Source organism: Notamacropus eugenii, chromosome 4 (genome assembly GCF_028372415.1).
Source record: "Notamacropus eugenii isolate mMacEug1 chromosome 4, mMacEug1.pri_v2, whole genome shotgun sequence".
In the NCBI taxonomy this organism is placed as follows: Eukaryota; Metazoa; Chordata; class Mammalia; order Diprotodontia; family Macropodidae; genus Notamacropus; species Notamacropus eugenii.
In genome coordinates, this window is record NC_092875.1 from 107,305,635 (window position 1) to 107,536,887 (window position 231,253).

The 231,253-nt window shown below is 36.2% G+C and overlaps 2 protein-coding genes across 26 annotated transcripts in view; both read right to left on the reverse strand.

The window, feature by feature from the left end:
- TG (thyroglobulin) overlaps nucleotides 1-22,548 on the reverse strand; it is a 366,261-nt gene extending 343,713 nt beyond the window's left edge. The window contains exons 1-9 of the mRNA XM_072606558.1: nucleotides 22,485-22,548; nucleotides 21,619-21,727; nucleotides 16,918-17,015; nucleotides 14,387-14,590; nucleotides 13,682-13,841; nucleotides 7,453-7,559; nucleotides 6,838-6,981; nucleotides 5,987-6,172; nucleotides 1,691-2,773 (exon numbers count right to left, since the gene is read on the reverse strand). Coding sequence (XP_072462659.1) covers nucleotides 1,691-2,773; nucleotides 5,987-6,172; nucleotides 6,838-6,981; nucleotides 7,453-7,559; nucleotides 13,682-13,841; nucleotides 14,387-14,590; nucleotides 16,918-17,015; nucleotides 21,619-21,727; nucleotides 22,485-22,548 — 2,155 coding nt within the window. The remainder of the gene's footprint in view (nucleotides 1-1,690; nucleotides 2,774-5,986; nucleotides 6,173-6,837; nucleotides 6,982-7,452; nucleotides 7,560-13,681; nucleotides 13,842-14,386; nucleotides 14,591-16,917; nucleotides 17,016-21,618; nucleotides 21,728-22,484) is intronic.
- A 17,657-nt stretch (nucleotides 22,549-40,205) lies between these two features.
- On the reverse strand, nucleotides 40,206-164,888 carry PHF20L1 (PHD finger protein 20 like 1). 25 transcript variants are annotated; one of them, XM_072603022.1, is made up of 21 exons: nucleotides 164,756-164,888; nucleotides 162,331-162,446; nucleotides 134,417-134,588; nucleotides 134,176-134,260; nucleotides 129,958-130,046; nucleotides 129,634-129,711; nucleotides 117,443-117,650; nucleotides 116,381-116,506; nucleotides 109,335-109,420; nucleotides 105,534-105,786; nucleotides 102,834-103,022; nucleotides 102,421-102,624; nucleotides 94,448-94,504; nucleotides 92,691-92,798; nucleotides 75,354-75,518; nucleotides 66,637-66,818; nucleotides 60,010-60,109; nucleotides 57,732-57,927; nucleotides 53,816-54,179; nucleotides 43,689-43,851; nucleotides 40,206-42,407 (listed from the first exon to the last, which is right to left on the reverse strand). In XM_072603022.1, exons 2-21 carry the CDS (start codon nucleotides 162,411-162,413, stop codon nucleotides 42,265-42,267), a joined length of 3,051 nt encoding a protein of 1,016 aa, XP_072459123.1. In that variant the 5' UTR covers nucleotides 162,414-162,446; nucleotides 164,756-164,888; the 3' UTR covers nucleotides 40,206-42,264. The 25 variants fall into 25 exon arrangements, 24 of the variants coding, with proteins under 24 accessions (XP_072459123.1, XP_072459121.1, XP_072459120.1 ...); XM_072603020.1 differs by having other exon boundaries at nucleotides 116,381-116,509; XM_072603019.1 differs by having other exon boundaries at nucleotides 129,634-129,723.
- Nucleotides 164,889-231,253: the final 66,365 nt, after the last annotated feature.

The window sequence follows — 231,253 nt, forward strand, 5'->3', positions numbered from 1 at the left end:
AAAAACAAGCTTCAGAGATTATGTGATTTTCCTAAGGTCAGGTAGTATTAAGTGGCCAAAGAGATAGTAGAACCCATCCTGATGCTAGTGGGTTGCTACTTCCATTATCCCAAACTATCTCAAATCAGCAATTAAAAAGAAAAAAAATGGCACATTTTTCAAAGATCTATTCCAAGGCCATAAGCATCAGTTTGGAAAAGAGAAACAAAAGAAGAAAGGAAGAGAATAAACATAATATAGAATGCAAGAAGACACAAGCTCAGAAGATGTAGCTGTCAAATCTCAAATCATCTTCAACATTAACCAGAAGGATTTGTATCAAATTCAATCCCAGAACATGTCCCCAAAGATAGTCAGAACCATTAATGATTCTACATCTATAGGTGATACTTCTCTAAGGCCAATGAGAAAATACTTCTTGCGGTTTTTAATGCTAGCTAGACTCACATATTCAGGTAAGCCAGCTGTTCAGAATAGCAGCTGGGTTCTGGAACTGAACTATACTTCTACATATAATGCTGTTGCTCAGTCACTTTTTTAGTTGTATCTGACTCTTTGTGACATCTTTTGGGATTTCTTGGCAAAGATACTGGAGTGGTTTGCTATTTCTTTCTCCTGCTCATTTTACAGATGATGAAACTGAGGCAAACAGGGTGAAGTAACTTTCTCAGGGTCACACAGCTAGTAAGTGTCCAAGGCGGGATTTGAACTCAGAAAGATGAGTCTTCCTGACTTCAGGCTCAGCACTCTATCTATCCTCTGTGCTACCTTGGTGCCCTGTTTACATATCGGTACTCCAGGAATATTTTGGGATATTTCCTCCCTTCATGAATACAAATTGCAACTCTTCTATATCACATTTAAGAAATCTTGGCTCTTGCATTGCCATGACTGAAAAATTTCAACACCCTGAAGCCAATGTGATAGGGAGCATCTCCAAACTTTACTAGACTAGCCTTCAAAAAAAAAGACATAGGAATAATATGACTGACAGTGAACTTATAGCCCAAAAAACCTGGGTTCAGTTTTCACCTCAGTATTTATTAGCTGTATAACCCTTGGCAAATCACTTATCAGTTTCTTCATTTGTAAAGTGGAAATAATAATGTCACTTATAGGGTTATTAGGAGTATCAAATTAAGTAATTTCTGTAAGAGGTTTTGCAAACCTTAAAGTACTATGCTGTACTAATACAAAGCTACTACTGGTACTATTAACATTAATCGTCTATCCCTGGGATCATTAGGTTGTGAGCTCCTTGAGGGCAGGGACTGTCTTTTGCCTCTTGTTGTCTCCTTAGAGCTTAGCACAGTACCCAGAATAAAGTAGGCATTTAATAAATATTTACTGATTAATATTCAATCCTGTCCAGCTTGGTAGGCCTGACAAAAACTTCCAATGATTCTTAACAGGGTTTTAAAGAAGACAACTCCTGGAAATACAATATAATGGGGGAAAATATTAGATTTGTAATCACAGAATTTCAGAATTTCAAGGCAGTTTCCAAGCTCTGAATTCCAGTCCTGCTATTTACTAATTTAATGATACTGTGTAAGGCACTTTCTCTTGTTTACTTTCCTCATCTGTGAAATGAGAGGACAGTACTAGATGACCTTTGAGGTCCCTTATTGCTCTAAAGTGGATGATCCCTTGAGAAGGGTCTGATAGTTTATAAAGCCTGGTAGCTTACATTGCTTGGGTTCTCCGTTCACTGTTTCAGTTCTAGGAATGGCTCGACCCTCGGAATTAACACAGTAACAACTCGAATCAGAACATTGGACTGGCAGGAAACTTCCATCACTTGAACAGGAAGGGACAGAAAGACTTGACCCTGCAGGCAGGCTTCTCATCAAAACTTGTGCCTGCTCCCTTTGCTTCTCACATTCGGTGGGACACCTGGGTCGTTGGCCTCGAATCCTTGTAGCTGGGAGCTCCTTGCCTTGGGAATCCACACACCAGCACTCTTCAGCAAAGCATTGAACTTGGTCATAACTCCCTCCTTCAGTGCATGTGGGGACAAACAGCTCACTGGATGGCTGTTCACAGAATGGGGAGCTGAGGGCCATTTTTACTAAATCACCTAGACTTCTGGCTGTGTTCTCTGGGACTGAAATCACACTCTTCAAGAAGAGAAGAAATTCTGGTAGCTCCAGAATAGAGGCAAGAAACTTTAGCCTGTTTTGGTTTTCCTGTAAATTAATCTTCTGGCCAAAGCCGCCCACAATTGGCTGACTCAGATTCAACCTTTTCTTTGAATCTACAGGGACCTCTTCAACTGATAGCAGTCTGGTCAGTTCAACTAAATCTCCTTTGTCCTTGGTTCCTTCTAGGCCAATCTGCTGAAAAAATTGGGTAAAGTTGAATGTGCTTTTGGCACCAATGGCCCCAGATAAGTTAAATCTGCTTACATTCTCCAAGAATTTCCCTCCAAAAAGGTTCTGTTGGAGTCGCTTTGGGTCAGTGGTAAACTGGAGGGCAAGTAGAGCTAAGTCTCGGGAGGGAAATATCACCCCGATGGCTTCGCTGAGGATGACTTCCAAGGGGAAGAGCTGCTTAGCATCTCCCCTTTGGATGAGAGGGATCAACAGTCCAGAGTCTACAAACAACTCCTTGAAAGAAGGAGGGCAGGACTTGCCAAACCTGGCAACTTTCTGAGGTTCTTGTCTTTCTTCTGGGGCAAAGAATAAATTATTTTGGCTGAAGTGTCCACCAGGCCCAAAGAAGAGCTTGGACAAAGCCTGCTGCCTCTCGGAGATACAGGATCCTTCTGCACCTAGACCAGGAAAAAGCAAAGGAGAAAACAAGTCTTAGGATGGCCAAACATTCACCTTCACCCCTGAGAAATCTCAGCGCTTTCTTTTAGGAAAGTGTACCATGTACAACCAGAAAGTTAATAAAAGGGACAATCTGCCATTTAACAGCAGGATCTTTTCTTTTCTTTTTTTTTTTCATTTTGGTTGTATCCATGACAAGCATTTCATGATGAAAGGGGCACTGAATTTGAAGTAAGAGGATCAAATCTTGGCTCTGCCACTTATTATCTGTGTGACCTCAGACAACACATTTAACCTCTCTTGGCCTTAATTTGCTCATCTGTACAATGATATAATTGAACCAGAGAACCTCTAAGATCCATTCCAGGTCTAAATCTATGATCCTATGACCTCATGCTCTCCAATATTAAAGATTATATGCCTATTATGTTGTGCCTTAGGTGATGACAAATCAGACACTTTGCCTTGTTCCAAAGTGAGGCCACATGAATACTATCTAGTGACCAGAAGACTGGGCCCAATTTCCCAGTTCATATTCCATAACACTTTCCCTATGAAGAATCTTTGGACAATAATCCCTGCCTTAGTCATTGAACTATCAAGAGTTGCTGGAGAGTCAAGAATTTAAGTAGATTTAAATAAATTTAAATTTATGACACAAAATTTCAGTGAGGCCCTTGCTGCTTTTTAACAATCCTTCATTTTTCCTTACTGAATTTGGAACTTCTCCAGCGTTAAATGACACAGCCTAATTGTACTTAGCACAATGCTTGGCACATAATAGGTGCTTAATAAATGTTGATTTATTGACAGTTAGTATGTATTTGAGATAGAATTTGAGCATAAGACTTCTTCCTAACCCAAAGTCAGCTCTCTAACCATTACTCCAGTTTTATTCCTTCTCCACTACCTAGAATAGGAATCTGCATATAGAAGGTGCATAATAAATGTTTACTGAATTGAATTATCAGAATACCTTCTGCAATCTCATCTAGCAGACATTTTAGAGTGCTTACTGTGTGAATCATGCTGGGCATTGATAGGAACCATTCAGAACTTGCTCTCATAAAACTTACACTCAAGTGGAGGAAAGAGGAAGAATCAAGTGGAGGAAAGAGGAAAGAGGAGAGGTAGTGAGAGGAAGATAATGGAGAGGTGTCAGAAGGGCATAGTGGCTATAATAAATCATTTAGATTAGTATGTATTGGCGTACAATCATCAAGTTTACATCTGAAAGGGACCTTGCAATCTTATCTAATCACTTAATTTTATATGAGATGAAACTAAGAGCTAAGAAGATTAAGTGAATTGCCCAAGATCAGAGATGAAATATTTTTGCTGGAATGTGAACCACAACCCTCTGATTCTGAATCCTGTTCCTTTTCCTCTGCCTCATATTTTGTTTCTTATGTTAGTCTTATTTTCCTCAATGTGTTTTCTTTGCTCAAAGGTCAGAGTCAGTTAGGAGATGCAAGGGATAAAGCACTGGGTCAGGAAGACAGCCTCAAACATTTATCAATCAATAAATATTTGTTAAGTGCCCACTGTATACCATGCACTATGCTAAGTGCTGAGAATACAAAAAGAAGCAGAAGACAGTCTCCTCAAGGAACTTAAAATCTAACATGGAATGTAATATTCAAACACATCTGTATAAGCAAACTATATGTGAATTAAATAGGAAGTAATTAATAGAGGAGAAGGCATTAGAATTTAGAGGAGTTGGGAAAGACTTCTGTAAAAAGACAAGATTTTTAGGTGGGACTTAAAGGAAGCCAGGGAGGTCAGTAGGTGGAATTGAGGAGGGGGAGCATTCCAGGCATGGGGGAAGAGTCAGACAAATGCCAGAGCTGAGAGATGGAGCATCTTGTTTATGGAACAGTCAGGTTGCCAGTGTGGCCAGATCAGAGTATGAGTCAAGGAATGAAGGGTAAAGAGACTAGTAAGGTAGGAAGAGGCCAGGTTATGAAGGGCTCTGAATGCCAGTCAGAGGATTTTGTATTTGATCCTGGAGGCAATAGGAAGCCAGTGAAGTTTTTTAGTGGGTGGTGGGGTTAAATGATCAGATCTGAGCTTTAAAAACATCATTTTCATGGCTAAATGGAGAATGAATTGGAGTGGGGAGAGTCTCCAATTCATCCTCCATTTAGCCGTCAAAATGGCATGAAAATGGCATGAAAATCAGGCTTGAAGGGCTGATAGAGGCAGTGTCAGAAGAGAGAGGGATGCAAATGGGGGGCAGGGGAGTGTGAAATTGCAAAGGTGCAATGGACAGGCCTTGGCAACAATGTGGACATGGACAGTAGGAGATAGTGAGGAGTCCAGGAGGACACCTAGATTGTGAGCCTGAGGGACTGGGAAGACGGTGGTGCTCTCTACAGCAATAGGGAAAGTGGGGCAAGGCAAGAGAAGGGAGTAGTTAGGGGAAAAGAGAATGTATTCAGTTTTGGAAGTATGGAGTTTAAGATGTCTACTGGATATCGAGTTCAAGATGTCTGGAAGGCATCCAATTCAATATGCCAGAAAGTTGGAGATGCCAGATTGGAGGGCAGTAGAGAACTTGGGGCAAAATTTGAGAATCATCAGCATTGAGATGGTAGTTAAATTCATGGGAGCTGGTGAGACCACCAAGTGAAGTATTATAGAAGGAGAAGAGGACCCAGGTTCACACTTACTAACTGTGAATTTGGATGTCATTAAACCCCTCTGACTCAGTTTCCTTAAGTACTAAAACAAAAAGGATAACAATGATTCCTCCTCCCAGGGTTGGTTACCCTGGAATTTCCTTAATATTGTGCAAAAATTGAATGGACTGCCACAGATATTAGTAAGTTCCTCATCATTGGAGGTTATAGAATCGTAGATTTTGAGCTGGAAGAGACCTTTGAGATCATCAAGTCCAACCCTCTCATTTTACTTATGGGGACACTGAGGCACAGAGAGTCCTTGCCCTGGGTCACATAGGTAGTGTCTGATGCATAAATTGAGTGCAAGTTTTCCTAATTCCAAATTTCAAAACCAGTGCCCTATCCATCATACCAGAGGTTAGTTGACCACTGAAAATACTATATACCTAATATTCATGCATTGGCTATTGGTTAGACAAGAAGACCTTTGAGGTTCCTTCCAGACCTTCAATTCTATGACAGTGTAAAAGAATAAATGAACTTAATCTAATGGCCTAAGTTAAACTGGTCAGAAGAAAAACATACCACAGAATGGTAACTTTCCCTGTTGTCGAGTCCCATAGATTTCTTTCCCATTGGCATCTGCACACCAGCACAGTCCTCCCTGTTGGCACTGTACTGACTGATAGTCTCCATTGTCCTTGCAGGATGGAATATAGGCATGCCTAAAGCTAGTTGCTGCCCACCTCTCAATCTCACATTTTGTTGGACCTGTGGAAAAAATCCACACAAGAGGAAAATTCTGAAAAAAGTTTCAACATCTGTTGCATTGCATTTGGCAAGGTCCTATCTAGGGATAGGGCCTGTATTATTATTGATATAGGGAATTCCCAAAGGAGGAAACTACCTCTACTAATCTAGATGAGAGTCTTCTCTGCAATTTACAGTCTTAGACAACACTAAAAGTTTGAGTGATTTATCCAGACTCACACCTTAAATATATATTATAGGTGGAACTTGAAACCATGTTTTTGTTTTTTTTCCCATTATCAGGCTCTGCCATACTTCCTCCACAGAGTCATCCTAAAGTATTCAACAAAGGCTTAGACTTTGAGTTACAAGGTCTGATTTAATGTTGGTGTGAACTTGGACAAATTCCTTCAGCTGCCTAGACCTCAGTCATCTCATCTCCAAATTGGGGATAACAATATTGTGTTCCTTTACTTTCAAAGTTAGAGGCAGAAAAGCTCTCTAGAAATGGGAGCTATTGGAGAGTTTGTGGCTTATGTTTGTAGGAAACTTTTAAACCCCCAGCATAAACACTAACTAAAAAGACAAAGAGAGTCATCAAGCCTGCAATTACTTCCATATCCAAACATCTCCCTTCTGGACCACCAAGCAAAAATATCCACATCTTTTACCAGCTTATTACTTACATCGGAATCTTCCGGAGATGACTAACTGAACCACTAGAAACCGTCTCTGAAGTATCCGGTACAGGGTGGTTTCTGTGAAGGTGGAAGCAGGATCCAGACCAGAAAAAATGGTGTCATAAACTTCATCCAGCAGTAACTCTAATCCTGACAAAGAAAATACATATCTGAAGACAAAAGGATCGTTAAGAGAAGATCCCCCAATTTTCCCAGGCAAAAAGATCCAAAAAGAGATATGGCACTCATGGCCGTAACAAGATCCAGGACACAGTCTTACCTGGAGTTTACTCAGTTCCTGAATTTCAGATATAATGACATAAACTCCTATATCTGTAGCCCTGTCCTTAACTTGGATATGTCCTACAAGAATCTCAGTTTCTTCCACCCAATCATCTTCCCTCAGTTTCTCCTGTCCTCAAAATCAATTTTCTTCTCTGAGGATAGAAGTTGATTTTTTTTCAAAGCATTTGACTGGCAAATAAGGGAATGACCTCCCATCTCCCATCTTGCAGTTATGCAGTTGATTTTTTGAACTCAGGTACAAAAGTTTACTTTTATCTCAGTTAAGTTTTGAATATAGTCCCTCCCTACCCCTTCTATTACCTGAAGTGCCCTTACCTGTCTCTGCCAGTTCCCGTCCCTGACTATCAGCACAGTGGCAATACCCAGAAACTTCTGGGAATCTGTTTCTGAAGGAACTGAATGTCCGAAATGCCTCTGGGAACCTAAAATAGAATTTGATTTAAAAATCACCATTTCTTAGACTTCAGACTTAATGAGTTCTTTCTGAAGAAACAGGTAAAAGATAACCAGCATAATGTGAATCCCTTGAGGAGAAGGACATATTAAAGAGATGTTGATTGAATTGGTCTTCATTTTATCTTTAGTATAGTAAATCTGTTATTTTCTAATGGGTAAAAAAAGAAAGAAAATAACCAAGATTTCTCCTTTATAAAATAAATCTGTTATCTTGCTCAATACAGACAGAATTACCTATTCATTAGCAGTTTGAGTTATTTTCCCCCCACAAAAATTCTGGGCAAATCCAGCTAGAAACAAGTCATGAAAACCTTTGTCATTTGTTTCTGAGTTAGATAATAATTTGGGAGATTTTACACCTTAGCAAGCTTTGAAAATATATTTTACATAGGTTGCTGGGCAATCTTGAGAACCTTTAAAACTTTCCTGAATAAGAAAATCATATTCTACCTGAGGAAACTATAAAATGGGAATAGGGCCATCACCAAAAGCATGTAGTCTAAGAGAAAGAGACTGAAAAAGGACTTTACAAAATTAGTGACACTTATGTCTCATTCTAATAAATGGCTCATTCCATGGAGGATTGACACAAGGTTCATGGTTATAGTTTTCTATAAGGAGCAAACTGACCCAAAAAACCAACCCACAGATCGGAGGCCAAAGGGATACAGACCCATAAAGAGAAATACTGCACATGTTTCTGTCCATTCTCAGGTAAGACGGAACTGAGTATGCTCATAAAAGAAAAAGTCAGTGGTCCATTTTCTTTTCATTTGAAGCTAAAGATGATACCTTTTACACTAATTCTTCATAATCTATTATCAAGATATATCATATCATGTCATATCATATCATATTACATTATCACAATATGTTGAAATCTGCTCAGGACCACCATGTTCTTCTATATGATCCTTTGGGCACCTAGCTTTAACTTTTCAGAGACAGTAGTCCTTCGTGTATACTTACCATTATACTAAGTTACTAGAAAAACACTGATATTGAAAGTTCCAAATTTGTTTCATGGAGAAGCTTAGGGTCATTATAAGAATTTTGTAATTTCCCAGAGTTAATCTACTTCACTCTTCCCCTGTTCAATTTTAATTCCAGGTCCAATTCATTTTTCACTTGCAGTATCTACGCAAGCTATCCAAGAGATAGATAATAGCTAGATAGTTAGATGGAGGGATGAATGAAAGGATAGATGGATGGATGGATAGGAAGGAAGGAAGAAGAAAGAAGGAAAGAAAAAAGATAGAAATATATGAATGTACACATATATGTAGAAATACATACTAACGAATGTGCTTTGTAAGTTGTCCATCCAATTTTGTATCATAGTCTGGACAATAAGTATTCATTACCCTTTTCAAAAATTTTCCTGTGTGAACGGACTATGAATATCATTTAGGAGACCCTGTAATGTTTCAGGGCTTGATGTAATCAATACAATGTCATCCACCAACAAGAGCATTTGGAGGACTTCACCATGGGGAGTCTCTCTTCAGTTTGGATTGTATGGAATTTCCTTTGTGATATTGGCAAATACTTCTGGCAAATTCTCCAGACTTTTTGCCTCTGTGACATGGATGAAGGTCAAAGGATCAGAGGAATTTAGGTCTAGAACTGGAAGGTAACTCAGAGGTCATCTAGTCTAACCCCTTAATCTTATAGAAGAAGAAACTAAGATCACACAGGTAACAGGTTTCAGACTCAGGTCCTCCAACATTGGCAGCTAGGTAGCTCAGTGGATAGAGTGTTGGACCTTGAGTCAGGAAGACTCACAGATCCAGGACTGCACCTCTCCCTACCCCCCAGTTAGAGCTAGGCAAAGGTAACTAAGCATTAGATGGCTAGTGACAGAAGCACAGACTATTTGTTCTAGAGGGAAATGTACAAATCATCTTTAATTCAACGCCTTTATTTTCCAGGAAATTAAATGAGCCTCAGAAGGGGGAAATGATGACAATAACAAAGCTACCTTAATTATCAGAGCCTGGGCCTCCGTTTCCCAAACCAATACTTTTGAATACATCCTTATTGTCTCCCTGCCTTTAAATGCACTAACCAGGATTCAGCTGAAATGAGACCTGTTGCTAAGGAAATCAGAAAGAGACTGGTTGTCAAGGAAAATGAGGCTGGTTGTCAAGAGAGCTAGCTGAATGAGGCTACAGAATGATTGGTTCACTCACTGCATTAAGGTAAAAGTAATGGAGTCCAGTCAGCTACAAGGATTTTATGGCTAAGGTCCAGACTGTGTTGTTGGAAGACTCAAATAAAACATGGTCTGTCAACTTTAAACTGCTATGTAATTGTCAAGTATTCTCATTAAAGAGATGCCTGAGGCTCACAGTTCCAGAAGCTTGGTACAGGAATCAAGATCATGGCTCAAATCCCACCTTTGATGCTAACTTCCTGAGTGACTTTGGGCAAGTCACTTAAATTCCCCAGCTCTCAGGGGTTGTTGTTTGTCGATGATGAGTCGTTTCAGTTGTGTTCGACTCTTTGTTACCCCACTTGGAGTTTTCTTGGCAGAGATACTGGAGGGATGTGCCATTTCCTTCTCCAGTTTATTTTACAGATGAGGAATCTGAGGCAAACATGGTTAAGTGACTTGCCCAGGGTCACACAGCTAATAAACGTCTGAGGCCAGATCTGAACTCAGGTTTTCCTGAATGCAGCGCTCTATCCGCTGTGCCACTTACCTGCTCCAAAATACATTATTTAGACCAATCCCCTGCTCAGCAGGGACTAATCCTCTAGCTCCCTATCCTGGACACCGGAAAATGAAAGGGCCAACCAACAAAAAAAACCATCTTCTCTGAGTAAGCTGGTGTGATAAGCATCATGAGGTTACCAACAGGTACCTTTGATGGCTCAAAAGGGGTCTAGAATCAAGATTGCAAGGCAAGATACAAACACATGAGGAGGAGCAGATAGTTGATAGTTATTTCCTTCATTAAAATGAAGTAGGTTAAGTCTCCTGTTCATTTGGTTTTAAATCCTAGCTTTCCTACTTCAACTTGTGTGATTTTCGACAAATAATTTCATCTCTACGGGCCTCTGCTTTCCCCTTTGTAAAATTAGATTAGAAGAGATGATTTTGAAGATCCCTGCCTGCTCCAGACCCCACAAACCTGAATCTCCAACCTAGTCCTCTTCTAATAGTTCGGTATGGTACTTATTATCTTTATGATAATAATGTAAAAAAAAAAAAGTGGGCCACACAGATATCTCTATTTTAAGCTTAGTTTCCTAGGAAAGCATTTTTTGTTTGGTAATATCATTCTATTCAAGGGAAAAATGAAAAGGACATTGGTCAGGCAGAAAGGAGACCTAAAAAAGGTTACAACCTTGGGCAGCTGCAATTCAGGATTTTGTGTCTGTTCCATAAACGGTGCCAGGGATAAAGCCTGACCTTGGAGGAGCAGTTGGTGAAGCTCACTCCAGCCTGGCATCTTGAAGCTTCCTATTTTAATTCATTATTATTGCTAACTAGGTGAAACCAACTTCCTACTCAGACCTTCTAATTCCAGATCCTGGACTTTTCCCATTATGTCACACCAATTTCTATGGTGCTTTGAGGTTACAAAGTGCTGTGTGCATTTGATCTTTCCAAGGCACAACTACAACTTTGATTTTACCTACTCTGAGTAAAGTTCAAGAGGTGAAGTTCCCTTGTTCCAGTCAGAAAATGCTAAAAGCAGGACTCTTCCTTCCTCTAAGCCCAGTGCTTTTTTCACAAGGACTAGGTTCAGTACTCAAGTAAGCAATACTTAGGGAAAACTACCCTTGCATGTGCCATCCAGGGAAACAGAAACTCTGGGTGGGAAAATAAACCTAGGGACAGCACAATGTCCCCTTCTGACTGCGGTTAATTACTGCCTTCCATTGGACCCTGGGCCATACAATGACCAACCACTGCAAAAGCTTCACTCGCCAAAATTACTGGTTGCTGTGTCTGGCTTCCTGGAATCCACAGCTATTCCCATGGCCTCCCACCTGAAGGAGACTGTATTGGGGACATATTGCTATAAAGAAGGAAAAGAATCTCATCTTATGGAAGAATATATGGATATTGATATCTATGTGTTGATAGCTATGTATAGCCATCAATATCAATAAATATATCTACATATATAGAAATAGATATGAATAGATATAAATGCATATATAGATATAAACATAGTTTTTTGTTTTTTTTAACTCTACCAACTATGGTGGAGACATTCTAATTCCTAGGCTGCCCCCTAGTGGAGATAGGCAGAAAGTGCTTCTAGACAAGACTAGGTATGGCGGAAGCCATTCCTTCATCCAAGTCATCAGTCAATCAATCAATAAAAATTTATTAAGTGCCTACTATGTGCCAGGTACTTTGGTAAGCTCTGGGGATACAAAAGGAGGCAAAAGACAGTCCCTACCATCAAAGAGTTCATAACTTAATGAGTGAGACAACATGCTAACCAATATAGATAAAGCAAGGCATGTGCAGGATAAATAAGATATAATCAATAGAAAGAAGAAGGTGTGGAGAAGACTCCCCATAGAGGTGGGATTTTAGTTCCTTTAGTAAAGGAAGCTAGGGAGGTCAGTAGTTTAGGGGTCAGTAAATCTATATATTTATAGCATACTTAGAAACTAGAAAGAATTTTTAATCAACCCATATCATCGATAGGATAGAAATTTGCCTGAAAGTGCCTATGTGCTCCCAAACCTAGTTATTGTTTTGGTCTACTGGTAGAACCAGTTGTAATGCTAATTATGAGAGTTAAAGATCTTTCCTACCCATCAAGAGATCTGCCCATTAAGGGAAGTTTGATTAGGGGAGATTTGTTTTATATTTTTTGTTAATTTCTGTTGAGGCACTGGGTCAGAGGGTCATGCCCTCTGGCTCTGAAAAGTGTATAAATATTCTGAGGTGAGGTTGTGCTTTGGGGCTTACTCATTGGAAGTGTTTACTTGGCCAGATAAGACTCTGGGCAGCTGGTAAGGAGTCCCCTGGCTTTGATAACCCAAATGCTGGTGTTTCTCCCTCTGGTACTTATGTAAGTATGGTCAGACAGTTGGATCTGTCTATTGATCTATGATGTATGCATTGCTTATTGTCAGACAATTGGAAGTCCTGTCTGGCAGTTATTATTTCTCTGTATTTCCTCTGAAGTTCAACATGCTGACTTTTCCCCCTGAACTAAGTGAAGGATATATGTGCTTGAGTAAGCTTTTCTTGTAGAAAAACAGATCTAAGAGCCTATATAGCAGTCTCTCCTGTGCGTGTTGGGATCCTTGCTATTATACCAGTTTAAGCTCAGTGGGCAAATATATACCACCTCTCCATGTTTCAATTTCCACATCTGTAAAATAGGGATGATAATTTTTTACATATAAGCTTTTCCAAGTTATTGTGAGGATCAAATGAGATTTTGAATAAAAATAAACTTTTAAACAATAAAGTGGGTTACAATAAATAGAAGTCATTATTAATATTCAGTGAAATTGAGTGTCACATAGGTAAACCTTGAATTAGATTTCAAATATTAGGGTAGAAATGGATCAAGAGGTCATCTGATATAACCTTTTCCTTTTATGGATGAGGAAACAGGTTTAGAGAGAAGTGAATTGCTTGAGATCATATATCTGCCTTGAGGATGAAACACACATTCCTTAGTCTTGCATTTAGGGCCCACCATAGTCTTCCTAGAGCAGCTAGGCAGCACAGTGGAAAGAGCATTAGGCCTGCCGTCAGGATGACCCATCTTCTTGAGCTCAAATCCAGCCTCAGACACTTACTAGCTGTGTGACCCTGGCCAAGTCACTTAACCTTGTTTGCCTCAGTTTTCTCATGTGTAAAATGAGTTGGAGAAGGAAATGGCAAACTACTCCAGTGTCTTTGCCAAGAAAAACCCAAATGGGGTCATGAAGACTGACTAAATAACAACAACTCTTAAAATAGAAGCTAAATAATGTGATATAGTGCCTAATCTTTTGGCCTAGGGCCATCACTGAAAATCATAGCCAAAAAATGTGCAGGCAACTACCAAGAGAAGACCTAGCAACCAGATTTTTTTTTTTTAATGCAAATTGCCCCTACCTGTTGTAGCTATGAACTAGGTCAAAAACCATCATATCTGTAGTGTTGACAAATTTGCACTGAACTGGCATAAACTCTCCATCAGATAAACATTGAGGGGGTGACTTTTCTCCCACGCCATGAAGGATGCGGCGATTTCTAATCTCACAGCTCCTTGGGCCTAGTGGGAAATTTGAAAAAGAATAGATAACTTGTAAATGTCTGTATCCTTGAAGTAAAAAATATAAATAAGTACATTCTACATGGGATAGCATAGCACAATAATAAAAAAAAAACAAAAACAAAAGCCAGAAACTGATGAGTATCTACAATGAGAAAGAATAATCAATAAATTCACTCATTAGGATATTGACTACACTCTATCAAAAGTCAAACATTGAATATCTATCAGTTTAATTTAAGCAAGATTTCTTTTTCCTCAATCAAGGTATTTTTTTGAACATGAGTAAATGAAGAGATGTTTGACTTTTTACAAGGTTTTGAAATATCATGTCTGGGGTATCCCAAAAGTCTTAGCACACAGTTACCTTACTGCACTAAAACTTCTGGGACACTCTCTATTTTGAGTTTTACTAGAAAACCTTTCTCAGTCAGCACGATATTGTCATGAAAACAATTCTGATTCAAGCTAACAGAGCACTTAGCCTTTAAGATTGAAGCAGTAAATGCAAACCTACTCAGCATACGACGCTAAATACCACTCACATCTTGTTGGCCGTCCCTGCTGCCGGGTCCCATAGACTTCCATTCCTTCTGAATCCACACACCAGCACTGTACCATGGCCAGATCACACTGCACCAGCTCATACTCTCCTGAATCCTGACACTGAGGAAGGTAGGAGGCGGTAGTGCTATTGATATAGCTGCTTACCAAAATCTGCTGTTTTTGGAGCTGGCAAAAGGATAGACCTAAGAAACCAAGAAACCAGTTGAGAGGAGGAGGAAGAGGAAGGCAATAATAAATAGTTGGATAAAGTCATTATGCCCATTTTACATATAAAGAAACTGAGGACCAGATAAATGATTTATCTAAGATTATGCAATTACTGTTGTTTCTTTCAGTCATGCCCAACTCTTCCTGACCCCCATTTGGGTTTTTCGTGGTAAAGATACTCGAATGGTTTGCCATTTCCTTCTCCAGCTCATTTTACACATGAAGAAACTGAGGCAAATAAAGTTAAGTGACTTGCCCAGGGCCACACAACTATTAAGTGTCTGAGGCTAGATTTGAACTCAGGAAGATGAGTCCAGACTTGGAGCTCTAGCCACTTTACCACCTAACTGCCCCATGCAATTAGAGCACATGGCAAAGCTCAGCTATGAAGTCTCTTTGCTCCAAATCTGCCATTTGGACAAATCCATGAAGAACATAAACTCACATTAACCTACTCTGAGGTCTTTGTTTTGGGAGCTAGGGAAATGCTAGTTTGGGAGAATGGTATATAAGTAGATTAGCGTAGTGATTTTAATCCTTTAGGGTTTGTTTGCTTTTTGTTTTGTTTTCCTTTCTGGGTTACCACAGTTGGAGAATGCATTGCCTTCTAAAGCAGTTTTATAGCAATAAAATTCTCATTGTTCCCAGGAACTCTGATCCAGTGACCTTGGGCTTCCAAGCAATTTAACCTTTCAGTCTAAGCTCTTTCATTCGTTAAGTGAGAAAATTAGAACAAACAAACCATTCTTTCTAGCAGCTGGATGGTACAGTGAACAGAGTGCCAGGCCTGGAATCAGAAAGACTTATTTTCCTGAATTCACATCTTGCCTCAATCAATTACTAGTTGTATGTTCCTGGGCAAGTCACTTAACTCTATTTGTCTCAGTTTCCTCATCTGCAAAATGATCTGGAGGAGGAAATAGCAAACTGCTCCAATGTTTTCACCAAAAAAAATCCAAAACAACAAAAACCCAAATGGGGTCATGAAGAGTTGGGCACAATTGAAATGACTGAACAAAAACATTCTTTCTAGCTCTGTGATTTCATCATAGGACTCATGGGATCATTGTTAAATGTAGTTACTAGTATCAAGCTTGTTTCTAAAGGATCATGGGGTCCAGAACTATCTCCCTAGCCGTGTGAATAGTACTGAGCAAATCATGTTGAATCTCCCTGGAGTGACCTCTACCAACAACTGATAAAAAGGTGACACCGGACACACAAAACCAATAGTCTTGATGGGAAATGAAGTTGTGAAAGATCAAGCTGGGAGGTGGGGGATTAGCGGAATGGGGAGGGTGAATATGGTGGTGATGTAAAAGGAAGAGAGAGGAACGCAATCAAGGGAAGTCATATGGAAGAGGAATTAGCCTTCTTTTATTTGTCCCTGGACAGAAGAGGTTTGGAGAAATGAACAGAAAATATAAGAACTTTGGTTCCATGTGAACGCAAACTCAATGGGGAGAGCTGCCCAGCAGTGGAAAAGGCTGCTCTATCAGGGGTGGTGATTTTCCTGTCAATGAAGATATGCAAACAAAAGATGTATGACCATAAGTGAGAGGTGCCTTAAGGGATATCTCTGCGTGGATACTGAAACTCTTTCCAATTCAGAGATTTTTTTGACTCTCAATTTCATGGTGTTGTTGGGTGGCAAGCTCATTTAGCACACCATAGGTGAGATTTGAACCTAGTTCCTCTGATTTAGAAGTCTGTGTTCTTTCTATTGTACCACATGTACCATCACTGTGCCCATTAGCACCTAGTACAATGTTCTCATTGTAGGCATTTCATAAATGTTTGTTGAACAAATGAATGAAATAGATATGTTAGAATGAATCCCTGATATTACATATAATCTTTTTAAAATTAGATCTCTGTTCCAAAAGCCCCTAAGCATGTATATACTCCCTCTCTTCTGTTAAGGCACAGCTCAGGCATCATCTTCTGCATGAAGTTTTTCCTGATTTCTGCAACTGCTACTGCCTTCCCTCCCAAGCTACTTTGTATTTTGCTACTTTATGTGTGTGTATGTATGTGTGTATATGTATATGTATATATAAACTCTTTATTTACAGTGATTATATTTTTATATGCACTTGCTGTACCCATTGTGAGTTGGGATAGTTTCATTCTTTGTACTTGTACACACACACACACCCCCAGGGTCTACAACAGTGCCTGACATGTGGCAAGCACTTAATAAATGCTTGTTGATTGATTGGTTGAAGTGAAAAATGGAAAATTCCTATCATTGGCTGATTTATCCTCTTCCCACATGTTGTGGTTCTGCTTTCATACTTACAGGCAGTTGGCAATCCTGCCTGCTTACTGCCTGGAACTTCTTTTCCTTCAGCATCCACACACCAGCATGAAAGGCCGCTATTGCTGCATTGGACATTCCTGGAGGGGGAAAAACATGGCAGTGTGGAGTTCACTTTTCAGATATCAATGCTATGGGAGTTGTTATCTTGGTTTTTTTTTTTTGTTTTTTGGGTTTCTTTTAAATGTTCAAGTTGAAGTAAAAGTTTCCCTACAGCTCTATGGAGAGATAGATAACCACAGAGTGGAGGGACGGAGAAGGATCAAGCCAAAAAGAAAGGGGAAAGGAAAGAGGAAGAAGAAAAGAGGGGATTTCTATTCTATTCTATATTTGGTGTATACACACACACACAGATACATATATATATATATATATATATATATATGTATACTTGTATGTTTAGAGAGACATAGAAAGACAGGGACAGAGATAGAAGAGATGCAGGTGGAGACAGAGGTAAATAAAAACAGAGTGAGAGGGATAGAGAAAAGAAAAGAAAGGAGAGAGAAAAGAGGAGAGAGAGAAGTCAGGAGCATTAGCAAGGTTTCAAATTGAGTAGAGAAGAAAGGATGGAGAAGAAGGAGAAGAACAAAAGATGTAATGGAAGTAAGGTGGATTGGAAAGAACACTGTACTGGAAATCAGGAGATCTAAGTTCTTTCTTATGTTTTAACATTGATATTTTCAATGGTCCTTCTGTCTTCTCTTTACTATACCATATCCTCTCCCTTGGCAATCTCTTTCACTCACATGGCTTCAATTACACAAATCTCTCTATCTCTATCTTTATCTCCATCTCTCTGTCTCTCTATGTTTGTCTCTGTGTCTATCTCTCTCTCTATGTCTCTGTCTCCCTCTGTTTCATTTGGTCTGTTTGTTTCTCTCTGTATATCTCTCTATCTCTGTCTCTGTGTCTATTTCAATTTCTGTCTGTGTCTCTGTCTCATTCTCTCTCTCTCTCTCTCTCTCTCTCTCTCTCTCTCTCTCTCTCTCTCTCTCTCTCATTCTCTATCTCTCAATCACATATCATTCAATCACATAGTCTTGGCAACTTTAACTCCACAAACTATGATAGGCACCATCATATCTCAATTCCTACTCTGCTGTGCTGAACAAAATAAATTAAAACTTCGGTAAGACTAAAAATTAATTTCACATTAAGTTAAATTTTATTTTGTAAATGTTGCCAATAGTTCCTGAGACAACAACAGCTGTACTGGGGTAACTCCAAGATTGGCAATCTACCCCATCCACATGGCATCTGGCATCCTAACCTGATAGCTGCAGAGTCATGAAATACTGATTTTAGAATTAAAATAAACCTCAGAATGACCAAGTTAAACTCTCTCATTTTTTTCAGATCAGAAAATAAAGTCCCACAGAGAAGTGACTTCCCTAAAGTCACATGGTAAATGGTAAAGGTATGATTGGAACTCAGATCTTCTGGCCCAGAGGTGAGAGACTTTACATAAGAACAATTCACATTTCTACAAAGTGAGGCCAGGCTTCTTCAATACAACCTCTGGCCTCCTTTCAGAAGTAATCATTTGGCTTAATACTTTTAGGATTATTCTTGAGAATTCTATTCCAATTTAATTTTATGAGAACAATTTTTGATAGATATGAGTATTGAATTTCCTCTTATATACCTCTTCCTTCCTCTCAAGCAAATTATTTTGTTAATTCATGTGGCTCAGCCCAGAGTCAGTGATTAGGAGATCCATATATTCCCAAAAATTATAGGTCACAGAATCCTTGTTAGTAAATGCTAACAGACAATGTGGGTACAGTATTTATTAAGTTTCTCCCTCATTCCAGACTCAATAAAATGAGCTGCTTAATTTTCTTTCCCTATTTTCAATTCCACCTAAGCATGTAGTGGGATATATGGAAACAGCATTTGATTTGGATCTGATCCCAGCTCTGCTATGAACTAGCAGCTTAATCTTGGGCAAATTGCTTCATTTGGATGGCCTTCAGTTTCCTTATATGTAAAATGAAGAAATTGGAGGAGATAGTCCTCTAAGGCCCTTCCTACCTTTAACTCCTACAAAAGGCCAAGCTAGTATAGCACATCCCTCAATATCTGGCTCTCTAGATCTTTCCCATGCTTCCAGTCTTCTATATAAATGTATATAAATGCACTTTAATAGAAAGAAAATAATTCAAGGAAAGTTTTGTTGATCTAAATAAAATTCATAGAATTTTAGACAAGGGGGGGAAGTTCAAGTTTCTTTTTTGTTACTTATGAAAAAACATGGTTTATTAGCACTTTTTGTAAATAGCAACAAATTGGAAATAAATTGAGAATTCATTGAATGGGAAATCACTGAACCAGTTGTGGAATTGTGGAATGTGGAATATTACTAGGCAACCATAGGAAGAATAGGAAGAATTCAGAGAAACATGTCATGATTTGTATTATCATAAGAAAATGTTCAGTTCTATGTTTGTGGAGCAAAGCAAACACAGATGTAACCAAGAGGGAAAATGATACAGAGGTAAGAACCCTGGCTCTGAAAGCAGAGGGCCTGGGTTCAACTCTCTCTACTGACGCTTACTCTCTGTCTCAATTTGTGCAAGTCACTTAATTTCCTTGAGCCTCAGTTTCTCCATCTGTAAATGAAGGGGTTTGATTAGATGGACTCTGAGTCCCTTCTAGATCTATGATCCTTGATGCAAGAAGAAAAGGCATCAGCAATATTAATAGCATTTTTTTATGGTACTAAAGAGTCAGAGATAAAATAGACACCCATTGGTTGGGAAATATCCAAACTAATTGTGGCATATCCATGTAAACATTACTACACTGCAGCTAGGTGGTGCACTGGATAGAGTGCTAGATCTGGAGTCAAGAAGATGAATTCAAATCAAAGTGTGTGTGTGTTTGTGTGTGTGCGTGCATGTAGATAGATAGATAGATAGATAGATAGATAGATAGATAGATAGATAGATAGACAGACAGACAGACAGACAGACAGACAGACAGACAGGCAGGCAGGCAGGCAGGCAGGCAGGCAGACAGACAGACAGACAGACAGACAGACAGACAGACAGACAGACAGACAGACAGACAGACAGATAGATAGATAGATAGATAGATAGATAGATAGATAGATAGATAGATAGATAGATAGATAGATAGATGGAGTCATATCCAGTTGATCTGTTTGGTTGAATACCTTTTTTCAATTTCTTCTTTATTAGAAGGGATGACTTGATGGAAAGGAAAGGGAGGAGGAATTATATATGCAGAAATATAGGTGATATAAAAAGAAATATCAATACAATTTTTAAAAATATAAATGAATGGGCTAAATAAGTCAGTGCTACAAAGGTGCTAGAGATGAAGGAAGAACAGTTTAGATTTCTGTTTTATTGACTTTCCTAGAATTTTAAACACTGCCAACAATCTTTATTTACATGGAAACCAAGTACTCTCTACAAATAATTCTTTTTCATTCATTAAGGACTGTTTCTTAATAACTTTAACACAAATGATCTGTGACTCTGAGGCTGGATCTCATTTTTAAGATAAGGAAAGAAATCTTGCTCTTGGGGGCTACTCATCCAAAGAACTCTCCTCCTTCTCCTCCTCCTCCAGTGTTCCACCCCCAAAAGCTGTCTTTTTTTCCTCTGGGTTTATTAGTTACATTTCTTGCTCAAAGATCAAGCCTCAAACCCAATTCACTCTGGAGCTCATATCTGGACAAGTCCCCAGCTACCTAGCACAGAGTGGCTGTAATAAGTAAATAGTAGTTGTTTCTCTTTCAACCAGGAACACTGAGGGTCTTCTCCTACCAGTTTGATTTTTTTTTTTTTTTACTAAAGGGACCATCCCTTGAATAACTACTTAAAGAAGTCTGTTCATTGAATGGGTATATCTCACTCAAAGTGAGAATATGATAAGACCACAGACTGAAAGGGCCAGGGTCTCCCATTGCATCCTGGGCCATCTCCAGTTGTCCTGATGAATATCAGTCCACTGGATCCAGGTGGCTCTGAAGGAGGAAGTAAGGCTGGTGACCCTGCATAGCCCTCCCTCACTCAAATCAAGTCATGTCATCATCTTGATGTCATGGTCATCTTCCAGAACGAAGGACAAACACAACAACATCTGGAAGAGGAAGTTCTCATAGAGCAACAGGAAAGAATGTACAAGGGAAACTTAACTGAAAACAAAGTGAACTTATTTATTCTGAGACTAATTATTCAGGTTTGGGGATTATCCAGGCCCATTCACTGGGAACAATTATGTCTTTCACTAGTCCAATATTCAGTTGTGGCAAGAGCTACTTTGAGCTGAGTGACCTTAGGACAAGCTATATAGCCCTTCTGGGCCTCAGTTTTCTACATCTGTAAAATGAGGCAGTTAGGGTGAATTATCTTTAAGGTCCTTTTCAACAACAACAAAACCCCTATGATCCCATAAAGAACTAAAATTTAATTATCCCATTCAGTTGTTTTATAGCAATGATTGTTTAAAAGTTTTTTAAGAAAAGAAGAAAAATATTATTTAAAATGAAGTCTTGCAGTTATTTGGAACAGGTGTCCGTGCATTCTCCCTTTTTTTTAGCACTTACTGTGGAGAGTCATTAATACTTGACTGAGTCACCAGGGTTTCAGATGCACAATTGGTTGCAGCATTTTTTAAAAATTTGATTAGGCTACCTAGTCACCTTACCGGAATCGGCCATCTGCTAAGCATTGAGGGATGTAGTCCTCTTTCTTCAAGAAAGCTTGTTCCCTCTGAAGTTCACAAGGGCGCAAGGGCTGGGAATCTACTTCATATTCTATAAGAAAATGAGAGCCTTGTTAGTAGGAAATATGAATAGAATTCATCAAGTCCAGACTAATAAGGAAGCCAAAAATAAATCTGAACAAAAAATATCATTAAATAAAACCATTCTGTTGTTTTAGAAAAATACTGAAAAGAGTGGAAAGTCTCCTTGATTTGGAGCCAGAAAACGAATTCAAATCCTGGCTCTCTGACTTAATTGTCTGAGGGATATTAGCATAATTACTTAACTTCTCTGACACTCAGTTTTCTTATCTTCCTTTAATAAACTTTATCAGGAAGGAATATTGCTTTGATTATTTTCATTATGTTAGTTTGCATTACTTAGTCCTTTGTATAATCAGACTAATTGTGTTTATTTTTTATTGTCCAGTTGTTTGATAAATGTTTGTCTTATAATATGTAAAACTGAAATAGAGTAGACAGGGGGATCCTAAACATTTTTGGTGTCATAGACCCCTTTGGCAATCTGGAAAGCCTATGGATCCCTTCTTGGAATAATGTTTGTTATCTACATTCATAATTGAAGAAAATGCTCAATTTTAGGAAGAGGTTAATGAAAATAAAAATATAATTGTCTCCAATTCAACTATCCAGGGACCTATGAAATGTAGGCTAGGAATTCCTCCTATGAGCTAACTCCTATTTGAGGTACTTAATTCAATCCCTGCCCAAAACATTTAGCATAATTCTTAGCCCACTACAATTTCCCTGAAAATCTCCCGTGTATAGAAATCAGTGGACAAACTTACCAAAGATATTGCCTATTGCTGTGCTGGCAAGACACAGCAGGCTGCCCAGGAGCAGCCCTGCCATTTTCCAAGGAAAGCACTTCCCCCTTCCTTGGATAAAGGGAATGAAGCCTTATCCAGTCTCTCCTCTATGAGCCTTTTATAGGACTGCTCCTGTTCCTTACTCACTGGTACAGTGGGCACTTAAAGGGCAAAAGACACTGTTGTTATTTTTTTTTCACCCAATCATGAGTCATGACCCCCACCTGTCTCCTCCACAAGAGCTCCCACCATTTCAGAGAGGCACTCAGGCAGCCAAGGAGCTGAAAGAACACTTGGCCATAGAGAGCGGGGGTTATGAAGGCTCAGGTTAAGAACCATGCCCTCATGAAATAAATGCTCAGGACATAGTATTCATTATGTTTGCTTAGCACTTCAAAGTTTGTAATGTGCTTTATACAAACATATATATATGTATATATACACAAATATGTGTATATGTATATGTATGTATATATGTGTATGTACGTGTGTGTATATATATATGTACATATACATATACATAATTTCATTTAAACTTACAACAACTCTGTGAGGTAGGTATTTAATGTATGGTCTTTTCCATTTGACAGAGAAAGAACATGAATTTCACAGATTGTCCATGATTACACAGCAAGTAAATGTCAGAGATAGTATTTGAAATTGGTCTCCCTGATTCTAACCCCTGTGCCACATGGACTCTCAAGGATATAAAGCAAAGTCGAAAGAGAATTAAAAAAAGATACATGTAATAACAGCAGAGGCAGCATGTTGTAATACAGAGCCAACCTTGTATAAGCCAGGAAGACCCAAGCTCAATTCCCATCTTTAAAACATGACTATGTGATCTTGGGCAAGTCACTTAACTTCTTAGTGGTCCAGAAAACTCTTAAGATGACATAATGAAATGCAATGGTAATGGCAGTTATATATACCAGGAATTTCATACACCATTGAAATCATAGGTCCAGTCCCCAACTTCTTATGTATAATAAGTAGAGAAAACTAGAATGCCTAATGCAAATTTGGAGATAAATTTGACCAAATAGATATATTATTGAAACTTGGTGGAGCTCATAACTGGAATCTATATCTATATCTATGAGTGTATGTATATGTGTACATAAGTTTTTGTGCATGTATATGTATATGTATGGATACATCTACCCACATGTATGTATATATGTATATGAGCACACAAGAATGTGCATGTGTGCACACATACAGAGACATGTATCGATACATATATATAAATGTATATACGTATAGAAGTACATACACATACACGTGGTATATTCTATGCTTGCCTAATACCTCCCTAGTAATGATAACTCAGTAAACTCTATGTGACTTTTCCACTTTCCTTCTTCCAAGGCCTTGCTCTGTAAAACTAAACTTACTTCTCAATAGCAAACGTAGTAACCATCACTTTCAGCTTCAGGCTTATTTGACATCTTCAGCTGAAGTAGTGTTATACTCTTTCATAAAAAAGTAATGACTTTGATTCAAAGTTAGCAAAAGCTTCTTCTACTCTGGTACTTTGTAGGATTCTTATTTCCCCTCTATCTCTCAGCGACAAGTGACAATATAAAGTATTTTCTGTCTTTTCTTCTTCTCAGCAAAAGTCATAAAAGAAATCAGAGTATATTATCTTGATTCTTATTTTCTGAAGTAAGTCATAATAGAAAGTATAATGTAGTCTATTTAATGTTTCTTCCTCTCAGGGTCAGGTAGAAATAGAGAATACTCTAGGGTCTCAGTCAACCAATATTCTTGACAAGTAATGATACCAAGAAAGAATTAGTCTCTTTTTAACACAATTTTGAAATCTGTCCTTTCACCTCTTTTGTTAAGGGTTGAGATTCTTGGTCTTTTCTGTGAACGACCTCACCTTAGTTTATAGTAACTAACCAAATTCTTATCCTTCTATGATCAGATAAGATTACTTACCCTATAATCAGAGAATAGTTCTGATGTCCATGTTTCCCCAATTATTAGAAACATGGGCTAAATCTAAAAAAGTTTAAAGTTGACAGGGGCTCTTGGGCTAAAAATTCAATGTCATGAGTACAGTGTAGAAGAAGCATAGCTAGACATTAAGGTTAAATGATAATGATATTGGAAATTAGTGGACTGTAAGCTCTGTGTTAGCTAAGAAGCAAAAATATAGCTAAAGAGGCTGCATTAAGAGAGGCATAGTGTCTAGAGAGAAGAAAATGATAGTCCTGCTGTATTCTGCCCTGGTCAGGCTGTATCTGTAATATCGTGGTGCCACATTTTAGAAAAGAATATTGACAAACTAAAACACATCCAGAGATGAGAGACTGAGATAATGAAGGGACTGGAGACCACGACATACAAATGTAACCACCAAATGGAACAGTGCAAGTGTACAGCCATCTCCTGTATCAACAGGTCCAGCATATGCTGGCTCTCTACCTTCTACTGAATCAGCACTCTACTGTAACTCTCATGTGCTCTCGTGTCAGTATGGAAGTACGTGTCTGTCTGTAGATGAAGTTTCCTAGATCACGTCCACAACAACTGACTACTCTCCTGACTAATTTTCATAGTTTTTGTCAGCCAAAGGTCCTGTTGTTCTCCCCCTCTCTCTTTCTCTCTCTCTCTCTCTCTACTATGTCAGTTTACCTATGTATCTCTTTTTATATAGAAAGATATCAAACAGTGTAACCACTCAATCTTCCAACCTATCCACTTCTCATAAGTTATTCTTCCACTCCACCTCAGCCACACACAAAGATGATCATATCCATGATCCTGCCATCATTCACCAACATATCTCCTCTATATTCGAGAACTCCAAAATCCCCTTACTTTGACTTTAATCTATTGGTTTTTTACATTTTCTTCCTTGTTCTCTTACAAAAGCCCATATTTTATCTGTACTGTGACCTCCACTCCCTTGACTCCTCAGTTCTATACCAGGTCATCTCCCCCAAACTAGTCATTCTCTGTTGTTTTCCCATCTTGACCTCTTGGTGAACCAATTCAGCTCTACATTGTCCTTCTCTCTTGAATCCCTAGCCCACATATCATATCAGCAATTATGCCTAACCAAACCCCAGCCTTGGATCATTACTACCATTTGCTACCTATGCTCCTACATGTGTTGCTGAATGAAGATGGAGACAATCATAAGACATTTCTTACTGAGTCCACTACAAATTTGTTACATAACCTCAACGGGGCCCTCATTGCTTCTATATAATCTTAGTATATACCTCCCTTGTCAAATCACTATTCCACTCTCCACAGTGGCTTTGTCATCCTTCATCAAACCTCCCATGGCTCCTCCTCCCCCTATTTTCTCAGCTGAGAACTTTACCTCATATTTTACAGGAAAAAAAATTGAGGCCATTCACCATGAATTCCCTCTTGTCCCTTCTTCTCCAACTCATATTTCAGATACTTTCTTCTACTCTTTCCTCCTTCTCCCCTGTCTCACATGATGAAGTGACCTTACTTCTTACCAAGGCCAAACCCTCTACTTGTTCAAGTAATCCCATTCCATTGTATCTCCTCCAACACACTGTCCCTTCTGTCATACTCATCCTTTCACTTATTTTTGATCTCTCCCTATCTAGTGGATCATTTCCTACTGCCTAAAAACATGTTCGCATCTTCCCTGTCCTCAAAAATCCCTCACCTGATCTTCCCACATATCTAATCCATTGCCAAGTACTGTCATTTCTACCTTTCTGGAATCTCTCATATGTGCATCCTTCCCTCCTCTAACACTGTGACCACCCTGGTGCAGGCTTTCATCATCTTGCACCTGGACAGGTTGGTCAGCTTGCTTCCAATCTCTCCCCATGCCAATCCATCTTCAACTGAGCTGTCAAACTGACCTTCCTTAAGCATTAGTATGACCATGTCAACCCCTATTCAATAAATGCCAGTGGTTCTCTATTTAACGTCCAGAATCTTATATAAAATTCTGTTTGGCTTTTAAAGTCCTTCATAACCTGATTCACTGCTACTTTGCTAGTCTTTTTAGAGCTTACTTTCTACCAGGTACCCTATGATCCAGTGACACTGATCTTATTTCTGTACCTTAGCAATCTCCTGATTTCAAATATTTTATTTCCAATTTACCTTGTGTATGTATATATATGTATGTATTTATATGTGTAGCTTGTTTAAACATAGGTATTTGTATTTTGTCTCTCACGCTAGATTGTGAGCACCTTGAAATCAAGAATTATCTTTTGCCTTTCTTTGTATTCCTAGTACTTAGCCTAGCACGTAGCAGGTGCTTAATAAATATTTACTGATTGACTGAGTGATTGACTACCGTTATCTCCAGAACTCTCTTCCTCCTCATCTCTCCCTGTTGGCTTTCTTCAAGCTTCAAGAAGCCTTTCCTTGTTCTTCTTTATCTTTGTGCCTTTCCCCTGAGAGTTCTCCCCAAACTTATCCTGCCTGTATCTTGTTTGTACATTAGGCATTTGCATGTTGTCTACAGGAGACTATGATCTCTTTAAGAGTATGGACTGATTTTTGCCTTTCTTTGTACCTCCAGTACTAGCACAGTGCTTGGTCGAAACAGACTGAATAACTGGGACAAATCTGAGCCATCATGAGACCTTGGAGAAACGTTCCTCAAGATTTCACAAAGAATCATAGGTTCTCCCCACTCCCGTTAACATTAAGATTATATAAGACTAAGGTAAGTTGATGCTTAACTCAAGGAGGAAATGCCAATTCCTTCAAGGGGAGAGAAGGGAGAGATAAGGATGAAAGATGAGAGAGGTAAAGAGACAGAGAGGAAACATAATAAAAAGGCAAAAGCCCTGGACCTGGACTCGAGCTCCAGCTCTGTTAACCTAACACCTGGGTGACTTTAAGCAAATCACTTAACTTCTTTGCATCTCAGTTCATCATCTATACAATTAGAGGACTGAAGTAGATCACTTGCAAGGTCCTGTTCATCTCTAACTCTATGGTCATAATAAGAAAATGAACAGAAAGAAGAGCAAACACAAAGAGGGAGAAAAATAGAGAGAAAGAGAAAAATGAGGAGAGGGTTGAGAGAGAGATACGAGGGCAAGAGAGAGGTGGCAGATGGGGGAGGGAGGGGAGTGAAAGGAGGAAGAGAGAGAAAAAAGGAGAGAAAGAGAGAGTGGGTGAGGGAAGAAAAGAGAGGAGGAATACAGAAGGAGAGAGGGGGAGAGGAGGAGGGAGAAAAGAAAGAAGGAGAGAGAGATGGAGAGAGAGAGTGTGTGTGTGTGAGAGAGAGAGAGAGAGAGAGAGAGAGAGAGAGAGAGAGAGAGAGAGAGAGAGAGAGAGAGAGAGAGAAGAGGAAAGATAAGGGCCAAGAAAAAGAGGGAGAGGGAGAAACAGGCATCCTTTGGAGAAGGGGCTTTAGAACTCCTACTAAAAAACTGTCTCCAGCTTTCCAGGAAAATTTCTTCACAGCAAATATAGTGAGAAGTAAAAACCTGATTGCCTAAATAAGAAATTCTATACTCAGAGACAGTTAAGTAGTCAGAAATAATAACATAGTATTCACACTTATCTAATATTTGGGGATCCTGAAACAATTATTCATTTTGATATTTACGGGCAGCCATAAGTAGAAATGAATAGGTGGTATATGCAGTCACCAAAAGTATAACACAACAGGGTCTACAATAAGTGATACTTTAAAATTTGACTTTTCATAAGTGCCTATTAAATTTACGCACAACTTGTAAATTTCCCCTTAAGAAAAAAAGTAATGAAAAATATCTCCCTGAAATGTTTAAAGTCAGAGATTTTTAACTTTCCAAGTGTGTCCTAGATTCCTTGGGGCAGTCTGGTGAGGTCTGCACACCCCTTCTCAGAATAATGTTCTCAAATGCGTAAAGTAAAATGCATAGGATTCCAAAGGAAACCAATGACGTAAAGTTATCAAAATACTTTTTGAAAAACAACTTCATGAATCCTAGGTTAAGAACTCTTGTCTGAGGCTAGAGTAGAACAGAGTTTCTACTGTGTGGGAATTCAGACCTCTCAAGAGATAAAGTGGTGTACATCCATTCACTGCAGGAGAGAACAATTCTCAAACCTTGTCCTTGGTTCCTCAGGAAGGGCTCTTGTGCTAATATTGCCACATTATCAAACCAGACATACAATGTGTGTCACAGATCCAAAGATCTCACTGTCCTAATGCACTCTCTAACTCCCAAAGTGTCTGAGATTAAAACAACACAAGTAAACAGCCTAGAAGACTCTAAGTTCTTTAACATGCTCCATGTAACTCTAGGTTCTTGACCGCATTGAAATGTACCACTCTTGAGATTTGCAGGAAAAACAGTGGGATTCATGTGTGTGTGATGCAGGGTGCCTGGGCATTGCTTCCCATTTTAAAAACCACAACTCAATATGATTCAGCAGATTTTCAGTGAGATCCTCCCTAAACTCCTGTCTCAGAATCTCAGTATCCTAAATCTCGGAATTGAAAGGGACCTCAGAAGCTGTCTTGTCCAACCTATGCTTAGATAGGAATTTTCTCCACAAAATTCTAAACTACTCATTAACTAGCCTTTGTTTGAATACCACTAGGGATGGGGAGCGGGGGGGGGGGGGGGGGGGAATTGAGGGGGGGTAGGTTGAGGGGGAGTTTGTCTTAATCCAGGGCAGAAACATCCCCAGGATTCTAGGTTTCTTTGAAAACAGCTTGGCATCAAGGCATTTCCTATAATAGAGTCCTCTCCCTCTGGAAATCACTTTGAATAATTTTGATTATTCTTATCTGTAGACATGCTGTAGCTCTCTAGTAGAAAATGATCTTTTGGAGGGCAAGACCTGTTTTATCTTTGTTTTTATATCATCATCCTCTGACACTGTATTTTTCATACAGTAGGAGCTTATTAAGTGGTTGCTGAATTGAATTGAATTGAGTTCATTATAGTATCCCAAAGCAGCCTATTTTAATTTTTGACATCTCTAACTAGCTGTTAGGGAATTGTTCCTTCTCTCAGGGTAAAATCTACCTTTCTGTAGATTTCCTTTGTTTTTGTACCTTTCTGATGCGTCAATCTAGCCTTCAAAGGATGCACGTTAAGGGAGACATCCCTAAAAATGAATTGCTTTGGCCCATCTTCACTGTGGACAGAACAGGAGAAAACAGATATAAATTGGAACAAGAATAATTTAGGATAGAAAGAAATGAAAAGTTACCTAGAATAAAATTCTCCCTCAGCACAGATTTCTTCTGTATGTATCCTGGCAGTTTCAGTAATCCCTCCTCTCCCCTAACTTCATGCCTTTCAACAAACCAAATCAGATATCAAATCAAAATGGAGAGGTTCAGTTCAAATAAATTCAATTCAATTAAAAACCCCAATGCCTACTATATACTGAGAGGCTGGGTTACAAAGATAGTGATAGTTCCATTCCACATTTGCTACTCCACCTGATTTCAATTCCCTGGAACAAGAAACTGCCTCGTCTCCCCCCTCTCTATCCACCTCCTCTTTCCTATATCCTTTTGTGTGCTGTGCTCCTCATTTAGACTGCAAGCTTCTTTAGAGTAAGGACTTAAAAACCCCACTATTATAGATTTACTATTTTCTCCTACTTAACTTAATTTTTCTTTGAGAAATTTACATGTGCCATTTGATACACACACACACACACACACACATATATGTTCAGGATTGATATTAATTCATTGTCTAGGGTACTTTGAGCAAAAAGTATTTTCCATGATGGTCTCTTTTTGGTGAGGTCTGAGATCATAATTATTACCCCTGCCTCTTTTACTTTAACTGAAGCATAATAGACTCTCCTCCAGCCCCTTCTTTTAACTCTGTAGCTTTCTGTTTCAAGTATATTTCTTGTAAACAACATATTGTTGAATTCTAATTTCTAATTCATTCTCATCCTCTTTCATAATCACAGTTATGATTGCTAATTACTTCTCTCCTTTCTATTCTCTTATATTTACCTTTCTCTTTTTTTTTATCCTATTCCCTTCTGAAGCATCTGTTTTGCTTCTGACTACTATCACCCTAAATTGACATTCTCTCTTATCCTTTCCCCCTACTTTTCTCTTAATCCCTTTTCCTCCCATTTCCTTTTTGAAAAAGATTCATTTCTGTATGCAGTTATGTGTATGTATTTCTTCCCTCCTTGAACCAGTTCAGATGGGAACAAGGGTCAGGTATTGCTTGTTCTCATACTCCATTCTCTTTCTATTGTAAACTCTTCCTTGTGTGCACCATTTATGTGAGATTATTTCTCCCATTCTTTTTCTCCCTCCCTCTTCTCCCAGTTCATCCTTCTTTCTCACCCTTCCATTCTTCCTTTGAGAGCATCCAAACAAAATAGAATCACATTGAAGACCCTTGTCTAAGTAAACTCTAAGAGCCCCAATGATGATAATGTTCTGAGGGGTTATATGTATCACCTGCATATACAGGAATGTAAATAATTTTTAGTCTTTTATGATTTCTCACTCATGTTTCCCAAGTCTTGTTTTTGAATGTCACATTTTCTATTCAGTTCTGATTTTTCATCAGGAATGCTTGAAAGTCCTCTGTTTCATTAAATATCTTTTTATCCCCCAGAAAGATTATACTCCATACTTTCTGGATAAGTTATTCTTGTTTGTATTCTTAGCTCCTTTGCCTTCAGGATTATCATATTCCAAGTCCTCTATTTTTTTTTATGGTGGCAGCTGCTAAATTTTATGTAATTCTGACTGTGGCTCAATGGTATTTTAATTATTTCTTTATAGCTGCTAATAGCACATTTTCCTTGATCTAGGAGTTCCAAATTTTGGCTGTATTATTTCTGGGATTTTTATTTTGGGATTTCTTTCAGGAGGTGATAGATGGGATTCTTTCCATTTCTATTTTTTTTACTTATTTTTAGTTTTCTGTTTCAATATATCATTCTAAGATAAATGGGCAATTTTTCTTTATAATTTCTTGAAATATAATGCTTATGCTCTTCCTTTTTTGTTTATAGACTTTTATGTAGTCCATTTAAAAAAAAATTCTCTCTTCTTAATCCATTTTCCAGGTGAGTTGTTTTTACTTTGAGATATTTCACATTCTCTTCTATTTTTTCCAGTCTTTTGACTTTTATTGTTTCTTGATGTCTCATGGACTCATTTAGCTTTATCTTGGCCAAATCTAATTTTTAAAGAATTATTTTCTTCAGTGAGATTTTGTACCCCCTTTTACCATTTGAGTTCTATTTTTAAGAACTTATTTTCTTCAGTATTTTTGTACCTCTTTTATCATGTCCTTAATTCCATTTTCATAATTTTCTTACATAGCTCTCATTTCATAATGTATTCTCCACTACTCTTAACTGGTTAAAAATTGTTTTGCTCTTTTACTCTTTTTCTTTTTTTGGTGAGGCAATTGGGGTTAAGGCACTTGCCCAGGATCACATAGCTAGTAAGTGTCAAATGTCTGAGGCCAGATTTGAATTCAAATCTTCTTGACTCCAGGGCTCTCTCTGTTGTGCCATTTAGCTGCCCCTTTTAACCACTTTCCTTAACTCTTCTAGGTATTCTCATTGGGCTTGCATTCAATTTTCACTTTTTCCTGTGAGGCTTTGCTTGTAGATGTTTTAAAGTCATCTTATTTTGCATTTATGACTTGAACTCTCATTAGAACTGACTCAAAGAAGGAGGAATATATATATATATATATATATATATATATATATATATATATATATATATATATATATATATATATATATATATATATATATATATATATATATATATATATATATATATATATATATATATATATATATATATACATACACTCAGTTGGATATGGAAATCTATCTTGCCCAGCAGAGAAATAGGAGTGGATAGGGATAAGAAATATAAAGGGGGATGATAAAAAGGATGGTGGATTAAGGGAGGCATTGGTCAGAAGCAAAACAGACTAGAGGGGGGATGAGAGAGAGACAGACAGACAGACAGACAGACAGAGACAGAGAGAATGATTACAGAACAAAATAGGATAGAGGGAATGAGCTAACCCATAAAATGAATAACAGAAGTGCGTAACAGAATGGATTAGAAACAGTTTAAAAGGGACACACTTGAAAAAGACTGAGTTAAAGCAGAATCTATTAGGTTTCAGCTAAAGAAAAAAGGCAGGGGTAGAAATCACGAACTCAGACAAAGCAAAAACAAAAATAGACCTAATTAAAATAGATAACCAGGGAAATTACATTTTTGCTAAAAGATACTACAGACAATGAAGTGCTATATATATATAGCACGTTTCTCTGATAAAGGCCTTGCTTCTCAAATAAATATGGAACAATGTCAAATTTATAAAAATAAGAGCCATTCTCCAATTGATAAATGGTCAAATGATATGAACAGGCAGTTTTTAGAAGAAATCAAGGCTATTTATAGTTATATAAAAGTGTTCTAAATCAATATTGATTAGAGAAAGGCAAATTAAACTCTGAGGTACAACCTCATACCCATCAGATTGGCTAACATAACAGAAAATGAAAATGACAAATATTGGGGGGGAATAAGGGAAAATAGGTACCCTAATAAGTTGTTGATTGAGCTGTGAACTGGTCCAACCATTCTGGAGAACAGTTTGGAACTAAGCCCACAGGTCAATAAAATTGTGAATGCCTTATGACCCAGAAATACCACTACTAGATTTGTATCCCAAGGAGACCAAAGAAAAAGGAAAAGGTCCTAAATATAAAAAAACATTTATAGCATTTATTTTTGTATTGACAAGGAACTGGAGAGGGGATGTTCATCGATTGGGGAATGGTTGAACAAGTCGTGGCATGTGATTGTGATGGAGTACTATTGTTCTATGACAAATGAAAGTGGGGTGGGCTGAGCCAATATAATAAAAATGACAATTCTACCTAAATTAATTTACTTATTCAGGGCCGTACCAATCAAACTGTCAGAAAATTATTTTGTAGAGCCAGAAAAAATAATATCAAAATTCATCTGGAAGAACAAAAGGTCCAGAATATCAAGGGAACTAATGAAAAGAAATGCTAAGGAAGGTGGCCTAGCTCTAACAAATCTCAAATTATATTATAAAACAGCAATTATCAAAATCACTTGGTACTGTCTAAGAAACAGAAGGGTAGACCAGTGGAATAAGTTTGGTACCCAAGACACAGTTGTCAATGAATATAGCAACCTACTATTTGATAAACCCGAGGACCCCAGCTTCTGGGATAAGATTGATGGGAAGAAATTTTGACTAAACAAGAGATACAAAACATTATGAAGTGCAAAATGGATAATTTTGATTACATTAAATTGAAAAGTTTTTGCACAAACAAACCCAATGCAACCAAGATTAAGAGGGAAGCAGAAAACTGGGAAAGAATTTTTGCAACTAGTGTCTGTGATAAAGGCCTCATTTCTAAAATATACAGAGAACTGAGTCCAATGCACAAGAATACAAGTCATTCCCCAATTGATAAATGATCAAAGGATATGAGCAGGCAGCTTTCAGAGGAAGAAATAAAAGCTATCTACAGCCATATAAAAAATGCTCTAAATCACCATTGATTAGAGAAATGCAAATCAAAACAACTCTGAGATACCACATCACACCTATCAGATTGGCTAACATGACAAAACAGGATAATGATAAATGTTGGAGATGTGGGAGAGGTGGAACACTAATGTATCATTGGTGGAGCTGTGAGCTGATTCAACTATTCTGGAGAGCAATCTGGAACTATGCACAAAGGGTTATAAAAATGTGCATACTCTTTGACCCAGCAAAATCTTTCTAGGACTGTATCCCAAAGAGATGATAAAAATGAGAAAAGGACCCACATGTACAAAAATATTTATAGCAGCACTCTTTGTGGTGGCCAAAAACTGGAAATCAAGGGGATGCCTGTCAATTGGAGAATGGCTGAATAAATTGTGGTATATGAACATAATGGGATACTATTGTACTATAAGAAATGATGAACAGGAAGACTTCAGAGACCTGGAAAGACTTATATAAACTGATGTTGACCAAAAGGAGCAGAACCAGGAGAACTTTATACATAGCAACAACCACAGTGTGCGAAATTTTTTTCTGGTAGACTTAGAACTTCATTGCAATGCAAGGACTTAAAATATTCCCAATGGTCTCTTAAGGCAAAATGCCTTCCACATCCAGAGAAAGAACTATGGAATTCAATCGCAGAATGTAGATCATCTTCTTTTGTATTATGTTTTGGTTTGTTTTATGATTTCTCCCATTTATTTTAATTCTTCTATGCAACATGATTTAGATGAAAATGTATTTAATAGGAATGTATGAGGAGAACCTATATAAAATTGTATGCTGTCTCAGGGAGGGAGAGGGGAAGCAGGAGGGAAGGAGAGAAGGAAAGGGAAAATATCTAAGTTATATGGAAGTGATTGTACAACACTGAAAACAAATAAAATAATAATAAAAAAAGAAATAAAAGAGAGGTATGGTTAAAGAAAAAAACAGGACAACATCTGTATGAATTGATGAAAAGTGAAGTGAGAACTGGGAGATCATTGTGCACAATAGTAGCAATGTTGTAATGACGATCATCTGTGAAAGACTTGGCTACTCTGACCAATACAATGTCCAAGACAATTCCAAATGGCTCATGATGAAAAAATGTTATACACCTCCAAAGGGAGAACTGAAGAACTTTTAATGCAAACTGAAGCATAATTTTCTCACATTATTTTTTTTTGTTTTTATATTTTTGCAAAATGACTAATCTGTAAATACATTTTGTGTGATTTCACATGTACTATTGAGGTCATTTTGCTTGTCTTCTCAGTGAGTGAGGGAGGGCTTGGAGGGGAGGAACAGAATTTGGGACTAAAAAACTAAAAACCAAATAATGTTAAAAATAAATAATACATTGAAATAAAATTAAATAGAAAATTAAGTGTGAGACTTCACTGAATTACAATCACCCAAGAGCAACAATGAAACTGAGAGATGCACAAAATGGAGCTGTCATTTTTTTCTACAATAATCCACTTTCATCACTAATTTTGGTTAAAACACAACATTTGAACCTAACTAAATTCAATAAACATTTGTCACAAACCTGTTTCACCATGCTAAGTGATGGGGATAAAAACAAAACAAAAACAGCCCTTGCTCTCAAGGAACTTATTTTTTCACATTTTGATACTTCAGCCCCAAATGTACTATATGAGGAAGTAGAAATACCTCTTAATATGAATTGGGGAGCCACTTCATATACAAGTACATACCAAAGAAAATCATGCTAGAGGTCACACAATCTTGAAAGCATTGAGGGATCATTTTACAAGATATCTCAGGGAGAGGAAGATATTAAAATAACGAAAAAGACCATGAAAACCACACACATTCACATACACACATGTATGCCTATATATGTGTATACATATAGGTGTGTGTACATATGTATACATATATACACACTCACATATAAATATATTTGTTCTGCATAAGTGATTTCATTGGTGTATCTTCGATGTGGAAATTTCCTTCGTAAATGAAATTCACCTAAGCTATATTTAAGATGCTCCCTGACACCAAGAAATAAAAGTGTATTTTAAAAAACAAGTGCTTTCCCTCTGTGGTTGCTCATTTTGGCACACCATAATCTTCAGAAAAATCAAAGTTGTGGATGATCTGAAAGGCAACAGAGATATGCTGTGGGTTCAAGTAGATTGCTACATATTTCCAAAGATAACCTATACCCACAAAGTGACAAAAGAGACATTGCTGAAGGAACATGATGGGACCAGGTGGGCTGGTCATGTAGCAATAGCAAGGGATAACATGAATGGACTGAGTGACATGATGGTATCTATTAGCATGGAAAATGTAAAATAATACTTGGAAGGAGAACTGTATTAGAATCATGAGAAGAATTCAATGAATTGTAGTTTGCATCCATGGAAAAAATACTCATATTTTTTAATCATTTAAGTATAAATCTAAATCCCTACACTTAAGTTCAAGGAATCAGTTGCATAAATACTGAATAGCAGAGAAGCAGTGAGTAGAAAAGTTTTATGAAAAAAAATCTAGAGAGCTTTAGTGAACTGGAAACTCAAGATAATAAAATGGCATGATATTCAATAAGACACACAAATTTTGTTCTTAAGCAGCATTAGTCAATGAAATGATTGCTCTGTTCTGTTCTGACATGGTTAGCTAACAACCACCATGCTTTAGGAAAGGTATTGATAAGCCAGAGCATATCCAAAAGATGGCAGTCGGTGTGGTAAGGAGATTGAGGTCCATGTTATAAGATCATTGGATCATAGATCTAGGATTGAAGTAACCTCAGAAGCAATCCAGTCCAATCCTGTCATTTTATATTTGAGGAAACCAAGATTCAGGGAGGTTAGGTGATTTGCACAAGGCCACACAGATAGGAAGTGTCAGAGATGAAATCTGAACCTTCTCCTCAGGTAATCTACTCCTCTGAGTTCAGTGGCAGTGAACCTCCCCCTGTACCAAAAAAACCCAATAAACCAAAACAAAAAACCAAACCAGAGTACTTAGAAAAGATAACCAAAGAGTTACCTTGTGGAGAACCAATTAACTTTTTCTATTTGGATCCAGAGGGGAGCTAAAGGAAAAATGGGTGGTATTTCCAAGGAAGGAGTTCAGTGTAAGAAGGGGAAAAAAATTCCTGGAAATCAAAGTTGTTTAAATGTGATTGGGGGTGCTGAATTCCTCAGTTGCTGGAGAGCTTCAAAGGGATTCTGGATGACCACCTCTCCAGGATTCTTGAGAGGTGAGTTCTGTTCTGAGGTCCTTTCTAGTTTTCAGATTCTGTGATTAAGTGGAGGAATAAACTAAAAAGGTCAGAAGGGGCAGCTATTATAAAAGAAAAAAGGAAATAAAATACAGGAAGGAAGTGGCACTGGGAAAGGGGAGGAAGAATGAGTAAAAATATGCCCTATCTCGGGAATTTTCATCATGGATGTATATATTATATATATATATATATATATATATATATGTGAGATACAGAAGCATGTTTCAAAAATGGTTCAAATTGATGTGACTAGAGCCATGTTGGTGCCATTGACAGCAAAATTTTAGGGAGAACTGTTTTTTTCCTTTTTGGCAATTTTTGACAATTATTTCAGTTTTGGTCATGCTGACTAGTTCATAGCCAATCATAGACAAAGACCTCAAGCTGAAAGAGAGATGGACCAGGAGTCAGGGTCTCAAAGTTGGCAGGGAGCTCAGAAGAATCCCCTCTTCCATATACTTGAAAACCTTTGATGAGGTGGAAAATACAAGCTACTTAGGGAGACAATTCCATTTCTGCCAGCTCTAATTATTAGGAAGTTCTTGCTTCTGTAAAGGACTACATATTCCCCTTTGTTGACACTGTGTCTGGTTCTTCCTTCTAGGGGCAACCAGAGAAAAACAGACCCCCTCTTCAGGGAACGATCATATCTTTCCTCAGTCTTCTCTTCTCCAAGCCAAACATTCCCAGTTCTTTTAAATAATCTTTATATAACAGGATCTGAAGGACAGTCAGCATCCTAATTGTCCTTCTTTGGACCCTCTCTAGTTTATCAGTGCTCTTTGTAAACATGTACTGAAGTGAAAATGAGATGATTCCTGAAGCCACAAGAATGGATGAACTCTCTGAAATACAGTGCAAGAATCTTAAAGTTCGACACTGTGATTTTTAAAAATGAATTACTACTGCCAGTACTGATACAAGTTGACATTAACTGGTGACTGGGATTTATCTGTAATATATAGGGTTAAATTTTCTCTAATACCTATGGTAGTCTGAAGGCTGATTTCAGATTTTGTCTCATTTAGAAATAAGACTGACTCTCAGGAAAAAAAAGTTTATAAAAGACCCACTTTAAACACAACTCTCCACAGACTTAACTACTTTATTAAGTTGCCCCTACTACTAATTTACTAGCTTAGGAAAGGGTGTGAATTCTTTTGGAGGACTTTTGCCATTTGTAAAACGTGTCGAATGCTCCAATGTTCTTCAAAGACATGCATTCTATATGTACAGAAACATAGAAATGAAGAAAATGTAATCCACTGTGCAAAAGCGTCATTTGGAAAATTTTTTTTCATTCCTTTCCATGAAACATGGAGTATCCTTCAAAAAATTTTTTAAATGCCCTGAAGCTGATCCTACATGAAGGTTCTTTTCTAAGAATGTAACGTATACTTTGTTCCCAGCATCCAGAGCAACGCAGACTCTATTCCCTGCTTCAGTGCATCATCCTTATGCTATCATCTTAGGCATAGGGAAGGCAATTGGACCGGTGATTTCAGGGATAGAGGCAGCTCCTGAACTGGGAAATTTCTTCTACCAACACAAGCTGGTACCTTCTCTGCAAATCAGTCTAATGGAGTTGCTTATAACAGTGAGTGGATGTGGCTGGCAGCCAGTATGTCAGATGTAGGACTTCAGCTCAGGTCTGCCTGACAGGTCAGTTCTGTGTATGCTAGGTGCATTCTCTCCCTTTTATATTAGCCTTCCTAATTCACAACTCTTATTATTATACCCCTACAAATCTTTTAATGACTCCCTACTACTTCCTGAATATAGTATAAACTTCTCCATCTGGTGGGAAAACCCTATACAATCTGGTACTAGCCTACTTTTCCAAGACTCACTTCAGCATTTGGACTACTTTCTGGCCCTTGAGCATGCCCAGTGCATTTCTACCTCCATGACCTTGTTCCAGCCATTCTCTGTGATTTTGGTGGATAAAGTGGATAGAGACTGGAGTCAGAAAGATGCAAGTCCAAATACAGTCTCTGACACCAGCTCTGTGAACTCTGTGAAGTGACACTGGGTAAGTCACTTCACTTCTGCCTCAGTTTCCTCATCTTAAATAGCAACTAACTCCCAGGCTTGTTGTGAGGGCAAAATGGGATTATCTGTAAAACATCTTCATATCAAAGTGTCATTTAAATGCTAATTATCATTATACCTTCCTTCATGGCTGCCTGTCTCATTTCTATCCAGTCTTCACAGCACAACTCACACAAAATCTTTTTTGTTACATCTTCCCTGACACAAAGTGAATCCTCTCATGATCTCTCATTAGTAATTGCTTGTATCTCTATTACATACTTATGTTTAACTTCATACTACAGTTATCTGGACATCTTAATTCACCAATATACTACATCAGAAGCCTTTGGAGAACAGAGGTCATTTACTATTTATCTTTGTTTCTCTCCCCAAACAGTTAGTGCCTTACGCATAGTAGATACTTCATAAATGTTTGTTATATATGGATATATGAACTGACTCACAGATAAATTCAGAAAGTCTGACTTGAAATTGCAGTAATTTTCAGCAAAAACTTTTACTAGTTATTATAACTGGGATTTTGGGATTTTAACTTGAAGATCAGGTATCTGAGAAGATGAGCATCACTCTTTGTATAACGACCTTGTGTGTATGTGAAAAAGAATTATGAAGAAGACAACACGTGGTTCCATTTCTGGAGGAAAAAAGGGGGTACAATTTGACAGACAATTAGGTATTCTCAGTTATCCAGGGCAACCAGTATTCATTTGGTAGTCTAGCAAGATGCATGTTGTCAGTATTACAGCCAAAAAAAGGAGAAAGATGAGAACCATTATTTTTTAAACACAAACAAAAGAGCTGCTACTAGTCTTAAAATACTAATACTAGCAATTTACTCCAGACATAGAAGACAGGCACTAATATGTTACTTTAATAGAAACACTTTTTTTCAGCAGTTACCTGGAAATGTCATCTCTGATAAAGCTATTAATTATTCAACAACAGCTTTATGACAAAGTTTATGCATCATACCGAAACACATATTCTGTGACTGATTATCTTTGGCACATTTTTTAAATTGAAGAATCTCAAAGGCAACAAAAACATATTGTGACTGCACATCATTTTAGTCACCTCTTTACATCAGAATATAAGGGAGCAAAACGAAAAGTGGAAAATAGAGAATATGTGGAATAGTTTTAATAAAGAGTTTTACATACAGTACCTTACATATAGAACAGTGTGTTTGCAAATTTAAATTAATTTTGAATGTACAGTGGTGTGTACTCTTTTCAAAGGTAAATTCAAGTTGACCATCTATCGGTTCCAAAATGCATTTATACAGATCACTAGAACTGATAAACAGTAGTGAGGCATAAAATGTTCAAGTATCTTAATAGCATTAGTTAAACAGCCTCTCTTTAACAGTCTTTTATATTTTTTTTTTTACAAATTTCAAAACCTGTACATACATTTTTAATTTTTAGAAACTTTCTGTTAAAAGGCAACATTTAATGTTAACCATCAATTCTTATAGTCTATGGTAATAAAACTAGACATGTGTAGATATAAATATGTATAGGTTATGTACATCTGTATGTGAGTGTATGATTAAAAACAAGCATACACAGGCACACATACATGTATATGTAGCACTGGGTGCAGCAAACAATGTATATGAGCACTGGCACACAGTGGACCTAGGCTCAAAATCCAGCAAGAGCTAAATGGCAACTAAGCTGCCTTTGGTTTCTGAAGTCTGCCCATTCGTCATCAAAGCTGATTAACAGATTTTAAATAAAACCACCCTTCGATTACCGAATGGCCCCTATTTTATCTAGCTATGTAGCAAACCACAGCCACCAACTGGTTCAATGCTCTCATTGCTCCTCATCCCAGCTGAGGTCATTCAGTTTGTTTCTAAGGGTTAACACCAAACACACCAGCTCAGGACCAAAAGAATAGTTTGAACAGAAGTATGTGTGTGCATTTATGTACACATGTGATGTGCATACACACGTGAGCATGATGTAACATGTACCTACACATGTGCACACATAAAAGACATAGGGGTGTGAGGGTGTGTGTGTGTGTGTGTGTGTGTGTGTGTGTGTGTGTGTGTGTGTGTGTGTGTGAATGCAGAAGCATTTTGGATGGACTGCTAGTACTGTCAGATTTTGGGGAAACAAAATTCCTATGTCTCAAACTCTCATTCCAGTGGTATTATCATGATTTGGCACAGTTCATCACTACACACCTCTCATTTTTTTAGAGACAAACTACAATGAGGATTTCCATTCTTTTTTAAAAAATATATCATTTGGAAAAACAAATTTGGAAATACACTTTCTTGCTATTCCCCCAGCCCAGAAGTGAAGCTTGTGTTGTCTTCACTGATTAATGAGATTCATCACTCAGGAAAACAGTTCATGATCCTGGATGAATTTATAGGCTTAAAACTTTTGTGTGGCTGAATAAATCACACAATTCTTTTTGGATCTCTGTCACATTAGCAATACAGTAGAACTCTTGAAGAATTTTGACTTTTTTCTAGAATGTTGTTGTGGGTAAAATATTGGTTTGCAAATTTGTATCTTTCTACTAAAACTTTAAAAAAATATTGGTTTTTATGGATATCTTGAGGTTTAGGTAAAATGAGTTCTGAAAAATCCAGTCAACCAGTTTTACTTAGTATTGATCATATTCCATATTGCCAATGCTCAGTACATATAATTACCATTTGCAGCTTGCACAGGAATATTTTGATATTTTAAGATATTGACCTTCTTGATAGGACTAGTCACCATATTCTTCTCCAAGGCCTCCATAATATTGATGTTACAAATTCTAGTTACAAAACTTAGTAAAAAGTTACTAAGCTTTCAACTATCCATTGTCAGTCTGGCAGATAATAAAAAAATTTTTGCTGTAGACAATCATGTTCTTTTTTTTTGTTTCTTCCCTTTTGTCATACTGAACAAAGAGTTGCTATTTGCTGTACTTTTCCCATATCAATTAAGAGCTGTTTTATATGGCGCTTAAGCTGTGGCAATCTTGTAAGAGGATCTGGTGGCTCCAACTCTCCTGTGAAATCAAGCCAGCTTTCCAGAACTAAAGAAAGAAGAAAAAAGGGGAAACTAAATGACACCTAGAAGAATTCATCAGAGAATTTAAATGCTAGATGGGACACTTTGTTATGCAGCTAATTCTCTTCTAAGAAAGGTATATTTACTCTATTTTTCAAATGCTGCCCAGGTCCAAATGATTAAAATTTCCTTTGATATCTTACAATTTGGAAACAAATCATCAGAAGCTTTTCATCTAACTCAATTTTTTCCTTAATCTGTCCTAGTCATCACCCTCTTCAAAAACTTTCAAATGCTTGAAAAATTGCATCATCTTTACTTAATATCATATCGAGTTAGGTTGTTTAAGCTCCGCACCCCTAACATTTATTTCAAAATGGAGAAAGGTGGACCAGAATAATGTCTTAAGGTGCTCTTACACTCCTTTACTTGATGTCCCTTATCTAAAGTATAAAAAAATTACTAAAAGTCCATGCTTTCATCAATAGCAGTCTTCCAAAAATTCACATGTTCTCCAAAGTTACAAAACCAAGATTTACATTGAAAATTAAATGGAAAATATGTACTAGAAGTCAGATCATAGATGTTACAATGTGAATATCCTTAACTTTTAGTAGAACCCAGTTCATGCTTTTCATTAACATTACCTTAAAGCTTATCTTAAAGCATTACTTAAAGACTACTTTCTGTGTGAATATAATTATGGTAAAACAGGAAAAAGTAGCTGAGGTAACTTTGTGAAACACTGGGAATTAGGACAATACATTTCCAAACATGATATTACTATCTACAGGGTTCTGTATTACAGGTAAAGTGTTACGCAAAGAACACTGGATTACGAATCCCAATACTTGAGGTTCTAGTCCAGGCTTTGTCATTAACTAGACGGCAAGTTCTATTCCCCAATCTATAAAATGGGGCTAATAATCACTGTCTATCCCAAGACTGTGGTGAGGACCAAATAAAATGTGTGCTGAAGTACTTGAGAAATTGTAAAGAACCATTAAAATATCATGGGTTAGTATTATCACAGTATTATTACTTAGGTATAATAAGACCCTCCATTCATTTCACTGTAATTGTAGTAGAAATATAACTGCAATAAAAAGAAAGGGTCAAAATATCTCTTTTTTTTCTGGTATAGTTCTTTTCTTTCTAAAAATAAACTATTTATAATAATAACACAAAAATGAGGAAAAGATGAGCACTATATCTCATAGATAACATATTTACACATTTGCAAATGTTAAATAATTAAATGCTAGCTTTTAAAAAGATATTAATAAAAATAGCTAGGATAAATTACCATCAACTTCTTTTTCAATTAGGTCCATCCTGCTGGTGACTTCATTTTGGACATTCTCTATATGTGTGAGAAGGTTGAGTTGCCACTGAAGATGAGAGTCTCCTTTTTCTTCTGTATTTCTTTTTTCATTATAGACGAATAATGTATTCCCTTCTGCTGAATTCTTCTCCGCAGGATCATTAAGAAAAAACAAAATGACTCCTTTAAAAACAGCTTTCCAGTTTATTACTTCAATTCTAGTTCTGATTTCAACATCTAAAGTATCACTCTAAGTCACAAAAATTCCTCAGCAATGTGGATTTCAATATATATTTTAAACTACTGGGCATAATGTTCCCCATACAAAAATTGGAGAAGAAATTCAACTGATTTTAAGTAACTTTGCAAAATAAAGTAGGGGAAAAAATTACCCTACCAAAATGTTTTGCCAGCTTGGCCTTTCAAACCTGATAATAAAAATTGGTGGTTAAATCACAGCATTTCATTTTAGGAGCTGAAAGGAACACTATTCATTTGGTATAAGCAATTACTATGTTCCAGTGGCTGAATATAAGACTTAAGAATCCATCAAGAAAAATATCAAAATAAAAGACACAGATTTCATCTGCTTAAAGTTAGTAGGCTAAACAGTTTTTTCTTTTTTCTTTTTTACTTTGCAATGTGAAGTAACACTTAAATTAGACTTAGTAATTAATCTTCCTCCAAAGTTTCACCAATTGCTTTTTCTTCCCTTTAGGCTCTGCAGCATGACTATCATAATGGTCTAAATATAGACCACCTATTCCCTATCAAAAAAGGAGATTTCTTTCAGAGGAAAAGAGAGTGAGAGACAGAGAATGAGAAACAGAGAGACAAGAGATTAGACCTGAGATTTCACTGATGTACAGAGAACTCAACTGGGATAGGCATATACTGAAAAATAATTCGAGATTGTACTCCCATCACTGTTCTAACACCCAATGTTCTAACACCCAATGCTTCATTATGGTAAGAGGGTGAAATGATGATCTGAAAGACTGTGTAAAGTATATAAACTGTGGTCTGTTCTACACAGTTGAAACAGCTTCGAGGTGAGGCCCAATGTCTTCTGTCTATTGTACGAAGACCAGACAAACTAAGTTCACGCTCATCACCAAAGTGTAGCTTCCAGTTTGTAAAACCTACTAAGTATAAAAGAGTTAGAATCTGCAGTGGAGGTGGCATCCACACCAACGGAAACACAGATCATTTGAAGCACAGTTTTATATAAGCTAGATTTGCAGAAAGGGTGATCCATATTTGGACCAATATGATATATACAGTACCAGCTCTAATATGATGCTGAAATGCCTGGAGGGGAAGTATGGAATAGTAAAGTGTTGAGAGCACTGAACTAAGAGTTATAAGACTTGGCTTCTAGTTTTGGATTGGTCAAGGCAATCATGCAATCAATCACTTCAGTTTCCTCATGTATAAAACAGGAATAAGAATATTTATGTTGCCTCACCAATATGCAACAATCATTTTAGTCTTCCGCATTTAACTTTATCAAACTCCCCACCGTGGAATGGTGACTAGAGTGTTGGACTTGGAGCCAAGGATGTATGGATCTGAATCCTGCTCCACTTATAAGCTATGTGGACCTGAGAAAAATCACAAACTCTCAGAGAATCTTCATTTATAAAATATGGGGGTTAGAATTGATAAGGTCCTTTCTACCTCTAAATCCATGCTTAGGCTATGGTCCTAAGATTCTCCCTTATTTTTATACCTCAAAATCCTACAATGTTACCATTCTTTTTTCTTTAACCAGTTTATAAGGAAGGCCTTTCTAGAAGGCTAACTTCTCTGCCTTCACTCTTGATACATCCCCTCTTGCCTCTTCAACCATCTCAGCCTCATTTTCATTTTTTCATTTTTCTCTATTTATTATTTCCTTGCTCTCTACAAACATGCCTAGATCTTCTTCCTCCTTTAAAAAAAAGTTCACTTGACCACACCATCTCAAGTCATCATCCTTCATTTCAATTTCCTTTTACATTCAAACTTCTCGAAAAAAAAAACCCGTGTCTATATTTCCTTTCCTTCCACTCATTCATTTCTCAACATTTTGCAATCTAGCTTTACACTTAACCCCTCAACTGAAATATCCCTCTCTTCAAGGTTACCAGTGAGCTTTTTAATTCCTAAATTCTATAAACGTTTCTTTGTCCTCATCCTTCTTGACCTCTAGACTATTTGATACTGTAAACTGCACCTCTTTTGGACACTCCCTCCTCCTTGGGTTTTCATGACCATTTCTTCTGCCTTACCTTTGTAGGATCATCATTCATGTTCCACTCCAGTCAGTGGGTCCTCCAAAACTTTGTCCTGGGACTTTCCTTTTTCTCTAAATCCATGTCATTCTTAGCAATCAAATCAACTACCATAAGTCAGTTTTCACCTCAATGCAGATGATCTCCAAATCAAGTCAAAAAGCATTCATTAAGGGTCTACTATGTGTCAGGCATTTTATCTCCTGCCCCCTACCTTTGCACAATCTATCTTATATGCCTAGAATACACTTCCTTCTCAACTCTACCTCCTAGAATCCCTAGCTTCATTCAAGGTTCAAGCTCATACTACCTATAGAAACCCTTTCTTTATCCTTCCTAGTTGTTAATACTGTCTCCCTCCACCAACCAACATGTATCTACTTTTCTGTTTACCTGCTGCACTCCCTCAGTAGAAGGGGAGAGACTCATCAATTTGTATAATGTGCTGACATGATAAAACAGATGGTTGCTATATTGTATTGGACTTTATTGCTAAATATCTTAAAAAACCAGAAGAATGAAATCCTTCTTGAATTTGTGAAAAGTCTAAATTGTAAGATAATAACCAAGACAGTTAGGATGGCATAGCAGTTTGAGTTTAGAACTGGAATCAGGAAGACCTGCTTTTGAATCCTGTCTTAAGACAATTATAGCACTGGCCTTCTTTCAGCTTCAGTTCCTTCATCTGTAAAATGGAAATAATAACTGTACCTATTTCACAATGTTGTTTTGAGAATGAAATAGGACAGTTGCTGTATAAAAGTTAGGTATTATTATTACTATTGAAGTCTGTCCATGTTAAATGTTACTAAAAGGCATTTTATGAAACAATTCACTATAGCATTCCATGAAATAGTGACTCCCCTCACTTGTTTATTGGATTATTTACATGGAATGCATGGAGGTTAGAAAGGTTAGAAAATCAAAGTATAAGGAGACATTACGCATTAAATACTAATCAAAAATGAAAGAAATACTTTTCTTAACTTTTTTGAAAGTCAGTGGAAAAATGCACCAATTTATTTAAATCTGATTTACATACAACTTGCCCATAATAGTAGCCTTGCAGAATACATATCCAATGATTCTTTATGAATTCAATCTCTCTAAATATCTGTTGCATAAAATATAACAGCTATACTTGCAGTTTCCACTACTATTGGTGTTAAAAAAAGGAAAATCTGAGCACCGCCTTCTGACTGCTCAACTAGAATGTCATGCCCATATTAGCAAGATACCTACATATGCATGGCAATCCTTTGTAATCTTCATGTGCGGTGTTGAACTTGGAGTAAAATGCAACTCACTACAGCTTTTTGAAGACAAGAGTTGGGAAGGACAGGTGGTAGTGTGCATATGTGCATCTCTTCAAGTGAACCTTGTTCATTTGTATCCTGAAGTCTCTACTGATTCAAACAATAAAATTCAGAACTTGTAGTACTCTAGACAGATATGCCAGGCCCTAACTAGGTAGTTAGGATATGATACAAGTTATATCTCCTCCTTTCATTCATTTTTATTATTTCCCACTGACTCTTCCACTGCTGAAAAACATGCTTAGATTTCTCTTATCCTTTAAAAAAAACTTTCCATTGAAATTGCCACCCTATTATGCATCTCTCATCTTTTCCTTTTTCAAAACTTATTACCTCCACTTTCTACTCTTTACTACTCTTCTCTCTTCAAGCTCTTACAACTTAGATTCTGTATCTGTTTACCAACACTGCTTTCTAAAAGGTCATCAATGATCTCAACTGCTAAGGCAACTGATCAATTCTCAGTTCTTATCCTGAGATAAGAACTTCTACATAGTTGGTCATTTGGCATGCCTCTCTGTCTTTTTGCTCCTTTTACCACTGTCTTTCTCCTCTCTCTCAAAGGGCAGGTTTTCCCAAGGCTCTGCTCCACATCTGCTTCTTTTTCTCTTTTCAGTGTGCTAGCTTTTGGGATATTATCTAATCCTGTAGGTCTAAGATTACTTCACATTGACATTATGTATAACTTTCATGCACACAGCTATTTACACATTGTATCTCCCCACTGCTACATGCCAGCACAGTGGGCAGAGTCAGGAAGCTCTGAGTTCAAAGATGATCTCAGACACTTCTTAGCTATCTGACTTTGGGTAAATCACTTAACCTTTATTTGCTTCAGTTTCCTCAACTGTAAAATAGGGATAATAACAGCACCTGCCTCCCAGGGTTGTTGTGGGGATTAAATAAGATCATAATTATAAAGTGCTTTAGCACAATGATTGGCACACAATGAATGTTATAGAAATCACTGCTGTTGTTATTGTTGTTATTATTATATTAGCAGGATTCAAAAAGAGCCTATGTTCCAATTCTTAAAAGAGGAAAAAGAATAGTTTGCAAACTCTAGTCCAGTGAGCTTAATTTGGATACCTGACAAAATTCTGGAAAACAATATCAAAGGACTACTTAGTGAACACTAAGAGAAACAAGAAAGGTTCACAAAAAAGCCAGCATGACTTCATTAAGAATAGGACATGAGGAACCAATCTTATTTTCTTTCTTGACTGGCTAATTACAATGGTAGATCACAAAAATGTTATGAATAAAGCTTATCAAGTTTCTACTCTCACGCTATTCTTTCTTTTTTTATTCCCCTGACACACTGTAAATTTTGTTCCAGACTTGCATTTTCATTTTCTACGTGTCTGTTTTTAGATGTGTTTCTAGAATACAACTAACTTTCTTTGCCTGATTTTCATCATGCTGGATTATTTAATCCATTTATATTTAAAGTTATGATCAAACAATATAGTACAAAGAAACAAGTGACAAATAGATAAAAAAAATCTAACCCAAGCCATCAATAAAATATTGCTGTTGGAAGATTAGCACCATCTTCTGTCTCCTCTTGTTTTTGTCTCTTTTGAAATCAGCACTTTGTCCTATGATACATCTTGTGTACCCTCCTATGATATTAATTTACTGTCATGAGTTCTCTTCCTCATTCCTCCTTTACTTACCCTATTCCAAGTTCTTTAAGTTTACCTAAATTAACTTTCTTCTTTTGATTCATCTATTTCTCCTTCTTTTTTGTTCCTTTTCTCATTTAGTTAAGTGAGTAAGGCAAACTTTCCTCTGCAACCTCTTATTTATAGTAGTTTTCATGTATTGTGCCACTTTCAATAATTATTCTTTACCTTGTCTTCTTCATTATTTATCTTCCTTTCCAATTTATTCTGAATTCTATTTCCTGATTCATGGGTTCTACCCTTACTTGTCCCTTCTCTTATATCCTCATTGTGTCCCCTCATGAGGGGCAGGTACCCAGGTTTGAGGTTTCTTTTCTATTTGACTTCTACATTATTGTTTTTGTAAATCTTACTTCTTCCCTGTCTTTTTTTCTGTTGTACCTCACTCTTAAAAATATCAATGCATGAGTAAAGTAATATCAGTATCAGACAGAAGTAGTTTTCCATAGTATTTGTCACTCTGAGCCCCAAATCATAAGCCTGGCCCTATCCCTAGTATTCATCATAATCAGTCCCAAAGACCATGACATCTCATCTCTAGTTCCCTGAGTCCCACTTTAAGCTTCCTATTCTTGACTCTTGTAGCTGCTTTTAAGAACTATATATAATATATAATACATCCTCCTCCCGGTATTAGTATTCTGCTCATGGAGACACTTCTCCCCAGACTTAATCCACTACAAGGCCTTCTAACTGGTGAACTCCTTCCCATCACCTAAAAATGCCAGAAGGTCCCCATCTCCCACAACAGACAAACCTCCTACCATGAAGAACCCAAGGTTCTTCAACACAAAGAGCTTTGCTGTTCAAGCAGCTAGGTGGCACAGTAGATGACTCCCAGAGCTGGGCTCAGGAAGACCTGAGTTCAAATCTGACCTCAGACACTTATTGGCTATATGACCCTGGGCAAGTCACTTAACCCTGTTTGCCTCAGTTTCCTCATCTGTAAAAAGAGCAGAAGGAAATGGGAAACCACACCCATTATCTTTGCCAAGAAAAACCCCAAATGGGATCACTTTAAGATGTTATGTTAATTAATTTTATCCTTTGCTTTTATTTATTTTTACATTGCATTTTATTATTTTTTGGCTTAGCCCATTCTTCATGCTAGGTGGTATAGTAGATAGCATATGAGGCCTGCAGTCAGAAAGACTTAGTTCAAATTCAGCCTCAGTTACTTGCTAGTTATGTGACTACAGGTAAGTCAGTTAACTTTTGGTTGTCTCAGTTTCCTCAACTACAAAATGAGGATAACAATGGCACCTATTTCCCAAAGTTGTGAGAATCAAACGAGATATCTGTAAAGTGTTTTTGCACAGTGCCTAACAAATGATAGGAGCTTAACAAAACCTTCCGTCTTCTCTCCCTCATCGCTATCTCCAATCCATTCTCAAATAGTAAGCTATGGAAATCACCATCCCTTTACTATTTATTCAATGATCTAGTAATGACACATCATCTGTTCCCCTCTCCCACTGTGAAACCCACTGTTATTCCTTCCCATGAAAGACAATGATTCACTCATGGGAGACCAGCAGGCTTAGATCATCCCTTGCTATTGCGGAAAATACAGAAAGACAGTAGTACCTTTACATGGCTTTTGAAATAGTTGAGTGGCCCGATTCAAAAGAGAAATTAATAGTCTGGTTGTCAACTGGAAAGGAAGTGTCTAGTGGACAGCCCCAGAAACCTGTTCTTTTTAATAACTGTGCTATTTAATAATTTTATCAATGACGGAAAAAGTTATAGACAAAAGGCTTATCAAATGGGCAGAACTAAATAAAATATTTGATGAAACAGACAGCATCCCAAAAGATCTTGACAAGTTAGAATGTTGGACTGAATCTAATAAAAATAAAAATTTAATAGGAATTACAAAAAGTCAACTGCACATACTAGCTAAGAGAGGTGTGGCTAGAGAGCATCTTATCAGGTAGTTTATGGTTAATATGATTCAAGAGAGCAATGTGGCAGCCAAAAAGACTTAGTGTGATCTTAGGCCACATCAAGAAATATACATTACTCAGGTACAGGAAAGTGACCGTCATGCTGTAATTAGTAATAATAACTAGTCAAATCACAATGGTAGTGTTGCCTTGTATTAATTTTTGAACACCACATTTTAGGAAGGACATTGATAAAATCGAAAGAAATCTACAGAAGTCACAGAATTATAAATCTAGATCTAGAAGGGAATTCAGAAGCTATCTAGTCCAACCTTTTCACTTCACATGTTAGAAATCTGAGGCCCAGGGAAGTTAATCACTCAAGGTCACACCAGTAGTGAATGAACGTGAGAGGCAGGATGTGAACCCAGGTCCTTTATACTAGGATAGTGAAGGACTTCAGTATCACATTAGATGAGTTGAAATTGCAAAGAACCCAATTTAAGCCTGAGAAGAGGAAAAACTTCCTTACATTTATTGCTACTCAAAAATGGATCCCATAGTAGGCATTAAAATCACTTGACATCTTTAAGACTAGACAATCACTAATCCAGGACAATATGAAACATATTCATGTTCACATAGAGACTAGGTTAGATGGTGTCCAAGATCTCTTCTATTAGTATACACCAAAATCTGTCTTTACTTCTCATTTTCTGTCAACAATTATCTACCTTAGCAACATCTACCTACCATCTTGCATTAACTCAGAGATCTCAAGGAAGAGAAATCCAGCCCCGTTCACCTCTAATGTAACAACAAGGGTTATTAATGACCTCCAAATTATAGGTAGAAATCCTCTAAATCTGTTTTACTAGACAAAATATTCCTGATGCAGAAAGGAATTAAGACACACAATTCTGCCCAGTTCTATTCTTTGGTATGAGGTTTGGTCTGATTCAAGGGAAATAAATTACACATTCAAACTACAATCTAGGAACCATGAAACAATCTGGAGTGACCTAAAGTGGGTAGAATCTGTGTAATTTTTACACTGAGTTTGCCAAAGGGAGCTAGAGTCTTTCATAACTATGCCATTCTAGGGTATGCAGACATTAAGTACCTTTGAACACACTAATCATAAAGAAGTATAATAAAGATAATCATGGAGGTTGATATTATTTCTTTGATATCAGTGCCTACACTCATAGACTCATGAGTTATTCTAAGTATTTTTACCAGTATGTTTCTTCTCCTTTGGGGGAAAGTGCTCAGTCTAACCACTTTGCTTCTTTACCTATTACTATCTACATCTCAATTGTCATCAAGCAATTTGTTCTATCAACATCCACCTACTTATCTATTGACATCTACCTACCTAACAAACATCTATTGGCATCCCTCTCTCCATCAACACATTCATTTAATAAGTATGTCTACTGATAGCTTTCTATCCATAATTGTCTTTTGCCACTTCCACTGATTTATGGAATAAAGGTTTTGGAAAGGAACCAAATCATACTTTGGTCAATGTTGCATATTCTGAAAGAATAACAAAAAGTATATTATTGCACAGAATATAAACATTTTTATTTCTAATAATCAGAAGCCCCTGATCTTATTTTAAGGGAAAGGTGATTTTTTTTTCTAAGTAAAATCATAAACTATTAACCTCTGGGGCTAATAAACTATGACTTTAATTTCATTTACAAAAAATATCTTAATATTAAACTGATATTTATAGGTGAGAGAATTGCAGTATTTCAGATGTGCCATGGAAGGGGGAAAGGTATATTATAACCTTCATTACATTATACTATCCATCATTTCCCAATAACATTTTAATGCATCATTATAACTAAATCCCACCATAAAGTTATAAATTCCCACCAATGCAATGTTTGGCCATTAGCTATTTCACCAAAAGTTTCTGCAGAACTAATTGTTTTACCTGACAGACCATTTCTCTGAAAACAAAAATAAAACTGTCTCTGACCCCATTGACCTTACATTCTATTTATCTACAGACATCAGAAGTCACTGTTGTGTAATCAAAGAGTACCTGATGAAGTCAGATGATATGAGTTCAAATTCCCATTTACCACTTCCTACCTGTGTGACCTTGGGCAAGTCATTTAAATTCTATACGTCTCAAGTTTCTTTTTCTATAAAATGAGGGAGTTAGACTGGATGGCCTCTAAGGCCTCTCCCAACTGTAGATCTACAATCGATTCTATGACTAATCCATCATCCTTGTTTGAATGATTAGGTCCAATAACATCTGAATTTCTATAAATCCAATTGGCAGCATATCAAAGAAAGGTCTATTCTGTTAGAGTATAATGATAGCTAAAGTAATTTTGCAGTAACATTAATACAGTATAATCAAATGCCACCTAACATCTCAGAACTCTAGCTGTATAGCTGTTTGGCTAACTGTCCACTGCTTTCTTTGCTCCTACACAACTAATTTATCCCTGTAACATTTCCACAGAAACCAATTAAGTTTGTCAAGTAGGTCATTCTTACAGTAAGTGCCTCAGTATATGAATATACAAAATCAACTTCTAATTCTCTCCTAAATTATCTCCTAAAAACAAGATAATTGGTATTCTTCCCCTGGTAAAGTATTAAAAAATTACTATTCTAATCTAAATTTAATGAGCAGTATTGCTTGAAAGAGAAACAATGAAACTCCATGTAAAAAATATTGTGTGATTCTTTCAAATTTCCATTATCAGAACCAACTTTTTCCATTTAGGATTTTTATCAAATTACCATCAACTTATTTTTGGAAGGGCTAGCTCCCTACTGTGAATTCCCTATGTGTGTAAGAAGGCTCTGTAAAAATAATCCAAAACTTTCCATTTAATTAAGTTTGAATTCTCATAGAATTTTTCTATATTGATTTTTTTCAGTCACAGTCAAATGAAAAAGAATTACCTGTTCATTCATACCATCTTCTTTTATGGAAAATTGTAAACAGTGTGTATTTTCTGTATGAAACTCCTGTTCCTCTTCAAAGCTGCTAACATCTTCATCATCAGAACTCATAGGATCAACAGATTTACAATCCTGAACAAAATTTTGTGGTTTCTGGTAGCTATGCTCACTGGTAATATATGTTCCTTCCATTTTCCTGGGCAAGCTAGTAGTCTCTTTATGATTCTGAGCAGAACAAGTCCGTTCTTCTAGATTAAGAGTGTCTTGCACTGTCATTTTTTTCTCTACCCCAACAGCTATTTGATCTTGGTCTTTCCGCTTCCCTGAACAGGCCCAGAGATGAAGGTCAGGATGATGCTTGTTCCTTGAAAGAAGGTGGAAGAGAAATTGTGATATTATAGTCATGGTTCTTAAGAGTGAGACTTGGGATCCCTGGGGGTCCCTGACACCCTTTCAAGTGGCTTCATAAGGCCAAAATTATTTTCATAATAATACTGATGCTTTTACTTCCATATGTTAAATATTAATAGACACAATCCATAGAAGCAAAAGCTCTTTGGGAACCTCGCTAATTTTTAAGAGTGTCAAGAGACCAAAAAGTTTGAGAACAACTGTATTAAAGGAATCATGATTAATTTTCATTGATAATTTTCTCCATTTACAGACAATTAAAATATTACAATGAAATTTACAATTGCAACACATCTCTATTATGAGCAGATTATCCAAATGGACCCACGACCTTTTTTATGTACCTACCACATTCTCATGTTGCCTGATCACAAACTGGGCCATTATAGGACTTCTATTATTAAGAGAGGGGCAGGCCTCAAGCAATGGAAGAGGAGAGAATGAATGCATAACTAAAATAGGGGAAATATCTATGTGAGATTATTAAACTGTTTGCAAAATGCTATTTTCTCTGAAGTTTGAAATTCCACAATTAAATGTGTGTGTGTATGTGTCCTAAGTGCTAAAATGAATACAAGTTTGCCTTTTTTAACATTTGCTCAGTAGTATCAGCACTTCACTATTCTACCCTGTCTCTTGTAGACAAGGGAGAATTCATTATAAAAGCATAATATAGAAAATATTCCTTTGGGCATCAGGTTTTCAGTTTAATTTATCTAACATTCATGAAGCTCCTACTACTTGTTGAGAAGTACGCCAGGCAGTGGGCAAAGACAAAAAAGAATACCTATTCTCAAGGAATAGACATTTTACTGCAGGAATACAATATATGCAAAAGAAAATAATAACTACATACAAAATGATATACAAAGTCATTTCAAGAGGGAAAGTCAGTTATTCAATTAGCATTTATTAAGTTCCTACCACATACAAGGTATCATGCTAAGTATTGTGGGCCAAAAACTAAAAACGCTATCTCAAGGAGTTCATGGTCTAATGGGGGAGAGAGCATATCAATAACTGTGTACAGACAAGATATATATGGGATAAACTGAATATAGTCTAGGAGGCAAGATTCAAAGGCTTGAGGGAATCAAAAAAGGATTTTTATAGGAGGGGGCCTCTGAACTACGCCTTGAAGGAAGCTCTGCATTCTATGAAGTAGCAGTGAAAAGAGAAGAGGTCTCAAGAATCACTTAGAATGGGCCCATGGGTAAAAGGATTTCGGGAGGCCTGGGAACAACATAGAAGATACAAAAGAAAGTAAGGATGTGACAAGTGCTTTGTCAGTGCCTGTTTAGCCTGCCTTCCACTAGTCACTATCGCACTCTCATGTAACTTGGCAGTGGGCTGCCACTGCTAACTCTCTCCTGTTTGTCACATGACCCATGACAACCAAACATCATTGGTCTGTCTCTAGTCTGAGAGGAACAAGAGTCATATCTTTTCATTGTGTTTTTGGCAGTTACTAAATATAAATATAAATAGTAAGAAAACTTGAAAAATGTATTAAAACTTGTACCACTTACCAAAGTAATTTTTTTAAACATTAATGTGATTTCATGATAAATAAAAATCTTAAGTAATAAGTATAATTAATTGATATTAATTGAAATTTCTCTTTTTAAAATATGGTTCATTTGCAAAATAGGTCATTAATTATACCTTTACTTGGAAAGTGAGCAGCAAAAAACCTATCTGCAGCCTGAAGAAGGTTAGTCTGTTTTAATTTTGGCCTCTACCACTTTTCAGTTGTGCAGTTCTGACTTGTACAAAGGCAGAGGCAGGAGGCAGAACTTTTTGTACTTCTTATGTCAATTTGGCTGGAAGGCAGAATACAGAAATGCAAGTAAAATGAAAGAAGACTGCAAAATTAGGTTGGAGTCACAGACTACAGAAAGTTTTCAATAACAGGATGAGGAGTTTATATTTTATTCAAGAGACAGATTTTGAGTGGATGTGGGTGGAGTGACACCATTATATCTGTTTAAGGAATATATAATTTATAGCTACATGGAGGATAGACTGTATTGAGAAGAGAGTGCAGGTAGGGAGACCGATTATAATGCTATTGAAATACTCTAAGTGTAAGCTGATGAAGCGTAAAAGTGTATGAAGTGCAAGCTAAGTGTAGAAATTTTGAGTCTAGAGAAGGAGACAGATATAGTAGATTTTATGGAAATAGGATAAATAAGATTTATCAACTGATTGGATATAGTGGTCAAGAGAGACAGAAGGATCAAGACTAATTACAAAGTTATTTCATGAAAGGTTTTGAGAAAATTGTAAAGTGTGTATCTTCTGTATGAAATTCTTGTTTCTCTTCAAAACTATTAACATCTTCATCATCAGAACTCACAGAATCAGATTGCCTTAACGTCCTAAGGGAAGCAGGAGCCCATTCATCATCGCTGGGCCTTCCGGTGAAAGAAATTTTATTTTACTTTACTCTGATTTTATTATAATTAATTGAAAGAACTTTTCTTTAATGATAAATAACTTCTGAAGTTATTCCCTTAACAATCCCTTTTTTAATCTCTATTGAATTTTATCATAGTTTTGAACAACACTGAAAATATTTAAAAGGCATTATCTGTTTACAGACATTCCTTAACGTGGGAATAGTCCACAAATTTCTGAGACAGAAAGGACCATTAATGATGTTAGTAAGAACATGAATATGGAAGAAATAGAACTGCAAAAGAAACTAGATTAAAGATGATGGAAAAAGCAAGGTAATTTCTTCTTTTCTATTGAATACTATTAAGAACTTTGTAATAGGTTCTTTGTTCAGCTCAGGCCATAAAATGGCAAAACGATAAAGGATTTAGGGAGCAAATAAAACAATTATAAACTCAAATGAAAGAGACAATGGTGAAGGGTAAAGGCACTGAATGTATTTATCCTGAGAAAGAAAGACTTGAGTTGAAATTAAACAATGAATGATGTATTCAAAGGGAACCCATTTAAGAAGAAGGTAGCAGTAAGCAATTTAGCATAAAACAGAACAAAAGGAGATAGTTTTAACAAACAGAAATAGGAATTTAAGTTAGGCATTAGAATGAACTTTTTGACTAGAACAGATTTCAAAACACTAGAATATGTTATTTAAAGAATGTCTAGAATTTTTTTAAAGGCTGTCCTTCTAGAATGGTATAGAGGCTAACAGGAAGAAATGTAAAGTCCTGCACTTGAGATTAAGAAAATATCAAATGACATCTACAATGTCGATGGCATGTGAGAGATAAAATGGACAACTGGAGACCCAGAGAAAACGAGTTAATCTTCCCAGGGTTTAGTTATTCTAAGTTATCTGCAAAGTAATCTTAACCTATACTTCATAAAATAATTTCATGCCATCCAAATTTTCCTATACACTTAAAAGAAACAATCTCAGAGTAAACTAAAACAAAACAAAAAACCCAAGTCTTGACATCACACATTTTTGTTTATTTTGCTCATATTAGCATTAAAATTTGATCCTTTTCTATGAATTTCCACTTACTTTAGAATTCCAATCTTTAGTTGTAACCCATGTAGTACTTCTGTTACACCATATACATCAGCAAGCAGATGATGTGTTGAAACAATCTTTTTGGCATTGAGATGAGAGTAATTTTCCTTTAAAAATGATAACCCGCACATTCGCCCATTGTTCAACCATTCCTTATCGTAAAGATATTTTGCACTCCATCTCTGACCTGTGAATAATGAAATCATCCAAGTTACAAATGACCTAGTTTGGGTTTCCTTTCAAATCTTCTACACTGCCAATGGTGCTTGTGGATGGACAGGACAGGATCTATTTCTAACAGTAGCTCCAAAGGGTCCATAGTACTGATACCTTGAGAGCAATTTCCATTTTCAAAGAAATTACAATAGGCTACATAAGATCAAACATTACAATAGATACCAACAGTTGAAAAACTTGGAGCCAGTGTCTGCTTCTAAATGCCAAATTATCTATCTGCCAACAAACCTTTAGCAGAGAAGGAAGGAAAGACACATCTGACTTCTTTTTGCTCTGAAAACTGTCACTTAGTTCTAGCTAAATATCTAAAATTCTGCATTTCTAAGTAGTATTTTTGAGATCCAGCTGTGTGAGTTGTTTTTGTTGGTTAGTTTTCCTTTTCCAAAAGGAAAAAGGACAGTACTCTGTATCTCAGCATGTAGAATTACCTCTAACCATAAAAAGAGTAGCAGCATGTCTGTAACAGAAAAAGCATAGGACAGTAACAAATTTGGATGCTACCCTACATCTGCTATGGGGCACTGGACAAGTAAGTTTATCTCTACTGACCTCAGTTTAGTCATCTGAAAAATGAAGGGGGTGGACTACAGAGCAAAAATCCTTTCCAACTCTAAAATCCTTTAATGTCACTTTTCTACATCTACCTATTATTAGTAGTTGTCTGGAAACAGGTGGGTTTGTCTTTGAATAGCCTCTGTGACAATAAGGGAAGCTCCGAGTAAATAGGCTTGTATAATGCCTCTATGAGTTCAGTTCAAGTGTATGTAGCACTTTGGGCATTTTCATCATTGTTGGGACAATAAGAACATAGGTATAAAACACTGAACTGTGTTAAAATGATAGAATACACAGAAAAGGGAACAGAAAGGACCATTTTCCTTCCATAACCATGGATATAAATCTATCTTTCCAATATACTAATAATTATATTGTTGTATCTGCATTTGTTTTATTATGCTTTTAATAAGATAGATAATAGTTTAATGAAATAACAGTTTTGAAAGAACTTTGAGGCAAGGTATCAATTTTATTTAGCATAAAATATCATGCCAAAAGAAATACTAAAATATCTTTATGAAAACTTATAGCTCAGATAATTTTGTGTTAATGTTTATAGCATGGAGTAATTACATATTGCACATGTAGTTCTATATAATATAAATATTTATTCAAATATTATTGATTCAACCAAGGTAATTTTAAAATAACATTAATATCTTATCCATAAGACTCACCCTAAGTCACCCCATTGCAATATCTTTCTGGATAGTACATTTTCCCAACTTGTGCAGCTAAGCAAATCCTATTCATCTGCTTACTTGTGGAGAACGGTAATAGCAATCACAAAATGATTGTTGAACAAATCAGGGACAGTGACAGAAAATTAGAAGAAGCATATTTTATAGGGCAGCATCTCATTCTCACCATGAGATACACCTTTCCTGCAGTTTTTAGGTAGGCAGATTCCACTGGTACTTAGGGGATGAATAGGGAGATACAGCAGGCATTAAAAGTTATTTTCTTCTTAAAGGGATTGGGCAAAGGCAACAGGGCTTGGAATTGCACATGAGGGGCAAAATTGTGGAGAGCTAGGAGAGACTGAGAGGTAGTGAGAGGGTAGATACAAAACTGTGATGAAGCAGGGGAGGAGCAGCACAGTAAAGACCAGACTTCATTACCTGCCCAACACTTCAACATGAGTTTCCCAAAGCCCCTCCCAAGCTGTGGACCACAGGGCATGTAGGGAAACTACAAACTTCTCCTTTCCTCTTCCTCTCCTTAACAGAGAAGCTTCAAGTCTACAGCAGAAGCTCTGGGGAAGAGCTGGAGGAGAAATTGGCATTACCATGATAAAGATCATATTGGAAGAAAGAATTTTGACTTAAATTAGGGAAGGTAGTCCCTATTTATAACACAATTCATACAGAACTAACTTTGTTTCAAGAACATTTTAATTTCACAAAGTCAGTTAATGGAATTTTTGTAGGGTATAAATTCTATTAAGGAACAAACCAAATAACAAATTTCCTACCTGGTGGATCCCTGCAAATATAACAGATGTACTGCTCCGGGATGCTGTCCTCTAGCAGCCCCATACAAACACTGTGCTGCCAACACAGGCATTCTTCACACTGTTAAAAAACAAAAAGGTATGTGCAGCTATAGTCTCTGCTTTTTTGAAAAACAAATAAACAAAAAATTATTCCCTTCTGAAATGCCAGTTTGGGTTCTACCACCATAAGAGTTAAATTTATTCTTCATGTAGCAAAAAAAAACATGACTTAAGGTTAATTTCAGTTTTGAAACAGTTGTCTATTTGACAACTCTTCTTTGTGAAAATTACTTAAGTGGTTTATGATCCATTAGCTCAATTAAAAAGCAACTTTTTTCCCATCTAGATCACATTGATTCGTTGAAGTCAGATCCTTAACTAAAGCTTTTCTTAAAGTATTAAATATACATATTAAAAACAAAAAGCAAGTGTTCAGTTGCACACTGAAGTACCATCAGAGCAGTTGCTTGATTACTTTGTGATTTCTTTTTGATGTAGAAAGGGTTCTTTTTTTCTTTAATTCTTATCTATTTATTTTTAGCTTTCAATATTCATTTCCACAAGATTTTTGAGTTCCAAATTTTCGCCCCATCTCTCCCCTTCATCCACCCCAAGATAGCATGCATTCTGATCACCCCTTCCCCTAATTTGCCCTCCCTTCTATCACACACCTCCCTTCTCTTATCCCCATCCCCTCTATTTTCTTGGAGGACAAGATAGATTTCTATATGCCACTGCCTGTATATCTTATTTCCCAGTTGCATGTAAAAACAATTTTTAACATTTGTTTTTAAAACTTTGAGTTTGAACTTCTCTCCCTTCCTCCTATCCCCACTAAGAAGGCAAGCAATTCGATATAGGTTGTATATGCGCAGTTACACAAAAGACTTCCATTAAAGTCATGATGTGGAAGACTAACTATATTTCCCTCCATCCTATCCTGTCCCCTACTTATTCTATTCTCTCTTTTGACCCTATCCCTCCTCAAAAGTATTTACTTCTAATTATGTCCTCCACCCATATGCCCTCTCTTCGATCACCTCCCAAACCCTCCTTATCCCCTTCTTCCCTACTTTCCTGTAGTGTAAGACAGAGTTTCATAGCAAATTGAGTATGCATGTTATTCCCTCCTTAAGCCACATGTGATGAGAGTAAGGTTCACTCACATCCCCTCTCTTCCCTTCCATTGAAAAAGTTTTTTCTTGACTCTTTTATGAGAGATAATTTGCCCTATTCCATTTCTCCCTTTCTCCTTCCAATATATTCCTCTCTCACCCCTTTATTTTTTTTTTAGATATCATCCCTTCCTATTCCTATTATATGTATATAATCCCTTCAACTACCCTAGTACTGAGAAAAGTTTCAAGTTATAAATATTATCTTTCCATGTAGGAATGTAAACAATTCAACTTTAGTGAGTCCCTTATGATTTTTCTTTCCTGTTTACCTTTTAATGCTTCTCTTGATTCTTGTGTTTGAAAATCAAATTTTCTATTCAGTTCTGATCTTTTCATCAAGAATGTCTTAAAGTCTTCTATTTCATTGAATGACCATTTTCCCCCTGAGGTATTATACTCAGTTTTGCTGGGTAGGTGATTCTTGGTTTTAATCCTAGTTCCTTTGACTTCTGGAATATCATATTCCAAGTCCTCTGATACCTTAATGTAGAAGCTGCTAGACTTTGTGTTTTCCTGACTGCATTTCCACAACACTTGAATTGTTTCTTTGTAGCTACTTGCAATATCATCTCCTTGACCTGGGAGCTCTGGAATTTGGCTACAATATTCCTAGGAGTTTTCTTTTGGGTATCTCTTTCAGGAGGAGATTGGTGGATTCTTTCAATATTTATTTTACCCTCTAGTTCTAGACTATCAGGGCAGTTTTCCTTGATAATTTCTTGAAAGATGATATCGGCTCTTTCTTGTTCATGGCTTTCAGGAAGTCCCATAATTTTTAATTTGTCTCTCCTGGACCTATTTTCCAGGTCAGTTATTTTTCCAATGAGATATTTCACATTCTCTGCTATTTTTTCATTCCTTTAGTTTTGTTTCATAACTTCTTCATTTTTCATAAAGTCCATTACCTTCCACCTGCTCCATTCTAATCTTTAAGGAATTATTTTATTCAGTGAGCTTTTGGACCTCCTTTTCCATCTGGTCAGTTCTGCTTTTTAGGGCATTCTTCTCTTCATTGGTTTTTTGGATCTCTTTTCTCATTTGGGTTAGTGTATTTTTTACAGCGTTTTTTTCTTCAGAGTTATTTTTGGGGGACTCCTTTAACAAAACTTTTTTGGCTCTCCTTTAGCAAAATTTTTTCATAATTTTCTTGCATCACTCTAATTTCTCTTCCCAATTTTTGCTTTACTTCTCTTCCTTGATTTTCAAAATCCTTTTTGAGCTTTTCCATGGCTTGAGACCAATTTATATTTTTCTTGGAGGCTTTGGATGGAGGAGCTTTGACTTTGTTGTCTCCTTCTGGCTGCATGTTTTGGCCTTCCTTGTCACCAAAGTAAGACTCTATAGTTGATTCTATTTTCAGTTTCTGCTCATTTCCTCAGCCATTTACTTGACTTCTGAGCTCTTTGTCAAGGTAGATCTTTGCTTCCAGTGGGGGTGAGGGGTGTACTGTCAATCACTCAATTCTCCCACAAATCGTGGGCCTAGAGCTCCAGAAACAGTCACTGTCTCTGCCTCTGCTGTTTCTGTGGCTGCTGTGAGTTCCTCTGCTCCCTTCTCCCTCTGTTGCCCTGGGGCTGGGGCCAGACCACTTCACTCTCCCACACTGGTCCCATAGGTTTTTTCCACTGACTTTCCCATTTGTCCTCAGCATTCTGGGGTCCTGAAGTCTGGAAATTGCTACAGGTGCCAGAGATTCAGTCTCCCCAAGTCCTGCTCAGGTCCTGTCTGTGCTGTCGCGGCAACGCTGTACTGTGCCCTGCCCCCTGCCCGGCAACCTTTCAGGTTGTCTTGGGCTGGAGATTTGCTTCACTCTGACATTCTATGTGTTCTGCAGCTCCAGAATTTGTTTAGAGCCATTTTCTACAGGTATTTGGCTGGGCTTGTGGGCAGCACTCTAGAAAGTGCGTGCTGTTACTCCACCATCTTGGTTCTGCTCCACCCCCCCCCAAGGGTTCTTTCAAGGTATAAAATGAATTTGATGGCCCACTTAAGTCCTTTGTATCTCAAATTCTAAAAACTCCCATATTCATCTCATGAAATGAAGAAAATCTGTGAGGCACCCTTCCATTTAGCCAATCAGTTCTTTATGTTTCCTGGTTTTGTTTATAGTGAAAATGTAAAAACACAGAAGTGGTTCTGTTTCTTCTGTAATATATAAACTCATTTGTCACTTATCAAAGACACCTTTAGAAATTCAAATATTTAATGTTTCTATATAGTCCAAAATCTCATTCTTAGTACCTTCTGCTCCTTTTCTGGGGCTCCGCTGCCATCACTTGAGGATACAGAAGGAGGTTTCTTATGGCCTTATGGTCATTTTCTATTTTTGCTTGTTTTATGGGTCACCATGGCCAATGAATTCATCCACTTACTGCTGAACTGGTGAAGGGTTCTAGGCAGGATCCTTACTACTGACCTACTGAATGGAGCCAAGTCTGAGATCTGCTCTGGGTTGGCCTAGCTTGGAGTTACAGACATACCTTTGGTTGACTCTGATGTCTTGAGTTTAAGACTGAGCCTTCAATCAGCTCTGGATGATCCTGTTCTTAGAACTCTGAGCACTTAAGACCATGATCTCAGATCATTCCTGTTCCATATTACCTGCCCAGGCTACTTGTTTGTAGATCAAATTTGTGATATCAGGCTGGAAAGAGGACTCACTGCATTTTCTCGTTATGTCCCTTGGTCTTCTTTTTAGATCAATTTTGCAGTAATCTTGGTGGGGGAGAGGGGTGAGCAAGCCAGCCTGTACTCCATCATCATGGCTGCTTTCTCCATACTTTGCTGTTTTTCACTATCTCCAGGTCATTATATAGTGGTTCAAATGACAGTTCAAGTTTCCTTTGCTCCCAAAGGCAGATAAGCATCACAGCAAAGCAGGTGGCCAAAATAATAATCATAGAATCAAGGGTGTGTCTTTCCTTTCTTTACTAAGTGTGTTGGGAGCATATTTCATTGAGCTCTGCCTAGTAAAGGATAAAACTATTCCCCTCATCACATAATTGTAATATGAGCAAGTAATCAAGAGAAAGGTAGTGCATAGAAACTCATCTGCTTTGCCAAACTTTGAAAAGTCTGGAATCAATTTTAGTACCAGATGCGCAGAAGAAATCAGAGATGGAAGGGATTTCAAAGGTCATTCAAAAAGCAATGCCTAAATAATAATAACAACAATATCTTCTGCTACAAATCTAACAAGTGATTATTCCACATTCACTTAAAAACCTTCAGCAAGGGAAAACACATAGTCATTCAAAACAGCTCATTCTTCTTTTGGAAAACTCATTGCTTTGATTTTTTTTTTCCCCTTCATATTAAGCCAGAATTAGATTGTTTTTTACTTTCAGCCACTATATATAATTCTGTTCTTTGGATTCAAGAATGACAAATCGAATTTTTCATCCACTTCAGTCCTTCAAATGTAGCTATCATGTTTCTACCAAGTCTCTATTTAATTTTCATATGGCATGATCTAGATGCCTTCCATTTTTCTGTCTTCTCTCCCTTTTTATGCTTTCTAGTTTATCAGCGTGCCTCTAGAGCACTATACAATCCTCAAAACAGAGTACAGAAGGACTATTGTCTAGTCCTGGAAACTAGGCTACTGTTAATGCAGCCTAAGACTACATTAGATTGTTTGGCTGCCATATGATACTGTTGACTCATTGTGACTTTGCAGTTCACTAAAACATCCAAATCTTTTTCAACTGCTCTTTAACCTTGTCTTACCTGTCTTGATTTGTGATATCTATGTGTGAGATTTTATATTCATCTCTTTTTAATTCATCAAATTAAAACTCAATCTATATTCTATTTTACCCAGACCATTCTAGGTCCAGCCTCTGTAATCCAACATGGTGGATATCCTTCCTACTTTATGCCATCAAAAAACTTGATATTTATGCCATCTGTGACTGCTTCCAAGTCAAAGATAAAACGTTAAACAGCACTGGCCCAAGTACAGATGTCTGCGGCACTTCACAAAGATGCTTTTCTCCAGATTGCACAGGACTACAAATGACTGTTTATTTTAATTTGGTCATTCAACCAGTCCATGGAACCATACCTGCATCTTTTTATCTTATCCATAAGAAAAGCAAGAAATTTTGTCAAATATTTTACTAAAACCAATTGACAAAGTAAAATATGTCTTACAAAATTTCCCCGATCTAAAAAGGAAATAAGGTCCACCAGGTGTAATATGATTTTGAGGAAGCCATGCTAGCTCTCTGTGATCATCACTTTTTGAAGTTCTTAAACTATCCCTTTAATGATGGTATTATAGACTTTTGCCAGGAGGTCAAGCTTACTGGTCTAGAATTTGAAGATTTCATTCTTCTCCCATTTTTAAACTCCAGGTCATTGCTCTCTTTCAATCTGTGGTACCTCTCTAATTCTCCATGACATTTCAAAGATCACTGACAATAGCTCAGCAATGACATCTGTCAAGTCTCTGAGCACCTGAAGACACAATGACTTTAGGTCTGGCAATCTGGCCTCATCAGATGCACCTAGAAGCTTTCTTATGCTCGTCCTAGCTATGAATTCTCTGGTCGTCATCACACAGATCATTCTCCTTTGCAGAGAAAACAGAAGCGAAATAAGAACTTAAAAACTTGACATTTCCACCTAGCTTCTGGCCCATGTTATTATCATTCCATGTAGCCTGATCGGTCATCATAACCTTTCCCTGATCTTCCTTCTTCCCCCACATTATATTTTTTAAAAGGCTTTTATAATATCCTTAGCTGTGCTAATAAGCTTCAGTTCATTCTGTGCTTTAGTACTTCAAAGTATTTTTACAGGAAAAGGTCATAGTATTATTTATATATGCATATATACATATATATGTATGTATGCATGTATGTATATAAATATATACATATATGTATATAAACACACACACATATATACAGACATACACACACATACATATCTTCAGTGTTATCTTCCCTGAAGACTTGAACTTAAAATGCTAATAACAAAAACTGACCTATATATAGGACTTCAAAATTAACAAACAGCTCATGTACTTTATTTCCACTGAACCTCATTTTACAGATGAAGAAGTGTGTTTAAAGAAGTTAGATGAATTACTTGCCCATATTCACATAGGAAGTAAATTTTAGAGGCAGGATTTGAATTTAGGGCTTTCTGCCTTCAGGTTCAGCCCTATATTCATTAGCCTACACTATGGGGTTGTGGTTATTAAATAAAGGATTTTTCTACTTACCTGATGGAATAAATTTATCTGATTTCTATTGTTTTTCTTTTGTACAACCATGGATTGGAAGTAAAAACATACATATATACACATACATACATACACAAAATAGTAGTTAGCAAAAGGTAAGATAATAGCAATACACTTGTAAGCAAATATCTAAAGTAATATTCAGGATTGTAAGAAATATAAGCACCTGATTACCTGAATCATAAAGCCATTCTCCTCATCCATTTCACAAATACACCTGACAATTTCATTAATGGCATCATCTTCATCTTGAGACTCTTCAAAATTGGTTGAATCAAAGTCCTGATTGTACTCATCACCACTCAGAAGCAAACTTTCAGTTGAAGAGTCATCTAAGAACTCTACATCTGACAAGTCTAAAAAATAAAGAAAAGTTCTGTGAATATGCTTTCCATTTTTATAGAAGTATTTTTTTCCCCAGGAACACCTCAATGTTTCACAGAAACATTTCTGAGGGAATATGGAAGAACATGAAGAAGACAACAAACTAATAAATATCTTAATACATAAGGTAAATAATGAGAAAGTATCTGACCACAAAGATTATAAGATTTGGTTTTCTTTATCAGATACCAGAGTGATAGAACTGCTACAAAATGACAGTATGTCTCTAAAAAGGACTAATTACATTCAAAACAATAAAAAAGGAAAAGGTCCACTGGCTGGGGTTGATGGTATGAAAGCAGAACTTAATTTTTTACTTCTACATTTTCTAGCAACAATGATTTTCAAACTGTTAACCACAGAATAAAGATGACTAAAAAAAAGGTGAAACCTGGGATAGCTGAAAAGATAAGGAGCCCGAAACTGCCTTAAATTCATTCCAGTATTTAGAATGACTTTCCAGAATATTGATACAATTTATAGATTAATCTAAGAACCTAAAAATAATTTCTTATGAATCTGAGGGGTGACACAGCAGGAAGTGAGCAAATGTTGTCATGACTGGTTCTCAAAATTCCCTGTACATTTTTAGAAAGGATTATGAAAGTTTCAGTCCTTAAGAGAGGGAAGTGGTATATACACCAGAAGCCAGCATAGGTTCAATAAAAACTAATATCATTTCTTTTTTGTTAGGGTTATTACACAGGTAGTCCTCTGATGACTCATTGTGGAGGTGATCTATTTAGGGTTTTCAAAAACTATGCTAGCAGGGCAAAAACTCTTAGAAAGTTAGAAAAGATTTGAGAATGAACCTGGTAATAGCCTGTTGGAGAGAGTCTCATCACCAACTTAGTCAAAAATAGATAAACTTTTTGGCTTCAATAGCTCTTGAAAATCATGTATCAAGTCACAGAGGGGTAGGTGGAGAGGATAATCACACTGAAGTAAACATAGGACTTTACAGTTACTAAACTGTCAAATTAGGGAATGTTATAAATAGGCATTCAGAATTCAGCAAGGGTTTTGAAAAACATATGTCATGATATTTTTGCGGAAAACAAAAACAAAAACAGAAAAAATGTGAGTTGGGTATCAGCCCCTAACTGTGTAACAACAACTTAAAGAAACTAACAGAAACCTGGAGGAGAAGAAGGAAATTCCTAGCATTGTTCCAAAGGACCCTTTGATAAGCACACACCTGTTCAACATTTTTATTTTTAGCCCAGAGACACAGAAAACTTCAATTTTGGTATGTCACAAGGCTGAAAGAGATAACTAACAAACTGGATAAAAGACTGAAGATTCAAAAAGATTGCTCAGTCAACAAAGACTCCCACGTCTTTTTTCAAATGGACTTCTATTAAGCTAGGTCTCTACTCTTGTGCAGTTGACTTAATGAAGCATATAGAACTTACAGGTATCCTTATAAATATCATCAAGTTAATTTCCTTCCATTGCTTCAGATTGTGAATCACAGCATCTGACAGACAGTAGGTGTGTAGTAAGACTTGTTGATTAACAGACTGACAACATGCTAAATGAGTCAGCTAACAAAAAGGTCAAGGCAATCAGGTTTATATACACAAATGTACAATGTCCAGTAGAACTGTCCCATAATATAGTGTGCCATCAGATCATATCTAATTTTTTGTATTCAGTTCTGGATTTCACAATTTTAAAGCAAAAATTAATAAACTGAAGCATATCAAAAGGATGATAATGAAACTCAAAACCTTGCCACAAGAGGATCAAAGAAACGGGATTATTTACCCTAAAGAATAACTGAGTGACAGGGACACAAACACACACACACACAACCATGCACAACATACATTATGCTTTATACTTTTTACTTCTTCTTTGTGATATTATCTGGTCCAGTTCTTAACTAAAGTATTAATTTCCTCTACATAAGATGGACCTTTGATTCCTGTAGGACTGTCATGTGAAGTTGGAATTATACTTCTATATCTTTGCACAGAGCAATAGATAGATTTTACAGAGAAGCAAATTTCAAAGGATTATGGGCATAGAGTTGGAAGGGACCTTACTCCAATCTCCTCATTTTGCAGATGAGTAAAAAGGCAGAGTGGTTAAGTGACTTAACTCAAGGGTCATACTGCTAGTGACTGAAATGAGGTACAAACCTCAAGTCTTCCTGACACCAAATCAAATATAAATAAGAACTCTTTAGCAATGAGAGTTATCTATAAAGGAAAATGAACTGAATAATCTAGCACTGATTTCATACAGCACCGATTTCCCTATTGCTAGAAGCATATAAAAGGGAAGATTCCTAGAAGGAAGAAGATATTAGTCTAAGGCCCATACAATGCTAGATTTCTAAAAAGGTTATTTTTTAAAAAGTCCTATTTTACATTGCAGGCATTTTTTCTGGGCAAGAAAGGAATTTTTCCCCTTCTTTCTTTCTATAGGGATTAGATCTGTTACTTCACTGGTACAGGGAACTCCCAGATGAAGAAACTACCTCCATCAATGAAAGCTGGTATCCTATCTACAAGTTATAATCATAGAGAGCTGTCTAAAATACTGAGAGTTAAGTGACTTGCTTAGGGGTCACAGAGCCAGCATGTGTCAGAGTAGAGGTACTTAAACCCAGTTGTTGATAGTTTAAAGATTGGATCTCAATACACTACATCATACAACCTCTCGTTACTTATAAATAACCTATCAATTACTCTCTCCTTTTATCTTTCTGTGGAGCTTTACTCGCTTCCTTTCTATGATATAGTTTGACAAATAAGGATTTATCTGAGGTAGAAAGAAATTCACATTCCATTATCAAGAACGTAAAACAGATATTAATCTAAAGTCTCCCAGCAGGTCAAACTAATCACCTAGCCATGCTGTCAACATTTAAAATATCATGTCTCAGTTTTTCTTAAACTAAAATATTCTAAAAAGGTCATAATTTTTGTTTCCTTGCTCTCAACTTTTTTTCTATGTTTTATACTTCACTTTCAAGAAGCTTAATGTTGTTATATATTTAAAAAATTAGCACATGCTTTATTTTGTGCTTTTGTTGATTCTTTTAAAAAAGAAGTATACTGAGACATTTAGAGAAAACAAAACTGGTGGTAACTCACCAAGAACACTGAATGGCAAATACATTCATAAAATTATACATTCAATAAAGTAAAGGCAATTTTTAAAACAACAGTGAAATGTATTAACAACATGATTAGTTTAAGTTTCTGACAGAATTCCAGTAAATCCCAACTTGGTCAGGATAAACTTGGAATCAATACAAGTAACTGCCATCTACAAAACTCCGTATGTGAAGAACGATGGTTGTTTAGAATTAAGAATGAACTTTTCTATAAAAACAATATACGTGCTGACAAGGTTCCAAAGCTAATCCACAAAAGGACCATATTAACTGCACTACAGAACTATTTGTTTCACCCTGTAACAGATCTTCTCATACTCCTTTCCCTTCAACTACTGGAAGTGGTACTCTATCTGCTCCTTGTCAATGACTGCAGCTCTTGTATCCTGTTACAAGGAGAAGACCTTGGGAAAAGAATAAAATTCTGGGTTCTGGGGACTCTGGGGTAAGCAGAAAGGGACTGGTGATGATAAATAGAAATTCACAAATGTAAGGTTTATATCAACACTGCCAATGGGTTGGGAATAACCTGAGAACCATTTTTTCTTTGGCAAAATCTGTTTTGCACTCTGGATCATCAGTAGAATAAGACAAAAACTCATGATTTTTTTTCCCTACATAGATGTGAAGCAATTCCTGAATGCTGTCATATAACTGGGAAGAAAAAATTTCCTCCTATACCCCACCATATTTTTGTTTTTTTCCCACTCCTGTACAAAAGTTGACACAATTGCACATAGATGTTTTTAACTCTGGTTAACTTTTAACTCTAGTAACACAAAGGATTGAAGTAAGAATCATAGGAAAAACAAGAAAACCAAGTGATTTCCCAGAGAAACTGTGAGGGTAGGAGAAGAAGCCCTTAGAGCAGAGGAGGAAAAGGGGCAGAGAAGATGGGACAGACATGGACCAAACTTGTACAAAAGTGTCAGTAAAAGGGGTAAAAAAGAAGAGTATTTACCAGACTCCTCCCCTTAGTTGAGAGTGGCAGGAGGGGCAAGGGAAGTGATAGAACAACCATAGGCAGAGAAGGAAAAGTTAGAAGGGAAAGAAATAAAAACATAGAAAAAAGAAAGGAAAGTGGTCACTCAACTGCTTGAGTCACTGGGCCTCCCAGCTTGGTGTTACTATATACCACCCTAGGTAAGGGATTGAAATAAATTTGTTACACGTAAGTCAGAAGCTTCCTCTAGTTTATGTGCCCTTATTGACTCCACTGGCCAGATAGAAAACATGCAGGCTAAAACAGATCATGGTTAGGTTATGATTCATCACTGTACACAACAAATATCCATTAAAAACATTAAATAGAGGGCTATTAAAATAGAATACTGAATTAAGTTTGTATCTCACTCTCCCTTTAAAAATATTTGGGGCAACATATTTCTCCTAAAGGACTGAAAGAATCAACAACCTTAACATTTACCTGTGAACTAAAAATCAATGTCAAAAATATCAATTAAGATCTCCTGATTAAATGTTTTTGAGATAATGTGGCATAATAAAGAGTAAGAATTTGGAGTTATTTCTTTTCTATCAGTGATAAGCCTTGTGACCTTAGGTGAGTCACAACCTCTCTGGGTCTTACTTTCTTTGCCAAAGTGAGTTGGATCATGTAACCTCTAAAATCCCCTCTAGCCGTAAAATCTTTGATACTATGTCATAATATCGTGAATTCTGCAAGATAAGTAAACTACTCCTTACGTTGTAAATGAGGAAAGAATTAGGTCTCTTACTTAGCTATTATCACTTTGTACATGTATAGATTACACTATAGAGTCCCTGAAAGCCCCAATTTTTAAGGGTTATCATGGGAACTCTTCCTTCCTATCCCCTACTGCTTGTAATTTTTCTTCCATCTTCCTTTCTGTTCTATTCACCATTTCTTTGACACTGGAGATTCCTATTACTAGGAACCCCAACTCTGAAATTTGGTCTCATTTTACTCCAATCTCTGTCCAAGATGCTTCTATGGCAAGATTTATGGTAACAAAGGATAAGACACTTCAAGGATCTTAAAAGCAACATCTCCAGGCTTAATGGATTTCCTATCATTTCCCTTTCTATCATGAGTATCCATTTCATTACTTGTGGACAATATGCCCAGGAGATACATCAACTATGGCTAGAGCTTTTGTGCACTATTTTCACCTATGTAAGATTTGTCTTTACCTTCAAAGTCTCAGGGAAAAAAGAGAAGAAAAACCTTTGAACCAGTCTATTTTGTCATTATTATTATAAGTAAAAAACATTTTACACGACCTCCAAAGGCCGATATGCTTGCACTTCAGGGACATAAGAGGAGAAAGTGGCTGAAAGAATGTTCTGTGCCAAACTAAGCTAAGGGAGAAAAGAAATGTTGAGAAATGCCTTGACTATATTAAGTGTTCAATAAATGTTTGTTAAGCTGAACTGATAAGAAATAAGCAGAGGTAGTGGAAGAGGAAGAAAGCAGGTCAACCCCTGAGGTTTTAAGAAGAAAAAACATGGCAATACATCAGCAATACATCAGCATGCACTATGGAACATACCTGAAGATGTACACAGGGAAGATGCCTTGGACCTTTCTTAGTTCATCACCAACTAACCTCTGGAACTTCCAACTCTACCCTTACCTCTCCAAACCACTCCTAGAGAAGCAGAATGTAGTTCTGACCACATCACACTCCCTTATTCAATAAATTTCCAGTAGCTCCCTATTGCCTCCAGGATCAAATATAAAATCTTCGGTTTGACTTTTAAAGCCCTTTATAACTTAGATCCTTCCTGTTTTTGCAGTCTTTTTACATGACTCTTTTCCAAATACTCTATGATCCAATGACACTGGTTTCCTTGTTATTCCTTGAACAAGACACTATATTTACAGATTTTGTGAATTTTCACATAAATACCTTCCTCCTCATCTTTGCCTCCTGGTTTCCTTCAAGTCTCAGGTCTAAAATCCACTTTCTGCAAGAAGTCTTTCCCAGTCCTTTTCATGTTAGTGCCTTCTCTCTAAGATTATCTATACTTTATCCTGTATATATCTTATTTATACATAATTGTGTGCTTTATCCCCTATTATCAGACAGTGAGTTCCTTGAAAGCAGGGACCGTCTTGCATTTTGTCTCCTCGATGCTTTGCATAGGGACTGGTATATATACATAGCAAGCACTTTAAAAATACTTGTTGACTTGACTTCTGGCCAGTGCTGTGATTTCTTTCCCCACAGAAACACTGTTATATATAATGGTTGGATTGTTAGGTATTATTAATACAATGTTATTATAAGGATTAAAGTAGATTTTGTTGGCCAGTGAATGTAATCACTACATCTAACTCCATTTCCATTGAGAAATGTGAGGAATTCCTAACTACCAATTTAAACATGAAATTTCATATTGTAATACATTTGTGTAAGTAGGTTCAAGACTACCTGTATTCTAAATAATACTAAGTAGTATGGAAGTTTTTAACACACCTACCTTATTCAAGGGAGCAAGTTACTTGCCTAATGAGACATAATGATGGTGAACTCTTCAAAGAAGCATTAACTGAGTTTCGTGCATTTTATCTTAGCTGTTAGTAATATGATTTTGGCGTGGTTCATTTAATAACAAATAGTCTTCCAGACCTTTTCAGACCCTTAGGTCTGACTGTCCAGGTGTACTAAATCACACCCTGATATCCTACAGGAATTAAATTAATTTTTTAAAATCTCCAGAAATTCTGTACCCAGGGAAGAATTTACTCATGCCATAGAATATGCCCCCACATGACATTATGAAAATATTTGATAATCTGAATTAACTATATTAATTTATATGATTTGGACAAGTTAAAATAACTACTTCTATGTTTTGTGATGTCTTTCTTTTATCTGATCAACAAATATTTACTGAGCACCTACTATGTACAAAGCACAAATTTTAAAATGGTACAAGGAATATGAAAGTACCATATTGTAATAATAATTATATTATCTATATGGCACTTTAAGGTTTGCAAAGTGCTTTACCTATACCATTTGATTCCTGAGTTAGGTGCTATTATAATCCCCATTTTACAGATGAGGATATTGAGGGTGAGAGCAGTTAAATGACTTGTCCAGGGTTACTCAGATAGCAAATATTGAGGCAGGACTTAAATTCAGGGCTGACAACAAACCCAGCACTGTCTCCACTGTACCACCTAGCTGCCAGACATATATCAACAAACTGGAGCATACTTAGAAGAGGGTGATCAGAATGATAACGGGTCTTGAAACTATGTTATACCAAAGAACAACTGAAGGAACATATAATACTTGGTCTGAAGCAGAGACCACATAAAAGTAAAAGGAAAGCTACCTTCAAATACATGAAGAGACCCACGTGAATAAGACGGTTTTATTCTATATGACATCAGAGGACAGAACCAGGACCAATGGTAAGCGGTTGAAGTGAGGCTGACTTCACTTCAGTGCAAGTTACAACTTCCCAACATTTGACACTGTTCTAAAGTAGAATGGACTGCCTCAGTAAGTAAGAAACTCCCTAGCAATGCAGGCATTCAAGCAGAAGTGAGATGGACATTTTTGAGACTGTCATAAGAGGGGATACAAGATTTAGATATGGATTAGGCTAGATTACAACTATAAGTTCAACTTCAGAATCCTTTCTAACTTCTCTCTTCTCAATTTGTGTTTATTTTAGACTTTCCTAACTTTTATTTTATCTGATTTCATCACATGTACATATCAAGTCACAGTATCAGCATCAACAGTTTTAGAATCCATGGTCAGGCTTCTATAATTCATAACATCCAAAAGTATCTATGGTTTTATCAGTGTGAGTACAACTTTTTACTGACATGGACCAAAACTCCTTCATACTTTATACTAGAGTCACAATGAAATAAATACTCTGGCCAAAAAGAATTATCACCTGGTTGACAATCTTCTAGTGATGGGCCTTCCCTGAACTTAGCTAGGCTTGTCCTCAGACAATAGCCATTTCCAGGTCAGATCTGAAGGATTTATGGCATCAAAGGATCTGCTAGACCTTAATCTATTTTGGAACCCAGAATCATAGCCATGCCAGAATGAGGTACTGCAATGAGACCTTAGTGGAGATTACTATATGCACTGTAAAATTTGAAAGCAAATTTTATTCCAATTAGTACAAATTGAATTATGCAGACAAAGATTCCTTTGCAAACCTTAAAGTACTTATATAAATGTGACCTATTAGTGTCATATAATCAGATCTTCACTTCTCAAATTATGTGCTTTACACATAGGAATTCAGTAAATATTTTTAGTTCATTAAATAAACTATTACTTATTTTAGTCCCAATTCTACATAAAGTAATTTTAAGCTTTAAAATAAAAAGCATCCTACAATTAAATGAACATACTTTCTCCACTAAGATCAACAGATAAAATAGCTCTTGGATATTGATATGACGTATTTTTCTCCGTGAACATGCTTCGCAGAGCCAGAGAACTCCCGGAGGACCGAGTGAGTGGAGAGGAGCACCTTTCCAAAAATTCTAGAGAACTGTCTTCATAGTCTGAATAGTCTGCAACATAAGACATCAAAAAATAATTTAATAAACTCTCAGGCAACCGAGAAGAGTCATCATAATGATGTTATGAAGTAGGTGCTCAAGTTATTGTTACATAAAACAGAAATGTAATCATTTATAACTTTCCCTTGTCATTGATGAGCAATTAGATCATCACTTACCAGATGATCTGACGTGGAAAAAGGGCATCTGAAGCATTCTGTCCATGGATAACAACAAACTTTAATAGGGATTCATATTTCCTGTCATCAGCAACTGCCTTTGCGCAAAGCAGACAAAGAGGATATATAGCCCTGGACCACTTACATATTTATCTACAGGATGCTACCATTAACTTATCCATAATTTTGAGTTAGATCAGAGAGTACCCCAATAAGATGAAGAAAATGGCCCCCATTAACTGTTTAGTACTCATGAAAGAAAGTTCTATATTTCTTTTGAAATTTTTGGTAATTAGGGTAAATACTATTAGGCTAACTGACATGTTGGCTAGAAACAAAGTCTCTTAAAATGACAGGAGAGGTACCTGTCCTAAAGGAACTCACATTTTAATTGTGGGCATAATGTGCAAACAACTATGTGCATACAAGATATACACAGGGTAAATGAGGGTATATGTGATATCAACGGGAAGGCATAAACAAAGAAAATTCTTTTTGCAGTACGTAGGATTTGAGTTGTCTTGAAGAAAATCAAGGAATCCAGGAGGTGGAAGTGAAGAGGAAGAATATTTCACAAAGAGGGAAAGATCAGTGAAAAGGCATGGAGTAAGGAGATGAAGTATTCTGCGCTAAGAAGACCAGTGTTGCCAGATTGTATAGTGTATGCAGGGGAGTAAAGTATAAGACTAAAAATAGGGTGAAAAGCTTTAAAAGAAAAAGAGAGGATATTATATTTGATCTTGGAAGTAACAGGGAGTCATTTGAATTTATTGAGGATGGGAATAACACAATCTGCACTTTAGGAAGATTATTTTTATAGCTGAAGGAAGGACAAAATGGAATGAAGAAAAACTTAAACCAGGGAAAGCAACCAACAGATTATTTTAATAGCCAAGGCACAAGGCAACGTAATTGGGTAGTAGCTACCTGAGTGAAGAGATATCATATACAAGACATGGTGTAAAGGAAGAATACTTAGCAAATGACTGGATGTGGAGTGAGAGTCAGCAGTTGAGATGAGATGACACCTATACTGCAATTGTGGCATCCTCAATGGCAACAGGGAAGTTGCAAGGAGGGGAGGGTTTCAGGAGAAAGATAATGAGTTTGGTTTTGGATATGTTGAGGTTAAGATGTTTATAGGACATCCGGCTCAAGATGTCCAATAGATAGTTAGGGATGAAAGTCTAAAAGTAAACAGAGAGGTTACAACTAGATAAACAGACATGAGAATCATTTGCCTATGCAAATGACACTAAATTAATTCATGGAAACTAACGAGATCACCAATTAAGAGAATGTAGAGTGAAAAGAGAAAAGGATCCAGGAGGAGACTGAGAAGGAGCAGTTAAGATAGTAGAACCAGGGATGAGCAGTATCAAGAAAACCTGGAAAGGAAAGAGAATCCAGAAGAAACAGGTGATCAACAGTGTCAAAGACTACAGAGAGATGGACAAGAATGAGGACTGAGAAACATTCATCAGATGTAGCACTTAAGAGATTACTGGTAACTTTGAAGAAAGTAGTTTCAGTTAAAGAATGAGGTTGGAAGTAAGACTACAGAGCATTTAGAAGTGAGAGAATAAGAAGTGGAAGCACAGATTGCAAAGAGTCTCCTCAAGGAGTTTCAACAAAAAATGGAGAAAAAACATAGGATGATAGCAAGTGGGGCTGGTCAGATCAAGAGAAGTCTTTTGAAGAATGAAGGAAACATGAGAGTTTATAGACAGCAGGGAAACAGTCAGTAGAAAGAAGAGATTGAAGATGAGCAAGAGTGGAATGATACAGAGGGCAATCTACTTCAGAAGATGGAACAGAGTGAGACAAAAGGTACATATAGCAAAGCTTTCCTCTATAAGGAGAAGGGTTACTACTCCATGTGAGGAGATTGGAGAAACAGTGTGGGAATAAATCTGAATAATTTGAGATGAGGTGCAGGGAAGAAGAGGGGACTCTTTGCAAATGGCTGCAGTATTTTTGATCAAGTCCAAGGCAAGTTCCACAGCCGAAAGGGTAAAGGGAGGTGGCCAGGGAGTGCGACAGGAAACTTGAGAAGGCATAAAAAAGTTTGTAAAAGCTGCTGTGGTGAGTGGAATAGTGAATTGATAAAAGAAGTATAAAAGGACCACCTTAATACAGCAAGGTGAGGGGGAAGCTAGGGGACACCACAGTGCATAGAGTACAGGGTCTAGAGTCAGGAAGACTCATCTTCCTGAGTTCAAAACTGGCCTCAGACACTTATTAGCTGCATGACCCTGGAGAAATCACTCATCCATGTTTGTCTCAGTTCCTCCTCTGTAAAATGAACTGGAGAAGGAAATGAAAACAATTCCAGGATCTTTACCAAGAAAACTCCAGATGACGTCACAAAGAATCAATCAGACATGGCTGAAAACAACAACAAAGCTGCAGTGGGGGCCCAGCTGAGATTATGTAACATAAATTTGAAATGAACATAGTCAACATGGTTTCATGATTTTTTTTCAGATCCAATCAGCAGTACCTAAGTAGAAATAAAAACTGATGGTAGGAACAATACCAGCTTGTAGCTTAGCAGGGTACAATTGGTGATATGATAACAGGGCAAGGAATTTAAGTGCAGAAGATAGTGTAGAGGTGAACGGGTTCAATAAGGGTTCAATATGGGGAAGGGAGGAGTCAGTATATAGAATCCAAGATGCTCATGCGGCAACCAGAAGGAGCTATCCAGCAAGCAGCTAGCAATGTTGGACTGGAATTCATGAGAAATGACAACTAAATACACAAATTTCAGAATCATCTATAGAAATTAATATGGGAGACTACAAAGGAAGAAAATGAAATGAAAGGAAATTAGATATTCCAGAAAAAAAGCAACATGGTATAGCAGGAAGAATACTGGAATTGGGAATCAGGAAGATCTGGGCTCAAATTCCAGTTCAGAGACATGCTGTGTGACCCTAGGCAAGTCACCTAACTTCGTTGTGCCTCAATCAACTTTGTAAAATAAATAGGGGTGGACTCGATGGCCTTTAAAGTCCATGAGAGCTTTTAGTCTATGATCCCGTGGTCCTATAACAAATCCTTGGAGGATCTTCATAGCTAGGGACTGGAAGACAGATTTGACAAAAAGATGGAGTATCAGGGATGGATAAGGGAAGTGGTAACTTTTAGTCTCTCCCACCATCCACTGCCTCCAATTCTATTCACATTCTGCTGAACAAAGAGATAGTCATGCAATCATGTTGGCTAGGTCCACTACAAATTTATGTTACAAAATGTCAACTAGGCCTTCCATGGCTGCTAGGCAATCCCCTTATAACTCCCTAATTAACTCACTATCCCACTCATCCAAAGCTTTTCACCCCTGTTATGCCTCAGGCCCTGCCATTATCTCAACTGAGAACCTTGCTTTTTATGTCACTGAAGAGATTAAGGCAATTCACCCAGGGCTCTCTCTTCTCCCCTTCTCCTAGTCATTTCATTCATCTCATTCCATATTCCTCCTGACTTTTGTGGCTAAACTGGAGGATATCTACAGTTGGTGCCTCACTTCTTTCTTCTCATTTTCTTCTTAATTCTCTACAGTTTGGCTTACGATCCCATCATTCACTCAAAACTTTTTCCTGCAAAGTCATCAATGATCTCTTAATTGCCAAATCCAACAGCTTTTTTCTAATTTTCATCCTTCTTGACCTCTCAGTACCTTCTGACATTGATGGTTTTCTTCCTCTTCCTGATACTTTTTTTTCTTTTTAAGGTTTTCAGGACACTGCTCTCTTTCCTGCTTCTCCCCCTCTCTATCTTCCCATTACTTCTCAGTGCTTCCTTTGCTGCATCTTCATCCAGATCATAATCAACAACTGTGAATATCCCAAAGGACTCTGTCCTGGGTCTCCTTCTCACTCTCTTCTATTCCACTCAGCTTCCAATAGATTCAAATATCATCTCTATGAAGATGTTTCTAAATTTATTTATCCAGTCCTAATCTCTTTGCTGACCTCCAGTCTTTTATCTCATCCTAGAAATCAGTCCTTAAATCTTAAGTTCAGTGTCTAAAAATGAACTCATTATCTTTCTCCCCAAACCTTCCTTCTCTTCCATACTTCCCTACCACTATCAAGAGTACTACCATCTTCCCAGTCCCAAACCTCCTAAATGCATTTTCAACTCTTCTGTCTCTTAATCCTCATGCCCAATCTTTTTGTTGAGGGTTACTATTTTAACTTAGTAACATCCCTCACCTGTGATCCTTTTCTTCTCTGATAATGTCATCTCACACTAGATTATTGTAATATCCTGCTGGTGGGTCTGCCAGCCATAAGTCTCTCCCCACTTCAGTCCATCCTCCACTCAGTTGTCAGAGTGATTTTCTTAAAGTACCTCCACCCAATCAATAAACTCCCAGTGGCTCCCTATGACCTCCAGGATTAAATATAAATCCTCTGGTTGACATCCTAAGCCCTTTATAACATTTTCCCTGCACCGTTTCCATTTTTCCAGGCTTCTTACATCTTACACAACTGCTTTCCCAGAAGTACTCTTCTACTGACACTAGTATTTCTCTTCCGGTGACACTAGCCTCTTTGTTCTTCAAACAAGACAATCCATCTCCTGACTTCAGGTAACTCAATTGGCCATATCTTGTGCCTGGAATGCTCTACCTTCTCATCTCTACCTCCTGGCTCCCTGGGTTTCTTCCTTCAAGTCCCACCTAAAATCCTGATTTTTACAGAAATCCTTTCCTAATTGCTTTAAATTCTAGTGCCTTCCCTCTGTTGATTACTTCCCATTTGTCCTGTATATAAAGTGTTTTTGTACATAGCTATTTGCATGCTGTCTCCCCCATTAGATTATGAGCTCCTCAAGGGTAGAGACTACTTTTTTTACCTTGCTTTGTGTCCACAGCACTTAGGACAATGTCCAGCACATAGCTGGCATTTAATAAATATTACTGAGAAAAAGACTCATGGTATAAAATGTTGTAAGGAAATTGAAGATAATGAAGACTGAGAAAAACTCATCAAATTTAGCACTTAAGAATTCAATGATAACCTTTAAGGAAGCAATTTCTATAGAATGGAAAAATCAAAAGACAAATTCCAAGAGACAAATCAAGCAGTCAATTAATCAATAAAGTATTTATTAAATGCCTACTATATACCAAACACCTCTGCTAGGTGCTGAGGAATACAAGTATAAAGAACAAAATAACTCCTATTAGCACTGAGATTAGATTTTAATGGGAGAGTCAATTACATATAAAAATGTATAAACAGCCCAAATGCAAAGTTAATAAATACATGTATACACATAAAGTAGTTAAATACAAAGTATTATGGGAGGGCATGAGAAGTTGGGGTAGGACAGGAAAGACATGAGATGGTGCTTAAGCTGTATATGAAAGGAATATGGAAATGAGCTAAGGTTGAAGTAAGGAAAAGGGGACAGACCATGTTAAAGAGAAGTGATAGGAGATGAAACATCTGAGGAAAAGGAAAAAGGACAGTTTGAGTAGAATGAAGAATATGAGAGGGAGGAATAATGTTCCTGAGACTGGAAAGAGTTAAAGCCAGGCTGTGTGGTACTTTTAAAGCTAAAAAGAAGTTTATATTTTATCCTAGAAACAATGGGAAGCCACTGGAAGGGGTTGAGTAGAAGAGTCATATGGTCAGCACTTCTCTTAAGGGAAATTATGCTGGCACTATGTCAACAATTAGGAATCTTGTAAAAATCTGGGGAAGAAGCAATGATAATGAAGACCTGAACTAAGGTGGCAGCTCTATGAATGCAGAGAAGGACTCAGTGGACAGAGATGCTGTAAAGATAGAAATAACAAGATTTGGAGGTAATGGGGTGAAAGAGTGAGGAATCCAAGATAACGATGAGATTATATAACCTGAGACACTGGAAAGATGGTGGCACTGTTGACAAAAACAGGGAAATTTGGAAGGTTTGGGAGTCGATAGATCAGTTTGAATTTCAGGTGTTTTTGGGTTATCCAGTTTGAAAAGTTCAGTAGGTAACTGGTGATGAGGGGAAAGAATTGTTCTACATCAGGGAGTTAACTGTATAAAGATGACAGTTAAATCCATGGAAGTTAATGACAGAGAGAGACAGAGACATAGAGAGAGGGACAGGGAGAGAAACATAGAGAGAGAGAATGAGAGAATAGAGATGCAAAAGAAAAGACTTCCAAGAAACAAAACCTTAGGGAACACACCCACAGTTGAGGGGTGGGATGTTTATGATGAACTAGCAATGAGGAGCAGCTTTAAGAAAACCTAGAAGAAAGAATAATTCACGAGAAGGCAATCAAAAGGGACAAATGAAGCAGAGGTTGAGAAGGATTAGAACTGAGGAAAGACAGTCAGTTTTGACAATTAAGAATTCACTGGTTGGACTTTCAACAAAGAAGGCTCCTGAATGGGAGACTGCCCAGTCCACATACTCAAGCAACACTCTGAAATCTGTATCAGACTGAAAGATCAAAAATATAATAAGAAACTAAAATAAGTAACTTCTTCCAATCCAGCACTGTACAAAAAATACACTATTATATACTCCAATACTGCTCAGTGAGTGAGTCCAGAAGCAATCAGTGATGATGAGACAGGTGTAGCCTGCAAAGTTATGTCCAAAGGTTACAACAGTAGAGGGCTCCCTTGAGAAACCCCAAGGGTGGTCAGAAAGCACCAGGTTGGGAACGTTGGAAGTGACCATTAACTCTGAAGGTGCAAACCAGTATCATGCTGCAGAGCTCAGGTTCATGGCTTCTGTAGTCCCTAACATTAAGCTCTTAGGATCCAGCACTCTGAATCTCAAAGATCCAAGGAAGACTAGAAAGGCAAGAGGAACCCAGAAAGGTAAATTGGTTTTAATTGAAAGGAGCTGTATGATGATGCAGTATTAACATTCTAAAATAGGGAGAAAAAACAAACAAGTATACCCTCGAAATTTTAATGTTTTCAAAGGGTATTGATGAATTTAAATAAGAAAAACAGAGGTCCTGAGAGTGGGGTGGTAAGAATTTCTAAGAGGGTAAATTGCTAAAAGGGAAAAGAGAAGGCAAAATACCAGTAATATACTAATACGGAAAGAAGGAAGAAATGGGCAGAACTTGATTTCTTATAATTGTATGAGTGTATGAGAAGTGTGAAGAAATACGGACTAAAATGTAGGGGAAAGTAAGCATCAGATAAGCCTCACTTTTATCTTTATCCATCTGAAATGGGACAAAGGAGAGTCGAACACATTCAGAATATGGTGTAGAAATGTGTCACATTCAACAAGAAACCAGAAAAGGAAGGTTAAACGGGAGGGTAATATCAGGAAGAACATAGTCAATAGCCAACGAATAAGCATTTTTTTAAGTACCTTCTATGTGCCAGGCATTGTACAGTAAGTAGAACAAAATTCCTGATCCTTACTGCCCCTTAGACAACTGGACAATGGCTAAACAAATTGTGGTATGCACATGAAATAGAATACTGTTGCATAACAAGAAATAATGAAGTGATTTTTTTCAGAGAATCCTGGGTAGTAAGGACTGATACAAAAGAAAGTGAGCAGAAGCAGGAAAAAAGTTTACGCAAGGGCAGCAACACTGTCAACACCAACTGACAAACTTAAGAATACTACTACTACTACTACTGCTACTGCTGCTGCTGCTGCTACCACCACTACCTAACATGTATATAGAACTTACTATGCAAAGCACTGTGCTAAGCACTTTATAATTATTAATTATAATCCATCATGTCTCCAAAGGATCTATATATGCAGGCAGACATTTTTATACATATATAATGTATAGATTTATTTTACTTGGCTATGCTTCTGTTACAAGAATTTTTCTCCCTCTTTTTCTCTACTTTTGCTGAGGGTAGAGGAAAGTAGATTAGAAATAGTAATGCCAAAATAAAAAGGTCATGCTAATATTTTTTAAAATGCACAGAAGAGAAAAGGAGGTGGTTCAGAAAGAAACACAATCAGGACAGTTTTGAAAATAACATGCAAAGTTTATCATACATTTTAAAAAATCAATCTGTATGAAATAGGGATTCATGGTTTCATAAACAATCCTCTATGTGTTCTCTGAGTATGACAATTCTCATTTTTGTATATTTAAAATCAGAATAAAAATGAGAGTTTAATGGAGAGCAGTATTAGCTGAATTGTGACACCAAAAGTCAATTGAACAGGGTTGAGGAGGGAATGCAGTGAATGTAGATAACTTGTTCAAGGAGTGTGGATGAGAAAGGAAGTCAGATCTAGTACAATAGCTTTAAATAAATAAGTGGATTAAGAGGAACTCAGGGTAGTAAGACTTTCTAGTATTATGGCTATGAAAAGATAAGAAATATAAAGTGATACCTTGAGGAGACTACAGTATTGAAAGAGAGGATTTTATGGATAAGGAACTCCTACCCATGAACCCAGAGTAGGAAAGAAGCCAACATAAGCAAGAGATTCAAGAAGGGAGGATGGAATGGAGGGCAGAGAGTGACTTTGATAAGGAAAAGGACCAACTCTTCCTCACTGACTGAAATATAGACTGATTAATGGGCAAAGATAAAATATATATTTGAGATGTGGAGTAAGGGAGATTAATGAGCTCATAAGGACATTCTTGATCGTGTCAGTCAAGTACGAGTAAAAGTCATCTACTGATAGAGTTATGGAGATAATATGGGGGGTTCAAGTAGAGAAGTCTCTATTTTTGCTGGTCTCAAACCACAAAGCACATGCATAATCACAGGCTTATGCCCCTGCTTCACCCTAAAATGCCTATTAATGGAGAGAGATTTGATATATCTTTGGTGTACTATAGGAAGTCACAAATTTATTAAGCAGAAAGACAACTCATTTGATATTTTTAAAGAAAGGGGATGATTTAAGTCAGTCAGACAATAAACATTTACTGAGCTATTACTATTTAAAAAACAAATTACCAGAAACAGTTGGGAAAATATTAGAGAGAAATTCAAAAGAATTAGAAAACATGATCCCTGACCACTGGAAATTTATAATTAGTCCTGGAATAACCTTAAACTGTCTTCTACATCACAAATCTCCTTTGTGTATAGGTGACTTATTCCAACTTTCCTTTCTATTTGTTTCCTTTAAGAACATTTCTATTTGCACATAAAGCACACTGATAGCTGTACTGTTAAAGTCTAAAAGCAGTGGCCAACTGTGAGTGATAGGGAAAACTGTCTTAAAAATCTTAATGGATCTTTACATTTTTTACCTATTTATTACCCTTGTATCTTCATCCTGAATGCTGTCTGGATGATATGGTTCAAATGCGCCTCTTGCCAAGCATTCTATAAAGCAGGGGTGTCAAACTTGCAGCCCACAAAAAAAAGATACAATATGAAAGAGATGTTAATTTGTGGTTTTCTAAGTCAATATACAGCCCACAGGAATCCGTTTCTATGTGAGTTTGACACTACTACTGTAAACTATATTTGCTTCCATTACTTTTTTTGTTTTAAAAGGAAGTACTTCTTATAATCTTTAACCAACTTTACATAATGAAACTAAAGACTAAGTTTATATTAAAAACCTATGATGCCATTGGCAGCTCTGTCTCTCTATCTAGAAAAATCCAGGGTGTTGCTGGCTAAGGAGTTTCTAGGTTCTTTTGGGCTCCTTACGGTGACTGATTTATATTGTTTTAATCTCCCTTAGGAAACAGTGATAGTCTAAGTGAAGAATAATTCTTTTATTTATTTCCAAATTTTCAGAACCCATAGGTTGTTTAAATAGACCAGTTAAAGACTTTTAATTTCACACTACATTCATTTACTTTTTCTTTCTGGTTCTGTATTGTTCAGAAAATATTTGGTATGGACAGATAGCCCAATAAGCTGTCCATATATCTCATACACAAATATAAGTACTTGTATCTCAGAGAGAAACTGCAGAATAACAATTAACTGGGCCCCAAATTTAATAAGAGGAAAAGAGCAGAATGTATTAAATTTGAGTAGTGAAGGACTTTTAATGACTCAACCTTCTCCTTGAAACAAAAGTTCACATTTTAACACCAATATTCTTTCTGGAGTTGGGTCATAAGAGTCAGCAATGGATGTGTTCTACTGGTATCCTTACAAAATCAAGTGAAAGCAAGACAGTCTCACATACATTAAATGGACCTCACTCCATCAAAGCTACAGGAAAACATGGGCAAAAGTAGCAAGAGTAATAATTCTTTTTATTTGGGGGGGGGATAGGGAGGATGTATAGGCATAAATGGACAGGCAGTGATCTGCATTAGTGGATGGAACATTCATATTTATTCATGTTATATTCATCTATTTGAATGCTCTTTTAGTGTTATTACATATAGATGAATCATGAAATATCACAATCTCTGAATCTGGGTGTGCTCCAAAGAGCAAAGGAAGGGATATATGATAGGTGTATATAAGTTACCAAGAAATAACTGTGTACAGCATATAGCATAAAATGTCATCAAAGAGAACCAGGACCAGAAAAGAAACTTGGTTCTACTGCAAAAGTGAAAGATAAAAATATGGCTAGTTTGTATACTCCTTTGGTATTTGTTATGTCAAGAGTTACAGAGCTTCACTTCCACATGTTAAGTGGATCCTCTATAGAGGAATTATGGGAGAACATGTACAAGAGCTACATAAGACAAAAAGGTACAAATGTTTTTTTTTCTTCTTACATTCATTTAAAATTACTTTTAAATATTTTTTTTATTTTTAAAATAATTTATTTTATTTTCAGGTCCATATTTTCTTCCTCACATCCTCTTCCATCATTGCTTTTTTAAAAATATTGTATTTGTCTTAATCAGCCTCCCACTTCAATTGCACCTCATCTCAAATGAGAAAGGAGAAAAACAAACCCATTACAATTATGTATAGTCAAGTAAAACAAACTCTCATGCTGGTCATGTCCAAGGGGGAAAAAAACGCCTCAATTTACACTGTGAGTCTATTTTGCCTCTCTATATGGAGATACCCACTGGAGGTGGGCAGCATGCTTCAGGCTTCATCACGAGTCCTCTGGAATTGTGGTGAGTCATTGGATTGACTAGAGTTTCTAAGTCTTTCAAAGTTGTTTGTCTTTATGACATTGTTGTTTTTGTATAAATTGTTCTCCTGATTCTGCTCACTTCGCACTGCATCACTTCATACAAGTCTTCACAGGTTTCTGTAAAAACCATCATCACCATTTCTTACAGCACAATGATATTCCATCATCTTCATATAGGACAACATGTTCAGCCATTTCCCACCATAACTTTCCAATTCTTTGTCACCACAAAAACAGCTAGTATAAATACTTTTGTACATATAGGTCCTCTTTTTTTTGATCTCTCTGGGAAGTCCTACTAGTAGTATTTCTGAATCTAAGGATCTCATTGGCTTTCAATCTGCACTTCTGAAGAAGTACTTCTATCAATAAGATCACATATCCAGTGAAGCATTCAATTAGGAAGAGAAAATATTAATATATAAAACAACTAAAAAACACATCAATACATCAAGGATCTATGATTCGTTTAGTTATTTGTGATCTCAGAGATATGGGATATCCTTCAACCAATGAAGACTGCAATGAAAACTGCAGTTAAGTCTTAAAGAATTGTCTGAGATGCAATGGACAGAATGTAGAATTTGGAGTTAGGAAGAACTGAGTTCTAATCTTGGCTTAGATATTTACTACCTATACGACCCTCTCTGCCTCAGTTTCTTTATCTGTAAAGTGAAGAAAAAACAGCATCTGCCTCACAAGATTGTCAAAAGGATCAAATGAGATAACATGTAAAGCACTTTGGAAACCCTAAAATGCTACATAAATGATAGCTATTTTGAAGGTAGATAAGTAGGCACAATGGATAGTATGGGAATTGGTGTCAGGAAGACCAGAGTTCAAATTCACACTCAGACACTTACTCGCAGGGTGCCCTTGGGCAAGTTACTAAACTTCTCTTTGATTCAGTTTCCTCATCTTTCAAATGTGGATACTACCACACAGGGTTGTAGTGAGGTTCAAATCAGATAATATGTAAAGCACTTTGCAAGCTTTCAATTGCCATACCAACACTAGCTGTTATTATGTGTATGTATGTATGTATGTATGTGTATGTATATGTACATGTATGTATGTGTAATACACACATGTATACATACATGTATGCATGTGTGTGTGCGTGTGTGTTAGAGGAGATATTTGAAGCCAGGTCTTTCTGTCTCCAAGTCCACCATTCTATCTATTATATTATAATGTCCAACAAAGCAATATAAAAGGAGTCAATTTAATATAAGGAATTGAGAAAATGCAAAAACAGTATCCTAGAAGATATGTCTCTACTCATCAATATGTGTCTTTAAGAAAAAATAGGGAGAAGGTTGAGTATGAGGTATAGAGCAAAAAAAAAAGAAGCAGGAAATTATCTTAATTTCATTGATTCTAAAGAGTCCATTTTGAAGTTATATGTTGATGCAAATCATAGCTATAACACAAATAAAGCCAAAATGAAGATAAGTCAATTTATATCACATCCAACCAATGTGAGTCATATTCTTTCTTGGAAAAAGCTAAAAACCCTCAGACCAATTCTTCAGCCTTACATGACTTTTGAAAAAGCACCCTAAGTGGTAACATATTAAGGTCTCACAAAATCAAAAAAAATGACTATAAAAATCTTCATATATTAGATATTTTCACTAAAGTTCTACTTCAAATCCTGGGCCTCTCTAGGAGAACTCTCTTAAGTGGCAACAATGGAATACAAGCTCTAAATGGTCCTACTAGGATAAAAATTGTAGGTCTCGATGTATGTTTTGAGGACTTGTCTAGTCAACTGCTGCAGACAGCTAGATGGTTCAGTGGGTAGAGCACTGGGCCTGAAGTCAGGAAGAACAGAATTCAAATGTGGCCTCAGATACTTAACAGCTGTTGGACCCTGGGCAAGTCACTCAACCTCTGTTTGCCTAAACACTGGAGAAAGAAATGGCAAACCACCCCGTGGAAAGTACTGGCATGCGATGGTCCACAGGGTCACAGAGAGTAGAACATGAGCAACTGTCTAAACAACAACAACTAGGTAATTGCACAAATGCTCTTCACCAGGAATCTGGTTAAGAGGTGTTAATTTGTTTTACTTGGCCACAGTGAATCACTAAGATATGGAAGGATTATAATCTGGATTTATGAATCAAGTATGCAAAGCAACAAAGTCACAAATCTTTTGAAATAGTGAAGTAGAAAGTAAATATTTGTCTTTTATAATTCTTAGAAATTAAAGTAGTTTTCCACTCTTGTATGGTGGTAATATTTATTTCAAGTAAATTATTGCTTCACTGAAAATAGCAAATAAGAGTTAATAAAGCAAAGGAAAAGCAGATGTCACATTCCTCCCAGGAAACAGTTTATACATTAGAAAAATACGGCTTATTTTTCAATCTGTACATTAGAGAGTAAGATTCTACTTTTATGTGTATTTTTCTTTCACCAAAAACGAGACCAGACACTAATGCAAAGACATCAGAAATTTTATGAAGAGAAGTGGAAATGGTATTATAGCAACATTATGAGAAAAAAAACAAATTTTAAAAATTTCTTTATATATCAATCATCCTCCCAATTCCTAAGGTATGAGTGCAAATATGTGTGTGTATATATATATGTATATATACATATATATACACAAAAGTATATATAAAAAAAATATATATATATATATATACACGTAGTACCTCAAAGTGTGTGTGTGTGTGTGTGTGTGCGCGCGTGTGTGTATGTCAGCACCTCAAATTTAAAATATCCAAAACCAAACTCATTTTCTCTCAAACTAATTTCCTGATTTCTATTAATAACATTAGTCATTCATTCAGCTAAGTGTGAAACCTCAGAAGACTTTTTAAAAATTTTACCCCCCCATTCAAGTAGGTACAAAAGTCCTTTGGATTCTACTTTATGGTTTTTGTCCCTCATCTTCATGAGGACCAAAATGACATCACCACTGTAAAGTGAAATTTCAGGGTGTCCGACTGTGGCTGATCAGCCCAATACGAGCTTAGAATGCTCTACCACAAGTTGGGGACAGAAGTCTGCATGAATATTTGAGGTGGACATCCCAAAAGTTTGCATCCTGCATTCACTTTGTGCTCTCAATTCTGCTTTGCACAAAGAGTACAACACCTTTTCTTATGTGGGCATGCCATGCTGAGTGGTTCTGCACCAGTGTTTTTTTGTATCTCAGTTCTATTTCCAGACTCATTCAGACTTTTACTACCACTCACTTTGGACTACTACAGTGGTCTTGAAACTTGTTTCCCTTTAGTCTCTTCCCAGAGTAATCTTCCAAATTTACAATTCTGATCACCTTGCTTTCCCACCTATAAAAAAAGCCAATGGCAATTTACTGCCTGTTAAATAAAATTCAAAACTCTTAGTCTGGGAGTGATTTATATGCTAGACCATGCTAGACCAGGGGTGGGGAACCTGTGGCCTCAAGGTCACATATGGCCTTCTAGGTCCTTGGGTATGGCCTTTTGACCAAGCCAAATTTTTACAGAACAAATCCTTTTATTAAGGAGTTTTATTCTGTAAAGTTGGAATTCAAAGGGCCTCACTTGAGGACCTAGAGGGCCACTTGTAGTCTCAAGGCCACAGGCTCCTCACCTCTGTGTTAGAATCTAACATAAAAATCACTCACAGTTGGGTTCACTCTATTGTTCTATCAACATTCTATTCTTCTTGAAGCACTTGACATGAATTATTAATCATTTCTAAAATCAAGTTCCTTTTCCTACCTCTGTGTTCTTACTCATATCAATCTTCATATCTGAAATTGACATTTCTTTCCTTTCCCAGTTCATGTCTGCCTGCTGAAATCTCCATGCTCTTCAAATTGAGCTCAGTCAACAATATTTATTAACCAATTGTCATATCAGTACTAACAGTACTACCACAATACTCAAAGCCATCAAGTGAGCATAAAAGATTACTTCCTCCCCAGTTGAAAACAATGTTATCTTCCTTGGATGTCTCATAGCATTCAGTGCTTCTCCAAAGCACTATTTGTGTTCCATTATCTATTAAATTATTTGGATCTCTTTTTTATCTTTATTTGACTGGGTTTTCTTTGGGGGAATAGACTGTATCTTTTCATCTTGAAACCTCAGTATCCAGCATAGGTGTCTCATGAAGAGTAGGTGCTTTGTAAATGTTTGCTGAAGCTTCAGAATTATTAGGAACTCCATGTGTTAATAGCATTTTAAAAATTATTTAATTTGAAATTTTAATTTTTTTTTGAAAATCTATGTTTTCATCTCAAGATCCCTTATACATTTGTCATTTGGGGGTCATTATCACTTCTCAGGTGATAGAAGAATAAAATGTCAACGGGCCAGAACTTAGGAAGTTTAGGAATTAATTACAAAGATTCTTAGTGATAATCACAGGCTACAACTTTAACACTTGATAAGAGTATTTATGAATAGCAATCCATCTCATTATCTTCCATATTTACTAGTACCTAGTTAAAGAACTTAGAATTATCAAAATGTATAGTGAATCTTTTATAAAAAGGTGCAATCCTTTGCCACTCAACAGAAGAGGGTGACCCAGAATTGTTCACAACTCTTTAATATAAGTTCCTATATATAAGCAGGTCAATAATGTCAGTCCTGATCTCCTTTCTTCTTTGCCACCACCAGTCTCTCTTAGAGACTTCCTGCTCTCAGTAACAAACTAAACAAATATAAGCAATTATTATGAACAAAACACTGGGGGGAAGATTGAAAACTTAATGAAATTATCCTTAACCTCAAAGAAAATACAATCTGCTAAGGGAAATAAGACATGTACCCAAATCACCATAACAACAAAACAAAAAAAGTGCAAACGATAGAGGGCTATAAGGATTCTGAGAAAGAAGAGATCAGTTCTGAGATATTGAGAGATCAGGGAAGTCTTCCTAGAGCATGTGAGCAAGCCTTGAAGCACGTTGAGTATTCCAGAAACCATTACCATTCTCATTTTGTTTCCAAATGGTCTTTAATACTTTGTTCTTGACCAATCTCTATCATTTTCTTCCTCTTTAAAGTACTATCATTTAAGAAAGTACTTTTCCAAACTAATTTGGCTTTTGAATGTTTTGGGCTCAAAATATATTGAAAAAACCAATAAAAGGAGTTGTAGGCTATCTGGTAAGAATGTCTATGGATAAAGCACCAAGGAAATTTTGAAGGAAAACAGAAAAATATTAAGCCTATGTTCATAATGGGAAAACGGACATGTGATATAATACTTGCAGTATTTCATACTTAATATTCTAAAAAGGAAAATATCATTATGAATGAAAGCTTCTCATGGAACCACTACTCACCCGATACATCCCATTAGGCTTCCATAGAAGGCCTATTTTAAAACGCTAGTAGATACTTCACAATCTCATAGGAATACTGGAAAATAAATCATCTGGCAACTTTTATGAGTATGTCTAAAATGGATTTCTTTCTGCTGATGGCCCCATAACCACAGGTCAATTTAAGAATAACTATAAGAAAGATACTGAGACTACAGCACTGAAGTCCCAACTCACTTTTGCTTATATAGCTTGAACAATCTGAAGAACTTTAAAGATCTTTTGTTTCTGTGTTACACTATTATACTGTAGTTTAAAAGTGTAAGGTAGTCATGTGAATTTTGATTACTGATGATTCTAACAGGATCTCCAGTGCGTTACCGATCTAGAGTCTCCAAAAGTTAACAAAAGGGTTAGAGAAAAAAAGTTACATAGAAAGAATGCAGCCAACTCAGAGGGCTCCTCTCCAGGTCAGTCTCCTTGAAGGAAATCTTCTTTGGATGTTTGAGAGCCCTCTGAGACAGCAAGGACCCAAGAAAAATTTACAAATGACATCAACAAGGCTATGTAGGTGAGATTACTATTTTTAAATGAGTTAAATAAATGGAAATATATTTATCAGATGTTTACACAAGATTTTTTTTTAAATGCCCATTTTATATAACTTACCATGCTGTTTGGACTTCTTTTTCTTTTTCTTCTTCTTCTTTTGTTTTGGCCTGAAATGATCTTTATCTCTTTTCTCCTTTCTCTCTTTATCCTTTTCTTTCTTTTTACCTGAATGACACAATAGAATATTTAAAGTTATTATCAGTCCTATAATTTTTCTTTTATGATTAACCTAAATATGGCATTTAAATTTTAAATCAGTTATTCCAGTCACCTGCCCAAAGAAGAAGAATTAAATTAATCCATGGGTGCCATAAATCTAGATCTCCTAATTTACTGAAATATAAGAAGGGAATCTTCACTAGTAATACTGAGAATTACCAACTCCTGAAGCCTTGAAGTTAACATAGAAATCAATGTAAATCTTTTTAAAGAGGATAATAATTACTTGGTGTCTCAAATTAAGTCCCACAATTCGAGAGAACATATTGAGTGGTGTTCAGGATTTCTAAATGTAATTTTTGATAAGAAAAACCATAAAAAGATACTCTTTGAAAACCCAGTATATCAACACAAAAATTTCGCATTTCTCTTTTTAAGAAACAGAAAGACTAAACCAGATTACTCTCTAGATGATCTTTGTGCATAAATAGAACAGGGGGAAAAAATTACATCCCCCTGGAAGAGCTTTCTTGGAAAATTAAAAGGAGTCCTCTAATACAATATGCTAATATGCAATTGATGAGAATGCTGAAAGAGAAGGACAACATTCTAATAAAATTGTGTTCCATTTTTCTAAATGAGGTTTTTTTAAGTTGCAACTGAGTATTCATTGTTTTTTTAGCTTTTACTTAAGTTCACACAGCTACCAACTTTCAGTTACTCAGAGTTTACCTAATTAGCATTTTATATAGGTCCCTTTCATTTTATGCTTGATTCTCTGCTTTTGCTTAATTATAGTATTTCAATTACAGGGCAAAAAAAAAAAAAGGCAGAAAGAGCTGGTAGATCACAAAGTAGTCAACTCTTGCCTGAAAAGTTCAATGTAAAAGGCAGCTGGGGAAAATGGTTAAAATGAGGTTTTGGAAATATCTATGGATTTCATTATCTATACTCTTCCAGGGACCTGAAATCCTAAGACTATGAAGATAGCCAGTATCTTTCATAGCTGACAGTCATATTTAAACCTCACATATTCATGTCACAGACATGTGGGGAAAAAAAGCTTTAGATTTGGTATAATAAGTATGTGTACAAAATTTATTTAAAAATCAACATTATATTTGAAGTACAAGTTATCCTTTTCCTCTAAATCACTCAGCTACTTGTTCTTAGTATTTTTTATCTCTAAGCACATCATTAGGAGAAAAAGCTAAAATGCATCTTATATTTCTCTTAGCTTCCAACCCACTCATCTTCACTACATCTGGTGAATGTCAAAATGCCATTTTATAATCCCAAATGCACTTGATTTAATTTTCTAAGTCCTTGTTAAAGAGCAATGCACAGGTCAGTTAAGTGTTTGAAGTAGGACACAGAGCTGATTTCTACTAGCATACTGCAGGATTAGCTGAGATACCACCTTTTCTAAATTGGTTTAGGACATCCACTCATTTTCAGTGACAGAGGCCCACAGCTAGATAGATAAAATTCTCCATCCCCATTGTTTAAACTTTTGTTTTCTTTTTAAAAAATACTAAAACAGATGAGAACTTACACCTAAAAGAGCATAACAGGTAAAAAGTTATGGGGCAGGCTATGCTCTCCCTTTCTCTCAAGCTTTAGCCTTTTGCTTAAATATTATTTTCTGTTCATACCAAATGTCGTTGAACTTTTCTCTTCCAATTTCACTTTTTTTTCTGTTTTCAATACTCCTGTGGGTTTGGGGTGGGGGGAAAAACAACATATAAGTTTAGTGGGATAGAATGATGTAGAGTTCTTTCTTTGCAATATTTGACAGTACTATCAACAGAGAACTTTTTTAAAAGTGCTACCTTATTTTACTGGCACAAGCACTAATAACAAATAAATTTTTAATTTACTCAAAAATAAATATGGGTGTGTGCTCTAGAAACAATTATTTAATTATTAAGCTTTGCCAGAAGGAATTCTCACAGAATTCCTTTAAATACAAAATTCCCCTAACGAACTTAAAACTATTTCATTTATTGGCACTGAATGTGGAGATGCTTTGTCTTTTCCAAAACCTTCTAGATATCAGTGGGAAAACCTGAGTGTGCAAAGAGGAAGAAGGAGGAAAAGGTAAAAAGAAAAAGAGGGAGAAAGGGAAAGACAGAAAGAGGAAGAGAAGGAATGGAGGAAGGAATGAGAAGAGAAGAGGAAGGTAGGAAGATGGGAGAGAAAAAGAAGAGGGGGGAAGAGAAGAAGAGGAAGGAGGGAAGAGAAAGAAAGAGAGAGAAGAAGAGGGGAGAGACCAAGAGTGTAAGAGTGGAAAGTGGGGGAGACAGAGCTGGGATGGGGAAAAGAGAGAAAGACAGATGGATATACACTGTCCTTCAGAATCTGGTTAGGGAAAGTTAAGATATTTAATATATCGTTGTTTATTTTTTCCCCCTATATAGCAACATAAGACTGCTTAAATACATATTGCCTTTTCATAATAAAAACTGAGTCAGTATGGATGCTCAGACCATCCAAAGTATTAAATTTAATACACTAATAAATATACATATTTTTAAAAATCTATTTCAAAACTAAATCAAAATTTAACTTATAAACACCTAAAACAAACCTGAATTTTCAATTCCCATTACAAATATGTCACTATGTGCCAACTTTTTTTAAGACAAGATGCAAGTATTCCACAAATAACCTATTTCTTTACTCGTTGTGAGATGTAAAAACTGCCAAAACTATAACTGGATGCCAGGAAAGGTGAAGTGATTTACCCAATGTCACACAGCAAGGTAGCAGCAGAGGGAAGAGGTTTTTAAATCCCCAGCTCAGTGATTTCACCTTGACACTTATTTATTGTCTCTTTTAAAAAATACAAATTGAAAAAATTATTAAGTTATCAAGTACTAAAGTTACTATTATTCTTGAATACTGAGGCTTTTATTAATTTCAAATATATTTTGGTCACATTTATGGGTAAATACTGAACCTCAATAACTAGAATAAGTTGCAGCACAGTGGATAAAGAACACATCTTGGAACCAGGGAGACCTGGGTTTAAGTCCAAGTAATCAGGTAGTTCCTTAGTCCCACATTCTCCCCCCACGCACCCTCCTCCCACCACTATTTTATAATGCGAGTCTGGGCAAGTACTGATTTGCATTCTTCACTAGATATTTCCTTTACCACTGAAACCTGAAGACTGATGTTTGCCTCCCCAACAGGCACTCTAAGGAAAATGAACTTCAATAACCTAAAACACACATTTAACTAAATGTCCTAACTTACACTAATGATTTTTTTTGATAGTATATACTGCCCAAATGTAAAATGTGTTTTTTAAAAAAATCACTACATGCTGAGAGATACATACATATACTATCAATACGCATCCAGAGCTGCAAAGAAAAAAATAAAAGGATTTAGAGCCCTGAATTTAAAGATCTAATAACACTCTCACTTTAAAGGTGAGGAAACTGAAGCACAGAAATATTAATTTGCCCAGAATCATACAAGCAGTAAGCATCAGAGACAGATTTTGAAACTAGTTCTCCTCTGACTGCCAAGATCCCTCATTTATTAATGCTTATTTTAGACAACTTCTTAAAAATACTGTTGGGATTTGAACCCAGAACTTTTTTGTGTATAAGGTAGGTGTGTTCTATAATGTAAAGATTTATCACTTTTAAAAACTCATAATTTAAAAGCAATGGGTACACACATTTTCATATACATAAAAGGTGATATTTCTTTCATCTTACCTTAAACCTCATTAGCTAACTTAAATTAAATAGAAATCCACAGGTAACAAGAAAAAACCATAACAGCACTAAATTAATTGTCAAAAAATGGTTAATAATTTAAGGGAAAATGAGTTCAGGTAATCTACTCTATTGTTTGGGAAGGACATACACGTGAGAAATTAAAGCAAAGATAAATATCTGTGTCAAGATTCCCTATTAAGATAAGGTAATAAAACCAAAATGCTACAGCCACTGTCCTTTCCCTCCTTTCTCTAAGATTTACTTCAATACCTCAAGAATCTGGGACTTCCTCCACGTAGGTACTCACTCCACTGACAAAGGTCCATCTGCTGCTAATGCTGTCTACAAAAAATTGCTGTGGTCAACACTGTCAAAAATTTCAGTATATGTGGATACCCTTGTGACTGAACACTTTGAACTTAGCTGGCCTAGTCTTCAGCTCCTAGTGATTATACTACCAATATTCAAAACCTATTCTACAGTCTCTGGAGAATGAATGTAGAAGAGATAAAGATGAACACATGGCTTTATCAATTCTCTCTTAACCTTAATCTGTCTTTTGAAAACTGAATCTTATATGATTCCTTGTTTTACAGCACAACCATATATTTGCAAGCAGAACTTAATATAATTTGTTGCCTCTTGGTTTCCAAGTCACTGTCACTAATCACCTATTATATCCCAGGAATTGTGCTATTATAAATCTAATGTTAAAATTGGCACAATAGCAGCTTTTAAGTTAATGTTACACTTTTAGGTAAGACAGTACTGAATAAAATTTCTTTATCTGGCCTAGGATAACAATATGAAAAACAGGTGAAAGTGTTTTTGCCTTATGAGATGGCTTTGAATAGCAGAGGATTAGGTAACTTAAGTACAAATTAATTAGAGGTTCTTACAGAATGAAAGGATGGATTCTGAATTTTTTCATTTGTTATACATCATTATCATAAATTAAGTTTTGTGAGGGTTTTTGCTTTAGTAAAAAAACCCCATAACTTTTAAGGTACAGAAGAAGGTAGGAAATGTGTACTTCAAAACTCTGTGTCAAGAATTTTACAACTATGATCTTATTTTATCTTCACAACAAATCTGGGAGGCAGATACTATTTTTTCTCCATTATACAATTGTGTAAACTGAAGCATATAGAAACTCTGATTTGCCCAGCAACACACACCTAGTATGTGTTTGAGGCTAGATTTGAACACAGGTCTGGCTGATTTCAGGTCCAGCACCACTATTCACTATGCCACCTAGCTTCCTCCGCTGTTTCAAAAAGGAAACTTTTTCTTTTTTTAAATGGGCTTCAAGTCCTGGAATTTTAAATATCAGATACATAGTAGCCTATCTAGGATCCAAGAATAACTTTTCCCAAAAACTCTTCAGTTCTGCAATGCTGTGCTTTGGTTCACGAAGGGCTAAATTCACATGCCATGCTGTCATAAAATTTTTGGTCTCTCTTTAGAGTTTCACTAAGAAGATTCCCAAGGTATTAAGTAATTAAAATAATGACTTTATGCTTTGGGTCACCAAACATTTAGAGGGATCACCAATTCATTAAAAATAAATAACAACTTATTAGTAGCTGAGCATTTTTTAATCCATCAACATCCCATGGCTTCATAAATTTCCAAATTGAAGAAAGTACTTCTAGTATGCAAGTAAAAAAAGTCTCCATTTCCTTATCAACTACCATATTCTGAAGCTGCACAAAAGTAACCAATTTCTGACATTTCAATAACCCTGTCTATTTCAAACAGATGAATAAAAAGTTGAAAGGGAACTATTACTACAAAGAAAATTCTATGATACAAAATCTTTCCAAATAATGTATTAATCTTATCTTTACAACAGTTACTAAGAATAGATGGCTATCTCCTCCAGTATTATTTGAAAATTTTAAATTATATTATTTTCACTACTATAACTACACAAGTTTTTCTCAGGAACAAACTTTCAAATTTGAACAAAAGTAAAAGTGATAACTGACCAACCACCCATTTTCTAAATAAAGAGGCATGCATTACTGTATCCATTTTGTAGGCAGTAAAGGAAACAAGTTAATTGATGTATAAAGTTACACAATTAATAGTTAAGACTAGTATTTAAGTGACCTGCCTACAACTTTTGGATTGTATTCACTAAGAACTCACATTGTAAATTTGAAACCTGGTTATAGAATAAGAAAACATAAAAACTGACCTTTATATAGTAGTAAGATCAACAAAGTGCTTTACATGCAATATTTCACTTTGATTCTCACCACCTTGTTATCCCCATTTAAGACAAAAGCATAGATTAACTTTTCACATGGGTGACTGACTTTTCCCAGTCTCATGATCCAAAAGATTATAAAGGTCCAAACCCCACCTAGCCATTTGGCCTCAAGGGGAAGTTAGGTGAGAAAAGTAGCTGGATCAATCAGTACATACACATCAATATTATTAAAAAATTTCTAAATAAGTGTCTGTAAAAGGATCTTATTTTTTTCTATCTCAATTATTATAAAAAGATAAATGACACCCTAGAGTAGGGACATGGGATAGGCAAGCAATAAGGCCATAATGAATAACCACTTAAGGTAAAGATAAGAGATGATAAGGTAAGAAAATAAATATCCTCCTTTGAGAAAAATTTCATTTCTAAAAGAGATATATCTTTAAATCAGATAGATATTTGTTCTAAACGTTTTATTTTTTTTAAATCAATTGAGAATAGGATCCCAAAATCACAAAAAAATATATTATGTGATCTTTAGCATTATCCTAGAATTTCAAGATTAAGTCTAAGGCTTCAGTTTTTAAGTATTCAAGTGCTATTACTGGCATTTGTAAGTATATAATTTGAAAACAATGAAAGTGTGTTTCTCTCTTAATTATACCCAATCTGCACCCATCTCTAGGAAAACAGTCTCAGAAATAATGAATAAATTTCCTGGTGACAGCAAGTTTTAGAAAAAACATAAAATTTAAATTTAAACTGCTGCAAAGTCTTTGGGATATTTTTTTCTTAAAATTTTCAAGCATCCCCCATTTGGTAAATTATAAAGGACTATCAAGTGAATTTGTATCTTAACAAGTGTTAACACATTCTGAACATTTCTAGAAACAATATGTTCTCTGAGCAAATAAAAGAAGGCAAGCATATTGAAGTGTTAATAAGACATGTCACAGTACAACACTTTTGTAGGACTATACTCGGAATTTTGAGATGGTAGCTAGGCTGATACCCAGATAACAAGCAATGCCAAAACAATTCATATTAAAAAAGAAGAGGAGGAGAACTGTGAATCTTAGGCCACAAACTTAAGATTCATAATACAAATATGCTACTGAGCAAAAGTAATAGATGCAATTACATTATCTATGTATTTGTGGCTTTACAGCTTATTTTATTACAACATAGGGTTCTTTGAGAAGAAGTTATGAAAGGATGGCTGGCTAAAAGAGCCAGCCCTAGAGTCAGGCTGACCTAATATTAAGTCTTGGCTTTGACATCATGAGCAAGTCGCTTGAGCTCTTAGTGTACAAGACCACTTTATCAGCTGCTCTGTTGCAGTAAATTTCTACATCATAAGTTCTCATGAACTCATAGGTCTGAATCAAAAATGAAAAAAGTTATTTAGGAAAAGTATATACTGTCAGTATTTATGTTAACATTGATATCCAAAGGTAAATTATAATTCTGACGCATTTAGAATATTAAATGACAGTAGGATCATAAACTTAGTGCTTGAAGAAGCATCAGAGTCTGTTTAGTTCATCTGCCCCATTTTACAGATGAGAAAACTAAAGCTGAGGGATGTTAAGTGATCTGTCCAAGGATACTCAGGTGGAAATTACCTCCGTGGGATCTAAACATCATTCCTCTGGCTTAGAGCCAGCACTCTTTCCATCATACATACTCCCTCCAAGTAGGATATCTTAAAAGTTTTCATATATTTTTCTAATTTAAGAAGCTTCCTAACAGTTGTGGGGTTTTTTGGAGGGGTTAGTGGGAGGAGGAAGGGGAGTATTATCTAATTCCAGGTAACAAAAGATGCACTAGTAATTAAATATACAAATTAACTTTAACCTTTATGGAGGAAAGTAAAGCTTAGGCAAATTTAGGGTTAACAATGATATATTATAATTTCCTGTTAAATTTCCAGGTAATTTCCTGTTTAAAAATATGGAAGGAACTGAGTAAGGTGCGCATTGTAAGTTCTATTATAATTAAAGCTGGAAAATGGCTTTAAGATATTTCTTTTCAGGGTTTACAGCCAATGGATAAGAGAAAAGTTCAGATATATGCTTTCTCTAAAATAAATAAAGTGAATAGTTTGAGAGGTTTTATTATATTAAATTCTCCCCAAACACTGCAGGCTACAAACCAAGAAACCACTTTTTTGCTTCTTCTAGAGTTGACCAAATATAGACTGAGGTTGGTTGTCCAATTCTACACTTATCCTTTATTGGCATTATGTTACTTGAAACTGACTTAATAGATTTATTCCCACCAGATATAGTTACTTGGGGTAATAATAGTTCCATAAAATTTTCAACCACAGTTAATACTATTACACAAAGAGGTAGTTAGAAATATTCTGCAGGCTTTGAAAAGTTTTAAAAAGAATTTTAGCATATATCATATGCTTTTAAAATACACTAAGTATTATTATATGATGATTTAGAAAAAGCTAAATCAACTTTGCTTGGTTTCACAATTTTAATACCCAAATTATTTTATGATAAATCTACATTTTAAAAGAATTTTTCAAGGTTTCATGACCTTGATAAAATGTGAAAAAAAATGTTAATAAAAAAAGGTGGTTGATCATTCTAATTCTATACACATTTGTATTTTAATAAATTCTTCTTAAAATACTGCCTATGTTAAAAAAAATTTTCATGATTTATAAAAAGTAATCTTAAGCATTATTCATTGTTCTCCTGTTTTAAAAATATTTTTAAAAAATTTCTGGTTTATGACTGTCTTTGAGCTGAATCACCTAAAGAATATCATAGAATAAATTTCAAAAAAATTATTTGTTAAAAATTATCTAGTTATCCTGGGATATAGGGTAAGGAAGTCTCACTGGGCTGAATGACTTGAATTACTGATATTTCACTTAAACTAGAATTAGGCCCTCATTGTTTTAGTAAAATTTTAAATTCTGAATTATCTATTTACATATTTTATTAATGTTTCAATCCCTGTACAAACAAATATTAGTTCTATTTAATACGAACGCAAAGCAGATAGGAAAAAGTAGAACGTAAGTAGAGTAAGACTCATGCTCAGAATGTCAAGTTCAGACAGTAAAGAAGCCTTACAAAAAACAATTTTAAAGAGAGAGAGGGACCCTATCTCCCCTCAAAAAATAATTTATGGGTTTTAGATACATAGAATTTTATATGAATTGTTTTTTAAGCCGAGCTTGTTTTGGAAAAAAAAAAAAACAATTTGCATTTGCCCCTGTAACTCATGAAATACTTTAATTAGGGAACACTGATAAAAATTTAAAAAATAAAACGTTTCCTTGTCTAAAATTGTCAAAATTTAGATAGCACATCCATCGTTCTTCTGACAGCAAGAACAGTAACAATGGAAGCTGCATAAAATAATTTTTAAGTATCACAGTTGCTACATCTTTCAATATAGCTCACCATGATCAGAAGTTATAGCACTTGGAAACTGGCCATGTGAAGACAACAACTTGAGAATCCATGAGGACCTCCAAGAATTCAGGGGGATGAGAGAGAATGGGAAAGGTCCTACACCTTAATAACGTTTGTGTTACTGCACAAATACAAACCTATTGCTATTTTAAAGTTAACAAATCTAAACTGATCAAGAGCAGTTTCCTATACCCTATAAACCTAACTATTTATAAACTGAATCTGTTTACCTGACACTGTAGAAGCTACTCTTCCATCAGTTACTGCTTTGGAAGAATGATATGAAATCATCTGTATATCTTCCTTTTCTGTACTGGGGTACTCATTAAAAGAGGACTCTGTGGTTACGGGTGCTGTAACCTCCGAACTACGGCTTAAGTCAAGAGGGAGAGAGGGTCCAAGCTTCTCAAGTGACACATGAGCAACATCAGGTACTACATAAAAGAAAGAATGTAATAAAATATTAATAGAGAGAAATTGATCCAATGAACATCAATTTGGATTAAAGTGTTATACAAGTGTTTATCAGTCCAAAAGATGTCAGTAGAAAAAAGCAGAAATGTCTTAGTTTTCAACTCATTTTTATGTTTTAGATTTTTTTCCCTTTGTTTTCTGTGTTCTATATTAAATTAGAATACATTACCCTCAGGCACTGATGGCTCTTGCTGATTTTGAGAACTGATGGAGAACACTTTTCCATCAGTGATTGGAGAGGGAGAAGAAACCTTTTCTACAGAATCATCAGGCAACGGCAAAGTGGCTAAACGCTGTGATCTTCTTCTTCGCTCACTATGTTTGGAAGGTCTAGGGGGATTCACGGGTTGTGATGGACCTAGAAAAAGATCTTTCAATGTTCATGAAGCAGAGATATGCCAGGCTAATCTTATAATTTTTTAGTGACTAAAGAAGGGAAAAGCTTTAAAAATATGCTCAAATTCCATCTGATGTTCCAAAAATCATAGGAACTAGAATCCTCCAAATGGGAATTATTCAAGGGCAAAATTTGGTCGCTCATTGGCAAAAAGTTAATGAGCAAAGCACTCAACTCTGAAATGCACTATCAAGAGTTTAACATATTTGGGGTTGTCTATTTTTAGTAGTATGAATACACTTGACTTGAGGAAGGGGGGCCAGAATCTTCTTTATTCCTACACAAAGGGAATAATATAGTTAACTACCAGGGTTAGCTGAGTGAATATCTGCGATTCTTCACTTAGGGAAAAATAGTACTTTTGTATTAGAAGAATTTTTTTAAAAAATATGCACTATGACAAAAGGAATTACATTTATAATTTCTGGTTAGGAAAAAAGGGTAACTAAAATACATCAAAACATGACATGCTTTAACTTTAGTTACCAAAGTAAAGCTAATGCAAATTAGCTTTAGAGAACTACCCTTCTACTTTTTAACATGGATTTTTGTGAATATTTTGGGCCTGATTTATTTAAAAATAACAAAGAAAAACTGATTAAACATATATTCAATGTACAAGGGATACAATAATGTACCATCTTACATTTACATGTTTTGTAAATGTGACCTAGCAATCCCTGCAACTTTCTACTAAAATCTAATATATTTTAAAGAACATTAACTTCTTTTATTTGTTTTGTCTTAGATGGGCTTTTTGGGGTATATAAACAGGTTTTTGTCTGTTTAGAAGATAAGGTCACATAACCCATAATATTAACAGTGTAGGTTATAGGGGAGATATAAAAGGTGTCTAAAGGTTACTAAAAAGGCACTTTCTCTCCCTCTCTCACTCCAACAATGCCCCATCACAAATTCAAATTCAACAAACATCATTTATTAAGTACCTACTATATTCAAGGCATTGTACAAGGCATAGTGCATCATGGTAATCAATTTATAAATCAAACTGTAGAAATAAAATTGCTATAATATTATGTAGTTCTAAGTCCAAGATATGAATAATCCTCAAAAGAAAAATACTTACCAATGTTATGTGACATTGTAGTAGATACTGATGACATTGTTTTTATGAGAAATGTCACAAAACGAAGAGTACGTAGAACATAGTTGAATTCGTGGCCCACTCTCACCCCCCCCTTCTCTTTCTACCCCTCCACCCTCCAAAAAAAAAAAAAGTCACTGACCCAAATGTGCCTTTAAAAAAATCACAAATATTAAATTTTTAAATACCCCTCTCTTTTAAAAAGTATTTGGCAACTGTGAATTGAAGAAAAGACAAACATCTGTTCAACACAGTAAACCTCATTAATGCCAAAATTTTATCGTAATGAGATATGTAAGACATGGGGTATTTCAGAGACAGGTCATTTTCATTTAGTATTTACGATTACTGATTGGTCTGTAAGTAAAAGGCAAAACATATTTTTTATAGTGTTGCTCAGGGAGAATTATAGCCCTTTTACCTAGCATATATACATGGATTTTATAATCTGTAAGAAAACACAAGAAACCCAATAGGGGCACAACTGCTGTTTAGTAAAATCTCTGCTATAAAGCAGGGGTGTCAAACTACATGTGGCCTGCAGAACTCCAGAGCACAGCCTCAACTATATCAAAATATAATTGAGAAAGATTTAACAAAATAAATAAAAATATACCATAATGTTAAACTTGTGGCTTTCTGTGAACTGCAAGAATCTGTTTCTGTTTGAGTTTGACACCACTGCTATGAAGAACCTTCTTAAAAAAAAAAAATTACTGTTCTAACTCATTAAAGAATTATCAATAGCCCATTAAGATGTTTATTTTGTCAGTACTATCCAGGAAACTCCCTCCTTTTCCTACCAGTGAGGTAAGTGGAAGTTCATGGAAATGGAAAAAAATAGCACTGAGATTTTTGGTGTTTTTTTTTTTATTTTGAAGGAGCTGGGAGGGCCAAAGGAAGGTGTGCATGTGTGTGTGGGTGCATGCATGGCATGTGTGTGTTGCATGTGTGTGTCTTGGGGGGAGAGGCTGTTGTGCATTAATATGTCTAAGGTAGAATTTCTGGATAATATAAAAAAGATTCACATAAACTTCAATGATGAGTCTGTTTCTGTCTCTCTCTCTCTCATTTGAATAAATCAGGCATTTGAGAGCGTTTACATTATTAGCTATGGAGATTCGAATGAGGATGAAATTTATGTCACTGAATGACATGATTTCTCAACCACCATAATAGTCTCTGTACCATAAATAAGTCAGAAACATAAGCAGTTTTACATCTAAAATAAATTTAAACTTCTCTAGCATTCCCATTAAAGATTGAATTTTTTAAGAGCAACCTCACAAAAAGCAATATTAAAAACTACAATCAAAATTATGTTGCTTATAGGATAAGTAACTAATTTTTAAAAAATCTGTGCTCACTAGTTTTATTAATCACTGAAGAAGGAAGCTGAGATACAATCGTCAAATCCTCGACTTGTATTAACTCTGGGGAAAGTGGCGATTTAGGGGGTTTTATACACCCAGAAGAATCTCCAGATTCATGTTTGCATTTCTTGCTGCGAGCCTTCCCTGAAGACAAAGTTGAGGATAACAGTGCAGGTTTCTGAGTGTTGGCAGAACTGCTAATGTCAGCTTCATTTTTTTTCTGACTTTGAGGTTTAGGTGAAATCTCCTGAATAAATAATAAAAAATTGATATTTTTATTTCGGTTTCTTCACTGTTGTTCTTGTTTTCTACTTTGATTGTTAAGCAACTTTAGTATCCAAAAAAACATTGTTAAGCAACACATAACATCTCTCTAGTACAAATGAAAAACCAAAAAGAATCCCACATTTTTTTTTTTTTAAGTTGAAAAGGCCGTCTTTAAAGGGACACTGTCAATTTTGGGTCTACATTTTTTCCCATCAAATCACTATTATTTATAATGCCCTCAAAGCTTTAAAATATTGTTACCTTATAGTCTGATGAGATTTTTCTTTTAAATTTAATAAAATATTTCTATTCACACAATTAAGCACAACTGTCAATGCTCTCGGGCACATAATAGTGGATTTATTTTTTTTCTTTCATAGCAAGAGTGGTGAATTTTGATTTTTAATTAGAGGATGTATCATTGCAAAAATCACTTCATCTAGGCTGAATTTTGGTATCTGAAGGATCTGACAGGTTCCCTTTAAGGAAAGATCTCAACACAGAAAACAATGACCAAATTAATAGACTGAGCACACTATCTTTAACCCATTTTAGTGTTGGAAGCCAGTTTCACAAGCAAAAGGCATTATGAAATCAGAGCTACCAGCAATATTGAGTTAATGGACTAACTAAAAAAAGACAAAAAAAAGACCCAAACACACAAAAAAGATATAAAATGTAAGTTTAAAATTTCGTATCTGAAAATAAAATACATCACATTTTGCAGAACACTGTTTTCCCCTTCATCCTATTGTATGTTTGTGATAAATAAAAAGAAGTTTATATTTTCTGATTTTTCAGAAGTAGTATTTAATTACTTTTGTCTGCAATATGTCCTCCATGCTGGATAATGTGCATCCATGTTGGAAATAGGATGGACCCTAATGGATTTGGGTGGACTCTACAGTATTGAAATGTAATTATTATTTTCAGAAGTCTGATGTGCCTACATTCCTATGGCAATTTATAATCATTGTGCTATGCATTTACTTATTTTTACCAACACAGGCTTCTGTAACAGCCCAACTATTAGGACTATGAACCACACCTTCTTCCCAATCGGTCTCTCACTCCCATGACTAGCTGTGAGGGATGATCATCAGGTCTGCAGACCTCGGAACTTTGGAAGGTCATGATTTGAGGATAGAATAATTTTCCTTTTCTAGTGAAACACAAGAGCTCCAAGTTTCAGTGTAAATATATGCAGGCAAATATTTTATGTATTTAGAGGGGCATCTTTGAGTGTTCTAATGGCATGCTGGATATAACACATTAAAGGTCCGTTGCAAAGTATTCCACTCAGTTGTCACCAGTTTTATCATTGAATCAGCTCATTATAGATGTGAATTATAAGTGCAAACTAGACATTTAAGTAAACAGTCCATAAACTGGAGAGAATCCCTATGCTGATTATAGAAGGTATTGCCAGAAAATTAATTAGAGCCATAGCTTGTAAATAAACAATTTTATTGTTCATCTTCACATATGTGAAAGACATTACTACAGCATCCAGTACTCTCAAGTTACAAAGTTATTTAAAACAAGATTTGAAAACTTAAATTAATATTTTGATAAGGTGCTTAAGCTCTAACAAGGACAAATTAACATTATAAAACCTTACTGAATTGTTATTCATCTAATGTTCAAAAGTAAATATAACATGACATATCCCTAGTACAGTTAAATAAACTATAATATCTGTAACTAATAATCTGAGGTTTAGGGTTCAAGACAATGGATTGTAAAAAAAAAATTAATATAAATAAAATAGAATTCATTAAAACAGTTTTTCAGCTGTTGACCTTTGATTTTCTACTGTGTCTTGATTCACATATTTTGAAAAACTCTTCATTACAACTTAGCCACCTGTACAAGAGAGGCAGCTGATAATGCCTATTTACTTCAGGCCTATCAGCTATTCTGATAAAAATTCATATTTAAGGATTTTATAACTCGGCTATTTTAATTTCCACTAGGGGTGGCACTTGGGATAAAAGTTATATAAGTTTAGCTATGAAATATTTTCCCATTTAAATCGGTCTGAATAAGGAAAAGGGGAAAACAGCCTGACCACTTTTTTAGATGCTTTTATAAGAAGCTAATCTAACTTAAATTTTTGTTAAATTAATGTGAGCATCCTTGTTACAAAACTTGCAAGGCCTCCCAGATTACTTTGTAAACAATAAACATGTAAACAGCCGAGTTAGTCTAAAAGCTACTTCACGTAGCTTGCCTATGGAATGTGCACTGCTTTCAGCACTAAATCTTAAAACATAAACAGTCTAGGTAATCTGTACAATCACATTCACCTCAATGGGGTTCTGCATAATAAAAGATTGACATTGTAATGAATCCTCCAGAAATGTTTTACTAACCATGTCCCTGATTTATTGCATACTGAGAATAGTATAAACAGTGATAAAAAATACACAGTAATTTAAAATCTGGGATGTTAAATATCATAACACAGTAAAAATATCACACAAAATTTGGTTGATATACTGACATCATAACGGCAAAGAGTTAACCGTTGTGGTAGCTATAGAAAATCAGTAAGAGACCATAAAATAACAATCAGTTTGAAAGACCACTGATTCAATACAGTATCAACGGAGGCACCAAAACAATGCAACCTCATCAAATTATGTTTAAAAACCCTGAAAAACCCAATAGGACGTCAATTAAAATTGGGTTGTCTTTTAAAGTGTGTATCTATTAAGGGAAATTGCTACTCCTTTTAAAATATTCCTTATTAAACTACTAATGAAGAAAATTAAATGAATACAAATAAGCTCTATTAAAATTACATTAAGGCTCAGATTTTAAAACAGCAGAACCAAGAAAATTCAGAGTTATGGCTATTACTGTGTCCTGGTAATCTTACTGTGCCTAAGAAATTAAGCCCTTAAGAGTATGTAAAAGCATGCACAGTTCATTATGTACAGGAATTTTGGGAGTTTGAAGGGAACCAAGGCAAAAATCTAGCAACCTTAATTTAAAAATTCTCAATTGGGCAGCATTAAGTCAAGACCCATAATGCTATCTTAACTTTTTTGTATTTACTAAAATATACATCCTAGCAAAATTGTATGGCTCATTGAACAGTTCATAAAACATACACAGTCTAACATCAATTCTTACAATAGAAAAGAAACTTCTTCCAAAAGAAGTTTTATTAGTTGTCCACAACCCTGTTTAATTCACAAATTAAAAGTATTTGTGGAGGGGTCCTTTTCTAAGCCAGTGAGAGGTATGGTTCCAGCTAAAAAATTATACCCTGGGATGCCTGACTCCTGGGCTTTCAATTCTTTGGAGACAGTGATTTTTAATGTCAGTCTAACGAAAATCGAAATTACTTTTGTAGTTTACTTTTATACCTTGGGTAAGGCAGAGAAAGAAATGTCTTCAAACAATGTTTCCTATTCCTGTTTCTGAATGAAAGGGCAATTTCAATTACGTGGACACTATCATCTCCATGCCTCACTCCAGTAGGAACCTGGCAAAAAATCAAAGGCTACCATTTCATACCTGCTCCAGCATTGGAGCCGTTTCGCTGCAGCAGTCTTCTTTTTTTTCAGCACCATCCACCCCAACAGCTTTGGATGCCAACAAACCTTAAGAAAAATTGCACAAAAATAGTTTGTTAGAAAAGTGTTAACTTTCACCCACTTTATTTTATTTTATGGTACAAAAACAGTCCTTTCCTTTCCCCACACTTTGTACCAGGTATGAAGCAGTAGATTTTTGACAACTTTTAAGAAGGAACAGCCTGAAAGGTTTAATTATCACCAACATAGGCACTTTTGACAGTTGGTCAGGAGAAATGAAATAGGGAGAATTTGAAGGATTACACACTCTTTGCACTATTTTCTTTCCCCTTTTTTTCTTCTTGACAAAACCTTCTGGAAAAAAAATGTGTCCTACGAGAAAACTTTCTAATACTCAAAGTTCACAAATAATTAACAATTTTTCCCCCAATTTTTAGTTTTGCAATATCATCATAGGATGTTTATAAACAAAATAAGATGGAGAATTGACAGAACTAGAATCAAAAACAGTCACAAAACTGTGAAATGGTAAGTTGTTTTGGAGTTCAACTATAGTTCCATTATTGAGTTAATAAGAAGGAAAAAAAAATTCCTTGAAATGTCCATCGAAAACAAGTGACCTTTTTGTTTGGCTAAAAACTGGCCTTGATTCTCCAATTCACTTTGCCATTTTCCTAGACTCCATTGGCATGCATCTCCTAATAATGATAATTCTAATTTCCCACATATATCATACTTCTTCCCACACTGAATCTTAGATTTGAGCTGAAAAAGGACTTTAGGTACCACTGAATTCAACCCTGTCATTTTACATATAAGTAAACTGAGATACAGAATGGCTGAGTAACTTTCCTAGGGTCATACAGATGGTAAGTTTCAAGTCTTCCTGACTCCAAGGCCAGTACTTCAACCGTAACATCACACTACCTCTCTATATCCTCTCCAGGAGCTTTCAGTCCTTAGTAATTGAAAATGGTAGCTAAGATCTATAATTCTTATTTCCAAATCAAATGATGAACTACATAATTGTATTGATTTTTTCCACTAAGTATGCCACCAATTCTCAACTCTGAGTTTAAATTGTGTTATCTAGGAGATGATGACGTTTTACTGAACATTAAAATCCTGTCTTAAATGACCAAATGAAAGTATGGTTCAGAGTCTTTTTCCAAGGCAGACACCTTTCGTGTTGTTCAACTCAGATAGAAAATATCCCAGGCACTGGCTGAAACCACACTCTATCTGTAAGATCATCAAAGTTTGGAGTGCCATTTCAGAGCGAGCCAATCATAACCCTTCCTAAGCAGTAAGAAGAAAACCATTGTCCAGCCATACAAGAATTACTGCCATCATGCTTCAGGATTAAACAGCTAGAAATACTCATAATATGTTGTAATAAAATATGCCAAAAACACATGAAACATGGATTGGGATATGGTAATGTTAAGTTCTTTTATATAAATGTCACTTTTTCTCACAATGACTTTGCTATATGAGTTATATTTCATCAGCTTACATAAGAATCAAATAACATCAAGCTTTAGCTTCTCTCAGTGGCACTAAAAAATGCTAGCAAGAGCTAACACTATTAACTAGCTAAATGTCTAGCAATCAGCAGCAACAACCAATTTAACAGGCTCGAGAAAACAGAACTCTCAAATACCAATGGCTCTGTAATGAAAATATTATTTCACACACTGTCCTTTTGCATTTGATACTGAAAACATTCTATAGAATAATCTACTTAATTTTTCCAGGACTAGGATTATGTCAAATTACCTAATTAATTCTCTTATTTCCAGAATTAGTTGAAAAACCAATCACACAGAGAAATATACAATTCTCATTTCAAATCCAATCCTAATGTCATGTATTAATATAGCCGTTGGATTATCTGTTGGCCTGCTGCACTGAGACAATGCAACAGGGAATGTCACTAACAATCACTTTCACTTCACTTTTCTCTACCTGGTATTACTGAAAATCAACAAATCATCAAAAATTAAAAGTAAAATGATTAGAAAATTTCTAATTCCTTGCTTATGGAAAAAAAAGTCACCTTATTATGTCTTTTACAGCTCTAATTTTAAAGGGACAATTATTTTAAATTTATAGAATTACAATCTCAGAATTAAAAGAAACACTGGAGGCTATTTAGTACAAACATAAACATGTTCTTTGCTCTTGTTTTTGCTTTTAAAACATTCAATCAACATGCTAGAAGTTCCAGTTGGTAGGATTAGAACAGCAAATAAATTTGGCTTTGGCAAGCCTTAAGAGGTATCCACGGAAAAGAAATTATTAAAATGCAGCAAAAGTAAATACAATATTAAAATCACATGGGAAATGCTGAAAAACTACAAAACGAAAAGCCAGTTAAGTTGCTGCAACAGTTTTCAATGGAAATTTAGATAAATTCTACCATAAAATATGAAATTAGAGCATTCAGATATTGTAGCCAGTCATTTAAAAAGGGATTTCATTTTAAGGACTTGTGAAGGAAAAGCAAAACCCCACAATACAAAGAAATATTAGACAATTTATTTAAAAGTTACTTGAAAATTAAACACATCAACCTTTGGTTTTCGAAGTCAAACTGTGGCCAGACACCTACGCTTCAACAATAAAATGATCTTCGATAGAGTACATGACCACCACATAACCCAAGATAAAGTTCATGTAAACTAGAGGCAAAGGAAGAATTAGAAAACAAATGGGTACTTGAAGAAAGAACACAGTTCTTTTTACACTGAAAAGTAGCCCAATGTCTATCTGTAGTTAACTAACCCTTATCTGATAATTCTTGATTTTTAAAAAATTGTTTCGGTAACCACGGTACATCCTCTTGAAGAACAGGTTAGTAAGTACTAACTGGAAAAAAACAGATTAATTTTGGAGGGTGAATTACATCACTGTCAATGTTTGTTACTCTAAGAAGAGGGTAGAGTACAAAGGTAATTATTTTGGAGGCTGGCATTAATCATTTCCTGAAATGTGTTTATCTGTCAGCTAACTATATGTTAATATACGTGTATATATACTGTCCCTGAGTATATACATATTGTTGTTGTAAGATTCAGTGGCCTCTAAAATCCCTTTCCAATTCAAAACATATAACCCTATGTTGGAAAAAGATACCCATATGTATAAGAGTGTGTGTGTGTATGTATATACATATGTATGTGTGTGTGTGTAGGCATGCGCAAAAAAAGTACATATCAAAAATCCTGCTCTACAGATTTTCCAAGCTCAAATATTTCTGGCTAACTTTATAACTAGGAGCATGGAATAAAGAAAGGGGTAGAATAAAACGATACAATTTTAAAGTTGTTCCATCATTTTACACCCTGAGATTTCAAAGCACTTAATCCCTTCTCTAATCCTAAACCTTTTCACCTTTTTTAGGAGTGGGAAGAATTTTTCAACATGGTGTTAGTGGTTTTGGAGTCTAGCACCTGGGTTCACGACCTGGATCTAGTGCTTGTTACATGTGTCAAACAGGGCAGGTAGTCTATTAACCTCTCTGAGACTCAGTTTCCTCTTCTGCAAAATGCTGAGTTGAACTGAGGTTTAAGGTCTCTTCCAGTCCTAAAGCAATGATTCTATATCTTTTACCTGAACTTGTAAAATAAGCCCCCTTGAAGCAGGAGAAATACTGTCATAAGCTAACAACAAATTACCAGCAGTTCTAAACCTTGGGGATTGTTTAAAAGTATTACCTAGCCTTATCACAAAATGAAGTCTTGGAAACAGAACGTACACGACAAATGCTGCTCTCTTCTCCTACTTCCTAGACTATTCATATGCTTATCTATAAAAATACAATTTGTGAATTACTTGACTCCAGAAAATTGATCGCAGCCTTTCCACTATATTTTTAAGTTCACTCTATAAATTAATTTTTAAGCATTATGCATATAGCAGATACTCTGAATAACAAGTTGTAATCTATATGGAATGTTAATGAACTGTATAAAAATGGTTTTTTTAAAAAATGTAGTTACAGGCTCATGCCTATTAGTTGAATTAAAATACAGAACAATATTTTTAAATACGTTGATAACTGTTTTTCAGTATAATTGGTTTCTTTTAAGATCCACATATTTTATTTTATGCACTTAAAAAATATTATTCTGAAAAGGGGTACAAAGGCTTCACCAGAATATCAAAAGGGACTATAATACAAAAAAGGTCAAGAACTTCTGCTGTACAAAAGGGGGCACAAAACGTGTAGGAATTACGGTGAAAATGTGGAAAAGAGTGAGCATGTGAATTAAATATCACCCTGAGAATGACCCACTTGGCTGTTTCTGGTTTCAAAGAAGTATAAATAGGAAGTAGGGGGGAATGATTCAGAGCACAGACTTACTGCTATGAACACAGCCAGATTCCCGGTGTCTAACAGAAGACATGGTAGAGTTCAAACATGTCATAGTCAAAGACAAAAACACTATTAGCATGGTACTTGTATTTGTCATTATCTCCCATCAATTACAAATAAAATTTATCTGCGTACAGGCAATTTAGTAGTTCAACCAAGGCCACAAACATTAAGTATATATTTCTTTTACACAAAGAACTGTTGTAACATGAGGATATAATATGCATCTACATGAGAAGAACTATTAAAGAGAGTAAATTCTGAGTAAGGAGAGGATTCTAGTCAAGTGCTCATACTATTCTAATAGTGTGTTATATTTCGGGCTTTTCTGCTGTTGCTGCTGCTGCTAAGTGTTCGCTGTTCCACTCAAAGTTCCCAAAAGATGCTGAAGAAACTGCACCATAGTGGCTTCACTTCTCTCTCACAATAAACAGAAGCTGTTACTAAGGAATCATTCATGTGTCCTCCTGGGAGGTACAAGGATAAAGGCCTCTATTTCATCTCACTACTGTGCTCTCAAGGTCATTTACAATTAATATATCTTTATGAGTTAAGTTGTCATGACATTATTATCCCAGTCTATTTGTCCATCTTCTTCAAAGGGTCACATGAATTCCCAGTAAGGTTCTAGAAGGTATACTGAGTCATCAAAAACAAGTAATCAGGATAAAAAATCATGATGTCAGAAAACTGGGGTCTACATCTCAAGAGTACAGCAATTCCATCTTCTCCAAATTCTGCTCCTGCAGCAGAGCTATTTCTCCTTAAATCACATGAGTTAGAACAATTCTGTTCCATCTTGCCATGGGATGTTACACAATACTATAAATCTGAACAAAGGATGGGGTCTGAAAGTGTCACCATAATCCCCAATAGAGTAAGGATATGGTTCTCTCCAAAGCCACTAGTGTTTCTATTCTTAAGAAATAAAAGGAAGGGATGCAGTTATCTTTAAGAAAAGAAAAAGAAAAAAGTTCCTCCCTAAGCACTAAAGAAGGGGGAAAGTGGGGGTAACAAGAGAGAACAAATAAAGAATAAAATTAAAGTTTTCAACATTTCCATTTCTATGAATCAATTGAAAAATCACTAAATGAATTTTACAATGAAGTATACTAGTAGATTCTACTTTTCACTTTAATTACTTCTGGTAGCTCAATGAATAGAGCCCTGGGCCTGGAGTGAGAAAGATTTGAGTTCAGTCACTAGCTGTGTGACATTGGCAAGTCACTTAAAAAAAAACCAAAACAACAAAAATCACTATTTGCCTCAGATCCCACGTGTGTAAAATGAGCATAAGAGATGATATTTGTAAAGCTATTAGTAAATCTTAAAGCACTGTGTAAATGCTAGTTACTCTAAAGAATAATTTCAACTACAAAATAGCACACTGTCTAATGGAGTTAACACACACGAAAAACTTTGGCAGTATTAATTACTGGATTAAACAATTTGAATCATGTGATATTTAGCAAAATCAGTTGAAAAGCATTTATTAATCACCTACTCTGTGGCAGGCACTGTGCTAAGTATTTGATACAAATAAAAGAATAAAACAATTCCTGATCTCAAGGAGCTTACTCTTACTAATATCTATTAAGTGGTTCCATAAAAATACTACGTCTAGTAAAAAAAAGGATTATTACGGACAATTAGCTTCACATAAATATTTTATGAATTGGTAAATGGCTGAACAGTATCACAATGGGATTTCACAACCTTACATGAATCTGTTTATGATGATGCATTAAGCCATTAATGAGAAATGTGGAATAGTATAACCTTATGAAGGATATGAACATATAAAACAGTTTTACCCTCCAATAGCAAATCAAAAATTCTATTAAGTGAAAGCAAATGTTTTATTTAAAAACAAAAAGATTAATAATTTTAAATTGTAGATAATGAAAACCTCTCTAATCTTTAAAATAAGATATTCAGTGAAGTTATATTCAGTGAAGTTACTTTGTTCAGAGTTCTAAAGCAGATTTAGACCCTTTCCAAAACAGTAATGTTGTTATTCCATTTATTAACTGGAAATGGCAATGAAATAAAAACTTCTACACAAGGGGTGAATTACTGTACATCATTTTGTTAAGTAAAGAATAAATATTACAGACCTATATTATCTAAAGAGTTGACAAAATAATTATTTAGAAACAAAATTTTATTTTTCCAATGAGATGTGACAGCATCTTAAAAATGTACTAGACTAAAGAAAGAATAATTTCATTAAAAAATTCACATCTCTCAAAAAAAATCACAATAAATAAATCCACATAGGTCTACAGGAAAAAGCAGTACATTTCTTACACTGAAAATTATTCTTACTTCTGGGTTGATTAAAGAATATCACAACATTTTATAAAATTTAACCTCTATGACCCTCACAACATCCCTGTGAGGTAGGTGCAAGTTTTCTCATTTTACAGAAAAACATATGGCAGACACTCATAGGGGCTTAACAAATATTTTTTTGGGGGGAGGTGAACCATAGTAGAACATCAATTACATAAAGTGCCCTATCCAGACAAAAATAGCTTAAAATGTTATATGAATTATTGCTGAAAAAATAAGTGGGAGATACAAGAAAACTTTAATTCCCTACATTCCCAAACCCAGCAAAAAAAAAAGTCATCACAGTTTACCAGTAATCTTGTTAAGACGAGCTCTCTTTGCCTGAAAAGAGTTGCCTTGATTACTTTTCCTCTTGTGTGATAATGTGCTCTCTGGCTGTGGAAAGACCATCTTTGGAACAGTCTCTACGTGGAGTCCTACTATCAATGAAATACACATATATGAGTTTATTAATAAACTTAAAATTAAAACACACAAACATCTTTTTAACAATACAAAAACAACATTTTGTACATAAGTTTCATATTTCTTGAGGAGGTAAAAACAAAAGGCATCAGGACTTTTCTGATAGTATACCCAATCCTGTCCAGACTGACCAGAACATGGCACATGCCTGAATCCAGTATTCATTCCTCATATTCTAAAAGCAGGAAAAGAGAGAATCCTAATTTTAGATCATCTTGGTTATCTGAATTACTTTGACTAGTCAAAATTTGCAACCAAAAAAGCTGGCACAAAACTAATATGCTTCAAAATTACAGCAAAAATAATCAGTATGTTATATATTATTAATAAAATGTTATTAAGAAATTGATTCTTTGGCCAAGAAAATCAGAGAAAATCTTCCTTTCCACATCAAATGGCCACCCAGAAAATTATTTTTATATCCCCTTCCACAGGAATTGCTATGTATTTACCAAAAACATTACAGTCAATGAGAGAGGTGTCCAGTTTGCAGTCCCCAATGTGGTCACCAATATTGCTGATTAAAATATAATTGGGAAATAGCAAACAAAGTAAAAATCCAATAGAATAGAGATCATGTTAACATGTGGTTTTCTATGTCAACATATAGCCATAGGGATTCTTATGTACAGTTTAGTAGCCTCTATCTGAATTGGACAGCTCTGATCTACAAGTTACTTAGCATATATACTTGGCAAGGAGAAATCTCCCAACCAGGAAACCAACAAATAGAACCTTGATCTATAGGCTATATAAGTTGATAATCATGGTGCCTAAGGAAAAAAACAGCCTAATGCAATACCTTGTTGTATACAATTCTTGGTGAACAGAGTACACAATTTGAGTACACCACTAAAGAAAGAGGAAACATGAGAATTATTTTGTACCAAAAGTTTCACTTGATGTTGGCAGTTCTTCCTTTTTCTCAGCTTCTTGTATGGCTGTAGAGGTTGATGTTTCTTCCTTCTTTGAAGATATTTTAAACCATTTTCTTTCTTCTTTATCTTTATTGCTGTTTGCACTGGTTCGAGGTTTACTCCCTGTTTTGTTCTTGGCTGCTGCAGCAGCAGCTGCTTTGACTAAAGCTATCCAATCCTCCAAAAAAGAAAGACAAAAATATGTAAAATATTTAAAATTATTCAAGAAAAAGCAAACATTTTTATAAATTAAAGCAGTTTTAAATTAAAAATTATAAAATATCTGTTGAAATGTATTTTGATAATATTACCAAAGTCAGGGATTTTGCAGGTCTTCTTTTAAATTCCCTATTAAGCTGACTGTATAATCATCCATAAACTGGAAAAATATCAGGTCCCAGGTTACTGTAAGCCTTCAAATTACTTAAGACTTCAACAAGAATATAATCTGACATGCTCCAAGAAACCTAAATCAAAGTATTATAAATTTCATGACAAACTGGAAAAGTAGTAAGGTGTTTATGTGCTAGGTTTCACTTCCATTGTACAGAAGGAAGCTCAGTAAAAAAAAAGAATGGATTTATAGTCAGATAATGTGTAACAATCCTATTCCTGCTACTTAATACTGACATGACCTTGGACAAATCACTGAACCACTCTGAGCCTTAGTATTCTCACAGGTAAAAGGAGAATGCTCTAGATGATCTCTAAAGTACCTTGTAATTATAAAAGTGTTATGATTTTATACTATAATCCTAGTTTAATTCATGAAAAAAGTATAAAAAGGAAGCAACACTTGCATTTTTATTCCAAAGAAAAATGAAATACATTTCTATAGAATTCTCTTTTCCTCTAAGAATATACTTTTTCAAAATTAAAGTGTATCTGATGGAATATATTACAATATGATTGCTGGTGTTTGATTTTTAATTAGCTTATGATTTCCTATTAAAACTACACTACAGATCTGAACATCGTATTCTACAAGTTAACACTTCAGAATGACAGTGGGTCACTAGTCAGTGACCAAAAGATACAAGCAAATAGTTCTCAAACGAAGAATTGAAAAATAATAGCAATTATAGAAAGGACTGCTTCAAATCACTAAAAATAAGAGAAATGAAAATGAGGAAATCTCTCAAAATTCACCTCATACCCAACATATTGGCAGAGATGACAAAATAAGATAATAGTTAATGTTGCTGGAATTGTGGGGAAATAGCACCCTAATACACTGCTAATGGAGGTATGAATGGTTCTAACTATTCTGGAAAATTCATTGAGATTTATACTGAGTAAAAATCTACACCCTTTGATCAAGATATCCCATTTATAGACTATCCCAAGGAGGTTTTATAAAGACAAAAACATCCCATACACGTAAAGAGCATCACTTTTTGTCCTGAACAAGAAAGAAAGCCGTTGATCATTAATTGAAAATGGCTAAACAAATTTTGATACATGGAAGTAATGAAATATTATTACACTGCAAGAAATTATGGAATATGATCACAAAAACAAAGTGAAATAAACAACCAAGAAAACAGAATAAAGGAAGAACAAAAAAAAAGAAAAAAGAAAAACAAAAAAAACTCCAGAAACTGATTGCTATACAATTATAATGAGCTTTGCTCCAAAGAAGAAATAGGAAATGCACCTCCCTCCCTTTTTTGCAGACATAAGGGACTTTTAGGGATGGAACACTACACACAGAGTTGGATTTGGATGATATGTTGGTTAGTTTTCCTGAACTTTTTTTCTTTTTTATCTTTGTTATGAGTGATAGGTCTCTAGGTAAGGGAAGGAATGTTTTGAAATTAAAGTAATAACAAAACCTATAAGCATTTTAAGTAGGAAAAGTGGGACATTTGAGAAATGAGAAAGAATATAGCAAGAAGAGATATTTAGCCCAATGGTTATAGAAACTCCATGATAAATTAGTTTGAAGATCTAACTGCCAAACTGGATTGCCAAACTGACCATTGCCAAATACTTCTATGACGGTGAGATACTTATAAAGCTACTTTTCACTAAATAATACTAATCCACTTCCTCCTCCACAGAAGACCAATTTTCACTACTAAGCAAGTAGTGCTCAAATTCATTAATTAAAGAAGTTTAACAAGTGGAGGTGAAAATGAAAGGTTTTGCAGGCAAAAAGCAGTTGTCTTAAAGGCAAAGGCAAAGAAATGAAATCAGAAACAGAACTTCATGATTTTTAAAGTCAGATCCTTCACAAAAATCCTACTCCGATGCTTCATTATGGAATGAAGATCACTCTGAGTTCTCAAAGGCTATTCCAATAAAGTCTAAGTTTTAGTAGCATCTATGTTGGAAAGGGTAAAGTACACAGGATGTCCATTGTCTAGCCAATTATGGAGAGGCTCATCAATAGCAGGTTCGTCACTAGAAGACAAATTCTTTGGACGATGCATCCAGTGGAAAAATATGAAAGGAACACTGAGTCTGAACAGTCTTTTACTATTCTTCATTGATCATTATGGAGCGGCCAAAGCAAGGGTAGAGGTTGAGAATAACAAAATTTTTAGTTTACCAATAAACAGTGACTTAACTTATGGTACTCTAAATGTGGGGGAGACATTGTGATATACAGGACAATGAACCATCTCTGGATTTGGGAAGACCCCTGTTAAGTCCTGTACCTGTGTGACATTGGGCATTTCATGTTTTTACCTTTCAGTGGGCCAGGCAAGTCTCTGGATCTGTAAGCTATACATGAATTGTGGTTGGTAGAAAGTTTCCATACCACATGTTAATACACACTAATGAAATCATAGCAACAGGGCAAAAGAAAATCTAATTATGATGGGAAATCCTTACCCAAAAACCACTATGTCAACATATTAACAAAGTAACTAAACCAAATCAATTTTGACAATCCCACTACAAATGAAACCAGGAGACATGATGAATATTCAACTAAACAGAATCATGGCTCACAAGTTCTTTCTTCTTGGAGAGATACTATCTTGGTCCAAAGGACAAAAAGAAACATCATTTCACTGGACAATGCCTTTCAATAGCCTAAGCAAAAATACTTCCATGAATTAATTGCAACTTATGAACCAAGAGCATGTCACTACACACACACACACACACACACACACACACTCACTGATGTTAAATGAATTTAATACGAATGTGAACAAAGAGAATAGCCAAAAAAATAATAAAGTTCAGAATAAGAATTAAAACATATCAAAGGATGTTTACTACTTAGAATGCCAATACAATGATTTTTTTTTCAAAAGAGTCAGAATGGACAGACATGCAGATGTGGAACCTTCCCCCCTTTCCCTATGAAAATGACAATAGCTATTCAGAAAAGAAATAACTAACTACTGATGTAGCTCTCATTTCTAAATCAATTGTGGGCACTTGAGTAGTCAGACCACTGAATAACTAATATGAAAGTCAAGGTCAACCAAAAACTAGAAGGGAAAGAAGGATAAGACAACACTAGAGGCAATCACAACATCTCCAACTTTATTAAAAACCAGATACTACAGCTGAAAATTCTTTTAAAAATCAACACTAGTATTGATCACCATTTCCTATAGAAGCTTAGCTAAAATTGTCACCGCAGTATCTAGGTCAAAAGAACTCTGAAACTATCTCACCCAGAAAACATGATCTCCTTTTCAAGCTGAAAGACACAGTAGCCAAGGGCAACAATACATTAGAATATGAAATCATCTGGAAAATATTATGTGGAGAAGGATGGTAGAAAACTATGAGCAGTAAATCCTTTTAAAAGAAGGAAGAATGGTAGAGGTAGAACTGATTTGGCACAAAGCTTGGTGTAAGATGCAACTAAACCAGATCATTCCAAGGAAATTTACAGATAAAAATTACAGAGAACAAAAGATTCCCTATTAAAGACAAGAGCTAAATAGAAAATTTGACTTTCAAATTCAAGATGCAAAAGAAACATAAAGAGATAAACAGGAAAGAGAAATCATAAGGGATTCAATAATATTAAACTATATTCCTACATGGAAATAACTCTTAAAAACTTTCTCATTATTAGGTAATTAGGAGTATACATAGACAGAGAGCAGAGGTCTATGTTGAATGTGATGGTATGATTATCTAAAAAAATAAAATTACAGGACTAGAAAGAAGAATGCACTGGTAGAAGGGGAAAGGGAGAGACAGAATGGGATAAACTATCTGACATAAAAGAGGCCTGAAAGAGATTTTATACTGGAGGGGGAATTGGGGAAAATGGAACCCAGGGAGGGGAGCACACAAACCTTACTCTCACTGGAATTGGCTCAAAGAGGGAACAATATACATACTCAGATGCAGAAATCTATCTTGCCATACAGAAAAGCAGGAAAGGGGATAAGAGAAGGGGTGAGAGAAGTATCTGATAGAAGGGAGGGCAATTTAAAGGAGGCAAAAGTCAAAAGCAAAACACCTTTGAGAATGGACAGGGTAAAAAGATAGAAAAAGTAGGATAAACAGGGGAGAAATAAAAAAATACACAGTAATCATTACTGTGAAAAAAAATTTTTACAGTGGGTTCCTCGGATAAAGACTACATTTCTCAAACATTAGGAAAACTGAGCCAAATTCATAGAAATAAGAGCCATTCCACAACTGATAAATGGTTGAAGGATATAAACAGGTAGTTTTCAGACAAAGTAATCAAGGCTACCTATGGTCATATGAAAAAAAATGCTCTAAATCATCACTGAAGAGAGAAATGCAAATTAGAACTCTGAGCGACTATCTCAAACCTGTCAGATTGGCTAATATGACAGAAAAGGAAAATGATAAACGTTGGAGGGGATGTGGGAAAATTAAAACACTACTGTACTATTGGTGATGTTGTATTTAACTGTTCTGGAGAGCAATTTGGAACTATGCCCAACAGGCTATAAAACCATGTATATCCTTTGACCAAGCAATACCACTACTAGGTCTGTATCCCAAAGAGATAAAAACCAAAAAGGAAAAGAACCTATTAGTACAAAAATATTTATAGCAGCTTTTAGTGATGGCAGAGAATTGGAAATCAAGGGGATGTCCATCAATGAGGGAATGGCTGAGCAAGGTATTGTACATGATTGTGATGGAATACTACTGTGCTTTAAGAAAGGATGAGCAGGATGCTCTCAGGAAAATATGGAAAGATTTCCATGAACTGATACAAAGTGAAATAAGCAGAACCAAGAGAACACTGCACACCAAGAGTAACAGCAATACTGTATGATGATCTACTATGAACAACTTAGCTATTCTCACCAATACAATGGTCTAAGACAATTCTGTAGAATTGTCTTATTGTGAATTGTCTTATTATGAAAAAAGTGCTTTCCATATCCAGAAAAAGAACTGGTAGGAGAGCCTGAATGCAGATCAAAGATATTTTTTCTTTACTTTCTTTATTTTGGGGGCAGTTTTTTGGTTGTATATTCTTTCACAGAATGATTTACATGGAAATTTATTTTGTCTGACTAAACATGTAGAACCTATGTCAAACTGTTTTGCCTTCTCAATGAAGGGGGAGAGAGGAGTGAGCAAATTTGGAACTCAAAATCTGAAAAACAGATATTAAAATTATTTTTACATGTAATTGGGAAAAACAAAATATTAAATAAGACTCAGAAAAAAAAGATTTCCTCTACTTGATAAAGTCCTTTACATGTATTATCTGCATATAACACTGTACTGACTACATTAAGCTTCAGAATAAAATAGTACCCTTCCATAAAATTAATGACTATTCAAGAGAGACCAGCCTAACAATCCAAACCAAATGGATGAAAAATGTCTATTGCCTAAACTATGCCAGGCACTCAGATGGGTAATCCATTGAGTTATTTCTTCAGTATATATATTTTGAATGGATATTACATATGGAAAATGAGCTACAGTTCATAAATGAATCATGGAGGTGAGAAAGAGAAGAGCAGTCTAGAATTCAGGGGTGGGGAACCTGTGGCCTCGAGGCCAAATGTGGTCTTCTAGGTCCCTGGATGTAGCCTTTTGATTGAGTCCAAGTTTTATAGAACAAATCTTTTCGTTGAGGGGTTGTTGTGTTTGTCCTTTGTTCTTGAAGAGGACCATGACATCAAGATGATGACATGACTTGTAGCTGACTTTGAATGAGGGAGGGCTGATTTGTCCTATGAAGTATGGATTCAGTCAAAAAGTTGTACTTGAGGACCTAGAGGGCTATATGTGGCCTTGAGGCCGAAAGTGTTCCATCCCTGGTCTAGATCATAGGATTACAGATTTAAAGTCAGACTTGAGAAACCATCTAATCCAATTCCCTCATTTTATGGAGAAGGAACTGAACCAAGAGAGAAAAAGGGATATGACCAAGGCCACTCAGAAAATAAGTAAAAGAAGTGGGATTTGAGCTCAGGTCTTTTCTCCCTATAAATATAGCATCTTTTCTACTGTACTAGACTGTTAAAAGCACTACAAGTAATTGCTCAATATTGGAACTGTAGGCTTTAAGAAGCAATAGCATATACCAAGCAAATATAACTGTTAACTCTCACTTATTAAACAAGTAGCTGAGCTACAAGAGGTTTTAGGATATATAACCTTTTTGGGGAAGCTGGCTTCCAAAAGGAATTATATAAAGATAATCAGTAGAAAAAGAAGTAAAATGTAAGCTATAAATAAAAATAAAGCTAAGTAACTGTTTATCCATTTGACAAGCTGGGTGTAGCCAACTTCTGCTCAAAAAGGTACATGAACAGTCCTGAAATGAGTTAGTCAGTCAGTCAACTAGCATTACTAGGTGTCTACTACGTGTCAACAATGCAATACACTAGTTTAAAAGCACACCTCAAAAATAGGATGCATACTTAGAAATATGTTGCTGTTGTTGTTGTTGAGTCATTTCAGACGTGTCCAACTTTTTGAGACACGATTTTGGGGTTTTCTTGGCAAAGACACTGGAGTAGTCTGCCATTTCCTTCTCTAGCTCACTTTCCAGATGAGGGAACTGAGACAAACAGGGTTAACAGAGCTAAGTAAGTATCAGAGGTTGGATCTGAACTCCTGACTCCAAGTCTGGTGCTCTATCCACTGCATCTAGATGACTCTAGCTCTTCAAGATGGTCAAGTAGAAAACTGAGACAATGCTCTAATCATATTCAGAATTATTTGGAGTAATATCTGGTTCTGGTTTATATTACTAAGGAAGATGTAGAGACCATCTTGAAGAGCATCTAAACTGTCTATCTACATAGAAACAGAAAATGTTTAGATACCAAATGTCATGAAAAGTATCATTAAAGTTCTGGCTTCCAGAACAGAAGAGAACTGATACTTTTATTTTGACAGCACAGTAAACAATGGTGGAGAAGCAAGATTAAGAAATAGTTAACATACAGGATTTATCTAGTAAATTATTTAGAGAGACAAAGTAAAGGGAATGATGAGGCACATTCTAGGATAGCAAACTTAATACACAGACCTCTCTCAATAACCAATTCCTAGGTTTGGGAAGACATTTCCAGAGACTGAGTAGACAAGCTAATAAAGCCAGAGATATTTGGTGGGAAGAGGGAAAGGCAAAAGAGAAGGAGGGAATCATTCTTCCTCAAGAATACTCTAAGGCTTTTTTCAAAAATTAATTTGAACACTGTTTCTCCAAAACAAATGGCCAAATAACTTAAAATACCACAGCTGTAGGAATTACACGGCCTTAATTTCTTCACCTATCAAAACAAGGAGGTTGGGTGACATTATTTCTAAGGCCTCTTCTGATTCTGAATGTTCTGTCTCTATGAGAAACTGATCAAGGCATGGGCTTTTAGCTAAAGAGAAAAACATCCCTTCCACCTACTCATCTCTTTGAGAGCCTAGAAGAAAAGGGCAACTAATGAGACCATGACTTTGAATTTGTTAAATCTAAATGGTCAAGAAGAACCTGTGTGCTCTTTAAAACCTTAAAGACTGTCAATATTATTATTCTTTTCTCTTTGAGCAGCATCATCATATAAAAGAAGTATGCATATAGATATGGGTGTTTAGGTAGCACAGAGGATATAGAATGCTGGGCCTGAAGTCAGGACAACTTAACTTCCTGAATTCAAATCTGATCTCAGACACTTACCAGCTGTGTGAGCCTGGGAAAGTCACTTGACCCTGTTTACCTCAGTTTCCTCATCTGTAAATGAGCTGAAGAAGGAAAGGGAAAACCACTCCAGTATCTTTGCCAAGAAAAGCCTAAAAGGGGTTATGATGAATTGGACAATACTGAAACAACTGAACAACGATAATCATATAAAAGAAAAAGCACTGAAACAGAAGAAAACATGGATTTGAATCACACCTCTAACAACTTTTTTATCGTAGGCAAATCAGTTAAAACTCTCCAGAGTATCACTGTCTAATCTGTGGTTGTTGTCCTTCCTCTTTGGAGAGGACCAAAATGACATCAAAATAATAGAGTGAAATTTCAATGTGTTTGACTATGGCTGATCAGACCAATACGGGCTCGGAATGCTCTACCACAGGTTGGCACAGATAGTCCATGTGAATATTTGGAGTGGATATCCCAAATTTGCACATCCTGCATTTACTTTGTGCTGTCTCAATTCTGCTTTGCTCAAAGAGCATAGCACCCTTTCTGATGTGGGCACACCATGCTGAGCGGTCCTGTGCCAGTGACCAGTTACAGTCTTATCTGTAAAAGTGGGATCAATCAACAACTATTTTGGAACCAAGTACTGTACAAGGCACTGGACAATTAAATACAAAAAAATGAAATTTCCCACTCACAGAGAGCTTATAAGATAGTAACAGCTGTACTCCTTACTTCACAGAAAGAGGAACATGTGTAAAGGGTTACATAAACTATCAGCTATTAGTATAATTATTTTCCTTCACGTACCAGAAGCAACTAGGTGAATTAACAATCCTTTTCTGTTGTGAATACAGGTTAATGTTGACAGTGACCTTATCAGTGAGTTATAAGTGTTTAACAATTCTGTGATTTTTAATCTTATTATTCCACCAAGTATTTCTGGTTTCATTAGCTTGTCTACTCATTTTTCTTTACTTATCTTTAGCATTACAGCTTATACGATGCCTTTCCCTGCAGAGTTTGTGTCATCTCTTACTAGCAATTTGAGAGAACACAGAACAATCCTCCTAAGGGAAGATATAGCAAAATACAAGTGGGATTGAGGAGTGAAGTACAAAAAACTAGGCAAAGAGGATGAGTAGGTCTGGTCTCAGAAGGTTGGTTAAATTATGTATGTTACAGCAAGCACTCTCAACCATGAAAGGGAAGTTTGGTTATGACACATTCTTGTTATTGAAAAATAATCTGTCAGTTTTAGCGTTTCAAAGGGTTGTCTATGATATCCTGAGGCATCTAGAATATAAACAGGGGCTTCTTAGAAAGGTAGTATTTACAGTATTCCAATCTAGATTTCACATACCTTTCCAAAATCATTTCATATTATGGGACTCCCGTGAATGTGCTTAATATAGAGTTAAAATGGTCTACTAGCTCTTTTCTGAAGACATTCCTCCTGCCCACCCATTTCTGGACTTTTGCATAGCTGAGTCCTCAGTTCTAGAACATTCTCTTTCATTTTCTTGGCCTCAGAATCCTGGCCTTCCTTCCCAACACAACTTGGATAACACACACCTTCTGATCCTCCAGTCAGTTAATGTTCTCTGCCTCTTAATATCATTTTGCATTACTCAGTTTACCTGTCTGTTTACATATGGTATCCCCCCAATCCAGAAGAATGTAAACTCCCAGAGGGCATTTATTTTGGGTTTTGTACCTCCAGCATGGAATGACTTGTATAGTGGGCACTTCATATTTGTTGAATTGATCTAAAAAAATACTAATATTTAACTGAATTAGAGGTAGTTGTCATGTCCTCATGTGGTAAACAAGATAAGAATAAAAAGAAGTATAAAGACTCCTCTACTTCCTTCCTCTAAATACAGACCCATAGAGCCCAAAGATCAAAAGCATTATAGCTCAAACTTGCCTTCTCTAATTAATGATGATGAGAGGTGACATTTCTATGGCACCTACTATATGCCAGGTACTGTGCTAAGCACTTTACAAAAATCTGCTCATTTGAACCTCACAACAAGCCTGAGGGAACTGCTATGCTTTTTTTCTAGTCCAGATCTGAAGTGATGACAGTCAAGAGAAGTGCTATGTGCCACCTAACATCAAATCTGCCAATTCTGCACCTCCTTCCCCCACAATTTTTCCATACAGCAACTGCTGCTACTATTTTCATGAATGTATTGTTCTCAGAAAGCAAAAGAATCAAGTCCTTCTGTCAGTGCAGCCTCCCTCCAATTATCCTTTTTTTCACATAAATAAGTTTCTCTTCCTCCTGGAAGGACTTCACATCTCCACTATTCCACATCAACAATTTCCATATGCAAACTTGACCAATTAAGGACATTTAAATTTTCTAACTTCCTATTTCCAAGAGATATGTTTTGAAGTAAGTTAATTTAATACTAGACTTTCCCTAATGAAAGGATTTGAATTAGCTTCAAGGAAGTCACAAAAATAGGAGTTTTCAAATTTTATTGAAAATTTCTTGTTTTCTGTTTCTTTTACCCTGAGGCTAGTTGAAAGAGTACAATGTAAACATTTCAGGAGGGCCCTGATATCCTTGTACTTTGTCATCTTTACTTTATCAGTTAAAGTAACTTACTCCTTCCAAACTCAAAAGTTTAAATTTCCTGTGTCTATATGACCATTGTGGGGTTTCCTAATATCAAAATGAGCATGCCTCACCACTTGTTAACTTGTGAGGACATCAGAAAAAGAGCTGCATGAAATCAAAGTATTGATTAAAATATTTCATTCAAAAATACTTCCTTGCATATGTAATAAAAAATTAGAACTGAAGAAAAAAGTCTAATATCTAACTTTCCTTCCAAACAACTTGTCCTATGAAGTTAAAAAATTCTTATGTTGGATTACCATAAAATATATGACATAAATACAAAAATGTGTTAAAGTTAATTTTTAAATTGATTTTTAAATACGGAAATATTTGTAACCAGCTACTCTAGAATTATTTGTGTTTTTGAGTCACTATGGCAAATTGCCTAAAAAAGCCTAAAGCTATCTTATTATTGTATTTTGGGGGTATATGACTAACCAGGATAATAAAATTTTACTTTTAAAATGTTTAAACCAATAATGAGCCTTAATTAAATATAGAAGTGTGAAAGTATTTCCCTACTTTTACATTACATTTTCCATAAAAAAATCCAAGAACTCACAATATTTCTGAAATAATGAAATTCTAAATAATTTTTGAAATAACATTTTGTGTACATATGCAGATGTACCAGTGGTTCCACTTCAAAAGCACTTCTAAATCTGCCCTTTAAATTAGTAAGTTTTGCTTTCATATTAGCAAGGGAAAATCTGCTAGTGGGAGCTGTCTGTAGTTATTCCATTTCACAAATATTGAAGAGTAAAAAATATCTAGTTGCCTGAAAAACAATTTTTTAAATTTCTTTGCCCAAGAAAACAATTTAGGAGCAAATTTTTAAGAGAAAATCTTTAGCTGGTTAGAATTTATTATGTAATGCCAATAAATTGACACACAATTATTTTTCAATGTCCTTGCAGATAGTCTATTACAAAAACTACTACTTTCCACAAAGTACAAAGAAACATTAGACCACTACGCAATCTCTGAACCACAAAAAGACTATTTTACTGAATTTTCAAATTTATCACTTTTAAAATTACTTTCTAGTGCTTAATTGTAGGTCCAGGTGCTGAAAATCCCAAATAACAGCAGAATATAAAAAGTATTATTTTTAATCTTCTACTGGCACCTTTCTTTCTAGGATTTCAACAAATATATTTAACAAATGCGTAAGTGATTTTAAATCATACCCCAAATTCTCTTATGAATGCTTAATATTCATTCTTGCTCTGAATTGTAACAAAGTATTAACTAAATTGATCATATTATATCAGATACAGTAACCTATGAGAAAACAGCCTACAGAGGGTCAGGTAAGCGCCTTTTAAGAAAGCTACATTAGTATGACTTGGGGTAGGGAGAGAGGATAAAAAGAAAACTCAATATAAAATTTTATAGTAAAAAATAACTTTCAAAGCCACACTATATACTGTAAAAAGAGGCACTTACCTGACTTCCCACAGACTGGTTCCACGCTCCAGCTGGGTCGATAGGACAACACCAGCTTAGTGGATGCTGGGATTTCACCTGGAACAGAAACTAGTGACCTATAACTTTAGCAGGTCTAAAACCAAAAAAGCAAATATAATGTGTATAATTTCTGTGACATTCAAGGCCTCACTTACGTGCTGCTATTTGGGGTTATCAGCACATAACCCTACAATTAATTTTATTCTTTAAAAACAAATAGCTATAGGTCACCATTCATGAATGCCTTTTTAGTCTTCAATAGATAAAAATGATTTTTTAACTAGGAAAACTGAACATTCTTACCTGCCCTTTGGCATCCTCTGGCATGGCTTTAATGTGCATTCTTTTTAAACATCGAATAACTCCATCATAGAATTGTACTGTAAATGTTCCTGAAACATGATTAATTTCATTAATTACAAAATTCAGCCATCAGGTACAACCCTTAAATCTAACTAGCCATACATTGAGAGAAAAAACACTGCATGACTACAATAAGTGAGTTCACAATAACACTTAGTGAAGTGAGCAGAACCCGGAGAACATTTTACACAGTAACAGCAACACTATGGGATGATCAATTTGGATAGATCTAGCTCTTATGCAATGATCTAAGACAACTCCAAAAGATTTACAATGAAAAATGCTATCCCTAGCCAGAGAAAGAACTATGGAGTCTGAATGCAGATCGAAGTATAAGATTTTTTCTCTCTTTTTTCCCCATTTTTTTCTTTCTAGTGGTTTTTCCCTTTTGTTCCACATGTCTAATGTTGAAATGTTTAATATGACTATACAGGTATAGCCTATATCAGATTACTTGCCATTTGGAGGGAGGGGTGTGGGAAGGGACAGAGGGAGAAAAAAATTGGAACTCAAAATCTTACAAAAGTGAATGTTGAAAACTATATTTACATGTAATTGAAAAATATAAAATATTCTTAAGAGGAAAAAACAAAAACCAAAAAACCGCTGAGTTCACAAAACCTCAACATTGGAAGAAACCTTAAAGGTTATCCAATCTAACCTAAACAAGAACCTCCAGAATATCATAGCTTATTAAGTTGCATTCTCAGGACCACTAAAAGACAACTCTATATATTTACTCTTAGGATGATAATAATTCAAAACAAGGAGACTAATGTTTCCCTGAAAAGGTATGCTTTAGTACAATTGAGGCATATAATTATGATAATCACCATGAAATAAAATGCACATTCTCTCTCTCCCCCATATATACATACTATATGTGTGTGTATATACATGCTTGACAGTATTTCCACAAGCATTACTCTACACTCTGAAAGCTAATTCTCATCAAAATATTGAAAAGAATATATAAACCCCCAAAAATTAATATGCAGAAAATACATGAACAGATTTATAATCATCAAAAGAGTACATTTTATTTGAAAACCCACAAAAACAGTATCATCTAATCCAACCATTCAATTTATAGAGGAGGAAGGAAACTAAGGCATAGAGAGATAATGACTTCACCCAAGGTTATGTAGCTAAATTAATAATAGGGTGAAATCTAGAGCCCAGGCCTCAACTTCTAGACCTTTGTTCATTCCAGTAAACCAGGCTGTTTCTAAAGCATTAGAATTCCAGTTATGTCTAATGTGAGAGATAATCATTTATAGTTTAAATAAATGTCTTTGCCTTAATTATATGCACCTTAGAAAAGGGAAGCACCTCAGTTAAGTCTAGGTTCCTGCTATGAAATGGAAAATAAAAAGATAGAAATTAAAAGGCACTCATTTTCTCATAGGCATTAATACAATTAGCACATTTGTTAATTAGTGCAGTGTTTGGGTTTGTATCATGACAGTGCTTCATGATCTTATTTCATCCAAATATTTTAATTACAAAAATATTACTTGATAAAATATATTTAGCTTGGTATTTTTACTAAACAGCATATAATTTAGTATTTTCAGTGGCAAATATTTAACATTATGTACATACACAAATGGTTTACATATGGAAGCATGTAACTGATCAGTGTTTTAAAAAAAAAATACACAGATGCTTAAATAATAGTATGATTTAAAGTCAATTTCAACTCCACTAACTTAAGTAAAACTGTACTCCTCCTGCCTCCTGCCATTACATTGAAATGATCATGTTTGACTATGATGGTTCTGCTTGAGATACCACTCTAGCTATCCAACTTTGACTGACTGCTCCTTTTCAAAACATACTTTTCTCTCCAATAAGGTCAGTTTGTACACTATCCTTTGCACATATTACATACAACCTCAGTATCATAACATACAACCTCAGTATCACACTTTTGTTTTTGTTTTTCCCAGTGTACAAAATGTCTTATTGTTAGCTCTTTCCCAAAATAAATCCTATCTATCTATCATTATTCAATCCACATTTATCTCTTCCTTCTCTAAATACCTATTGGTCTTAGAATACCTGCCACAAATGGCTCTCCACTTAAGAATGCATATGAGCTAATTCTGTTTCCCCAAATATAACTAAAGCTCAAATTTGACTGTTATTGTTCAGTCATTTCAGTTGTGTCCAACTCTTCATGACCCCTTTTGGGGTTTTCTTCCCAAAAATAGTGGAGTGGTTTGCCATTTCCTTCTCCAGCTCATTTGACAGATGAAGGAACTGAAGCAAACAGGGTGAAGTGACTTGCCCAGGGTCACAAGTCCAGTAAGCACTCCCAACTCTAGGACTAGCACTTTATTCACTGCTTCACCTAGCTGCCCAAAGCTCAAGTACAGGGATATAACTTACTCAGATAAGTTACACAACAAATATTTCTAGAAAGAACGACTAAAAGTTTTGATCACTGACTAAGGGCTTTCGACATCAGCAGGGGACCTAACCATATAATGCTGGAACAACATATATTAACTTATATATACATTTTAAGAGCCCATGAACAAATGTGACAGGAAGTAGACATATTAGAGCTTAAGGAGAAGAGTTAATAATCATGCACACACACAAATATATGAATGTATACATATATACAAAATACACGTAAATTCATGCAACACCGTATCATATATAATGCACAATCATTAAGAGTGTTTAGTTTTAGAATTATGGAAAAAGGGTCATCCTTGCTCTTCATTCAAGCAATAAAACTTTCTTGTGAACTTACAATGTATGAACATTGTACTAATTCCATTTTCTAAGATGTAGTTGACTATGAACAATTTAGTGGTGCTTGGACAACCTTGCAGAATTAAGGCTGGGAATAGACTACAGTCAGATACAACCTTAACCTATAAAGCAGAAGTCTCGAAAACACCACTTTTCCCCTTGTTGCAGCTATGTCAGATGTAATCAAATTATTGTCATTTTTATTACAAGAAATGAAGGCTTAGGCTAAGGTCTTTGTTCAATTATTTTAATCTTCATAGTCAAGCTGCTGGGTTTTTTTTCACTTTACCTTCCTTTCTATGTCCCTTTTTAAAATTTTGCTAATACTAATACTTCTCTTCTCATCTCCACTTCGGTGACTATTTAAGGCAGAATTTTTATATTTTATTTTAGAAAAGGTCATCATTTATTTGCAAATAGCTCTACATTTATAATTAGCAGCTACTAATGACAAGTATTGCTCTTTCCAGTTTATTTTATAAATGTCAAAGTTTCCTTTGGATAATTAACTTCTATTTTTTTTAAGCATTTCTCACCTTCCAAGAATACAACAGGATGTTATTTCATAGTCTTAAGACATGAAGAAAAGGGTAGCAATAAAGCAAGGTAATAGACTGAAATCAGGACTCAAATGCTGCCTCAGAAATTAACTGGCTATGTGAAACAAGTCATTGAACCTTCCAGTTTTCTCATCTGTAAAGTAAGGATAATTCTTGAATGTGAGAAAAATACTTTGCTAACATTACATAACTGATATATTAACATCTCTCTGACTATTCCATTGTTTTTTCCTTCTCTTAACATTTTAGTAATAGTCCCAAAATTAAAAAAAAAAACCTAATGCATTGTCAATTATATAAATGATAAAACAGTAAGCTGGATAAATGAAAGCCACAATGACTAAAAAGAGTTTTGAGACTCATCTTCAAAACATCTTACTTAAATGACCAAAAAAAGGATATCAACCTTTTTCTTTACCCTTTTCTACTCCCTGCTGTAAACATAAAGCCTAAGCCAGCACATAGGCTTAATGTTTCTTTAACTGAAACAATGCTTATTCGAATTGTAAAATGGCCAAAAAGCTATCAAAGAGATGTAGAAAAATCGTCAAAATGATGAACTATAATCCATTACCTACCAAAAGAAAGTTTAATTGTTCATTTATTCATCATTCATTCATTCATTCTACTTATCTGCAAAAGTAAGATAAACTTTTACTAATCCAAAATGCTCAAATGTTAAAGGTTTTCAAAAAGAAACAACGGTAGGTAATGTGCCAGTAAAAATGGAAACTACATGGAGATACTACACAAATTAGAACTAGAGGTGAAGTTGACTTTTGGCTTTTTTTTTTTGTCTTTGCTTTAAACATCATTTCTAAATACATACCTTCTTTGTTAATTGCTTCAATCTTGGCAGGGTAATATCGGCAGTCTGTCCAACGTGCCAGAACTTCTTCTCCAGCTTTAAAGTCCTATTTTAGACAACTTTAATGATTAATAACTTGAGTAAAAAATAAAGACATTTCTTTTTTTAAAAAAGTCAAGTTTTGTTGTGAAATCTAATACAATTCTTTTTTAAAAAATTACATAGCTACCAAAAGGAAGGAGTATATCAGTTTGTTACTTACAAAAAATTCTTCCTCATCTTTCAGTCCTTCTTTTCTTAGTGCTGGTCTTTCTAAGGGTCGCAATCTATTGCTATCCCAGTAAATCCACTCATCATAACGATGACTCCAGCGTTCAAAATGGACCAACATCTTACCCTCCTCATAGTCTATTTTTTCAATTCTTGATGGGTACCTTAAACAATAAAAGGAACGTTTGATACTACTAATTTTCTTAAATTTGTTCCTTCAAGTCATGAAGCAAGTTGCTGCACCTAAAAAGAATTTTTTATCAATAAAAATAAAAAGATGTCATGACAATCTCAATAGTGGTGACCAGTGGTTTTGCCTTATACTAAAATCCATAATCCAAGTCAGTCCCGTAAAAACAATGAAAGCAACTAACTCATCTCTTCTTCACTATATAATTCTCTTACCAAAAACATTATTAGATTTTTCAAATTAAAGTATAAAGCAATATGAAAAAGGATCAATAAAAACAAAGAGTAGATGTCTCAAGTTGACCTCATATTACAGCTAGTTTCTGATAAATACAGAATCTGTTTTTCCTATATGGAGTGATAACTTTAAATCCAAACTCTAATGGACACTTTTATATCCTAGTTGGAAAACAGAGACAACTATTATTTATTGTAATCATGCTATAACAGGCTTACGTATGATATTATGCTTCAGAGCTACAAATTTAAATCCATGAACAAGCAGAAGGTTCTAATCCTGTGCTTCCTTCTATGTCATTACATAAAATTCTTCAAAACAAATTCACATGAACAATAAAATTTGATGGCATATCTTTATTGAATGTGAAGAATCATTTTATTGGTTTTTAAATAATCTTTTTCTGGTGAGAGTTCATGGCTATGAATCAGGCTGCCCATATTTTCAACAGAATCAAAAGCACATGAACCACAGGGCAAGAGAAAGATACATGCAGTATATCACAAATACTATCACCAGAAATAGAGATATTATGGGAGACATATGATCATAAGGTTAGCCAGTAACTGAGAAAGAATAAGAGTCAAAAAAGACCAAGTCATGCACTACTACACATGAAATATCAAATACAAAAAAAAACAAAACAAAAAAGCCTTGCAGCAAGCTGGGTTTGATCACTGTTTTGATTACAATCCTTAATTTCTGACCTTATTTCAAAGCTGTTTTAGTTAATTTTGTTGTCCTTACATGAACAATTTTGCTCCTAGTTCTAGTCATCATACTGCTCACTTCATTTTGTATCAGGTTGATAACTACCCACTGTTCTCTGAAATTATCTTTTGTCTTTTCTTATGGTACAATACTTCATTTTATTCATATACTGAATTTGTTCAGCCATTCCTCAATTAATGGGTACTCTCTTAAGATTCTGGCTTTCTGCTTCTCTTTTTCCCCCTTTTAATTTCCTTTTTAGGATTAGGAAGTTTGTTTTGCTTGCAACACAGAGCCTGACAAATAGAAGGCACTTAATAAAAACTTGTTGAATGACTCTCCAGTATTATCTTCCCTTTTAGCTTCACCTACCATCCAACTTTACCCTGTCAGTCCCTGCTTGTTTCTGTTTTTTTTTTATTTAGTATTTCTAAACCAAAATCTGTGTGATTCAACCTTCCTTTGTACATTTCAGGTGAGAGATTCATCTGAAGCCTATTTTCCCCTACCCTTTATTCCATGCTTACATACACTTCATACACAAATTTTAGAGACATCTCTACTCCAAATGTTCATCTAGACTATTTGTGCCCAACCTGTAGTAAAGCATTTCAAGTTCATACTGGTCTGATCAGCTACAGTTGGTCACACTGTATCATTGACTCCAACATAGTGATGACTCCAACATAGTGATGTCATTTTGTTCCTCTTTGAGAATGAAAGACAACAACCAGCACTTCATCTCACATATACCAATTATGAGAAAAATCAAGTTCCATCTCCCTTTTCCTCCATTCTACAATAATGTATTCTTGTTACTCTTCCTTGTCTTTCTCCTATTAAAACTCAGAACAAAATCACTCCATTTGCAAGACCTATTTTTCTCAACTATATCAATACCTTTTGAAAATATTAAAGATTTGAAAGAAACTTATTTCTCTATCCCAAATAGAACGTTAGTACTGCATCATACAGCTCCTAGTTATTTCAATAAATTTATCTTTCTAGGTTTCTCTGGACTCTAGTACTTGAGATTTCCTACTCAGGTCTACTCTTTTCATAAGAAATACTTCAAATTCCTATATTAAGTCACAGATATGTTTTCTCCCTGAAGGGTACTTCCTCAGTATCAGCTTTAGGGAAATTGTTCTTGATTGCAAGCTTTATCCTTTTTGCAATATTGTACTCCAAGATCTCCTTTCATTAAAAATAAAAAGTTAGGTATTACTATGATACTAACTGCACTTCCCTTGTTACTTAAACTGCTTCTTTCTGAATATTTACAGTATTTTTCGTTATCTGGAGTTTTGCATTTTGGCTATGACACTCCTGGGACTTTTCCTTTTGAGATTTCTTTCAGGAGGGGACCAACAGATTCCTTCTATTTTTGCTTATTCTGTTTCTAATGGATTTGGACAGCTTTATGATTTCTTGAAATATAAACATCTAGGAAATTTTTAAAATCATGGTTTTCAAGGAGTCCAATTAATTCCTAAATTATCTCTGTTTGGCCCATTTCTCGGATCTGTTATTTCTGGTATTAGATAGCTTACATTTTCTTCTATTTTTTTAAACCTTTTGATTTTACTTTTAATAAATTTCACTAAGTTATTAGTTTCACATATTCTGGTATACAGGGAATATGATTCTTAGGTAAGGCTTATTATTTCTTTGAGGCAATTCTTCACTTTCCTTCTAAGGCTTTCTTTCAGAGCTTTTAATTTTTCACCTCTTGCTTCAGGTCTTCTTAGGTATTCATGTAGTCCTTGTGAGAAATCCATTTTTTTTTCCCCTTTGAGACACTACTTGCTCTTGTTACAAAGTTACTCATTGGCTCTTTTTTGGAAGACCTCTAGAGCTGCAGTAAGTTTGCATTCCAGCTGATATTTTCTTTAACTTACTCACCTTTTCTATTTAAATTTTTAGATTAGTATTTAATGTCAGGGCCTGCTTTGTATTTCAATGGGATGGTCAACCTTGTCTGCTTTCACCCTGAGTATTCATGCTTACTTTTAAATCCTGAGATTACGCCCTTCACTCCCTGGATCTTTTAGATACAGAGCATTAGATCTTCAGCACCCTCTACGACATCTCTAGGAAGGGATCTCAGACACTCTGGCCCTGAGGTGTCAAAGATTGAGTCTCTCCACTATTATCACTGCCACTCCTGAGCCTTCTAAAGTGCTCATCTTAGGACTTTCTGATCGACCTGCTTTCTGACCTCCTTAGGTCTTTCTCATGTGACCCTCCGCTTCTACTGTCCCCAGAGAGCCTTGTGGGCTACATATGCCTCTATACATCTCTAGAAGAACTGGGAGGCTCAATTTATTGCATGGGTTGGCACTAGTTTTTCTGGATGACCTCTTCCCTGTTGCCTACAAGCTTCTGGCTGACTTTTTTAAATGTAGTTCTGAGGTAGAAGAAATCATTCAGTATAGTTTCTCAATGAATTCGATATATTATTCAGTACGATATTATGATATGAATGTCAGTTTTTTGCTGAAGTATGAATATGGAAACTGGGAAGCCTATCTCCTGTTCAGGAAATCATTTTAGTTTCATCAGTCTCAAAGGGAAAAACTTTGTATAATAGAAGCATTCACAAGTTCTTTTTCTATAAAGTTATGCTTCGATGCTGGGGATGGAAGCTCAATTCCAGGTGGACAGTCTCGGGCGGGTAAAGGTGGGAACTTCTAAATCTTAGAGTTCTCACGAGACCCCCCAGGAAACGACTGGGAATCGAGGTGAAGCGAGCTATCTCGTGTATTTCCGCCTCTTCCCATGAGAAACGTGATGGGAGAGAGCTCTCCCCGCCCTTGAGATTGTCCCGGATCTGGGCACACTATTGTTATCTAACAGCACGGTATTCAGATGCAAACTATGCTGCTGAAGAGTTTAAGTAGGATCAGGAAAGCCTGAAAGTTCTCTTGGGCGGAGGGGCGCGGAGCGGTGAGGACAACAAGGCTCCGCTTTTCCTCTCTCCTCTCTCCCCTCCCCCTCTCTCCCCGCTTATACTTCTACTTCCAATCTCTTATTGTAAGATCTTTGCCTCCTTGGGAGATTCTTCGCTCCCTCCTAAGGAAGAATTCCCCTGCACTTGTAACTAGACCCTGAAATAAAGCTCAACCCTTGTTCGACTCTGGAACGTCCTTTCTCTCATACGAGCATCCGGTTTGGCCAACTGAAGACCTCGGGATAGAGGTAAGGGAAGACTCGGGTAGCCCACAGGCCTCTAGGCCTGGCACTTCTCCAATAAAATGGTGTCTGGAGGGAATTATTTACATTACCTGCTTTGACTGTACATGAATAGAGTATAAGGTTTTTTTTTTTAAACACAAGACGTATTGGTAGAAGGAAAAATGAATTCATTCTTGCCTAATATGAATTTGGGCACTGACTGTTGATTGGTTTCAGTTCCACAGTTCCCTTAATTACCTGGGAAAAAGTGTGAGGAGGCAATAGGTCTAGAGAATATAGACTGTATAAAATAGGGTCCTACATGAGGAAAATGTAAACTGAAACAAGAATTTGGTTTAACATTAGCATTAATATCCAAAAATGATACATGGATAGAGGAGATGTGAAGGACAGGGAGAGCTACATGGTTTACATCCTCAAAAGAAATGTTTTACAAAAGACTCTTTTATCATCTGCTAAGCAAAAAACATCACCAACTACCCAGAAGAACTCCATATCATCCTCTAATGAAAGGATTGTTTTGGGTACTATCAACTCCTATAATCATAGAAAAGGAAATGAGAGTTATTTCAAGTTTATCTTTCTTCCTTTTGCACCTTCATCATCAACAATGGCACTCCACATTGAACACTTATTTTATAGTAGTACTTTAGCAAATGGGTTCTATCAATTTAGAACATTTAACAAAAATAGGTTGTTTTAAATACTATTATATTAGTTTTACAGTTTCCTCACATATAAAACTAAAATTTCTTCTGTAGAAATGGAGAACTTCTACGTATGTAACAACAACTGCCATTTCATAGCACTTTAAAAGTGAAAATTGAGGTTGGAAGAAGTTATGTGACTAGCCCATGCTCATAACAGCTTGTAAATACCTGGGGTAGAATTTGAAAACCAAAGATATACGCTGATGAATCACCTAATTAACTACATAGGAAAAACCAAGTGGATGAAGAAAACTTGTTGTCCAGGCAAAAGACAGTTGGTTGAATAACCCATAGAGGTGATTCATCAGCGTATATCTTTTGGGCAGATGCTATGCATGGACAATGAGCTGAGCTTAAAATTGAACAGGAGGAAAATGGGCTGGATTCCCTTTAGAAATCACATATTTCATGATTATCAAGCTTCCCCCTAAGGAGAAAACCCATTGTTTTAACAACATTATTTAGGTGATGCTACATGGCTATGAGATATGGAATACCATAATTTTTGAAAAATTAAAGCTGAAGGTAATCCAGATAATAAAAGCACTATTATAGTGATCTACTATATTGGGGTCATCTCAATAAGACATTGTTAATTCTGAAATGTGAATAACACTCAGCTAATAATTTGAAGCTGCCAATCCATATTTTAAATACTACATAAATTGAAGATAAAAGAATCACAAATTTTAAAAGCGGAGAAGGACCTCTGAGAGGATCTAGTCCAATGCTCAAATTAAAAATGCCCAACTTCACACAACTACTAAGTGATTGGGCCAGGTCTATAACTGAGACCTTTTGACTCATTCCAGTTCTCTTTTACTATACCTTGATATTTCATTAAAACTTTCTTAATCTGAGAGACAGAGCCAAAAAGGCAGAGTAACAGCACAGACTTGCTAGAGCTTTCCCCACAAACTCAGCCAAATACCTGTAAAAAATGACTCTAAACAAATTCTGGAGCTGCATAACTCACAGAATGATGGAGTGAAGCAAATCTCCAGTCCAAGATTTCTTGGAAGATTGATGGAAGCATCTACTGCATCACATTGGGAGCAGAGCGCAGTCCAATAAGTGCCATGCCAGCATAGACTAGACCTGAGCAGGCCTCGTGGGGGACTGAATCTCTAGCACCTGTGGTTGCTTCCAGACTTCATGACCCTAAAACGCTGAGGACAAGTTGAAAAGTCAGTGGAAAAAACTTGTGGGACCTGTGTAAGAGAGGAAAGTGGTCCAGTCCCAGCCACAGGGTGGTAGAGGGGTGGAGAGGAGGGCAAAGCCACAGCAGCAACAGGGGCAGAGACAGCGATTGTTTTTGGAGCTCTAGGCCCACAGATTGTGGGAAGATCTAGTGGCTGACAGTACACCTCCCCACCCTCACTGGAACAGAGAACTACCTTGACAAGGAGCTCAAAAGTCAAGTAAATATCTGAAGAAATGAGCAAAAATCAGAAAAAGAATTAGACTATAGAATCTTACTTTGGTGACAAGGAAGACCAAAACATACAACCAGAAGGAGACAACAAAGTCAAAGCTCCTCCATCCAAAGCTTCCAAGAAAAATATGAATTGGTCTCAGGCCATGGAGGAGCTCAAAAAGGATTTTGAAAATCAAGTAAGAGAAGCAAAGCCAAGATTTGGAAGAGAAATGAGAGTGATGCAAGAAAATCATGAAAAATGAGTCAATCGCTTGCTAAAGAAGACACAAAAAAATGCTGAAGAAAATAATACTTTAAAAAATAGATTAACCCAAATGGCAAGAGATCCAAAAAGTCAATGAGGAGAAGAATGCCCTAAAAAGCAGAAATGGCCAGATGGAAAAGGAGGTCCAAAAGCTCACTGAAGAAAATAATTCCTTAAAGATTAGAATGGAGGAGATGGAAGCTAATGATTTTATGAAAAATCAAGAAATTATGAAATCAAAGGAATGAAAAAATAGCAAACAATGTAAAATAACTCATTGGAAAAACAACTGATCTGGAAAATAGATCCAGGCAGGATAATTTAAAAATCTGCGGACTACCTGAAAGCCATGATCCAAAAAAGAACCTAGACATCATCTTTCAAGGAATTATCAAGGAAAACTGCCCTGATATTCCAGAACCCGAGAGTAAAAGAGACATTGAAAGAATCCACCAATCGCCTCCTGAAAGAGATTCCCAAAAGGAAACCTTTTAGGAAAACTTCTTAATTTGAAGGCTGTGAAATTATAAAGACAAGATGGCCCCCAAGAAGAGATATGAGAAGATACCTCTACCCACTCATTCTCAGAGATTGGCATGGGGTGGGGTAGGTGGTCCACTGGTATGGATCACAGCATATAAAGTATTAACATACTTTTTTCAATGTGATTGCTTTTGCTGATTTTTTTCCCCTTTTCTTCCTCATTTTGTTTATTCTTTTAAAGAAGTCATTTATCATATCGGATGGCTCTCCAAGAGGGGCAAAGAAAGAATACAAGAGAGAACTAAAACAAGGCTAAAAATAAAAGATATCAATAAAAAATATATTTTTAAACCTTATGTGTTAAATATAAAATAACTATATGATTCACCGGCAAGATTTTAACGATATCCTGTTTATGAATTACAAATTTTCCATGACCAAATCCTACAAATTCTTCCTTCTTAAGTGTTTCTCAAATTAGTTTCTTACCTTACATTTAACTCTACATCAGAATCTAGTCAGATTACAATCTTTTTGCCTTCTCTCTCTTCACTCTAGTCTGCATATAAGTAGTTAGGAATGTTCTTTTTAACCAGGAATTAATCATGTGACTTTCCTTTCAAGAATCCTGCATTAACTCTCAATGTCTTCCAAATAAAATTTAAATTTTTGCAGAATTTAAGGAGTTGAAATAAATGACATATTTTTCCTCTTCTGCCATCCAATGACTCTCAATTCATACTTTCTGTTCGACCTGGTACCTCCTTCCTCAGATTTTGTATTTTGTTATCTCTTTTGAAAACTTTCCATCCTCTCTACTAATTCATATTTCTTTCACATCCAGCATTTTGTTCAGGATTCATCAACTTCTTAAAGTCTTTCTATATTAATTCCATCATTCTACTCACTTAACTATAACATTCAACCCTAACAATCTTTCCTCTTCTCAAGCCCCCTTAATCTTAAATCCTTAACATTCAAGATGTTTCAAGGATATCTAAGTCCCTAAGTGTAAGAAATCCTTCCACAGGTACAAAATGCCACCTACTCCACATTTCAGTAGATATCACCTTTATAACTTGACAGAGCTGAAAAAGAAAAATACTACATGGCAGCCAAACTGCTGAAAAAAAGCTTTTATGACCTTAGCAAGGCTAGTCCTGGACTGACAGCTTGTCAGTAAGGTCCCTTAGGATAAGAACTGTTATGTGTATCTCTAGTACCTAGTACAATGCCTTGAGCAAAATACATACTTAAATGTTTGTTGCATCGTTATTAAACTATCTCTTGTCAGGCATGCACTCAAATCCTTGCAAACTAAGTATGATTACTACAGTAAGGCAGCAAACTATCATGATCTTATAAGTTTACAACATGATTTCTCCATAGTCCTGTGAGGTAAGTATTGAAAGTATTATTATCTACTTCCAGATGAGGAAAATAAGGCACAGAAAAGCAGATTTCTCCAAAGTCTCATAACCAGGAATTATGAGAGCTAGACCTCAACCTGGTCAGATCTTTGACCTCTGAATGCTATTCTATTTATAATATAGCACTTCATCTCCATAGGGCCTATGAGAGCCTGACCTCCACTGACAAGGCCTTCAAGAATTCCCTGTCATGATAATGCATTAGAAAATGCTATCTGCTGAGTAACACTTGACTGCTGAACACAAATTCCACAAAATGCAACATTTAAGAATCTACAAACTGCAAGACACTATTGTAGATGGTAGATATATAAAACTAGATAAAATATACTCAGCCTTTGCTATCAAGAAATTTATACTGAAATAATAACAGTATTCAAGTAATAATAATACCAGGAAGAATATAAGTGAAAAAGGGAGGGTTAAGAAAAGTACTATGAGAAAGATGAAGGAGAGATTTTTTTTTTTCACTAAGTCAGGGGTGGATGTTATGGTTCAGGAAGTCTTCAGAGACCTGTCAGCACCTAAGTACAGTTTTGAAGGAAGGGTGGGGCTTCAAACAGCTAAAGATCATAGGATCATATTCTGAGAGACACAAAGAACTTTTGGGAAGAATAAGACCAACTCCAAAATTGGGCAGTTAAGGAAATTAAAACACAGAAAGATTAAAAATGACTTTCCATAGGTCACATAGCTTAGTAAGAAGCTGAGAATTTAAACTCAAGTATTCCTAACTTCAAGTACAGTGACTTATCCATTAACCAAAGTGCTTTGGGAACAAGGAAAAGGAAACTAAATCATTCTAGGTATGTAAAGGCACAAAGACAGACGATGGCTCTTATGGATTGAGTGACACTGGTCAGAATCAAGAAAATTCAAGAGTAGTATACAATGATAAAAAGGTAAATAGGAGAGTGGCAGTGAAAACCTTGAATGCTACTGTGGGAATGAGGAAATCACTAAAGCTCTGAGTAGAAAACAAGGACAGAGTAGGACATTAAGAAGATTATCTCAGCTTCAGGGTTAAATTGGAGAGGGAACACAACCAGATAAGAGACTATTCTAACACATTTAAGTGAAGTCAAAGCCAGAATTACATTATATTTGATAAGAACATACTAAATGCCACATGTGTGTATACATGTATGTATGTATGTAATGGGCACTTTACTAGGCACCGGGAATACAAAGACACACAAATGAGATTCCCTTTCTTCTAGGAGTTTACATCCTCCCAGAAGATGAAGAGGATACAACACATAAACAGAGAAGCAAATGGATAATCAAAACTCCAAAGGGAGAAGGAAAACTATTTTAGAAAGCCTGTGCAAAGGTAAGAAGGATGGTGACGAAATGCCATGTACACAGGGGAACAACAACTACTCTAATTTGGCTGAACAGAGTACATGAGAGGAAGTAATGTAAAGATAGCCTGGAAAGATGGGCTGGAGTCAGGCTGTCAGAGGCTTTAAATACCAAACAGATCAATTTGTATTTTATTATGGGAGCAAAAACTAAAAGCTTCTTAAGCAAGAGAGTGATACAGCCAGACTTACGCTTTATGAATATCAAATTTATAACTGTATGGAGGATGGATTAAAGAAGGAATAGACTAGATACAAACAGCTCAAATTAGGGGACTCCTGCATAATCAATCTGAGAGGTGATAAGGGTCTTAACTGTGGTGTTTGTGGTAAGAAGAGAAAAGGGAACTGGTATCAGAGAAGTGACAAGATTTGGCAATTGACAAGATATGAATGTGGGAGGATAAGAGTTGAGGATGACTCCCTGGTTTAACACCTGGGTGCTGGAAAAATGGCAATACCTTTTGACAGAATGAGGAAAGTCACCAGGAGGTAAGAGTATAGGGTAAGAGCAAAAGTTCAGTTTGGCATATGGTAAATTTGAGATACTTATGGAACATTCTAAGGGAGATGCCCCGCAGCAGCTGAAGATGCAGTACTAGAGTCAAGGGATGAGGATCAAATATTGCACAAGAAAGTGAGCTAAATCCAAGAGAAATAACGACCCAGGAAGTTATTGTTTGTATAGGGACTACGGAATTGATATGACAGACTATTAAGGAAGAATCAAGAGGGCTTGGTAACTGAAGGAATAGGAGCAGGGAAAGTATTCAAGATAACCGGTCGTTTAAGTTTGGATAACTGGGAGGGTTGTACCATCAAAAGAAATAAAATTAGGAAAGAGATCTTATGGAAACACTCAAGAGAGCTCAATTTCAGATATGCTGGGTCTGAAGTGCTGGCTGAATATTCAGGTAGCCAGTTGAAACTACAGGACTGGAACTTTTTGGGAAGAGACAAAGGGCTGATAAATTGATTATATTTTTAAAAGGAATAGCAAATTGTACTTTTCAGTTTCGTATACAATCATCCTTTTTTTCTATCTTACTATGTCATGGAAATGCTTGCTTTATTTAAGTTCAGAATAATATAAAATTTAAAATTAAATTAAAAATTAAAAAAAGAGACAAAGGGTAGAGACACAGATCTATGAGATTTTCAATAGAGGTGATAAATCAAGAAATGAAAGTTGATAAATCTACCAATGGCCAAGGCACAGAAGGTCAGAGAATGCCCACATTTTAAGGGGCAGGAAAATGGAAAGCCAACAGAAGGAAAGAGAAATAAGAAATTTAGGAAGAGAACCATGAGACTGTAGTTTTACTAAAGCCAAGAGAACAAAGAATATCAGAATTAGAAATTCATCAAGTGTCAAATACAGATGCAGACAATAAAAAGGTCATTAGTTTTATAAGAGATATTCAGGCCCCTGGAGTAAAGTGGTAGGGATAGAAACCAGACTGAAAGAGGGAAACAGGCTTAAGAAAGTGATGAGACAGTCATCATACGTACATTTATTTTTCTAGAAGTCTCACAGTGTACAGGGTAAAAGAGAAAGACAAGGAAACAAAAGAAAGGGGACAACAAAGTCAACTGAATATTATGTTTTGTTTGGAAGGAAAGTGGAACCTTGAACATAGGCTAATGGGAAGAAGAAGTAGAATAGAATGAGAGTGATAATGCATGAGAAAGGTAAAGACTGCTGGAACAAGGTCAAGGAAAATATCAAAGGGAAAAGAATAGATGGTGTAATAGAAATGAAGTTCACCTCATCCTCTTAACACTGAAGAGAAGGAGAGAGGGCACTGTTAGACTTAAAAAGAGGAAAGTAGAGAGTAGGGGGAGGGTCATATCAGAGAATCACTCTCTTCTATTAAAGATAGAAGGCTACTTGCTGAGAATAAGAAGTGTGCATTTGGGGATATGAAAAGTTCTGGAACTAACTGCTTCTCTTCTATATTATGCTATAAATTTGTCAAAAAACAACAACTTTATTTTAACTTTTTAAAAAATCCTTACGATATTATAGCACTACGAAAACTATAGCCGCTCATTTTTTTGGATTCAATCGTATTTCTAGCGAGAATAAAATACTAGCACAGGTTATACTTTTGTTTACATAAGGAATCTGAAAACAGTTATCAAATTCTATAAATATCCCCTTCAAGAAAATAAATGACAAGTATGGGCAATCTCTCTTCTTTTTAGTGTGTCTTTAATGTTTTCCAAAATATCACAGTATCACATACTTATAAAGTGTCTAAATATGAAAAAAATATTTAAATTATCAAGTAAAGGGGAAAAAAACAGCACAATACATCAAAAGCACAATTACAGAAAATCAAGGAATGAATCAACTTTAAAATGCTTATGTTTCCAGTCTTTCAATCTTCTATTTTTTCAAAAAGCATGAAATCTAACATGCTGACTAACATTAAATTCTGCATACCTTTAGAAATCCAAAATGAATTAAATCCTTTATTTGAGTTTCTTTGCATGAGCTAAACTGTATTTGCCACAACTAAATAATCATTGTCAGAGTTTGTAGTATGCCCAAATCAATTGGTTTTATTTAACAAGCAGCCACTGGAAAGGTAAATTTTGTCAAAGTTAATTTTTATGTTTTTTTTTAAAAATCTAGCTTTCAGCAATGAGAAGAAATCAGACTTCTAAAGTATTTCTGAATGCTGAATATTTTAAGCAAAAACCATCACTTTTAGATGTTACCATTTAAATTTTCAGTCAAATCCAGCTTCACTTCCTAAATCCAGACACAAATTTAGAGATCTACCTGAACCCATTTTTCAATGATTATACTTCCACCTTGACATACCAGTGATTCTGAACCGCTCCTCTCTGCCAATGTTTAAACTCCATTCTCCAACCTCCAATGCCATTATTCCTTTATTCCCATCCCCACTCAACCTAAGCCCCTACCCCCACCCCAATCGTTCACTTTAAAGCTACCCAATACTTGCACTGTTCTCTCTGGAAAAACTAGCAGACTAGCTTGCATTTTAAACCTGTTCCTTTATTGTTCCTTCCATCTTCTTGTGCTCACTGAGACCTGGGTCTCTCCTGAACAGCTTCCCTGGCTACCCTTTCCAGTTCCAGCTGTACATTCACTCATAATCATCAATTCACTAGCTGTGGTGGGAAGTCAGAATATTCCTCACTCCACCTTTATCACTTCCAGGCTCTCCTACTACCCCTATCACTCAATAATAACCTCTCCTCCTCACTCAAGATTCTGGTATCTATTTACTAAAGTCTTTAGGACACTTTCTTTTCTATGAATTCAGTGACTGGCTCATGGTTTTTCTCTACTCTCCAACTTCTGCCCTCGTACTGGGGGACTTCAATATACAATATAGATAACTTCTTCAAACACCCTAACCTCAAGACTCCTCAACTTAGCCATTTTCTATGGCTTCTTCCATCCTACCAGTTTCACATAGGGATTTGTTACATCCTTGCCCTTGCCATCACCTACTATAAACATCCATGTTCTTAAACTCTAAAATTCCTTTATCTGATCATAATGTTGTCACCTCCCCTAATGTCTTGCAACTCCAAACTGTGTTCTCTGTCCTCATTTCATCCTCCAACTCTTCACCCCTGAGTTCTTTCCCAAATCACCAAATCCTACATAACTGCCATATTCTCTTCCCTTCCCCAGATGATCCCTTGCTGAACAAGTTCAATTCTACACTATCCTCTCTCTCCTTGTCCCTTTTCCCCACTAAAAATTTTGTCCCTTCCAAATCCCAGCTTTGGACTGCTTTCACTATTCACTGCCTTTACTCCTACTGTGCTGGTGAATGAAGCTGAAGAAAATCACAAAACCTTAACTGCTGAGTCCACGACAAATTTATGTTACATGATCTCAACTGGCCTTCCCTGCAGTAGGGCAACCCTTTTACAATTGCCTTAGTAATTCACTATACTGCTCACCACCATGATTCTTCTGAACTTTCCATTTCTGTTCAGAACCTCCCACAGTTCTTCTTCCCCTAATCCTCTTGAGAACCTTGCCTCATTTCACATCACTTAGATGTCTCTTCTTTCATTCATTTCACATGGGGAAATGGTCTATGTCTTTAGAAAGGCAAACCCCTGCACCTGCACAAGTAATTCCATTCCATCCAGTCCTTTCCAACAGATTACCCCTTCTATCACCCCTACTTTCTCACTATTCTTCAATTTTTTCCTGTTTAGTGGCTGCTTCCCTACTTCCTACAAATATGTCCATGTGTTCGCCCTCTATCCTCAAAAAACTTTGATTTGATCCTCCTCTGTCTCCTAGTCAGCAACCCATTCCTCCTCTTTTGTGGCTGAACATTTGAGAAGGCATCAATAATCACTGCCTTCATTTACCTCCCTCTTATGCTCTTAACTTTTCAGTCTGGCTTCTTACCTTATCATTCAACTGAAACTTCTCTCCAAAGTTACTAATGATCTCTTAGTTGCCAAATCTAATGGGCTTTTTTTCAATTCTCATCCTTCTACTTCTCTGTAGTCTTTGACACTACTATTTTCATTATGACACTGGTCTCTCTAGGTTTTCATGGTACTTCTCTTTCCTGGATCTCCTGTCAGACAGTTCCTACTGTCCCCTTTACTGGATCTTCATCCAGGTCACTCCTGCTAAATGTGAAGATCCTCCAAGACTCTGTCCTAGACTTTCTTCTTCTCCTTCCACACTATTTCTCTTAATCTCAGCAGCTCCTTTGGATACAATTATCATTTTTGTGTAGATGACTCTCTGGTCTATTTTTGTAGTTCCCTACCCTCTGTCCCAAACTCCAGTTTTGCATCTCCAACTCCCTATTGGACACCTCAAACTGGATGTTCCATAGACATCTTAAACTCAACACATCCAAATCCAAACCATTATCTTTCTCTTCAAAGCTCCTTTCTTCCTAACTTCCCTATTACTGAGGGTATTATCATCCCTACCACCCCCCAGCCCCCCGACACTCAGTCTCACAAACTAGATATCATCTTCAATTCCTTACTCTGTCAGTTCTCACATTCAATAAGTGGCCAAGTTCTGTCACCTCTATCTTTGTAGTATCTCACTTATTTATGTACCTTCTGTTCTCTGACACTGCCACCACCCTGGTGCAGGCCTTTTTCATCTCATACCTACACTATTGTAACAGCCCACTAGGTAGTCTTCTTGCCTCAGGTTGCTCCCCACTCCAATCCATCCTCCACTCCATCCTCCACTCAGCAATCAAATTGATCTTCCTAAAGTAGGTCTGACCAAATCATCCCCTCTTCCATTCAATAAATTTCAACTCTCCCCCTATTACTTCCAACATTAAATATAAAATCCTTTGTTTGGATATTAAAGCCATTTATTACCTAGCCCTCTAGACAAGTGAGGTTCTTTGACTGAATCCAAACTTCGCACAACAAATCCCCTTAATAAAAAGATTTGTTCTGTAAAACTTGGACTCCCATCAAAAGACTGCACCCACAGACCTAGAAGGCCACATGTGGCCTCAAGGTGCAGGTTCCCTAGCCCTAAGTCCTGGACCCTTCCTACCTTTCCAGTCTTTTTATACCTACTCCCCACTAACATTCTGCAATCTAGTGACACTGGTCTCCTTGTTTTTTTGTACACAATACTCCATTTCAATGGCTGTCCACCATGCCTGGAATGTTCTTTTTTCACAGCTTCCCTAGTTTCCTTCAACTCTCAACCAAAGTTACACATTCTACAAGAAGTCTTTCCCAGTGCCCCTTAATATTAGTGCCTTCCCTTTAAAACTAACCCCAGATTACCTTGACATATTTTGTTTGCATATAATTGTTTACATGTTGTTTCCCCATTAGACCAAGAGTTCCTTGAAAACAGGGACTGTTCTTTGCCTTACTTTGTATCCCAAGTTTAGCAAGTGCTTGGCACACAGTAGGCCCTTATAATAATAATATAATGGTAGTTCACTGACTGGATGCTAGCCTTGGCTAAGTTACAAGGTAGCTGTTACTAGAGAAAACATTTAATCTCTATGGGTCTCAATTTATTCATCCACAAATTGAAGGGGTTTGACAAATTATCTTCAAGGTCCCTAGAAATTATAAACCTAACATTTTTTTCCAAGTTCAGTCTCTTAAAATTTTATGTTTTTTCATGACCTTTTACTTCTGCATAATCAATATTAGGAGACCAAATGCTTTCTACTTTAAAACAATTACAATAAAATATACTATAAATATAACAGACTCTTCTTGTAGCCAAGAAGTGAAAACATATTATTGTTATGCAAAATTCTGTCCTTCCAAAATAAAGGACTCCTCTTGGTGTAGCTGCTTACATGAGAGAATATTTTGTTAGTGTGCTTCCCCACTGAGAAATCAAGCTCTTTCTTGTATAATATGGTAATCTAAAAATCTCATTGTGGCATAGAAGTGACCCTGGTTTCTAACAGTCTATGTCAGAGTGCTGAACTCTGGAAGGTCTTACAAAGTTGAGGTGGCTTATAAAGCTGACCAGAGTCCATCTCCATGTCTTTACTCTTTGAACGTTCAATAAGTTGAAGGTAGAACAAAACTCTTGAAAGGGTAATAATGAGTTTTGCTGGAGTATAACAAATGTTTCAACCAAACCAACTTTGGAGAATATTCAGTTATTAAAATCTGCATTTGGGAAGGGAGTAGTGACATCAAAGAACTGAGAGATCCTTTTAGTAACGAAAGAAAGAATTTCAGAAAAAAAGGTAAAAAATGAGAAATTGCATTGGCATTGGTTAAGATAGTCTTATACTAAACCTAATATGGATTTGGCAAATGGAATTCCATTTCTTTTTTTTCCGCACATTGTAGTGTGGATCCCAACTTGGTACAGATTCTAAATGGCCAAGATCTCTGAGATGAAGATTTGATTCTAGAACCACCCCAAAGATGTTCCTTAGAAGATTACCCTTAAGGTAGCCTGAATATCATCTTCTCTGCTGGGATGTTCTGGTTCCCTAAAACAATTATGATCTTATGTTGCACTGAATAATGCAGGATGTTTTTGAATTAAAGACAACACATACACATCAGTGGAGACAAGAGAGCACTATTGTTCCACCATCAATTCAATGACCATTCAAAAATTTGAGAATCTGTCTGTGTATACATGTGTTTGAGTACATCTCAAGTTATACTTTAAGGGCAGAATATATTCATGGACTTTTGAACAATCCTCTTTTTTCTTCTCTTACTGGCAAAAATAACTGGAAAGTGATTTTACACTCAAGCAAGTACCACTCCAGAAGTGTCTTTTTAAGTGTGTCCACCACACTTCACTCTCAAACTTTTTTTCACTTTACTTTTAAACTTACATAGATTGGTCAAAGAAATTTTTTTTCTTCCAATTTGGCATCATGCAGCTAGAGCCAGTAAAATAATACAAGACCTTAAAAGATTATTTAAAAGAAAAAAAAAAGTTTTGTTTTGTTTTTGTAAATCACCAAGTCCAACTTCCAAGTTATTTCTAGTATAAGAATTACTAAAAAGACTGAAAGTTCAATGTAATGAGCCAAGGATAAACTATTCTATGAACTCAAATTTACAATGGCACTGCACTACTTCTAACTATTCTTTTCTACTTTTTTTCTCACTCACTCCTGTTTTTCCTCTCTCTTCTAGTGTGCCTATTATACATTCATTTGCTAATCACTTATTCCGCATAACACTTTAAACACATAGTAGGTATTAAATATCTGTATAATTTTTTTCTATTCCCTATCTTTTTTTTCTTTCTTCCTCCTCTTCATATGCCTTTAGGTTTGAAGGTGCCTGGCATTTACTAAATGTTTATTGATCAACTGACTGATGTTTCATTACTTTAAAAAGGTTTTCCTTATTCCTACTCAGCCTACATTTTCTCAGTCTCCAAATAACTTTCAGTCCTATGCAAGCAAATCTTTCAAAAATGCACATTTGCAAATGTTCCATTACCAGTTCAAAAACTACAAATGTGTAGAAATAGCATTTGCCTGTTGAAAATTTAGGCTACTCTACCAAAAATGTCTAATTACTGATGTTCAAAAACATCTGCCAGCTTTAAATCTTTTTCATTCTTCTTCTGGTTAGAACTAGAAGGAAATTACATGGAATTATTCAGGCAAAAGTGGAAAAAGCATAAATTGTATGAATTTTATGTAACATACTTTCCAAAGTCCACTTGTATAGTTCTTAAATCATAAATTTGCTTACAATAAGGTATATTTTTATTAAAATAAGGACACATCAGAATTTAAATCCCCACTAAAGAAGACCTAATGGAATTATTTTCTTTATTTGAAAATTAGATAGAACCATGGAATTCCCCTACATAGTATGGGGTATATGAGCCATCACTAAAAATAATAACATACTGAATTACTTTTCAACTTAAAATTTTTTTAATGGGTTTCTGCCTTGAAAGATATTCATTTTCATCACACTGTTACCTTAGTTGATCAGAGAATTACAGAATCTAAGGTTGAAAACTGGTAGGGACCTTAAATGCCATTTAGTTCAAGTCTACACATTAATAAATAGGTATCAGAGTCTTTTGTTGTGTCCTAATATCAATTATTTTTCCTGATTCTCTTTCAACAATTTTTAATAAATGGGAGAAGAAGAACAACCAAGATTAAAGGAAGATGGGTGATATGTGTAGATGTTATTACATGTAATTGGTATCTGTTAAATAATTTGAATATTTGATATATCAAATTAATAGTCTTTACTCAGACTGAGAAAGATTTCAAGTCAGATGCTTTTAGAATAAATTTATGGACTTAGGAAATATAAATTAAAATACTCTACTCAAGAGACATCAAGGTTTACTGTTTAGTCAGGGTAGAAGATCCTCAATCATCCAAGATTAACCCATCAAACTGAGGCTGAATTACCTCCCAACTACTTATCTTTGATTATTATCTTTGATAATTGTTATAGCCATAATAAAATTTCAGACTTAGCTATAAAATATCTCAAAATATTAAAAGCAAATCACTGTCTAAAATTTAAAATATAGCTTCTAGAAGCCAGCATCTCCTTCTGATTGTGAAGAATATATAGCAAGGTCAGATGAAGCAACAAGGTAAAAAAACCCAACTTAGTCAAGTCTTTCTACTTGGTATCTCAGATTTGACTTAAACCAAATCTATCCTGAAAGTTAAAAAGCTTAATAACCTGAAAATTTTCTGCTCTTAAGTTTACCTTATTTATAGAGAACATTTTTCTTCTTTATAATCATAAAACCTTCTAGTAGGTTTTACGTAGTACTAAGTACTAGGACATTCAGTACTATAATCCCTGGTTAGTTTTGTAGGTCTTTTTTTCAGGATGACTACATGAAAGATGTATCCAGAAATAAAGTTTCTTAATACAAAGTGTAAACCTTTATCTCCCCTCAACTAAATATATTATAGGCACCTCGAAGAGATGGACTACATCCTAAATTTCTATTTCCCCAATATGTAAAATAGTGCTGAATATATGATAAGTAGTTAAAAACAGTTGCTGAGTTTAATTAGCATATCTGAAATAATTACAGCATAGTTTTGAGGACAGAAAGTTAAAAAACTGGGAAAAGTAATTATTTCAAGACATGTAGATAATCTAACTTTTGTTGCTACTTAAAGGATGGCAAAATACCTCAGGATTCAAATACTTTTATATGCTTTTATTGCTAGTGAAGCAACTACCAATAATAACAATTTATAATATCAAATGAAACAGCACATAACAAAAATGACATAGAACTTCTTTCATGTCTCACATCATAGTTAACAAATTATTAATGAACAGATGAACACCTAGCACAGAATGTTAGTTATTTGACTTTACTATCACTCAAGCATAAGAACTATTTTATTCAATACAACAAACATCTATTAAGTGCCTTCTGTGCCCAAGTCATTTTATTTGAAATTGTTGTTATGAAGTGCAAGTCCACATTGAGAAAAGTGTTAACTTTGACTGCAACTAAATAATTACATATGCCACTCTATTTTTTTTTAAATAAAAGACATCTCTACTTTTGGAGACATTATAAATATAAATACTGACAAAATTATATTTGTGAATTGAATAATCATGAAACAAAGCATAAAATCTATCCAAAACTTCATAAAAAGAAAAGTTAACTACATATATATGTGTGTATATATATATATGTATATTTATACACACACACGTATATATACATGTACAAAATACAATGTAGACTAAAGTTGTTGCCAACAGTAACTAACAAATCATCCATATTAGGTCTCTTCCAATTTCGAAAAGGTTACTCTGTCCAACTCAAACCTAGACTGGACAAAATGATCATATAAAAGCTAAAACAATTAGACTTTCACTATATTATTCTTAGCTATTACTATTTTAACTAAAGATTATATTCAGTCAAAATGAATGGATAGTAAAAGAATTAAATCAAAAACTGCATTAAGGGCATAAATTTTAATGATCCTATACAAAATCTACTAATAATTCCACTTCCTGAAAAGATTATAAAATGTTTTGGGTTTAGTTAAGACTTTTTTTCACCTTTACCCCAACAAATACAAAATCTAACATGAAATAGCTATTAACTTCAGAGGCTGGTTTTAAAATGTATTCTTTTTTGCTCCTTTTTAAAATCTTTTCCAACTAAAACAATTTTTTACTCCTCATTCAGTAAATATTTGGGCACCAAAAGTGAATATACATTAATGCGAAAATTAATGACATAAACAGTATTAGAAAGAAAAATACAAATAGCATTATTTGCTCTCTTAAGACTACAGACTAATTATGTTGCTAAGTAATTTGTAACTTTGCCATAGTGCTGAATGAGTAGTAATCTTTTCCTCTGGAGATTATTAGGAGGATAACACTAATCAGAATCATTTCACTTTTAAAAGAAGTAGGCAATATTGTATAGAAGAAAAATCACTGGATTGAAGTCAGGAAGACCCCAATTCCAGTCCTAATTCTTTAGAACATCAGATGTTTCATTTATAAACAAATTCTAACACTTCTACTACCTACCTGGCAGTATTGTTGTAAAAAAAATGCTTTGGACAGTTTGAAACTCTCTGTAAACATGATTAAAGAAATATTCCTTAAATTCTGAATATTAAAAGTCTGCAAAATTTGACACTTATGTCAAATACGTCATGTAACGAGTAGTATAACCCAAAGTAGTCTCATAACGTATGTGTAGATTTCCTTTCTATCACATGTAACAGTTCCTCCTGTGGTAAAATATTATTATCTTGAACAACAGAGATATCAATGATAGCCAATTACTGACTAAACTAAAATAGGGTAACTCTTATTTATTGTCAAGTATTAACAATAGAATGGTGAACCAGGGAATACAAGCATATCATCTTTCATAGTACAATCCAAGTGTCATCAATTGTATTAGTAAAGGGAAACTGAAACATGGACCACATAGAAGACCAAATAATTAAGCATCATTTTCATTTGGCTCAGGAATGTTTTTGTACTCATGGTTAGCTACGGGAGTACTCACAGGCTCCAAACTAACTTCAAACAAAACAGTAAATAGATAAAATGCACTGGCTCAGAAGTAGCTAAGATATATATTTTTCCTATTCCCCCTACTCAACAGCTTCCTAAAACCCAGTTCTCCAAGGAATATGGAAGTTCTAAGAGTGATGCAAGGTTTACTCTGTTTCAAACATTTCCTGATGCAACTGTGTCTACATGTTTGCCTATCAAAAGGCTTTCCAAAACAAAAAAATAAATAAACAAGAGCTGAAATATTATATTTAAGCACATTTAAGTAATGATTAATATTGCACATCTGGATGTCAACTAAGGCAGCAATTAACGTAAAAGAAAAAAAATAACCACAGATAAGCTACCAAAAACTGAGGTTCCAAATGAAGCACTGGCAACACTAAATTTCTATTTCCTCACTCAAAAACAGATCAACTACCCTTGTGTGTTAAGCTCTATTGCAGCAGTCTGGTTAATGGACAAGATACATTTTATCTTCATATTCATTCAAATACCCAAATGAATCCTGCATATCAATGATTTGGATATTTCCTTCAGTGACACAAATTACAATTCATCTATACCATTTTGTCCTATGTGATTGTCATCCATGTTCTCCCATGAGTTTACTACACAGGGATCTGCTTAACATGTTAGTGGTCTTCCATGCTTTCTTATGACATCATGAAGATATCAGTGGAGTACTTGGGCTGTCGATGACCTGCCATCCCTGCTCACTATGTGTCTAGCTCACATTCTCTTACAACCATAAATTTCCCTGACAGCATTTTTTAATCCTGTTCTTCTGTTCCCAAGAGGTTATACATTGTAACCTGTTCACTCATATGAGCCTTTTAATTGCTCTCAGTGTGATACTCATTTTTAACTTAAGAGACCACTGTATTCTGGGTCTTAAGGTAATACAAAACTGGTAGAATACTGGTACTTAAAAGATGACTTATTTTTTGGAGGGAAAACTTTGGGATCATTAAAAGGAATGCACAATTTCCTGAAGACAGCACAGCCCACACTTTTCATTTAAATCTGAACCCAACCACTTCTCCATTCATATGATCTCAAGTATACAGATATATCTATAGATATATAGATTGTCAAGCTCTCTACGTAGTCTAATCAAATCCATGTCATGACTTGGGAAATAAACATCTCACTCAATTTGATCTTTCCTGTGAAGAAAATAAGGTCAAACTCTTTTAAGTAATATAGGTGTTTTCAGGAAGCCATGCAATGTTACAGGGCTTGATGCAATCAGCACAATATCATTTGTTAAAAAGAAGCATCTAGAGGACCTCATCATCCACAAGGAAACACTCTCTAACATAGTCTCTGAAACTAGTTCCCCTCCATCATAATGGTGAACATTTTTGTTGAGAAAACTCCTTGTTTTATGCATTAATTGAATTTTTATGATCTGAAGGTTGTAAAACAAAATTATTCTGATCATTCCATTAATCATGTAAGGAACATTCAAAATCTGGATGTAAGAGATACTTTATTGGAAAACAATCTTTAAGTGTTTCGTTCTACAGAATCAAAAGTTTTTTTCAAAATCAACTGACAATAAGCACAGCAGGTCTTGCATTCTCTACATCTTTCAATCATCTGCAAGAAAACTTGTATTCCCTTACATAGAATATAATTTGCAAAATTCTTGTTGTTCTCTATTTATATGCTCTTATTAAGAATAACTTTACTACATGTATAGATGAATATCAAAGATTTTACGTAGATGGGGAAGGAAGCATAGAGGTTAATAGTTGATGATGTTCTTTAGCTGTCTTTTTTCAGTGATAAGATCTGGATTGTTTTTTCCCTATATCTCTGGGTCATACCCCTAACTTAGAAACCTTGTGAAGAGATTCTTCAGTGCCCACACAACTGTGTCTATCACCTCCAGTATGATTTTCTTTAATGTAGATTTTGTCCAGTCCACAGCTTTTTCCATATTTATTTACTTCAATGACATTTCTATCATTTCTATAAGCATATAGGAGGACTACGATGTTAAAGTCTAAGTGTGGTGGCTCTACTGGATTTGATGATCAAAGTCTGCTAAAAAACAGTGTTCTTGTTTTACTCCTTCCATTTTCATCCTTAAATGTCCTTGGCATGACTTTGCTTCATTGGCTAATGTAAAGCTTACTTTAATGCAGTTTAAAGAGAGAATCATTAGATGGAAGTGTTAATGCTCACATTCATCTATATACTTTCTGACTAAAATTTTACTTACTAGTTTATATTCTAAACTTGCTGCCTTGCATAGCCATCTCTCTTGCTTAGCAGTAACTGCAAAGGCACTTTTTAGGATCTTTTGGCTGCTTTGTTAATATAACTGATTTATATCTGCTAAATGTGTGTGGATAATTATCAGTGGTGATGTTGCTTCTGCTGTCCATTATCCATTTTCATTATTAATCATTCATTCAAAAAGTTCAGGATTGAGTGATGCCAATTGTATCCTATATATTTTGTTGTTACTTGTTACTCTTCTAGTTTTTTATTTGTTTTTTAGTCATTCTGATTTTTGTTCTAATAAGTCAGTGGTCTAACTACACAGAGACAGCTGATTCAGGGATGACATATAAATGAATCATTTTGTATCTATTAAGATATTATTTTTTGTGCTTGACATACTGATACTAATTATTTCCGAAACACTCATGTTGTAAATGTGTGAGCCTTCTACTGTGAAGTCTACAAGTATTTGTCCTCTCATTCTTTCTTCCTAACCTATACCTTAAGATACATTTTTCACCATTCTCAACCTACAGTGTACAATTTAATTTGGAAGGTCTTTTTGATATCTTTGTAGAATTTCTCTACCTTTTCATCTTTTTCAATAAATGTCAGTGCACAAACTGCATTTGTTTTCACAACCGTCATTTTGCTAATACTTTAAGCACTACAGTATGAGGTGACCAAATGTCCCATGAAATAATATTTCTTGTTGCCTTCAGACACATGATATAATCAATGCAACCATCTCCTTTCTATGTCTTTTCAGAGTAAACTTCCTATTTTTAATTATGAACTTGATGAGCATCCAACAGGAATTTTTTATAAAATAAGGAACAGAAAAAAGGACTAAAACTGATTCTCTTTAACCTACATATTAAACTCAATATTGAAACTTCCCAATCTCTGTCCTCTTCTGAACTTCATTGTGCCCTCTATGTATTTTTAAATGTTTTTTTCATGCTCTTTTCTTCCTTTTTTTTCCCTAACACTGTCACTACTCTCTCACTGCACTTACAATTCTCTGCCTCCCTCCCAAAATTAAGTCTCCCCTATAACAAACAAGTATAGTCCAGCAAACAAATTCACACACTAGTGGAACTGAAAATGCCTGTCTTCTTTTATCCATCACGTCTATATGAAGACGCAGAGGATACTCTTCATCATCAGTCTTCTAGGGTTATGAAAGATCATTTAGCATTGCTCAGTGTTCTTAAGCTTTCAAAGTTGTTTTCTTTATTGTATTGTATAATAATTGTATAAACTGTTCTCTAGATTCTGATCACTTCACTTTACGTCAATTCATACATGTCCTCCAGGTTTCTTTAAATCTGTCCCTTCAGTCATTTCTTATGGCATGATAATATTTCATTTACACATAGCATAATTTGTTGTTATTTCTGCTTTTAAAGGCACCCACTTACTGTTTAATTTTTTGCTACAAAAGAAAAAAGCTCTATTAACATCTTTGTACATCCCTTTGATCTTTCTGAGGAGATCTTTTGTGCATACCCTTTGACTTACCAATACCACTTAATAGTGCTTTGCTGGGCCAAAGAGTACAAATCAGTGACTTTCAGAATATAGTTCCAAATTGTATTCCAGAACATCTGGAACAATTCATAGCACTATCAAGAGAACATTAGTGTACCTGCCCTCACATAGTCCCTCTACCTCCAACAACTGCTATTTTTCTTTTCTATTATCTTTATCAGTATGATGGGGGTGAGGTAGAACATTACATTTCTTTTAATTTGCAAATATATTATTAGATATCTGGAGCATTTTTTTTCTCATGTGGATATTTCTCATTAATTCAGAAATACCTATTCATAGCCTTTGACCCTTTATCTACTAATGGCTCTTGTCCTTATATATTAGTATCAATTTCTTTTCTATCCAGAATGGCAGACCTTTTACAGAGAAATTTTTTGCAAAAAAAAAATTTTTTGCAGTCAACTGTTTCTTAATTCAATTTCATGTACTCAAAATTACTTTATCTTTTGTGATTATTTCGATCCCTGACTTGATCAAGAATTCTCCCCCTATCCAGAGTTGTGAAAAATATCTTTCCCTTCTCTCGTAATTTATCTATAATTATGAACTTTTATAATTTCTAGATCAGAGGTATCAAACACACGAGTTGCAGACCCACAAAACTCCTGTGTATGGCCTAAACTAGATTAAAATGTAATGGGGATATATTTAACAAAATAAATACAGCAAAACACAGATAATATTACATTTCAAAATTAAGTCAATATATGTTACCCACAGGGATCCTTACATCTGGAGTAGTGGCTTCCCTTTTTAACTGAGGTGGACTCAACTGATCTAGATTATGTATTCATTTGGAACATGATAAAAGGAAGGAGATTTCTATCTAAACTTGATTTCTACCAGCCTCCTTTCCAACTTCCCCAGGATCTTTTGTCAAATAATGAGTTCTTACCTTAGCAGTTGGTGCCACTGGGTTTACTAAACATTACAATACTATGTTCAATTGTTTCCATGTCTTGTACACTCCATTCTTTACACTAAACAACTTTCCTATTTGTTAACCAGTACCAAATAGTTTAATGAGGTTACTGCTTGTAGTATAGTTTGAGATTTATGGGTATTAGGTTCCCTTCCTTCTTGCTTTAAAAAAAATTATTATTTTTCTTGATATTCTTAAGTTTATTCCTTCAAATGAATTTTGCCAGCATTTTGTCTAGTTCTAGAAAGTAATCCTTTGGGAGGTAGTCTGCTCGGTATGGCAGTGAAATCTGTAAAATTTAAATAGCATTGTCATTTTTATTACTTCAGCATAGTCCAATTATGAACAATTAATGTCTCTCCAATTATTTAAGTCTTTCATAATTTCTAGAGTGCTTTGTAGTTGTATACATAGAATTCCTGTGTGCTGTGGTTAAGTAAACTACTAGGTATTTTATGCATTTTGGTTATTTTAAATAGAAATTTTTTTCTCTCTTTTCTTGGATTCTTCTTGTACTAGAGAAAGGCTGATATTTTTGTGAGTATATTTTATATCCTATTACTTTATTGAAGTTATTGCTGCCATATGTTTTAGTTAAATCTCTAGGGTTCTCTAAATAAACCTCATCTCATCTGCAAAAAACAAAATACTTATTTTTTTCTTTGCCTTTTCAAGAAGTGCCTATGAATTACCCTTTCGTTTAGCTCTAACTTCATTCTTTCTCCTGATCTTTTACAAAGTTTTATTCATTGCCTCATCATGTTGTAGAGGTAATCCTGGGTTCTCAAAGACTATGTTCTGCAAAGCATTAGATCTAACAAGTTTTACCAAGATGGAAAAGCTTCAGGTATGGTCCTGGCAACCAACCCAAAATGTCTTCCAAGGATGAGCCTAGCTAGGTAACAGAGAAATGCAACACAAATAGGCTGGACATTTAATGATGAAATTATTTGGCGACAACAACCAATTAAACTAAAGAAAAATACAAAATGCCATTCAATCCTGTGTATCTCCTTCCTGCTTCTGCATTGAGAATGGCAGAGTGGCAGAAAAGGAGGCAAATGGTGTAAAGAATCACAGAGTTTTTAGATAATCTAAAAATGATATTTAACTGCTGGTAATCTAAAGGCAAAATTCATACTCTCAGTTAAGTGGGCTGTTGGAGGAGCTGAATTATGTTCATTCAGGAAAATAAATCTATAAACAAATTATGTATGACTCCTTTGGAAAAGTGTAATTTTGACCATTAATGAGTTGTATATGGGTGAAAACCCTCAGAAAATGTATTATAACTGCACATTTAAAATATATGCAAGGAAAGCAAATTACATATTTATGGTAAAACATACAAAAACTTGAGAAGGCAAGTTTTAAAGACAAAGCCCCACAAAGTTCACGTTTAACATATTTTAAATCCCTCATATTCTATTGTGTTTATTTCTATGCCACAGATACCTAAACAGGTTTTATTAAATAGCTTTATAGAAAAAAACAAAATATATTAAAATCTCAAACCTAATTTTTTATTTTAAAAAAAACAGCTAAAAGCTCACATGTGTTTTTAAAATAAAAATAATCTAATGATTGGGGCAGAATTAGTTAAGACATAGAACTACATGATACAAATACTTTGAGGTGAACAAAGTCTATGTTTTTCATACCATTTTTGTAAGTAGTCCAGTGCCTCCAAACGAGCACCAATCTCAAAAGTGATTCCAGGACGATTTGGGGGCTTTTTGCTCATCTTGAGAGTCTGTCCTTCAGTTTTTTCTTTTCACTACCTCAAGAGAAAAAAACTGTTAAGATTCCAATATGATATGCATGGGATAGGTAAGAAAAATAAACAACAACAAAAAAATTCAAATAGAATATTTTAAAAATAAAACTGGAAATTTCAAGTGGCAATTTAAAGATAACTCTCACATAGAGATTTGTTCGATTTACTGCCAAATGAGTGATAAAGGAAAAGTATATAGAATAAAAATTACTCAAGTTATAAAATGTATTCCAATTTTGATTTGAAAGGTAAAAAGTTATGCCAATAGAATTTGCTAGGAAATAAATGAACAAGTTGAAATCGTAAATGGAATTTATCAGCCATAAAAAATCCAAATGCTTTATAGGGACCCCTGAAAAGATTTTAACCCATGTAAAAAACATCAACTCTTGTCAATCTTTAAATTACAGTACAATTACCTCACCAAAAATTTTAAGAATTTTGAGTCAAGATTTCATATTAATACCATTTCAGTGGCAAATAACAGATAATGTAAAGATTTTAATTTTAAAACTTGAGATGAAAGAATTAGGTGAGCCTGATTGCATTTGCAACCAATTCAGATCAGAAACAAACACTGGAAACTGCTTAACTTTTAACCTTGTAAATAGCTGTATATGTTATATATCAATTTAAGAATTAACACGCTGATAATATTATGTATAATTATTATGTATAATATGTAGCATGTATAATAATGTTTGTATCATCAAGATTAAGAAAACTCTACAAAATAACAGACTGCTTTTGATTGTCCACATGTGAATTATTCATTTTTAATCTTGCTTCCGTTACCACCTCTTCCTTTTAGAGGACATGCTCAGGGATATAAAAACATAGGTTAATTATATTAGCCTAAGAAAAATGCAATCAGAAAGTTAACCTGATACTAAAGCAAAAAAAAAAATTCTAAAACCCAATATATTTAATTTTCAAATTATTATTTTGAATGATTAATAATTGTTCTCCTACCATTTGGATACGTAAGAATTATTTGTACCTCTTTTGGAAAAAGTTCAAAAAACGAGGAAGAATCTCTAATAATCATTTTTCCCATCAATAAGTAAAAAAGAAAATAACCATATATGTGGTAAGAAAATGTAAAGTCATAGTTAAATACTGAAAAATTGGCCAGTCGAAATTACGGGAGAGTAGAAAGGAGGTTTTAAAGTCAAGCAACAAGGATACTTTAAAAAAAAAGAAATTAAAGGTAAACTTACATTATTAGGAAAATGAAAAAAATAAAACACAAAGGAGACTCAGGGACTATATATGCAGAAGTGGCTACATATGTAACAACACCTGAAAAATTTAAGTGGATACATAATTACATAATTTTACTCTTTTTTTGTCAGGATCCTCACAGGGTGACCATGATGTGTAAGCAGTCAGCAAATGGCAGCAATGCTAAGTTTTTCAAAGGACACAAGAAGATGAAATCCATACTGGTAAGTAATAAAAACTCAGCTAGTCCACGGAGATATTTAGGGATAGGAGAAAGTAGAAAGATGAATTAAGGTCAGGGATATAAAAAAAACTGAGGCAGTAGCTACAAAGTTACACACAAGCCAATGAGGAAAAAAGGAGAGTAGGCAAAGGGAGCCTGAAGGAACAGGTTAAGGGACGAGTGGTGGACCCCCACGGCAAATAAAGGAGGGGGTGAACCGTGAAGAGAGTGGAGAGGGTTGGCCCGCAGTGAAGACGGGGAGGCAAGGAAAATGGGGCACTAAGGGAGAGATTGGGGGAAGACAGCGAGATGGGGTGGGAGAGGGTAGGGCAAGCACTGGGTGGGAAAGGAGACAAACGAGGAGGGAGTCAAGAAAACGGGGGGAGGGCGGGGTGGTAAGGAAGACTGGAAGGTAAGGAAAACTGTGGGAGTGAAGGGAAGGAAGCCCAAAAGGAGAGTAGAGCAAGGCTAGGGGAAGGGAGGGAAGGAAGAAATGGGGACAGCAAGAAAGAAAAGGGCAAGAAAGACAAGACAGGAACGATGTCAGGAAAAAAAGGTAACGCGAAGAAATGAAGAATGAACGCACAAGACATGACAGATAAAGTTGAGGGGAAAGACAGGCAGGAAGGAAAGGCGGAGAAAAAGCGGAGTCCAGGCTGCCAGGTTTGACATTCCCTGGGACCTCAGCAGGGGGTAAAGGAGGGAGGCGAGGGGAAGAAGGGAGGGAGCGGCTGAGTCTGGACAAAGGGGGCGGAGAATTACTGGGCGAGACGGGAGAGGGAGAGATAGACAGACAGACACCCGGCGCCGGGGGCCGTCCCGGCCTGGGCCCTGGCCAGGCCCCGCCGCTCCCTCCTCTTACCGACTCGGCCTCCTTAGCTCCGCTCCGCTCCGCTCCGTTCCCAGCGGTTGGGCCTGGCCGGCGCCGGCGCCGGGCCCCGAGCCCCGAGCCCAAGCAGGACAGCCTGCCCGGGTCTCCGCCTCAGCCCCGGGGGCGAGGAACCAGGGCGAGTCTGCGTCCACAGCGCCGGTGTCCGGTGTATGGGGGAGGAGGGAACGGGCTCAGTCTCCTTCAAAGCCCCACATCGCCCACGGCCGCCTCCGCCTCCGCCTCCAGCCTCAGCCGCCGCCTCCCTCCCTCCCTCCCTCCCTCAGCAGGGAGGCCAACCCTGACGCGACGACGGGCCCGCGTAATGTCACCGGCGTGCGCCGCGCCGGAAGCCGGTCCGGACCCGGTCACGTGCCGCTCGGAGGGGCGGAGCGCGGGGGACATGGGCGCAGGCCCTCTGGGGAAGAGGGCGTCTCGCGACAGTTGCTTTACGGTTTGGGGGTGGGAGGGCGTTTCCTTGGGAGCTCAGCCTTGACAGTTGTCCCTGTGGCGGTTGGGAGGAGCAGGGCCAAGGGAGAAAACTCAGTTAAAAAGTTTTTTTGTTTATTTTTTTGGCAGAAACTCTCATCCTGTTTGTAGATGATTCCTTGGCTACCTTGACTCCCACCTTGTTAGTGTTACATTGGGATCCAGAACCGAAACGCTGGATTTAATGCCGAGGGCCTCTCCCCCTTTCCTGGGGTCCCTTTCTCTGGGCTCAGCTGAAGCTCCACCTCCTGGGGATCCCCTCGCCCCCACATCTGAGCCTTGCCTCCCTCTTCTTGTGATCTGGTTTGATATTTATCTTGGCCCTAGTCCGGATACAAGACTGCTTACGAAAAGATTCCTTCAATTTCATTCAATTAACCCCACCCCTGAGATAGACTAAAGTGGCTACTAAGTATCCTCACGACGAGCCCTCCAGGATAAGTGTACGTCGGCTACCTGCAGGACGACTGGCTTTAGTTCACCGACCAGGATGGGGGCGGGGCGGAGAGGGAGGCATACCCGAGGCCATAAATGGTCATAACAGCCCTCATCCTCTCCCAAGGTCCTCACAAGGGCTTCACAAGGCTATACTATCCTCCAACTTACGACGTGAGGCTACGCAGGACTGAGGCTCCCACTAAAGGGAAAACCACTTAGGGTAAATTAAGAATCAAACTCTTTTTAAAGTGCCAAGCACTATGCCACTTACTGGAAATATAAATATTTAGGTGTTCCTAACACACAAAATGTTAACAAGTGTGCACTGACAAGACAAGCAGCATCTGTTTATGACTACTATGATATCCTCCCGTAAGTCTGATTCTTAAAACATCCAAACATGAAGGTTTTTGCAAAACTTTTGACCTATTTTTGACAGAAGATAACATGCACAAATGTGGCTGTGGACATCCCAAGCAAATAGGCCTGGGATCTGGATACTTGCAATGGAATATGTATTCTGTTTGGAGCACTTTCCATAAAATTCTGGGGCCACCTCTTGGTCCTTTGGGATAATGCAGTAAATCCCAGATGGTCCTAAATTGGTTTCTCCCTTCCCATCACAGTGACTACTGAACTAGAATTCTGGAGCTGTCTACTCAGTATCACTGAAAGAGAATGACTGTATCCTCTTTCTTCCCATCACTGATTACTTTGTAACTCTTTGAATTTCTTCCTGGTCGTAGAGAGTGGTTGAGAATTAAACTTAAGGATTAAAGTGGTTAGGTTTGCCAACTGAAGTAGCAAACTGCTTGCACATGACACCTAGCTCTCACTACCAGTCTAGGTGATCTTAAACCTGCATATCAAAGCTCTTGTACTCTCTTCAACTTTTTGTTTCCTTCCCTGGATGTAGATGTTTGAACACCAATTCTAACATGGATGTTTATAGGCTTGGAGTGTTCAGGAGTTCCTGGATTCTTCAGTTGTTTGCTGTCTGCATTATGAAAGGTTCCCCCTCCAGTAATACTATACCACATCTTGGAAGGCCAACCTCTGGCCTGGTTTGCCAAAAAATAGATATGGCCTGGGAGAGAAACAGTCTGGAACTAAGACAAAAGTGAAATGTCAATCGATCCTGCAAAATACTTCAGGTTTGGATGTTTAAGTATCATCCTCTCAGGACAGTATAATAGTAGTTATAAATTGCTAGTACTTTGCTGTCAGTTTATACTTGTGAGTCTTTTATGTGTGAAGCATTTTTGTATAGAGGAAATGAAAAGCTGTCCTATTCTTAATTTGCATTGAGTCCCTCTCTATTTTCTATGGATGGTTGAGACTGTTCCCTCGTCTATCCCCACACATATTCCATTGACTGGCCACTGTGTTAATACCAAGGTATTTTAGGAAAGCTGGGCACTAGCAGTTGGCAGAATCAAGAAAAGATATGGTGTAGATATGGTCAGCCCTTCAAATGGTTAAATAACTTGTGCCAGAATGATGGAATAGAAACTATAATGCAATAAACAATAGAACTATGAAAAGCAAAGGCTTTTTGAAATAATACAAAGCAAAATAAACCAACAGCAACAAAACCAGAATCAGAATAATGGACCAAATACTAACTATGTCCCTATAATGGGAAAAGTGAATGAGAAAGGACAAAGAATATTGATAGGATTTATAGAAAGTGACTGACAAATTGTTATGGTACCGTATATGTTAAAATTAGTTAATTGAAGTATAAATAGTAATTAAGAAATTTTGTTAATTAATTAGGAAATTTTGTTAATTATACTTAGGTTTGATGTTAAATGTCTAATGCTCCTTTTCAAGGGCAGGGGTCCACATTTATGATTTCATTAGTGTCGGGAACTCCCTTTTGTGAAATTTCTTTCCATTAATTCAGATCAATGACTACTTTATAATTTATAATCTTAGAAAAGCACCAAAGTCACTGAAATATTAAGTGGCTTGCCCATGATCACAGAGCAAGTATATATCAGAGACGGAACTTGGATCTGTCTCCCAAACTTCAAATTAGCCTTCTATCCATTTCACCAAACTGTCTCTCGCCTCATCTGTGTGTAGAAACCCCTCCAGGGTGACTTTTCCCAATTCTCAACTAAATTATCATGTTATATCTCTATGGAATGGCTAACTACTTTTCCCCTCAGGGTTCTAGGGGTTACACTGAGAGTTTGGAGGAGAGATTCTAGAACTGTCTTGAACCCCTATATGGTATGCTCCCCAATATTGATTGACCAGTTGATATCAATTAGATTTTATAAAAGTAAATTTACTAAGCAGGCATAGCATAGTTGTTACAGAAATATCTACTCCTCCACCCCAAACAAATGGTATACAATGCACTATTCTACTCACCCTTCACATGTAAGAAGTCCCTGGGTAGAGTGGACTTAGCTTAGAAATTACATATAACCCAAGTGTAAACTCATAACTTCTGAAATCCTTTTCTTGATTTGTAGAATCCTCATGAAATTCCTATAAGACATAGCTCTCTGCTGGCATCTTTATAGAGTTTCTAACCATACTTCTCTAGTCCCCAAAGAGGTTACACTCTCTGAAGGTACCTATTAACTCTATATGTCAAGTTTGAACTCTCTTGGTTCACCAGTGGATGCATATTTATTGCTGGTTCAGGCTCCCTGGCTGTTGTGTTGTTTATTGTCCATTCTCAGAGGACCAATGACCTCACGAGGGCAGGATCATAAATTGGACTTAAGTGAGTCAGAGCTTCAAGGTCTTCAACCTCACTCTCTCCTCCAGTCATTGAAATCCAGTGGCAAAACAAAAGCCATTAGTGATGGTCTGAGATGCAGTGAATGACTGTGATCTTTCTAAATTAAGGTTTTTTTTCCCAGGCCTCAGTTTGTCTGAAGCAAAGCCCATTCAATGACTAAGGGCTAGGTAAGAACTGAGACAAAAGATGGCCTAACTTACCATCACAAAAATATCAATCTGGAAGAGGAATTTTATGGCCAGAACAGTTTTTTCTTACATTGTGCTAAAATCTGACCCTCTGAAATTTAGACCTGTTACATTTAGTTTCCCTGACAGGGAAAACACAGATGAAGTCTTTTCCTTCTTCCACAAAATGATTCTTTGTATATTTAAAGACAATTATCTTCCTATAACCCAGCCCAACTCTTCTTTCCTCCAGGCTAAACATACCAGTTTCTTCATCTAGACCTCTAATGGCATGATCATGAGGTCTTTCAGGATCACAGGCTTTCCTCTAGCTAATGCTTTCCAGCTTGTCAATATCCTTCCTAAAATAGGGGGCCCAGAGGTAATCATAGTATCCTAGATGCATTTTGACAAAAGTAGAATATAACAGAATAATCCTGCTTTCCTCAGGTAATAACAATAATAATGTTTAATAATAGGAACTCTCTAGCAAGATGTTACCCAGTGGCTAGAATTATTCATCAGATGGTCACTGTCTTTCATGGAATGACAAATGACATATCTCCACTCTACAAATATGGATATCTCAAAATATTCTGGAAAACTTAACCAATAAATTGTTCTAAAACCAGACCACTATCACAAAGTAAAATTTTACCCACAACTATTTTGATATAAAATTAATCCTCAAAATCTTAAGAATAGTTTTAATAGATGTCATCCGAAATACTTTTGATCCTAAAGCTTTTTGGAGCAAAAAATTTCAAAATACAGAGGTCTAGTAGGAAAGGTCAAAATCATATGAGAATGGATTGAAATACATATAATTTCTGTTCTACTATTTAATATTACAGTTGGACCAAGGATATATTTAAAAAGTATGACTTCCAATGATGATTCTAATACTTTTATTGAGCAACTGTGTGAAGCAGTGGATAAAATGCTGGGCCTAGAGTCAAGTATAAATCTAACCTCAGACATTTACTAATTGTAGGACCCTGAGCAAGTCACTTAACATCTTTTTGCCTCCAGTTACTCACCTGTAAAATGGGGATAATATTAGCACCTTCTCTGCAGAGCCATTGTTAGGATCAAATGAATGATATTTATTAAAAAAAAAATAGAAAAAAAGTATTTAATCCCGTGCAGGCACTATAAAAATGCTTATTCCTTTCCTCCCTTTTATTTAACTATGCAAAGAAGTTATTTTATCCACCAGCACAATAGTCCATAGAACATTAAATAGAAAAGATAAATAGCCAGATATCCAATTATCCTTGGACCATTTCTATCTGAACCTTATCAAAAGAAATGAGAAGAGCAAAAGTAATGTAGGTCATTTATTTATGTACCTTATACAAAATATTCACAGCTTGTATCACCAACAATATGCATTGACCAGTAGTCGAAAGTCTATAAAAAACAATCTATTTTCAATTCATTAGTTATTGAGCAAGTTACTCTAAAGCACTGAAACACTGCAGCCAGTTGAATCAGTGGATAGAGTGCTGGGCTTGGAGTCAAAAATATCTGAGTTTAAATCCAGCCTTAGATACTTACTCAGGGTGTGATCCTAGGCAAGTCACTTCAGTTTTCCTCCAAAAGTTCCTCCAAGCCTGCCTCAGTTTTCCCATCTGTAAAGTGGGGATCATAATAATCATAACACCTACCACCCGGGGTTATTGTGAGGATCAAATGAGATTATACTTGTAAAGTACTTAGGAGAATGCCTCCCTGATACATAGTAAGTGCTATATAAATGTTAGCTATTATTATTTTTATATTACTGTCTTTGTTGATAGTCACAAAGCCTCTGACTCAGTTCCTTATGCATGACTTATTCATGTACTTCAAAGATATGAAATAGCCCCAAGTACAGACATGTCCATGCAGAATACTGTTCTTTATTAAAACATGCCACCAATACAATGATGTGCAGAACAATTTATAAACCATGACATTTTCAGGGCAACAGTTAAGTACATATACAATTTTACCTAATTCTTAAATCCATCATCATCTCTTCTAAATAGAATTAAATATGGTTTCCAAATGAATGATGTAGTAGATAAAAAACATCTCATTAGGATCTTGATGTATATGGATGACATTACATGGCTCTACCAAAAACCACACAAACAGCATTATTAAGCACTTACTGTGTTCCAGGCATTGTGCTGAGTACAGAGCATGGAAAAAAGAAACAGTCCTCACTCTCAAAAAGCTTACATAGACATGTAAGAGACAACAAGGGCATGTGTAAACATATATGGTATATGCTCAAAATGAATACAAGGTAGTTCTGGAAGGGAGGACATTAATTAGGGGAAGGAGAGGGAGCCCACAGGTGGATGGGCTGGAGGTGTCACGTAGAAAGAAGGTGGCACTTGAGCTGTTTTGAAAGAAACCAAAAATTCCAAAATGTGGAGGTGAAGAGTGCAATCCAGGCATAGGGAACATCCAGTGCAATTACACAGAGATGGGAAATGAAACATCATGGTATCTTTTTCTAATGATATAGAAATATCATTTGAACTTCATAAGTATAAAATTCTTAATTTCCACCATTGAAAGATAATGTCTTTGAAATTGAATCCAAAAGTCACACTGAATCAAGAGATGAAGATAATACCTACAGATACTTGGTTTTCTCTAGGAAAGATGCATTAAACTAAAGATATCAAAGAGAAAACCATGGCTGAATACATTGAGACTTACTGGCATTCTGCAATCAAATCTGAAAAGGAAAACATATTTAAAGCAATTAACAACTGTGTAATACCAGTTGTAATATACATTTTTGAAACTAAAATAAAAAGAACCGTAACAGATTTGGAAAGTATACTAATCAAAATCTGTATACTCGTAGCAAAATACAGGCTCCATTACCCTGAGGCAAACATGAAAAGATAAAACTTCCTCATCAAAAAGGTCGAAGAAGTTTGAAAGAAATTCTTATAACATGTGATAAAATGTTATTGTAAAATGATGAAAATAAAAATGAGACCTACAGAAACATTTTTGGAATAACCTGATATCACTTCACTATGCAATAGTAAAGGCTGATGGCAACATTGGATTTGCTCAATGTAATTACAAGTATCTTACTTCTGGATGGAACTTTAAAAGTGGACAAGATCAAAAGAAATAATCAAAAATCTATCCATGAGTGACATCTGCATGAAGTAAGCCAATAATATGTTGTCAAAGAAGTATCAAATAAGTAGTAGTGTTATATGGATTTGTTTGTGAAAATGGAAGGGCTTGTGATGGTAATTTGAGGTCAGGTTGCTGTTAGAAATTGTAAGTTAAGCTCAGGCTTAATGATAAATGAAGAATATAGAAGGAAATGGTAGAAACTGTGACACATCACTGCAGACTGTGCAAATGTAGCACTGAGAGGTAGAATATAGTATTCTCCATACAATGGAGAAGTACCAGACTTAGAGTCAGGAAGACCTGGGTTCAAATACTTGGACACTTACTAATTGTTTGCAAATCACTTAACTTCCCTTGGCTCCAGTTTCCTCACCTGTAAAAGGGGAGTGATAATTGCACCTACCTCCTAGGGCTGTTGCAAGGCTCAATGGGATGATATATGTCTAGTGTTTTCCAACCCTTAAAGTGATATATCAGTGCTAACCACTACTATCATTACATGACCTGGTTCCTATAATTATACAACAGTATAATCATCTTTCATGAACTTACTGACAAGAAATGCTTATATTGTAAATACAGACATCAAAATCACCTGGAGAACTCAACAAATAAAATATATGGGGACAAGACCAGTAATAGACTGATATGTTGCCCATAATTGCCCAAATGTAACATTTCTTCATAAAAACTTAAGAACAATGTACTAAATATAGTCACAATATCCAAACTACATGGAACAAAACATTTTCAAAATAAAGAGACTTAGCCCAGGATGTAAAGATCACATGGAAATAGCATAAATGCATATTATATCTCTTGTCTGCTATTGTACCAAAGATGCTTTCATTTAGGGTAGAGAGAATGAAATTATATCCTAACACAATTATTCAACCACAAGAAGCAGTTATTTATCCACTCCACATGCAAAAGTTCTAGAACATTAAATATAAGAGAATGATACTGTATCACCAATGCAATATTCACAGCAGCTAGGGTGACTATGAATATGCCAGCATAGTTCTGAATCATAAAATATAATAGGTTCTCCATATAAAAGGCAGAAGAAAAACTTTTATTCCTACACCAGAAAGCCAAATCCCAACACCAGAAAGTCACATCTGTCATAGTAACAAAGAAGTCAATACACATTAGCACTGAAGGGGACAAAGCCATTCCCAAACCTTCCCCAACCCCGGCTGGGGCCTTCCCACAAGCCAATACTCACAAGACTTACTGTGCCTACCTGCCTGCCTGAGTCCTCTCTCCTCTGCCCTAACCATTCTCACCAACTTCTTCCCAGTCCTGCTCCACCCTTCTTGTTCTACCTGTTTAGCAAGCTCCTCCTACCACATGTGACTTAGGCTTCCATGTGACTTAAGCAGGTCGCATGGGTCTACTAATGAATGGAAAAGATCTTCCCATTTAAATTACCATTGTAGATATCAAGACAATGACTTATCCCATGACCATTTCTAACTAACTAATCATCAAAAAGGATAAATATGAGATGATGTTGTTATTGCTACTGGTAATTATGATAACACTAATTTCAAATTGGTAAAAGCCTATATAATAATAACAAACCACTGGTGCCAACACCCTTTGGTGTACTCATAGAGATTAATATTTATTTCCCAAAAGGGAAAAAGATCGACAGAAATTTCTTTGAGCATCAGGTTAAAAAAAACTACTGAAATGTTTTGGCAGTAAGCAGACTTCACTGAACAAGGCTAAAAGCTGATAAGACATATATGCCATTGGATTTGTTGAATGTAAGTGAAAGTAGCATACCTTTCAATAAAGCCCATAAAAGTGTTAAAATCCAAGAATGAAATCAAAAGACCATCAATGGGTGACATATCATGAACTTAGCCAACAATATGTTAACAAAGAAGTTTCAAAAAACAGCTGAGTTATTTGTAAATGGAAGGTTTTACAGTGTCATTTCTAGACTAAGTAATTGCTACCAGACATTATAGAAGGGTTATCTTTAAATGGTTAGGACTTAATGATAAATGTAGATTATGCAAGGAAATGTTAGAAATTATGATACACATGAAATTTGTATAAATTTCACATCTATCAAATTTATTTAGCATAGAAACTGGACACTTAAAATCACAAGCTGAGTTCCCAGAGAATGACTGACTATTATATCCCTCAGAGTCCTAGAGCTAATCCTGAGGGGCTAGGTTTCTAGTACTATTGCTTACAAGTCCCTATCTATGTGCTTTCTATTGATTTTTCAGCCAAGAGCCTCATTTTGTTTTTAGAAAAGAGTTTTTAATTAAAGTAGTATAAAAAAAATATTTGGTATAAAACTTTCCTCCCAAACCAGGCACACAGTCTCCCCTTGAACATCCAAGGGGACATCTGGAAGAGTGGGCTCAAATATAATGTACAATGGGAGTGAGGGACACATAGCCAAAGGGCAAACTCACCACTCTTGATTACTGGAACTCCTTTTCTCTCTTCATAGAGGTTTCATTAAGTTCCCCTTGTGTATAGCTCTCTCCCAAGCTCCAAGAATCAGTGACATTTTAGAACTGATTAGCTGGCACATCTCTGTCATGAAGGATCTCACTTCCTGATGATGTCATAACTCTTGAGTGACAGTTATTACATATCTGTCTATAGGTGCTTCCTCTTTCATTGACTACCCACTGCTTTGGCAACCACTGCTACCATCTCTCATCAGTGGTAGGACCTCTAATGGGAATCTCCACAACTCAAATGATTACATGGGGAAAGTGGGAGAAACAGAGGGAAAGTAACTCTTTTCTCCTCCCAAGTGATTCCCCTTTGGAATTTTGGCTAAAGCTCCTCTACCATTAGACTGGCTAGTCACTGCACTTTGAGGTTCTGAACTACCTGGCTTGTTTGGACATAATCCCAGACATAAGGGATTCTGTCAGGCAATCATAAGAAATTTCTTTATCCTGTCTCAAATTGATGAAGGGTTTGTTCTCATTTAATTTATGCTTTTGATTGATTGATTGGTCCAACTGAGCTGTCCAGTCTTCTGTGAATAAATTAATTAGGAGTAAGTCCTTACACTAACCCCGTTGTGGTTAGAATTATAAACCAGCAGTTTGCCAACTTTCATAGACTAAGAAGACAAATTCTCAGACTATAAAAATGGACCTTAAAATATCCCAGAGAACTCAACCATTGAATTCTAAACAGTCTAAATGCTTGTCTACAATTATCTGGGCATAACATTGATCTATAAAAATTCAAGAACAATTATTTCAATAGCTTCTACCACTTCAAACCCTCATGTTCTCCTGTCTACATGGTATGAAAGTCTTTCAAAATATAGAAACCTAGGAAATGAAATTTTAAAAAAACAGGGAATAGATGAAGGTGAATATCATCCACATCATGCCATATATTATTGGAATTGTACAAAGGATACTTTCATTGAATCTATAGAAAACGATCTTACATACTAATGTCTTTATTCAACTACAAAAAGTGATTATTTTATGCATCTGTGCAGTAGCCTGTAGAACAATGGATATAAAAGGATAATACTAGGATAGCTACTTGTCCTTAGACCATTTGTATCTGAATTCTATTGAATAAAATGCCAAGAATGAGATAATAATAACAATAAAAGTGCTAAAACATGCATATACACACACCCTATCTCCTCTTTATCTCTACCTCTTCAGGAAGCCTTTATTCCAAGAATATTAGGTCTGCAAAGATCACACAGTAAAATCACTTCACTATACCTCATACTAGGCCTTTCAATGTTGTTGAAATATTGTATTAGTTGGTTTTTTTGGATGATATCACATTGATTCATATTGAGTTTATAGTCTCATATAATCTTTTGTGTATTCTTACACCTTTCTCCTTTTCATGTATATCTTCTGTGATCCAGTGATACTGGTCTTCTCAATGTTCTTCCCACTAGACACTCTCATCTTCCAACTCAATGAGTTTTCATGAGCCATCCCCCTGCTTGGATCATACTTTCTCCTCATCTCTGTGTAGTGACTTTCCCTACTATTTTCATATCTCAGCTAAAATTCCACCTTATGAAAAATTAATCCTCCTTAGTCTTAATGGCTTTTCTCTGAGTTTATCTCCAGTTTATTGGGGTATAGGCTGTGTTCAGGGAGGACCGGTATCTTTGGTGTGATGGCTGCTGAGCCCTTTTTGGGGGCTCTTTCCACCTTTGGTGTCCACTTGTTCCACCTAACTCTTACCTGTGGTTCCAAGAAGCTGCAGCATGCACAGCGGCCATACCCCAGTAAACCATTTCAGCAGACAGGCCAAACCAGGTTGAGGATAACCAAGGGGTCTCAGACTCACTGGTGAGTTAGGGGGCTGTCTACCCCAAGCATGTGAAGACTTCCTCTGGTGGAATGGGCAGATGAAAACAATTTGTTCCAATGGCCATGAGGGCAGATGAAGCAGGCAATGTGGAGCGCTTAGAGCTTGGTTAGACACTGAAGATGCCAAGATCATCCACTGCATCCTGAGATATCACCAGTCATCTTGACTCTGTTTTGCCGCTGGACTGTGATGACTCTGGAGGAGAGAGTGAGACTGATGACTTCATACAACTCTGCCTCACTTAAATCCAATTTAAGCATGAATCAAAACATATCACCCATACCATTTCACTTGTATCCCTCAAAGTCCTGTGGTGACAGGCAAGTGAGTCACAACCCTGCACACAGGTGGCCCAGGACATAGGGTCATTTCTCACTGGAAGCAGCAGTGGGACTTGGCAGCCCCCAGGTGTCTGAGCATCCTTTTAAGGATCATACTGCTCACCTCCTAATGTGAGAAAGGTGTCTTAAACATTGTCTGCTTACCTACCACAGCAGGCGGGGAATCCCACTATGCAGTTGAAACACAAAAAAATGTACAAAATGTACAAAAACATCTGCAAAGATGATTCCACTCACCTTTAGCACACAGAACATGCTCACACTAATAGACAACATAAAATCCAGTAGACCTAAAAGAACAACCGCTCGTATTGCAAGAGAACTCAACAGGTATCACATCCAAATAGCAGCCCTGAGTGAAACAAGATTGGCAAATGAAGGCCAGATTTCTGAAGTTGGAGCTGGATACACATTTTTCTGGAATGGATGCAGTGAAGGGGAGTGCCATGAAGCTGGCATGGGTTTTGCAATGAAAACCAATCTAGTCTGCAAGCTGGTATGCCTGCCAAAAGGAGTGAACTACAGGCTCATGACAAAGCAATTGCCACTTGCAGGAAAACTTCTTGTCATCATCATCAGTGCCTATGCTCCCACCATGTAGAACCCTGACAAGGTCAAAGAAAAATTTTATGAAGACCTAGAGACTCTTATCATCAATGTGCCAAAAGTGGACAAGTTTATCATTCTGGGTGACTTTAATGCTAGAGTAGGCTCAGACTACCAGACTTGGCAGGGAGTCCTAGGGAGGCATGGAGTTGGAAACAGCAATAGCAATGTTCATTTACTGCTGAAGACTTGTGCATCTCATGACCTTCTCATCACCAACACTGACTTGTGTTTACCTAAATGCAATAAAACTTCATGGATGCACCCTTGCAGCAAACATTGGCATCTAATAGACTATGTGATTGTAAGGAGAAGAGACAGACAGGATGTGAGAGTGGCAAAGGCAATGTGTAGTGCAGAGTGCTGGACTGATCATAGACTTATCCTTTCCAAGCTAAATATTAGCATTCATCAAAAGTGCCGTCCACCAAGGCATAATGACTACCAGAAGAATTAATGTCAACAAATTAGAACTCTTCTCTGAGCATAAGCAGTTTGTTGCTAATTTGGAGGGAAAGTTAAGTCAACATCCAGCTGGCAAAAGTGGAGCAGAAAAGGAGTGGGCAGCTTTCAGAGATTTGGTGTACTGCATGGCATTTGCTCATCTTGGTCAGAACACTGGCAAACACTAAGACTGATCTGATGAAAACGATGGGGAAATTCAGAAGCTGCTAAATGAAAAATGAGAACTCCATAGGATTTACCAGCAGGATAGTTCATCCACCTCTAAGAAGGCAGCATTTAATTCCATCAAAAGCAAAGTACAAACAAAGCTTAGAGAGATGCAGGATTCCTGGCTCAGTAAGAAGGCAGATGAAATTCAGTTTTATGCTGATAATAACAATCCAAAGCACTTTTATGATTCCCTGAAAGCTATTTGTGGTCCAAAAACTCATGGTGCATCATAACTATTCAGTTCTGATGGAGCCACATTGATTAGTGATAAGGACATAATCCTGGAGAGATGGGATGAACACTTCCATAGTGTTTTCAACAGACTATCATCCGTCAACACTGAGGTCATTGATCATTTACCTCAGGTTGACGTCAATCCCTCCTTAGCTGAACTTCCAACTGAAGAAGAGGTTTTGAGGGCTATTAGGCTCCTTTCATGTGGCAAAGCACCTAGTGCTGATTCTATTCCAGTTGAAATTTGCAAGATAGGGGACCATTGCTCACACAAAAGCTGACTGAAATTTTCCAGGTGATATGGCAAGACGAAGTTATTCCCCAGGAGTTCAACCATGCTTCCACTGTCCATTTCTATAAATGTAAAGGGAATAGATTGTTCTATAACAATCACAGGGAGGCCTCTCTCTTAGTCATTGCTGGAAAATTCTTGCTAGTGTCCTCCTTAATAGGCTGATCCTTTACCTGGAAGATGGTCTTCTACCTGAGAGCCAGTGTGGCTTCAGAAAGTGTCAAGGAACAGTCAATATGGTGTTTTCTGCCTGACAACTCCAGGAAAAATGCTAGGAGCAGAACACACATCTGTACACAACATTTGTAGATCTGATCAAGGCCTTTGACACTTTTAGTCATGAGGGTTTATGAAAAATTATGTCAAAATTTGGTTGCCTGGAGAAGTTCATCAATCTTGTACGTCAATTTCATGATGGCATGTTTGCCCGGGTTCTGGATAGTGGACAATGTTCTCGTATCTTCCCAGTCACCAATGGAGTGAAACAGGGCTGTGTGCTTGCTCCCATGCTTTTAGCATGATGTTTTAAGTCATGTTATCAAATGCTTTCAGTGAAGATGAACATGGCATCAAGGTCAACTACCGTACTGATGGTAAATTCTTCAATTTGAAAAGGCTACAAGCCAAGACCAAAGTACAAGGAGTGTTAGTGCATGATTTTCTGTTCACAGATGATGGTGCACTCAATGCAGCTTCTGAAGTTGAGATGCAACAAAGTATGGATGAATTGTCTGCTGCCTGTACTAATTTTGGCCTAATAATTAACATCAAGCAAACACGGATGCTCCATCAGCCACCACCACACCATCCATACACGGAACATACATGGTTATAACAAATGGAGAAGTTTTGAATGCTGTGGATAAGTTCACCTTTCCAGGGATGTACACATTGACAATGAGGTTGATGCATGCATTGTCAGAGCTAGCTCAGTGTTTGGGAGGCTCCAAAGAAAAGTTTGAGAGAGAAGAGGTATTAAACTGACTACCAAACTGGAGGTCTACAGTGCTGTTGTGCTGACCTCATTGTTGTATGCTTGTGAAACATGAACAGTCTATCAGCACCATGCCAGGAAACTGAATCATTTCCATTTGAACTGTCTTAGGAAGATTCTGAGGATCACCTGGTAGTATAAGGTACCAGACACTGAAGTCTTTGCTTGAGCTGAACTGCCAAGTATTCAAACTGTGCTTCAGAGACCACAACTCCAATGGGCTGGCCATGATGTTCTAATGCAAAATGTATGCTTGCCAAAAAGACTATTTTATGGAGAACTTGCATGGGGCCAGCAATCAAATGGTGGTCAGAAAAAGCGATACAAGGACACCCTCACGGTCTCTCTTAAGAACTTTGGATTTGACTGTGCAACATGGGAGACACTGGCACAGGACCACTCAGCATGGCTTGCCCACATCGGAAAGGGTGCTGTGCTCTTTGAGCAAAGCAGAATAGAGACAGCACAAAGTAAATGTAGGATATGCAAATTTGGGATATCCACCCCAAATATTCACATGGACTATCTGTGTCCAACCTATGGTAGAGCATTCTGAGCTTATATTGGTCTGATCAGTCACAGTCAAACATGCTGAAATTTCACTTTATCATCGTGATGTTATTTTGGTCCTCTTTGAAGATGAAGGCCAACAACCAACCAACCAACTAATCTCCAATTTATCCTGTCCATATCTTGCTTGTACATAGTTGTTTGCATGTTCTCCTCTTTAGGGTATGAGCTAAGAGTTCCTTGAGAGCACAGGCTTGGGTTTTTTTTTAGTCTATTTATCTATCTACCTCTATATCTGTGTGTGTGTGTGTGTGTGTGTGTGTGTGTGTATACACACAGAGAGATATAGAGCTATTCTTTTTTTGTTATTTCCAGTGCCTAAACACAGTAGATGCTTAAGAAAGTTTTTTTGATGATTTGTATGTCATACGCTAAACTGTAGCTCCTCGAGGTCATGTTTTATTCAATTTTCTGATTGTCATAACACCTAAGACACCCTTATACATAATAGGTGCTCATTAGATATTTGTTGAATTAAATGAATAATGAAATTTGCGAAAGAAAGGTCATGTCTCAAATTTGAGATTTTTAAAAAATAGCTGAAATTTTAAAATGTCTCTCACTACTAACTAAGGTCCATACTAACAGATCTCAACAGCAATTTCTGTATTAGGACAAATTACTTTAACATTATTGTCAAGCAGGATTTGATCACTCAAGTGTGTATCAGAGAGCACAAGTGCCTTTTCTATTTTTCTATATTGAGTGAAGGACCTTCTCTTATAGGTCCACTAGTATGCAAAATCCAGGGCAGTTAATTGTTCCTTTTAGCCAAAACTTGCAAACAATTGGTGGTGATATAAGAAATTATCAGCATGTACCATCGTACTTTTGGGATTGACCTGGAAGCTTAAACCAGAACATGGAGTAAGGAAGAATGCATATTTTAACAAGTTGAGATTGTGTTGGACATCTAGGTGGCACAGTGGATGGACTGTCAGGTGTGGAGTCAGGAAGACATCTTCCTGAGTTCAAATTTGGCCTCAGACACACTTGCTAGCTGTGCAACCCTAGGCAAGTCACTTAACCTTGTTTTTCTCAGTTTCTTCATCTGTAAAATGAGCTGGAGAAGAAAATGGCAAGCCACTCCAGCATCTTTGCCAAGGAAACCCCAAATGGGATCACAAGGAGTCGATAACAACTGAACAACTATAACAAAGGATTGTGTTGTTTTGGTTTTTTTTTTATCTTATTGCAAAATGTTTCTCTTGTCTTCTCCCAATCCTCCTTTAAACCTTCGCATTTTGGTAATACATAGCAAATCATACATTTGAAAAGTAGTTTTCATGCTTTCCTTAGGATCTTATATGTAATATAAATTATGGTCAGCCGGTGATTGGTGTAGTAGTTAGAGAGCGAGGCTTGGAGTCAGGAAGACCTGAGTTCAAATATTGCCACAGACCCTTGTCTATGTAATTCTAAGTCTAAGCTTTCTGTTTCTCAGTTTCTTCATCTGTAAAATGAGTGAGTTGGCCTCAAGAGCCTTTAAGATTACTTCCATGTCTAAGTCTACTATCCATCAAGTTTATGGGGGTTTTGATTTTGTTTTGTTTTCCTTGGATAATATAGTAACTCCAAATAAATTATCTCAATTTCTTTTTCATAACTGTCAATTGAATCTTTGGCTTTTGAAGTCTTTTTTGTTGTTGTTTATAAAGTACCAATAAATTCATTTGGAAAGAGGAAAAAAGAACTGAGTAAAAAGAACCTTGGCAAAGAAAATAGAGGAAAAGAGAAAGTATTAATTTCTTTTCAGGAATAGGGCATTTAACTAAAATCTGAAAGGAAAGTTACCTAATCATGTGACTAATGATAATAACAAGCTAGCATTTACATAGCACTTTAAGGTGTGCAACATGCTTTACAAATATTCATTTCATCTTTACAACATTCCTGGGAAATAAATCCTACTTTATAGACAAAACTGAGGCAGATACAGGTTAAGTGACTGAGAAGAATAAGAGTAAAAATAGTGATGGTTTTAAATGAGGATCTTTGTCTGAATTTGATATATTGGTATATCTTATATTAACTTTATTTCCTCACATATCTCTCCCTCTCCCCACTCCACTACTCAGAGAACCAACCATTACAACAAAACATAGAAAAGAAAGGTGGGGGTAGGTGTAGGAGTGGACAGAGAAGGGAATCTGTTCAGCTAAACTAGCCAGGATATTAATCACATCTGACAGTATAATCCCCCCACCTCTGCTAAGGAGGGAAGTACGTTTGCAAATCTTTTCTTTGGGACCAAGATTAACTATTATAATTATGCACTTAATTCTGATGTTTGTTACTGCAGCTGCAATTTTCACTTATGGTGCTATAGTCACTGTATTTTGTCTTACTACTTCTTTTTACTTCACTTTAAATCCATTTAAATAATTTTTCTCAGTCTTGATGTAATTGTCATATTCATTATTTCTTGAGGTTCAGTAATATTTTATTTCCTTTACGTAAAAAATAAAATTGAGTTTGAATCCTGCCTCAAACAATGCAGTAATTAATTTAGACATACTCCAGTTGATGAGCATCTACTTTGTTTTCAGTTCTTTACTACTACAGTTTTGTTATATGTAATTTGGAGTATGGTAGTCCTTTAATTCTGTTTTTAACTCTTTAAGGTATATGTTTAAAAGGGAGATCTCTGGGTCAAAGAATACAAACATTTTTATTGTATTTCATTTTAAATAATATTTTATTTTCCCCCAATTATATGTAAAAAACCATTTTAACATCATTTTTTTTTTAAATTTTGAGATCCAAATTTTAATCCCTCTCTTTTTTCCCTCCCCCACTCCTGAGATGGTAAAGCAATCTGATACAGGTAATACATGTGCAATCATGTAAAATATGTAGATATCAGTCATTTTGGGCAAGAAAACTTGAACAAAAATGAAAAGAAAGAAGGAAGGAAGGAAGGAAGGAAGGAAGGAAGGAAGGAAGGAAGGAAGGAAGGAAGGAAGGGAAAAACATTATGTTTCAGTTTGTATTCAGATGACACCAGTTCTTTCTCAGGACAGAATTTTTTAATCATGAGTCCTTTGGGATTGTCTTGAATTATTTTCTTTCTAAGAATAGCTAAGTCATTCACAGTTGTTCATCACACAATATTCTGTTGCTATGTACAACGTTCTCCTGGTTCTGCTCATTTTCCTTTACATTCCAAGTTTTCCTGAAATCATCTAGTAGGTCCTTACTTATAACACAATAGTATTCCATTACAAACATATAGCACAACTTGTTCAGCCACTCCCCAATTAATGGACTTCCCTTCAATTTCCAATTCTTATCCACTGCAAAAAAGAGCTGCTATAAATATTTTGTACAAATAGCTTCTTCTCCACCCCCATTTTTTTATCTCTTTGAGATAAAGACCTAGTAATGATATTGCTGAATCAAAGGGTATGCACAATTTTATAGCCCTTTGGACATAGTTCGAAATTGCTCCATAATGTCTGGATTAGTTCACAACTCCACCAACAGTGCATTGGTATCCCATTTTTTTCCCACATCCCCTCCAATATTTATCATGTTCCTTTTCAGTCATATTAGCCAATCTGATGGGTGCGATGCATTATCTCAGAGTTGTTGTAATTTGAATGAATACAAACATTTTAGTCAATTTCTTGGCATAATTCCAAACTGATTTTCAGAATTGTTGGATCAATTCTCAGCTTCATGAGTGATGAATTACTGTACCTATTTTTCTACAATTCTTATTGTATACTTTTATCATATAAAAAGATCCATTCATATATAAGCTTTGTAATATTTTTGCATAAAAGAAAATTGTAATAAGTCAAAGACTTTTTCTGTATATATCGACATAATTATGTGATTTTTGAATATTTTTGCTTTCTATATCATTAATTGCCTTATTTTCCTAATGTCAAAACATTCTTTCATCCCTGGTATAAATTTAACTTTATCATAGTGAATAAGTTTTTGGATATATTGCTATAGTCTTTTTGATTGGATTTAATTTCAAATTTTTGAATTAATATTCAATGATATTGATATTTCTTTCCTTTGCTTAGTTCTTCTGTTGTTTAGATATTAGGACTACATTTTTCTCATAAAAGAAGTATAGTAGAGTGTTTTATTTTTCAATTTTTGAGAATAATTTTATAATTATTCTTTAAAAGTTTAAATTTTCCTCAAAATATTCCTCTACAAATATATCTGAAAAAGGCTTACTTTCTTTTATAATTCCTTTATAGCTAGTTTGATTTGTTTTTCTGAAGCTGGATTGAGATTTCTATTTCCTCTTCTTAAATTGAGAATCTCATATTCTTGTAGGAATTATTCTATTTCTTTTAATTCCTGTTTTATTGGCATATAATTGCATATATTGTGTTCTAATTGTTCTTTATAAATTTCCGTCATTCTTTCTGACTCCAGAACATATACCTTACTCATCCTGAATCCTGTCTACTCCACTGTTGCCAACCATGTGCTGGCTCAGCTTTCCTTCCAAGTTAGCAAGGAAGTGTTCACGCTGGGAGAAACACTCTAATCTGCTGACATCAAGTCTTCTGAAAGTCATCTTGCTTTGGGGCTGCAACTTTTGCTGAATATGAATGTTTAACTTAGAGAGAATAAGTCTATGGTGGATCCAGCACTGCAGCACATGTTGCCTTCATCACTCTCACATCTTGTGTGTTTCTTTTCCTCACAATGATATAATCTATTACAGGAACGGGAAACCTAAGGCCTCGAGGCCATATGTGGCCTGCTAAGTCCTTAGGTGTGGCCTTTTGACCAAGTTCAAATTTTACTAAACAAATCCTTTTATTAAGGGGATTTGTTCTGTGAAGTTTGGATTCAAAGGGCCACACTTGAGGACCTAGAGGGCCACATGTGGCCTCAAGGCTGCAGGTTCCCCACCCTTGATCTAATAAATGCCAATGTTTGCCTTGAGGGTGCATCCATGAAGTTTTGTTGCATTTAGGTAAATGAAAGACAGTATTGGTGACGGAAGGTCATGGGATGTACAACTCTTCAGTGATATGTGACCGCTGCTGTTGCTATTTGATTCCACTAGTCCCAAGGACTCCCTGCCATGACTGACAGTTTGTACCTACTCTGACATTAACACAGAGTTATAAACTTGTCCTCTTTTGGCACATTGATGATGAGAGTCCCCAGGTCTTCATACAGTTTTTCTTTGACCTCATCAGGGTTTGTCATGGTGAGACCATATGCACTGATGATGGTGACATGAAGCTTTCCAGCAAGTGGAAATTCCATTGTCATTCACTCTTTTTGAGAAGCACACAAGCTTGTTGAGTATATTAGTTTTGATTCAAAGCCTATGCCAGCTTCATGGTACTCCACCTCACTGTGGTCACTCCAGAAAAACATATATCCAACTCCAATTTTGATAAGCTGGCCTTCATTTGTCAGCTTTGTTTCACTTAGGGTTGCTATTTGGATGTGATACCTGCGGAGTTCTTTTGCAACAAGAGCTATTCCTCTTTCATGTTGTATCACCAAGGCAATATTCACAGCACCGATGGTGACTATGAATATGCCAGCATAATTCTGAATCACAAAGTATAATAGATTCTCCATATAAAAGGCAGAAGAAAAACATTTATTCAGACACCAGAAAGTCAAATCCATCATAGTAACCAAGAAGTCAATACACATTAGCACTGCAGGGGACAAAGTCATTCCCAAGCCTGCCCCCCACCCTGCTTGTGCCTCCTTACAAGCCAACACTCAAGACTAACTGTGCCTGCCTGTGTCCTCTCTCTCCTCCACTCTAACTGCTCTCACCAATTTCCTCTCTGCTCTGCTTTACCCTTCCTGTTCTACCCATTCAGCAAGCTCCTCCCACCACATGTGACATGGGTCTATTAATGAATGGGAAAGATCTTCAAATCAAATAAAAATACACTAACAATACATACGTCTACTAGATTTTGTTTGCCTATAACTGTGTGCACATTCCATGTACCAATGATAAGCAGAATCATCTTAGCAAAAGTTTTGTACAATGTTATTTTGTGTTTTGACTGCAGGGTAGGATCCCTGCCTGCTGTGGCAAGCAGGCCAGGGTTAGGTGAAGCAGACAATTTGTAAGGCACTCAGGATTGTGACCATAGCTCCCATCGTATCTGCACTTGCTGCTTCATCACTTGCCTATTGCCACAGGACTTTAAGGTAGGTAAAAATGGTAAAATGGTATGGGTGATGTCTTTTGGCTTGAGCATAAATTGGGTTTAAGTGAGGCAGAATTGTGTGAAGTCATCAGCCTCACTCTCTCTTCTAGGGTCATAAGTGTCAAGACAAAAGTTGAAAGGATTGCCAGTGGCTGGGATGTGGTGGATGACTTCGGCATTTTCAGTTTTGTCTAAGCAAGCTCTAAGTACTTCACGGTGCCTGCTCCACAAGCATTGAAATAGATTGTTCTCACCCACCCATTCCATATCTTGGTAAACTATTTAGGCAGATAGGCTAAACCAGGTTGAGAGTAACCAAGAAGCCTCAAACCCTTCAATGGCTTAAGGAGTTGTCTACCCCCAAACATGTGAAGACTTTTACCAGTGGAATGGGTAAATGAGAACAATTTTTTTCCCAAAACCTGCCACAGCAGGACTGTCCTCTTTACAAGCCTGGGGTAGAAACCACCCTAACTCACCAATGAGTGTGAGATGCCCCTTCACCCTCAACCTGGTTTAGTCCATCTGACAAAACAATTTATGGGGCGTGGCCACTGCACATACTACAGCTTTGTAGAGACTGGGGTGAAAATTAGGTGAATGAGGTGAAGAGACCAAAGCTGGAAAACAGCCCTGAAAAGGGCTTGGCAGTTCATACCTTATACTCCAAAGTGTACCTATCAAGACATACTTAGGCACAGTGTCCCCTTGGTATGCTTCTGTCTCCAGGGGATTGATTAGGAGTGCAAGGAGAGAGCATATTTCCCAAAGTCAAACAGCCATGTTGCTGAACTATCCCAAGGTTCAAGGACAGTTTGATACCTTTATTAAGATATCCAATTCTATGATTCTAAAATGGCACCCCTGAGAAGTGCCTTCTGAGCCCACTCCTTCACTTTAAAATACTTCTGTCATAAACTGGGATCATAACCTCTTTGTCTGCATTCCCACTCACCAAACCCTGTTTTGGGAAGATGGGAGCATCTAGGAGTATTAGGTTAGGCAGTGTTCCCAAAGGATCTGGCCATTCAGTGATGGCATCATTCATGTTTCTAGCTGTGGTGGCAACGCACCAAAGGTTCCTGCCCAAATTCTAGGAGAGGGAGAAAAAATATTGGCCTTCTTGGATTAGTTTACCCAAAGTAATATTTAAAATCCCACCTAGACGCTTTTTAAGGCTCCATTATGAAGCAGCTTTATGGATTGGTATCTTCAGTTGGGATGGTCCACTGCAGAAGAGAAGACAATTGTCAGAGATTTCAGGTAGTTTCTGGCACCCTCAGTGCAAGAGTTTTATACCTGACACTTTCCTGGGAATATTAGCAATGCAAAAAGTGACTTCCTTTATTAATTAACTCAGAGAGTAAACAGCCATTTAGAATAGGGGGAGATGGTGACAACTGACATTTTTAAAAAACAACCTAAATAGAGAAATGCTGGGCTATCTGATCACTAAGGACATGGCAGGGCTGATGTACATCAAGATCCAACTGAGCAACCATCTGGATAAAAGGAGCAGGGGCAGAATGAGGGCCAAAAATACTGGAGAGGAGCAAACTTAAGGTCAAGGGAGCTAAGAATCCCTGTCATTAGGCATTAGTAGGAAGCATTAGTCTCCTAGGCAACAGCAATGCCAAGCTTGTTATTGCTTTGTCTTCCAGTGTGGGGAACCCATTGGCTTGGCAGTACAGTGAGGACTCAAGCAGACTGGGTGCCTGTGCAAAAGCCTAGCCCAGCACAACAGGCACAGGATGAGAAAAAGCAATCGTAGAATCATTGAGCTGAAAGTGATCTCAGAAGTCTTCTAATCCAACCTATGTCTGGGCAAGAATTGTCTCCACAGCTCTCAAAGAAGGGCCACTTGGCTTCCCCCAAAGAATTCTGATTCTCTCTAATCACAGAAAGCTCACTTCCTTCTAAGGTAGGTGAGTTCACTTTTGAACAGCTCTCATTGTGTTAGGAAGCTTTTCCTTATATGGAGCTAAACTTTACTGCTACAACCTGTACCTTGTTCTGCTCTTAGGGGTTCAATTCAGTGAACATTGTTTAAGGATTTACTATGGGAATGGCACTGTGTTAGGCACTTGGGATACAAAATCCTCCACCCTCCGCCCCCCCCCCCAAAAAAACCCCAAAAAAAACAAAGTAAAAAGAGAGAAAGAAACAATCCTTGTGTTCAAGGAGATCATGTTTTTCATTTTCAAAAGAAATACTGTCCATCCTATTCCCTTAGGTATAACTGATACTTTTTTCCCTTAATCCCACCTAGGATTTTGTGCTTATCCCTATTAAATTTCAGTGCAGCTAGGTGGTTCAATAAATACAGCTCCAGGCTGGAGTTGGGAAGACCTGAATTCAAAATCTGACCTCAGATACTTACTAACTGTGTTACCCTGGGCAAGTCACTTAACCCTGTTTGCCTCAGTTTTCTCATCTGGAAAATAAACTGGAGAAGGAAATGGCAAACTACTCTGGTATCTTTGCCAAGGAAACCCCAAATAGGGTCACTAAGAGACAGACATGACTGATAATGACTGAACAGCGTTTTTTGTTGTTGTTGTCAAGGCCATCTGGATTAAGTGACTTGTCCAGGGTCACACAGCTAACACAGTGTTAGGTGTCTGAGGAGAGATTTGAACTCAGGTCCTCCTGATTCCAGAACCAGCCTCTATACACTGAGCCAACCTAGCTGCCCAACACAAATTAAATTTCATCTTAGATTTGCCCTGTAATTCTAACCTGGCCAAGGATTTTGTGTCCAACTGTTGTCATTGAACATGGCAGCTTCATGTTATCTATAAATGTGATCGTTCACAAAGGCATAGGTCTTTACCAAAGAAACTGATAAAAACGGTAAATGATACAAGATCAAGGAGTGATCCCTGCAGTCCTCCCATGCTCACAACATTCCTTTAATCAACACCCTTCAATTCTATTTGTTTAACCTGTTTCAAACCTACCTATTCAGATAATCCAGTTCATATTTCTCTATCCTGTCTTCAAGGGTATCATGAGAGACTTTACCAGAATCTAAGCAGCTATCGTGTCCTTCTGATCTCCAAGTCTGTTGTATTTCAGTACTTCAAGGGATTTACATCCTCTCTGATGTGAATCTAGCAAATTTTTTGCTAACCTATCTACATTAGTCCCATGGATGAAGATGCCAGTGTTTCTTGAAAGGTAAAAGTTATATCTTTTAAGTATTCTCAGAGGAAACTGACCAAAAGGTTTGCTGAGTCTGCTATTTATTCATTACCATACTAATTCTGTCACTGTGTCTAGAGGCAATCAAGGGGTATGTTCTAAAATTGTATTATAAATTCTCACATATGTTGTGGTTGAGTCATTTTTCAGTTATGTCCAAATTTTCATGACCCCATTTGGGGGTTTCTTGACAAAGATATTGAAATGGTTTGCCATTTCCTTCTCCAGTTCATTTTACATATAAGGAAACTGAGGCAAACAGAGTTAAATAACTTGCCCTGGATCACATATCTAGTAAATGTCTGAGGCCATATTTGAACTCAGCAAGGTGAGTCTTCCTGACTCCAGATCTGGCACTCTATCTACTGTGCCACCTAATTGCACCATCTTACATGTATTAAAACTATATAATTAATTAGCTGCAAATCTGTACCCTTCAGCTTATAAAAATAAAGTTAACCTTTTTTCCCCGTACTTTCCCTATTCTTTCTCATTCTCGAATCTTAGTTTAGCTTAGCTTAGACAAGCATCAGTGCTGCTAACTACATAATTTATTAGTTGGCCCATCAGTAAACATTTATCAGGGATGGAGCCTGGATCAGTTATTTCATTGATATGGAGAATTCCTGGTGAGGAAACTCTTCTACCAGTGTAGATTAGCACCTTTTCTAGAGGCAACTTAGAGCTTTTGAGAGATGACTCCAGTTCATCTTGTTTATAACTCACATCATGTGCATGTGTATGTGAATTTTATCATGGGTCCTTTTTTTGAATATGAGCTCCTCTGAATGTTTGGGCCTTTTCACTTTCTGCTTTCAGTGAGATAAAGTTATGTGGGAGAAGGAAGAACGAGAAGGGGCAAGAGGAATTATGAAGGACATTTGTGGAGATAGATGTGGTTCTTTTGGAATTAGGGAAAAGGCCAGACATTGAATTTGAGGAGGGTAAATTTGGGAGTATTTGAGAAATTGAAGGAGTAAAACTGAAGGATACAAACTGAAGAAGAACCATATCTGAAGGAGGAGAAAACAAAAACACTTGAAATAAAAGAGATGTATTGGAGAAACCAGGAGGAGTTCGCTAAGTGAACATGAGTATGATAGCATTAGACCAGGTAATAGCTTAGTGAGACAAGGACTGGGGGATGGGGTGGGGGTGAGAAAAGCTAGGCTTGGCTATCAAGCTAATTGACTTGGCTAATGAGGAGAGTTAAAATCTTGGAGGTGAAGAAATTTCCGGATGTCATATTCAGCAGGTGTGAAAGGTGGGAGAATTTCCCAGTAATCTACATAGAATGCCAACTTTGAATTTCTGTCACAGCCAGTTATGACTATTATTCATACTCAGAATGGGTGTGAAAGCTGAGTTCTTTCCCAGAAGAAAAGTGACACATCTCTACTCTTTAGATTATTAGGGAAAAGAAACTGCTACAATGCAATGTCATACAGTACAATAAACATTCATTAAGTACCTACTATGTGTCAAGTATTGTGCCAAGCACCAGGAATACAAATGAGTGAGAACAAGACTTTCCTTGTCCTCAAAGATCTTACAATCTAATGGGGGAAAATAACACTAAAAAGGGAGCTGAAAAGCAAGGTGGGGGGATTGGGGGTTGGCGAGGCCAACAGGTGGTACCTGGGAGGGGCATGATGTTCTGTGGAGTCCAAACCAACCAGAGTTACTGATGGAAAGTGGAGAGTTACCTGGAAAGTTTCGGGTAGAGTTTAATGCTTTACCTTTTAGCTCTCCCATCAGAGGGAAAGAGGAATCAAAAACAAATACACAAACCCAGCAAACTAAAACAGCGAACAAAACAACTTTCAATGCAAATGCAAAGAAGAGGCAACATCTGAAGAAGCAGAGGAGAATTTCATGCAGGAAAATGAGACATAAAGAAAAATGGAGAAGAACCAGGGAACATCTGTAATGAGATAACAACTATTTGGTTCTTCTCTAAAAGGGGGTGGTTGAATTTCCTGAGGAAGAAGCAATTACTAATCCTTCTATATGAGAAGATGTGGATCTACAGGGAGGGTTGGCAAGTGTGAAAACTTTCAAGAAAGGTCAATGAAGAGATGGACAGTGGTGAAGTATGACTGCCATTGAAGACTCTGAAGTAGCTTTTTGTTGATCTGATGATAAGAATAGGAGTCAGCTCGCTTATTGTATTCAGAACAATTAAAGAACTTCCCATGAGTTATGAAGACAGATGTCCACTTCTCACTTGAAGTGATTCAGATTGACCAAAAAAAATGATACCTTCAAAAGAAATCAAGATAATATGGTTAGGGATTTTGAAATTTTGAGCAAGAAACTCAATACTTTAGGGAAAATGGGTATTGTTTTCATGACTGTAACTGATGTCAAAGGGAAGTAAAATGCTAGATAAGAAGATGTCTGAGAATGAGATGTGGATTTCAGGATCAGCTTACAAACAATAGGAATGACAAGCTGTTGGTAGGGGAAAGAGTGAACATAATAAGGATTAGTTAGAAGGTAGTTACTCAAAGTTCAGAAAATCTAATAACTTTAAACTAAAAAGGAAGGAAACTGGAGAAAACTACCTACATATGTAATCACCAACGTGAATATAGAAATATACTAATAAGAAGATAAACAACAATTGAGACGACCAGAATTTCATGGAAACAAAATGGGATAAAACTCAACAGGCTTTTAGAGTGCAAATAACGTGGATAACAAGAAAGGAGAACTAGAGGTTCTGATGAAAGGAAGTAAATTTGACCTCAGAGGTATAACTGAGACTTATTAGGATCTATGACCGGAACATGGTTTTGAAAGAGTATGCCTTATTCAAAAAGAACAGTAAAGGTAGGGGGCAGCTAGATGGTGCAGTGGGAAGAATACCAATGCTGGAGTCAGGAGGGCCTGAGTTTAAGTCCAGACTTAGAGACTTAGTAGTTTTGTGATCCCTTATTGCCTCAAAAATTTAGACTAGTAAGGGTAAGAGGGTTTGGGGAACATCAAATAGCATTGCATACTAAAAAGTTATGCTCACTCATGTGAAGGAATCATAGAATCAGTATAGTAGAGAACATTTGAGTGAAGTTCAATAGATACAGATAGAGAGGTATTATTGTCAGTGGAATGTACTACAGACCATCTGGACAGAAAGAAGAAATAGATAAGGACTTTGTTTAACAGATGATAAGCCTGGCATGGCAGCATACTACAATAGCGAAAGAGACTTTGATTATGTAAGAGTTTTGCTGTCCCTAAAAGAATGGAAAATTTCTTGCCTTGCCTTAGTGATAATTTCAACATTCAAAAGGTTTCCAAAACAATCAAAGGACTTCTATCTGGATCTGAATCCCACCAACAAGGAAGAAAGTGGACAGCAAAATGGATAGAGCACTAGATCTGGGGTTGGAAGACCAGAATTCAAATCTAGTCACAGACCTCTGTCACACTTAACCTCTGTTTGTCTCAATTTCATTGACTACAATGTGAGGATAATAATAGCACCTTCCTCAGGTTGTTGTGAGGATCAAATGAGATAATATTTATGAAGTGCTTAGTATAGTTCCTGGCACATGGTAGGTGTTGTTCTTCTTATTATTGGGAACATTGTGGTGAAGTTATCATTCCTCAGAGGAGGAAAGGCAACCTATGATTTGACCCCTTGATATTAAGAGAGCAGATTTTCAAGAGTTAAGAGAAAGAACAGGTAAGGTTCTATAGATGAAAGTTCTATATGGGAAGTCAGCCCAGGTAAGATAATAAATCTTAAAAAATAAAATTCTGAAGACAAAAAGAAACAATTCCAATGAAGTGAAAAGGAGGCATCTTCTAAAAAGAGTAATGTGGATCCACAGGAACTCACCAATAAACTTAGATTTTTTAACTAATTTGTACAGATGATAGAAGCAAGGGCAAGTCATAGGATGCATACTAAAGATTTCATTAATTGACTAATGTCTAAGAATAGTGCCAGGAATACTAAAGCCCAGAATAAGTTGAGGCAGGCAAGCAGAGCTTTGTAAGACAAAAAAATGATTCTCTTTTGTTTGTTTTTATTTTTAATTATATTGGGGGAAAAGAGAAAGGTCAAAGAAATACTACTAGGACCACTATTTTGAGTAGGCAGGATGGCCCTGCTGGAACATAGGGAAAAGGAATAAATTGCATTTTGCTTCTCTTTTCTCTGCCAAGGAGAAGAACTTTTTGTTCAAAGCTAGAAATGACTCAATGACAGGGATAGGAAAACGACAGGAAAACTTCATAGGGAGTGACTGCCCAAGACAAGCAGAGTAGTGGTAAGAAAGCACCATCACCTTAATCAGTTCGAGACATCAGGCCCAGGTGAACTATATTCCAAGGTATTTAAAGAATTGGAAAGTGTGCTTGCCATGCCAATTTTTGTGACCTTTAAAAGTTGGTGGAGATCAGGAAAGATATTGAACAATTAGACAAAGGCAAGTGCTGCTTGATTTTTTTTCTGAGGGAAGACAGTGGCATCTGCAAAGTATCAGTCAGTGAACTTAACTTTAATTCTCAGCAAGATTAAAGACATTGTTCTTAAAGGGATCTTGAATGACAGAAACAGTCTAAGATTCGGAACCCAAGAGCCTTATGAGTAACAATGTCCCCAAAACTATCAGACCTGCTTCCAATCCAGCCTTTACAGTCATCATGGAAGGGAGAAATCATTGTAGAGAAGGGGCCCACCTTATTTACCACCACAAGCAACAAGAGCTGACTGACTTCTGCTAACAAGCAGATAAGCACAGGAATCCTGGGAGTGGTAGCACCCTCCCACACCTGACCACCAGTTTTGCTTCCAGCCCTGTCTTCATGGCCACCATCCTAGGAAGCGACTTCCATGGAGAAGAGGCAAACCATCTCCACCAACCTCCAACCAACTCACAGGGCTGTCAAGCCACCCTAGCTGAAGCAATATGGCACCCTGAGAGATAAATAGGAGCCAGCAAGTAAAATTATCACTGTCTTGGGCACTATCTCCCCTCAAACCCTTATGGAGACAACCCAGGACTTGGAACCAAAAAGCCTTAGGAATAGCATTATTTCCAGACTAAGACCAGCAGCTGTTATTAGCCTGGAAAACAACCCCTAGGGAGATTCAGTTAGGCAACTAGCCCTGCAGATGCTACAGATGTACCTATTGAAGATCTAGAAGAGAAAATTCTCACCACTGAAGTTCTTGACATTATAAGATGGTTTAGCATAAGAAACTGATATAATTTCATAAATGGAAATGGCATTAATGAAGGGGCAATACTATCTGTTTTGCTGCTGAACTCTAAGGTCTATGGGACATTTGCATCTGATTTATAGCTAAGACCTTCCATATATGTCCCCTGCATTAGAACATGAGTTCCCTGAGAGCAGGGACTGTCTTGCTTTCCTATTTATATCCTCAGGGCTTAGTATAGTGCTTTGAACACCATAAGTGCTTAATGAATGCTTTATTTATTAATTTATCTAGAAAAGAACACAATATTCATAAAGAGCCTATATAGCTTCCTCAAGAATAGGTCACACCATACTAACTTCACTTCTTTTGATGGTCTTGTCAGTCTAGGAGTTAAGAGGAAAGCTGTGGTACAGTTTACCAAAATTTTTGCAAAGTATTTGACAAAATCCCTCATGCTTTTCTTGGAGAAGAGACAGAGAAATGTGGTCAAGTGCAGTGGTGTCAAACTCAAATAGAAATGTGAGCCACTAAACTGTACGTAAAGATCCCTGTGTGCCACATATTGACTTAGAAAACAACATATTAATATTATTTATTTTATTATATTTTTTACTAATTTTGCTATTTCCCAATTACATTTCAATCTGGTTCAGGCTGCTGTACTCAGGAGTGTTGTGAGCTGCATGTAGCCCATGGGCCTTGTGTTTGACACCTCTGGTTAAGAATATCTAATAAGTATGATGGAGTTGTGAACTAATCCAACCATTCTGGAGAGCAATTTGGAACTATGCCCAAAGGGCTATAAAATATGCATACCTTTAGACCCAGCAATACCTCTTCTGTAGCCCAAAGAGTTCAATCATATGAATGGGAAAAGGACCCACATGTGCAAAAATATTTATAGTTGTTCTTTTTGTGGTGGCAAAGAATTGGAAACTGAGGGATGTCCATCAATTGGGGAATGGCTGAACAAGCTATCAAGAAATGATGAGCAAGCAGACTTCAGAAAAACCTGAATCAACTTGAATAAATTGATGCTGAATAAAGTGAGCAGAACCAGAAGAACATTGTACAGTAACAGCCATAAAATGCGATAACTAACTTTGATAGACTTACCTCTTCTTAGTAATGCAAGGATCCAAGACAACTTCAAAGGACTCATGATGGAAAATTTGGTCCACATCCAGAAAAAGAACTATGCAGTCTTAATGCAGATTGAAGTATATTATTTCCTCTCTCTCTTTTTTTGGTTTGTTTGTTTCTTCTTTCTTATGGTTTCTCCCATTGGTTCTAATTCTTCTTTACAACATGAGTAATGTGAAAATAGGTTCAATATGAATGTATATGTAGAGCCTACATTGAATTATATGCCATCTTGGGGTGGGACAAGGGGAGAGATGGGGAGAAAATTTAGAGCTCCAAATCTTATGGAAGTGAATGTTGAAAACTAAAAGTAAATAAATAAATTTAAAAATAAAAAGAGCATAAAACAAGGAGAAAGATTTGGGACTGGCTGCTTTGGGACTGGTCGAATGGCTCAATGTCAATTGATGAGAAAGTGTCTTGTATTGTGCTTCTCATATTAACATTTTGGTCAGTCACTTAGATGAACTTATAGACAGCATACTTATTAAAATTCCAGATGCCACAACTGAAAAGGATAGCTAACATATTGGATGGCAGGATCAGGATCCAAAATTATCTTGACAGATTAAAATAGAGTTAAATCCAATGTGATTTTAATTAATAGGGGTAAATCTTAGGTATGAATTCAAAGTATCTGCTTTATAAGTACAAGATAGCCATATGGTCAACCAAAGTACATCTTTAAAATATCTGCAAATTTAATATAAATCAACACTGTGATATGGTATATCATATATTGCAGTTCAGGACTACGATAGTCCCACTATACTTTGTCCTTATTAGAACATATCTGGGGTCTTGTATTGAGTTCTCATTAGGTCTCCAGAGTTCAGTTGTCATCTTTGCATATGATTCCCAGATTGAGATATCGCTATATTTATATCTATATGTCTGGAGATGATTCCCAGATATACACATACATACATACATACATACATACATACATACATACATACAGTATAGCACTAATCTCTTTCTGGACCTCCAAACTCACATCACCAACTGCCTTTTGACCATCTCGAATTAGACATTCCAAAAATTAATCTCAAGCTACAAATGTCCAAAACAGAACTTGTTACCTTTGTTCCCTTTTCCCTCAGACCCTCCCCTCTTCCTATCATCCTTATTACTGTTAAAGGAACAACTCTCTGCCAAGTGTCCTAGTCTGGAAACCTAAGTTATTTTCCTTGACACCTCGTATATCCATTCTATTGTCAAGTCTTGTAGTTTCTAAGATTATCACATCTGTCATATACATCCCCTTCTCTCCACTCACACACCCACCACCCTAGTATAGATTCTTACTTTTCAAATCAAGTTACCATGAAGTCAGCATATATTAAGCTCTTGCTACATGTCAGGGACTGTGCTAAATGCTGAAAATACAAATACAAGCAGAAAGAAATATAGTCTCTGCCCTCAAGGAACTTATATTCAAATGAGGGAATATAACACATAAAAGAAAGCTGAAAAGGGTTGGAGCAGAAAAGGGGAAAAGACTCCCATGCAAGGGCATAATGGAGAAAAATCCAGAGAGTCATGAACAGAGCCTGAAGAGGATGAACATATAGCTGACCTGTGTGCTTTCCTTAAAGTGCATGCTCTGAACATTTTACACAGTAACAGTCACAGTGTACAATGATTGATTTTGATAGACTTGGCCGTTCTCAGCAATACAAGGGCCTAAAACAATTCCAAAGGACTCATGATGGAAAGTGTCGTCCACATCCAGAGAAAGAATTATGGCGTTGGAATGCAGAGTGAAGCAGACTACTTTCTTTTTTGTTGTGTTTTGTTTTTTATTTCTCATGGTTTCTTTTCCAATTCATTATGATTCTTCTATGCAACATGACTAATGAGTAAATGTGTTTAATAGGAATGTAGATGTAGAACCCATATTAGATTGCATGTCACCTTGGGAAACAAGGGGGAGAAAATTTAAAACCTGTAGAAGTGAATGTTGAAAACTAAAAATAAATAAATTAATGAATTGAAAAAAAAGAAAATAAAAATATTCGTGTTCTGAGAGGAACTAGAAAATGAGAAGAAGGGAGTTATAGGGGTTGAACGTTCCAGGTTGAGACCTCATGCTTATGATATTGGCAAAGAAGACCAAAAAGGTAAATGAGACAGGCTATAGGAAAACATGCACATTGATACACTGTTGATACACCTGTGAATAGACACAATCATTCTGGAAAGAAATTTGGAATTATATGCAAATAGTTACTAAACAATGCTTTGGGGGCTGAGACAAGATGGCAGAGTAAAAACAGGGACTTCCCTGAGCTCTCCCCCAAAGCCCTCCAAATACCTGTAAAAAATGACTCTAAACAAATTCTAGAGCTACAGAACCTACAAAATGACAGAGTAAAACAAATCCTCAGCCAAACACAACCTAGAAAGTTGACAGGAATTGTCTATTGCACCAGACAGGTAGTGAAGTCTGACATGGGCCACACTGGCAAAGATGAGTGCAGGCCCCAGGCGACTGAATCATTGGCAACTGTGGCAGTTTCTAGACTTCTCAACCCACAAACACCAAAAAGGTCAGTGGGAAAACTCTACAGGACTTGGATGAGAGAAGAGCTTGCAGTCTAGGTGGGCCTGGCCCCAGCCCCTGGGGAGCCAGGACAATGAAGCAGCAGCAGCAGTAACAGCAACAGAGGCTGGTTTCAGAGCTCTGGGCCCAAAGATGGTGGGGGATCCAGTGCCTGATACAAAATTCTTGAAGCCTGGGACAATACCCCCACCCCCATCCCCACCCCAACCCCAACCCCCACTGGTAGCAGAGTTCTATCTTGACAAAGAGTCAAAAAGTCAAATGTTTGGCTGGGAAAATGAGTAAATATCATAAAAGTCCTCAAACCATTGAATCTTACTTTGATGACAAAGAAGATCAAAACATACAAGCAGAAGACAAAAAAATTGAAATCAAAGCTCCTTCATCAAAAGCTCCAAGAAAAGTATGAATTGGTCTTAGGACATGGAATTGCTCAAAAAGGATTTTGAAAAATCAAGTGACAGAAGTAGAGGAAAAATTGGGAACAGAAATAAGAGTAATACAAGAAAATCATGGAAAATGAGTCAATAGTTTGCTAAAGGAGACCCCCAACAATACTGAAGAAAATAACACCTTAAAAAATGGTAAAAAATGACTCACGCAAATGGCAAAATAAGTCCAAAAAGCCAATGAGGAGAATGCCTTGAAAGCAGAATTGGCCAATTGGAGAAAGAGGTCTCAAAGCTCACTGAAGACAATAATTCCTTCAAAATTAGAATGGAGCAAATGGAAGCTAATGACTTTATGAGAAATCAAGAAATTACAAAACAGAACCAAAAGAATGAAAAAAATACAAGACAATGTGAAATATCTCATTGGAAAAAACCACTGACTTGGAAAATAGATCCAGGAGAGATAATTTAAAAATTATTGGACTACCTGAAAGTCATGATCAAAAAAATAGCCCAGATATCATCTTTCAAGAAATTATCAAGGAAAACTACCCTGATATTCTAGAATCAGGGAGTAAAATAGAAATGGAAAAAATACACCAATCACTCTGGGAAGAGATCCTAAAAGGAAAACTCCTAGTAATATTGTAGTCAAATTCCAGAGCTGCCAGGTCAAGGAAAAAATATTGCAAGCAGTCAGAAAGAAATAGTTAGAGTATTGTGGAAGTACAATCAGTATAGCACAAGATCTAGCAGCTTTTACATTAAGGGATTGAAGGACTTGGAATATGACATTCTAGAGGTCAAAGGAGCTAGGATTAAACCAAGAATCACCTATCCAGCAAAACTCCCCTGAGTATAATACTTCAGGGGAAAAACATGGTTATTCAATGAAATAGAGGCCTTTCAAGCATTCCTGATGAAAAGGCCAGAGGTGAATAGAAAAATTTGACTTTCAAATACAAGAATCACCAGAAGCATGAAAAGGAAAACAGGAAAGAGAAATCATAAGGGACTTACTAAAGTTGAACTGTTTACATTCCTACCTGGAAAGATATTTCTAACCCTTGAGAGTTTTCTAAGTATTAGGGTAGTTGAAGGAAATAGAGAGAGAGAGAGAGAGAGAGAGAGAGAGAGAGAGAGAGAGAGAGAGAGAGAGAGAGAGAGAGAGGACACAAGGTAAATTGAATATGTAAGGATGATATCTAAAAAATAGAATTAAGGGGTGAGAAGGGAATATATTGGGAGAAGTAGAAAAGGAGAGATAGAATGGGGTAAATTATCTCACATCAAAGAGGTATGAAAAAGGTTTCAAAATGGAGGGGAAGAGTGGGGAGGTGAGAGAGAATGAGTGTTCCTTACTCTCACTGGATTTGGTTTTCCTACAGGAAAGTAGGGGCTAAGGGCATAAGGGGGGGATAATAGAAGGAAAGGAAAATTGGGGGAGGGGGTAGTCCAAAGCAAACACTTTTGAAAAGGGACAGGGTCAAAGGAGAAAATAGAATAATTGGGGGAGGGAGAACATAGAGAGAAATATAGTTTGTCTTTCACAACATGACTACTATGGAAATGTTTTGTATAACTACACATGTATAAACTATATTGACTTGTTTGCCTTACCAATAAGGGTGGGTTGTGAGGGAAGAAGGGAGAGAATTTGGAACTCAAAATTTTAAAAAAAAATGTTAAAAATTGTTTTTACATGCAACTGGGAAATAAGATATACAGGCAGTGGGGTATAGAAATCTAGCCTGCCCTTCAAGAAGGTAAAGGGAAAGGGGATAACAGGGGGAGGATGATAAAAAGGAGGGGAGAATGGGGAAAGGGGTAATCAGAATACATGCCATCTTAGGAGGGGGAGTGGAGAGATAGGGAGAAAATTTGGAACTCAAAATCTTGTGGAAATGAATGTTGAAACCTAAAAAATAAATAAATTTTTAAAAAGAAAAAAAACCAGTGCTTTTCCTTTTACATAGTTATAACGGTATACCTATACCCAAAAGAGATCAAAGGAGGAGGGAAAAGTCATATATGTACAAATATATTTAAGTTAGCTCTTTTTGTCATGGCAATAAACTGGAAACTAAGCAGATGTCCAACAATTGAGAAATGACTGAATAGGTTGTAGTATATGAAGGAGAATAATTTGCAAAACAATAATACAGCAAAAATAAATACATTTGAAAATTGTAAACTACAATCAACATACATAGACCATTTATGATTGCAGAGTACCAATGATGAAATATGCTATCCATTAAAGAGGTGATAGATTTAAGGTATAGAATATGTTATGTATATGTGTATATATGTGTATAGGTATATACACATATATAGGTTTCATTGAACAAATGTATATTATATATGTATAGTATGTGTATATATATGTATGTATATATGTGTGTATATATATACATACATACAATATGTGTATATGTATTGTGTCTGTGTGTGTGTTGTGTTTGTGTGTTGCCACTGAGGAAATTTGTTTTTCTTCACTATAAATATTTGTTGCAAGAAATTCACTTTTTTCCTTTTTTCCCCCCAATGGAGTAGGGAGTGAGAAAGAGAGAAAATAGACTTCTGCTCATTTTTTTAATAGAGGGGGGAAAGCAGATATAAAATATATCAACCTTAACTTTAAAATTTTGTTATTAGAGAATTTTCTTGATGTGAGACTAATCTATAAATCTTTATAATATAAAAACAAAACATCAGTAAAATTAAACAAAAGAATAAAAGCTGATTGGTCAATCTCACCTAAAAAACAGATCACACTGAACCCAAGTGACCACTCCTGAACATACGGAATGGTTTGGTGCTGCAATAGACACCCAGTCTAAGCCCCACAAAGCAGAACCAAGAAAGTCACATTGGTAATTAATATCTAGCCAGAACATTTGTGTGAGACCCACAAAACAACTGGCTGAGTAATGTATGGTCCCATGACCACTTCTAATTATGTGTATAAAGACATGGTTTTGCTTCTTAGAATTTTATGACTGCAAATGCCATCCATCTTCACCCTGAAGAATGGAAAGAAATCCATATTTCTTATAGAAAAAAAATCCAGGTTTATGAGTATTCTTGGGCATGGTAGAGAAGTCCAAAGAGTGAGAAATGGAGGAATGAAGATATGAAGACATGAAGAATGTAGAGGAATGAACACATGGCTGGCCTACATACTTTCCTTAAAATGGAAGTTCTGAGAGGAAGCAGTGAATCAGAGAAAGTGACAGTGGTTGTGGAGAATATTTCAATTGTGAAAATCTAGGGGTGAAGTGAACTTCCAGGGAAAAGGTTTCTGTGGCATGGCAGGGAAAGTCCAGAGTCAGGAGTGAAGCCTAGAAGAAGATATGATTTCATAGACTACTGCAATCACCTTCTAACTGATCACCTTCTCTGAAGTTTCTGCCACTACATAATCCACTCTCCACTCGGTTGCCAAAGTGATTTCGCTAAAGCATGAGTCTCACCATATTATCCCACTAGTTGATAAATTCCAGTGATTCCCTATTACCTCCAGGGACAAATAAAAAATTCTCCACTTGACATATAAAGTCCTTCTCCACCTGCATCCTTTCCTTCTTTCTGATCTTCTTATCCTTTATTGACCTAAATGTGTTCTATGGTTCATCTACACTGGCCTGTTTGGCTTTTCCTCACATATGATACTCTGTCTCCTGACAGATTTTTCATTGATTGTTTCTGTACTCAGAATGTTCTCTTTCCTCACCTCTGCCTCCTGACTTCCCTGGATCCCTCAGTTCCCATGAGATTTAACTATGCTAGTGATTCTCAAATGTACCTATCCTGCCCCAGACTGTCTCCTGACCTCCAATCTCACATTGCCTTTCAGACATCTTGAACTGGATGTTTAGTAACCATGTTAAACTCAATATGTCCAAAACGGAACTCATTATCTTTTCCCCTGAACCCTCCCCCATCCTATCTTCCCTATTATTATAGAGGACAACACCGTCTTCCCAATTCCTCAGGTTCACAATCTACTAGTTATCCTGAATTCCTCACTTTCTCTCACTAGCCCCCCCCCCCCCCCCCCCATATCCAAGCTGTTGCCTAGTCTTGTTGATTTCATCTTTGCAACATCTCTTAAATAAATCCCCTTTTCTATTCTGGCACTGCCACCACACTAGTACAGGTGCTCACCACCTCACACCTGGACTATTACAACAGCTTTGTAGTGGGTCTGCCTGCCTCAAGTCTCTCCCCACTCCAGTCTATCCTCTATTCAGAATCTCAAGTGACTTTCTTGAACACAGGTCTGATAACATCACCCCCTACTTCTCAATAAACTCCAATTACCTCCAGGAACAAATACAAAATGCTTTGGCATTCAAAGCCCTTTGTAACCTTGCCCTATCCAACCTTTCCACTCCTCTTATACTTTACTCCTGGACTCACACTCTCTGAGGCAGAGACACTAGTTTCTTGGCTGCTCCATGAACAAGACATTCATTCCATCTCTTCCCTGGGCATTCTCTCTTGCAGCCCCCCTTGCTTGGAATGCTCTCCCTCTTCTGCTCTGACTATTGATTTCCTTGGCTTCCTTTAAGTCCCAATTAAAATCCCACCTTTTTACTGGAAGCCTTTCCCAACTCTTTCTAATTCCAGTGCCTTCCCTCTGTTAATTATTTCTTATTTATCCGATATGTAGTTTGATTGGTTTGCGTATTGTATCCTTAGATTTTTAGCCCCTTGAAAGCAGGGACTATTTTGCCTCTTCTTGTGTCCAGAGCACTTAGCATAGTGCCTGAGGCATAGTAGGTGTTTAATGAATGTTTGTTTATTGATTGATAGAATGAGAGGGAGTAGTATCCACAGTGATCACTACATGATTGCTTACCTTTCAGTCTTAAGTAGCAGCTAATGTTTGTTATCCTTCCAGGTACCAGAGCTCTAAACTTCAGCACCAAGTTAGCTCCATCTTCCCTATCTGTCCTAGGCTCAAGGGCATAATTACAGAGGCCATAGAGATCATCAGTCCTTTCTTCCAGTTGCCCAACAGTTAGCAGCAAATGATGATTATGTTCGAAATTTTATTTTTGTACCACCAAAAAGTGAAAGAAGTGTTCAACGTAAAACTTACACATTCATGTGGAATTCATCAAATAACATAGCACAGGTGGTCATGTCCCAAGTTGATGGAGAAGAGTGCTAGAAAATGATTGCCTTAGATGTTCCTCCTAGGTTGGTAATATGTTTTTATATATGTGTGTGTATGTATGAACATATTGTATATACACATAAATATACTATATACATATATATATGAACTCATCACTGTTTGGGGCAAAACTTGGCTTTGCAGCCTTAGGCATAAGTTATCTGGATCAGAAGTTTGCTTTAGGCAGTTTCTCTTGATCACCTTAAGTATAGCACATATTTAGTAATCTTGAGATCCTGTTTTTATCTCACAAAAGACCAACCTTCCTATTGCCAGTGGTGATAACAACCATCTTGAGAAAGAATTTGTGTGTATGTGTGTGTACATGTGTGTGCATGAATAATCTTATAAGACTTCTTGCAAAAGCCATAAAAGGGAAAAATTTTTTGAGCTTTTAGCATGAAAGGTTTAAGGTTATAAACATTTGGGCATAAAAGAAAATCATTAATTCTTAAATTGCAAACAGAAAGGGTTAGAATACACTACAGTTAATTAAAAATATTTCTTTTGCATAGAAAGGAAATCTCTTCAAATGAGGTTTGTTTTGGTGTTTTCAATATATGTCAATTTGGCAATAAATGGATTAGTCCCTCACTTAGCCTGACTTCACAGGCAGAAATGTATGTCACTGGCACCTCAAATAGTGGTTGGGGTTCATAGCGGTCATGTAAGGGACTGGTGAAAAAAAAAAAGTCACCCAGAACACCATCTCTTTCCTCAGTCTCTGAACACTGTGGTTTTACTTATTGCTTTCTAGGTTTTTCTTCTCACACTCCTGACTTCCTCTTAAATGAACACTCTCCCATGTCTCGCCTCCTCCTTTGAAATTTCCATCATCCTTTTAAACTGGACACATTGCTTAGTTTGAATACAGGTTTGGGGGAGGTGTGGTTCCCAATAATAAACATAGAATGTGTCCCTTTGACTAATCACCTGACAATCTCATTTTTCTCATGTATACTTTTTTCAACTTTCTTCTGGTCTCAGAGAATGACATGGCTACCCCTCTTTGTCAAAATTAACCTTTCACTTGTAACTTTAATTGCATTCCATTGACTTCAATTCACCAAGCATTTTTAAATACCTAAGCGATAGACACTGAGCTACAAATACAAAGTTCAAAATGAGATAGTCCTTGTCCTCAAAGAGCTTGCTTTATATTCCTTTCCATCCTTATTCTATTAATCCCTCCCTCCAATTCCCTTTTCCCTCTATATTGGTTCCTTCCTTTCAGCCTACAAAAATTTTTATCCTAAAACTTTCCATCCTAAAGGAGTCCAAAAAATTCCCAAGATTCTGCCACCCCTAAGCTATAGTCCTGTTTCTTTCTGCTCCTTAAATTGACAAATTTCTAGACAGGTCTACATTGCCTAGCTTTGTTCCTCATCACCTAATTGGTCCTCTCCTCCTTGAATTCTGACTTTAATACTATTTCTTCCAAGTTCACTGATAACCTCTTTATTACTAAATTCTATGTCCACTTTCCTGTCCTTGTTGTCTTTGGTCTCTCTGAGAAAAGTGATTCTTTGAATGATGCCTTCTCTATTCCCTTGTTTTAGACTGTATGGACTGCGAAGTTGAGAGGCAGAACATCTTGTCCTAAAGGGTGGGTCAGAATGCAGCTGTTTGTAATTTCCCAAATATATTTGGTGTTTCGAGGCATTCTCTTGGTGTGGGCAATTGCTGTTTAATGTGACAGTAAGAGATCTAGCCTCTGGCAGTTTGTAATGAAGTATGTTAAGAACAAACAGGAAGTATGCAGGAAATGGAGCATGGGAGAAGAGGTAACATTGTGGTTGCAGTGATGCAGAGAGCTATGTTCTGAGTCAGAAGAGGAAAAAGATTATAGTGTGCTTATAAGTTAGTATGAGTACATGAAATATGTTTGGTTGTAGGGGTCATACAGGTAGGGACCATTTCTGGCTGCAGATTCATAGAGGATTGGGTTTCCCCCAGGGTAAACTTTAATTTAGGAAGAATGAGTTTAGGGTAACATATGGAAGCAGACAGTCACCATCTTACACATCTAACTTATCAGACTATATGCATGCTGGGTCCTTTTCTCCTCCTCATGGGATGATTCCATTATCCATAGAATAATGAAGAAAGAGCCCTAGTAGATGTGATATCTAAATGGCAAACCTGCTTTCTACCTGCTTGTAGTTTCCACACAGTAAAACAAAGCACCACATTGAGTGAGAACAGCAAATGAACTTAGAGACTGAAGATTAATTATGATCCATATCTATGTACATGGGTCTGTAATGTATCACCAGCAACATCATGGAAGAAGTTTTTATCTTTCTAATATAGTGAAGGGGTTGAAGAGGGTAGAAATGCAGGGGGAATAGCTGCTCTTGTGGATCAGTAGACTTGCCCAGAGCAGAGTATATGGACTTCCTCTCTTAATGGTTCTTGGGACTGCTGGAGAAGTAGGACTTATAACCCAATTTACTAACAGTTGAATTTGTGTAGAGCCTATGGCACTGGATACCACTTAGCATAGTCAGGCAATCAGTCAAATAATTGAGTGTCTACAACATGTTAGGCACTGTGTTAAGTACTAGAGATACAAAAAGAAGAAAAAGTCAATTCCTGACCTCAAGGAGCTCCCAATCTAAATGGAGAAACAACAAGCAAACAGATATGTAGAAACAACTTACGTACAGGATAAACAGGAAATAATTAGAAGAGGGAAGACACTAGAATTAAGAGGGATAGGTAAAGGCTTCCTGTAGAAAATGAGATTTTAGATGGGACTTAAAAGATGCCAGAGAAATCAGTAGATGTAGATGAGTAGGTCTAATGTCCCAGGCATGAGGGACACCCAGAGAATAAACCCAGAGCTGAGAGATGGCATGTCTTATGGAATAGCAAGGAAGTCAGTGTCCCTGGATTAAAGAGTGCATTACTTGGTGTAAAGTATGAGGTGAGCATCCCAGACTCATCCTTGTGATTTCCAGTAATAACAAAAATTTAATTGCAAGGTCATTTGTAGGGAGTTCCCAATATGAAGGGAAAAGATTTCAGAAACCTACTGTCCCCAAGAAGAGTGATTAGGAAGGCTTATCACCACACGTAATGAGGGGGCCTGGACCTAGAGAGGTGATGGAAACAAGGCTAGGGTTGCTTTTTGGCAATACTCAATAGCATAGAGAAAGGACATTTATTAAAAAGCAAATTATTTGCGGATGAGTCTTCAGAGGTAATATAGGAACAGTAGATCAGAAGACCTAGTTTTGAATTCTGACTGCCATTTATAACTTGTGCAACTTTGAAAAAGTCCTCTCTGGACTTCAGTTTCTTCATATGTAAAAGGGAATTGAACTAAATACTATAGTAATATGTGCTATATACTATCTCATACTATATAATATATAAATGTGTATATATATGTATAATACGAGACAGTAATAGTACTAGTACTAGATACTATATACTAACTAAGGTCCATTCTAGATCTAAATCCTATGATCCTATGAAATAGTAGCTATGGCCACTACGCAAAACATAATATTTGTTATGAAATGTGTTCATATTGAAAGACGTTAAAATTTCACCCTCCTGGAAGGCTGGTTATTTCCTCCTAAGACAACATGCCTATCATTCTGGAAGGTGTCCCTTCCTGGATTGGTGGCATTAAAATGTGTTTGTAAGCCAGGCAAGGTTTTAACTTTAGGCATGGGTTCAGCAGTTGGCTAAACCATTGGTAGCAACTGCCAGAATTACAAGCATTGTCAAGAAAGAGTCAATAACTGAGAGTGATGTAATGTCGGTACTACTATAATATGCAACCTTTGCTGTTACTAAGACATCAGTAATAAGAATAATTCCATGGACAAACCAATTTCCCTCAATAAGGAGTATCTGGCCAATTCATCCAAATTTGGATGAGAAAAGTGCTATATAGTTACAACAACTTGGAATAGTTTTATGGCAATGTTTTTCAGTCATTCTCGCACAAAATGATATTATTCAGACACTTGTATCAGTGTTGGTTACAAAAGATGGTGAAATACTTGCTTCAATCCAGTGTCATATGCAAATTTTAAATATTGTCAGTGATAACAATTCTTTTAGTTTACCGTCTGATCATATTGCCTTATCACATCACAACATATATTACAGAAATTAGAGCTGGGAGGACCTTAGAAGTCATCCAGTAAGATACATCTCCTATTGGCAGATAAGAAAAGTAAAGTCTACAGAGATGAAATAAATTGATAAGGTCCCACAGGGAATAACTGCCAGGAATTGAAGACAGTTCCAGTGTTCTTTCCACTACATCATGCAGCTATGGCATATAAATATATCTCTTTTAAAAATAGGTAAGGTCAAGGTAGTTAGGTGGTTCAGTGGAAAGAACACTGGCCCTGGAGTCAGGAGGATCTGAGTTCAAATTTAGCCTCAGGCACTTGACACTTACCTTGGGCAAGTCAATTAACCCCAATTGCTTTGTCTCCCCCCCAAAATAAATAAAAATAAAAATAGGTAAGTTCACATGACAAAAAAGATAGAGGTTTATGCAAGTTTCTTCAGTACCTAAATCACAAAACAGAAGGAATTATGTGCCACATTAGAGTAATCACATTTAATTTCACAAGACAAGAAGAAAGAACCCCCTAAAACAAGACAAAAATTGCATAAATTATCCTGGAGAACTTGAACACTTTGCTTTCATACATCTCAGTCTCTCCCATCCCAAATGTGCATACCTGCAGTAGTAATAGATGCCCTATGTTAAAGACACTGCCCAAATGAAATCCACCATGTCTTAAGAAGCAGCAGGCACTGATTCTGCCTAGTCACATGAAGGAAAAGAGGTGATAGAATGGAAGAATCCTAAGAACTAAAAACATGCTGAATACAACAATGGAACACAGGGTCATAGTCTAGAATGGGGCAGCCAGTCAAGTGTAATGGAAAAGGAACTGGAAACTCAGCTGGGGTTGGCACTCTCTCCCTGGAAGCATTTGGTGAAGGGTGATGGCCCATTTCATCCAAAAATCCTGCAGTGAGAGAATGTTGGAGAAATCGAGCAACTCAGTCCACCAGTGGAGAGAAAGGACTGAAAATCAAGTAAATAAAAATAGAAGGGAATAGATGTCGCATAGTTCAAGAAAAAGCTTGATTAAAGCCTGTTGCATAAGCAGATATCCCAACAGAGAGGATCCTAAAACTCAAAGGGAAGAATGAGTAAAACCTTAGAGAAGACAAAGCATATTAAGTAAATATTAAAATAGGAAGGAAAGTGAACCAATATTGCCAATGAAAGGCAGAATTCTGTGAACTCTCCAGAGATTGAGAATAATTTAAAAGAGAAATGAAATTCACAAAAAAGAAATTAAGAATTAATTTAAGTCAGAAAGACCTTCAGATATGAAAGAAAGGCAATTGAAATAAAATAGGATTATTTGGTAGTCATGATAAATCAAAGAAAGGAACAGAAGAGTATAATTCAAAAAGCAAAAAAAGTTCAGACTGTAAAATTAAATGTGCATAACTACCAATCTAAGTCTAATTTTCAACAGAAAAAGTTTTTGAAGAAAAGGATATTTTCCTTATAAGCACCCCAATCAATAGGAACTTAATAAAAAGTAAATAAGCACAATTATCATGAAAACAATAAGTAATGATACAAATTATCTCATGTTTATTGGTTATTGTTTAAATAAAAGCAAAAGATTGATTAATGGGGTAGAGAGACAATCAGAATTTTTGTTAAAGGTTTTTGTTTAACAACATAAGTAAAGATTTAAAGAAAGAGTTAGGGGCAATGAAGGTAAAAGTATTGAAATGATGACCATGCGCTAAATTCCCTAAACCCCCACAGGTGAATAAATGTCTTTTGTTGGAGGGGATAGCAGAAAGAAAATTTACATAAAAGGGGAAATCAAAAGGGTAGAGGTAATAAGCCTTTACCATATTCATAGGTAAGAAATGAAATTTCCTCATAAATTGCTACTTCAACTTTGAGTTAGGAAGGTTTAGCATAAAAAAGAGAAAACTGAAAAAGGTTTTTAAAAGCAGTAAGGAGCTGAATAGAAGAAGGAATTTAAACTTGATGCTTCAGAAACATTCTCCACATGATGGACACAAAATTTTTCAAAAAGTTTTTATGAATTTTTTCCTTAGTATTTTTCCATAACTCTTGGTCTTCCTATAACAGTAAAGAGTATTTTTTTCCATTAGATAAATAACTGATCTAGAAAACACATAGAGGAGAGACAATAAAGAATTGCTAATTACCTGAAATTTGTGATCAAAAAAAGAATATTGATACAAAATTACAAGAAATTATTAAGGAAAATTGCCCTGTAGTTCTAAAACATGAAGGTAGAGTAGAAAGAGAAAAATATCCACCAATTATCATTGATCCCAGGATGAAAACTTACAGGAATATCGCACCAAATTTCAAAGTTCCCAGGTGAAAGAGAAAATATTACAAAGGAAAAGAAACAATTTATGGCAGGGCTACAACCAGGATTACACAAGATCTAGAACCTTCTACACTAACAGACTATAGGTCTTTGAACATAGTATTTCAAAGAGCAAAAGAACTGGATTTGTGGCCAAAAATAACTTACCCAGCAAATTGAGTGTAATCCTGAATGGAAACAAAATGAACATTTTATGACTTTCAGGTATTTGTGACAAAAAGACCAGAACTCAATAGAAAATTCGACATATAAGATCCAAGAGAAATATATGGTAAACAATAAAGACCAATTATAAGGGGCTCATTAAGGTCAAATTATCTATTTCTTATATGTGAAAAGGTTTTCAGTATTCCTAAGGCTGTCATCATTACTTGGGTAGTTTGAAAGTAAGATTGGGGCTGAGTTAAGTATGATGGGATGATTCTAACAAACAAAACTGGGTAGGAAAAGGTAAAAAGGAGCAATTATTTCACACAAATTAAGTCTGAAAGGAAGAACTGAGAAAGAGGAGGCAGAGAGGGGTGGAGGGCTGGTAGCACCAGAACCTTCCTTTCTAGGTTAAAAAGGGAATAACATTTACATTTAGAATGGTATAAGACTCTTCTAAATTAATAAAGAAATATAAGAGGTAGGGGACAGGACAAGGGAGGGACTTTTAGAACGGTATGTAGATTAAGATTCAGGAGTGTGGAGAGAGGATAAGGGAGGGTCTCATGGGAGGGGGGAGGGGGGGGTAGAATACGCAATAAAAGATAAGGAAGAGATTCTTTAAAAGGGTATGGATTAGGGAGGCAGTGGTTAGAAGTAAACTAGAAGTGTGAGAAGGTTTAGGATAAAAAAGAGAAGCTGAGGACAATAATGAGGAAATATAGGAGGGAAAGAAATACACAAATAGCAATTATAACTTAGAATACGAATGAGATGAACTCACCCATCAGCCAAACTGAATAGCAGAATGGATTAAAAATCAGAATTCAACAAAATATTATTTGCAAAAATACATTTTAAAGTGAGAGATATATACAGAGTTAAAATAAAAGCTGGAATAGAATTTATTATGCTTCAGCTGATGCAAAAAAAAAAAAGCAGGGATAGCAATCATGATCTCAAAGTTAAAGCTAAAATAGATTTAATTAAAAGAGATAAACGGGGAAACTGCACTGTGATAAAATGTACCACAGACAATGAAGCAATGTCAATATAAAACCTATATGTACCAAATTCTATAGCATCTAAATTTTAAAAGAAAAATTAATTAATTACAGGGAGAAATAATAAGAGTGGGGGACTTTAATCTTCCCCTCTCAGAACTATATAAATCTAACCAAAAAATAAATAAGAAAGAAGTCAAGAAAGTGAATAGAATTTTAGAAAAGCTAGATATGATAGATATTTAGAGAGAATTGAATGGGAATAGAAAGGAATTTTTTTCTCAGAGGTTCATGACATCTTTACAAAAATTGGCCATATATAAATTTTTCTGTATTTATTTATTTATTTTTAGTTTTCAACATTCATTTCCACAAGATTTTGAGTTCCAAATTTCTCCCCATCTCTCCCCTCCCCCCACCCCAGATGGCATGCATTCTGATTACCCCTTCCTCCTGTAGGCCTTCCCTTTTATCATCCTCCCCTCTTATCCTCTTCCCCTTTACTTTCTTGAAGGGCAAGATAGATTTCTATACCCCATTGCCTGTTTATCTTATTTACCAGTTGCATGTAAAAACAATTTTTTAACATTTGTTTTTAAAACTGAGTTCCAAATTCTCTCCCTTCTTCCCTCACCACCCACCTTCATTGATAAGGCAAGTCAATATATGTTATTCATGTGTAGTTATACAAAACACTTTCATAATAGTCACATTGTGAAAGATTAACTATATTTTTCTCTATGCTATCCCTCCCCCAATGATTCTATTTTCTCCTTTGACCCTGTCCTTTTTCAAAAGTGTTTGCTTTGGACTACCCCCTTCCCCAATCTGCCCTTTTTTCTATTATTCACCCCTCTTCTCCCCTTCCCCCTCCTTCTTTGTTGTAGGAAAACCAAATCCAATGAGGGTAAGGATCATACCTTCCCCTTCTTCCCTTCCATTGCGAAACCTTTTTCTTGCCTCTTTTATGTGAAATAATATACTCCATTCTACCTCTCCCTTTCTTCTTTTCCCAATATAGTCCTCTTTCACCCCTTAATTTTATTTTTTAGATATCATTCCTTCATATTCAACTCACCCTGTGCCATCTATCTATCTATCTATCTATCTATCTATCTATCTATCTATCTATCTATCTATCTATCTATCTATCATCTATCTATTTCCTCCAACTACCCTAATACTGAGAAAGGCCTCATGAGTTGCAAATATCATCTTTCCATGTAGGAATGTAAACAGTTATATTAGTAAGTCTCTTATGAGTTCTCTTTCCTGTTTACCTTTACATGCTTCTCTTGATTTTTGTATTTGAAAGTCAAATTTTCTATTCAGCTTTGGTCTTTTCATCAAGGACTTTTCATCAAAGTCCTTTATTTAATTGAATATCCATTTTCCCCCTGAAGGATTTTACTCAGTTTTGCTGGGTAGGTGATTCTTGCTTTTAATCCTAACCCTTCTGATCTCTGGAATATCATATTCCACACCCTTCAGTTTCTTAATGTAGAAGCTGCTTGATCTTGTGTTATCTTGATTGTATTTCCACAATACACAAATTGTTTCTTTCTGGCTGCTTGCAATATTTTCTCCTTGACTTGGGAACTCTGGAATTTGATGAAAATATTCCTAGGAGTTTTCCTTTTAGGATCTCTTTCCAGAGATGATCGGTTGATTCTTTCCATTTCTATTTTACCCTCTGCTTCTAGAATATCAGGGCAGTTTTCCTTGATAATTTTTTTTTCTTTTTAAATTTTGTTTTAGATTCAAATACCAGAACACAAAAATAGAATAAAGAAACAAAAACATATCATAAACTTAAATATTGGAATTTAAATACAAAGTTAAAAAGAAAAAAAGTCATGTGCATAGCAGAACATGAGAGGATTCAAATTATGTAACAATATATTTTCATTTCAACACAACATTGTTGTGTTGAAAATTGTCCATCTTTTCTTTGCTTCCTTGTGAGTTCTTTTGTTCTCTACTGTGCACTTTTGAAATTTGTGATAATTTCTTTTTTCTCTTTTTTATTATTATTTAATTTGTTTTCAGTGTTCTACAATCACTTCAATATATCTTAGATTTTCCCCCTCCCCCTACCTCCCCACTCCTTCTCTGAGATGGCATACAGTTTTATATAGGTTCTACACATACATTCCTATTAAATACATTTTCACCTTAGTCATGTTGCATAGAAGACGTAAAATGAATGGGAGAAATCATAAAACAAACCAAAACATAATACAAAAGAAAATGATCTGCTTCATTCTGCAATCGAATTCCATTGTTCTTTCCCTGGATATGGAAGGCATTTTGCCTTAAGAGACTATTGGGAATTATTTAAGTCCTTGCATTGCAATGAAGTACTAAGTCTACCAGAAAAGTGCCTCTCACACTGTGGTTGTTGCTGTATACAAAGTTCTCCTGGTTCTGCTCCTTTTTGTTTTAATTTCTTGAAAGATGATGTCTAGGCTCTTTTTTTGATCATGGCTTTCAGGTAGTCCAATAATTTTTAAATTATCTTTCCTGGATTTATTGTCCATATCAGTGGGTTTTCCAATGAGATATTTCACATTGTCTTCTATTTTTCCCATTCTTTTGGTTCTGTTTTATAATTTCTTGATTTCTCATAAAGTCATTACCTTCCATTTGCTCCATTCTAATCTTTAAGGAATTTATTTTCTTCAGTGAACTTTTGGACCTTCTTTTTCCATCTAGCCAGTTCTGTTTTTTAAGGCATTCTTCTCCTCATTGGTTTTTTGAACTTCTTTTGCCATTTGGGCTAGTCTTGTTTTTAGTAGTCTATTTTCTTCAGTATTCTTTTGGGTCCCCTTTAGCAAGCAGTTGACTCACTTTTCATGATTTTCTTGCATCACTCTCATTTCTCTTCTCAATTTTCTTCTCTTCTCTTACTTGATTTTCAAAATCCTTTGTGAGCTCCTCTATGACCTGAGACCAATTCATATTTTCCTGGAGGCTTTTGATGTAGGAGCTTTGAATTTGTCTTCTTCTAGTTGTATGTTTTGATCTTCCTTGTCACCAAAGTAAGATTCTATAATCTGAGTTCTTCTATAATGTTTACTCATCTTCTCAACCAAATACTTGACTTTCTAACTGTCAAGGTAGGACTCTGCTTCCAGTTGAGGTGGGGGTGTAGGTGGGTGTACTGTCCCAGGCTTTAGGGATTTTGTATCAGCTACTCGATCCCCCACCGTCCATAGGCCCAGAGATCTGGAATAAGCCTCTGCCACTGCTTCTGCCACTACCACTGCCTCCACCACCACCATCCCCACATCCTGGGACTGTGACCTGAACTCATTCAGACCATGCTCCTCTTTCACCCACAGAGTTTTCCCACTTACCTTTTTGGTGTCTGGAAACTGCCACAGCTGCCAATGATTCAGTCCCCTGAGTCCTGCTCTGGCCTGTCTGTGCCAATGCGGTCCAAGTCAGACTAAGTTCTCATCCCTGCCTGGTGCGATAGATCCTTCCTGTTGACTTTCCAGGTTGTCTTAGGCTGGGGATTTGTTTCACTCTGTCATTTTGTTGGTTCTGTCACTCTAGAATTTGTTTAGAGTCATTTTTTACAAGTATTTGGAGAGCTTTGGGGGAGAGCTCAAGGAAGTCCCTGCTTTTACTCTGCCATCTTGACTCCACCACCTCCGTAAAGTTTTTATAGTTAAAAACAGAAATATTAAATTAACCTTTTTCAGATCACAATCCAATAAAAATACATTTAATAAGGGACCACAGAAACATAGAATGAAAACTAATTAGACACTAAATGACCTAATCTTAAAGAATGAGTGGATTAAAAAACAAATTACAGAAACAAAAGATTTCATTTGAATGAATGGAATAAATGCATAAAGGAAATCAAATGAGTGAATGAAATCAAATGAATTAATCAAACTAAGGAAAAATAATGAAAACATATCAAAACATATGGGATACAGCAATACCAGTAATCAGAGGAAAATTTATATCTCTAAATGAATAAATATCTCTACATGAATAAAACAGAGAAAGAGCAGACCAATGAATTGGGTATGCAATTAAAAAAATTAGAAAGAGGACAAACTAAAAATCTTCAATTAAACACTAAGCTGGAAACCCTAAAAATTGAAATGTGATTCATAAAATTGAGTGTAGGAAAAATATTAAATTAATAAATAAAACTAGAAATTGATCTTATGAGAAAACAATAAAATAGATAAACCATTGGCAACTATTGTTAACCACTGATAAATCAAATCACTAGAATTTAAAATGAAAAGGGTGAATATGCCACTAACAAAGATGAAATCAAAGCAATTATAAGGTGTTAATTTGCCCAATTACATGCCAATAAATTTAACAATTTAAGTAAAATCAAAGAATATTTACAAAAATATAAACTGCCTAGATTAGCAGAAGAGGAAATACAATACCTAAATAGACTTACTTTAGAAAAAGGCCATAAATGAGTTTCCTAAGGAAAAAGTACCAGGACCAGATGAATTTATAGGTGAATTCTATCAAACATTTAAAAGTCAACTAATTCCAATATTAAATAAATTATTTGGTACAATAGACAAAGAAAGGATCCTACCAAACTCCTTTTATGCAACAAACACGATAGATATCTAAACCAGAAAGAGTAAAAACAGAGAAAGAAAATTACAAACTAATTTTATTAATAAATATGTATGCAAAAATCCTAAGCAAAATACTAGCTAGGATATTACAACAATTTATTACAAAGATAGTATATTGTGACCAAGTGGGATTTGGACCAAGCATGCAGGGATGGTTTAACATAAAGAAAAATATCAACATAATTGATTATATCAATGCTAAACAACAAAAATCATGTGGTTATGTAAATGAATGCAGAAAGGGCTTTTGATAAAGTACAACACTAACTTCTATTAAAAACTTCAAAGTATAGGTATAAATGGATTTTTCCTTAAATTGATAGAAGTCATTTAACTAAATCAGTAAATATTATTTGTAATGTGAATAATCTAGAAGCCTTCTCAATACAATCAGGTGTGAAGCACAGATGTCCACTGTCACAATATTATTCGGTATTGTATTGGATATCCTAGCAATAGCAATAAGAGAACAAAAAAGAAATAGAAGGAATCAGAACAGGGAATGAGGTAATAAACTATCATAGGAAACAGACCTAATATGATATTGCAATAAATATTGGAGGGGATGTGGAATGATTGGTTCACTAAAACACTGTTGGTGGAACTGTGAACTGATCCAATCATTTTGGAGAGTAAACTGGAATTAAGTTCAGGGTTATTAAACCATTTATATCATATTAGGTCTGTTTCTTATGATAGTTAAGGAAAAAATAAAAGAACTTATATGTCCTGAAATATTTATAGCATTTCTCTTTATGATGGAAAACTGGAAATTGAGAGGATATCTGTCAATAGGTGAATATTTAAACAAGTTGTGGTATATGACTATGATGGACTATTACTGTACTATAAGAGATGATGAGTTCAATGATTTTAGAAAAACATGGAAAAACTTGCAAGATATAATAAAGAATGAAATGAGTTGAACCAAGAGAATACTGTAACAGCAATATTGTTTTTAAGAACAACTTTGAGTGTCAGTCATTTTAATTATTATAAATACGCAAATTAACTAGAAAGGACCTATGAAGGAAGATGCTATCTGCAGCCAGAGAAAGAATTGATAAATAGAAGTATGTATAGTATGGTTTTACAATTCTTTACTATAACAAAAAATGATCCACTATAAATAGTTTGGTATATATGGGGACTTTCTTCTTATAGGGGCTTCTTTGGAGTATAAGCATAGTAATTTAAGCTCTGAATCAAAGGGTATAGACAATTTAGTCACTTTCTTAGTCACTTTGTTTACATAATTACAAATTGCTTTCCAAAATGGTGTTATCAATTCACACTACATCAACAATGCATTCTATTAAAAAACAAATTATTTTTGACAATTTCCTGGATATGAAGGGCAATCTTAAGATTGTTTTGATGGGCATTTCTCTTATTATTAGTGATCTGGAGCATTCTTAATGTGATTAATAACACTTTGAAGCTCTTTCTCCCCCTAAATATTTTTTTATTGATTAATTTATCTTTAATTTTCAATATTCACTTCTACAAGATTTTGAGTTCCAAAATTTCTCCCCATTTCTGCCCTCCACCCACCCCAAGACATTGTGCATTCCAATTACCCCTTCTTCTAATCTTCTCTTTCTTCTATCACACTCCTCCCTTCCCTTATCCCTTTCCCTTCTATTTTCTTGTAGGGCAAGATAGATTTCTATACTCCATTACCTATATGTCTTATCTTCCAGTTACATGTAAAAACAATTTTTAACATTCATTTTTAAAACTTTGAGTTCCAATTTCTCTCCCTCCCTCCTGCGCCCCCATACTCACTGAGAAGGCAAGCAATTTGATATAGGTTATACATGTGTAGTCAAAACACTCCCATAACAGTCATGTTGTGAAAGACTAGCTGAATTTTCCTCCATCCTATCTTGCCCCCATTTATTCTATTCTCTCTTTTGACCCTGTCCATCCTCAAGTTCTTACTTCTAATTATCCCCTACTCCCATTTGCCCTCCCTTCTATCATTCCAACTTATCCCCTTCCCCCCACTTTCCTGTAGTGTAAGACAGATTTTCATACCAAATTGAGTAGACATGTTATTCCTTCCTTAAGCTGAATCTGATGAGAGTAAGGTTTACTCTTTCCCTGTCACCTTCCCCCTCTTCAACTCCAATGAAAAAGCTTTTTCTTACCTCTTTTATGTGAGAGATAATTTGCCCCATTCTATTTCTCCCTTTCTCCTCCCAATATATTCCTCTCTCACCCCTTAATTTTATTTTTTGGATATCATCCCTTCATATTCAACTCACCCTTGTCCTCTGTCTATATGTATATAATCCCTCCAACTACCCTAGTACTGACAAAAGTATCAAGAGTTACAAATATTATCTTTCCATGTAGGAATGTAAACAGTTTAACTTTAGTAAGTCCCTTATGATTTCTCTTTCCTGTTCACCTTTACATGCTTCTCTTGACTCTTGAGTTTGAAAATCAAATTTTCTATTCAGTTCTGGTCTTTTCATCAAGAATGCTTGAAAATCCTCTATTTCATTGAATGACCATTATTCCCCTGAAGTATTATACTCAGTTTTGCTGGGTAGGTGATTCTTGATTTTAATCCTAGCTCATTTGACCTTTGGAATATCATGTTCTAAGCCCTGCCATCTCTTAATGTAGAAACTGCTAGATCTTGTGTTATCCTGACTGCGTTTTCACAATAATCACATTGTTTCTTTCTGGCTGCTTGTAATATTTTCTCCTTGACATGGGAGCTCTGGAATTTGGCTACAATATTCCTAGCAGTTTTCCTTTGGGGATGTCTTTCAGGAGGTGATTGGTGTATTCTTTCAAAATCTATTTTAGCCTCTGGTTCTATAATATCAGGGTAGTTTTCCTTGATATTTTCTTGATAGATGATGTCTAGGCTTTTTTTTTTTTTTTGATCATGGCTTTGAAGTAGTCCACAAATTTTTAAATTTTCTCTCCTGGGACTATTTTCCAGGTCAATTGTTTTTACAATGAGATATTTCCCATGGTCTGCTATTTTTTCATTCCATTGGTTTTGTTTTATAATTTCTTGATTTTTCATAAAATCATTAGCTTCCATCTGTTCCATTTGAAATTTTAAGGAATTATATTCTTCAGTGAACTTTGGGACCTCCTTTTCCATCTAGCCAATTCTACTTTTAAGACATTCTTTTACTCATTGGCTTTCTGCATCTCTTTTGCCATTTGAGGTAGTCTATTTTTTAAGTCTATTTTTTCAGCATTCTTTTGGGTCCCCTTTAGGAAACAATTGACTCAGTTTTCATGATTTTCTTGTATTATTCTCATTTCTCTTCTCAATTTTCTCTCTACTTCTCTTACTTGATTTTCAAAATCTTTTTTGAGCTCTTTCAAGGCCTGACACCAATTCATATTTTTCTTGGGGGCTTTGGATCTAGAAGCTTTGACTTTGTTATCTTCTGTTTGCATATGTTGGTCCTCCTTGTTACCAAAGGAAGATTCTATAGTCTGATTCTTTTTCTGGTTTTTGCTCATTTCCCCAGTCATTTACTTGACTTTTAGGCTCTTTGTCAAGGTAGCCCTCTGCTTCCACGGATGGGAGGTGGGATGATAAACTGTCAGCTGCTTAACAATCTGTGGACCTAGAGTTTCAGAAACAGCTGCTGCTGCTGTGAACTCTTCAGCCCTCTGGCTGCTGTGGGGCTGGACCACTTTATTCTCTCATGTAGATCTGACAGGTTTTTTTCACTGACCTTCCAATTTGTCCTCAGCATTTTGATGTTGTGAAGTCTGGAATCTGCCATAGATGCCAGAGATTCAGTTCCCCTGAGGCCTGGTCAGGTATGGTCTGTGCTGGTATGGTCCACACTGTTCTGTGCTCTGCTCCTACTGCCACTGTATATACACTTCCCCTTGACCTTCCAGACTGTCTTGGGCTGAAGATTTGCTTCACTCCACCATTCTGTGGATTCTTCAGCTCCAGAACTTTTTAGTCACTTTTTGCAGGTATTTGTCTGGACTTGGGGGAAGAGCTCTAGTACTGCTCTGCCATCTTGGCTCCACCCTACTTAGTAGTTCTTTTGAAAACTATTTGTTCACATCCTTTGATCACTTTAAACTATTGATCTATATTTGTTAATTTTTATATATCTTGGAGGCAAATCCTTATTAGAGAATTTTGATATGAAGATTTTTCCCATTTGACCTTTTACCTTCTTATCCTAGATGCATTAGTGTTGCATATGAAGAAGCTTTTCACTTTCACGGAATCAGTTATTCATTTTATATTTTGTAATTGGCTCAATCCCTTGTTGCTTACAAATATATCTCCTACCCATAACTCTGAAATGTATATGATCTATTCCTCTTCTAATGTTTTTATAATATTGTTTTTAATAATAAGGTCCTGTATCCATTTAGAAGGTGTAGTTGAATACAATGTAAGATGTGGGTCTAGGTCTAATTTCTGCCAGAATGCTTTATAATTTTCCCATCTTTTTTTTGCCAAATAGGGATTTTTTTCCTATGTAATTTATCTTTTCTGCTTTACTGAACACTGGGTTATTGAATTGAATTCCACTATTTCTGATTCTCTCTTGTTTTGTCTATTCCATTTATTTATTTGTTTGTTTGCTGTTTAAACCAGTACCAGATGGTTTTGATGACTGCTGCTTTATAATGTATTTTGAGGTCTGGAAGTGTTATTTTCCCTCTCCCCCCCCCTTTCATAATTTCCTTTGATTTTCTAGGTTTTTTATTTATCCAAATGAATTTTGCATTATTTTATCAATTTCTATAAGGTAGAAATTCTTTGATAGTTTGACTGATATAGCATTAAGCTGTATGTTAACTTTGGTATTATGGTAATTTTTATTATATTTTCATAAGCACTGGATATTCTTCCAATTATTTAAGTTGTCCTTCACTTTTTTGAGGAGCATTTCGTAATTTAATCTATATTCATCTTTTGCGTGCTTTGGTAGAGTGATATCTGCATACATTTACATTTTGTAGATTTTTTAATTGTTTTTCTTTTTCTGTTATTGCTTCCTAGATTTTATTATTGCTGTATAGAAACTGAGATGACTTTTTGAAGGTTTGTTTGGTTCATATGTCTTTTCCTTTGAATTCTTGGTGCCTTATATCTTTGAGAGAGCTGAAAATTTCTTATTTGTGGCACATAATTACTATTTCTATGGTGGCCTTAGGAGTATTGGAGAGCAGAGAAAATGTCTAATCTATCATCTTGTTGGTCATGCAACCCAGAAGTACAGAGAAAACAGAGAAAATTAAGAAGTAAACAAGTGTATACCCTTGAATCAGAAAATAAAGTTCAGAGTAGACAGAAGTATAGAGAATGAAGCAGAGAAAAATTTATTGGGAATGGGCACAGTGAAAATGGGTTATAAAAAAATAAAAGTTTATCAAACAAGCAAGCAATAAACATCAAACACCTATCATGTGCCCAAGACACAAGCATTGCTGATATAAAAGGATAAAGAAGACAGTCCCTACCCTCAAGGGGCTTCCAAGGAAAAAGAAGTGATATTTTGAATCTCTTACTTATGTGGGGGAGAGGACAAAATAAGGGTGGAAATAGATAACAAAATTAAGTAAAATAAAGACAGAAATTTATCATTTAAATAAATTGAAGTGGGGAGCCTATGGGGACAAAATAACATAAAAATAATGTGAGCAAAATTAATCACAGGGACAAGGCACTTAAAAAGACTAAGAGCATATAAAATCAATAGAAAAATATATGGGAGAAACTACAAAGTCTGACATTAATAACTTTCAATCTGAGTGGATTAAACAACCTAATAAAAAGAATGACAATGTAAGAGAAAAACTAAACACAATAATCTGTTGTATAAAAGAAACTCATCTATGAAGGAATAAAAATAACATAATGAAAATGAGATATTGAAAAATTTACTCTGCAAAAATGCATTTTTAAAAAGGAGTTGCAATTATAAGAGGAAATGAAAAACAATAATAGTAGAGATAGATAAATAGAAATAAATAGTAGAGATAGAGATAAATAATAGAGATAAATAGACAAACAGCAAAATAATAAAAGTAGAGATAAATAAATATATTATGCTTAAAGGAACCACAGACAATGAACCAATATTAACACTCAACTTATATTGATCACATGGTATAGGATATGAATTTCTGTAATACGGCTAGAATGGCTGAAATTGTCTAATTTTGCTATAATGTTTTTATCTTCCATCTATTTTTCTTAAAAAAAACATTTCTTTTTCCTTCTTTGTTACAAGGAATGGCTTTCTGGGTGGAGGAAGAGCATGGAATGTTTGTGAAAATGAAGGTGGTATAAAAACAAGAGATATCAACCACAAAAATTTTAAAAAGGTAAAATATGTGATTTTCCTGAATAAATGATCGATCTTTAATGTTCCTTCTATTTGTAGGAATTTCTGTGGCTCTATTATTTGCAGCATTTTGTCTTAATGACTGTAGGAAATGACATAAATTAGATTAATTTAGGCCTACCACATGTAAATGACTTGCATAAAGTAGGTGGATTGCATACTTTGTGGAGAAGTACTTTGGAGGTGGGGTGTTAAGAACAAGGATGTGACTTCAGTTTTGCCCTAGCCAGCAGTTACAACAGAAGATTATGGCATTTTGTTGCTTTCTCTTTAATATTTGTGCAAAACATGACCCACAGTAAGATTTACTGGGAATAACATTACAAAAGACAAAAAAATTCACTTTTATATTGTTCTTGAGGAAGGCATGTAAAATACTGGGAAAATACAAATTAGAGGAAAATTAACAGTGTGTCATTGATGACTCTATAATATAAACCTTAACACTACAAGCATCAAATAAGGGGTGCATTATACACTTTCCTCATTCCAGACAGCTAAAACTGATTCATATGGATTTGACTTCGGAAAGCCTTGGGAGTCTACTTGAGAGTCCACTGTGCTGGGGGTGAGTGGTGATTAGGCTGACAGGCTTTTATTATTATTATCATTGTTATGAAGCAACTTCAAGGCCAAGAGCAGGGTACAGATGTTGTAGCTATTTGGATAATTCTTTCTTAGATACTTAATCAGGTGAACTAGACCTAGGTATCAGGAGACTCTAAGCACTATCCCTGACATCTTAGATACCTGCACTGGCCAGATGAGAAAGTAAAACTTAGCTGAAACTTAGGCAACCAGCCCAACAACTAATCGTGGATGACGTGATGTTGTTATGGACCAGGGCAGGATGGATAGGTGTTCAAGGAGGACTACCTCCACTGATGTGAGGGCTTGTCTAATCTTTTTCGGGGCTGTTCATCCACCTTTGGTGTCCACCTGACGTTCAACTCTCATCTGTGGTTCCAAGAAGTTGTAGCATGTGCAACAGCTACACCTTGGTAAAATCATCTTGGCAGATGGGCTAAAGCAGGTTGAAGGTAACTGACAAGCCTCAGACCCACAGGTAAGGAAGGGGGTGTCAATCCCAAGCGTGTGAAGACTTCCCATAGCAGAATGGGCAGATGAGAACAATTTGTTCCAATGACCATGAAGCCAGCTGAAGCAGATGGTGTGGAATACTTAGAGCTTGGTTATACAGCAAAGACTCCAAGGTCATCCACTGTATCTTGGGCCATTGCCAGTCAAATTGACTTTTGTTCTGCCACTAGACTTTGATGACTATGGAAGAAAGAATGAGACTGATGACTTCATGCCACTCTGCCTCATTTAATCTAATTCACATATGGGTCAAGACATCACCTTGTGATGTCATTTTTCTGCTTCAAAAATGGAGGAGAAAAAACAACAGACCAGGACAGGTCCATAGGTAAAGGGGGGTAATGAAAGGGAGGCTGGCAGATTCTTAGTGGTACCAGCCTGAGATGGAGAATGCATACAAGAGCATACCAATCACATTCATGTAGGGGTTAGGTGATGAGAAATTGTATATTCAGAGACTTGGTCTTAATGTTAGGGCAACCAGGACTCAAGCCCTCTACCTTACACTGGTTCCGTGACCATGGATAAGTCACAACCTCTCTGGGTCACAGTTTCTGAATGATGGTGTTGTACTTGACTTCAGCTCAAAGTCTACTTTCTGCTGGAAATCTTCTACAGAAGTCCCTGCAGGTGCTAGTGTCTTCCTTCAGAGATTACCTTGCATTTACGTTGCATATATCTAATGCACACAATGAATTCTATGTTGTCTCCTGAATTAGAATTTGAACTTGAAACCAAGGACCAATTTTCGCTTTTCTTTGTTTCTCCAGAGCTTTACCACAATGCCTGATGCAAAGTAAGTGCTGCTGAAAAAATCCATGTTGATTGATCCATTGACAGAATTCTCAGGACTCAGGCAACTGTTTAAGAATACAAGCTTATCTGAAATGGTTGAGGGAGTTTTGTAATTTGTGGTTCACCAAATCAATGAAATCCCACGTATGGTCAAATGTTAGCATTTTTTTGAGAAGTAGCATAGTAAAGCACAGCAGTTCTCATACTTTTTTATCTCAGTGTCCCTTTACATTCTTAACAATTATTGAGGACCCCAAAAGCTTCTGTGTATGTGGTTTATATCTGTCTATATTTATCATATTGAAATTTTTAAATAAAAATTTAAACATTTTTAATTCACTTTATAGTATAATAATGTTCTATAATAATTATAAAATAATAATCTAATTACATGTTAACCCAAATAACATATTTTTATGAAAAATAACCATTATTTTTTTAAATCTATGAGAAGAGTGGCAATGTTTTACTTATTTTTACAATGCTCTTTAATCTCTGCCTTAATAGAAAACAGCTGGATTCTGCATTCAATCTATTGTGCTATGTTATTTTGGTTGAAGTATGTGAAGAAAATCTGGCTTCACATGGTTATGTAGTTGGAAAAAGGAGGAATATTTTAATAAACAATAATAGTTTTGTATCATTATGAAAATTGTTTTGACCTTATTGACCTCCTGAAAGTCTTGGGTACCTTCAGTGGTCCAAGGACCATATTTTGACAACTGATGGCATGCTAAATAGAGTATGGGAGTTGGAGTGGGTACCTGGCTTCAAGTTCCATTCTAGATATTAGCTGTGTGAACCTAGATGAGTTGCTGAATTTTCCTGGGCCCCTGTTTCCTCATTTGTAAAATGAGGAGAATACACTTAATCTCTAAGGTCTCTTCCAACTCTAAATGTAGATCCCAGATTATAATGTCTTTAGTCCTGATGGCTCTACCTCAGAGACATTCTGATATGCTTTTCCAGATCAAGATGGGCAGAAAGGCAATCCAATGTTCCTTATCAAAGCAGAAAAGCTGAGCAAAGGAATGGAAATTCACATGTGAGAATCAAGTGTAAAGGACAGGAGGTATGAACTTGGGGAGTCTAGTGGACAAATGGGGGCAGAATTGAAAAAAACTCAAAGTTCAGCAAGATATGAACCAAAATGAAGTTGGATATAACACTTGAAATATCTCTAGGGTAAGGGAAAGTTATGTTGTTTCAGTAGCCACCAGGAAATGACAACTCTTAATGGGAAGCTCACTTCTGTTCTATATGGTCCCCAAAGAGGGTATTTGACTCCTTCAACCCATGAATATTCTGAGATAAATTTGGGGTAAGGCAAAATCTTCATGGTAGACAGGAAGGGGGCTTTATTGGGACCAGGACACATTCTGTGCGTTTTAGACTCTTGTGATTTGATTCATGTTTTGGATAGATCTCCATCCTCCTCCTGCTCACCTTTCTGAGACCTTGGCCTAAACTAAATCAATCCAAAGATTCAGGCTCCAGGGATTAATATGTCATGAGAAACTTATGGATGATAGAATACAATAAAAACCACTTCACTAATTAAGAGATTAGAAGCATCTACTTCAAAGTTAAAAAAAGAAGATACAAAAAAATACTACTCCCCTCTGTCTATATTTACTAGGTTAAGAATTCAGGAAAATACTCCTCTTTCTCTCTTCCCCTATCTCCCCCTTCCTCCTCCCTCTCCCCTCTCCAGGAGCTCAAGTATGTTCTCTGAAATCAGTTACCATTTGACTGGGATTTTTTTAAGCTTCAAGAGGCAAGTGACTGGAATGATCATCTGCTCCTGTTTCCCCCAGAACATGTTTCTGTTGGCCTATGAAAGTAGGCAAAAGGAGAAAAGACAAAAGGAAAATGAAGGAGGAGGAGGAGACAGTTTGGACAGCATGGGAGATCTTCTGCTCCTCCTCACTAAGAGCCCCAGCCCCTCCTTGCAGCCCACACAAAACAAGCCCAGCTCCCACCACACTCACTATCACATGTACTGAAAGCCTATTATGTGCATGATGTGCTATAGACTGGAAATGTAAGACACAGAGACTATCTATATCTATATCTATATTTGTGTCTGTGTCTGTACTCTTCCCTTACAATATATAGAGAACATATCACTAGAATTTAGCCTAGTGCCTGGCACATAGGAAGCATTTAATAAATACTTATTGGCTGATAAAATTTGAGCACTTATTAAGATTTTTGGTTATAGGTTTTGCTATAAGGTAGATCTCCCTTCCTCTCTTTTTTCCTCCCTCCCTCCCTTCTTTCCTTCCTTTCTTCTTTCCTCATCCCTCCAATCCTCCCCTCCTCCCCCCGCAAAGGTAAGGTAGTATACCTTATGGGCCAAAACTGGTGAAGAAGCAGGCAACATGAAACTTAGTGGGACAGGGAGGTCAGTTTGCTCCAGAGGATGTCACTGGCCATGGGATGGCAGCTACATAGAGATTTTCATGATATTTATTCTTGCAGATGATGGATGCTTTTGAATGTCCAGCCTCAGGTACTTACTAGCTGTGTGACCCTGGGCAAGTCATTTAGTCTTTATTTGTGTTAGTTTTCTTAATTGTAAAACAAAGATAACAGCACCTTCCTTACAAGGCTATTGTGACCTTCAGATGAGATACTTGTAAAGCACTTATCACAGTGCTTGGCATATAGTAGGAACTGTATAAATGTTCTGACCTTTGATCTTTTCATTTCAGCATCACTACAACATCCTTGGCAATCAGTCTTCTGACCTTCCCTTTCTTTCAGCATTACCATTTGCTGCAGGCTCAGTGCCAAGATAGTCTTCCAGAAGACCAGCTTGTTGTAAGATAATGATTTCTCACCCTTCAAGATGATGGGCTTGGTACTACAGGTCTGCTCGTGATGCTAAATGAGGAAGCTAGAGCAGATACACTGACAGGGCTGCAGCAGTTCCTCCCACCATGGCTCCCTGGATAGAAAGGCAGATATATATTCCCTGCCCCACCTCCAGGGCTAATCATCAGGGAAACGTTAACCGATTCCATTTCCAAGCTGTGCCAGTTTGGCCCTCCTTAGGCAGCTACCCCTTCTCCATACACTCCATCACAGGGCCACTACCTTTGTGCTGGACTTTGTGCAGATACTCTATCAGCTTTAGCCCTATCAAAGCTAAGAATTACTAAGCTAAAGTAATTCACCACCCTCAGCAACCCCAATAGTAGGAACAGGCATGTGTCATCATACCCAGTCTTTTCCTCCCCAACAGTTAACAAACAAGACTCACTTTACCATAGAAAGGATATCCAAAGAGTAGGATATACTATAGTAAGAAAGATGTGGGACTCCATCTCCATACAGGAAGTCTTCTGGTTAGGAAGGCGAGGTGTGGAGATATATAAGGAGATGGGATATCTGGATCATTTTTTTAAGGGAGATAAAGCACATATGGGGAAGTGGTGCCCAAGAAAGGGAGTTATGGCATGAGAAGTGACCAATAAGATGATTGGAACATTGTCAGTCAACTGACAACACACCCTTTCAAGAGGTAATAGCAATGTTGATATTATTAAAATTTTTAGGGTAAGATGTGGAAAATGGTGTAGAGGAGAGGTGGTTGGAAAGGAGGGTATGTGTTCCCAGAAAGGGCTTAGCTGTAGCTTAGCTGCTCCTATGCATGATCTCTGGAGGTCTAATTATATCATATTGTATAATATACATTTGGAAGTTCCGTAGTTGGATAGAAGGTCTTTGAGTTAGTTCCCCAGCACATGTATCTTGGACAGATACTACAGGTTGATGATGAATTGGACATGGAATTGAAAAGGAAGAAGACAGTAGTCTAGATTGCATTTGGGAAATTAAGCAGTACAAAAATGAACTGAATAGAATCAATTGGAGAAATTACAAATTGAAATTCTAGATGTACCATGGTGAGCTTAGCTGTATGATGGGGACACAGGCTAGAGGATTTCTATGGTTTTATCCAACTTCATGAAATCTTAGAGCCAACATCTCCCATTGAAAACATAGGGATGGTTATACCCAACTAAGACGAAGCAATCTCCAATAAAGAAGGGAATGGTATACTAGTTAAAATAATTGCAAATGCATTTATAGCTTGTAGTTGCTTTCATATATTAAACATCTATTTTACTTTAGTAAAACAGAAAGTTGAGTCTTCTGAGTACTATTGGAACTAACTATTACAATGCTGTAATGCTCTATTACCCTCCAAAATTTCAAAGGCTCCCTATCAACGACAAGATAAAGTCCAAATTACTTTACTTAGCATACAAGTCTTCCCACAAACTGTTCATAACCTACCTTGCTAAGTTCATTGAAAATTTCTATCCCACATTAATCCTCTGCTCCAGTCATACTGTTTGTACTTACGCATCATTTCTTCTGTGTAACTGACATGCTTCCACTTTCATATTTTTTCATGTACCATTCTTCTCACCTGAAATGTGCAGCATTACCTTTCCCATTTGAATGCTTTATAGCCTTCCAGGTCTGGCTCAGGAAATTCCTCCTTTTTTAAGATCTTCCCTGACAACCTCAGCCCATAGCAATAGCTCCCGTCTCTGAACTCGTAATGCTTTCTGTGCCATCCATTTAGTACTTAGTTATACAGCCTTGTTGTACAGCCTTATAATGTTTGGTATATTTTTTATGTGTGTACCTTCTGCCTCCCTAATGCTTCTTTTTTTTTAAAGTTGAATTATTTTATTTGTTTTCAGTGTTCAACAATCACTTCCATATATCTTAGATTTTTTTTCCACTCCCTCACGCTCATTCCCCACTCCCTCCCTGAGATGGTGTATAATCTTATATAGGTTCTACATGTACATTCCTATTAAATGCATATTGCATAGAAGAATTAAAATGAATGGGAAAAACCATAAAACAAAATAAAACATAATACAAAAGAAAATGGTCTGTTTCTATCTGCGATCCAATTCCATAGTTCTTTCTCTGGATGTAGAAGGCATTTTGCTTCAAGAGTCCATTGGAAATTTTTTTTAAGTCCATACATTTCAATGAAGTACTAAGTCTACCAGAAAAATTCTTCACACACTGTGGTTGTTGCTGTGTACAAAGTTCTCCTGGTTCTGTTCCTTTCACTCAGCATAAGTCTTTCCAGGCTTCTCGGAAGTCTTCCTGTTCATCATTTCTCATAGCACAATACTATTCCATTACATCCATATACCACAACTTGTTCAGCCATTCCCCAGTTGATGGGCATCCCCTGGATTTCCAGTTTTGGGCCACTCTGTGATGCTTCTTGAGGGCAGATACATCATTTTGTATGGTACCTGTCACATAAAAGTGTTTAATGAATGCTTCTTGATTTGTTTACTTTTTAACCCTCTACTGAAAAATCTCAGTGTTTCCTAATTCAAGCTCTTCAGTCTTGCATTCAAGGCTCTCCTCGACAGTCTCTCTACCTACCTTTCCACCCTACATTTCCAAACTTATTTCATGCTATAACACCGCCCTCCCTCTCCCCCCCCAGCCACCCATTTGCCCATGGCAATGCTTACAGTCTCATGCTCTAGTCAGACTGGATAGCTGTCTGCCTATCTCCCTTTTCTCCCAATATGCACTGAATTCTCTTGCCGTTATGCCTTTTCTCTGGCTAATTTTCCATGCATGGAACATGCATCCTTCCTTTTAAATCCAACTAAAAAACTATCACCATCAGAAAAGTTTTTCCTGATTCCTCTGGTACCCCATATGACATTTTGTAACTCTATCATACTTATATTACATTGGTGTATTAGAGCTATCTTGCCCTCTTATCTCCCTGTTAGATTATCAATTCCTTAATGGCAAGGATCATGTCTAGTTGAAGTTTTGTGGTTCCTCTAGTGCCTACCAGAGTTCTCTGTACCCAGCAGGCACTTAATGTTTGCTGTCTTTGTATATTTCCAAACAATGAGTGTAGAGCTTTGCACAGAGTATGTACTAAATCAGTATTTGTCAGTTTTAATGTGCTTGAGAAGCAGCTTGGCACGATGGAGATAGAGCAAGCCAGCCTTCAAGTCCTGACTCTAACACATATTACCTGTGTGACCATGGGTAGGTCATATAACACCTTAGTCTCCCCAGGCAATACTGTGACAATATAAATCACAGAGGATAGACTGTCTCCCTGGGCCATTAATTCATTTCCTCTTCTCCTTGTCTCTTAGAATCTCTATTTTCTTTCCAAATTCAGTTCACATATTACCTCCTACAGGAGACCTTGCCTATACCACTAGCTAGCAGTCCTGACCCTGTCCTAAAATTTGCTTGCACTTTTGTTGTTTTTACCTATATGTGTATGTTGTATTTCTTTTGAAAGGATGTAAGTTCAAGGGCAGGGACTGAAAACTCACCTGTCCTTTTAAATCCAACTCAAAAGCTATCACCACCAGAAAAGTTTTTTTCCTGATTCCTCTGGTGTCCCATATAACGTTTTATAATTATTCCTTGTCCTTATATAATATAGGTGTATTAGAACTATCATGAAGTCACAGATACTGTAAGACACATTCAGATCTCACTTCTGGTATTGCCTTCTTATCATCCTACTGGATTATCAGTTCCTTAAGTGGCAGAGATCAAGTCTGATTTAAATTTTGTGCTTACTAAATGCTTGCTGATTAATTGATTAAAAACTGACATTCTGGATAAGTGAAGGACATTTCTACACAGAGTTCTCAAAACTGACAAAAATCACAAGTCCATATCATCACTTGCCCCCACCACAGATTTTTAATATACTATATATTTCAACTAGCAACTATAGGTTCAGTTTTTTTAGAAGGTTTTCATGAAGGTTTTTTATTATTCACAAAAATGAGATTGCCTAATTATTTGATAGACATCTAGGTCTTAATTGGAGTAATTATGGAAATATAAAAATATAAGCAGATGTTTTCTTTGTAAAGCTCAAGGCCCTGTGGCTCAAGCCTGTTAATGGTCATCAGGATTTTCAAAAGACCAAGCTACTGAGGCTCAATCTCATCAGTATTCTCCAAAGAGAGGTTATCATGAATAATAAAAAAACCCTGTGAAATTATCTGAACACTGAGCATTGACTGGTAGCA

Excerpts from the sequence above, each read along its gene's own strand:
- PHF20L1 (XM_072603015.1), bottom strand. The coding sequence starts at position 162,413 with ATGAGCAAAAAGCCCCCAAATCGTCCTGGAATCACTTTTGAGATTGGT. Across the intron at positions 134,261-134,416 it reads AAGATGAGGAAGAATTTTTT|GACTTTAAAGCTGGAGAAGA; the intron begins GTAAGTAACAAA and ends TGTCTAAAATAG. Across the intron at positions 57,928-60,009 it reads TATTTGCAGGGATCCACCAG|GTCAGAGATGGAGTGCAAAA; the intron begins GTAGGAAATTTG and ends CATTATTCACAG.